The sequence below is a fragment of the Salmo trutta genome, chromosome 6, assembly GCF_901001165.1.
Source record: "Salmo trutta chromosome 6, fSalTru1.1, whole genome shotgun sequence".
Classification (NCBI taxonomy): domain Eukaryota; kingdom Metazoa; phylum Chordata; class Actinopteri; order Salmoniformes; family Salmonidae; genus Salmo; species Salmo trutta.
The window spans coordinates 49,219,296-49,462,857 of record NC_042962.1 but is presented as its reverse complement, the minus strand read 5'-3'; the positions used below and the strand labels follow the sequence as shown (position 1 = coordinate 49,462,857).

The window sequence follows — 243,562 nt, the reverse complement described above, 5'->3', positions numbered from 1 at the left end:
TTGACACGGTGTGCTTCAGTGTGGTACCTGGTCTATTTAGCGTCAGCGGTGGTCTGAATCACCCTCTTTATGAATCCCATCAGGTATTTATGGTCGTCACCTCCATGAGTACGACCGCCTCGCCTCGCACAATCAAATAAAGCAGGGCTGCCTCGTCTGAGGCGGTGGGAGGCGCCAACCATAAATACGAGTCAGCTACTTTCCAATGCATTGAAAAGAACGGAGTCGGAGTCGGAGGAAGGTGGAATAGGCCTAGCTCACAGCCCATCTCCATCACATCTAACAGAGTGGGTTCATTCTGCACTTTAAAGAGTTAATTTATCACAGGAGCATTCCTCCGTTTCCTTGGGTGTCACAATTATCTGTCAGAGTCTCACTGCGCTCCTCCTAGTCTCTGGCTGATGTATGCGGCCCATTTAAATCCCATCCATCTGTTATGTATGACAGAGCATAATTCACATTGGGCTGAATCCTGTCTATCCACCATGGCAAGGGCTGTCTCTTAAGGAAGAATTCAATATTAATGTCATGTTTTTTATTTTGCTGGTTGGTGGTTTGCAAATGGCGTCTCGGTCTTGGACGAAATGAAATGGGGTGAACACTATTACGCAAATAGTTGAAGTCGTTGAAGTGGCAATAAAGGATGTGATGCATACAGAGCCATCTTTAAGATTGTAATCTAATCACTTGTAGGAAAGTGAATGTGAGGTTGTTCAACTAAATGGATAGAGGGACAGAGAGCGATAGAGACAAAGATAGCGAAAGAGACAGAGATAGCGAAAGCAGTTTTTTTTAGATGCAGACAGGCTTGTGGCGTAGAGAACAGAAAGAGAGGGAATGAATGTCAACTGTGCAGTATGAGCAGTATGAGTCGGAGTTGATTCAGTGTGAGTCAGAGTTGATCCGGTATGAGTCAGAGTTGACTCAGTATGAGTCAGAGTTGACTCAGTATGAGTCAGAGTTGATTGTGTGCTTAGACGACGCGTCTTTAGTGAGCCAGGAATATTACGTTTTTATCCTCTAACTATTGGACTATTGGACTACTGAATGTTCAAAGCAGTCAGGGTCTCCATGAACGGCGTATTGGATTAGCTTTAGGGATTACATGTCAACAGGATGTCTTACAAATATAAGACATGTCTGAGGCAATGTCTGCATGTGATTTAATGTGATATATTCAAACGCCTGCCTTCACAAGCCAGTACTGCCTTCACAAATCGTCTTGGGGCAAATATAAAGTGTTGTTTGAAAAACGAGGCAGACAAAATCCCTTCCCTAAAAATTGCAGTGACAGGCATGATATTATCGTTGTGGTTCAATGGAGTAAAAGATAGCTGACACAAGAACACAAACCCAGCTTGTCTCTCTGCTTGCCCTCTGTTGGAAGTATTCCGATTGATCGGATTAGCAGGGGGGCAATGCAAACACTATCCCAAAACCTTCCGATCCAAACAAATCGCCTTTTGTTTCATGCATATTTATCACTTTCAAAATCCAGCAACTGTGACAATGATTAATAACATGTGAGAGGATCATTGCGGCACTGCATCAAATCCTGACCGTTAAGTCAGTTCTAAGTAATAAGAAAATGTCACCAACTGCCAAATACAGTGTACCCTCTCCAGAGTACAAGACCGTGTCAATAGATGTTTGGAACTACTCGGCACTGAGGATTGAGTTGGGGTATTTACCCATAGGCCTTCAGGCACGCACCGACAGGCCTGCTCACATACAGCACGCACCGACAGGCCTGCTCACATACAGCACGCACCGACAGGCCTGCTCACATACAGCACGCACCGACAGGCCTGCTCACATACAGCACGCACCGACAGGCCTGCTCACATACAGCACGCACCGACAGGCCTGCTCACATACAGCACGCACCGACAGGCCTGCTCACATACAGCACGCACCGACAGGCCTGCTCACATACAGCACGCACCGACAGGCCTGCTCACATACACTACGCATCGACAGGCCTGCTCACATACAGCACGCACCGACAGGCCTGCTCACATACAGCACGCACCGACAGGCCTGCTCACATACACTACGCACCGACAGGCCTGCTCACATACAGCACGCACCGACAGGCCTGCTCACATACAGCACGCACCGACAGGCCTGCTCACATACAGCACGCACCGACAGGCCTGCTCACATACAGCACGCACCGACAGGCCTGCTCACATACAGCACGCATCGACAGGCCTGCTCACATACAGCACGCACCGACAGGCCTGGTCACATACAGCACGCACCGACAGGCCTGCTCACATACAGCACGCACCGACAGGCCTGCTCACATACAGCACGGCACGCAGCTTTGCAAGACAGTTCCAGAGGAGATAGCTGTTGATTGGCAGATGTGGAAAAAACTTTGGATTTTAAATTCCGCATAATCAGCTAATTTTTTCTGCTTCATCACAGTGTGCGTGGGGGAGCTTGTCTCCTAGGAGATTGGTACTAGAATAAAAATGGCTCGTTCTTCGATCATTTGTATTTCAAGGCTTTTCCTCAACACTCACAACAAGTGATCTGCACTCACCCGCTCAGAAAAGCAGGGCAACAGCATCTCCCCCCCTCCCCCCCCCCTCGAGTGTATGCTCCCATACACACAGACCACAGGCTCAACACAAAACAGTTCACAATGAGTAACCTAGATAACTTCTCCCTATTAGATCCACCAAAGCCCTCTGTGAAACAGATGCAGAAAATCCCTATGCATATTCCTCCCACTGAACAACACCAACCAACAGCACCCACTCCATAATCCCATTGTATATTCAGAGAGAATCCTGTGATACAATAGCGTCACCGAAAATAAAAACGATTGTGTGCCCAGCTGCTTTCAATGAGTCCTCATCTGTACCACGGCAGATGGTTCATGCTGCCCTCAGATTGGAACCGTATTTTTAACTTGGGTTGCTCATTTTTATCTGGTTCAGTTTTTTACTTACATGCACTTTGAACGTGATAAAAGTTTACTAAGAAACTTGCATCTCTTTATTTTCTGATATATTTTTTATACCGATGGCCTAGAGTCCCATTGCGATAAACACACAAATGAATTCACTTCAAAGACCAGAACTACCGTTATCTGTCAGCACAGCAGTTTGCCTTCTCCGTCTGTCTGGCTGATGCCTCCATGTCTCCCACATGTCTTCCATTAGCACAGTATGTTATTCCCAATTGTTCAGTTTATTGCACAACACTGCAAATATAACCGCAATCTAAGGAACACAGAATGAGTCATATAGTGAATGTATCACCTGTGAGTCATTTAATAGAAAACCGTCAGCTAAATGGTCATACTACTGAACAAGCTCTGGGAATGAAGGGAACACGTTGTAAAGTAGATGCGTTTAGAATGGAGCAAAGCCATCAAAACACCATTTATCTACAGTATCAAAAGTCCAATTACATTTCAAGGGGTTTCAAGTTGATCACAAGTTAACCAAATAGATTTTCAACCAGAACAGCATCTGGGAATACTCTTATTGTGAGGGAAACGGTTAGGACATAGAGATGTGTCTGTCCCCAAAGATTTCATGTCCATATTGTTTGTGAGAACACTGTAAATGTTTTACCACAGTGCGTCTTCGTGTGTTCAACATATATCCTGTTGAGAATCCCCTTTAGTTCTATATAGAATCTATCTAACTCCCCAGAGGCTCCTAGCAGCTCCCAGGAGCCATGTTGGTAAACTTGTGTTTCAAAGGGTTCTCACCTCCGCCACACACACACACCTGTCTGCTTCTGACAAACCTGCTCTCACAGATGGGAAGAACCAATTACTGGAACTCTATTCTTACATCGCACACACACACACACACACACACACACACACACACACACACACACACACACACTCGCACACACACACACACACACACACACACACACACACACACACACACACACACACACACACACACACACACACACACACACACACACACACACACACACACACACAGCTCCCCCATGTGACCTACTTTTTGTGTGTACTGTATGTACTGACATGTATATGTTACTGATAAATACACACACATGTTCATATTTTTAAATGTCTGTACTGTATGTGTTGGACCCAAGTACGACTAGCTGTCGCCATTGGCGTTGGCTAATGGGGACCCTAATTGAAAAATCAAAACACACACACACCTCTACAGATGAGCAAATGTAAATCTTGAGCATTCAGTCGAGTAGTTCAGAGTCACAGCATGACGGCGTTTCTCTGAGTAGTTGTTCATGACGTGTTGACAGCTTTACACAGAGAGTTGTGTTGATAGGCAATCTTAATGAGCGCCGAACATGTTTACAATTCATTACCGGATGCACTGCAACTACAGAGAGGGACTTGGGTAAAGCTGAAGTCATTCATTCAGGTATAAATAGGTATTTGGCAGTCTACTGCATGTATTGAAATAAAAACCCATTGAATAATTAAACACTATTGTAAACTGTCCTCTTATTATGATCACACATAATACATTACAGCATTTTTAAAATCCCAAATACGTGGAAAAAAGGAATACACTCTAAAATGAAATACGTTTTTAATGTAATGCAGCCATTGGTTGTGTCGTCCCTCTGGTTCAAGTAATAGAAAATATAACACTTTGCAGTCTATCTCGTCACAGCACGGCTTAAAGAGCGGAAAAATAATTGCACATCACATACAGATAGAATAACATTCACCCGGGAATGCATGTGGTTAATATCGTTACATCGCCATTTGTACTGTCCCATAAGAAATACTGGTGTTCAAGAAATGAAGTCTTTCTCTACATAGTACAATACAAAGGACTCCAGATCCATAGTAAGAAAATATGTTTGATCTTTAAAACAATATATTACAACCCAATTGCAGAGGCAAGTATGTCCGTCATGTCCCACAGTAGGTCCATTGAACTGTTAGTCTCCTGTTCTAACAATCTTAGATCATTCCAATGAACACTCAATCTATGTCTACAGCACGTTGTTACATTGTGAACTTATCATGGTCTTTTCACTATGACAACATCTGTTGCAGTACCAAAACAGTACATCCCACAAATACATCTTTATTAAATATACAAAGACTGGAAATGAAGAGTGGACATTCATTATCAACCTAACTGACAGCAGAACATTTACATAGGTTGTATATCTTGGTGTTTCTTATCATCCCTGCTACTTCAGTAATAGGGCCAGTTTTTCTGGAAATTAGCAGCGTTGCCTACATAGATTAGCCTAATAGCATCTGAGCCATTCTGTCCCGCTGCTAAGCTTCTACCTCTGCGTTTTAGTGATTTCATCTAATAAACAACATATGGTGCAAATGGCATACTGTTGCATTGTGGGACATTATTTGATTTTCATAGAGCGGATTTTTTTAATCAAATATATTTAAGAAAATATACAGAATTATTTTATTTTCTAAACTGTGGCCTTTAAACTCATCAATAGCTAAGGGTTGAGTAACCTTGGTCTGATAAAGGGGCTTTTGGCGAAGCGTCTCTTGGACTATGCAAACGGCCAGATGGTTATTGTTACAGTACTGTTCCCTTAGGGTCATGTGCTGTACAGTGACAAAGAAAAGCAGAGATAGGAAGAGGTGGAAGGGGCAGAGGAGGAGGAAGAGAATAAGGAATAAAGAAGAAGAAGAAGAAGGAGGAGAAGAAGAAGATGAAGAATTCAGGACCTCCTCATATTGGCACTAACTGTAGGTAGCTGATTAACACTTGAGGTGTTTCTTGCTGGTCATGTCATTCCAGATGCGGTGCATCTCCTCCGGGGAGATCTGGTGGACCGTTACGACCCGTCTGTAGCGGCACAGACTGTAGGCCATCTTCCAGTGGTTGAAGCCGCTGTTCTGGAAGGGGTGGATGCCCAGCTTGCGAAGGCACAGCCCCACGTATACATCCTCCAGGTGGAGCAGTCTGGTGTGCAGGGACGTCTTGTAGATGAGCTCGGCCACATCCGCCGAGAACACGTACCCAGTGCCCGAACAGAAAGGCGGGTACTTAGTCTCAGGGTAAAGGTCTCTGGGCATGTACCACTTACTGCGCATGTCTCTGATCGGACCTCCGTTGATGACGTAGCCCGTGAAGTAACGTCTCCGCGGCTTGGTGGCGGGCTTGAGGAGGTTGTAGACCAGGTTCTCCATGTTAACGTAGATATCCGAGTCCGTCTTGAGGACGTACTGTGCCTTGGGGCAGAAAGTGGCCACCCAGCGCATGCCCATCAGGGTCTTGAGGGTGAGGTTGTGGTAGGAGTCTATGAAGTCCTCCACTACGACATCGTGGAAGATCTGGCTCTCCTGTTCCACCATCTGGTTGAGCACCGGATCCGTGTTCCTCCCAAGCAGGAAGAGTGTGAGGACGCGAACGCCATCGCCGAACGTGCTCTCGTCGCCCCACGTCTCTCGAATCGCTTGACGTGCGTCAAACTCCTTGTGAGTGGTGCTGATCAGGATGACTAAGAAAGGTGCCTCCGTCTCACATTTCTTGGGCTCGTTGATGACAAAGTCGAAGGCGTGCGGGTTGAGCGGCCGAGTCCGTATATTGCTGAAGGTCACGTTCTTGGTGAGCTTGGTCTTCTGGCGGATGGGGATGGACAGCTGGCCCACGTAGGAGGTGGAGGGACGGGACAGACTCAGGTACCAGAGAGCGCTAGCCCAGCAAATGACCGTCAACAAGTATAAGCAGCTGACCTTTGAAGGCATTTCTGTTTACTTGGCGCGTGTTAGGAGCATTGAGAACGTCGAGAAGGTGGAATCTCCATGGGTGGTCCTCCAGCTACTTCCAGCGGTGCAGCATGATGCTGCCTCCACGAGATGCTTGACATTAATTCAATACCCTCGACTGCTTTAATACAGCCTAGTGGTGGGATTCTGGTTGAAAAGGGGGGTTGTCGTTTTTCCTCAATGCAGCCATTGTACTATTCCATTCCATTAGAGGTCCCAGGGGTGTTCCCTTGCATTCTTCTCGCCAGCACTTGATTCTGGACAGAAACAGATAAAAAAAACAAATTAGTCAAGCCTTAACAAGAATGCTTCAGAACTCATTGGCAAAATTAGAGTATTCACTTGGGTGGAATTATGAGGAGGGTTAGTATGATCTTAGAAAAACATACAGAAAGATCCTCTTTGTTTGTTTCCTATAATCACAGATAACAGATAACTCAACATGTGAGACGATCTCCATAGCTTTAGGTGCGTGTATACTTCTCCAAGCCGTCCTCTGGCGGTATGTTTATGGCCTGCTTTTTCTTCTTCTTTAGTTCTGGCTACTTTGTGTTTGCAAACACTGTTTATCTCCGCTTGTCCTTCCCTCGCTGCATACGCCGTGTCAAATCAGCAATATCCCTATTACTCTCTGAAAAGTCTCCTCAAGAAGAAACACTCCCGAGGGAAATTCTCTGCATCCTCTCTTTCGCTCTCTCTGTCTCTCTCGCTCTTCGTCCCTCTTTCCTTCTCTCTTTATATCTCTCTCTTCCCCTGCCTCTCTCTCTCCTCTTTCTCTCTCAATGACACAGTGATCTTGGCATGACGGGAAATATTGTTCAGTAATGAGCTCTTCCTCGCTCGGTGGAATAGGTACTGGAGCATCCAGAGAAATAACGCACCAATGCTCTAGTGCCATTATTAGGAATTGTATGGCACTTTCATGGGCATATAAGTATGCACACACACTGCTTTTTTAGAATGGTTTATCATAATAGTGGCTTTGTGAAGGCGGAAAAATGAATCACAAAATAACCATTGTTTCGCTTCGATGATGAAAGACATGATTAAAGAAAGTCGGCTCTGATAAAAGCCCACCATGCCCAGTGAGTGTTTCCATCACAGACAGCAACAGCATTGGTCTGGATCAAAGTGAAGAGTACATTTTTCCATCATTACAGTAACAAGAAGTGAGAGGCACTCTACTGGGTTTTACTCAGGGAACAGGCACCTGTTGCTACCAGCAGTGAGACTACTGATTGTGGTGTGGAGTAAAAAAAAGTGTGTCTTTATGTGTGTGTTGATGAAAAACTGGTATTAGGAATGAAAGAGAGTGTAAAAAATAACAGACGAAAATAACAGTTTTCCACCATACGGAGATATACAGGTAACTGCCAACATAAAGTGTCTTTAAGGGCGTTGGGACACCACGAGCCAGAACAGCTTCAATGCATCTTGACATAGATTCTACAAATGTCTGGAACTCTATCGGAGGGATGCGACATTCTTCCATGAGAAATTCCATCATTTGGGGTTTTGTTGAAAACGCTGTCTCCAGAAACTTCCATAAGTGTTCAATTGTGTTGAGATTTGGAGACTGAGACGGCCATGGCACACAGTTTACATAGTTTTCATGCTTATCAAACCATTAAGTTACCACTTGTGCCCTGTGGATGGGGGCATAGCCATGGTAACCAAATATTGGCCAAAATAATGGCCTGCCCAGCATTTTTATACATGACCCTAAGCGTGATGGGATATTAATTCCTTAATAACTCAGGAACCACACCTCTGTGGAAGCACCTGCTTTCATTACACTTTGTATTCCTCATTTACACAAGTGTTTCCATTATTTTGGCAGTTACCTGTATGTCAAGACCAAAGATTAATCCCACAGTATGCGCCCCTTTTATTTGTCACAAAGATAATCCTTTGGATAACGCAATATCACATCTGTGCATCAACATAGGTAAACAGTTATATTCCTGTATCCAAAGGATTATCTTTCTGACAAATAAAATGTTCAGAGGTTCAGAGGGCTGAAGTCCATGTCTTTTGGGAATGAACATAGTTTTGACATAGTTGAATGCTGTGTTGCGTGATGAAAGGAAAGTCCTGTGGATATCCCACAAATGTCATTTTGAGTGAGATGCTCAAAATGGTGAGATGCTCTCATGATTTCTTTAGATTAGCTTGACTTCACAGTTCTGGAGTTGTGGTCCTGCCTTATCTGTCACACTTTGAGAGTGGCGACGATTACATCTATTCATATTCTTTATCCCATCTCGTTCAGTGGCAGAATGATCTATTCTATGTCCTCATATTTCCTGTCCTCCCATCACTTTTCACTGGGAGTTCAATCCATCTCATCATGTTTCCGTACCTCTCTCCCCTCTTCTCAATCAATCCTCCACCATCTCTGTTTTTAACCCTCTCTGTTTATCACCCTCTCGCTCTCTCTTTCCCCATTGTTCGCCATCATTTCTCCTCCGTCCCTTCCTCTCCCCCCTCGTTCTCCGTCATTCTTCTCTTTCTATCACTCGCCCTCGCCCTCCTTTTCCCCAGTGATACTGTTGATCCCTCTCACCATGCTCCTCTGGGTCTTAGACACCCACTGCAAACACACTCACTTACTGGCAGCTTTGTTTTCGCCACCCACTGTAAACCCTTCAATCTCTATGGACACCTCAGGCTGCTTCCTCTCATCCATCTCTCTATTCCCCTCTCTCTTTTAGTCTAACTCCGCTACTAAATCATCTGCTCTCCCTGACCTCCTTCGTCCCGTTCGCTCTATTATTTCTGTCTCTGAGCGAGAGAGCAATAGAGAGAGAGAGAGAGAGAGAGAGAGACGTTTTGCTTGATTTCCTTCAGTCATTTCCTTGGGATTGTACTGTACAATTCCTTTAATTATTCTCTCTTAGATTGATTCTTTGTGCTTGAGATCACAGTGTCAGCCGATTCTGAGAAATGGTACAGGGAAAGTAGTACTAGAAACCTGCTCTTTTCACGACAGACGGACTTGTTACATGTATTCATTCCACCCCTCGTGTTGAAGTAGGTTATTTTTAGAGAGAACACCTTGACCTGCAGATGCTATTTGAATGAACAGGATATGAACAGGATACCACTGCAGTATCATATTCATGTTTTCTCCCTGATTCTTGGATTGCCATAACGGAAACGGAAAAGACAGGCTTTCAATTGAGCTTTGTTTAACTTTTCCCCAACATTCAATTAAAGAAGAAGAATTTTAACAGAAAATGTCAACAACAACAAAAAAATTCCTTACACTCAATAAAACTTTGTTAAACTTTTTCTCTTCACTCAGTGAAGCGTTGTTATTTCCCAAATTAAGTCTTTGGTGTAAATGACAATAGAAGCCTATTAACATCAAGCAACAGCAGTCTTTGACAGATGTGAGCTATTGTATTGGTTGTCATGACAGCAGGAAGCAGACAGTAAAGCCTTGTGTAGAGAGAAAGTGAGAGAGAGAGAGAGAGAGAGAGAGAGAAGGGAATGAAGAAAGAAAGAAGAAAGAGAGACACTGTCGTCCCACCACGCCGCAGCCCTGTCACCGCCCCTGACTGACAACTGGCAGACAACAATGCATTTTGGGTAATTGAAAGGAAGTCCCGTCTTCACACTGGACTGGGTGGGGGCTGGAGAGACGGGGGAGAAAATTCAATGCATCTGGCTGGATAAAACCGTTCAGCTCTAAATCACCACACACATCCCTCTTCCTTGAGGAACTCAATTTAGCAGCCTCAGAAATCATGGCTCACCCTCTCGTTGATCTACTGCTTTGGCCTGACGCCTAACACTCCTCTCCTCAGTGTGTACGTTTTTGTGCTGTTCATTTTGTGTGTGTGTGTGTGTGTGTGTGTGTGTGTGTGTGTGTGTGTGTGTGTGTGTGTGTGTGTGTGTGAGTGTGATAATACACAACCCCCCTGTGATGTTAAAGGCTGGAGTCAGTTAAAGGTCTTTTCCCCCCAGAGAGAGTGTAATATACTGACTCTGATGCGCCACAACATTAGACCAGCCTGGTGGTTACAAACTGCTGAGGGCCTCTCTTTTTGTCCTCACACCTAATTAACTGAAGTTGTTATTTAAGCGGATAGTGACCTTCGTTAGAAGGGTGTGATTAGGGACGGACAATTCAAAACAAGAGGTAGAGGCTATTTTGTTGAGTAGACTGAGAAAACGGAGATGGACAGAGATGGACTTCAGCTCATAAGATGAGAGGAGCATGCCGCTTTATAATAAATCATACATCACATCTATGGGTACATCCATCAAATGCCAAACCAAAGGTAGACGTCTCACACTGCCCTGTCCAATTTACTGATCTATCTCGAGATAAAAGGCGGAAAGGGAGAAAAATACATAACTACCCCCTACAGATCTGATGCCTACTCTTATGAGTAGAGCTGTCAACATATCTCTTCATGAAAGAAGCTCCCGTCTCCCTGGGATTATCAGGTATAACTATATCGGAAAGCAGGGAAATAACTGTAACATAGAACTGTAACATAGAACTGTAATATAGAACTGTAATATAGAACTGTAATATCAGTCAAATATCAATCAAATCAAGGAGTACGAAAGGCAAATTTAAGACTTAAATGGAAATCCCCTTACTTCCAAATAGAATATAGCCGTTTCAGATATATTGTTAGCCAGACATGAAGTCTTGCTGTCAATGAGGTATGGCTCGGAAAGCTACTGCTCCAACTATGGCAAATCTCAAGAGACCCACTTTTCATTCTCTTTGAAATGCAAACTGTGGAGTCAGTCAGACGGAGGCTTCTTGGGAATGCAGCACTGTAGGCCCCAATAGGCAGCAATACAGTGACATGGATTAATGCAAGGCAGCCTATCAACAGCCACCTTATATCTAAGACTGGACCCAACCCTATAGTAATTACATGGGCAGCAGTGGAGGCTGCTGAGGGGAGGACGGATCATAATAATGGCTGGAACGGAGCGAATGGAATGGCATCAGACACATAGAAACCATGTGTTATATAACATTCCACTGATTCCGCTTCACCCATTACCACGAGCCTGTCCTCCCCAATTAAGGTGCCACCAACCTCCTGTGATGGACATCTACACATAGTGAGCAGCTGGAGTAAGGGAGAGGTAATTGGGGTGCTCAGTGTCTTGAAATTAAATGAGAGTGCTGCAGGTTTCAGTTATAGATCTGTCATTCTCATTGAAAGCAAATCTAAGAAGCAGTTCTATGTGCGCTATTTCTATGCTTCCCCTTCTTAAGATTAGTTTTTGCGTCTTTTACTTTCAGTTTTGTACACCAGCTTCAAACAACTTAAAATACAATATTTTTGGTTATGGAAAATATATTTCACACAGGTTTAGATGGTACAATGATTCTCTACACTATACTTGCTTGTTTTGTCATATAAACTGAAATTATGAGAATTTTAGCAACCAGGAAATGGAAGAGCGATTTCTGCATAGTGCATCTTTAACCTCTAGGGGCTAGGGGGCAGTATTTTCATGGCCGGATGAAAAACGTACCCAATTTAAACAGGTTACTACTCCGGCCCAGAAAATAGAATATGCATATTACTAGTAGATTTGGATAGAAAACACTCTGAAGTTTCTAAAACTGTTTGAATGGTGTCTCTAAGTATAACAGAACTCATATGGCAGGCAAAAACCTGAGAAAAAATACAAGCAGGAAATGAAAATGTTGTGGCTGTACTATTTTCAAGTCATTTGCAATAAAACACACAGTGACAAAGGATTCATTTTGCACTTCCTATGGCTTCCACTAGATGTCAACGATCTTTATAAAGTTGTTTGAAGCGTCTATGATGAACAGAGACCGAATGAGAAGGAAGGGAATTTGACGTCCCTGGGATGTCGTCACTTCATTATTGTGCGCACATGCGCGTTCATGTGAGGCGAGACCTTTTTCAAAACTTGTTTCAAGACACAGGAGAGGTCGGGTTGAAATATTACTGATGTTTCACGTTAAAAATGGACCAAAAGATTGATGCTAAACAACGTTTGACATGTTTGAACGAACGTAAATAGATTTTTTTTTTTTACTTTTCGTCGTGACTTTTTCCCTCCCGCGCCCTACATTTTGAGTAGCCTACCGAACGCGCTAACAACACGGAACAGCATGGAGTTATTTGGACATAAATTATGAACTTCATCGAAAAAAACAACATTTGTTGTGGACCTGAGATTCCTGGAAGTGCCTTCTGATGAAGATTATTAAAGGTAAGGGAATATTGCTAATGTTATTTATGGTTTTAGATGATTCCAACATGGCGGCTATCTGTATAGCCTAGTGTATTTTTCTGACCAGAGTACTCAGATTATTGCAAAGTATGCTTTCCCAGTAAAGTTATTTTGAAATCTGTCAATGCGGTTGCATTCAGGGAGAATTCAGGAGAATTCAGGAGCATTCAGGAGAATGCAACCGTTATTCTTTGAATAACAGTTTAATACTTTAACCACGTTTTATAATGAGTATTTTTTGTAAATTCACTGGCAGTTTTGGGGGAGACACATTTTCTCAACGACACGCGCAGATGTAAAATGCTGTTTTTGGATATAAATATGAACTTGATAGAACAAAAATGCATGTATTGTCTAACATAATGTCCTAGGAGTGTCATCTGATGAAGATTGTCAAAGGTTAGTGCATAATTGTAGCTGGTTTTCTGCTTTTGGTGACGCCTGTCCTTGAATTGAAAATGGATTTGTGTACTTTTTTGGCTATGTACTGTCCTAACATAATCTAACTTTATGCTTTCGCCGTAAAGCCTCTTTGAAAATCGAACAATGTGGTTTGATTAAGGAGATGTTTATCTTTTAAATGGTGTAAAATAGTTTATTGTTTGAGAAATTGAAATTATTAGATTTTTGATGTTTTGAATTTCCCGCCATGCTAGCAATCTCGTCACAGGGATTAGGTTACCCTCGATTCCCAAGAGGTTTTAACACCACAGAAGCATAGTCCCACATGGTTCTGTGTGTAGGTGTAGTTCACTATGCAACCATTTGACCTACTCCTTAACCACAGAGCACATACTTTGGGGCCCTGATTCGTTAGTATGTCCCAATACTGTCACGCCTGCACCCACTCCCCCTCTTTGGCACTCGAGGGCGCCAGGTGGCCCATCATTACGCACACCTGTCTCCATCGTTACGCGAATCAGCGCTTCACTGGACTCAATCACTTATTGATTGCCTCCCCTATATCTGTATATTCCTCAGTTTCATCCCCGTGTCAGCATTAATGCTGTTTTGTTCCCCCTGTCCAGGCGCTGTCCTTGTTTTGTTTCATGTCAGTTATTTATTAAATATTCACTCCCTGTACTTGCTTCTCGTCTCCCAGCGTCTGTCCTTACAAATACTTGGTTCATAATTGGACAAATAAGCATCAGGACGAGGAGAGTAAATCAGAAATCAACCCATTATTTTTACATTCTTCCAAGCTTCTCTCCTCCACCAATTGGATGTTGCTGTGAATATTGTGAAGATGTCATTCTGCTTTCCTGCTGTTAAATGGTGCGTGAAGGTCCTGATGGAGGCTGAATTAATAAGCGCTCTCTCGCTTTGATTAGTGTTAAATTAAAATGGCATTGATAAAGATTCCCAGTATGGTTCTAGCCTTTGTGTATTCTCCTGATAACAGATATAATTGAATGATTGTTGGTTAGAAATAATTCACTTAAGGCCGCACACTCCACTTTCTGGAATAGAGAATAATGCTGATCTGCTTGGAAGAGGCTCTTAGGGAATGAATCTTGCGGTCTGTATGTTCTACGCAGGCACTGGTTCTGTAGGGGCCACCTTAAATATCTCTGGTCTCCTTATCAAATCTGTTAAAGACAAACAGATGCTGGCATTATTGGCACAGACTCATCATTCAGTACCACCTCGTGAGTACACTATATGTTTTAACTGTGAGTCGCTTTGGATAAGCATGAGCTAAATTACAAATACATTTGAAATTCTGAAGAGGGTTTTGTACGTTGGAATCAGAGAGACACTGTTACTGTTTGGAGAGAGAGACAGAGACAGAGAGAGAGAGAGAGAGAGAGAGAGAGAGAGAGAGAGAGAGAGAGAGAGAGAGAGAGAGAGAGAGCGGACAGCATCAGTAGTCTGTCCACAGCACCAGGACCTGTGCTCTGGCATAAATTGGAAATGACAACTTGATTCATGCCGGTGATATATTTTACCATCCGACCGGGTGACATTCTTGTCATTTAATATCCGAGACTTGCTGTAGCGTTCCACAGACGCGATGGGACGAAAATGCTGGGTCCAAAAAGGACATGGAGGATTTTGGCCTGTTTTTGGTAGACTAATGAAATAGAGCGAAAAGCAGGCCTAGAATTCATAGTTCAGCATAAACATGAGTGGGTAGACCAGCTGTGCATGTGAAATCAAAGAAAATGGAAGGGGATCATTAAAACCTGTCGATTCACTGTGAAGGAAGTACAGGATGTTTTACTACATCAATAGAGTTAAAGCCTCCAGCTAAACATGTAGGTGACAGAGACCTTCAAAAACCTTCTCTCTCAGCTTAGCTATACTGTATATTCTGTAAGTTTGAACTCTCATTATCTGGTATGCTATGTTGGATGTAAGCTAGTTGAGGTGAAATAAGCCATGGGCAAATGAGAATGGTGAACACTGAAACCACAAGAGGCTGGTGAGAGGACGACGGCTCATAATAATGGCTGGAATGGAGTGAATGGAATGGTATCAAACACATGGAAACAACGTGTTTGATGTGTTTGATACCGTTCCATTCATTTGGTTCCAACCATTACTATGAGCCCGTCCTCCCCAATTAAGTTGCGACCGGCTGCCTGTGACTGAAAAGTTCAGACTTCAAAAAGACAATCACTTTTCTGGCATTGACCTATAAAAGTTGATGGAGTTAGTTAGGGATGCCAGTTGTTATGCTATTCATTTCTATAAACAGTAGAACAGGACAAACAAGACCTGCTGCATTGCACCAGCGGGGCCAATTTGGATACATTATTTTACCCTTTAAAAGAAAGTGAAAATTTGTGCTTATAATTCAAAACAGATCATTTGTTCTCAAGAGCCACTCCTGACAAAATGAAAAATACTTACTAGTGCAGGCCAAACATTTCAGGAAATAATTGCACTAAAGCTAAATATATTCTACAGTATAAATATAATGCCTTTTTACAAACACACACACACACACACACACACACACACACACACACACACACACACACACACACACACACACACACACACACACACACACACACACGCACGCACACACTCACTCCTCTCTCATCTCCCTTACGAGCTCTCTTATCCCCACATGTCTCATCGGCCTCTCCTCCACCCGGCTCTCAGGAGAGAGAGATGCATGTGGACTAGTTTAGGCAGTGTGTGTGTTAACTAGCCCATATGTTCACCTGAGGGACTACTGAACCCCTGCAGTCATCAATTAGTGCAGGCACACACGCACACTGACACACACACACACACACACACACACACACACGCACACAGACACACATGCACGCACACGCGCACACACACACACACACACACGCACGCGCACACACACACGCACGCACAGGCGCGCGCACACACACACACACACACACACGCACGCGCACACACACACGCACGCACGCACACACACACACACACACACACACACTACCCTCATCCCCACCAAGCCCAACTCTGACAAACACATATTCTGATTGTTAACTAGCCCATATGTTCACCTGAGGGACTACTGAACCCCTGCAGTCATCAATTAGTGCAGGCACACACGCACACTGACACACTGACACACACACACACACACACACACACACACACACACACACACACACACACACACACACACACACACACACACACACACACTACCCTCATCCCCACCAAGCCCAACTCTGACAAACACATATTCTGACTGTTCCAAGACCTTTTTGCTTAGATAAACATCTGGAGGCCTGGGTGAAGGAGAAGAAGCAGCAACCAAAACATAAGCTCAGCAAAAAAAGAAACGTCCCTTTTTCAGGACCCTGTCTTTCAAAGATAATTTGTAAAAATCGAAAATGATTTCACAGATCATCATTGAAAAGGGTTTAAACACTGCTCCCCATACTTGTTCAATGAACCATAAACAATTAATGAACATGCACCTGTGGAACGGTCGTTAAGACACTAACAGCTTACAGACGGTAGGCAACTAAGGTCACAGTTATGAAAACTTAGGACACTAAAGAGGCCTTTCTACTGACTCTGAAAAACACCAAAAGAAAGATGCCCAGGGTCCCTGTTCATCTGTGTGAACGTGCCTTAGACATGCTGCAAGGAGACATGAGGACTGCAGATGTGGCCAGGGCAATAAATTGCAATGTCAGTACTGTGAGATGCCTAAGACGTCGCTACAGGGAGACAGGATGGACAGCTGATCGTCCTCGCAGTGGCAGACCACGTGTAACAACACCTGCACAGGATAGGTACATCCAAGCATCACACCTGCGGGACAGGTACAGGATGGCAACAACAACTGCCCGAGTTACACCAGGAATCCCTTCATCAGTGCTCAGACTGCACGCGATAGACAGAGAGAGGCTGGACTGAGGGCTTGTAGGCCTGTTGTAAGGCAGGTCCTCACCATACATCACCGGCAACAACATCGCCTATGGGCACAAACCCACCGTCGCTCGACCAGACAGGACTGGCAAAAAGTGCTCTTCACTGACGAGTCGCAGATTTGTCTCACCAAGGGTGATGGTCGGATTTGTGTTTATCATCGAAGGGGTGAGCGTTACACCGAGGCCTGTACTCTGGAGCGGGATCGATTTGGAGGTGGAGGGTCTGTCATGGTCTGGCGCGCTGTGTCACAGCATCATCGGACTGAGCTTGTTGTCATTGCAGGCAATCTCAACGCTGTGCGTTACAGGGAAGACATCCTCCTCTCTCATGTGGTACCCTTCCTGCAGGCTCATCTTGACATGACCCATGACAACAAGACAATGCCACCAGCCATACTGCCACCAGCCATACCAAAGAGCCCGGATCGGAGGGTGTTAGATCGGAGGGTGAGGGGTAGGGCCATTCCCCCAGAAATGTCGGGGAACTTGCAGGTGCCTTGGTGGAAGAGTGGGGTAACATCTCACAGCAAGAACTGGCAAATCTGGTGCAGTCCATGAGGAGGAGATGCACTGCAGTACTTAATGCAGCTGGTGGCCACACCAGATATTGACTGTTACTTTTGATTTTGACCCCCCCTTTGTTCAGGGACACATTATTCCATTTCTGTTAGTCACATGTCTGTGGAACTTGTTCAGTTTATATCTCAGTTGTTGAATCTTGTTATGTTCATACAAATATTTACACGTGTTACGTTTGCTGAAAATAAACGCAGTTGACAGTGAGAGGACATTTCTTTTTTTGCTGAGTTTATGTGCCCAGATAATACCCCCTCCGGTGCCATTACCAACCCCCTGTGCTGTGCAGCCCAGACACAGCAACACATAGAGCTTCACCAATAAATTAATGAATGACATTTTATTTTCATGTCAAATCGTCCTTTCACAGTGAGAGTGTACTAGGAATTATCACAGGCACCATCTCAGTGCTCGTGGGTAGAGGCAGGCACGCTGCGAGCACCCTGAACACATCCCATTATACAGCACAGCTGAAACACCACACCTGTCCTGATAACATCCCAGCTCCGTACAATAGGCTTGCTCTGTCTCACACCGCCTTACACACACGGACACGCACCCACACCCAAACCCAAACCCAAACCCACCCACACACACACACCCACACACACACCCACACTCACTCTCTCGCTCTCTTTTTCTCACCACTGCTCCATCTCTCAGTCTTTTTCGCTTTACACACAAGCACGCACAAGCACGCACACACACTCTCGATGAACCTGGGAAAGGAGCTGTAGCGGTGTCTGGTCGGTACTGAGGCGCTGAGCAACGGCTGAGGAGGCTTATGGCAATTACCCTGTCGTGTCCTCCTCTCCGTGCCAGACCCTGCTGCTGCTGACACAGCCAGGCACAGGGACAGCCAGGAACAGGGACAGGAAAGCTGCGCCAGCATCTCTTTTGTCACTGCACTACTCTAAGAGAGGGTGCTGAAAAGCTGCATAACACGAGGTGAGGTGTGTGAAGATAGATGCTCTGTTACGACAGCAACACACGCACACATGCAGTATAAAGTCATGGGTATAATCAATGATATACTGTCTTTGTGCATATATAACACACACACACACACACGCACACACACGCACAATGGTACACACACTCGTCCCAGTGATATGTCAACCAGAGTACAATATTCTCAGAGCCATGAGCAGGGTAAAGTATTTCCAGTGACTCTCTCTGGACCAAACCCGACAGTAACCTGTAGCAGCTCCAGGCTGCAGCTGTGGAGGAGACGTTACATCGCTACATCTGACTACCCAGCCTGGTGCTCCGCTGGTAAGGAGCTGGCGCTGCTACATCTGACTACCCAGCCTGGTGCTCCGCTGGTAAGGAGCTGGCGCTGCTACATCTGACTACCCAGAATGAGGCTCCACTGGTAAGGAGCTGTCGCTGCTACATCTGACTACCCAGCATGATGCTCCGCTGGTAAGGAGCTGTCGCTGCTACATCTGACTACCCAGCATGATGCTCCGCTGGTAAGGAGCTGTCGCTGCTACATCTGACTACCCAGCATGATGCTCCGCTGGTAAGGAGCTGTCGCTGCTACATCTGTCTACCCAGCCTGGTGCTCCACTGGTAAGGAGCTGTCGCTGCTACATCTGACTACCCAGAATGATGCTCCACTGGTAAGGAGCTGTCGCTGCTACATCTGACTACCCAGCATTTTGCTCCACTGGTAAGGAGCTGGCGCTGCTACATCTGACTACCCAGCATGATGCTCCGCTGGTAAGGAGCTGTCGCTGCTACATCTGACTACCCAGCATGATGCTCCGCTGGTAAGGAGCTGTCGCTGCTACATCTGACTACCCAGCATGATGCTCCACTGGTAAGGAGCTGGCGCTGCTTCATCTGACTACCCAGCATGATGCTCCACTGGTAAGGAGCTGTCGCTGCTACATCTGACTACCCAGCATGATGCTCCGCTGGTAAGGAGCTGGCGCTGCTACATCTGACTACCCAGCATGATGCTCCGCTGGTAAGGAGCTGGCGCTGCTACATCTGACTACCCAGCATGATGCTCCACTGGTAAGGAGCTGGCGCTGCTACATCTGACTACCCAGCATGATGCTCCACTGGTAAGGAGCTGTCGCTGCTACATCTAACTACCCAGAATGATGCTCCACTGGTAAGGAGCTGTCGCTGCTACATCTAACTACCCAGAATGATACTCCACTGGTAAGGAGCTGGCGCTGCTACATCTGACTACCCAGAATGATGCTCCACTGGTAAGGAGCTGTCGCTGCTACATCTGACTACCCAGAATGATGCTCCACTGGTAAGGAGCTGGCGCTGCTACATCTGACTACCCAGAATGATGCTCCACTGGTAAGGAGCTATCGCTGCTTATTTCCAACCTCTGCAGAACAGGAGACCATAAATAAATGATTAAACTCGTCAGATCCACTCAAGCCTGATCCTTCAGGGAGTGGCTTGAGAGGTGGTGGCGGGGGACACCGGAGGAGGTCCACAGGTTAGAGGTGGGAGAATTAGATGGAGGGCATGGGTTGGAGGTGGGGGAATTAGATGGAGGGCATGGGTTGGAGGTGGGGAAGGGTGTTACAAATGTTATCTGTCTTTGTGAGCGACACGGTGAACGAAGCATACTTTATTTGACCTATTTTATTTAACCCTTATTTTACCAGGTAAGCTGACTGGGAACATCTTCTCTTTTAAAACAACGACCTAGAGAGTAGCTGCAGGGGAGAGGAGGCACACACACACACACACACACACACAGATACACACCCCAGAGAAAACATTAGACATTAAGATCGCTGCCCCTCTGCCCACAGGCAAACAGATCAATATGTGTCCTTCAACACTGTTCAAAGAACAGGCCTTAACCTTTAACATGGTCTCTGTTTGACTACAACACGCTTCAAGGCAAGACAGAGTTGTGGGGAGTGTGTGAGCGTGTGTGATTGTGAGACAATGCGGATGAGAAAGATATAGTGTGCGAGTGAGTAATGTGTGTGTGTGTTTGTGCGGCATGTGTGTTTGGTAATGGAAGGGTGTGCATCGAAACACCCTTTTTGACTCCGAATGGCCACGTTACTATGGCAACAGGCTGGGTGGGGGGAGGGAACGTTCTCAATAGGAGAGTTCTGACACTGTGACGTGATCTGAATGCTCCCGCAAGATCAGTCGGACTCAGAACGATGTCTGTTCAAAAGAAAAGCCAACTTCCTCTTGGGTTTTGGGCAGACTGTCCTCTGATTTAGCCCAATAGACAGAGAGACTCAGGAATATTAGGCAATACTGGAGCCACAGTGTGGTATCTAAATGGTATCATGAAAGTGATGTCCATCGGTGATTAGGAGAGTGTCAGGAGTGCTTATGTCAACGACTGACAGGAACAAATCATGATGTACACATTTCAGATTTAGTTGATATGAAACGATGTATAATCTACTGCATTAGCAGGGTGAATAAAGTAAAAAAAAATGTTTTTTAAAATCAGCTCAACAATATCATTATTGTTCATCCTCTATGGGTATCACATGATAAAGTCATATGCACCAGCTTAAGCAGCCTTGAATATAAAGAGGACTTAAATATATGCTGATACAAGCACGTCAACAAGCAAAGATTGGCACAGCACATTGGGTAGAATAATTGGCACAGCTCTGAATGAATATTTTACTATCTTCTGGACTGGTTCCCTCTGCTGAACGAGGGGGATCCGCAACATACTTCTACTGAGAGCTCCGTCTCAAATCCCTGACCATTGTTTTTAATGAGTGCACTCCATATGTCTTCTTGTGAATGTGTGTGTGTGTGTGTGTGTGTGTGTGTGTGTGTGTGTGTGTGTGTGTGTGTTCGTGGGCTCCCTTAACACTGTTGACAGCCATTGATACAGCACCAGCTTCACTGAGTGTGACTGGCTGTCACGGTGGAATGGACATTAATTCATTGGAGACTGAAGGAGGGGGACTGGCTTTCCGTCATGACAGATCGATAGAAGGAGGCGTTAGGGAGAGACACCCTTTGAAAGACACCAATACAGCAGCCAGCAGCCAGATACTGTGGGAACTCTTCAAATAGCACTCAGTGGAATCTTAAAGAGACTGACTGGCGGGAGTTGTCTGACTTAGAGGAGGAGGGAGGAAGAGTGAGGAGGAAGGAGGACTGAGAAGAGCCATCATACTGTATCTTGCTGGCTGGCGTGATTAATGTTGAGATTGGAGAGGGAGGCTGTTCTACTTTATGAGGCCCCCATTAGCTTTTACTACCTGGAGTGAAGGGCCACGCAATCTGTCCTAAGATGGAGCCATAGGTTTGCGTTCGCGGCTTGGGTTCACCTCTTGTCTTGTTGCTGCTTCCGAGTTTATCGTCCATATACAGTACCAGTCAAAAGTTTGGACACACCTACTCATTCCAGGGTTTTTATTTATTGTAGAATAATAGTGAAGACATCTGTCACATGCGTCGAAAGGGACAGACCAAGGCGCAGCGTGTTGAGTGCTCATCTTTTATTTTGTTAGAGAACACTTAAACAAAATAAACAAACGACAGTTCCGTAAGGTACTAACTATACGAAAAAACAACCACCCACAAACCCAAAGGAAAAAACAGGCTGCCTAAGTATGGCTTCCAATCAGAGACAACGAAAGACACCTGCCTCTGATTGGAAACCATACTCGGCCACACATAGAAAATGAACATAGAAAATGAAAACTAGAACAAATCCCCATGAAACAAACTAACCCCAAAACACACAAAAACAACACCCCCTGCCACGCCCTGACCATACTACAATGACAAATGACCCCTTTTACTGGTCAGGACGTGACAACATCAAAACTATGAAATAACACATATGGAATCATGTAGTAACCAAACAAGTGTTAAACAGATCAGAAATATTTTTACATATTTGAGATTCTTCAAAGTATTCACCCTTTGCCTTGATGACAGCTTGCACACTCTTGGCATTCTCTCAACAAGCTTCAAGAGGAAGTCACCTGGAATTAATTTCAATTAACAGGTGTGCCTTAAAAGTTCATTTGTAGAATGTCTTTCCTTCTTAATGTGTTTGAGCCAATCAGTTGTGTTGTGACAAGGTAGGGGTCGCATACAGAAGATAGCCCTATTATGGCAAAAACAGCTCAAATATACAAAGAGAAACAACAGTCCATCATTACTTTAAGACATGAAGGTCAGTCAATACAGAAAATGTCAAGAAATTTGAAAGTCTCTTCAACTGCAGTCGCAAAAACCATCAAGCGCTATGATGAAACTGGCTCTCATGAGGACCGCCACAGGAAAGGAAGACTCAGAGTTAACTCTGCTGCAGAGGATAAGTTCATTAGAGTTACCAGCCTCATAAATTGCAGCCCAAATAAATGCTTCACAGAGTTCAAGTAACAGACACATCTCAACATCAACTGTTCAGAGGAGACTGCGTGAATCAGCCCTTCATGGTGGAATTGCTGCAAATAAACCACTACTAAAGGACACCAATGAGAAGAGACCTGCATGGGCCAAGAAACACGAGTAATGGACATTAGACCGGTGGCAATCTGTCCTTTGGTCTGATGAGTCCAAATTTGAGATTTTTGGTTCCAACCGCCGTGTCTACGTGAGACGCAGTGTAGGTGAACGGATGATCTCTGCACGTGTGGTTCCCACTGTGAAGCATGGAGGAGGTGGTGTGATGGTGTGGGGTGCTTTGCTGGTGACCCTGTCTGTGATTTATTTAGAATTCAAGGCACACTTAACCAGCATGGCTACCACAGCATTCTGCAGAGATACACCATCACATCTGTTTTGCGTTTAGTGGGACTATCATTTGTTTTTCAACAGGACAATGACCCAACACACCTCCAGGCTGTGTAAGGACTATTTGATCAAGAGGTAGAGTGATAGAGTTCTGCATCAGATGACCTGGCCTCCACAATCACCCGACCTCAACCAAATTGAGATGGTTTGAGATGAGTTGGACTATAGAGTGAAGGAAAAGCATTCTGGGTAGTTAGATGTAGCAGCGACAGCTCCTTACCAGCGGAGCATCATGCGGGGTAGTCAGATGTAGCAGCGACAGCTCCTTACCAGTGGAGCATCATTCTGGGTAGTCAGATGTAGCAGCGACAGCTCCTTACCAGCGGAGCACCAGGCTGGGTAGTCAGATTTCTAAGATTTTACTAAATTGCAGTTCATATAAAGAACTCAGTCAATTGAATAAAGTTCATTAGGCCCTAATCCATAGATTTCACATGCCTGGGAATACAGATATGGATCTGTTGGTCACAGATAACACAGATAATAAAAGGTAGTGGTGTGGATCAGAAAACCAGTCAGTATCTGGTGTGACCACCATTTTCCTCAGGCAGCGCGACACATCTCCTTCGCATAGAGTTGATCAGGCTGTTGATTGTGGCCTGTGTAATGTTGTTACACTCATCTTCAATGGCTGTGCAAAGTTGATGGATATTGGCGGGAACTGGAACACCCTGTCGTACACGTCGGTCCAGAGCATCCCAAACACGCTCAATGGGTGACATGTCTGGTGAGTATGCAGGCCATGAAGGAACTGGGACATTTTCCGCTTCCACGAATTGTGTACAGATCCTTGCGACATGGGGCTGTGCATTATCATGCTGAAACATGAGGTGATAGGGGCAGATGAATGGCATGACAATTTGCCCCAGTATCTCGTCACGGTATCTCTGTGAATTCAAATTGATAAAATGATAAATTATATTCGTTGTCCGTAGCCCAATGGGACACTCTGTTCACAACGTTGACATCAGCAAACCACTCGCCCACACGACGCCATACACGTGGTCTGTGTTTGTGAGGCCGGTTGGACGTACTGCCAAATTCTCTAAAATGATGTTGGAGGCGGCTTATGGTAGAGAAATTCTCTGGCAACAGCTCTGGTGGACATCCCTGCAGTCAGCATGCCAGCATAAGCTCCCTCAAAACTTGAGACATCTGTCACATTCATTGTGTTGTGTGACAAAACTGCACATTTTAGAGTTGCCTTTCATTGTCCCCAGCACCTGTGTAATGATCATGTTATGGATTATCTTGGCAAAGGAGACATTCTCACTAACAGGGATGTAAACAAATTTGTGCACAACATTTGAAAGAGGTAAGCTTTTTGTGTGTATTGAACATTTCTGGGATCTTTTATTTCAGCTCATTAAACATAGGACCAACACTTTACATGTTGAGTTTATATTTTTGTTCAGTGTATATAGTTGGGTCTTTGAAAGTGACAGGCAGTGGAGCTGTCAGACGAGTGGGGCACGGGGGGAACTGAAGGTCTGTATTGTTTGTTCTCAGACAGGTAGCTATAGCAACGTGAGAGAGGAGCCAGTGTGAGTTCGCTCTGTGATAGAGGAGAGTGAGTCAAGTGTTGACCGTGTCAAGGAAGTGAGGGTAGAGGTAGCACTTCTCTGAGGTCTCAGAGGGAGAGCAGGGTGTGGTGTTTGTTTAAATTGGACCAGTCTGAGAAACCGATGTGCGTAGACTAGAGACAGGAAGCTGTAAAAAAAAATGCCTTAGCAGGAAGTAGGAAGTAGCAAGTAGGAAGTCATTAAAGCGACAGGTGGTGTGGCGTCCCTCTCATCACTTTCTTGTGTCTCTCGCTCCCCATCTTTCTATCTTTTCTTTCAGTCTCATCTCTCTCTCTCTCTCTCTCTCTCTCTCTCACCCCTTACCTGAATCCCTCCCGTCTCTCTCCTTTCTCTTCCTGTTTCTCCTCATCTCTCTCTCTCTCTTGACCCTTACCTGAATCCCTCCCATCTCTCTCCTTTCTTTACCTGTTTCTCCTCATCTCTCTCTCTTTCCTACTCGTTCACTCTCAGGATTATTTTTCACCTTCCAATCCAAGAGGTTCTTCTAATCTCTCCCTCTCCTGCTCTTGCTTTTGTTGCTCTACTTCGAATCAATTACAAAACAGTCTGCAGTTGTGATTAGTACAGCAGTGTCTGCTATATTGGAACAGTGAGTTCTTTTGAGGTTTACTTTATGTTAATTCTATTCCTCTGACTCCCTTCTCAGAGTGCTACTTAGTCTACTCTGCTCTGCTTCTAAATGCAGATGGGAAGGTTTTCCATTATACAATGCAAATACAATTAATAACATTCTTTGTCAGATAATTTACACATATCAAACCAAGGAGAGAAAAGGCACCAGGTTAGTTAGAACTCCTATGAATATTTGCATACCCCCCCCCCCCCGTCACACGGGTCGTAAAATGGAGACCAAGGCGCAGCGTGGATAGTGCTCATTTTCAAACTCTTTAATGAACACACTTGACAAAATAACAAACGACCAACACAGTCCCGTCAGGTACACTAGACTAGAACGGAAAACAACTACCCACAACCCCAAAGGAAAAACAAGCTGCCTAAGTATGGCTTCCAATCAGAGACAACGAAAGACACCGGCCTCTGATTGGAAACCATACCCGGCCGAACATGAAAACCAACACATAGAAAATGATAACTAGAACAAACCCACATAGAAACAGAAAACCCAAAATACTTACAAAACAAACCCCCCCTGCCACGCCCTGACCACTCTACTATGGCAAATGGCCTCTTCCACTGGTCAGGACGTGACACCCCCGTTCCTATTCAGCAATAAATAGAGTTGTGATATCGTGATCGATCAAAACAAAAAGGAACAATCGTGACTAGTAGAGTACTTGTCTTGTTTCTCGGGCTATTAGCGTTTTTGCTATTTTGAAAGGATCTGTGTATAATCAGGCCACACAACATATTATCCAGAGATGGGAGGGGTAATTATGGACTCTAATAGGGGCCAATTAGGATGACTCTTCAAGCTTTACTCTGTAATGCTTTGTTTCATTCCTCACTCCACAGTGGCATGTGGTTTTTCCTGTGCTGTGAGGGCTGCTTTTACTGTGGTAGAGCTGGAATAATGTGAAGTCGGTTAAATCCTAGTGTAACCGTGCCTATTTCTATTGTTCTATGATGAATACTATTTTAATTTTTTTTTATTTAACCTTTATATAACTAGGCAAGTCAGTTAAGAACAAATTCTTATTTACAATGACGGCCTACCCAGCCAAACCCGGACGACGCTGGGCCTATTGTGTGCCTACCTATGGGACTCCCAATCACAGCCGGATGTGATACGGCCTGGAATCAAACCAGGGACTGTAGTGACGCCTCTTGCACTGAGATGCAGTGCCTTAGACCGCCGCTGCGCCAGTCGGGAGCCCCTAAACGTAGCACTATGATCAAATATCACGACAAATATGATGTTTGATACTGTTGTGTCTATCCTGTTTGACTCAAATCAGGAAGAGAACACACTTTTAGGTACATTTGTGATATAGCTTGAATACCTCAAAGACTGGTATAGGAAGGTCCCCAACAAGCTCCCCCTGAAAATCAAGCTAGATAGCATATACTAATGCCTTGGGGAAAAAACAGACGGCAGGCCAACACACTACAAACAGAACACTACAATATACCCACTTGTTACCAGACACCATGATCTTTTTCAAAAACTCTTGTTTTTGTTACTTTGTTAGTACTTTTATTTTATTACTTGATGATGTGATTCTTTTACTCTGTTACTTGTATTTTAAAGCACTACACAAATAAAGTTGTCTCCCCTTCCTCCCCCCAGTATGTCCTCTCCTCCTAGGCTGTAATGTGAAAGACACCTCCCAGTGTGTGTCTCATCCAGAGGCTGCAATGTGAAGGACATCTCCCAGTGTGTCTCATCCAGAGGCTGCATGGTGATGGAGAGATTGTGTCCCTGGAGCTCAAGGCCCTGGCAGGGAAGGATTCACTACTGTTCTCTAAGAACTCTGAAAATGTACAGCTCAAAACACTCTGAGTCGCTTTTCAAAACTAGATTATATTATTGTGTGTGTGTGAGATAAGAGAGGGAGAGAGAGAGAGAGAGAGAGAGAGAGATAGAGAGAGAGAGAGAGAGAGGGGGGGGACAAATTACAAACATTTTCATTGCCATTGAATAAATCAGTGGAGACAGTTGATGAGGAAAATAACCAAATCAATAATGCAAGCAAAGATTATATCCTAGTTTAATCAAAGTACTCCTCAAACTCTTATTTTAATTAACAAAACACTTCATTTTTTTCCAGAGATGCCAATGTGTAGAACTGGTTTTAACCCTAGTGACTCAAAGTCATGTTTTCCATCCACAATGACAGTAGAGGACAGTAGCCACTCTTTCAAGATGTTCAAAACCATGACAACGGCATACTGTAAGAAGAGTAAATACCATAATGTTAAAGAGCATCATTCCTTGCTAATATAACTGTAATGACTCCAGTTCAACATCGCAGGGTGGGTAATTCTGATTGGTTCTCTGTTGGTTCTATTGGCCTTTCCGAACAGCCCTCTTTCGAAGCCCTCATTTCACCACTCAATGGCACACGAGCAATATTGATTGCGATAGTTGGGTAGTTTGAGCATTAAAGAGCCTAAAAGTGGTTATTTGAAGACTGACACCCCCTGCCCAGCACGCATAGAGACACAGATACACACAACGCACACACACTGACAGTGGCCTCCAGTCAAAGCTAGAACAGTCTCAATCCGTGAGTCATAAAAGCATAAGATTACCTTCAGACAGGACTTCGTTAACTATATGGCCCGTCAGTGAGGGGTGTTACCAGGGCTCTATAGGTCTCTACTGCATACACCCCAACTTAACCCTTAACACTCTCAGCCATTGAAGAGTAATCAGTGTACTATTGTGCTTACATACTTTATAGGCCTCAACTGTATATAAACCCCCTAGTTAACCCTTGGTTGACACCCTCAGCCTCTTGGCAGTAATCACCACACTGTTGTCACTCACACACTGACACCTACATGCGTTACTAAGACCCCTGCTACACTGTGGAAAGAGTGTGAGATCGATGTGGATCCAAACTCAATTGAACCATTATAATGAGGGCAATTTCCTGGGAAACTGCAGGAGAAACAAATCTCCTTAAATCACTACCCACACAGCAGCCTATAATGGCCATATAATGGAGGCCTCCAGTGCTCCGACTCGATTTGGGCTGAGTATAAAGAAATCATATTGCACGCCTTAAATTAAACACCACAAATAAATCAAACGTTTTAAAATGACTAAGCAACCATTTATTCGAAATATTGTAAAATACGGAAACAAGTGTTATTGCAAAATCAACCATTGTTACAGGCTCTAGGCTGAACAGTGTTAAAACATGTAATGTGCTATTTAAAACTTGTTTTTTTCCCAAGATGGCGTAGCAGTTGGATATGTGTTTTTGTCTTGTCCCTTCCTGTCCCTTGTAAACATAGTTTTTTCCTTGTTTTTTTCCGTATATATTTTAATATCACTTTCCATCTACGTACTGAATATACTCTCCTGCAACCCGCCTCACCAAATGTGGTACGGATCTGCTATTTTAACACTTAAGAATCAGAACTCGCATCAAAACCTAGCCAGCTAACTGGCTACCAGCTAACCGGCTACTAGCTGTCTAGAGCACGTCGGACTGTTAGCTTAAGAGGCCCATCGGACAAATTCTTTGGCCACTATACCTAGTTTGCCAATTGGCCTGGTTTACCACATGGAGCCCTGTGGATCCGTCTTCTGAACTGGAACCCCAACAGAAGCGAGCCAGCTAACTAGCTACTAGCTAGTAGTCAGCTAGCCACTGCTAGCGGTCATCAGCTACCTCTAGCATGGACAACTTTCGCCAGTCTGCACAGCGCAACTCAAACCAGAGCAAATCGGACTTATTTTTCTCCATATCTCCGGATTCCTACCGCAAGCTCTGAACCTTTTTTTCTTCACATGGATCATCGCATCTAGCAAGCTGCTATCCGAGTGGCCACTCCTGGCTAACCTCCCTGTCCCGAAGCAAGAACCAATTAGCCTGGAGCTAGCCCTGCCAGGCCCATCTCCCGCCTAACCAAAGAGGCCCATCAGCCACTCCCTGGGCTACAATAGCTATTTTGCCAACCCATCACGACTGGACCACCGACTGGCTCCGCCGTCACGTCGTCCCCTGAATGCCCATCCGTTAGCCTGCTAGCCGCGGCCTGCTAGCTGTCCAGAGCACATCGGACTGTTAGCTTAAGAGGCCCATCGGACAAATTCTTTGGCCACCATACCTATTTTGCCAATTGGCCTGGTTTACCACACGGAGCATCGCTGATCCGTCTGCCGACGTAATAGCACGAGGGGGCCACAACAGGCTTTTGTCCCACCATGGCCTTTCATCGCGATGTCCCTCCAAGGCCTTTCTGCTAACTTGCTAGCTGCCTGAAGCCACTCATTGGACTCCTTTGATTCACTCGGCTACGCACGTCTCTCGCTAATGTCAATATGCCTTGTCCACTGCTGTTTTGGTTAGTATTTATTGCCTTATTTCACTGTAGAGCCTCTAGCCCTGCTCAATATGCCTTATTTAACACTTTAGTTCCACCTACCACACATGCGATGACATCACCTGGTTTAAATGATATTTCTAGAGACAATATCTCTTTCATCGTCACTCTATGCACAGGTTTACCCCCACTGTATTCACATCCTACCATACCTTCGTCTGTACATTATGCCTTGAATCTACTCTACCGTGCCCAGAAACCTGCTCCTTTTACTCTCTGTTCCGAACGTACTAGACAACCAGTTCTTATAGCCTTTAGCCGTACCCTTATCCTACTCCTCCTCTGTTCCTCTGGTGATGTGGAGGTTAATCCAGGCCCTGCAGTGCCTAGCTCCACTCCCATTCCCCAGGCGCTATCATTTGTTGACTTCTGTAACCGTAAAAGCCTTGGTTTCATGCATGTTAACATTAGAAGCCTCCTCCCTAAGTTTGTTTTATTCACTGCCCTAGCACAGTCTGCCAACCTGGATGTCCTAGCCGTGTCTGAATCCTGGCTCAGGAAGACTACCAAAAACCCTGAAATTTCCATCCCTAACTATAACATTTTCTGACAAGATAGAACTGCCAAAGGGGGCGGTGTTGCTATCTACTGCAGAGATAGCCTGCAGAGTTCTGTCTTACTATCCAGGTCTGTACCCAAACAATTCGAGCTTCTACTTTTAAAAATCCACCTTTCCAGAAACAAGTCTCTCACTGTTGCCACTTGCTATAGACCACCCTCTGCCCCCAGCTGTGCCCTGGACACCATATGTGAACTGATTGCCCCCATCTATCTTCAGAGCTCGTGCTGCTTGGTGACCTAAACTGGGACATGCTTAACACCCCGGCCATCCTACAATCTAAGCTTGATGCCCTCAATCTCACACAAATTATCAATGAACCAACCCTCATAGATATCATCCTAACCAACTTGCCCTCCAAATACACCTCTGCTGTTTTCAACCAAGATCTCAGCAATCACTGCCTCATTGCCTGCATCCGTAATGGGTCCGTGGTCAAACGACCACCCCTCATCACTGTCAAACGCTCCCTAAAACACTTCAGCGAGCAGGCCTTTCTAATCGACCTGGCCCGGGTATCCTGGAAGGATATTGACCTCATCCCGTCAGTAGAGGATGCATGGTCATTCTTTAAAAGTGCCTTCCTCACCATCTTAAATAAGCATTCCCCTTTCAAAAAATGTAGAACCAGGAACAGATATAGCCCTTGGTTCTCTCCAGACCTGACTGCCCTTGACCAGCACAAAAACATCCTGTGGCGTTCTGCATCAGCATCGAATAGCCCCAGTGATATGCAACTTTTCAGGGAAGTTAAGAACCAATATGCACAGGCAGTTAGGAAAGCTAAGGCTAGCTTTTTCAAGCAGAAATTTGCATCCTGTAGCACAAACTCCAAAAAGTTCTGGGACACTGTAAAGTCCATGGAGAATAAGAGCACCTCCTCCCAGCTGCCCACTGCACTGAGGCTAGGAAACACTGTCACCACCGATAAATCCACTATAATTGAGAATTTCAATAAGCATTTTTCTATGGCTGGCAATGCTTTCCACCTGGCTACCCCTACCCCGGTCAACAGCACTGCACTCCCCACAGAAACTCGCCCAAGCCTCCCCCATTTCTCCTTCACCCAAATCCAGATAGCTGATGTTCTGAAAGAGCTGCAAAATCTGGACCACTACAAATCAGCCGGGCTAGACCCTCTCTTTCTAAAATTATCTGCCGAAATTGTTGCAACCCCTATCACTAGCTTGATCCTCTCTTTCGTATCGTCTGAGATTCCCAACGATTGGAAAGCTGCCGCGGTCATCCCCCTCTTCAAAGGGGGAGACACTCTAGTCCCAAATTGCTACAGACCTATATCTATCCTACCCTGCCTTTCTAAGGTCTTCGAAAGCCAAGTTAACAAACAGATTACCGACCATTTCAAATCCCACCGTACGTTCTCCACTATGCAATCTGGTTTCAGAGCTGGTCATGGGTGCACCTCAGCCACGCTCAAGGTCCTAAATGATATCATTGTAGAAGAAAAATAAACGCACACCTATTAAGGTGAGGTGCTGCCTAGCGGAGTAGAAAACTTGAAAATAAGGGAGAGCCGCACACTCTAGGAGCTCAGATGCAAAATTTAATATCCAACGTTTCGACAGCCAAGCTGTCTTCATCAGGGTATGATCACAAACACTGCGAGATGACTCGTTTATATAGTGTCAAAAGACACACAGGTGTCTGTAATCTAAATGCTGGAGCCGCGCGTCAAGAGGGGGGTACTGTCACGACTTCCGCCGAAGTTGGTCCATCTCCTTGTTCAGGCGGCGTTCGGCGGTCGAAGTCCCCAACCTTCTAGCCATCGCCGATCCACTTTTCATTTTCCATTGGTTTGTCTTGTCTTCCATCACACCTGGTTCCAATTACATCAATTACCTGTTGTGTATTTAACCCTCTGTTCCCCCCCAAATGTCCTTGTCCGTAATTGTTTCTATTAGTGCTTGTGCACGGTATGCTGGTTCTTACCGGGTTTTGTTTGACCCTTTTCATGTATTGTACTGTTGACGGTGGTTTATGTTTTATTAAATGACACCGTTGTAAATCAGCTTTCGCTCTCCTGCGCCTGACTTCTCTGCCGCCAGTACGCACCACACTACAATGGCCTATTTATTGCCTTAACTCCCCTAACTTACCTCATTTGCACCTTCCTCTCTGGCAACTCATTTGCATTTTTTTCCCTTTTTTTTCTCTACTGTATTATTGACTGTATGTTTTGTTTATTCCATGTGTAACTCAGTGTTGTTGTATGTGTCGAACTGCTATGCTTTATCTTGGCCAGGTCACAGTTGCAAATGATGTCACGAATCCCACCGAAGGTGGCTCCCCTGCCTGCTCGGGCGGCGCTCGGCGGTCGTCGTCACCGACCTACTAGCCGCCGCTGATCCTTTTTTCCTTTTCGTTTGGTATGTCTTATTGTTTGCACCTGTCCCTCATTTGGTCTTTTGATTTTGGTTATTTAAGCCTGGTTAGCCTGCCCAGTGTTGTGCAGGATTATTTTAGCGTCAGGTTGTATTTTATCGTGGGATGTGCTGGCAATTTATGACTTATTATTAATTGCATGCTGTGCACCTGTTTTGGGCACTTGGCAATTTTCCCACGCCGTTTGTGTTGGCGTTTATCGTGTTGGTTTTTTGTTCAAAATAAACACGAAGTTCTGTACCTCTGCTCTCTGCGCCTGACTCCTACCACCACTCCTAGCAACACTGTGACAGAATCCCGCACCAGCTATGGAGTCAGCAGGAGCAGCCTCCCCTCCTCTCCCATCGATGGAGGAACGGGTCCTTCACCATACCACCATCCTCCACCGAATCGGCTCAGCGATGGAGCAGATGATGGAAAGGATGGACCGATGGGAGAGGAGTGGCCTCCCTACCGCATCCCCAGCACCAAATCCCCCTCCACCATCTACCCCTCCACCGACATCCGGACCCGGAGCCCTACGTCTGGCTCTCCCCAGGGAGTACGATGGAGCGGCGGCTGGGTGCCAGGGGTTCCTGCTACAGTTGGATTTGTACCTGGCTACCGTTCATCCAGCTCCCTCGGGAGAGGAGAGCGTAAGCGTCCTCGTCTCCTGCTTAACGGGACGTGCCCTGGAGTGGGCCAACGCAGTGTGGTATGGCCCAGACTCGGCAAGGGATCATTACCCCGAGTTCACCCGCCGTTTCCGGGCCGTGTTCGACCACCCAGCAGAAGGCCGGGCGGCGGGTGAACGGCTGTTCCACCTGCGTCAGGAGACGAGGAGCGCACAGGACTTTGCTCTGGAGTTCCGGACCTTGGCTGCTGGAGCGGGGTGGAACGACAGGGCCCTGATGGACCACTATAGGTGTAGCCTCCGGGAGGACGTCCGCCGTGAGCTAGCCTGTCGGGACACTACCCTGTCACTAGATGAACTGATCGACATGTCCATTCGTCTCGACAATCTGCTGGCTGCGCGCGGGCGTCCAGACGGGGCCCTGTTGGTTCCACCTCCAGATCCTCCAGCTCCCATACCTATGGAGCTAGGGGGGGCCGCGTCCAGGGGAACCGGAGGAGGAGGCTCCCCTTGTCCCCAGTGTGGTTGGAGAGGACACACTACCGACCGGTGCTGGGGGAGCTCCTCTGGGAATCGGGATGGCAGGCGGAGCACTCCTCGTCCATCTCAGGTGAGTGAGCACCAACCTCACCCAGAGCCCCCTGTTGGTCACATGTTCGTTTTAGTAACTTTCCCCTTGTTTTCTCCCTCTTTCCAGCATAAGGCGCTAGTCGATTCAGGCGCAGCTGGAAACTTTATGGATCGTGGGCTTGCATTAAGGCTAGGGATTCCCCTGGTATCGTTGGACCAACCTTTCCCCGTGCACTCCTTAGATAGCCGACCATTAGGGTCAGGACTGGTCAGGGAGGCCACGGTGCCACTGGACATGGTAACGCAGGGGGATCATGGGGAACGGATTAGTCTCTTCCTCATTGATTCTCCTGCGTTTCCAGTGGTGCTGGGGATTCCCTGGCTGGCCAATCACAATCCCAATATTCCGTGGAGACAGGGGGTTCTCAGAGGGTGGTCAGAGGAGTGCTCAGGCAGGTGTAAGGGAGTTTCCATCGGTGCGACGACGGTGGAGAGTCCAGACCAGGTTTCCACAGTGCGCATTCCCTCAGAATATGCCGATTTGGCAATCGCCTTCTGTAAAAAGAGGGTGACCCGATTACCACCTCATCGACGAGGGGATTGCGTGATAAATCTCCAGGTAAACGCTGCACTTCCCAGGAGTCATGTGTACCCATTGTCACAGGAGGAGACGTTGGCTATGGAGACATTTGTCACGGAATCTCTGAGACAGGGGTATATACGGCCCTCCATGTCACCCGTCTCCTCGAGTTTCTTTTTCGTGAAGAAAAAGGATGGAGGTTTGCGCCCGTGCATTGATTATAGAGGTCTAAATTCCATCACAGTAGGGTTCAGTTACCCACTACCTCTCATCGCTACGGCGGTGGAATCATTTCACGGCGCGCGTTTTTTCACGAAACTGGACCTCAGGAGCGCTTACAATCTAGTGCGTATCCGGGGAGGAGACGAGTGGAAAACCGCATTCAGTACCACATCGGGCCACTATGAGTACCTCGTCATGCCGTACGGGTTAAAGAATGCTCCAGCCGTCTTTCAATCCTTTGTTGACGAGATTCTCAGGGACCTGCACGGGCAGGGGGTGGTGGTGTATATTGACGACATCCTGATTTATTCCGCCACCCGCGCCGCGCATGTCTCCCTGGTGCGCAAGGTGCTTGGGCGACTGCTGGAGAATGACCTGTACGTCAAGGCTGAGAAATGTGAGTTTTTCAAACGAGCCGTTTCCTTCCTGGGGTATCGCATTTCCACCTCGGGGGTGGTGATGGAGGATGACCGCGTTAAAGCCGTGCGTAATTGGCCGACTCCGACCACGGTAAAGGAGGTGCAGCGGTTTTTAGGGTTTGCCAATTACTATCGGAGGTTTATCCGGGGCTTTGGTCAAGTTGCGGCTCCCATTACCTCACTGCTGAAGGGGGGTCCGGCGCGCTTGCGCTGGTCAACAGAGGCGAACAGAGCGTTCAGTCGCCTGAAGGAGCTGTTTACCGTTGCTCCAGTGCTGGCTCATCCGGATCCCTCTTTGGCATTCATAGTGGAGGTGGACGCGTCCGAGACTGGGGTGGGGGCCGTGCTATCACAGCGCTCGGGCACGCCACCCAAACTCCGCCCGTGCGCTTTCTTTTCTAGGAAGCTGGGGCCGGCGGAGCAGAACTATGACGTGGGGGACAGGGAGTTGTTAGCTGTGGTCAAGGCTCTGAAGGTGTGGAGACATTGGCTTGAGGGGGCTAAGCACCCTTTCCTCATCTGGACTGACCACCGTAATCTCGAGTACATCCGGGCAGCTAGGAGACTGAATCCGCGTCAGGCCAGGTGGGCCATGTTCTTTACCCGTTTCCGGTTCACGATCTCTTATCGGCCAGGTTCACAGAACACGAAGGCCGACGCACTGTCCCGCCTATATGACACCGAAGAGAGGGCCATCGATCCGGCTCCCATTCTTCCGGCGTCGTGTTTGGTAGCTCCGGTGGTATGGGAGCTGGACGCGGAGATCGAGCGGGCGTTACGGTCGGAACCTGCACCATCGCAGTGTCCGGCAGGTGTTCAGTACGTACCGCTTGGTCTCCATGATCGATTGATTCGATGGGCCCATAATCTCCCCTCTTCGGGTCACCCTGGGATTGAGAGGACAGTGCGGAACCTGAGGGGAAAGTACTGGTGGCCCACCTTGGGTAAGGACGTGCGGTTCTATGTTTCCTCCTGCTCGGTGTGCGCTCAGAGCAAGGCTCCTCGACACCTGCCTAGAGGGAAATTACACCCCCTCCCCGTTCCACAGCGGCCGTGGTCACACTTGTCAGTGGACTTCCTCACTGACCTTCCCGTATCTCAGGGGAACACCACTATCCTGGTCGTTGTGGATCGGTTCTCGAAGTCCTGTCGTCTCATCCCGTTGCCCGGTCTCCCTACGGCTCTGCAGACTGCGGAGGCACTGTTTACCCATGTCTTCCGGCACTACGGGGTGCCCGAGGACATCGTTTCTGATCGGGGTCCCCAGTTCACGTCCAGAGTTTGGAGGGCGTTCATGGAACGTTTGGGGGTCTCGGTCAGCCTGACCTCGGGTTTCCACCCCGAGAGTAATGGGCAGGTGGAGAGGGTGAACCAAGAGGTGGGTAGGTTTCTAAGGACGTATTGCCAGGACCGGCCCAGAGAATGGGCGAGATACGTGCCATGGGCAGAAATAGCCCAAAATTCTCTACGGCACTCATCTACCAACATGTCACCGTTCCAGTGCGTGTTGGGCTACCAGCCGGTCCTGGCTCCATGGCACCAGAGCCAGACCGAGGCTCCTGCGGTGGAGGATTGGGTGCAGCGCTCTAAGGACACCTGGAGAGCCGTCAAGGACGCACTCACAAAGGCGAGTGGATGGCAAAAGAAGAGCGCTGACCAGCACCGCAGTGAGACCCCTGTGTTTGCACCAGGGGATCGAGTCTGGCTCTCGGCTAGAAACCTGCCCCTCCGCTTGCCCTGCCGGAAGCTGGGCCCGCAGTGTGTAGGGCCGTTTAAAGTCCTGAGGAGGATAAACGAGGTGTGTTACCGATTACAACTTCCATCTTACTACCGTATTAACCCCTCGTTTCATGTGTCTCTCCTCAGGCCGGTGGTGGCTGGTCCCATGCAGGAAGGTGAGGTGCCGGAGGTTCCTCCCCCCCCGCTGGACATTGGGGGGTCCCCGGCGTATAGGATACGCGCCATTCTGGACTCCAGACTTCGGGGGGGGGGGGGGCCTACAGTACCTTGTCGACTGGGAGGGGTACGGCGCGGAGGAGAGGTGCTGGGTACCCAGGAGGGACATTTTGGACCCCCCACTACTGAGGGAGTTCCACCGCCTTCATGGGGATCGCCCTGCGCCTCGTCCTCCGGTTCACCCTCGAGGTCGGTGGCGGCGCGCTGCGGGAGCCGCGCGTCAGGAGGGGGGTACTGTCACGAATCCCACCGAAGGTGGCTCCCCTGCCTGCTCGGGCGGCGCTCGGCGGTCGTCGTCACCGACCTACTAGCCGCCGCTGATCCTTTTTTCCTTTTCGTTTGGTATGTCTTATTGTTTGCACCTGTCCCTCATTTGGTCTTTTGATTTTGGTTATTTAAGCCTGGTTAGCCCGCCCAGTGTTGTGCGGGATTATTTTAGCGTCAGGTTGTATTTTATCGTTGGATGTGCTGGCGATTTATTACTTATTATTAATTGCATGCTGTGCACCTGTTTTGGGCACTTGGCAATTTTCCCACGCCGTTTGTGTTGGCGTTTATCGTGTTGGTTTTTTGTTCAAAATAAACACGAAGTTCTGTACCTCTGCTCTCTGCGCCTGACTCCTACCACCACTCCTAGCAACACTGTGACACATGAGAACTTGTTCTCAACTAGCCTACCTGGTTAAATAAAGGTGAAATAAAAATAAATAAATAGGTAAATCCCCTACATGGCTTCCTAAACAATAGAACAAGGAATATCCAAGAGAATCGTATATTAATACATTTCTTATTCAACGTAAACACTAGGTTCTACTTAAGTAAAGGGAAGTTGAGCATCAAGTTAGTATGAGGTAGCGGTAAGTCTTTTTCGTGAACATAGATGACAATAAAAGAGAAAGCAGACAGTGAGAGAGTGAGAGAAACAGCGGGTATAGAGAGAGGTAGTTGGAGCGGAGCGCTCATTAGCCGAGGCTGAGGTGGCGATATAGGATGCCCGACACGTCTTTAAACACGAGATTGAGCCGGTGTCTGACTCGCTTCTACACATTAGCATAATCAAAGAGAATATTTAAGAGACAGAATTCAGAGAATAAAGCATATGCATGACAGAACCCACGACACGTAAATCTTATCAAAGGGCGTTAGTGTGGGAGAGAGAAAAAGAGAGATTGAGAGAGAGATAAAGAGAGAGAGAGAAAGGATGTGTGCCGTGCATGCAAGCAAACCTTCCTCTGCCTGAGAGAGAGAGAGAGGGGCGAGATTTAAGCACTCATCAAATCTATTGAACTTTAACCAATCAAAACAATTAATTACACTCTAAATACCGAAGTAATAGAAAATGACAACGCTGATGTGTGGCAGTCAGTGCAATTCAAAGCTGCATCAAGGATACTTCTTTAGAAAAGGCTGAATGTTTTTTTATAATTGTAGTCTTCAGGCTATGAAAAGAAAATGAACAAAAGGAGAGCTTTTCATTTTCTACAGTGCAGAATCCTTGAAGATAAAAAGTGGGAGGTACTTTATTTTCAACTGTTTTTTTCCTCAGAAAAGTTATCTGGTATGACGCCTTTTCAGAAAGACTGAGGTATAGAGCTCGTCATCAAAATGTAATCTCTCACTGGTCCTGCAGGCAAAACAATGGACAGCCTTGACCTCAATCTTTCAGACTTCTGGCTTGGTTCCTTCAGCCCCTAGCCCCTGTTCTACCCCTTTGGCGTTCACAGATCTGAAAGGAATGGATAGGAGTAAGCAAGAAAGATGATGACTCCACCTCTCCCATAGGCTAAGTGGAGTTCCTCCACCATTATCTCTTACCAATCAAATGCTTTCAAATCTGTGAACCTCTGTCTCTGATTGGCAATTACTATTACCCTGCAATTACTATTCAATTCAATGAATAGCTTACGATCACAATAGATAATTACAACACTCCTATTCTGACAGAGGCACAGTAGGCTGCTCTGAGGAAAATATGAAAAACACAAGCGATGAATGAATACACCGTCCAAGAATTTTAATCAGTGCAATTAGTAAATGGTGCACAATAGAAAGAGTAGAAAGGACAGTTTTTCTTCTTGTAGAGTCTCCATTGATGTGTCACCTGGTGGTTGTGGGTTAATTGGTGAGATGGCAGGACCTATAGACACTAGACTGTACATGAAGCACTTTATACCATAAATGACCTGAAGTCTACAAAATAAACTCTTTGTCGTACCTCCCGAGCTCCCATTTGACATCAACTACAGTACATTCCAATTACGATGTGAATTCAAACGTCACCATGGCATGTTGTACAGTACAGACAATGTAGGGATACAGAGAAGGTTAGAACTCTGAGTGAACTGTTGAACTTTGGTGTGTTTCGTCAGCGATGAGAATTTATGGTAGTTGGCACATCAGAAGACCATTTTTCCAGGCATCTCTTTGTACTGTATGTGTGTGGGCAGATGTAGGATACTGTGTGTGTGTGTGTGTGTGTGTGTGTGTGTGTGTGTTTGTGTGTGTGTGCGTGTGTAAGAGAGAGAGAAAGAGACTGCCTTAGGTACTTGTGTGTACAATAACTCTTAGTGTGTGTGTGTGTCCTTGCGTTGTTGTATGCGTGTGTGTGTAAGTGTGCTTGCGTGCACGACTTAGTGTGTTTAAGTGAGACTTCGCAGTGTTCACAGGTCCGCGAGTGGGAAGAGAAAAAGCAAGTGGGCTGGGAAAAGGAGAGTGTGTGGTTGCATGGTGCCAGTTCTTTGGTTTTAGAATCTAAATTAGGATTCTGTTCAAAGAAAATAGTTCACCATTACTGTCACAGTGCTCTTTGTTAGAGGTCAGATCGACTCCCTGAGGTAAAGCATTTTCAATTATTTATCCTTCTACTTTTTAAATGACCTTAAGTCATAGAGATTGATGAGTATCTAGCAAGGGAACAAGTATAAACTACAAACAGAACATCAAGATGGTAATGGGTATGTCTAGCTCACACTCAAACATGCATCCTTCAACCAGACACACAGTAGGAGGAACTCTGTCTTTCTCTCTCGCTCTCTTTCTCTCTCTCTCTATCAGCCTGTCCATAACCCTGTCACCGTGGTGATAATGAAGACAAATTGATAATACTTACAGTAAACACACCTTGACAACAAATTAAAATGACTAGATAGATACTATAGGTTTCCCAGACGGATTTCTTTTCAGAAGCCAATTTTCTCAACCAGGTGTTTGATTGGCTATTTCTCGCAAGAACCATGACATACTGCAACAATACCTTCCATACCATCCATGGAATACACCATACATACATGTCTACCACACTATACATATTTCTCTTTCTCTTATGAAATGTCCCAGATAATACTGACAAATCTGCTTCTTGTTTCAGTTTCTGCATTCAACATTCCTATACATAATTGGGTTAGTGTACAATAACTGTATGCAGCTTCATGACGGTTTAAAGACTACCCGATTCCCCCTCCTCCCACCCCATAGGTGGGTTGGTTGTTTAGCAACAAAACCGACGCGTGCAGAACTATGGGACAAAACAATGAGGGTTTAAAGACTACCCGATTCCCCCTCCTCCCACCCCATAGGTGGGTTGGTTGTTTAGCAACAAAACCGACGCGTGCAGAACTATGGGACAAAACAGACTTAGATTGTTAGATTGTTGAAAACATGTAAACTATCCAATGTGTCCAATGTTTAATGAAAACAATGAGCACCTGCTGGCTCTCAAATACATTGTCACAGTTGTTGGTTAGCTAGCTAGATAGCGCATTTCTGCCTTATTAGCGTAGACATGACATCAGCCAAAACGTCTAATAATAAGATGGTATCAAGAACAACATAAAACTAGATGAAATGAGCAACCTGCAATTCTCCACATGGAAGCTTCTTGTCATTGCTAGCAATCTGGCCATCCAGGTTTAATTACAACAACACACGGACTTCTGCCCCATTGACACGTGCGCATCGCTTCGGTGATGTTGTCAGCTAACCCGTCTATAAAGTCGAGCAGTGATGCGTTGACAGAGGGGGAAGGAGAGGAGGGCGATGTCACCCTGGGACAGGGACTACTTATACTTCCATTATCCTACAGTTCCATTGTCCGCATAGCATTAAAAGCTTACACACTCATAGAGTACTGTGCTCTGCTAGTGTGGTGTCTGTCAGTGTAAATCCTCAGAGCACAGCTGCATGGATATACTGCCGTTTAGGTAGGCACCCTGTCGCCATGGGGATAAGAGTGATGTAGCCTGGTCATTTTATTGGATATTTTTCATTCTTGCCTTACCTTTGCTCAGTATACACTCAGGTGTTAGTAGTTCTAAGGCAAGCACAACATAGTAAACTTGACAAAACTGAATAACTGAATATTGAATAGGCTGATGCAATAAGGTAAACATTCCATATAATGTAATTAATGGGGCTTGTGAAGCAAGAGTCCCCACTTTAAATCTTTGTCATACTTTATATTATTATTATTTGGAACGCTACTCCTCTTATACTGTTTAAGCTAGTAACATAATTCCAACTTTAAAATGTGCAGAGTGGTCAGAACCAGTGTGTTTTCATAAAAAGTTTTTAAATATATTTTATACTTTTAAACTTTTTTTGGCCCTCTTCATTCACTTTCATGGGATTTCAACATTCTAAACATTCAACTCCCAGATTTCTAACATTCCATTCACTGGGAACAATGCAACTTTTGACAAAAATCAAACAGTTAGTCAAAATGTGAGAGCATGTGAAATCTTCCTCTACTTCTCTGCTATTCAAATCGGAACAAAATTAGCTGTTAACAATCTACCGATACAGCTGTTTTAGTAACCGCATGAACAATTTTTCCCAAAATGTTTTGCAAACAACTGAAAAATGACACCTTGGTCTACTTCTCTGGTATTCAAATCATCTGGAATTAGAACAGAATGATCTACTACCAATCAAAAGTTACAGCTGTTTGTCTGAGTTTAGAATGACGAAAAGTAGCTAGCTAAAGCCAGCTAACAGTTCTCTCAGTCTCGTCATTGAGCAGCCCAAACGGAGCCGTTGCTATGGACTCACAAAAACTTAGAGGGTATGACATCTTGGTTTACTTCTGTTCTATTTAAAGCTGTAATCAGAACGGAATTATCTTCTACCAATCAACAGTTACAGCTCTTTGTCAGAGTGACGAAAAGCTAACATCAGCTAACAGCTCTCTCATGTCTCGTCATTAACTATATAAATGTGCATAAAATAACTTACCAACAGTCATTCTTGAACCGTTCAAGATAGAGACACCAAACCAACTTTCACATGTTCAGGCTATCTTAACTTCAAGTTCTTAAAAATGTTATTAACTGTAACTATAAACATTTACATAAATGAACATAAAATAACCCACCAAGAGAAACTCTTGAACCATTCAAGCTAGAGACACCAAACCAACTTTCACATGTTCAGGCTATCCTAACTTCAAATTCTTTAAAACTTGTATTAACTAGAACTACTATATAAACATTTACATAAATGAACAGAAAATAATCTACCAAGAGAAACTCTTGAACCATTCAAGCTAGAGACACCAAACCAACTTTCACATGTTCAGGCTATCCTAACTTGAAATTCTTTAAAAAGTATATCAATTATAACTATAAACATTTACATAAATTAGCATACCAATAAAAAGTTAGTGCTGTTTGTCGGAGTTTAGAGTGACAAAAAGTAGCTAGCATATGTCAGTTAACAGCTCTCTCATGTTTCATCATTGAGCAGCCCAAACAGAGATGTTGTTGTGGATACTAGCACATGCAGAAGAGTGCATGGGGCAGCACAGAAAGCTAGGGACAGACAGAGAGGGACAGAAGTTGATCCATCCTTAGTTTTCCACTTTCACAGCCATTAACTGTTTCCTTCCTCTCTGGCAACTGAGTTAGGGAGGATGCCTGTATCTTTGAAGTGACTGGGATTATTGATACACCATTCAAAGTGTAATTAATAACTTCACCATGCTAAAAAGGTAATTCAATGTCTGCTTTTTATTTTTTACCCATCTACCAATCAAATCGTATTTGTCACATGCGCCCGAATACAAACCTTACAGTGAAATGCTTACTTACAAGCCCTTAACCAACAATTCAGTTTTAAGAAAAATACCTACAAAAATAAGAAATAAAAGTAACAAATAATTAAGAGCAGCAGTTAAATAACAATAGCGAGGCTATATACAGGGGATACCGGTGCAGAGTCAATGTGCGGGCAGCGGTTAGTTGAGGTAATTGAGGTAATATATACATGTAGATAGAGTTATTAAAGTGACTTATGCATAGGTAATAACAGAGAGTAGCAGCAGCGTAAAAGGAGGGGCTGTCACAAGCGTCGTAGTGAACAGACCAAGGCGCAGCATGTTGAGTGCTCATCTTTTATTTTTTGAATAAAAAAGCACTTCAAAGAAAAAACAAACGACAGCCAAACAGTTCTGTCAGGTATCCTAACATACTAAACAGAAAGCAACCACCCACAAAACCCAAAGGAAAACAGGCTGCCTAAGTATGGCTTCCAATCAGAGACAACGAAAGACACCTGCCTCTGATTGGAAACCATACTCGGCCACACATAGAAAATGAAACATAGAAACAGAAAACTAGAACAAATTCCCCTAGAAACAAACCAACCCCAAAACACACAAAACAACCCCCCTGCCACGCCCTGACCATTCTACTATGGCAAAATGACCCTTTTCACTGGTCAGGACGTGACAAGGGCATTGGAAAACCTCCCTGGTCTTTGTGGTTTAAATTCAGTGCTCGACTGAGGGACCTTACAGATAATTGTATGTGTGTACAGAAATTAGGTAGTCATTAAAACATGGAATTCAAACACTATTATTGTACACAGAGTGAGTCCATGCAACTTAATATGTGACTTGTTAAGCAAAGCTTAACTTCTAAACTTATTTAGGCTTGCCATAACAAAGGGGTTGAATACTTATTGACTCAAGACATTTCAGTATTTCCTTTTTAATTCATTTGTAAATATTTCTAAACACATAATTCCACTTTGACATTATTGGGTATTGTGGTGTAGGCCAGTGTCACAAAATCAAAATGTAATACATTTTAAATTCAGGCTGTAACACAACAAAATTTGGAAAAAAAGTCAAGGGGTGTGAATACTTTCTGAAGGCACTGTAACGGCTTTGCTTTAAATAGTAAGGTACAATTTCTTTTACTTCTTCCACTACCACAAATATATATTTGAAATAGCTAAAGCAAGCCCCACAACCATCTAGTTATTTTTCTTTCACTCTTCATAAAAGTAGAGTTTGTACATTTTGGAATTGGAAAGCATGTTTGTGTTCAGCCAAAAACGACTAACACAATCCTGCTTTTAAGCTGTACATTATATTGCAACATGGACAAAGATTAAATGGACATTAGAGCCTTCATGAAGTGGCCACTAAAAGCACTCTACGCAGTTTTGCCTTCAGAATATGCGCTTGCTCTTACTACGAGTCAAATAAACGCTCACAAAAAAAAGAACATAATATCCATAATTTGATCCAGACACCAAAAAGTGCCTTGGGGGTATTTTATCTAACGTTATCAGAGAAGAGGATTCCAAAGTATTTATTTCTTTATCAGGCTAGTTTCAGAGGCATATGTTTGATATATAATTACTGAAGATACATATTTTTTTTAGCTGTTCTACTTTCCTCTCAGTCTATTGTACAGCCTGAAGAGGTACAGATGCCTGATGTATCAATTACACACTATCCTCAAGTTCTGTTCAGCAATACATCCATTCGTTCTACTGACAGACAGTCGTAATACAGGAAGACAGGTTACTTTACATATGCTAATATTGTAGCTTTATCTTTATGTTCACTATAGACCTACAGTACAGCACACGTCCAATCTGTTTAAATCTTCCATAGACCGTACCATAGACTACCTTGTTGTCGTTGTACCTAATGATCATAGGGCGTGATAATATGTGCACCATTTGGCAACGTGGGGAAATGTATCTTTGTTCACTGCTGCGTCTGTAACAGACCACATAAGACTTATCAAATATGACAGAGCATAAAGTCAGCCTGGGGCAAACGAATGGTGTTCAGAGCACGACTTTGGCCCATGACAAATTGGATTTTGACAATCGGTTTATCAAATTAAGTGTGTGTGTGGAGGCCAGAGCATGCTGAGCTGACATGCCCCTGTGCTGTGAGACTTATGGTACGGGCCGGGGACTGACTCACAATTGACTCATGGCCCTGATGGCAACACAAACACAAACACACACACTGTACATACATCAGGCGTGGGCCAAGGTTTCACTAGGCAAACATGGTGAGAGCAGAGAGAATCCTATGCAAACAGGTGATAGCTGAGTAAAGCCAGCCAAGCTGGTGTGGTTCCCATTCAGTGAGCCTTTGATACCTAGGTCCATCCGTGTCAGTGTAGGTCCCGTGGTGGTACTGTAGTGCAGTACAGTAGAAGGATAAGGCTCTCGGTGCAGGTCCCAGTGTAGGTCCCGTGGTGGTACTGTAGTGCAGTACAGTAGAAGGATAAGGCTCTCAGTGCAGGTCCCATGGTAGTAGAGTCCTGCACGGGTCAGAGGCGCACCCGCCACGCGCCGGTCATATCAATTCCAAGACAAGCTTTTTTCCGGATGCCCCAAACAATCGGAAAGGGGCTTCATCAGAGAAAATGACTTTACCCCAGTCCTCAGCAGTCCAATCCCTGTACCTTTTGCAGAATATCAGTCTGTCCCTGATGTTTTTCCTGGAGAGAAGTGGCTTCTTTGCTGCCCTTCTTGACACCAGGCTATCCTCCAAAAGTCTTCGCCTCACTGTGCATGCAGATGCACTCACACCTGCCTGCTGCCATTCCTGAGCAAGCTCTGTACTGGTGGTGCCCCGATCCCGCAGCTGAATCAACTTTGGGAGACGGTCCTGGCACTTGCTGGACTTTCTTGGGCGCCCTGAAGCCATCTTCACAACAATTGAACCGTTCTCCTTGAAGTTCTTGATGATCCGATAAATGGTTGATTTAGGTGCAATCTTACTGGCAGCAATATCCTTGCCTGTGAAGCCCTTTTTGTGCAAAGCAATGATGACGGCACGTGTTTCCTTGCAGGTAACCATGGTTGACAGTGGAAGAACAATGATTCCAAGCACCACCCTCCTTTTGAAGCTTCCAGTCTGTTATTCAAACTCAATCAGCATGACAGAGTGATCTCCCGCCTTGTCCTCGTCAACACTCACACCTGTTTTACGAGTGAATCACTGACATGATGTCAGCTGGTCCTTTTGTGACAGGGCTGAAATGCAGTGGAAATGTTTTTTGGGGATTCAGTTCATTTGCATGGCAAAGATGGGCTTTGCAATTAATTGCAATTCATCTGATCACTGTTCATAACATTTTGGAGTATATGCAAAGTGCCATCATACAAACTGAGGCAGCAGACTGTGAAAATTAATATTTGTGGCATTCCCAAAACTTTTGGCCATGACTGTAGAATCCAAAAAAGTGTTAAAGAAATCAAAATATGTTTTATATTTTAGATTCGAACTAACCACTCTATGCCTTAATGACAGCTTTGCACACTCTTGGGATTCTCTCTTCCAGCTTCATGAGGTAGTCACCTGGAATGCATTTCAATGAACAGGTGTGCCTTGTTAAAAGTTAATTTGTGTAATTTCTTTCCTTCTTAATGGGTTTGAGCCAATCAGTTGTGTTGTGATGACGTAGGGCTGGTATACATAAGACAGTCCTATTGGTAAAAGACCAAGTCCATAGGTCAAGCACGATCTAGCGAGATCCTATTGGCATGTTCTTGCCTGTGCCGTGTACCTGTGCAATAACTCAATTCGCCTTTGCAATTCTTCTAAACAACGCAATTTAAAAAACAAATTGGCAAAGGGTAAAGTCTACAAAACTCATAACAGATTCTACTTTTGGGAACAGAAAACTGTATTGAGATTAAATCTTTTATTGATGACAAAATTTGCAGAATGTCAGCCAAAATCCATCTTGTTCTATCTTCTCCCACTGCCAGCCAGTGGGCTTCCATTCACTAACATATATGGTAGTGAGTGGAAACGTCAAGCGGAAGCTTCACATTTATACATCTGGTGAAATATCTGTCTCATTGTTCTATCTGTGGTGGTACTGTGCAGTACAGTAGCAGGATAAGGCTGGGCTGCTTACTGAGGCATTGGGCCGGCTCTGAGACAGTTACAGTAGGGAGAATAAAACTGCATAATGACTTGGAGTATTAATATTGTAAAGACCTGCCCGGGCTGACAGCCTCTAGCTCTGAAATATCTGAGCTGATAAGGTGAAAAATCTGTCTGAAATACCTGAGCCGACATGATGAAAATCCTTGAGCAAAGCACTTAACTCTAATTTGTTTCAGGGGCTCTGTACTAATATGACTGACCCTGTAAAATAACATATTTCACTGCACCTATCCAGTGTACTACATGACCAAAAGTATGTGGACACCTGCACGTCAAACATCTCATTCCAAAATCATGGGCATTAATATGGAGGTGGTCCCCCCCTTTGCTGCTATAACAACCTCCACTCTTCTGGGAAAGCTTTCCACTCAATGTTGGAAGATCACTGCGGGGACTTGCTTCCATTCAGCCACAAGAGCATTAGGGAGATCAGGCACTGATGTTGAGAGATTAGGCCTGACTCGCAGGTGGCGTTCAAATTCATCCCAAAGGTGTTCGATGCAGGCCAGTCAAGTTCTTCCACACCGATCTCAACCAACCATTTCTGTGTGGACCTCGCTTTGTGCACAGAGGCACTATCATGCTGAAACAGGAAAGGGCCTTCCCAAACTGCTGCCACAAAGTTGGAAGCGCAGAATCGTCTGTGCATGGTGATCTTAGGCTTGTGTGTGGGTGCTTGGCCATGGAAACCCATTTCATGAAGCTCCCGACAAACAGTTATTGTGCTGATGTTGCTTCCAGAGGCAGTTTGGAACTTGGTAGTGAGGACAGACGATTTTTATGTGCAACACACTTCAGCACTTGTCTGTCCCATTCTGTGAGCTGTGTGGCCTACCACTTTGCGGCTGAGCCGTTGTTGCTCCAGGACGTTTACACTTCACAATAACAGCATTTACAGTTGACCGGGGCAGCTCTAGCAGAGCAGAAATTTGACAAACTGACTTGTTGGAAAGGTGGCATCCTATGACGGGGCCATGTTGAGTCACGGAGCTCTTCAGTAAGGCCATTCTACTGCCACTGTTCCCTATGGAGATTGGCTGTGTGCTCGATTTTATACACCTGTAAGCTCCGGGTGTGGCTGAAATAGCCAAATCCACTATTTGAATGGTGTGACAACTTACTTTTGTATATATAGTGTATGGAGGTTCGGTAATGTAGTCATGCAATGTATTACAAACACACATTACTTGTAAACCCAGATTAAAAAGGCTAGAAGCATTAAGTCTCTCTCTCAGCCCTGCGTTCTGTGGGTAATCCATGTTTCAATAACTCAAGGTGAGTTGGTGAGCAAACTAAATTATCCCCCAGAGAAATCACTTCTTTAGCACCTACAGTTGAAGTCAGAAGTTTACATACACCTTAGCCAAATACATTTAATCTCAGTTTTTCACAATTACTGACATTAAATCCAAGTAAAAGTTCCCTGTTTTAGGTCAGTTAGGATCACTACTTTATTTTAAGAATGTGAAATGTCAGCATAATAGTAGAGAGAATGATTTATTTCAGATTTGATTTCTTTCATCACATTCCCAGTGGGTCAGAAATTTACATACGCTCAATTAGTATTTGGTAGCATTGCCTTTAAATTGTTTAAATTGGGTCAAACGTTTTGGGTAGCCTTCCACAAGCTTCCCTTGCTCGCACACACATTTTCTATAGGAATGAGGTGAGGGCTTTGTGATGGCCATTCCAATACCTTGACTTTGTTGTCCTTAAGTCATTTTGCCACAACTTTGGAAGTATGCTTGGGGTCACTGACCATTTGGAAGACCCATTTGCGACCAAGCTTTAACTTCCTGACTGATGTCTTGAGATGTTGCTTCAACATATCCACATCATTTTCCTCCCTCATTATGCCATCTATTTTGTGAAGTGCACCAGTCCCTCCTGCAGCAAAGCACCCTAACAACATGATGCTGCCACCCCCGTGCTTCATGGTTGGGATGGTGTTCTTTGGCTTGCAAGCATCCCCCTTTTTCCTCCAAATATAACGATGGGCATTATGGCCAAACAGTTCTATATTTGTTTCATCAGACCAGAGGACATTTCTCCAAAAAGTACGATCTTTGTCCCCATGTGCAGTTGCAAACCGTAGTCTGGCTTTTTTATGGCGGTTTTGGAGCAGTGGCTTTTCCTTGCTGAGCGGCCTTTCAGCTTATGTCAATATAGGACACATTTTACTGTGGATATTGATACTTTTGTACCTATTTCCTCCAGCATCTTCACAGGATCCTTTGCTGTTGTTCTGGGATTGAGTTGCACTTTTCACACCAAAGTACATTCATCTCTAGGAGACAGAACACGTCTCCTTCCTGAGCGGTATGATGGCTGTGTGGTCCCATGGTGTTTATACTTGCGTACTATTGTTTGTACAGATGAACGTGGTACCTTCAGGCATTTGGAAATTGCTCCCAAGGATGAACCAGACTTGTGGAAGTCTACTATTTTTTTCTCTGATGTCTTGGCTGATTTCTTTTGATTTTCCCATGATGTCAAGCAAAGAGGCACTTAGTTTGAAGGGATTCCTTGAAATACATCCACAGGTACACCTCCAACTGACTCAAATGATGTCAATTAGCCTATCAGAAGCTTCTAAAGCGATGACATCATTTTCTGGAATTTTCCAAGCTGTTTAAAGACACACTCAACTTAGTGTATGTAAACTTCTGACCCACTAGAATTGTGATACAGTGAATTATAAGTGAAATAATCTGTATATAAACAATTGTTAGAAAAATGACTTGTGTCATGCACAAAGTAGATGTCCTAACCGACTTGCCAAAACTATAGTTTGTTAACAAGAAATTTGTGGAGTGGTTGAAAAACGAGTTTTCATGTCTCCAACCTAAGTGTATGTAGACTTCCGACTTCAACTGTGTGGGGCACCTCTGATTTTCCCCTACAGATTCGGACTCCCTTGGACCCGTCTCATCTTCTTTCCTCTCCACTCCTCTCATGTCCCCATCCCTCCTCCCATGTCCTCATCCCTCCTCTCATCTCCTCTTCTCCTCTCTTGGCAGAGTTGACTCTGGAGTCAATTACCGCTGCCTTCAAGGCAGGAGTCCCTCCGCACTGCGCATTTTCAGGTGTCTCTGAAAGACGATCCTCGCTCTCTAGCAGCACACACACTGATAATCGCATACACACACACACCTAAGCCCACCCCACCACACACTGTACTTTATTTTTAATGTGAAACAGAAAAGGAGCAGTGCCAGGGTGTTGGGTGTAATCCCTCTCATAATGCCCTTCACCACTGGCCAGGACATGATGTCATAAATTAACATGCTGCGAGGTCAGCAGGACTAATGACCAGCACAGCAGCCTTGAAAACATAATGTAGCATATCCTGAAAGACGTTCAGAAGGTCGAATGGTGAAGTGGTCAAACGGTATTAAGGCAGTCGTGCCAGAGTGTCACGCGTGAATTCATCATGTAAAAGTCTGTGAAATACAGCCATATTACCAGATGGTCAAGCGATCAAGTGTCCAGACGGTCATGCCAGAGCGTCACGCAAGTGATGACAGAAGGGGGTGAAAGGTCAGCTGTGGGCGTGTAAAGCGGTTGCACCGTCCTCCATTGTCCCTGTCACAGACACACATGATGCCTGGGGGGTTGGAGTGGGGCCAGGCGGTGTTGTGAGCCTAGGTTAGCCAAGTCAGTGCAGAGCCAGGAAGTGAAAACAATAGCCCTCTTGTCTTGTGAATGTCTGGAGGTCATGTTGAATCTGACCCCTGTGATGATAGGTGAGAGCAAAGGATGTCTCATGGGAAACCAGAGCCTTGAGTTTGGCATTCTGCTATAGGTATTCTGCTATGTTGGGTAGACTAGGACTCATGGTTCACCTCTGTCTCCAGGGGCCCCTGGGGAACTTAGACCTTGCTGAGACTTTGAACTCCTCTCTCTGCTCGACACACACAAAAACTCACACTCGCAAACAAGCATATACAAATGCACACAATGGCACAGCCCACACTTGTATCACATTATTGTATAAAATCAAGGTTATTTGTAGTTATAAATAATGTTACTAGGGTTGCACATTTTGGGGAATATTCAGAGGTGGAAACTTTCCATGGGAATTAACGGGAATATATGGGAAAAAACGTGAATATATGGGAATTAACGGAAATATATGCAAGTTAATATTAATACCATTGAAATGTAGATGTTTTTGGCATTGGATATATTTACCATATCGTATGGAGACAGAAACATAAACATTTTACCTTATCATAAGCAGACATAATTGCAAATGTTTAAATCCTTCCAATAGAAAAAAAATAAAATAATTTTAGTTACGAATTGAACTTTAATTAAATGAGTTGACTCTTCACATGGGAGGATTTCACTGAACAACAAAAGAAAGGGAATATTGATTGATCCACAATGATCCATCGCATCTCCCAAAAACGTTTTCAACATACATCTGTAAAATTATAGTCTAGAAACTAAAGCTTTGGTTGTCTTCCTCTCAGGCTTCCATGTCTTCTCCCTGGACCTCCACAATGTCCACCTCTTGAACATCAGACTCTGAGGCCTCATTTTCACTGTCACTTTCCAACCTTGTTGAGGATGGCTCGTTGTCAGGCTCAAAAAGCCTAAAATTTGCCCGGATGGCCACCAATTGTTCAACCCTTGTATTGGTCAGCCCGTTGCGTGCTTTTGTGTGTGTTCCCAAACAAGGACCAGTTGCGCTCTGAGGCGGCTGATGTTGGCGGGATTTGGAGGATGATGGAGGCAACAGGGGAAAGAGCTCCAGATCCACAAAGTCCCTTCCACCAGGTGGCTGATGAGATATGTTGGCACGACTGCCATATTACATCTCCATCCCAAAGCCCTTGCTTGGAAGTGTACTTCGCCAGACTGCCAAGAACCTTGCCCTCATCCAGGCCAAGGTGGCGAGACACGGTAGTGATGACACCATAGGCCTTGTTGATCTCTGCACCAAACAGGATGCTCTTGCCAGCGTACTTTGGGCCGAACATGTATGCTGCGGCGTGTATGCGCTTCAGGCAGACGTCTTCACGCTTTTTGATGTATTTCAGAACTGCAGTTTCCTCTGCTTGGAGCAACAGTGAAGTGGGCAGGGCAGTACAGATTTATTCTCTTACATCTGCAAGCAGAGTCTGAACATCAGACAGGATGGCATTGTCTCCCTCAATCCGTGCAATGGCTACTGTTATAGGTTTCAAGAGTTTCTGGCTGCTTACCACTCTCTCCCAAAATACATCATCCAGGAGGATCCTCTTGATGGGACTGTCCATATCGGCAGACCGTGATAAGGCAATTTCTTGGAGAGACTCCTTCCCCTCCAGGAGACTGTCAAACATGATGACAACACCAACCCAATGGGTGTGGCTGGGCAGCTTCAATGTGGTGCTCTTATTCTTCTCACTTTGCTTGGTGAGGTAGATTTCTGCTATAACTTGTTGACCCTTCACATACCTAACCATTTCCTTGACTCTCTTGTAGAGTGTATCCATTGTTTTCAGTGCCATGGTGTCCATGAGGAGCTGATTCAATGCATGAGCAGCACAGCCAATGGGTGTGATGTGAGGGTAGGACTCCTCCACTTTAGACCAAGCAGCCTTCATGTTCACAGCATTGTCTGTCACCAGTGCAAATACCTTCTGTGGTCCAAGGTCATTGATGACTGCCTTCAGCTCATCTGCAATGTAGATACCGGTGTGTCTGTTGTCCCTTGTGTCTGTGCTCTTGTAGAATACTGGTTGGGGGGTGGAAATTATGTAGTTAATTATTCCTTGCCCACGAACATTCGACCACCCATCAGAGATGATTGCAATACAGTCTGCTTTCTCTATGATTTGCTTGACCTTCACTTGAACTCTGTTGAACTCTGCATCCAGCAAATGAGTAGATAAAGCATGTCTGGTTGGAGGGGTGTATGCTGGGCGAAGAACATTCAGATATCTCTTCCAATCAACATTGCCTGTGAGCATCAGAGGTGAACCGGTTGCATACATAGCTCGAGCAAGACATTCATCGCCATTTCTTCTTCTTCTGATTCCAGGAGGACCATGAGCTTTTGCTATCAATAAGGTGTCTGATTCATCATTTTCACCTCGAATAGAAGCAGAGGGACTTTTGTCAGAGGTTGCTTGTTGTGAGCGCTGAGGGAACTTTATGCACTTGGCCAGATGATTTTGCATCTTTGTTGCATTTTCACATATGATTTGGCACAGTATTTGCAAATGTACACAGCTTTTCCTTCTACCTTAGCTGCAGTGAAATGTCTCCACACATCAGATAGTGCCCGTGGCATTTTCCTGTAAAGATTAGGAAAAAAAGTATAAAAAACGAACAAATATAATTCCATGTACAGATAAACAGTTAAGCAGTTAGATTAAACAACTCCTTGTAAGATAAATGTTTTAAAATGAAGCATGCATGGAAACCGGTGAATTAACACTCCTCAGTTAGCAGGCTCAAGCAAGCTAAAACTCACATGGTAGCTAAAACCCACATGGTAGCAAAAACTAACTAGCAGAAATTGTTAACAAGTTAGAAATGATTTAAACACACTTTGCTGTAGGCTACTATTTACTAGTTAACAAAAAATAATGTCATATAAAATATATTCACCCCACCCAGTATTGTAATCAAAACTTACCAGAAAGCATGTAGTCCTTGGCTCTGACAGTGTAGTAGTGTGGGCTCAATAGCATCTCATTAGCATGCAAGATCTTGAGAATCAGCTGTACATGTGATGGAAGAGTGCACTGCACATGTGATGGAAGAGTGCACTGTGAATGCAGAGGGTTGCAATTCCATTGAATTGGGGATAGTTTAACCAAAATATTCCACAAGACCTAGAATTGCCTTATGTGTATCCAACAATAATCCAACAACAATAAGCTAACTTTTTTTATGAATTTAAGCAAAATTCCCAAAATTCCGGGATTAGCTTCCCATGGAAAATTTCCGGAAAAATCCTGGAAGTTTACCGGAAAGTTTACGACACTTTGCAATCTTAACTGTTACAACAGATACTATTCTGTACACACCAACATACAGTCCTCAATATAAACCCACACCAAACACAGTGATCTGCCACCTTACAGCACTCCAACTATACTCCCACTCAAAATCTGTTCTGATAAAACTAACTGCGGCTCACATCAACTCTTGAAGACCATTGAAAAGCACTTTAAAAGTTAACAGCCCCTCTAAACAGCAGGCTCCCACTGGTCAAACTATTAAGAATATATACTATTCTCTGATTATTGGGCGTAATACTGTCAAGTAAAATAATCAAATGCTAAAATGAATGTTGTCTTTGACCCAAGACGAAGCAGCAGTTCTTGATATACAGACAAAAATTGGTTCTGCGTGGAAGTCGGGAATAAAGGTATGCCCCACATTTACCCTCTCATATTGGGAGGACCAACCAAACAGGAAGGAAGGACATGATAAATGAGTTTTCGAAAATCCATCTTGAAACCTGTGTTCATTTCACTGGGCATCACAATAACGGTCTATTGTGTTCTTGCTCCTGACCTGGACATGAAACAAATGTATTGAACTACAGAATAGTATTTTATGTGCTGTACTATAACTGAGGCGGCGTTTGTCTGTTCATCTACTGAAGTTTACCTCATCAAAGGTCGGTCTAGTGAAAGGGGTGCTCACTTGTTTAGTACGCAAAGGATACTAGGAGTTTGTGGTTATAATGACTATGTGAACATAAAACAGGGAAGTGGACAGAAAAGTGAAAAGAGGAAAAAAACGAAATAATAATAACAATAAGCATGGACCAAAGTTAACCTATAAATGGGATCTTAAAACGAGCCTGTTTTTATTTGCTTATTGATTTCCCTTTAATAGGTCCAGCATACTGTATTGCCAAATATGTAGCACTTTGGCAATACAGTATGAAGCGACCTGATGGACGTGCTTGAACTATCGAGTACAGGCACTTTACACTACAAAACAATCTCTACACAACGTTCTCAGATTAGCGAAGCCTGGTGAAGATAATTTACAGTTGTGAATGCTATACACTATTTTTGTGAAATGTCATTATGTGTCTGAAAACATGTATTTTCCTCGATCTGTGTAATCAGACTAGGCTGAAGATTTCAAACCTTTCTTTGCGGCTGACCCGTTTTAGCCCTTGGGACTCTGAAGCTCAACTCAACTTTACAATTGCTTTTGTGGGTTACAATAAAAAGGGTTCAAGCTACAGCGGAGACAGGTTTTAACCCTATGAGCTATGATTCCATAATCTAGCCTTCACATCTGAAGTGGTAGTTTGAATTTCTCCCATTGCATACAGCGTAATCTACAGTACACAGCACTTTGAGTCCCCTAGAAAAGGGTTATAGGAATCTAATCCAATATCAAATCAAATCAATTATCAGTTATTTTTTGGTTTTGTTTCCCCTATAAACCCGAGAACGAATTTGACTGAATATCACATCCCCACATTCCTGCCCCTCTATCTCAGGAGCAGTAAGTTTGTGTGTTTATACCCCCTGGAATTGAAGAGAGGAGCTTGATGCACGGCTAATGAAACCTGTGCACTGTGTCATTTAATCTGACACCAGCGTAATCTTCTCAAATGCCTGTTTCCACCCTGGTATGTTGTGTTATCCCAATTACAGCCATGCTCCATTGATCTGAGGAGATTAAAAGTGTTCTTAGCTGTTGGTACTCTCCACAGTAACTACAAATAGACTGGAAAATAGAATCATGTAACCCAGTACCACTCAATAGTTTAATTGGTCATTTTTAGTTGGTGTGTGTGTGTGTGTGTGTGTGTGTGTGTGTGTGTGTGTGTGTGTGTGTGTGTGTGTGTGTGTGTGTGTGTGTGTGTGTGTGTGTGTGTGTGTGTGTGTGTGTATGTGTTCATTTTGGCACTTCATTAGAGTGGCAGGCAGCAGATGGTTGCTTGTGTGCTGACACTACTATAAGGGCACCTTTATCAGGAATGTGGTACTAGAGAAATCCACTCAGTGGCACTTTTCCATCCCAGAAATGTGTGGATGGCAGGTTGGATGGCATCACCCACATTCACCACAACCACCCTTATTAAGATAATTCCATGACTTCATTTTTCAGAGAAGATAAACATACAAATATGTTTATTGTCACATACAAACACTATATGTTGAGTCAGACTTTCTTCGGTCATTTAGCATTTCCTATTGATTCTCAATGCCATTCCTCTGATGCATCCTTAACGTTAGGGAAACAGCTTTCCTATACATCTGTAGTCGAAACAGCATCCCCCCCTATCCATGCCAGAATGGATTTTCCTCAGAGGTCGGCATTTAGGGTGTATCCTTCTAATTTCCCTCTATAATTCAGGTCTGATTGATTAGAGACTATCGACTAATTAATTAAAAACGCATAGGTCCCTGTGGGAGAGTGGCTGTTCATTTCAGAGTAGGGTCCAACAACTCCATTAGCTCAGCATCCACTCACCAATAATCCCAGGAGATTGGCTGCAGTTGGCTACTTTACCACCCAGGAAGCCTTGTACTGCTTTACTGTATGGAGTTTACACACCATAGACCATCACTGCGTCTATGTCCCTAAAGAGTGCACTACTTTACCCGATTCCCAATAAGTAGTGCACTATAGGGAATATGATGCAATTTTTACAAAGCTCTACTACACTAGCTTCCAATTTACCTAACTTCACTGTTAAAATAGATAAACATGAGATACCAAACCGATTCACAAGGTTGCTTAACTCTTGAGGTTACTCAGGTGTCGAGCGAACTTGATAAGTCTGCTTTTAGCACCTCATTGCTGGAACCAACTACAAAAACATTACATTTAGATGTTCTGGTGTTTCTGTGTGGACCTCGCTTTGTGCATGGGGGCATGGTCATGCTGAAACAGGAAAGGGCCTTCCTCAAACTGTTTCCACAAATTTGGAAGCACAGAATTGTCTAGAATGTCATTGTATGCTGTAGCATTAATATTTCCCTTCACTGGAACTAAGGGGCCTAGCCCGAACCATGAAAAACAGCCCCAGACCATTATTCCTCCTCCACTAAACACTTGGCACTATACATTCGGGCAGAAAGCGTTCTCCTGGCATCCGCCTAACTCAGATTCGTCCGTCGGACTGCTAGATGGTGAAGCGTGATTCATCACTCCAGAGAACGCGCTTCCACTGATCCAGAGTCCAATGGTATGGCTGAAATAGCCGAATCCACTCATTTGAAGGGGTGTCCACATACTTTTGTATATATAGTGCATATGAAGGGCTCCCTTGTGAAAGAAACCCTGGTCTCAATGGTGACTCCCTGCTTAAATAAAGGAACAAATTATAATAATTAAACAAAAATACAATCGGAAACCCTGATTGCCAAAAACACAGATTGCATATCTATTCCAGATATAATGCACCTTGTGGAGTAGCATGGGGTGCATCTAAAATGGAACCCTATTCCCTATATAGTGCACTACCTTTGACCAAGTCAAAATGTGTGCACTATATAGAGAAAAGGGTGCCATTTTGGACACACACCCAAGGCTCATCACAGGGATACAAATATGTCCTTTGTGAAATGGTGTGAAGCCAATTAATGTACTGAAGGCGAAGGAGCTAGTAGTAGATTTGAGGAAAAATATGTTTTTAATCCTATTTTTATTAATGGTGAGAGATTGGTATTGTTGACTTTTACAAGCACTTGGGTGTAATAGTGGACAACAAACTGAAATGGAAGGAGAACTTCCACAGCATCTACAAAAATGCCCAATCCAGACTGTACTTTATAAGGAAGCTTAGCTCTTTTAATGTCCGTGACAAAAGGCTTTGCATGTTCTACAGCAGTGTCGTGATGGATGTAGTAAGCTATGCCATTGTGTGCTGGAAAGATCATTTATCCAAGGAGGACATAAACAAGCTTGACAAAATAATCAGGAATTCCAGTGCAACAATTGCCTGCATCCCCAATCAATGCAGGACATGTTCATAAAAAAGCTGCAAGCAAAAACACACTTGATCATGGATCATGCAACACAGGAGCAGCTTCAGTAGCAGGTTCAGCCTGTCCAGAAGTCCCACAGAGAGGTTTAGACGGTCATTTTTACCCAAAGACATGAGGCTTTTTAACGAGTTGATTAACTGTTTTATGATGTCTTCGTATTGTGAACAGTATTCTTGCAGGTTTTTCCTCCAGAGTGGGATGGAAAACAGCACTTGAATCCGACTGTTCATCTGCGGATGCTAAGGTGCAGGTGCCTTCATGTGTCTTGATATGTTTTCTGTTTGGTTGTGTCCTGTCCTTATACGTTACGGATGATGAATGCTGTGATAAAACAATTTCCCAAGTTGGGATTAATAAAGCAATACTCTGCTCAGTTCACGCACAAGGACGGGCCAGGAAGATGTACGGGCTGGAAGCATAATGTATTCATAGGGAGGACGATGGAAAAATTGGTCTGCAGTCATGATGAAGCACCTGCTGGTGTCATTGATAAATTATTATGGAGTCTATAGGAATTGAGTCAGATCCCCACCAAAGACCACTATATTAGCAGAGCACTATACGGTGCTTTACTGCTTCAGTTGAATTGACATATATACAGTAGTGTAAACTCAACATATTTGGGATGATTTGCATGGGAAATGACAAGGAAATATCCTATTTGGATATTTCAGAGGATGCTTACGTCAATATTAGTTTATGTTTGATTTAATTATGCTAAGTGCATTGCTACACACTGAGTCCGGTTGCAAGTCAACAAAAAATCTGCAACTTCAAGGCACTGATTTAGTGCATTCTAGTTCTACCTAGAATGCTTGTTTTTGCATTCTAGTTCTACCCAATGAGAATCTAATTTATACCGCACAAACAAATCACAACAGATTGGGTTTATCTGGCACATTTTCTTAGCTCGCACACGCCCATTATTCACAATATAGACTGTGTTAGAATCTGTGTCAGACCAGGTACTTTACTAAAACCTGCTCTAATGATGTGTGCATTATTCATAGGTAGCCTAACACGGTCTTTGTACAGTTTCCCGTCCTTGCGTAAAAACCCGCACCGATCCTCTGGCTTTTCAGACAATTAGCCTAGCGCAGGGGTGTGAATATTTACAAGGGTCTTGCTCTGAGCAACATCATAAATGAAAGCCTTAGATAAATTGAGCCAAATGGATTTATTTTAAATGTCTGACATCTTCATGTTGAACTCGATATGACTTCCGCTAGGACTAGCCGTGGTGGTTTCTCTCTCCCAGACGTAGGCTATGCATCACTGACTGGATTTCAGACCTTTTTTATGTCCCATTCTGGGATCACTGCACCCCTGGCTTTCACTCATGACCGGCCTTCGCCACACTGTATCTAGGAACTCTTCTGCTGTCGCTTCCCAATCATATCTGCATTTACGTAAAGCGGCAGGCAGCTCTTGAAAGTTCTCTGTGCTGTTTGCCTTTGGTAATTAGACTGTGCTAAGACAACATGGGCATCTACGAAAGCAGAGACAGGTTTGACTAACCCAGCCTCCCACTTTTCACAGAACACAGGGTGAAGCGACGAGTTGAACACAGTCTCACAAAAAGACGTAGGACTTTACACATCTTCCTCTGTTAGAAATGGATCTCTAGTAACGGTTGCTGAAGCTGTGTACATTTCTGATTTACTCGGTGTCTTCAGTAAAACATTATAGTTCAGTGTAAGTAGAATGATTACCACTAATTCTGATCATTTCTACCCATATTATTATCATAATAAGTAGTGTTAGTCGTATTAGTACTGAAGTAGTATAGCAGTTAGCTGTACAGCAGTAGCGTGTAGCAGTGGTAGCAGTGGAGGTGGTGGAATTATCCCTGACCTCATTGACATACAATAGTCTACTTAGAGGTAGAAATGTCAATCGCATGCAGATTGACAGAATGATTCACTCCTTGTATCACCAAGGTGTTCAGCTGTAATTATGTGAGTGGGCTGGAGCAGTAGGTAGGTAGGCAGGCGCCTCTTGCCCTGTTGTTAGCCAGCGCTAATGATGGAGCCTGCAACATACCTCTCAGCTTTACTCTACAGCATGGAACATGAATGACCTTTCTACCTGCAACACACTATCGTTGTTCCAAATGGCACCCTATTTCCTATATAGTGCACTACTTTTGACCACAGCACTATGGGGCATCGTCAAAAGTAGTGCACTATATAGGGAATAGGGTGGCATTTGGGATGCAAGCACTGATTCACTAAAACAAAAGCTGATGGTCTCGTAGCTTAGCATAGGATTGTATATAGTTTTTCCTCCCAATCACATTACATATCAACCATACTGTAACACTATAGGGCAATGTGTTAGCTAGCTAGGATGCTACAGGTAGATTGACAAGGTGTTAGCTAGCTACTGTAGGCTGCTACAGGTAGATTGACAAGGTGTTAGCTAGCTACTGTAGGCTGCTACAGGTAGATTGACAAGGTGTTAGCTAGCTAGACTGCTACAGGTAGATTGACAAGGTGTTAGCTAGCTAGACTGTTACAATTAGATTGACAAGGTGTTAGCTATCTAGGATGCTACAGGTAGATTGACAAGGTGTTAGCTAGCTAGGATGCTACAGGTAGAATGACAAGGTGTTAGCTAGCTAGGATGCTACAATTCGATTGACAAGGTGTTAGCTAGCTAGACTGCTACAATTAGATTGACAAGGTGTTAGCTAGCTAGGATGCTACAGGTAGATTGACATGGTGTTAGCTAGCTAGGATGCTACAGGTAGATTGACAAAGTGTTAGCTGGCTAGGCTGCTACAGTTAGATTGACAAGGTGTTAGGTACAGTAGCTAGGCTGCTCCAAGTAGATTGAAAAGCAGCTTTGAAACATTGTAACAGTCAAGGTGTTAGCCAGCTAGGTTATTACTGGTAGATTGACAACAGTGCTGTACTGTGTGTTTTCATATATATTCTGGGGCCTTCTGTTGCAATATTATACTGTATGCTGCTAAATACTGAGATGTTTTAGTACAGTACAGGCAGCATAGGGAGTCAAATACAATGTTGGTTCTTTATATCAGTTATGAATGATGTGATTAGACAGAGAGACAGAGGGGCCAAACCACCAGAAAGAGTTTGATAATAGAAAACACTGAGTCATTCCTTACCTCACACAGCTGGCTCCTGCCCTTAACAATAGGCTCTTTCCTCTTCACTCCATCTCTGCAAACAGAAGACAAGACAGCAAGGTGAGTGGTGATGAGAAAGGAGGAGAAAGTAAGGGAGTTGTTAGAATGAGAGAGAGAGCGAGAGAGAAGGGAAGAATGAGGGATATTTGATAAGGGAGTGAGCGAAATAAAGAGAGGTGAATCATGAGAGAGAGAAAGAGAGTATAACGAGTCATAGGAGAGAGAGTGAAAGAAACACAGGGAAGATACGAGACATTTGTATACTCTACAGAATAAATGCACTTAGAAGTTGCACATTGCCTTATCTATTATAACAATAGTATTTATATTTTACGACTACAGTGATACTGTGCAAAGGTAAGGGATCACAGCTGCTACCTCGCTCTCCAACCAAGGTGTATGAATTGAGGACCAAACTGACGTAGAGAGGCGATTCAGCAACTCCTGGAGGACAACAGAAGTAAATTAAAAAGCATATTTTTTTCTTACAAGTAAAACCTGATATTGTGAACAGCCTTTCTACCTCCATTGTGCAGTCATAACAATGAACAAGGTGGCCAAAGAAAGAACAGAAACAGAAAGAACATTCATCCAAACTGCATAGAATTTAAGCCAAATTCATGTTGATATGGTAGAAGCGGAGAGCCAACATCTGATCAGTATTCTGCAGAACTGTTGCTGTACTAACCATAAGTCGTATTCATCGACCTGGCCAAGGCTTTCGACTCTGTCAATCACCACATTCTTATTGGCAGACTCGACAGCCTTGGTTTCTCAAATGATTGCCTCGCCTGGTTTACCAACTACTTCTCTGATAGAGTTCAGTGTGTCAAATCGGAGGGCCTGTTGTCCGGACCTCTGGCAGTCTCTATGGGTGTGCCACAGGGTTCAATTCTCGGGCCGATTCTCTTCTCTGTATACATCAGTGATGTTGCTCTTGCTGCTGGTGATTCTCTGATCCACCTCTACGCAGACGACACCATTCTGTATACTTCTGGCCCCTCTTTGGACACTGTGTTAACTAACCTCCAGACGAGCTTCAATGCCATACAACTCTCCTTCTGTGGCCTCCAACTGCTCTTAAACGCAGGTAAAACTAAATGCATGCTATTCAATCGATCACTGCCCGCACCTGCTCGCCCGTCCAGCATCACTACTCTGGACGGCTCTGACTTAGAATACGTGGACAACTATAAATACCTGGGTGTCTGGTTAAACTGTAAACTCTCCTTCCAGACTCACATTAAGCATCTCCAATCCAAAATTCAATCTAGAATCAGCTTCCTATATCGCTACAAAGCATCCTTCACTCATGCTGCCAAACACACCCTCATAAAACTGACCATCCTACCAATCCTCGACTTCGGTGATGTCATCTATAAAATAGCCTCCAACACTCTACTCAACAAACTGGACGCAGTCTCTCACAGTGCCATCCGTTTTGTCACCAAAGCCCCATACACTACCCACCATTGTGACTGTACGCTCTCGTTGGTTGGCCCTCGCTTCATACTCATCGCCAAACCCACTGGCTACAGGTTATCTACAAGTCTCTGCTAGGTAAAGCCTCGCCTTATCTCAGCTCACTGGTCAACATAGCAGCACCCACTCGTAGCATGCGCTCCAGCAGGGATATCTCACTGGTCACCCCCAAAGCCAATTCCTCCTTTGGCCGCCTTTCCGAGACTCATATCTCCCTCACTAGCTTTAAGCACCAGCTGTCAGAGCAGCTCACAGATCACTGCACCTGTACATAGCCCATCTGTAAACAGCCCATCTATCTACCTACCTCATCCCCACACTGTATTTATTTATTTATCTTGCTCCTTTGCACCCCAGTATCTCTACTTGCACATTCATCTTCTGCACATCTACCATTCCAGTGTTTGATTGCTATATTGTAATTACTTCGCCACCATGGCCTATTTATTGCCTTAACTTAACCTCATTTGCACTCACTGTATATAGACTTTTTGGTTTTCTTTTGTTCTACTGTATTATTGACTGTATGTTTTGTTTATTCCATGTGTAACTCTGGGTTGTTGTATGTGTCGAATTGCTATGCTTTATCTTAGCCAGGTCGCAGTTGCAAATGAGAACTTGTTCTCAACTAGCCTACCTGGTTAAATAAAGGTGAAAAAAAATTATAATAATAAAAATAAAATAAAAACACTTCTGGAAGGTTGAGAATCTATTGATGTATGAGCAGTTCTCATTCAGACCCACTTACTGCATACAAGGTCAAATGAAATTCTCCCGTATCAAATTGAGTTCCCCCTTTCTCTGTTGATGAATGTGTTGCTATGGCTGACAGTGCTGATGCAAAATGAAGGACTAAAAAACATATATAACTATCAGGTTCTCATTTCTGTTTTGAATGATATTAAATTGAAAGAAAATGAATGTATTTAAAGAACCATAAAATAGTCTAATTAATTGATTAGCATAATGCACCGGATTTCTTTTTTTTTAAATGAGGAAAAAAACAGTGAGTAAATGGAATCAAACACTTGCCTGTATGACAGCATCTGGATGTGCACACAATAGTTTGATAAAGGTTTTCAGATCAACCTATATATAAAAGCAGAGAAAAATTACTGCAATTACTGCTAGACTCTATTTTGCTCATAAAGGTTAAAACCTTGTGTAGTGTTTCTAAATGGGAAAGTAATTGAGAGTATAGTAATTTTAGAATACAAAGTGCACTTAGGTGTTCTGGAAACATAAAAAATAAATGTTGTTTTTCCACAACGTCTTGTAATCCATTCTTAACCACTTCCTAGCTGAAGCCATTTCTAGTGCAAGCCAAGAACCTGCCATCTACCTATCAGCATCTCTGTCAATCATAGAACCATACTGACTAGGTATGTAAAGAGTAGAGCCAATTAAAAATAGAAAGGGAGAGAGGGAGAGGGAGTGAGTGAGAGAGGGGAGAGATTGAATAAAGAGAGAAAGAGAGACAGACATAGACAAGGAGAGAGAGACTCTGTGGCCCCACCTTACTGCAGCCCTGTCACCAACCCTGACTGACAACTGGCAGACAACAATGCATTCTGGGTAATAGAGAGGAACTCCTCTCTTCACTGGACTATAAGTGGCAGGAGGGAGTCTGTCTGTCTGTCTCAACCCCAGCATGTGCACCGTCACCTCAGGCTCTGACCCCTGAGAATCACAGCTGATAATGTCTTATACACCCATGTCTGTCACCCAGGGGCCATAGCAGTCAGAGTACACACAAGACAGAAATCCACAGGGCTGACTCACTGTAAGAGGGACACAAGCATGCACAAAGATGCATGTACGCGCAAACACACATATGCACACACGCATGCAGACAAACAGGAACTCCTTAAACAGGTGGCCTGCCGTTGAGCTTTCATCACTTTATGAAAAACCCTTTATAATAGTGATAAATTAAACTGTTTGAAATCTATTTCACATCCCATCCACCAGGCATAGGCAATTTAGTCGGGATTCTGTGGGTGATTCCGCATTCGGGGAGGTCTTTCTCACATTTACTCTAATGCATTTATCGCAGTTAGAAAACATACCGTTGTTCACAGTTCACTCCATTCATCTGAAGCTGTAATCATTTCGCCATTTGAAATGCATTATGCAACTCTTTCTGTGGGCTCATCAGCATAACATGAATTATTGCCATCATTACGGAGGGCAAAGCAGAAACACAGTATCACTTAATTATTCACCAAATGAAAGAATGAAGGTAAATTATGACACTTTTATTTTAGTTGACACAAAAGATTAGTCGCTGACTAGATTTCTCTCCTTCAGGAAAATAAGACAGCACTAACAGTATAACCCTTACTGGATCTCTCTCCTTCAGGAAAATAAGACCGCACTAACAGTATAACCCTTACTGGATCTCTCTCCTTCAGGAAAATAAGACCGCACTAACAGTATAACCCTTACTGGATCTCTCTCCTTCAGGAAAATAAGACCGCACTAACAGTATAACCCTTACGGTACTGGATTTCTCTCCTTCAGGAAAATAAGACCGCACTAACAGTATAACCCTTACTGGATCTCTCTCCTTCAGGAAAATAAGACAGCATGAACAGTATAACCCTTATTTGTGATCAGTTGTAAAATAAGTTGTGATGCCAGACTCTTTTGACTGGTAAGTTTATTATTATGTGGCAAGATGTTGAGCGTTGACATTACATTAAAGGCACACTAAGCTTTAATAATCCTCTAAACAGCTACCAACAACACAGGGCCATCGAAAAAAATGTGTGGCGAGCAGACATTTTCCCTTTTCAATCGGGTGGAGCACCACTTCTTATTTGGTTTACTACGAAATATTGAAGCAAAGGCATTAAAAGAGGGACAAAGTACTGTTTTTCTAGACTGATTTCCCTCATGATTTGTCAACTCGCAATTTATCTGTCCTTCACATCGGAGTGCTGCAGGTTCGGTGCGCGCTTGACCAATCATATTCACGGAAATCACGGGCCGCGTGGGCCGGGCACAATGCACACTCAAGTGCCCTTTCCACTTTCCTCCGGTATTTATTTAGCGAACATGATAACACATCGCCCTGACAGACACATGCAAAAACTCTTTCCATAAATGTTACAGGACTGGGCTACTAATAACAGCAGCTGCATACAGCCTATGCACATTTCCATCTGGCCAGGGTAAATAAAGTGGTAATGTTTTGTATTTATAATCCATTTATTTGTGTTAGGAGAAAATGTGTGCAGTATGTGATCAAATGTGGTTTATATTCAAACTTGGGCTGGCTAGGCTGCCTATACCTTTTCCATCCAAAATGTTTAACTGGAATTAATCAACACAATAGTGATGACATTCTGTAGAATGTCAGTCATTTTTTTATTAGACATACAGTTTTTTAAATGTATTTTTATTGTTTAAATTTAACTAGGCAAGTCAGTTAATTAAGAACAAATTCTTATTTACAATGAGGGCCTACCCCGATCAAACCGTGCGCCGCCCTATGGGACTCCAAATCATAGCCAGATGTGATACAGCCTGGAATCGAACCAGGCACTGTAATGACGCCTCTTTCACTGAGATGCAGTGCCTTAGACCACTGCACCACTCGGGACCCCTGCGTAGGTGCATAGCCCTGCATAGTGCATAGGCCAACACTATTGAGTTCTATTGTCCAATCACAGTTGTTGTCTCTGTGTTTGTAGAGGAAGCCCCTTTTAGACTAGTTTTAAAATATAATTCATACGAACAAGTACAAGGTTGCTGGTCATCCTCCCCAGGACCAGTTTTTCCAGGATTCTTTTTTAAAACCATGTGACCTGATAACAACTGTTTTTGTCCCATTATACCACACAACGGATTTAATCACTGTCACAGCTATAGAGTCTGAAAAATGCCCCACCCCTCTGGGACCTGTGGTTCCACCTCTGTAACAACATCTTAGCTACCAGAGAACATTATACTTTTGACAATGTAAAATCACTGTAAAATATATCAGCACATTTACAACAGTAGCTATGGTTATTACAGTATATCTAAAATACCTGATTATCTGTGTAAGACCTGAGAGCATACAGGGCAGACCATGGATCAATTAGCCATTCCGGTGTTAATTAGCGGAAATATGCTTCCGCTCTCCCATTTAACAAAATAAAGTTACCGTCTCTGTATCAATCAATTCATTTAAACACTGTTAAAGCATCCGCGGTGTAACCATCCTCTTCCGTTGTCATGGCACATTACATCAATCGTAGCCTATTATGTGAACAAAACATTAGGTTCAATCCACACATCAATCTTACTGTATTATTATGAACCATATCAAATCAAGTACTGCCAACCACGTCTATCCATCTTAATGACTATGGTAACAGCGAGATAGTTGTGACAGTGATTAACGACTTTATATATCCTTGTCCGTCAAAAATGAACCACCAAAAGTCATGGACGGCTCTGGTATAGATGAGTTATGACTTCCTGTTGGTGGAAAAAGAACGACGTTGTGTCAGATTGTGTGGCGTCACCTGTAGATTAATGATACCCCCCTCCATCCTCCCCTTCAACCACCCCTTATCATTCCCCCCTCGAACGCCATTATAAGAACACACCTTGGTGACCGAACATCATTAGAAGCATCAGTCAAGCCCGCCGTCTTCACTTTAAAACCTGTTGGGGCTAGGGGGCAGTATTTTCACAGCCGGATGAAAAACGTACCTAATTTGAACAGGTTACTACTCTGGCCCAGAAACTAGAATATGCATATTATTAGATAGAAAACACTCTGAAGTTTCTAAAACTGTTTGAATGGTGTCTGTGAGTATAACAGAACTCATATGGCAGGCAAAAACCTGAGAAAAAGTCAAGCAGGAAGTGAAAAATCTGAGGTTGTAGTTTTTTCAAGTGATTGCCTTGACTGTATACAGTGACTTAGGGTTCATTTTGCACTTCCTAAAGCTTCCACTAGATGTCAACAGTCTTTAGAACGGTGTTTGAAGATTCTATGGTGAATTTGATGGGAATAACAGCACAAGGAAGTAGGTGTCCCATTATAAGGCATGGGCTCAGTCACGTGCAAGGACTTGGGAGCGAGCTGAGTTCATATTCACTCCTAAAGAGAACGGATAGGTCCGGTTGGAATTTTATTCAAGATATATGATAAAAACAACCTAAAGATTGATTCTATACATCGTTTGACAGGTTTCTACAAACTGTAGTATAACTTTTTTGACTTTTCGTCTGGACTAAGTTAGCATGCGCGTTGTGGATTTGGATAGTGAACCTAACGCGCGAACAAAATGGATTATTTGGACATAAATATGAACTTTATCGAACATTTATTGTGGAGCTGGGGTGCCTGGGAGTGCCTTCTGATGAAGATAATCAAAGGTAAGTGAATATTTATAATGTAATTTCTTAGTTTTATTGACTCCAAGATGGCGGGTTTCTGTTTGCTTGTTATTGGTGTCTTCTGGGCTGTACTCAGATTATTGCAAATTGTGCTTTCGCCGTGGACCTTTTTTGAAATCTGACAAAGCGATTACATTTAGGAGAAGTGTATCTATAATTCTGTGCATAACACTTCTATATTGATCAAATTTTATGATGAGTATTTCTGTAATATGTGTGCTCATTGTGCTCATTCACCGAAAGGTTTGGAGGGAAAACATTTCTCAACATTACGCGCCAATGTAAAATGCTGTTTTTGGATATAAATATGAACTTTATCGAGCAAAACATACATGTATTGTGTAACATAATGTCCTAGGAGTGTCATCTGATGAAGATCGTCAAATGTTAGTGCATAATTTTAGCTGAATTTCTGGTATTTGTGACGCCTGTCCTTGCTAGGAAAATGGCTGTGTGGTTTTTCTTGTGTTGGAATAGTCCTAACATAATCTAATTTTATGCTTTCGCCGTAAAGCCTTTTTGAAATCGGACAATGTGGTTGGATTAACGAGAAGTTTATCTTTAAAATGGTGTAAAATAGTTGATTGTTTGAGAAAATGGAATTATGAGATTTTAGCTGTTGTGAATTTGGCGCTCTGATTTTCCACTGGCTGTTGTCAAAATCAATCCCGTTAACGGGATAAGAACGGGAAGGGGTCCCATAGAGGTTAAACTTTTCCATTGACACTTCTGCTCTCTCCGATCCTAATTACCATGAAGAAGTGTGTGGCTGAAGGGCGCGTTCCGAATTCAAAGTGTCAGCGGCTTGGCTGCTTGGAAATGGATAGCGAGCGTCTGATCCAAAGAGGACCACAGGCGGGAAACGGGATGATTAACCTTCAGAAAAAAGTTCCTTAAGGGGGACCTGTCAGATGTCGTTAGCGACGGGGAAGTGCACGAAAGACTGATGACATTAAACAACTGTGTGAGCGTCATGGAAGTGTAGGTGCTGAAACGTTCTCTAAGCGGTTCCATGAGATTAATGTCCTCAAAGTTGTAGGGTTGAAATACATCTGGGAAGATAGGGAGATAGCAACCCTGAAGTCAATGTGTTTTCAAAGTGGATATAATTAAAGGATGACAATGATGGGCTCTGTACTGTAGGTATTGTACCACAAACTCTAGCCAACATGAACCTACCGGCTCAAAACAATGTCGGCCCAACGACCTGGTGAAATCATGTTTGTTGAGCTTTGTCGACTCAACAAAGCTCTCAATACATTGAGCAGAAAAAGTTTCCATTCGCAACTCCATCTCTAGCAGTATTGAAATTCCTAGTGAAACACTACCCGGAACCTGCCCTGATTATAGGCTCACATCTTGATGTAAATGTTGACAGAAAGGAAGTGTTCCAATCAAGGTTGATCTTTGCACTTGTCACTCTTTAAGCTCTGCTCAGCATTATACATCCGATGCCCTTCAAGCTAAGATGCAACAGAGATGTGCACAGCAGTGGAAAATACAGGACTGATTGAAGTGGAAGCACAACTCTCCCTTTCTCTCTCTCCCTCTCTGAACAGTGATGTACCATCGATTCACACTGGATATAGTGGTTTGCTCTATCGGAAAATACTACAGAGGATGTTGTGGACATACAGTGCTTTGCAAAAGTATTCATCCCCATTGGCGTTTTTTTCCTATTTTGTGGCATTACAACATGTCATTTAAATAGATTTTTATTTGGATTTCATGTAATGGACATACACAAAATAGTCCAAATTGGTGAAGTGTAATGAAAAAAATAACTTGTTTCAAAAAATATATATTTTTTAATTTAAATAAGTGGTGCGTGCATATGTATTCACTCCCTTTGCTATGAAGCCCCTAAATCAGATCTGGTGCAACCAATTATCTTCAGAAGTTCACCTGTATGCAATCTCAGTGTCACATGATCTGTCACATGATCTCAGTAATATACACCTGTTCCGAATGGCCCCAGAGTCTGCAACACCACTAAGCAAGGGGCACCAGCAAGCAAGCGGCACCATGAAGACCAAGGAGCTCTCCAAACAGGTCAGGGACAAAGTTGTGGAGAAGTACGGAACAAGATTGGGTTATACAAAAATATCCGAAACTTTAAACATCCCACGGAGCACCATTAAATCCATTATTAAAAAATGGAAAGAATATGGCACTACAACAAACCTGCCAAGAGAGGGCCGAGAGGGGGGGGGGGTGAATCGTTATTCATGCTCAAGCTTTCAGTTTTTTTGTCTTATTTCTTGTTTGTTTCCCAATAATCTTCAAAGTGGTAGGCATGTTGTTTAAATCAAATGATACAAACCGCACAAAAAAATTAATTTTAATTCCAGTTTGCAAGGCAACAAAATTTGAAAAATTCCAAGGGGGTGAATACTTTCGCAAGCTCCTGTAACTAGGGCTGTGGTGGTCACGAAATTTTGTCAGGCGGTGATTGTCAAGCAAATAACTGTTGGTCTCACGGTAATTGACCGTTAATTAACATAAACACATTTAGCATCTCCTGGCTTCCACACATAGCCTAAAAGCCATTTTAAAAAGTCTAATAAATCAAAATAATATAGCCTACAGCTTCACAATAAATCCATTACTTATTTTTGAAAGTTCTAAAGAAGGATGATACGAAGAAAATGTTGTCTATTTCAGAAGAAAATAATAGCATACTCTGAGTTGTCCTTATGTTAGGTCCTGATGTGGCTATGCCAAATGGCTGTGGGCTACACTAGTTCATTTAGCAGACATGATTTGCTTAGAATTCCATGGCATTATTTTATATTATGAAGAATACAATTGAACAAAGCTGAATAAAATGTACATATTTTCTCCAAACGATTTGAGGGAGTGTGCACATGCGGCTCTGTGTTGAGCGGTTAATAAAGAAATAGGTACTCCTACAGTATATGCTTAATTTTGAGTTATTAATGTAACTTTAGTTGTTCTACAAATGTTGGGCTATATGTTTTGATTTTTAATACATTGTAAGGCTGCATGATGAGAAAAAAGTCGCTTGAAAGGCATGAGCTCTGCTTTGTTTTTTTTGCACAGGTTGTACACACTCCAATAGTCTCTCATTCACAATTTGACAAGCACTTGATAATGCCTCGAATTTCACGGCAGCATCCCCTTGGTGGCCGTAATGCACCCTAAAAAAAATCCATGCCTTTTGCAGCCCGGAGTGCTGCGTTGTGCCCTTCTCCCTGAGTGTGCTGCGTAAACCGAAGCGTCTCTCCTCACACGGCTCTCCGTGTCACGTGATCGGGTCTTTCTCACAGGCTACAAGTTAAGACAGACACATCGGGGACGTAACTGCCCACGTCCTTATCCAATTCCGAGGTGCATATTGAAGATATTTTTTCATCAGCCAATCAGATGAGTAGGCCTAACGAACAGCAAAAGCACTAGCCTATGTTAATCTACTATCCCCCCACAGTAGAAAAGTTGACCTAATCTATTCTGTGCGAGAAATAAATATTCCCAACATAGTCTGGGACAGTTGTGAGATGCGATAGATCCCAAATGAATACAAACCCTTTTTATGCAATGTGGCTGACGCAACAGACCAGAACTTTTAGCTTAAAATGTTGATAAACTATTAGGCTATTTCTTCACATTATAAGTGCAGCAATGTGCACATGGTTGTAGGCTATAAGAGTGAATGTTTCAATAGCGGAAAACAATTATGCATGTAATGCTTTTGATATAAAGGTGCATTTTTATGGTGAAAATTATCTTCCCGAAACTTGAAACTCACTCGCTGCTTATATACTCCAGTTAGGCTCTACACCCCTTGCAAAGAGGATGAATGTGCTTAATTTTAAGAAGTTAATTGGCCACTTTAGTTGTGATACAAACCTCATTAAAACATGTAGGCCTATGGGCTAGGCTACATGAGGTGTGCGACTATGATTCAAACATGTAGCAAAAAAAGCATTGTTTCTTATGCTGGGCATCATTCACAAGTGATAAGATATAATTCACAAGTGATAGGCTAATATTGTCACCCATCAGACTATTCTTGATTTAATCTTGTCTTTACATATACTAAATAATATTTAGAATGGACCATTATCATGCACCTGTATCGAAACAGGGGCAGCGAGAAAAAATACATGTCATCTATGCACTTAAATAGTGCATTTATTTTAATGTCAGCCAGGTAGGCTATACTGCTGTTGTAAATATAAGAAATGTGCTTAATATTAGGAAAGTTGAGAAATAAATATAGTAGGCCTAGCCTATAGAAAGCTGATGGGATCCTCCTCTTTTTATTAACGGCCATCACTCTGTTTTCTCCCGCAATTGCATAGCCTTTAGAAATGTTGCGTAACATGAGCTCATGGGCTCTCATGAAGTCTTTGATTAGATTTTCGAAACCATTTGCAATACAGTGCTGAGTACCAGGCAGTTAGCAAGTTTGGTAGGCTACTAATGACCAGCAGCAGCATGGAACAGCTTGGAGAAGCCTAATTACCATGACTAAATGGTCATGTGGAATTTGATTGCCTTCATGACTCGTGACCGCTGATGTGGCGGTAATACGGCCACCGCAACAGCCCTAGACATACCTCATCATGAGACTCAAAAGGTTTACCAATTGGACCATTATTTCTGGGACTTTGTGGATGCTTCCTCTTGAGAATCTGACACTTAGTAAACCAGAGAGTCTTAAACACTTCCATCACTGCCTCAGCCACCTAAGGACTACACTGGAAGTCAACGTTCCTTTCCTTTCCTCTCCTCTTCTCCCATCCCCCCTCCTTTCCTCCCCTCCACTCTCCTCTTCTTCTTCCCAGTATGACAAAAGAGCATCTGCGCTCCACAGTAAAATAATGCTAAAGCCTAAAGAGAAAAATGAAGAGAAACAGTTTTAGCTTGCTAAATGAGAAAGCTTCGTCTAACTTGATGCCTACAGAAATTCGCCCCTCACTCTCTATTGGCATTGCAGTGCATCATAGCCGAAGAAGAGACAACCTTCCATTGATGTGATTTCCTTTGATCTTCCTGAAGCATCCCAACACCCCACCCTCTTTCTAAGTCTCTTACACCTCCTCTCTCCCCTCCTCCCCTCTTACTCTTTCTTTCTGCCTCTCCTCTTCTTACCCTCTCTCTATCTCTGTCTCTCTCTCTCTCTGCCTCTCCCCCTCTCCTATCAATTAAATTCAAAGGGCTTTATTAGCATGGGAAACATATGTTTACATTGCCAAAGCAAGTCTATCTCTCTCTGTCAGGACTCTGAAGCGTGGCATGTCTGTCTGCTCCTCTCCTCACCACTTGCACCTCATCCTGCCATGGACACCATTGCTGACTGTCTGTATACCCGGGCTCCCTTCACCCTCTCCCAGACCTAACGCCTTGCACGTCACGTGGCCAGTCCACCGAGAGTGCTCTTCTCACTAATCGGAGCTGGCTATTCCCTCCGTCAAAGTGGAGCCATTAGTTGATGGTGAGGGGACGTTCCTGCCTCAGTACTGCCAATTGTCTCAATTACGGTACGGTGCTGCAATTGCACGAGTGTGTGAGAGACTGGTATGAAGGATGGGGATGGCTTGCTCAGCTAAAGAAACATTGTGGAATTCCAGCATTTTAAGGAGACATAGCTCCAACTTAGTGTTTGTATGGGGTTCTTCATACATTGTGTACAAGACAAAATGGTGGCATGATCTGTTAGGTTCAGATTGGGAAGTACAAAGAAGGATGGAGAATTATTCCTCTTTGTCGACACTGCTATTTGTTCTGACTGATGTGTTTTGATGTGAGATCAATGCCTCCTCACAGCAGGCCATTTCAATCAACGTCTTTTCTTTACTCTGGCTAGACTGGCTCATTTACTGTTTATATGTCTGATGAGACTGACACTTCTCATTACCTCGATGTTCTCCTGCTCCTCGTGACAAACCTCTCACTGTGCTGTTAGTCAAAGCCCTTGTCATTCTCTTCACTTCTCTTTTGGACCCATATCCCAGTCTCCTGCTTCTCTATTGGACCCACATCCCAATCTCCTGCTTCTCTATTGGAGAAACAAATCAAATCAAATTGTATTTGTCACATACGCCGAATACAATAGGTGTAGACCTTACAGAGAAATGCTAACTTACAAGCCCTTAACAAAAAATGAAGTTTTAAGAAAAAGAAGTGTTAAGTAAAAAAAATAACAAATAAAAGTAAAGAATATTTAAAGAGCAGCAGTAAAATAACAATAGCGAGGCAATATACAGGGCGTACCGGTACAGAGTCAATGTGCGGGGGCACCGGTTAGTCGAGGTAATTGAGGTAATATTTACATGTAGGTAGAGTTAAAGTGACTATGCACAGGTAATAAACAGAGAATAGCAGCAGCGTAAAAGAAGGCAATGCAAATAGTCTGGGTAGCCATTAGATTAGCTGTTCAGGAGTCTTATGGCTTGGGGGTAGATGCTGTTGAGAAGCCTTTTGGACCTAGACTTGGTGCTCCGGTACCGCTTGCCGTGCAGTAGCAGAGAGAACAGTCTATGACTAGGGTGGCTGGAGTCTTTGACAATTTTTAGGGCCTTCCTCTGACACTGCCTGGTATAGAAGTCCTGGATGGCAGGAAGCACAACCCTCTGTAGTGTCTTGCGGTTGGAGGCCGAGCACTTGCCATACCAGGCAGTGATGCAACCAGTCAGGATGCTCTCGATGGTGCAGCTGTAGAACCTTTTGAGGATCTGAGGACCCATGCCAAATCTTTTCAGTCTCCTGAGGGGGAATAGGTTTTGTCGTGCCCTCTTTACGGCTGTCTTGGTGTGCTTGGACCATGATAGTTTGTTGTTGATGTGGACACCATGGAACTTGAAGCTCTGAACCTGCTCTACTACAGACCCGTCGGTGAGAATGAAGATGTGCTCTGTCCTCCTTTTCCTGTAGTCCATAATCATCACCTTTGTCTTGATCATGTTGAGGGAGAGGTTGCTGTCCTGACACCACACAGCCAGATCTCTGACCTCCTCCCTATAGGCTGTCTCATCATTGTCGGTAATCAGGCCTACTACTGTTGTGTCATCAGCAAACTTAATGATGGTGTTGGAGTCGTGCCTAGCCATGCAGTCATGAGTGAACAGGGAGTACAGGAGGGGACTGAGCACGTACCCCTGAGGGGCCCCCGTGTTGAGTATCAGCGTTGCGGATGTGTTGTTACCTTCCCTTACCACCTTGGGCCAGCCCGTCAGGAAGTCCAGGATCCAGTTGCAGAGGGAGGTGTTTAGTCCCAGGGTCCTTAGCTTAGTGATGAGCTTTGAGGGCAGTATGGTGTTGAACATTGAGCTGTAGTCAATGAATAGCATTCTCACATAGGTGTTCATTTTGTCCATGTGGGAAAGGGCAGTGTGGAGTGCAGTAGAGATTGCATCATCTGTGGATCTGTTGGGTTGGTATGCAAATTGGAGTGGGTCTAGGGTTTCTGGGACAATGGTGTTGATGTGGGCCATGACCAGCCTTTCAAAGCACTTCATGGCTACAAATGGGAATGCTACGGGTTGGTAGTCATTTAGGCAGGTTACCTTAGTGTTCTTGGGCACAGGGACTATGGTGGTCTGCTTGAAACATGTTGGTATTACAGACTCAGGGAGAGGTTGAAAATGTCAGTGAAGACACTTACCATTTGGTCAGCGCATGCTCGCACTACACGTCCTGGTAATACGTCTGGCCCTGCGGCCTTGTGAATGTTAAACTGTTTTGTTGGGGCTAGGGGGCAGTATTGAGAATTTTGAAAAAATATGTGCCCATTTTTAACTGCCTCCTACACCAACTCAGAAGCTAGGATATGCATATTATTACCAGATTTGGATAGAAAACACTCTGAATTTTCTAAAACTGTTTGAATGGTGTCTGTAAGTATAACAAAACTCATATGGCAGGCAAAAACCTGAGAAAAACAAAATAATTTTGTGGCTGTACTATTTTTCGAGTCATTGCTAATCGATCACACAGTGACAAAGGATTCATTTCGCACTTCCTACGGCTTTCACTAGATGTCAACGATCTTTATAAAGTTGTTTGAAGCGTCTATGATGAACAGAGACCGGATGACAAGGAAGAGAAGTTGACGTCCCTGGGATGTCGTCACTTCATTACTGCTCGCACCTGCGCATTCATGTGAGTTCATGTGAGGCGAGACATTTTTCAAAAACGTTTTTCAAGACACAGGAGAGGTCGGGTTGAAACATTACTGATGTTTCACGTTAAAAATGGCTCTAAAGATTGATGCTAAATAACGTTTGACATGTTTGAACAAACGTAAATAGATTATTTTTTTTACTTTTCGTCGTGACTCCCCCCCCCCCGCCCTACTTTTTAGTAGCCTACCGAAGCCTAACAACTTGGAGTTATTTGGACATCAATTATGAACTTTGTCGAAAGAAACCACATTTGTTGTGGACCTGGGATTCCTGGAAGTGCCAATGGATGAAGATAATCAAAGGTAAGGGATTATTGACAATAGTATTATTGATATTAGATGGTTACAAGATGGTGCTAACCTGTATATCCTAGCCTATTGTTCTTAGCACAGCACCCCGTTTATTGCAAAGTGTGATTTCCCAGTAAAGTTATTTTGAAATCTGGCAATGCAGTAGCATTTACGAAATGTTAAACTATAATTATTTGAATGACAATATTATAATTTACCAATGTTTTCGAATAGTAATTTTGTAAATTGTAACGTTGATTGACCGGAAGCATTTGAGGGGAAAAAAATTCTGAATTTCACCGCTACTGTAAAATGCTGTTTTTGGATATAAATATGAACTTGATGGAACAAAAAATGCATGTATTGTATAACATAATGTCCTAGGAGTGTCATCTGAGGAAGATTGTCAAAGGTTAGTGCATAATTTTAGCTGGTTATCTGCTTTTGGTGACGCCTGTCTTTGAATTGACAAAACATTACACACAGCTATTTTCAATGTACTCTCCTAACATAACTTAACTTTATGCTTTCGCCGTAAAGCCTCTTTGAAATCGGACAATGTGGTTGGATTTAGGAGATGTTTATCTTTCAAATGGTGAAAAATAGTTGATTGTTTGAGAAATTGAAATTATTAGATTCTTGCAGTTTTGAATTTCCCGCCATGGTCTCTTGACAATGAATCCCAATACCGGGATAAGATCCCCAACAGGTTTTAAAGGTCTTACTCGCTATGGAAGTGTAATCACACAGTCGTCCGGAACAGCTGATGTGCTCATGCATGTTTCAGTGTCACTTGCCTCGAAGCAAGCATAGAAGTAATTTAGCTCATCTGGTAGGCTCGTGGGCAGCTCGTGGCTGTGCTTCCCTTTGTAGACTGTTGTTGTGTCTCTGACTATGATTAGATTATAAGACATGCTATTTTATCAAATCGATTACCTAACATTTAATTGATTACGTGATTGAATTAAAAAACATGCAACAATTAAACCATTAACCTGGGGCAAGACAGAAGCATTAATTTTTATAGAGCGGTTATCTCGCGATTCCACTCTCTTATTGTTGGGGCTAGGGGGCAGTATTTTCACGGCCGGATGAAAAACGTACCCAATTTAAACAGGTTACTACTCTGGACCAGAAAATAGAATATGCATATTATTAGTCGATTTGGATAGAAAACACTCTGAAGTTTCTAAAACTGTTTGAATGGTGTCTGTGAATATAACAGGCAAAAAACCTGAGAAAAATTGAGTCAGGAAGTGGGAGAAATTCGAATCCCTTGAAAAACTACAATGACATAGGATTTACGTTGCACCTCCTAACTCTTCCATTGGCTGTCAACAATCTTTAGGAACTACTTTCATCAGTCATCTGTAACCGGGCAGAAAATTCTGGCTCGTTCAATCCCTGGCCAGTCTGAGAACAGGTGTCTTATGACGCGCATCCACGTGACTTAGCTGTTGTTTTATTTTTCTTGTATGACGAATACCTATTGCCCGGTTGTAAAATTATCGCAATTTTACGGAAAAAAATACCCTAAAGGATTGATTGTAAACATCATTTGACGTGTTTTTACAAACGGTAATGGAACTTTTGGCCATTTCGTCTACGGATTTGCGTCCACGCCACATGGCATTGTAAAGTGTTCTGGATGGGTCAACAAAACGGACGTATTTGGAAATAAATTATGGGCTTTGCAGAACAAATGAACATTTCTTGTGGAAGTGGGTGCCCATCCGAGTGCATTCCGCCGAAGATCAGCAAAGGTAAGTAAATATTTCGAACATATTTTTAGAGATTTGTCGACGTCGGGGTTGTAGGCTAACTGTATAGCTTAGCATTGAAGGCTAAGTTCTGTACTCAGAATATTGAACAATGTGCTTTTTCCGTAAAGTTATTTTGAAATCTGACAAAGTGGCTGCATAAAGGAGTAGATTATCTCTAATTCTTTAAATAATTGTTATCATTTTTTTTCAACGTTATGAGTCCTTCCGTAAATTAAATGTGCCTATTCACCGGAAGTTATCGGGGGAGAACATTTTCTGAACGTAACGCGCCAATCTAAAAATTGGGTTTTTGGATATAAATATAAACTTGATCGAACAAAAAATGCATGTATTGTCTAACATGATGTCCTAGGAGTGTCAGCTGATGAAGATTGTCAAAGGTTAGTGCTTAATTTTAGCTGTATATCTGGTTTTGTGATGGCTATCGTCCTTCTTTTTTTTGCTGAGGTGCTATGCTAAAATAATCTAATGTTTTGCTTTCACCATAAAGCCTTTTTGAAATCGGACAATGTGATTGGATTAACGAGTAGAGTCTCTTTAAAATGCTGTATAATAACTTGAATTTTAATTTTGAGATTTTTGGGGGGGGGGAATTTCGTGCCGTGTTATATCACTGGTTGTTGTCCAACCAATCCCGTTAACGGGATTGTATCCCCAACAGGATCTGAAGATCTTTTATATCAATAGCAGTCAATTATTAATTGTCAACTCGATCAGTCTCATTATGATTGTCGTAAGTACTTGGTTATCTGCACAAACCCTAGCTAATGTAGCGGTCATCGTAATGGATGGACCAAGGCGCAGCGGGTTGAGTGCTCATATTTAACGTTTATTTTAAATAACCACGAACACTTCACAAAAACAAGAAAACAAGAAACGGATGACAAACAGTCTTGCAGGCAACACACAGCTATGCAAAGAACAACCTCCCACAAATCCCATGACAAACACATTCCTATTTATAGGACCTTCAATCAGAGGCAACGATAGACAGCTGCCTCCAATTGAAGGCCCCAAACTCAATTACCTAAACATAGAAATAGAAATGACTAGACAGAACATAGAAATACACTAACATAGAACAATGACAAAAACCCCGGAATACATAAACCAAACACCCCTCTACATTCACACACACTCCGAACCATATAAAACAAATACCCCCTGCCACGTCCTGACCAAACTATAATAACAAATAACCCCTTTACTGGTCAGGACGTGACAGTTCCCCCCCCCCCAAAGGTGCAGACCCCGGATGCACCTAACAAAAAAAATCAGACTGGAGACACGCACCTCAAGGCTAGTGCGAGGAGCGGGAACAGGACGTACTGGACTGGGTTGACGCACTGGAAGCCTGGTGCGTGGGGCTGGTACTGGAGGTAAAAAAAACCCGGAATACATAAACCAAACACCCCTCTACATACACACACACCCCAAACCATATAAAACAAATACCCCCTGCCACGTCCTGACCAAACTATAATAACAAATAACCCCTTTACTGGTCAGGACTTGACAGCTAACAAGTTGAATCAGCAAAACACAAATTGGCTTAATTATTTATTTACTAAAAACCTAAATAATCCCACAGAATTACATGTATATACACAGGATAGATCACACATCGATTCCTAATCATGTCATGAAAAGCCCCTAGTGGGCTAACCCGATATGACAGCTGGTTACACAAAGGAAGGGGGTTGGGTTTGAATGAAAGAGCGGGAAGACTGAGGGACAAAGGGATTGGGTGTCACGTCCTGACCAGTAGAGTATTAGTATTATATATTTGGTCAGGACGTGGCAGAGGGGTATTTGTTTCATATGGTTCGGGTTGTGTGTATTATTAAAAGGGTGTTTGGTTTATGTAGTCTGGGGTTTGAGTATATGTTCTAGTGTTGGTTTTCTATGGTTTTCTAGTCTGTCTATTTCTGTGTGGTTTGTGTGGCTCCCGATCAGGAACAGCTGTACATCGTTGTTCCTGATTGGGAGTCATATATTAGATGCTTGTTTTCACCTGGGGATTTTGTGGGTAGTTGTCTTTAGCACTGCTGTTGTGAGTATAGCCTGTTAAACTGTCTTTTGTCGTTCTTCGTTTTGTTATTTTTTCCATGCTCTCTGTATTTAATAAATATTCAAGATGAGCATCCACATTCCTGCTGCGTTTTGGTCATCTCTACCCAACGACACCCGTGACAGAACTACCCACCAGAAAAAGACCAAGCAGCGGAGTAAGGAGAAAAGGGAATTTGAGTTTGACCAACGGGAGAAATGGACATGGGAGGAAATTATGGCCGGAGAGGGTCCATGGAGAAAGTGGAGCGAAGACTGGGAACGCTACAGGGGAACACGACTGGCGTTTAAGCCGGAGAGACACCCCCGATAATTTTTTTGGGGGGGGGCACACGGGTAGTTTGGCTGGGCGATGGATGAGCCATAAGCCAGCTACCCGTGTTTATATGGAGGACCGTATAGAGTGGAGGGCGCCGAGTTTTGAAGAAGTGCGCACGATCTCGCCCATACGCACGCACAGTCCAGTGCGAGTTTTTCCAGCCCCTCGCAGATGCCGTGCTAGAGTGGGCATCCAGCTGGTAGGAGGATGCCTGCGCAGTGCGTCTGGTCACCGGTGTGCCTCCTAGAACCAGGCTACCCTATGCCCGCTCTACGCACGGTAACCATCAGGCCCCTGCACAGCCCAGTTCGCCCTGTACTAGCACCCCGCTCGTACAGGGATGCTAGTTCCATCCAGCCAGGACGGGTTGTGCAGGAGGTGCGATCAAGACCGTCTGTGCTCCTCCATGGCCCAGTATTTCCAGTTCCCGCCTCTCGTGCTGACCCGGAAGTGCGAACCCCTAGTCTGGCACGTCCAATACCAGCACCACGCATCAAGCTTCCAGTGAGTCAGCCTAGTCCTACTCAGCCTGTTCCCGCTCCTCGCACTAGCCATGAGGTGCATGTTCCCAAACTGGCACTTCCAGTACCAGCACCACGCATCAGGCTTCCAGTGCGTAATACCAGTTCCACTCGGCCTGTTCCTGCTTCCCGCACTAGCCCTGAGGTGCGTGTCCCCAGGCTGGTACCTCCACAACCAGTCCCACGCATCAGGCTTCCAGTGCGTCAGCCCAGCCTCGAGTGTCCGGAAACAGTGCCCTGTCCAGAGTATCCGACGACAGTGCCCCTTCCAGAGTATTCGGAATCAGTGCCCCGTCCAGAGTATCCGACAACAGTACCCCGTCACGAGTATCCGGTAAGAGTGTTAAGCACGAAACCGAGTGAGACGGCCTACAGTTCGGAACCAAGGGAGACGGCCCACTGTGCAGAACCGAGTGAGTCTGCCTGCGGTCCTGAACCGAGTGAGTCTGCATGCAGTCCGGAACCGAGTGAGTCTGTCTGCGATCTGGAACCGAGTGAGTCTGCCTGCGATCCGGGACCGAGTGAGTCTGCCTGCGGTCCGGGACCGAGTGAGTCTGCCTGCGGTCCGGAACCGAGTGAGTCTGCCTGCGGTCCGGAACTGATTGAGTTTGAATATAACTTTGAATTGTTTGAGTCTGCCTACAGCTCGGAACTGAATGAGTCTGCCAACGATCCGGAACCGAGTGAGTCTGTCTATGGTCCGGAGCCAAGAAAGCCTGCCTACAGTCTGGAGGACAATAGGCCAGAACCTGAGCCACCTCCAGTATAGGTGGGTTGGGGAGGGGGGGTGTAGCACAGGTGCCGTCGTTGACGGCAGCCACCCTCCCTTCCCTCCCTTTAGTTTAGGGGATTATTTTGTTTGTTTTGGGGTATGTTGTTTTTTTTGTGTGTGAGGTGCATCCGGGGTCTGCACCTTTGGGGGGGGGGGGGGGGTACTGTCACGTCCTGACCAGTAGAGGGAGTATTTGTATTATATATTTGGTCAGGACGTGCAGAGGGGTATTTGTTTCATATGGTTCGGGTTGTGTGTATTATTAAAAAGGTGTTTGGTTTATGTAGTCTGGGGTTTGAGTATATGTTCTAGTGTTGGTTTTCTATGGTTTTCTAGTCTGTCTATTTCTGTGTGGTTTGTGTGGCTCCCGATCAGGAACAGCTGTACGTCGTTATTCCTGATTGGGAGTCATATATTAGATGCTTGTTTTCACCTGGGGATTTTGTGGGTAGTTGTCTTTAGCACTGCTGTTGTGAGTATAGCCTGTTAAACTGTTAAACTGTCTTTTGTCATTCTTCGTTTTGTTATTTTTTCCGTGCTCTCTGTGTTTAATAAATATTCAAGATGAGCATCCACATTCCTGCTGCGTTTTGGTCATTACAACCCAACGACAACCGTGACATTGGGTCTCTATCGGACCTTGAGAAGCTATGCTACCGTAAATACAGAATCTTATGCATTCTAATAACCGCCCATTCGGAAAAGGAAAATGCAAGATATATACTGCTCCAAAAAATAAAGGGAACACTTAAATAACACATCCTAGATCTGAATGAAAGAAATAATCTTATTAAATACTTTTTTCTTTACATAGTTGAATGTGCTGACAACAAAATCACACAAAAATAATCAATGGAAATCCAATTTATCAACCCATGGAGGTCTGGATTTGGAGTCACACTCAAAATTAAAGTGGAAAACCACACTACAGGCTGATCCAACTTCGATGTAATGTCCTTAAAACAAGTCAAAATGAGGCTCAGTAGTGTGTGTGGCCTCCACGTCCCTGTATGACCTTCCTAAAATGCCTGGGCATGCTCCTGAGCGGATGGTCTCCTGAGGGATCTCCTCCCAGACCTGGACTAAAGCATCCGCCAACTCCTGGACAGTCTGTGGTGCAACATGGCGTTGGTGGATGGAGCGAGACATGATGTCCCAGATGTGCTCAATTGGATTCAGGTCTGGGGAACGGGTGGGCCAGTCCATAGCATCAATGCCTTCCTCTTGCAGGAACTGCTGACACACTCCAGCCACATGAGGTCTAGCATTGTCTTGCATTAGGAGGAACCCAGGGCCAACCGCACCAGCATATGGTCTCACAAGGGGTCTGAGGATCTCATCTCGGTACCTAATGGCAGTCAGGCTACCTCTGGCGAGCACATGGAGGGCTGTGCGGCCCCCCAAAGAAATGCCACCCCACACCATGACTGACCCACTGCCAAACCGGTCATGCTGGAGGATGTTGCAGGCAGCAGAACGTTTTCCACGGCGTCTCCAGAATCTGTCACGTCTGTCACGTGCTCAGTGTGAACCTGCTTTCATCTGTGAAGAGCACAGGGCGCCAGTGGCGAATTTGCCAATCTTGGTGTTCTCTGGCAAATGCCAAACGTCCTGCACGGTGTTGGGCTGCAAGCACAACCCCCACCTGTGGACGTTGGTCCCTCATACCACCCTCATGGAGTCTGTTTCTGACCGTTTGAGCAGACACATGCACATTTGTGGCCTGCTGGAGGTCATTTTGCAGGGCTCTGGCAGTGCTCCTCCTGCTCCTCCTTGCACAAAGGCGGAGGTAGCGGTCCTGCTGCTGGGTTTTTGCCCTCCTACGGCCTCCTCCATGTCTCCTGATGTACTGGCCTGTCTCCTGGTAGCGCCTCCATGCTCTGGACACTACGCTGACAGACACAGCAAACCTTCTTGCCACAGCTCGCATTGATGTGCCATCCTGGATGAGCTGCACTACCTGAGCCGCTTGTGTGGGTTGTAAGACTCCGTCTCATGCTACCACTCGAGTGAAAGCACCGCCAGCATTCAAAAGTGACCAAAACATCAGCCAGGAAGCATAGGAACTGAGAAGTGGTCTGTGGTCCCCACCTGCAGAACCACTCCTTTATTGGGGGTGTCTTGCTAATTGCCTATAATTTCCACCTGTTGTCTATTCCATTTGCACAACAGCATGTGAAATTTATTGTCAATCAGTGTTGCTTCCTAAGTGGACAGTGTGATGTCACAGAAGTGTGATTGACTTGGAGTTACATTGTGTTGTTTAAGTGTTCCCTTAATTGTTTTGAGCAGTGTATATTCACTCTGAGCTGCGCTTCGATAGATGGGTCGAAGATGGAAGACTGGTTTGCCCAGTAGAAATTGCCATTGTCCTTTGTATAATCTTTCTGGTCGTAGTGTTGTAGAGCGGATACGTTGAAGTACGCTGTCGTTCTTAGGAGATTGTCTGTCCTTTCCTAGGCCATGTCCGTTTACAGCTGCAGCTGATCACTCGACGTCTCGGATGTATCACTTCTTCTTTAGTGAATAATAGTTCAAAGTTCATACCAAGTTGCCATGATCAGCTCGTGCTGTATTCTGGCTGGTCTAGTCAAAATTCACCATTCCAGCATGGTGATCGTCACCTCCACGTGATCTGGTCTCATGTACATTTCGTTAGATAGAGTAGTCGTTCAACCATTCACAACCACAGCTCACGCTGGGGTTTGCTTAGTCTAACGTGAGTTGGGTCACAGGGGCTTTTGTACTGGGGAAGAGAAGGGCGTGTTTCATCCCTCTCCAACCAATGTCTGTTCACTTGGGCGTGGCCACTGAGTGAGCATAAGTTTACTTATGAAAACCATTCTCTCATTTAGAAGCTAAAATCAAATTTCTTCTCACAAATAGTTTCATATTTAAACATTTAAATTGCACAACAATTCCATGTGAATCTGATAACTAGAATGTGTAGACTTTCCAAGATACAATTTATGTCATCCTATCATCAGATATAATGTCCCAGACAACAACTAATCTGACATCATATTCTTTGAGTACCAACGGACACGTTCAACTGGTTGAGAAAGGGAAATATTGTTCCATTCCCCAAACATTTGATGTTACCATACTTTCTCTGTGGTAACACAGGGCTTTCCAAGAGTCCATTCTGTAGAGTGGAGAGAAAAGGGAGAAAGGTATTTATGGGGGGTCATAAACCTCACCCAACAGGGCAACGTCATGACACTGTAATAGTTTGCAAACCCTGCCACATCCGACGAGCGCTGGAGCCGGTGTAGTACGATTCGATCTTAGTCCTGTATTGACGCTTTGCCTGTTTGATGGTTCGTCAGAGGGCATAGCGGGATTTCTTATAAGCAACCCTCTGCATCCCTGTGATTGGACATTACATAATTATGATAAACATGAATTATATGAGTCTGAGTAACAGCAGAGTGTGAGCTGAACAGTGAGAGTTGATTGGAGTGCACAGACCTCATCACTGCAGGCTGCTATAGACGTTAATGGAGGGAGAGGGTAAACAACATTGAATGTTATGTTCTCCCCTTGTCAAAGCCAGCAGAACAGTAGCGGGCTGATGAGAAAATTACATGTTGCAGTAATGGAGTCTTTCTATGAAAACATGCTTTCAGACCTTGATCAATAAATTGTATTATGCAGTGGTAGGAGTCACCTTAACCTGTTTAAATATGTAAATTAATGCACCTTTTGAGAATTAAATGCATAAATTGGTTTTAATAAGCCTAAATTGAGGGCATTTTTATCATATTTTGTATGATGAATTGTCTGTGTGGAACAATGCCTTTGTGGTTACAATATTGTGACTAGGCAAAAACACACATTTGAATAAATCATTGTTTCTTATTAAGGGAAATATTATGCAGCAACAAAGTGTAAACAAAATTATTATAAACATACTTTTTATTCATTATGTTATGAATTATTGCAGGTAAGTTTAGAAATACAGTGTATTTCTTCCACCATGGCGTAACATTTGCTGTGATTGTCTACCATTATCTTTACCTATAATTTCCTAAAGCCCAAATCCTTTTTTAAGATGCCGAAATGGTTGGATGACAAAAACTGTCCCCTCAGGCAGGAATAATGGTTACAGAGGGAACCTCAGAATGGAGAGGAGGTCAGAGTGAGCCAAAGCCATCTCGCTTCACTTCCCCAGAGCCATTAGAGCCATGCACAAGGTGTTCCTCTCAACAGAGCATTACAGCTGGCACATTAACTTACAAACTCACATAGGGTTAAATTGTTTCCCCTCTGACTGAGCATTTTAACTAAAAGCAATGACTTTACTAATCAGGAAAGACTTTGGGTTTAATTTTTAAACCAAAGCTAAGTGTATACACAGCGCACGCTAAACCCTAGGGGAATAAATTCTTTCTTTCCCTAAAACACTTTGCCAAACAATCTGAGACGAAAATGGAAAAGTTAAATCACGTGTTGAATATATCTTGGCTCTAAGGTAAAACGGGTAGGTCATCTGAGGTGAAATTTGTCAATAATGTGAACATTATCAGCACGATGAGACAACATAAGGAGAGAATGAGAGAGACAGATATAGAGAGAAAGTAAGGAGAGAGGGAGAGACAGGGACAGAGAGGGAGAAAGAGAGGCCTTGTATAATGGAATGTGCGTAGGTTGCTGGGTTACTTTCTAAAGAAAACAGTTGAATTCACACCTCCGCTTTCTCTGGCACAGCACGCTAGCACTTAAAGGTGAACGAAGCCAGAGCCAGAGGAAAAGGAAAGGCATGATCTGTCTTAAAGGTACAGTCATAACAACCTGCCTTGTGCCTCCTACCTAGACAACATCCCAGGTCTTTTACCAGCACACATACAGGAAGTGTTTCGCACGGTAGCAATAGCTACGGACACCAGGGAGTGAAGGTTGCACAGCAAGGGGTGAGCTACGCATTACTCGTAGCCTACAGAGTCACTCTCCAAATGATGACACAGAATGTGGTAGGCAGGAAGCAGCTCTCTAGGTGAATTAAGTGTCACTCTTGGTCACCTACTCATGTCCGGATGCTGCCATGAACTGTCACCGTCACAGAATCACAGCAGAGAGAGAGAGAGAGAGAGAGAGAGAGAGAGAGAGAGAGAGAGAGAGAGAGAGAGACTCTCACTCACTCATCACCGGACCTGTTGCTTCTTGAGCACCTCTCTACTGCTGTGACTCTGTCTGTAACTCATGACTACCGCTTCCCCGCCACGCCTGTTATGAAAGTATCCTGTAGATGAGATTTTAAAAAGCCCATTGAGGTAGTTTCGTTTCCCCTCTCTGTCCTCTTTGAAATGTGCCCGCTCAGATGGTAATCAGACACACATTGACGTACAGGCAGAACCCCAACAATTTCTCGTTGATTCTCTCACAATGTGATTATAAAAGGGGATAGAAGAGGTCCAATGTAATGGGTCGATAGAATTATTTGAGCTTTTAACCGTTTTGAGTGAGAGCTCAAGGATACAATAGAAGCAACGAGGCTCCTAAGGACTAGAGCGAGGCAGTTCGCCTTCCCTTCGGTCGTCACAGACCAAAACAAACGAGAAAGAGAGAGAGAGGTCTTCAGTGAAAGCTCTGTTGTTGCTTAGATGCTCTCTGAAACCACCAGACAAAAGCGAAGACGCCCCGAGCTCAATACGAACAGCAGGCATTATGTGAGAACAAAAAAATGAATGCACTTGCGCTTCGACATACAAGATGGAGTATTACTCATTCTAATTAGACACACTCTTTATTTTCTTCCCTCTCTAGATACAAACAGCACACACACTATAAAAGACGAGTCTTTGAACGAGAGTGTGAATGGAAGCTATGCCCTCCAGACTGATATGGTAATTATGCTTCTTTTCAAAACAAACCAGTCAATAACTAGTATTATCCTACCTTTCGGACCATTTAACCCACTGAGGTTGATGCTTTATAAAATGTCAATTATGACACGTGAACTGGATGAATACAAAGTATCTACCCTCCCACACAGATGTAAATAATCGTCCTCACACGGGGCACCATTACACACACATGCACCCACGTAGCCAAATGAGATGATCTGTCTTTCTCTATCTGTCTCTAGCTAAGCAAGAAAAAGAAGATATTTCTGCACATGAATAAAGCAATGACATTAGCTGTCAAACTCATAATGGTGTTTACACACACAAGGAACAACTGTTGGTTATTGTTTCACGAGTAGACAAGTCACCATAATTGCTCCGCTTTTCACGAGGAGCCCGACACCCGTTCATCTATATTATCATTACTGACTAGCGGGTATTATTCTCAGCCTCCTTGTTAGCGCGGCAGAACGGCAACGGCACTCGTTTGTTTTCACCATTATTCCTTTTCTTCACGGCACAATTGGCTGAAGCATATTTCTGCAGGAAATTCCACAGCGGCGGTTGGCAGGTGGTGGTCAGAAAAACGCTGAACGTGTGCGTGAGAATGCAGATAGAGAGAATGGGAGAGACATCGGCTCCGTGGTTCTGACTCACTGAGCCCGGCGCGCGCATCAGCTCTGACAGACGCACCATATGGACAGAAGCAAAACAGAGGTAGGGCAACAACAACAAAAAAGACGCTGAGAAAACAACAGCTGTCAAGCCACAGAGCCGGCAAAACAAAGACGTTATTATTCCAGTCCACCCTTGTAAAATATCTATGGTCCCAACCTCTAATTAAGCCCAGGTAAACCGGCTAGGTCTGATTGGTGTTGAATTATCTGTCAATCTCATCGGAATCATGGAGAGATTAGCAAATAAACATGTCAACAGCTAGCAACATGTCAAAATGTCAGCCGGCTACGGGGCAGTTTTTCTCTGGTAGCTGCCAGAGCCAGAGAGAAACAGTTACATGTGTTCATGAAGCTGATTGGCGAGGAGGGGATAGAGGATGAGTAGTGCACAGATGGAACACAAGCACACATGCACACCAATGGACCAACACACAAACAGTGCAAACATGCACACATCCATAAACATGCAAACACACAAGAGAGCACTTGGACTCGCATGTGCACACGCGCACAAACACTTCCTCCCATCCATCCACCCACCCAGCAATCCATACCCATACGTCATTCTGATTCACCTAGCATACAGTGAGTGTGGAAAGGGGGGGGTCTCTCAGTCCACCATTCTCTCCCCCTCTCCAGGCATCTCTCCTGGGTGTGGGTTATTAGGATCCAGCCCTGCTCCCAGCAGCTGCTGCTTCCCCAGGTCTGGACTGCAATGAGCAGTGTTTGATGATCGCAAGCCATCTGCAGACTCAGGCTGCATACACACAACTCCCCCTTTTATACATACTGTGTATACAGAATGATATTATATAATACATTATAAGGAGAATGTATACAATATGTCACCAGAATGGTGAAGAGAAATCAACAAGGATTACTGGGCAACAAACATGGTTGCATCCCAAATTGCAACCTATTCCCTATATAGTGCACACCAAATATTTCTAGCCCGGCCTAACGGAGGGAAGGTTGTTTCATTCATATTGCATGTACAAAGGAAAGGGAACGGATGAAAGTGTGTTTGGTTAAATTAAACTGGTATGGACTTATTTATTCTGGAGTATAGGGACACTGATTAGGAACATCAGCCACATGTCTAGATGCTTCTAAGCAGAGGAGGCTTCACAACCCAATTGGTATTCATTTATGCAGAAATGGGGCGGCTGTGGAAAAGAACCGGGCTAGAACATAGAATATTGTTTTTATAGTCTTTCTCTCAATTTCAAACTCTTTTCTCTCTCTCAATACATCTTTACTGTTTCAGTACACATTTGTGAAGAACAACATATTGTTATAAAACGTGTTGTTTGTAGCCTGGATGCTGATTGGTTGATAGCAGGGAGTTATTAACGACAGTCCCTGGGTAAATGCCTGTTAACAGGGCTCCTGAGTGGTGCAGTGGTCTAAGGCACTGCATCTCAGTGCTAGAGGTGTCACTACGGACCCGGTTCGGTTCCAGGCTGTATCACAACCGGCCACGATTGGGCGTCCCATGGGGCGGTGCACAATTGGCACAGCGTTGTCAGTGTTAGGGTCAGGTTAGGCCGTCATTGTTCTTAACTGACTTACCTGGTTAAATAAAAAAAAACAGTTTGAATTATCAATTCACGTCCTACAACCCAGCCAAGCAATTCATGAACTTAATTTCCCCTGGAAAAAAGCATCTAGACATTTCCCCATGCTTCTAGCATTTGATTCAGTTTCTTTCTTCTAAACCAGACATTTTGAAAGTCAGAGACAGTGGGCCTCCCTTCAGAGAACATCAAGAACCCCCCCCCCCCCCTCCTTGCCTAATGAGCGTGAAATTATGGTTGCTGTGAAACTGTTAGAGAACAACTTTAGAATTTTTTGGACACTGTTCTGATTTAAAGCATTAATCTTCAGCTCCCATATGTGGACTTAGCCTTAATCATGCTCTGCACAATTTAATTAACTTGCAACTGACTTATATATATGGGGCACTCTTTTCACAAGTTGACATCAGCAAACCGCTCGCCCACACAACGCCATATACGCTGCCATCTGTACAGTTGAAACCGAGGTTCAGTTCTGAACGACAGTGCTGTTCTGAATGACCAGTTGAAGAACAGTGTGATTATGGTGGCCCAGAGGGGTTGTGTATGGTGTGTGCTGCATGAGTTTTGCTACTTCAAATGGTCACACCAATATGGATCAGGTCACACCTTGTCACACCCACCAAATGGGAGCAAACATACCTGGAAGTCTGTTCAAGATCGTTAAAGAACGTTTTGGGGGAAATGTGTCGTTCAGAACAAACCGTCACGCAACATAGCAAGCATTTAATCAAACTGACCACAACCCCATGCCACAAACTCCGGTTGTATTTGCATTTTTAAAACAATGCCATGCTCGCAATTTTAGGAGTTGAAAAATAAACGTGGTAGCACTGGAAAGCTAAAATATGCGTTTTCCCCTGCGATTGTAGCTATAAATATGCCTAACATTTATTCATTTTATAGAACTGAATAGAGTTTGACTTGGCTTTCCTTTCACGCCTCTCCTGAAAACTCACCCCCCTTGGGAGGCGCACCACACACTTTGAAATCCTCTGGTCTAAACCTTGCTGCCTTGCTGCCAACCTGTGAAACAATGTTACTGGGGTGTTTTTACGATCTCCACCGTACCATTGAGAATGAACGTGTCCAGAGGAGACTCATTATAATGGATATATCCAAAGAAATTACAATAGAAATCAAGGTAAAACAAACTTTAGTTGGCTAGCTAGCAAAGGAGAAGTAGCCAGCTTGCATAGCAACTTTTTTAGCCTAGAATGGACGACCAGTCCGCTTGGCGGGAAACCATGCCAATAGAATGGACGACCGGCCTGCCTGGCAAGCAACTTCGAAATCTCCAAACTAACTACTGGCTTTTTCACAGACTATATTGTCTGGTGGAAGGATGAAATAAAACAAACGTATTCATTAAAATAACGTTTTTAATGTAAACCTGTCTTTAAATCTTTTTTTTAATATGTTGGCAACCATTTTATAAAAGCAATAAGGCACTCGAACCCCGGGGATTATCGTGAATAACACCCTCGTAAGGGCTGTTTTCCTGGCCCTCAGCTTCAGATCGGCCCCGGGTTCTAATGCCTTATTGCTTAAATACTCTTAGTTTCTCTAAATATCTCTCAAGTTCTCCGCAGTCCTTGTAGCTGTTCCTGTACAATGTTGTGAAGAACAATATCTTAATACTATTTGTCCTTCAAATGCTCTCCCTTTCTCCATCTCTCTCTGTTCTCTGTAATCCCTGTGCATGTTACTGTTTCAGTACAATGCTGTGAGAAACAATAGCCAAACTACCTCCAGCAGTCGCAGCCTGGAGCTAAGCTAAATAGCCTACATTAGTCTAAAACAAGGGCACTAAAATCCCAGAGGGAGGGAGGGATGGGGACCACTCTGGCAGAGTCCTCATTTACTCTAGACTCACAAATTGATGTGCATTATGGGAGTTCACGCCGTGCCTAGACTGTTCCTGCCTGCTCAGTTACGGGTCTCATTTTCTAAGTTGGCTTTGCAAAAGTCCCAAATCACAAACAGCATGGGGATGTCAGAGCAGTTCATCTTAGAAAACACAACTATAATGGCTGCACAGCCAGCACACACATTTTTGCAGCCCACTGTATGCGTGTTTTACTGTTGTATCAGCGGTGTATCATGTATTGGACTAAATTTGGTAAAACAGTTATATTGCATCTGCTCAGTATACAGCAATAATGATATGTGACCGACCAGCTTGATTCGGCCTTATATAGCAAAATTTGAAGTGGTGTTTTTTACGTTGGATAAAAGTACTCAGAGCTAGAAAATTGTATATCATACACTACAGTTGAAGAACAATGTGAAAGTAATTCTGCTTTAAAAGTTGATAAACTTGTAACCTCACTTTTGAGAAAATGGACCTTGAATGTTTTGGTACCTACTGGAGAGCTCTTCTTTGTCTACACACATTCAGCATCATTCACACCGTCTTAAGCTTTAGCCCAACCCATCTCTGTTTTTATGTTATCAATAGCGTTGGTGACTGCAACTGTGCTGCTGGCAACGATTTAAAGATGCTTTTTTGCCAAAGTTTACTGACACCAGCCATATTCAACAGGTGTTGAGTGTTTGTAAATTCATCAGTTATTCTGCTCTCTGGCACACTCAGATGAGAGTGCTCTGATATCGGAGTAGATAGTCAGAGTGAATTTACCAGCTACGTCTATCGACAGTGGTCGCAGTGACATCCTAAACATTCTATTGAAATAGTTACTTGCATAGTGGAGTCTTTTGTTTACACAGAGAGATCATACATGTAACATTAGCTAGCTTTCTGACAGAATTAGATACGTGTAATATCTGAAAATGTAGCTAGACTCTCTTACCCGTACATAGATGGATGTAATCCAGAGAGATGTTTTATACAACAGCCTTCTGTGTGTTGTCTTTTCGACTCCGTCTGCATATTTGCAATCAAACGCCTGAATTCTCCATCTCCTTAGCTATCATACTCTAATTCCACTGATTTCAAAACTTGGTCCTCCAGAAAGTGGAGAGCAACACTTATACAGTTCTATTATGTGATATCTTTCAAAAAAATCCGCGTTAGAAAGGATTACCTACAAATACTGACCATCTCATATTATAGACAGAAGCGTGCAACATGGCAGATCAATCTGAACTCATCTCTCGGCATGCACAGCACACTCATTATCTCAGCCAATCATGGCTAGCGGGAAGGTTGCTGACTTTTTGTTGGCTAAACCAACAAGGCTCGTAATTTAACAATTGTATTCGTACTTACAGATGACATACAAGTTTGTTATTAAGGCGCATGAAAGTTCACATGTTCCAGAAGGCATTTCTGCCCCCAAAAAATGCATTTTCATTAAAAAAATATATGTTTACATTCAACTGGCGCTCCTGTGAAGTATTGGCGCGTGACATATGCCTAGTCTTCCCTGTGGCTCAGTTGGTAGAGCATGGTGTTTGCAACGCCAGAATGGTGTGTGCAACGCCAGGGTTGTGGGTTTGATTCCCATGGGGGGCCAGTACAAAAAAAAAATGTGTGAAATGAAATGTATGCATTCACTACTGTAAGTTGCTCTGGATAAGAGCGTCATCTAAATGACTAAAATGTAAAAAATGTAGTTTCCTGAAACGAGTCACATATAGCTAATCCTTTAGGGTTACCCACTTTATAACGTCAGCCCTAGGCACACTTAAACCTAATGAGACCGCCTACAGTATTACAGTACAAACCATGCAAGTCTGTGCCAACACATCACTCTTCTCCAGTGCACCTCTGTATCGTTATCCAGAAACACCTCCACTCAGTCTGTGTCCCAAATGGCACCCTATTCCCAATATAGTGCGCTGCCTTATGGGCCATGGTCAAAAGTAGTACACTACATAAGGAATAGGGTGACATTTGGGACACAGCCAGAGACTAGGCACCGGGCCCGTTTTCTTTGTGCAGCCTGACACAACGTCGCGAGGCTGAGAAATGTATTAGTTGCTGACAAGTGTTGTTGTTCTTCAAATGTTTTACCCAAGAAGACAGAAAATGAAGACTGAGTAGAACACTGTAGGCGCAGGAACTAAATCCCTATTTTCAAGGACTGGAATACATGCAAATAGGATGCCATTGTCTTTCGGCATCTTTCACAATAGAAACATTGGTATGTTTCTGTGCATTGTATGGAAAGACAAAGCCACTAAGCCAGTGGGTGTTTATCTACCAATGAATCAAGTCAATGCCCAAGGCCTAGGCCAGTAGCAGTGCACAGCCAGGGAGGATGCAGTACAGTAATGTTCCAATGACATTCAGGAATGGAAATCTCACCACCAGCCCTATTTCCCCTTGAATATGGAACAGGGCCATAAATGATTAGACCATTTTGAGAATAAATTAGAGAGCTTACAACTGGAATTCTAATGTCCATGTTAACCGGTTAGCCAAAGTCCATTTGACATTCACGTTTTTGAGGGTCCTCGTGTAATTCCACTTAAATGCAGCTCAACCTTTGATAATTTCTTACCCTTGTGTTCTGAGTTTTGCCAATCTAATTGGGAGAGAAAACTTCCAGTGGATGAGAAGATTGAAAATCAGATTAAAGAAAAGTAATGTAATTCAAATCACAGCCCCCCCGAGTTACATCAAGGGCTACAGGAGAGTTTTTTATTTAACTAGGTAAGTCAGTTAAGAACAAATTCTTACTTATAATGATGGCCTAGAAACAGTGGGTTAACTGTCTTGTTCAGGGGCAGTTACTTTGTCAGCTCGGTGATTCGATCTAGCAGCCTTTTGGTTACTGGCTCAAAGCTCTAAACACTAAGCTACCTGCCGCCCCAAAAACTAAACCGTTGTCGGCAGGATTCAAACCTGCGCGGGAAGATCCCAATGGATTTCTAGTCCATCGCCTTAACCACTTGGCCAAAGCTGTCTGAACTTGTGAGTGTGTGTGTGTGTGCGTGTGTGAACAGCGTATGATTAATATGCGATCATCTGATAGCATCATTGAGGCATGAATTCACATTCACACCATTTCAAACATCATCGTGCCAGGGCCCACACAGTATCTGTCAACTGACACGTCACCGTTACATCACTACATCACAATCAGTCTTAACTCAGTGATTAACAGTCAACGAGCTGCATACCGACACTTCCAAACAACACAAGATTCGTACAGGCAGGATGAGACCTCCTCTTCCGAATGCCCTTTTATGAGGAAAGCCATACAGACACCACACACACACACACAAAGCAGAAACAATCTCAGGAGGGAGATGGACAGAAAAGAAGAAGACAGGAGTGGATAGAGGAGTGGATCCAGCAGCATGCAGGCTGTGTTGTCTGTGCCTCCAGGTGGGTGCTTATCTATTCCAGGGAGATAAGAGAAAAACAAGCATGCTATCTCCCCTGAGGGCTGGCCTGTGTTGGGTGGTTAACCTCAAGAGCGCCTCGCTGCAACCCACAGCAAATGAAACCTAGAGCAAGAATGATACAGCTGAATGCTCAAACACCTTCCCTTAGCACACCTATCACCTTGAAATTAGAAATCTATGCCAATAGAGCAAAATATGTTTTGTAGGAAAAGCCATATCTTTAACATTCCAAGTAGCGAGTGGACGATTAGCACCTTTCTGCACTGAATATAAGAGGTATGGAAAGATGATGAACAGAGGGATGGATCAGTTGAAAGACTGGCATTTTCATACCGCAAGAACATTCCTGGTTGGATGAAGGTTTGATCAAAATAAAAAAATAGAGGTAAAACAATGGATTATGCAAGACTAAGAATGACCGTATGGATCTCTTACCAAGGACCATTGTACTATTTCTATATTATTAGCATATCATTATCGAGATACAGTAAGTCCTGCAGCAAGTATTGGGAATAATAGAGTAATTTCTGCCCATTCCAGTGCCGTTTAGCTGACAGAAAATGTCACCCTGGAGTCTCCTGTCAGAATACCCTGGTGATTCCACCGTGTAGGACTCAGTCCCCCATCCTCATTTCCATTTTGCCTGGACTACAGACAGTAAGTAACTAAATAAAATATTTTTTTTACTGAAAAACACTGGGTTTTATGAAATTCTGCCAGCCTGCCTACACATTTCCCTTCTCTAGAGTGTATTTACATAAAAGAGCTGCCCCCCCCCTTTCCTTCTAAATAGGAGACGCTAGCTACATCAGTGTGAGTTCTGGGTTTGATGCTGCCGGCTGCTAGAAGCACATCGCTCATAATTCCTGTGTTTAGCTATCGCTGGGTCTCACCTACCACTGAGCTCAGTCAGACCAGTCTTTGCACGTGTCTTAAATTGTACCATATTCCCTACATAGTGCATTACTTTTCCATATATAGTGCATGACCTCTGGTCAAAAGTAGTGCACTAAATAGGGAATGGGGGCCATTTGGGATACATTATCATCGGCTGATATGGGAATCAGTCCAACAGCCACGTTGTGGTCTCCCACGTGCCGATACTACAGTCGTGGCCAAAATTTTGAGAATGACACAAATATCCATTTTCACAAAGTCTGCTGCCTCAGTTTGTATTATGGCAATTTGCATATACTCCAGAATGTTATGAAGAGTTATCAGATGAATTGCAAAGTCCCTCTTTGCCATGCAAATGAATTGAATCCCCCCCAAAAAACATTTCCACTGCATTTCAGCCCTGCCACAAAAGGACCAGCTGCCATCATGTCAGTGATTCTCTTGTTAACACAGGTGTGAGTGTTGACGAGGAAAAGGCTGGAGATCACTCTTGTCATGCTGATTGAGTTCGAATAACAGACTGTAAGCTTCAAAAGGAGGGTGGTGCTTAGAATCATTGTTCTTCCTCTGTCAACCATGGTTACCTGCAAGGAAACACGTGCCGTCATAATTGCTTTGCACAAAAAGGGCTTCACAGGCAAGGATATTGCTGCCAGTAAGATTGCACCTAAATCAACCATTTATCGGATCATCAAGAACTTCAAGGAGAGCGGTTCAATTGTTGTGAAGACGGCTTCAGGGCGCCCAAAAAAGTCCAGCAAGCGCCAGGACCGTCTCCTAAAGTTGATTCAGCTGCGGGATCGGGGCGCCAGCAGTACAGAGCTTGCTCAGGAATGGCAGCAGGCAGGTGTGAGTGCACCTGCCTGCTGTCTTTGCACAGTGAGGCAAAGACTTTTGGAGGATGGCCTCGTTTCAAGAAGGGCAGCAAAGAAGCCACTTCTCTCCAGGAAAAACATCAGGGACAGACTGATATTCTGCAAAAGGTACAGGGATTGGACTGCTGAGGACTGGGGTAAAGTAATTTTCTCTGATGAATCCCCTTTCCGATTGTTTGGAGCATCCGGAAAAAAGCTTGTTCGGAGAAGACAAGGTGAGTGCTACCATCAGTCCTGTGTCATGCCAACAGTAAAGCATCCTGAGACCATTCATGTGTGGGGTTGCTTCTCAGCCAAGGGAGTGGGCTCACTCACAATTTTGCCTAAGAACACAGCCATGAACAAAGAATGGTACCAACACGTCCTCCGAGAGCAACTTCTCCCAACCATCCAGGAACAGTTTGGTGACGAAAAATGCCTTTTCCAGCATCATGGAGCACCTTGCCATAAGGCAAAAGTGATAACTAAGTGGCTCGGGGAACAAAACATTGATATTTGGGTCCATGGCCAGGAAACTGTCCAGACCTTAATCCCATTGAGAACTTGTGGGCAATCCTCAAGAGGCGGGTGGACAAACAAAAACCCACAAATTCTAACAAACTCCAAGCATTGATTATGCAAGAATGGGCTGCCACCAGTCAGGATGTGGCCCAGAAGTTAATTGATAGCATGCCAGGGCAGATTGCAGAGGTCTTGAAAAAGAACGGTCAACACTGCAAATATTGACTCTTTGCATCAACTTCATGTAATTGTCAATAAAAGCCTTTGACACTTATGAAATGCTTGTAATTATACTTCAGTATTCCATAGTAACATCTGACAAAAATATCTAAAGACACTGAAGCAGCAAACTTTGTGAAAATGTATATTTGTGTCATTCTCAAAACTTTTGGCCACGACTGTATATGCAGTTGAAGTCGGAAGTTCACATACACTTAGATTGGAATCATTAAAACTCGTTTATCAACCACTCCACAAATTTCTTGTTAACAAACTATAGTTTTGGCAAGTTGGTTAGGACATCTACTTTGTGCATGACACAAGTAATTTTTCCAACAATTGTTTACGGACAGATTATTTCACTTATAATTGTCACGGTTGTCGTCTGGAATGGAGGACCAAAATGCAGCAGGAATGTGGATGCTCATCTTGATATTTATTTACAAAATAAAGTGAACACCAAAATAATAAACAACGAACTCACGAACAACAAAACAGTCTTGTAAGGCTCACACACGCAAAACAAGAAACAATCTCCCACAAACACTAAACCAAACACATACCCATATATAGGACTCTCAATCAGAGGCAACGAGAAAGCACCTGCCTCCAATTGAGAGTCCAACCCCCATCAACCTAAACATAGAAATACAACTAACTAGACTAAACATAGAAATACATTAACAAGGAACAGTGCCCAAAAACCCCGGAATACATAAATCAAATACCCTTCTACCAAAAACACCACCCCGAACCACATAAAACAAATACCCTCTGCCACGTCCTGACCAAACTACAATAACAAATAACCCTTATACTGGTCAGGACGTGACAATAATTCACTGTATCACAATTCCAGTGGGTCAGAAGTTTACATACACTAAGTTGACTGTGCCTTTAAACAGCTTGGAAAATTCCAAAATTATGTCACGGATTTAGACGCTTCTGATAGGCTAATTGACATAATTTGAGTCAATTGTTGGTGTACCTGTGGATGCATTTCAAGGCCTACCTTCAAACTCAGTGCCTCTTTGCTTTACATCATGGGAAAATCAAAAGAAGTCAGCCAAGACCTCAGAAAAAAATTGGGGACCTCCACAAGTCTGGTTCATTCTTGGGAGCAATTTCCAGATGCCTGAAGGTACCACGTTCATCTGTCCAAACAATAGTACGCAAGTATAAACACCATGGGACCACGCAGCCGTCATACCGCTCAGGAAGGATGCGTTCTTAGAGATGAACATACTCTGGTGCGAAAAGTGAAAATCCATCCCAGAACAACAGCAAAGGACCTTGTGAAAATGCTGGAGGAAACAAGTACAAAAGTATCCATATCCACAGTATAACGAGTCCTATATCGACATAACCTGAAAGGCGGCTCAGCAAGGAAGAAGCCACTGCTCCAAAACCGCCATAAAAAACCCAGACTACGGTTTGCAACTGCACATGGGGACAAAGATCATACTTTTTGGAGAAATGTCCTCTGGTCTGATGAAACAACAGAACTGTTTGGCTATAATGACCATCGTTATGTTTGGAGGAAAAAGGGGGAGCCTTGCCAGCTGAAGAACACCATCCCAACCGTGCTTTGCTGCAGGAGAGATGGTGCACTTCACAAAATAGATGGCATCATGAGGCAGGAAAATTATGTGGATATATTGAAGCAACATCTCAAGACATCAGTCAGGAAGTTAAAACTTGGTCGCAAATGGGTCTTCCAAATGGACAATGACCCCAAGCATACTTCCAAAGTTGTGGAAAAATGGCTTAAGGACAACAAAGTCAAGGTATTGGAGTGGCCATCACAAAACCCTGACCTCAATCCTATAGAAGATTTGTGGGCAGAACTGAAAAAGGGTGTGCGAGCAAGGAGGTCTACAACCCTGACTTAGTTACACCAGCTCTGTCAGGAGGAATGGGCCAAAATTCACCCAACGTATTGTGGGAAGCTTGTGGAAGGCCACCTGCAACGTTTGACCCAAGTTAAACAATTTAAAGGCAATGCTACCAAATACTAATTGAGTGTATGTACACTTCTGACCTTCTGGGAATGTGATGAAAGAAATAAAAGCTGAAATAAATAATTCTCTCTACTATTATTCTGACATTTCACATTCTTAAAATATAGTGGTGATCCTATCTGACTTAAGACAGGGCATTTTTTACTAGGACTAAATGTCAGGAATTGTGAAAAACTGAGTTTAAATGTATTTAGCTAAGGTGTATGTAAACCTCCGTCTTCAACTGTATGTCCTATTTAAAAAACAACTGGAAATGGGGAATGCAACGTAAATGAATTCATTGTTATTGGCGAGATAACAGATGGTGGTGAGTGAAGGTATAGGGTGATGTTCTAGCTATAGGGAGCGTCTTTGTGAGGTAGGAGTGATGATGTTTGCGCCTCTCTCTCTCTCTATCTCATCTTTGTTCGAGCTTGATGTGCTTCTTATCACTCCCATACCCCACATCTGACAGTCGTTGTAGGCGAAGAAGAATCACATAGCTAATCTTTTTATCAATTGTGTATGATAATTTGTGAACGCAAAGTCATTACAGCATTGGAATTTAATCTAAGGAATCTTCAAAGACAACATCATAAGGGAGTCGGGTATGACCCAGAGGCTATAAAACAAAGTCATAATGTTATTATTTTCCCAAGTGAATAATACAATCTACATTTGACACTCAGGGATGGTTATTACTGTAGCTTTTGCTTGTGAAAAAGACTAAGCATTTTGGGATAAAGGCGTATTAAGAAGATTACAACACTAATCTATCTCACAACATAATGAAGGAGCTGTCTTAATACAAGCCTTTCGGATCTTATGTATTTGAGTACTGCTGATTGGACAGCAGTGTATTTAACTCGCCGATACAGAATCACATGGAAAAATAATGCCTGCAAATTGCCACAAACTTCCATCCATGTAATTACAGTATTGAACATTTCCATGCGAAGGCAGCCTCCGCCATAATGTGAAATGAATACATTTCTGACACGCAAACGAGACACAAAAGATAATGTTCTTCCATGAAATTACACGTTTAATTGTGTTTTCTGCTGTGATTCAATTCACCATGTGAAAACAGATGCCAATGTGCCACATCTTCCTTAATTGCTTCTGTGCAATGTGTTTTTTATAGCATCCGTTCATAAAACACATTATATCACAATTATAAGCAACACTAGTGCATTTCTATTTTTGTATGAGGAACTTCTCTACCATGACAGACAGCAGCTTAGAGATGAATTCTGAAAGAGCACCAAGTACGTATTCGCTCATTCCTCACACAGTCAAGTAGTATGATACCTCCAAAACAGGATGGGTTCCATTGGAATAGAAACAGGAAGAAAGACAGGTTTTCTATTGAAGTAACCCGTACCCATGCAAGGAGAAGGTCTCAGGCTATGGCTGGGTGACCTGTGAGTGATTGTTCTGAAAAGTCCCTTCTTAAGGACAAAAACCACAACACAACATTAACATTGCTATCTGCTGCTGCACAGCAGCAGTAAATCCAGTCTTTCTCTCAGGCTATTGTTCCATCTATGACATCATAGCCTCAACAAAAGCTCCCAATATAAAAGAGGCATAGACAAAAACAGAGAAGTAAACAAAACAAAAACATGAAGGGCTTTCTTCTGTGGAATACAATGGGACTATAACACCCCATTCGTCAATCGATGCCATCCTCCATATAAATCCCCAACAGCTTTCACGGCGAGATATCAAGCCGCTTTAAATGAGATCTGTCTGTGTTTTTAGTGGTTTTCAATTTCACAGACCCAGGCCTCTGTGTTTTCTCATAAAATGGACAGACACTCCAAGACTGTCTGTTTAGAGTCCCGTGTGTGTGTGTTTACACGTTGTGGCTGTTAGGGAACACTGCTCCTCCACATCTCCGTCTGCCAGGGTCACCGTGAAAGACAGGAAAGGACTTGTACGGCAACGTCGTCATAACCAGGCCTGGGATCAATTCAAATTGCCATTATGATCACAAGAGGGGAATGAGAAAAAAAAACGTATTCCATGCTTCAGAAAATCACCAATAAAATCATATGAAATTAGGCCTATAGCTGATATTCAGCCAGGTTCAATATATATTTTTTGTAGCTGTTTCCCTTGCATCAGGATCATATAGGCCTACTATTAATGATGATGACAATAATGGATTGCACATACAGTACCAGTCAAATGTTTGGACACACCTACTCATTCAAGGGTTTTTCTTTATTTTTACTATTTTCTACATAATAGAATATTAATGAAGGAATCATAACTATGAAATGACATAAGGAATAATGTAGTAACCAAAAAAGTGTAAAAATATCAAAATATATTTTACATATGAGATTCTTTAAAGTAGTCACTCTTTGCCTTGATGACAGCTTTGCACACTCCTGGCATTCTCTCAACCAGCTTCATGAGGTAGTCACCTGGAATGCATTTCAATTAACAGGTGGGGAATTTCTTTCCTTCTTAATGTGTTTGAGCCAATCAGTTATGTTATTACAAGGCAGGGGTGGTAAACAGAAGATAGCCCTATTTGGTAAAAGACCAAGTCCATATTATGTCAAGAAAAGCTCAAATAAGCAAAGAGAAATGACCGTCAATCATTACTTTAAGACATGAAGGTCAGTCAATACGGAACATTTCAAGAACTTTGAAAGTTTCTTCAAGTGCAGTCACAAACTATCAAGCGCTATGATGAAACTGGCTCTCATGAGGACCGCCACAGGAAAGGAAGACCCAGAGTTACCTCTACTGCAGAGGATAAGTTCATTAGTTACCAGGCTCAGAAATTGCAGCCCAAATAAATGCTTCACAGAGTTCAAGTAACAGACAAATCTCAATATCAACTGTTCAGAGGAGACTGCATGAATCAGGCCTTCATGGTCAAATTGCTGCAAATAAACCAGTACTAAAGGACACCAATAAGAAGAAGAGATTTGCTTGGGCCAGGAAACACAAGCAATCTGTCCTTTGGCCTGATGAGTTCAAATTTGAGAATTTTGGTTCCAACCACTGTGTCTTTGTGAGATGCAGAGTAGGTGAACGGATGATCTCCGCATGTGTGGTTCCCACCGTGAAGCATGGAGTAGAAGGTGTGATGGTGTGGGGGTCCTTTGCTGGTGACACTGTCTGTGATTTATTTAGAAGACTCTTAACCAGCATGGCTACCACAGCATTCTGCAGCGATACGCCATCTCATCTGGTTTGCCCTTAGTGGGACTATCATTTATTTTTCAACAGGATAATGACCCCAAACACACCTCCGGGCTGTGTAAGGGCTATTTGACCAAGGAGAGTGATGGAGTGCTGCATCAGATGACCTGGCTTCCACAATCACCCGACCTCAACCCAATTGAGATGGTTTGGGTTGAGTTGGACTGCAGAGTGAAGGAAAAGCAGCCATCAAGTGCTCAGCATATGTGGGAACTCCTTCATGACTGTTGGAAAAGCATTCCTCATGAAGCTGGTTGAGAGAATGACAAGAGTGTGCAAAACTGTCATCAAGGCAAAGGGTGGCTACTTTGAAGAATGTCAAATATATTTTGATTTGTTTAACACTTTTTTGGTTACTACATGATTCCATATGAGTTGTTTCATAGTTTTGATATCTTCACTATTATTCTACAATGTAGAAAATAGTAAAAAATAAAGAAAAACCCTGGATGAGAAGGTGTGTCCAAACTTTTGACTGGTACTGTTTATAGAAAATGTTTGACTATCAAAACTCATTAAATTGTATGGGGGTTGCTCACCCCATCCATCATTTATGTGAGTTTCTGAAATATCCTGCGTTTTCCCAGAATCAACCACATTTCTGAGTCCCTGGAATGAAACCATCCTCTCACAACTGTGGATTTATGAAACTATAACCTCAACGCCAGGCTGCTGTACATTCAACAATAATATTTCCCATCTGTTTTTCACCCCCTCATCCCATTGTCCACACTGTCCTCTAATGACACACCCTCTGGCACATTGTACCAACATAAGGCAACTATATAACAAGGCAACAGTCAGCATGTCGCCCTCCATGAACGATGCAGCACCCCTCTTGGGCCAATCAGTGTGATTTTGTAAATGACAGATCTCTATGGCAAGACGCATCATTCACCCGAGTTTGGTTAAAATCAGGAAAGTGATGTCTGATATATCGTGTTGGTTAGCTAGACTCATATCCCTGAGTATGTGTGCCAAATTTCATCACGGTGAGTGTGTGTACGAAGTGTAACTATTACTTATTTACTGTGTGATAAATATACTGAATGTGTATATTCATAAATGAATTAAGCTTTATTTTACTATCAGAAAATACATACAAATATTTTTTTAAATAAGCTCCAATGGTTTCTGTTTGTGCATGCTTCATATTGTAGACTGAATATTATTGTCTTACAGAAGATACAGTAGACTTTGCTTATGCTGGCCTTTCACGAGGGTGGCAATCTACATACTCGATAACTGATAACTGTAATTTGATAACTGTGGCCAGAGTTGCCATACATGCAATATGTCATCGGTGTGGGAGATGCTATTCCTCTTCACGTTAGGGAACGGTTTCCCTATCTTCTATAGTAGGGATGGGCAAGAAAAAAACGGAACAATTCATGCTGCCAGTTTTTAATATGATACCTGATGATCAATGGGCCCCACCCCGGGCGGGATTTGGACCATGCTTACTACAAGTTTAGATAGCTGGCCGCTAGACTCATTTACCAATCCCATTTTCTCAGCTGACATGAGATAATTGAGTGACTGCTGACGCACAACCAAATTTCGAAATTGCAACTTGTGTATTCTATTATTCTAACTCTCAACAGTAAGTTGAGACCCCGACTGTGTTCCAGTTATTTAAACAATGTATTGGTCCACAGGCCTACAAAAGGGGGGCCCAGTTGACCATCCCTGTTCTATAGCATGCACCAGCTGAGACACGGGTAAACATAACCGTCAGGGCTGGCCACCTGCTCTTACCCTTCCTTTCCTACGTCTCATCCTCCGTCTCGCTCCGGGGCCTACCCGCTCTGCATGGTAGCAGCCTCATCAGCATTCACTCAGGGGAGCACCTGCTGCTGCTGAGGTGGATGCTCCACCGTTATTGGATCGCTAATCTGTTCCTGGGAGGCCTTTCAGACAGGCGAACGCTGGAGGAAACGGAAATAAGCCATCTACAGGGGCCGTAATGATAAACTTTGAGCACGGCAAGGCGTGAGAATACAACAGCGGCCCAGACACGTTTGGGTTTGTGAGGAAACAAGTAAAAAAGGCAGTCGGTTGGTTGTCGGGTTGCTTGCCAGCTAGGCCCAGCGCCTTCCGGAAGCACAGAGTTATTGCTTTTATTTGAAGACTGCTCCGGCTTTCACCCCCAATAAATCACAGCACTCGATATAGTAGCGGGGAGATGGTGGAGGAACCTGGCCTGCAAACCATCTGGTCTCCGTGTTTCACAGACTACTATGCCAATCTCCTGGAACACTGATTATTGATCAATGGTGATGAATTTACTGTAGCCTAGCTACCAGCGGAGAAAAATGTATTTCTCATATTTGTTTTCACTTTACTGTACCGAGGCTGCTCTGTAAAAACCTCCAACTGTGACTCAAAGCGATTAATTCTTGCAGTGAAAATATTTCTCATTATTTTCTTACAATGCACCTACAAATGACTGACTCTTGGAGATCCATTACTTTTCCCCCTACAATATTCATTAGAAACCACAAAGGATGATGCCCTTAGTATTTCTCAATTCGGTAACACTTTACTTGACACCCAGCGTCATAACACGTTATGACACGGTCATAATCATGTCATAATATGTCATAACAGCTGACATAACTTGTCATAACCTGTCATAATATGGTCATAACGCTGTCCTGACACATATATTTACATCTGTTGTGACATATATTGCGTTGTTTATATGGTTGGTTATGACACCTACATTTTATTCAAATGGGTTTTTTCCCTGCCAAGAAGTTTCCTTTTGTTTTAAAGTTTGTTTCTTAAATCCCGTGTTGTTGTTGTAATTAATTATTTACAGTAATGTTTTCTTCCATCATATTTTAAATAACTTGTAGGAAATACACTTTATAACACTGTCATAAAGCATCACGACCATCCTGTGTCACTTTACTTGGACTAAGAAAATACACTTTATGACAATGTCAAGAAGCATTATGACCATCATAATCATATAAGCCAGATAGGCCTATCAAGTACATGCCCTTATGTCAGTCATCAGTCAAAAAGAGGGTGTCTTGTCCTGCTCCTGAAATCTGCTTCTGCATTCATCCCAGTCATCAGAAACAGAGCATTGGGGTAGGTGCATATCTCACATAAATGTGTGCGCAATTACAATGATAGTTTAATATGGTCAATTTCAGAAAATATGATATAACATAAACATAATGTTGACAAGTAAACTATGGTTTAATGGAATGTTTTGCCTTGTGTAGTAGGTTTTGTGGGTTTTGACACTCTTATGTAAGTGTCATAATAACCAACAATAAAATAACGCAATATATGTCACGACAAATCTAAATATATGTGTCATGACAGTGTTATGGCAATATTATGACAGGTTATGACACGTTATGTCAGCTGTTATGACATATTATGACATGGTTATGACCGTGTTATGACGCTAGGTGTCAAGTAAAGTGTTACCCTCAATTCCTTTCTATATTGCTAGGCAGGCAATGAGTTACTTTGTCTCACTAAACCTCATCAACAGTAATGATACAGTATAATGAAAAGAAGATGCCCCAAAAGAGATAATAATTCTAGGAGAAAGTTCATAGAGAAAGATACAATCAAACATCTAAGCGTTGAGCACAAAGCAAAAAACGAAATGTTGGATAATAAAGCAGATAGCTGTCATAAAACAGATTCTGTTTGGCCTAATGGCTGTATGTTTGGCTTTTAAACAGCAGAACCCATTGGTTCTGTGGTTATAAGAATCACAGTGTGCATACCATTTCTTTGATTCAGAGCTGTGATCAACACTGCAGAGCAGACATGGGCTGTAAAGCGCTGGTGGTGTGTTTAATGGCTCTCAGTTGATGTTTCGCTGAAAAGAGGGATGCATGGATGGATCCTTGACAGTGTCTTTTTTACGAGACAAAATGATGGCATGTAGCCTCCATCCTTTTGATCTCTCTCCAATCCCTGCCAGTTTTTAATGCCACAAACTGAAATGGCCAATAAATGAATAACACTACTCTGTTGGCAGAGTACGGGGTCAATAATGGATCATTCATTATTGTTGAACAATGGTGAAGAGTAGCGCAGTGGTAAATAGCTTGTGGTAAAATGTCCAAGAGGAACAGATGGTGAATTAAAGTTGATATAAGTTGCATGATGGTGGATGGAACATTGTCAAAAGTTACAGGTATGGGATACGGATATACTGCTACTCTCAGAATTGGTCATTTAAGCAGGAGTCTAAGTACAGTATGGAAAGAGAGAAATAAGAATTGACAGAAACAATGAATGACCATGAGCAGGGCTGTTGCAGTGACCGTATTACCGCCACACCGTTTAGTCACGGTAATTAGGCTTCTTCAAGCTCTGATGCTGCTGATTGTCATTAGTAGCCTATCAAACTTGCTAGCTGGTACTCAATACTCCATTGTCCCTGTCACGTCCTGACCATAGTAAGATGTTATTTCTATGGTAGAGTAGGTCAGGGCGTGACAGGGGGTGTTTTGTGTTTTTCTATGTTTTCTATTTCTATGTTTAGTTCTAGTTTTCTATTTCTATGTTGTTGTTTTTGGGATGATCTCCAATTAGAGGCAGCTGATCCTCGTTGTCTCTAATTGGAGATCATATTTAAGTAGTTTTTTTTCTCCACCTGTGTTTGTGGGTAGTTTTATTCTGTTTAGTCTTCAGTACCTGACAGAACTGTGAGCTTATCGTTTTTTCTCTTTGTTATTTTGTCTCTAGTGTTTTTGAGTTTAAATAAATTTCCTCATGAGCACTCAATACGCTGCGCTTTGGTCCCCTCTCTACGACAGTCGTTACAGTCCCTCTAATCAGTCTGACATCAATGCAAATGTAATCGAAAATCTAACCAAACACATAATCAGAGCCCATGAGCTTATGTTGCGCAACATTTCTATAGGCATGAAAATGAACCACAGGAAAAGCGTCCTCCATCTGCTATTTACAGTTGAAGTCGGAAGTCTACATACACTTAGGTTGGAGTCATTAAAACTCGTTTTTCAACCACTCCACAAATTTCTTGTTAACAAACTATAGTTTTGGCAAGTCGGTTAGGACATCTACTTTGCATGACACAAGTCATTTTTCCAACAATATTTTACAGACAGATTAATTGACTATCACAATTCCAATAGCTCAGAAGTTAACATACACTAAGTTGACTGTGCCTTTAAACAGCTTGGAAAATTCCAGAAAATGACGACAAGGCTTTAGAAGCTTCTGATAGGCTAATTGACATAATTTGAGTCAATTGGAGGTGTACCTGTGGATGTATTTCAAGGCCTACATTCAAACTCAGTGCCTCTTTGCTTGACATCATAGGAAAATCAAAAGAAATCAGCCAAGACCTCAGAAAAAAAATGTAGACCACAAGTCTGGTTCATCCTTGGGAGCAATTTCCAAACGCCTGAAGGTACCACGTTCATCTGTACAAACAATAGTACGCAAGTATAAACACCATGGGACCATGCAGCAGTCATACCGCTCAGGAAGGAGACGCGTTCTGTTTCCTAGAGATGAACATACTTTGAGGCAAAAAGTGCAAATCAATCCCAGAACAACAGCAAAGGACCTTGTGAAAATGCTGGAGGAAACAGGTACAAAAGTATCTACAGTAAAATGAGTCCTATATCTACAGTAAAATGAGTCCTATATCGACATAACCTGAAAGGCCGCTCAGCAAGGAAAAAGCCACTGCTCCAAAACCGTCATAAAAAAGCCAGACTACGGTTTGCAACTGCACATGGGGACAAAGATTGTACTATTTGGAGAAATGTCCTCTGGTCTGATGAAACAAAAATAGAACTGTTTGGCCATAATGACCATCGTTATGTTTGGAGGAAAAAGGGGGAGGCTTGCTGTCACGGCTGTCGAAAGGAGTAGAGGACCAAAGTGCAGCGTGTGTGCAGTTCCACATTTTATTTAATCTGTGAAACTTTGCAATACATAAATAAACTGAATCGACAAAACAACAAACCGTGACGCAGAGGAGAAACAAACACTACTCAAAAATAATCACCCACAAAACCCAGGAAGAAAAACCCCTACTTAAGTATGATCTCCAATTAGAGACAACGAGGACCAGCTGCCTCTAATTGGAGATCATCCCAAACAAACCAACATAGAAATACAAAAACTAGAACCTAAGAACATAGAAATAGAAAAACACAAAACACCCCCTGTCACGCCCTGCCCTACTCTACCATAGAAAATAAAAAATATGGTCAGGACATGACACTTGCAAGCCATAGAACACCATCCCAACTGTGAACCACGGGGGTGGCAGCATCATGTTGTGGGGGTGCATTGCTGCAGGAGGGACTGGTGCACTTCACAAAATAGATGGCATCATGAGGTAGGAATATTATGTGGATATATTGAAGCAACATCTCTGGACATCAGTCAGGAAGTCAAAACTTGGTCGCAAATGGGTCTTCCAAATGGACAATGACCCCAAGCATACTTCCAAAGTTGTGGCGAAATGGCTTAAGGACAATAAAGTCAAGGTATTGGAGTGGACATCACAAAGCCCTGACCTCAATCCCATAGAAACTTTGTGAGCAGAACTGAAAAAGCGTGTGCGAGCAAGGAGGCCTACAAACCTGACTCAGTTACACCAGCTCTGTCAGGAGGAATGGGCCAAAATTGTATTTTATTGCGTGAAGCTGGTGGAAGGCTACCTGAAACGTTTGACCCAAGTTAAACAATTTAAAGGCAATGCTACCAAATATTAATTGAGTGTATGTAAACTTCTGACCCACTGGGAATGTGATGAAATAAATAAAAGCTGAAATAAATAATTCTCTCTACTATTAGTCTGACATTACCCATTCTTAAAATAAAGTGGTGATCCTAACTGACCTAAGACAGGGAATTTTTACTAGGATTAAATGTCAGGAATTGTGAAAAACTGAGTTTAAATGTATTTGTCTAAGGTGTATGTAAACTTCCGACTTCAACTGTAAGTGCATAGACGACATGTATTTTTCCCCGCTGCCCCAATTTTGAGACAGGTGCACGATAATGGTCCATTCTATATCAAAACAAATTTCACACATATATTATTTAGTATATGTTAAGACAAGATTAAATGAAGAATAGTCTGATGTGTGACAATATTAGCCTATCACTTGTGAATGATATATTATCACTTGTGAATGATGCCCAGCATAAGAAACTGCCTTTTTTTTGCAACTTTTTCAAATCATAGTCACACACTACATATAGCCTAGCCCATAGGCCTATATGTTTTGATAAGGTTTGTATCACAACTAAAGTGGCCAAATAAGTTCTTGAAATAAAGCACATTAATTTGCTTTACAAGGGGTTTAGAGCCTAACTGGCATACATAACCAGCGCATGATTTTCAAGTTTGAGGAAGATCATTTTCACCATAAAAATGCACCTTTATAATAAAATCATTACATGCATAATCGCAATTGTGGTCACTTTTTATCAGTGGTGGAAATTGTACCCAACAGTCATACTTGAGTAAAATGAAAGATACCTTAAAAGAAAATGACTCAAGTAAAAGTAAAAGTCACCCAGTAAAATTCTACTTTAGTAAAAGTTTTTAGTTTAAAATATACTTGTATCTAAAGTAAATGTATAAATCATGTGTCACGAGCACACTCCAACATTCAGACATCATTTACAAACGAAGCATGTGTGTTTAGTTAGTCCGAGAGATCAGAGGGATGACCAGGGATGTTCAGTTGATAAGTGCATGAATGTGACTGTTTTCCTGTCCTGCTAAGCATTAAAAATGTAACGAGTACTTTTGGGTGTCAAGAAAAATGTATGGAGTAAAAAGTACAATATTTTCTTAAGGAATGTAGTGAAGTAAAAGTAGAAGTAGTCAAAAATATAAATAGTAAAGTAAAGTACAGATACCCCAAAAACCTACTGGAGTAGTTGTCATACCCTAACTGACCCGCAACATGTCCCTGTGGTCATCCCCGAAGCCAGTGTCGTCCCGCAGCGCGTCGGGGGGGAGGGGGGGGGGTGCTGTCACGGATCCCCCTGGTAATGGTGCTCATTCCGTTCACCAGCTCCGGAGGTCTACGTCACCGGCCTTCTATGTGTTTGTTTTGGGCTTCGTCCCCGTCTTTTTCATGACGTACTTTATTTTGGGTGGAGAAATAAAATCCCCCTTACGTATTCCTGTCTCCTATCATTATATAGAGTGACATAATAATCTAAATGGAGACAGTGGGAAAGGCCGAGCTGGCGACCATCGTAGAGACAGTCCAGCATCACGAGGACTGTCTCTCCAGACTCGGCAGCGCCATGGACAGCGTGCTGGCAACCATCCTGCATTTGCAGGGGAATGGCAGTCCCTCCAGTCTCCAGCACTGGTTCCGGCACCAGGCCACACACCACCACTACCTGCTTCCATCCCATCTAAGTCGGTTTGGGGAATACCCCTGTCCCTCCTGGAGCGCTTTTACGGCGAGCCAGCGAGATGCAAGGAATTCCTTCTGCAATGCGATCTGTACCTCGCTCGCTACGCCGAGGCCGTCTCCGGGAGAGACAGAGTTGCCACCGTCATCTCAGCACTGACCGGACGGGCCCTGGACTGGGGTGCTGCGGTCTGGGAAACAGGCGGACCTGAGGTTGAGTCCTACGAGCGCTTCACCCTCCTCTTCCATTCGGTGTTTGATCATCCTGTGGAGGGCCCGAGAGGGGGGTGAGCACCTACTCCGACTACGCCAGGGATCTAGGACCACCTCGGAGTTCGCTCTGGAGTTCTGGACCATCGTGGCCTCTACCGGATGGAACGAGTTGGCTCTGGTCACCGTGTTCCCGCAGAGAACTGCGTGAGGATGCACAGATGGAGTTAGCCTGCTGTGATGACAACCTGTCACTCGACCAGCTCATCAGCATGGCGATCCAGTTGGACAAACTCCTGCGGTCCCGACGAATCCGGAGCCCATGGTTACACCTGCTCCATGGCCAGAGCCGATGGAGGTGGGCACTGCACGTTTGCCCGAGGCAGAGCATAGGAGAAGGAGGAATCTGGGCCTATGCTCCTATTTTGGAGAAAAGGGTAATTTCTCCCCAACCTGCCCTATCCACAAATAGGCGAGGAGATGACAAGCCAGGGAATTTGCCTGCTCCAACCCAGGCAGGATGCAAGATCTCCCCTCTTTTTCTGTCAACTCAACCAGTGTGTTTTCCCACTAAATTCCCTGAATACCCTAGCCCGTCACTCTCGTTAGCTCTGATTTGATTCCGGAACTGCCGGGAATCTTTTAAAAAGCGCACTGGCCACTGCATTACGCATTCCTTTGGTTCCCCTACAGTCACCCATTCCGGTTCGAGCCCTGGATAATTGTCCAATAGGGACAGGGCTTGTACATCACATCACTGTTCCCGTTTCTCTGCTGACCCATGACACTCATTTAGAACAGATGACCTTTTTGATTATAGATACCCCCACACACCCCGTTATTTTAGGTCTCCCCTGGTTGAGTTGGTATAACCCTGTTATTTCCTGGTCCGAGAGGAGACTGCTGGGCTGGTCGCAAGAGTGCCAGGGGAGGTGTCTCGCGGTGTCTGTCAACACCACTATGTTGGAAAGTCCGGGCCACGCCCCTCAAGTGGATTTACCGGAGGAATACCAGGATCTGCACCGGGTTTTCTCTAAGACCCAGCCTACACGCCTGCCTCCTCATCGCCCCTGGGACTGTGCCATTGACCTGCTGTCTGACACAGCCCTTCCGAGAAGACATGTCTAACCCCTCTCCTATGCGGAGACCGAGGCCATGGAGACCTACGTACAGGAGAGCCTCCAGCAGGGTTTTACGTCACCATCCTCCTCAAGCTTATTTTTTGTTAAGAAGAAAGATGGGGGACTGCGCCCCTGCATTGATTATTGAACACTGAATAAAGCCACCGTTAAGATCCGCTATTCTTTACCCCTCATCCCAACCATCATCGAACAAATGCACAGGGCGCAGTACTTCATGAAACTGGACTTGAGGAGCGCCTACAATCTGGTCCGCATTCGTGCAGGCGACAAATGGAAAACGGCCTTTTCCACGACCACGGGCCATTACGAGTATCTTGTTATGCCCTTTGGCCTGTCTAATGCTCCTTCAGTCTTCCAGGCCTTTATTAACGAAGTGTTTCAGCACATGCTGGGACGTGCGTAGTGGTTTATATAGACAGCATTTTGGTAAATTCTGCTGACTGCCCCCAGCATGTCTCATTAGTCAGGTCTGTGCTGGGAAGACTCTTGGAGCATGATCTATATGTTAAACAAGATAAATGTTTTTCCAGCAGTCCGTGTCCTTTTTGGACTACCTCATATCCATGGAGGGAGTGGAGATGGAGGAGCAATGCGTCAGCGCAGTCAGGCCATGGCCCATCCCCAACTTCGTGAGAGCAGTCCAGTGATTCCTGGGGTTGGCCAACTATTTCCGGAGGTTCATCCGGGCCTTCAGCACGGTGGTCGCGCCTCTTACCTCCCCGCTGAGAGGAGAGGAGGTCTCCAGTGGGTTCGATGGATGGCGGAGGGCGTTCGAGACACTGAAGGCACGCTTCACCACTGCTCCCGTGCTGGCACATCCCGACCCCTCAGTCTCCTTCATCATCAAGGTGGATGCCTCCAAAATGGGAGTCAGGGCAGTGCTGTCCCAGCGCACCGGAACTCCTCCAAAGCTGCGGCTCTGCGCCTTCTACTCCAAGCAGCTGAGCCCCACACAGATGAGCTACGATGTAGGGGACCAGGAAATCTTGGCGGTCAAGAAGGCTCTGAAGGAGTTCAGGCACTGGCTGGAGAGGTCCAAACACCCTTTCCTGGTGTGGACGGACCACCGCAACCTGGAGTACATCAGGGCAGCGAAGAGGCTAAAACCGAGACAGGCTAGGTGGGCTCTATTCTTCGCCAGGTTCCAATTCACGCTTTCCTATAGGCCAGGCTCGAAGAACGTGAAGGCGGACGCCCTGTCTCGCCTCTATGACGAGGAAAGGCAGGGAGAGGAGATCCCATCATCCCTCCAGTGCATGTTGGGGTATCATCGCGCCAGTGGTGTGGGACGTGGAGGCCCTGTGCACGGAACCCGCACCTGCAGTGCCTGGAGAACCGCGCCTACATGCCCACGGGTGTGCGGGACCGCCTCCTTACCTGGACGCACATGGCGCCTGTGTCGGGTCATCCTGGGATAAGCCGTACCATCGCCTGCCTGACTGAGAAGTACTGGTGGCTCACCTTGGCTAGGGACGCCCGGATTTACGTCACTTCCTGCTCCATCTGTGCCCAGTCAAAGACCCAGACACCTCTCTTATGGAAAGCTCCTTCTCCTGCCGGTTCCATAATGACCCTGGTCTCACCTCTCGGTGGACTTCGTCACTGACCTTCCCCCCTCCCAGGGGAACACCACCGTTCTCGTCGTTGTGGACCGGTTTTCCAAAGCTTGTTGCCTCCTTGTCGACATATTTTTAATCATCATTAGAGTCACATCATGCAGCCTTACAATGTATTAAAAATCAAAACATATTGCTCAATGTTTGTAGAACAACTAAAGTTACATTAATAACTCTAAATGTAAGGGCTGTCGTCGGAAGAAGGGGACCAAAGCGCAGCGTGGTACGTGTTCATGATTGTTATTATCAAAACACTCAAACAAAAATAACAAAACGAAAAGCCAACAGTTCCGTCAGGTACTCTATACAAAACAGAAAACAACTACCCACAAACACAGGTGGGAAAATGGCTGCGTAAGTATGATTCCCAATCAGAGACAACGGCCTCTGATTGGAAACCATACTCTGCCAAAATAAAGAAATAGAATGCATAGAATGCCCACCTCACACCCTGACCTAACCAAATAGAGAAAAAACACGGCTCTCTAAGGTCAGGGCGTGACACTAAATTAAGCATACAGTATAGGAGCGCCTATTTTTTTGTTAAACGCTCAACACAGAATAGCGACACTGAAATCGTTTGGAGAAAATATTTATATTTTATTCAGCTATGTTCAATTTTATTCTTCATACTATAAAATAATATAAAATAATGCCACGGAATTCTAAGCAAATCATGTCTGCTAAATGAACTAGTGTAGCCCACAGCCATTTGGCATAGCCACATCAAGACAACTCAGAGTATGCTATTCTTTTCTTCTGAAATAGACTACATTTTCTTCATATCATGCTTCTTTAGACCTGTCTAAAATAAATAATGGATTTATTGTGAAGGTGTAGACTATATTACATGGATTTATTCGAGTTCTAAAAATGTAGATGTTCCAAAGGTCTGCATCCGTGGCTTGTAGGCTATGTGTGGAAGCCAGGAGATGCTAAATGTGTTTATGGTAATTAACGGTCAATTACCGTGAGACCGACAGTTATTTGCTTGACAATTACCGGCTGACGAAATTTCGTGACCGTCACAGACCTATTCATGAGCTCATCTTAATTTAGCTAGAAGGGTCAGCAGACATAAGAAATTGATTGATTGATTGATGATAACTATCAACGACATTAATAAGAGATTGATTATTTGGACACACACCAGTAGATGATTGGGAATATGTCAGGAAAAAATTATTCAGATGGTACAATTTATTTAGATTTTTTTTTTACTTATTCTTTGCTAAGCACAGTGAACAGAAGTATATTTTCCTGTTAGCCAATATAAAGAGATCGATGTGCATCTGAAGTCTAACTTGGTTTATTGTCCATCGTGTGGAGTTATCAGATCACTCATCATAATCACTCCATCCCTTCCCAATTTTCTGGGTCGCTGGCAGATGCTCCTTAGCACAATGAGATTAAATCAGTATTGTATGAAGATAAAGGAGTTTGCTATCAAAGATTTAATCAAAAGGAGGCTCATCACATATTTCAGTTTCCGAAAGACTCAATGGCTTTACTTACTGATGTACAGTGCTGGAAAAAGTACCCAATTGTCATACTTGAGTAAAAGTAGATGTAATTGCAAAATTATACTTAAGTATCAAAAGTTAAAGTAAAAGTATAAATAATTTCAAATTACTTCTATTAGGCATTCCAAACGGTGCAATTGTTTTACTTATTTACATTTACGGATAGTCAAGGGCACACTAAAACACAATTTACAAATGAAGCAAGTGTATTTAGTGAATCTGCCAGATCAGAGCCAGTAGGGATGACCAGGCATGTTGTCTTGATAAATGTGCGAATTGGACCATTTCCTGTCCTGATAAGCGTTCATAATTTAACGAGTACTTTTGGGTGTCACGGAGTAACACATACATTATTTTCTTTAGGAATGTTGTGGAGTAAAAGTAAAAGTTGTCAAAAATATAAATAGTAAAGTAAAGTACAGAAACCAACAACAAAAAATACTTCAGTAGTACTTTAAAGTATTTTTACTTAAGTACTTTACACCACTGCTGATGTATAAACTGGTCCTGGGTCAGTTGACAGCAAGGTGAAAGGTGCACAGGACAAAGTGAGAAAGGAAAGGGAAAGGGAGATACCTAGTCAGTTGTACTGACTCTCTGAATCAGAGAGGGCTGCCTTAATCAACATCCATGTCTTCAGCGCCCGGAAGGGGCCAAGGGAGCATAATATTTGTGTCACAGAAGCAATCCTTGTTGCATTGAATAGATTCAATTGAATTCCTGCTTTCGTAAGGTAATTGATAGCATCTGATATACATCTGAGCAAAATAGCTGGAGCATTACTGACTCGTGGTAATCATGATTTATAATACGTATACTCAAGACATAATCCAGTATCTTCCCTTGTGTGAGTTCATCCCATCCAAGGCCCTGTGCTTATTAAATACGAGCATCATCCAGAAACTGTAATCAACTAAATCTTGAAAAAAGCATGGGCGCAACAAATGAGAGATGATATTTTGTGCAACACATCACAGCGCCCATATCATGTAGCAAAGCCAATTTGTGTAGCTTGCGAACAGAAAATAAGGACTGAAGGAGACAGATGTTTTGCTTAGAAATGGCTAAATCCAAATATCTGGATTACAGTTGAAGTACAAGCCAGGTCATATTTACTATTTTTGACCGCAACAGAGACGATGTTCTTTAAAACCTTGTTAAACTACAAAATGCAATACATTCAACATCCCTGTTCAAATGCCTAGAGTACTGGGGGTCTTGTCAAGAATAAACTGTGAAAATGGTGACCTCTATATGTACAGTAGCACCACATGATTAAACAAAACAAACAACTACAAATTAAAGCAATAATATAAATAGTGTACACAATTGATTTCGAATTCCCTTCTGGAGGGATGACAGAGCATTCTTTCATCCTTAAGTCATAGCTTTTCTTTCCCACAATTCCCAGGGTACAGTAAATACACTCCCCTCCGTATTTATTTGGACTGTGAAGCAATTTTTCTTATTTTTTTTTTTACATTTGATATTTGGCTCTATACTCCAGCATTTTGAATTTGAAATCAAATATTTCATATGAGGTGACAGTACGTAATGTCCCCTTTTATGTAAGAGTATTTTCACTTGATGAAAAAAAATTGACAAATTCACTTACATGTAAGTGTATTCAAGTATTCAAAATGTTAATATTTGGTCCCATATTCCTAGCACGCAATGACTACATCAAGCTTGTAATTCTACAAACTTGTAGGATGCATTTGCAGTTTTTTTTGTGAGGTTTCAGATTATGCTTTAGGAACTGAATGGTGCATAATGTCATGTTGAAGTCATTTTTATTGTAAATAAGAATTTAAGATGTTTCTGAACACTTTTACATGAATGTGGATGCTACCATGAATATGGATAATAATGATGAGTGAGAAAGTTACAAAAGAACAAAGATCATACCCCCCAAAAAAATGCTAACTTCCCCTGGGAGGTTGGATCAGGAACGGGCTACTGCATTTGGGGCTACGGGGCACCGGCCTCCAGCAAATGTCCTGCAATTCTACACATTTTCCTAACATATAGAATCTGACCTCCAGTGGTCACTCAAATGCCCGAAACTAAAAAACTAAAACATTACTTGGTTAGGGGCCCCCTGGAGGTCGGGGTCACAGGTCACGTGCCATGCATGCCCGTTCGGTAATCCAGCCCTGGGTATGATCTCAAATCCAAAATGCTTGGGTATAGAGCTAAATGTACAGTGGTTCCTCCTTTAAAAGTTGCGAGCTTACACCGCGGGACTTAGAGGTACCCAGCGTCATGGCTTCATTGCTCCAGACCACCGCAAGGGGGAGTTAGAGCACTCATTATGCATTTGGGTCCCAAGGTTTTTACATGACCAATCAAATCGAGTGGTTCCAATAACGAATTTGAGGCGAGCCATCCGTCGCTGGTGACTTTCTTCAGCAAAGATGGCTGACAAAACATTACGGTGGAAGCAAATGTAATTAATTATAACGTCATAACGAGTCAAGCAAAAAAATTACAATTGAGAGGAATATGTTAGTTAATATACAGACAAACGATTGTGCATATTTTTTTGTCATAAAGTTCATTTATGAAAATCCCTATTTAGCAAGATAGCTGACTAGCTAACATTAGCCAGCTAGCTAGCTAGTGTTATGACATGAGTATGAAATTGTAATTCGTGGTGTTTAATGTTTTAGGGACTCCTGAGAAAACTAGCAAACCAGGCTGTCGTCTTGTGAAACTGGATGTAAAGAATCTAGCTAGCTAAAGCATTTACTGGAAATTGAATGTACAATTGTGTAAGCTTGCCTTGCTTATATTTGCCATGCAATGCAGCTAAATAGCTATTTAACTATTTATTTGCTTATTGTGTAGTGGAGGATAAATATAACTGTATGCCTATGGATGTGTAGCTAGCTACAGTATGTAGCCGATCTGTGTATGGACCCTAAAACGTATGGTATGAATATTAGTTCATAACCTATGAACCTTAGCTATCATAGTTGTTGTATCGACTTCAAGTCTGAATGGCATTAATGAAGCCTATGGATTGAGTAGAATATAATAACTGTATTGTGCCAAGGATGCAAGTCCTATATACATGTGTACTGTAGTTATTACCACACATGAGATCCCCACATTGTAGCCTGTACATTGAATATATTCACTGATAATGTACTCTTCCATGGCAAATAAAGGTGCGGTTCAGGTATGAATCTCTGTGAGACATTCTTTTTCAGTCATATCCAATACCAGGTGTATCAAACTCCATTCTTTGAATGATGCTGTGTCTGCATGTATGTATTACAATTATACACTTCAACAGTGTTTACCACTCCTGCTCCTGGGACATCAATGTAACTATGCAATAGACTAGAAACATGATTTAAGTAAAGGCTGATTTGTAATTCATAAATATACTAAAAAAACAGTACACTACACCTCCTATGCATATCTAAGTCCCTTCATTTGCATTAATCTGAGGACACAGGATAGGTGTAGTATTTCAATGGGATACTTAATTTCAACCAGCGGAGAATGTGAAACGCTTTATTGAAAGTTCATTATCCAGGTGTTATGAATACATAATACATGCATTATAAATATTATAATTGTAATATTATATTATAAATACAAGTTCAATCTGTTCTTTAATGCACATGCAATACATTATAAAAAAAGAAGAAGAAAGAGGATGTGGGGAGAGAGGAGTAGAAGACAGAAAAGGAAAGAGGTAAAACAGAGGAGCAGGGAAGACAGAATATGATTAATGATTTACAGTGCTACCCTGATATTCTCTTAGTTCATCACAATTACATAGTGTCTCTAGCGGTGTCTCCTAACCAGCCTTGGGCTCGCAGTCGGGCTGAAGGTTACCTTAAGAGCGGGAGAGGTGGCGATGACGGGACTGGCTTCCTCTCTCACATCAAAACATACCTGCAGACGAGAGACAGATGGATAGAGAGAGAGAGCATGATTTACTTCTTTGGGATAGGTGGGACGGTAGCGTCCCACCTGGCCAACATCCGGTGAAATGGCAGAGTGCCAAAATCAAATTACTATAAATATGAAACTTTCATGAAATCACAAGTGCAATACATCAAAATACAACTTAACTTGTTGTTAATCCAGCCAAGGTGTCAGATTTCAAAAACGCTTTACGGCGAAAGCAAACCATGCAATTATCTGAGGACAGCGTCCAGCACACAAATGCATAACAAATCATTTACAACCAGGGAGTTGCGACACGAAAGTCAGAAATAGCGATATAATATATGCCTTACCTTGGAAGATCTTCTTCTGTTGGCACTCCAAAAGGTCTCAGTTACATTACAAATGGTCCTTTTGTTTGATTAATTTCTTCTTTATATCCATAAAAACTCAGTTTAGCTGGCGCGCTTCAGTCAATAATCCACTCGGTTTCCATCGGTCAAAATGCATACAAAATGAATGCCAAACGTTACCAATAAACTTATCCAAACAAGTCAATCAACGTTATAATCAACCCTTAGGTACCCTAATACGCAAATAAAAAATAAAATTTAAGACGGAGGATTGTTATTGTCTTTACCGGAGATAAACAAAAACAATGCGCTATCTCGGCCATGCGCATAGAAACACTACAGCCAAAATGGGAGCCCTTAGAAAAACTACCTCTTCTCCCTAATTTTTCCAAAAACCAGCCTGAAACTTTCTAAAGACTGTTGACATCTAGTGGAAGCCCTAGGAACTGCAACCAGGGACGATTTCACCCTATTGTAAAAGTGCCAGGCATTGAAATCAGTGGTATGCTGAATTTTCTTTTTTTTATGGTTTGTACTCAGGGTTTCGCTGCCATTTAAGTTCTGTTATACTCAAAGACATTATCTTAACAGTTTTATAAACTTTAGAGCGTTTTCTATCCAAATCTACCAATTATATGCATATCCTCGCTTCTGGGCCTGAGAAGAAGGCAGTTTACTTTGGGCACACTTTTCATCCGGACGTCAAAATACCGCCCCCTATCCCAAAGAAGTTAGGCTTTGTTTTTTTTTATTCTAACACGGTCAGTCATTATAATCATCAGGAGGTGAACTGCAAATCTGACCTTGGATCATTAACTCTGGGACTACTACATCTCTATCTGAATTTCAATGTAAAGCATCTCTTTAATAATACTTCCTATTGACCCGACCAAGTGACCTCTCACCTATGATCATGCTGTGCCCTCTGTGTCAGCCAGTTCAGATGCGGGAGAGGTTCACCAACACAACTGATATAACCTAGAGGATTTAGGGAGAAGGATGAAGTGAAGGAGAGAGACTTTTATTGACAAAATAAGGTAGTTAAAGAGACTGTGTTCAACAGGAATCTGTGTGTGTGTGTAGTCTCACTTAGTGTCCACACTAAGTGGCTACAGAGTACTTTATGCTGAAAAACAGACAGATGAGTACAAACAATAGAAGATAATGTCATCATTAGACTTTTACATTACCAGATCACAAATGAATACATAAATACCACTTGAAGCTTGATGATGACTTGATCATTTGAATCAGTTCTGTAGTGCTAAGGCAACAGCTGGTGAGGTGTCAGGTTCGCCTCTGTACTTAAAGGGTGATTATTCGAACTCTCTGTGAAATGCTGCAGATCTGCCCGCTGACAAGATAGGAACACATATCCCACACAGAAGAGGTGGATAGAATTTGACAGGTCAAGGTATCCTTCTTCCTCTAAACTGTGCAGCAAGTTGTAGTACTGACATGTCACAGCACTCCAAACATCTCTCCATAAGCGTTCCACTATAACAGAAAGAAAGAAAAGGTTTTGTGGGGGGGAGGAACGTAATCTCTGTGGTCCTGTGGTCTTCCTCCATGAATAGTGAACACTGAGGTGGGGCCGAGGTTATAGAAATGCAAGTTGTGTGAGTGGTTACTGACTGCATGTGATGCAGACACCTATCTGAGTGTACCTGAAACATTAAAACAGAGCGCTATGTGCCTCACCACTTGGTTATTGCAAGGCTAACCCTCAGGGAAATCATGACTTGGCAGCAACAGGGACTTGATAGTCCAGTGAAAATGGGTGTTTATGTAAATCTGAAAATTAGCAGCTGACATCTTAAGGGTTTTTTAATTAAAGCATGTGAGACAGGTTCCATGTACAAGACAGGCAGGGAGGAAGAGAGACAAAGAACACAGAACAGTTTAATTACCTCTGGTCATGGACACTTTTGCCTGTTCCTCAGACAGTGAACATACATTTGGCAATATCTACATTTTCGACCCCTTGATCAGCTCGCACTTTGAAAGTAAAGAAAATAGCTTATTTTTTTTGTAGATATGAAAACAATAACTGAGATATGACTGTTCAATCTAAAGCAGCAGATGTCATTTTCAGGATACGTCAACACAGCACAGAAAGCTTAACACCAGACTGGTATTGTGGTTGTTCATTGGGTGATGGGAAAAATGCAATATGCGTACAAAATAATATACTTAACTTCTTTGAAAATCCATCTACGCCGCCAAAGATGACAATGTTGTACCTTGAAAAAAAGCATTGGAATTAAAAGTGAAATGTTTAACCTCTTAACCTGCTTCATTATTTATGTATTACCAGTTGATGAAGAACAACTTCAATTTCATACATCATTGAAAATGTGTCTACGAATAAGTAAGAATAAAAATGTTAAAATAACTTATTAGATTTGATGGAGACATTATACATCTTAGTACCATATCAATTTATGATTTGTATCAATGTGGACGAGAGACAGGGGAGCAGGATCAGAGTATTTTTGCCGAACAATGCAACAAAGCTGGATCATTCTGGCAATGATACCTGCACCATCTACACGCTGTAAAGACTCCCTAACTCTTCGCCATTGTACACGATGGCCCATTGCTTGGAGACTTCCTTTGACCATTCTAAAGCCCGCATGGGGCATCCTTGCCTTAATGGTCCTGAATTTCTGGTCAAACTCTTCATCTGGCATATCATTATAGCATTCCTTGACAGACATATTGTGTTCTTTCATCCTTCTGTGAAAAAAAGCTAAACGTTACACTGTCATGAAATATGAATATTTATCGACTATGAAACAAATAAGACATGGCCTGCTTATGAGTTGCCATGAAAGAAAGTTCGATGAATTCAACTGAAAATGGCGAGAACAGGCATTCGTAGCTAAATGTTTTGGTTAGCTTAAAAATAATAATTGCATGATTTATCATTCTACGGTATATATGTATGTAATATAGAAGAATGTTATGAACCCGACACTGAATTGTAGGCGCTAACTACTAGCTATGTAGAAGTTAGATGGAAGAAAGCCCAGTGCTGCTTACCTGAGATGCCATCATCACACAGTCCTTCGTAGGTGTCCGCTATGACTTCCTTTGTGTCGGAAAGAAAGGCTGAACAGTATTGGTTGTAGCCAAACTGACATAAAAAAATGGCCAAAATGGAGCGTGTTGATAGCGAAATTAGTTTTGTTTTCAAATACATTTTTTTTCTCAAAATATTTTATGTGAATAAAATGCATAAAGTTTTGCGCTCTATTCCAAAATATTTGATTGCAAAAAATTATTTTACTTTGAAGCCTCGTTTTTGCTTTCAGAACAATTGTTTTTGCTTGAAAATAAAAAAGTTTTGCTCTCGACAAAAAGACACAAATGTACCTCCATAGCATACAACAATTTGCCTGTGAATAACCAGGCCTTCATACAAACTTGCTATGCATAATTTTTGATGCACAACCGAAGGTGCTGCCACTCAGGTGGAGAATGACGCGTGGAAGAGGGCGAGGAACGAGATGGGAGTAACAACAATTTGTTGCAAGTTGGGGAGGGGGGGCTAATAGCGGAACAATAGACTATTCAACTTTTACTAAAGAATAGTCTAATAGCCGAGCTAGGTGTGAAAAACCCCCCTCCTATCACAGACCAGATTTGCCCTAACGACCAAGGGGGAGTTAGAGCACTGATTATGCTTTTGGGTCCCAATGCACTACTGTGTCTCTAACTGACAATGAATGGGCAATATAAACCAAATAATAAACTGATAATTGTGCACGACTTCAAATGAAACAAGCACGGAATAGGTTTCGAACCCTCAACTTTCTTGCCCGAAGTCCAGCGCGCTATCGACTGTGCACCAAAAGCATGCTCAAGCCGCTGAGTCGATAGAGCGCGTCCTTGCGGTAGCTTGCTACTCAATGTAATAAAGTAATGACTTTTCAAATAAGTTACCTTACACGTTATGTTGGCTGACAATTTGTTAGCTACGCTGTCCTTACAAACCACATAGCATATCATTACAGCAGCATATACTGGTATGTCAGCTATCTACCTAATGTCAAACCTGCCAGTATATGAACTGTAGGCTATCTAACTACCCAACGTTTATTGACTTGATTATTCCTGTCATTCTTAACTTAGCTAAATGGTATAGTCGTTGTGCGTTCTCAATGGACATTCGGGTGCTTTCGTAAATTCCCTCTGGGCTATCTACTCCGATTTCAGAACACTCTCGTCTGAGTGTACCAGAGCGCAGAATAATGAATTTATGAGCGCTCAACCGGTGTCAGTAAACGTCGGCAAAAAAGCATATTTAAATTGTTTCCAGCAGCACATTTACAGTCACCAACGCTCTGGTTAACACAAAAACTGCCTAACCAGCTCTGCTAGGGTGAGTAAAATGGTCAGAGTCTGGAAGTAGCTAGCAAGCTAGCCAATGTTAGCTTGTGTGCTTGACTGCCGTTGTAAGGCCAGAACGCTCAAATCAACTCTACTTCTCGGCCCGAATGTCCAGTGTGCGCTCCGAGAGTGAAACGGTCTGAATTTACAAACTGACAATGCTCTGAATTTATGAGCGCAGGCACTCCAGATTGAATTTAAGAACACACCCAAAGTCAAAAAATGTCTAACTAGTAATTTGTTATGCTGACTAGCTAGCAAGAGGTTGCAAAGCAACAGCATCAATTTCTGGTAGAGAAGGCAAAGAGCAAGTACGCTCAACTGAAAGTTTGGTTACACTACAATTAGGGTGTGGAAATGTTATGCCCCTTAGATATTAATTTAGAATCCTCCAATCCTTTTATGGTGTAGCCTACTCCCGACCGTCACGTTGTACAGCACCATATTGTCCATTCCATCCTAACGGAAACCCTGAAGGTTTCATTTTTCGTTTTTCTCGGAATAGAAACACCATAATATGAATCAAATTAATTAAGCCAAATTTCTTAAAATCAATCCCATATACTATGTTATTACAAAAAAGGTTTTAAATTCTCTGGTAATGCCAATATGGAAGACTATCAAATGCTTCTCAAAGATTCCCTCTTGTGGTCAAACTAGCACTAACTCGCATTAACAGAAAAAATGGCTGACAAATAAATAACGAGCCACAGAATGCTGCAGCAGCCCACAAGGTGTGCCGCAGTATGACAAAACGTTAAAGGAGGAACCACTGTACACATTTTAGTTTCACTGTCCAAAAAAAATACGTTGGGGAATTTATATCCTTGGTAAAATGAACTACTTGGAAAACATGCAAAATGAGGCAAGCCAGTACCATGCTGTAATTATATCTACAGGACAGAGTGGTACCAAAAGAAGACATTTTAGGGTCAAAATTGTAGCTGGGGAGTCTGACTCCCTCCCTTAATATGCTCTGGGAAAAGCAGTGCATTACTTTGCTCATTAACTTTCTTCCAGTCATTTCATCTCACCTAGCTAACTACGGTAAACAGAGAAAAAAAAGGGGGGGGGGGGGTGATACCCCTTCCCATTACCCATTACACAACAGTAGCTAAGATGGGGAGAAGTCTGTCCATAATAAAGCGCTGCTCTGCCTTCTTAACAACACTATCAACAAGGCAGGTCCTACAGGTCCTAGTTTTGTCTCACCTGAACTTCTGTTCAGTCGTGTGGTCAGGTGCCACAAAGAGGGAAAATTACAATTGTCTCAGAACAGGGCAGCACGGCTGGCCCTTAAATGTACACAAGGAGCTAACATTAATGATATGCATGTCAATCTCTCATTGCTCAAAGTGGAGGAGAGATTGACTTCATCACTAGCTGAAGCTGTTTAAACTACTAGTACACAGTTCGGACATCCATGCGCACTCCACAAGACATGCCACCAGAGGACTCTTCACAATCCCCAAGTCCAGAACAGACTACATGGAACTCTATTCCACATCAGGTAACTGATGTAAGCAGTAGAATCAGATTTTAAAAACACACCTTATGGAACAGCGGGACTGTGAAGAGACACACACACACACAGGTACAGACACATGCATACACACACAAACGCTAGCACTCTACACGCACGTACTTTGAAATAACGTTGTATGGTGGTATTATACATTTTCTAGATATGTAATGATGTAATAATGTTATATGATGTACTGTTTTATCTTTTGTTTTATGTGCGATGTAACTGCCTTAATGTTTTTGGACCCCAGGAAGGTTAGCTGCAGGAACTAATGAGGATCCATAATAAACTCCAGGAAGAGAAGCTGCTGCCTTGGCAGGAACTAATGGGGATCCCTAATAAATACAAATACCTCTCATTTTCTTTTTCATAGAAAACACCTGTCTAGTGGAGCGATGTGTGTTCAATGTGTGTTTTTTCAAAAGTGATCTTCAATTGTTTGGTTCATTTCAAAGTCAGTCAAAGCCTTTAAAGAGCACCTCTGATACATAGAGTGTTTAAATCCCCTAGTACTAGTAGGTCATGTGACCATGGGGGATAAGACAGGGATCAGACAGTTCCATATTAAACCTGCCTCCCTTCAAAATCAATTTGAGAGGCATAATTCTGAGCGGAAGGCAAATGTCAAATTGACATACAGATCTCAGAGGATAACGGAAACTGAAACATGCGTGGGCTGTATCTAACTACTGTTTGAAATAAAAATACTGTTAGGTCTACTCCATCCTATATACTGTATAAACAATCAGAATAGTGCATCAGTGGAGGCGGCTGAGGGGAGGACGGCTCACAATAATGGCTGGAACGGAGCGAATGGAATGGCATCAAACACATAGAAACCATCTGTTTGATTTTGTTGATACCGTTCCACCTATTCCGCTCCAGACATTAGCACTTGCCCATCCTCCCCAATTAAGGTGCCACCAACCTCCTGTGTAGTACATAGCCTATTAGAGTGAACAAATGAGTATTCAAATGGAACATTGTAGTCCACTGAGCTGTAATATTGTTTTGTTCACAGACTCACAGCGAGGAAACAGACTAGAATTGACAACGTGAACAAGGCTACCCAATCACATCTAAATGTAGCACGTCCTTCCAACAAGCCATAATCCTTCAATGTGGCATCTGGGGGCTATAGCGGTCTGTACATGGCTTCAGATACGTAAAGTAACATGTATGGAAGATATATCTTTCAAATGGAGGAAAATAGTTGATTATTTGATTATTTGAAATGATTACTCTTGCAGTTTTGAATTCCCCGCCATGGTCACATGACAATGAATCCCAATACCGGGATAAGATCCAGTATGAACCCAGACGGGTTCGAAAGGTCCAGAGAGGGGGACTGTAGTGGCGACGCTGGGGGTCGTTCCAACGCCATGGACATGGACCTCAACAGAATTTGATGGGTAGTTGTTTTTTGCATTGCTTTTGTGTAGCCTGCGAAACTGTCTCACTATCGTTCTTTGTTTATTGTTTTTTTCGTGTTCACTTTACAAATAAAGTTATAAGTATGAGTCTGGTACTTTTTATGATTTTTTTTTTTTTTTCTCTGGCCTCCTCTTCCTCATCCTCCCTTTCAGTCTCTCGACCTCTAACCCAGGCCCATCATGAGTTTGGAGCCGTGCTGTGCTCTAGGAGGATTAAAAAAAACTATTAAGAGCTTAAATGGTTCTAATGGTGCGCTGAGCGTGACCCCCCTTCTAAATGGCACAGGACCAGAGAGATAATGTATGTGGTGTGGGTGGGACATATCAGCTTCCACATAATGGAAATATAGGAGCAGATTCAACAGCTACTATTGTTGGAAAAAGGGAACTTGCCAAAGTTTAACACAAGGAGGCAGCGAGGGGACCGCTCGTTCCCCTGAAGCCCCTCTCTTGTTTGACTACTGCAGCGCAAATCCAATCATCCACTTGACCAGGGGAGCTTGGAGCCGTCCGTCTCCAGGCCCTTCAGCAGAACCCAATTATACCCGAGACCCATGAGACACTCTCAGAGCTTGGAGCTCTTCCCTTCCCACAGCTAACAATGGTGCGGTGGCCTATGCTCAGTAGGCTGCTCATGTACTGTAGATCCACACACCAACACCGCACCGCACCGCACGGACCAGAGTCGGCGTTCAGTCCCAGCTAGGTGGAGGCAGGGCTGCAGAAAACAAAGTGGGCTACAGCTGTTGATGCTGCTGATGTGGTGGAATCGTGGCGCGCTTGCCGCCTCTTTATCTCTTGTCCTAGATTGGCTGCCGAACACCGTGATACCAGCTCTACGAGCTCCAAGGACGTGTTAAAGGGGAACCTTTGTCCTAAAGGTCCTCGCATACTGTCTAAAGCGCTTAAAGGAAGACTGCAACTGCAAGTTTACAGTTTAGATCCCCACATAATCAGCCGTTGGATTATACTGGGAAAGCTAATGGACTGAGTTTATGTAGCTGCGTTCATTAGACATCGCATTGCTACCAATTCTTCAGATGGCGGTAGCTCACCTCATCAACCTGGGATGTGTTTGTGGTTTTGGCGTGACAGCCGCCTGGCTCCGCTCCGACACGTTCACATCACATCACACGCTATTCAATTGTTTCACAGAAAATGAATGTGGACGTCTGCCATTACAATGCTTACGGAGGATAACAGCGCTGTGTTTGCCATTCAGGGCCATTTGCCATTCTTGTAAACAAATATGGTAAACAATGCTTGTATCTATAGCTTGGCTTAGCTTAATCACTGATTCAACGACCATTCACATACAGTACAACACAATCAATTTGACTCTGTACCTTCCTAATCACTGGCATTGAATGCACTCTGGTATACAACATGGCGTTGCGGTCCCGTGTGGCTCAGTTGGTAGAGCATGGCGCTTGCAACGCCAGAGTTGTGGGTTTGATTCCCACGGGGGACCAGTACGAAAATGTATGCCCTCACTACTGTAAGTCGCTCTGGATAAGAGCGTCTGCTAAATGTCAAAAATGTAAAATGTGTCTAGCCAGCCCATTTTATGAAAGTGTCAAATCAAATAAAACACAAAAATAGTAACACTGTCACTGTGGTTGACTGACTGTGTGCTGCTGTCACATTTGGGCCTTGGAAAGCACAAGCAGGACGGGAGCCATGTGTGACTGTCATAGCTAAAGGGATTATCTAGTGATCCAATAAACTCTGGACGGCAATGACAAAGATGATCACGGCCGAGCATTGAGTGAGACAGATGAAATGTACAGTTGCATTTGTTAGTGACTCTGTATAGAGGACAGCACAGGTCAAATCACATCAGCATGAAAACATCGGAGACGCATGGAGAATGAAAATCACTAACGGAAATGTGAGGAATTGTATTATAGCTTTACTGTGCTTCATATTAAGACTACACTACACAAGACTTTTTATGCATGGTATAACAAACACAATTGACATTACCAGCAGCAACACATAGAGTCCCTTGGTAAAACAAGTGAACCATTGCTTTAGGCAGAATATAGTCCCACATAAATGTGATCACAAAAATAATATATAGCCAACAGACTACAGGTACAGTCTTAGAAAAAAGGTGCTATCTAGAACCTAAAAAGGCTTTCCAGCTGTACCCATAGGAGAACACTTTGAATAACCCTTTGGTTACGTTGATAACATGCAGCGACACAGATTTTCCTTAATTGTTTTGATAAGAAAAACAACAAACGCTGAAGTGCACATGACCTGGGAACAGCATAATATGATATTTTGCTATCCACATTTCTATTGCTCTCTTATCGATGCCATCCACCACCCTTTTTGGTTCCAGGTAGATCTCTTTTGTGTTCCATGTAGAACCCTATTGGGAAAGGATTCTACATGGAACCCAATTGGGTTCAATCTGGAACCAAAAAGGGTTCTACTTGGAACAAAAAAAGGGTCCTCCTATGGCGACAGCCGAAGAACCCTTGTGGAGCCCTTTTTTCTAAGAATAGTAAAATAAATGACACTCTAAGTCATATTAACTAAAATGTAAGGGGTAAACTGTATTTATTGTAAACAGCCGAGGACACTTTACAGGGAGAGTTTATGCTCCTGCTAGACCCCTTACTAAACCAACCTGCCATATAACAGGCTTTTAAAAGGCCTTCAACTAAAACAACCCCAAATACTAAAACCCAGTATGCACACATCGACAAGGTGTTCATATAATGGCAACTGTTTAAAGCTGACTTTGTTTGGGCAGAACAACATTGCCATTTGACAAGTTCAGGCCGGCTAGACTTGAAAGAGATAAATATTCCCCTGAGAATAAAAAAAAAGAAAAAGTTTACCGTAATAACATGCAACAACACAGATTTTCCTTTTAAATTGCTTTGATAAGAAAAACAACAAACGCTGAAGTGCACATGACCTGGGAACAGCGTAATATGAGATTTTGCGATCCACATTTCTATCGCTGTCTTATCGATGCCATCCAACAATTGCCACATAGTGTTTATCTCCTGAATGAACTATTAACCTTGTAGATTCTTATAAATAACATTCCACCACAGCACACACATGTAATTAAGAATATGTAGCTCTTGGCTATTATATTATCCCTGTGGGTAAAAGAGCATTCAATATTCCATTCCATTAGAACTGTGGCAGTACACTGTTGCATTGTTTTGAAGTGTGTATTTCAAAGGATCAATTTCTCAAGTCAAATACATCCTAGATGTAGACCTACATGTTCCCTACACGAATGGAACAATGCAGAAAATGAATCTTAAGCAAGTAGGAAGTGGAGAGAAGGGCCATAAACACGCAATCAAATGCCCCTCAGAGAGTTAATACATAGGGCACACTGGTGCTTCTCCTCACCAGTGTCAATGGGACATGGCTTACGGTAAAAGATAAGTAGCTATTTATAGATAAGAGGGTTTGTGATATGACCTGGATCGTTACACGTTCAATATTGCAATACATTTGACGGGAGTCAAGTGCTTCTAAAAAATGCACAGGACGTTTCCTAAGGCAAATCGTTGCTTCCCGTCGACCACCGCTGTTAACGTAAGGGAATCTGCATCCAAGGCTATTACGGGGTTACTATTACACTTGACCGATGCACGGCCTGCTGACCACACACGGCTACTTACTGTAATGACTTACTATTGATCTATAGCTAACGTAATGCAAAGGTGAACATAGACACTGTAGGGTACAGCCAGGTGAAATATGGCGCTTTCGCTTTGATTATAGCCCATGATTGCTATTGAAGGAACCCTAATCTTTCAATGCAGTAGAAAATAATAGGCAATTGTGATAAGTATGATATTATTGAGATCAGTCAAAATGACAGTGTTTAGATGGATCAAACCAATTCAGCATCTCAATCCCTTGTACATATAAAGACCCCTCCTCTCTCTTCTCTTCCACAACCTTCATTGTTTTCCTCATTTAAAGCTTCCATCTGTCTAAGATACCTATTTTGATATGTCATTGTTTAATTGAGATTCAACTGCTGCCTTTCTTGTCAAATGAGATAAATGGGGCACTGAGGATGTTTGAAATTAAATGGGACATTTTTTTTTCATCCGTAAAATATCAGTTACTGGTAGGATGCCAGAACGCAGGCTTAAATGAGGGAATTTTGGCAGGACCGGGGGAATTAGCGACCAGGCACTGTAAGGTCGAGAGACAGAGAGAGGCTGCGCTTACACAAGATGGACTATGCTTCTTGCTACAGCATTACTCTCTGACAAGCAAGTGTGAAAAGTATTGATGTAGCAACTTCAAACAGCAGCGTAATTCCAAAAGAGGATCAGTCGCACAGTGAAAAAGCCTTTGAGATCTATGGCGTTTCGCCCCACAAAGGCTCTGTCAGAATAAGTCTCTGTCAATAGATTTCCCGAGGTTTAGACACACTGTTCATAGAATGACAAGACGCTGCAGCTTAAATGGTCACTATGCCCCACTATGCACAATCAACAGTTCTATAAACGGAGGAGGTTCAGTATTGCTTTGATTTACTTTGTCATGCTTGTGTACACCACACCTAAATGGTAAACAGTGGTGATACTCTAGTCCTGCACAGTAAACAGATCAACGACCTACTTTTGGCTATGTAACATTTGTTGTTCACATGCAGTTATTGGCTTTGTATGTGCAAGGTCATTGTAGTAGAGCAAGTGTGTTGAACCTAGCTACTGCAAACAGATGCCTCTTTGTCAAAACATAGATGCTATCACCAAAACGTAAAATGAAATTCAATAAGTAAAAAGTGAATATACTGTAGCCTATGCAAAGTTGATATTAAGAAAACATTCATAATTCATGTGTTTATGCTTTGGATATGATGAATCCTTGCCTCCAAGGGCTTATAGGTTCTCACTTGATGAGGGAGAATCTGAGTAAAATAGACTGTTAGCGTAGCCTATGTGTGGTATTTAAATCAGTAGTTGTATTGTAATGTATGTCCCTATGCTGAACGCCCTGTAGTATGTGGATGACATACAGTAAGTGCTAGGGGACTTGTCCTTGAGGCATGTGCTCAGTATGATAGCCGCTATCAACAAACAACAATATGACATGAAGTTGAAAATGAGATAAACATGTAAGCTAGCCTTGCGCAATTCACTTCAAGCAGAGCAATAAAAGGGTTTCAACTCATAGCTATTTGGTTCGATTTGCATCAAAGCCGTAGGCTACATCAAATCAACAGACAATCCTGGACCACAAAACATCCAAGCATCACTGCTAATGTGAGACGCACTCTTCAATACAGAACATTCCTTTGGAGTCCCGGACGGTCCATCAGACGGCAAAGCCAATAGGACAAAAGCAAACAACAGACGATGCATTTCTAAACACAAAGAAGCAGCGACCGAATGGTTTGCACTGTCACTATAAAACGATTATAATGTAACCACAAAGTAGTCGCATGCACGAAATACAACGGCTGAATGACGATGAAAGCTTGTACCAAGTGTTCAGCAAGCTGTTGCGGTCTTTCGCCACTGGACAAACACAAATAGAAGCAATAGGATTCAGTTAACAAAACATTGGTACCTACCAGTCTCGTTGTCTACATCCCACCAAGACAAGTGGTGCTGAAACTGTGTCAGTCCTGCGCTGGGCTCCGCATCTGATCTCACCGCGAGAAAGCAGTGGGGGAGACTTGATAGCGACTGTATGCGGTACTGCAGCTGACAAGAGAGCTGTCCAATCAGGATCATTTGCGAAATGAATAGTAGCCAATCAATCCGTCTGGAAGTGAGGATTCCACTTTCTTTAGCAAGGTTGACTGACATGGCTGCTAAACACATTTGCAATGCATGACCGATGGCTTCAAGGAATTGCACTGCAAAAGCTGAGAAGTTTGATGTAGGCTAATGTATATTTTTGTAGAGTTTGCATGAATATGATGCTCCTCATAACAGACAATTGGAATTAGACAGTTTTAGGCTAAATTAACAAATGACTCGACCTCACAGTGTGACCATTTTGCTTTGCTAATTATAAAAGTCTTACTAAATTGGGATAGACAAAAAACTGCTAGTAAGGGTGACAGAGCGCTGCAGTGCCTTCTGAAAAGTATTCACACCCCTTAACTTTTTCCACATTTTGTTGTGTTACAGCCTGTATTTAAAATTGATACCCCATAATGTCAAAGTGGAATTTTGTTTGTAGAAATGTTTTGAAATTAATAACAAAATGTAAAGCTGAAATGTTAGTCAAGTATTCAACCGCTTTGTTATGAAAAGCCTTTCAGATGTTAAAATGTGCTTAACAAATTGCATAAAACGTTGGATGGACTCATTCCGTGTTCAATAATAGTGGGTAACATGATTTTTGAATGACTAACTCATCTCTGTACCCCCACACATACAATTATATTGAAGGTCACTCAATCAAGTAGTGAATTTCAAGCACAGATTCAACCACAAAGAGCAGGGAGGTTTTTAAATGCTTCGCAAAAAAGGGCACAGATTTGGTAGATGTGTAAACAGACGCTGAATATCCCTTTCTGTATGGTGAAGTTATTAACCAGGCTTTGGGTGGTGTATCAAGTAGAGGTCGGCCGATTATGATTTTTCAACACCGATACCGATTATTGGGGCAGTAAAAAAGCCGATACCGATAATTCGGATGATTTTTATATATATTTGTAATAATGACAATTACAACAATACTGAATTAACACTTTTATTTTAACTTAATATAATACATCAATAAAATCAATTTAGCCTCAAATAAATAATGAAACATGTTCAATTTGGTTTAAATAATGCAAAAACAAAGTGTTGGAGAAGAAAGTAAAAGTGCAATATGTGCCATGTAAGAAAGCTAACATTTAAGTTCCTTGCTCAGAACATGAGAACATTTGAAAGCTATTGGTTCCTTTTAACATGAGTCTTCAATTTTCCCAGGTAAGAAGTTTTAGGTTGTAGTTATTATAGGAATTATAGGACTATTTCTCTCTATACGATTTGTATTTCATATACCTTTGACTATTGGATGTTCTTATAGGCACTTTAGTATTGCCAGTGTAACAGTATAGCTTCCGTCCCTCTCCTCGCTCCTACCTGGGCTCGAACCAGGAACACATCGACAACAGCCACCCTCAAAGCAGCGTTACCCTTGCAGAGCAAGGGGAACAACTACTCCAAGTCTCAGAGCAAGTGAGGTTTGAAACGCTATTAGCGCGCACCCGCTAACTAGCTAGCCATTTCACATCGGTTACACCAGCCTAATCTTGGGAGTTGATAGGCTTGAAGTCATAAACAGCGCAATGCTTGAAGCACAGCGAAGAGCTGCTGGCAAAACGCACGAAAGTGCTGTTTGAATGAATGCTTACGAGCCTGCTGGTGCCTACCACTGCTCAGTCAGACTGCTCTATCAAATTATAGACTTAATTATAATATAATAAACACACAGAAATACGAGCCTTAGGTCATTAATATGGTCGAATCCGGAAACTATCATCTCGAAAACAAAACGTTTTTTCTTTCAGTGAAATACGGAACCGTCCCGTATTTTATCTAAAGGGTGCATCCCTAAGTCTAAATATTCCTGTTACATTGCACAACCTTCAATGTTATGTCCTAATTACGTAAAATTCTGGCAAATTAGTTCGCAACGAGCCAGGCGGCCCAAACTGCTGCATATACCCTGACTCTGTTGCAAGAGAAGTGACACATTTTCCATAGTTAAAATAAATTCATGTTAGCAGGCAATATTAACTAAATATGCAGGTTTAAAAATATATACTTGTGAATTGATTTTAAGAAAGGCATTGATGTTTATGGTTAGGTACACGTTGGAGCTACGTGTACCAAAGCGATTATATGCAATGCAGGACAGGCTAGATAAACTAGTAATACCATCAACCATGTGTAGTTAACTAGTGATTATGATTGATTGATTGTTTTTTATAAGATAAGTTTAATGCTAGCTAGCAACTTACCTTGGCTTCTTACTGCATTCGCGTAACAGGCAGGCTCCTCGTGGAGTGCAATGTAAAGCAGGTGGTTAGAGCGTTGGACTAGTTAACCGTAAGGTTGCAAGATTGAATCCCCGAGCTGACTCTGGCCCTGAACAAGGCAGTTAACCCACCGTTCCTAGGCCGTCATTGAAAATAAGAATGTGTTCTTAACTGACTTGCCTAGTTAAATAAAGGTGTAAAAAAATATTGTTTTTTAAATTAAAATAAAAAAATTGGCCAAATCGGCATCCAAAAATACCGATTTCCGATTGTTATGAAAACTTGAAATCGTCCCTAATTAATCGGCCTTTCCGATTAATCGGTCAACCTCTAATCCAGGTGTACAAAGCTCTTAGAGACTTACCCAAAAATACTCACAGTTGTAATCGCTGTCAAAGGTGATTCTAACATGTATTGACTCAGGGGTATGAATACTTATGTAAATGAGATATTTCTGTATTTAATTTTCAATAAATTAGCAAAAATGTCTAAAAACATGTTTTCACTTTGTCATTATGGGGTATGTGTGTAGATGAGTGAGAAATTCAGGCTGTAATACAACAAAATGTGGAATAAATCAAGGGGTATGAATTCTTTCTGAAAGCACTATACATGTTAAAATCTGTATTCCTCCTACAACCCTCTGGCTCCCTCAATGGAAATAAATATGGCTCTAACTTAAGAGATCTCAGCTGGCCAACCATACATACTGTAGACCAAACTACACCTCTACACACAATGTTTACCTTAGTATCTCTTCCCCCACTGATTAAAAAGTCATGTACCAGAAACATGTATAGTTTTTATTAATAATGACATTACTAATGTAGAAACAATAGAATAGGAAAAGTAAATAATCTTTAATCAGAGTCAGAAGATTAAACCTCACAGGCATTCTTTCCAACAAACCAAGCAAATCAAAAAACCCTTATACTGTAGCAAGAAAGTATAATAAATGTCTTGCAAAATATGAATATGTTCTGTTTTGATGGTTTTAAAATATCAGAGGCAATGTATACAGAAAAACATGGAACAAAAAAATCCCTTTATAATTTTTTTGAAACTGCACACCAGGTGCTTTTAAACAGCAAGATCAAATCTAGATATTGTAATAAAGAGCATCGATATCATTGTTAAAACACAGTACAAAAATTGTTATAGGGAAGTTGTGATATTAGCTTGATTCATCTCTCCACAGACAGAAATGAAATTAGGGATTGTATGAGGACAGAATTGACTACTTAAGTGATAGAAAAGATGGATTAAATGTTATCAGATTTAGGAGTTGTCACTGTCGTCATCGTCATAATATCTGTTCCTCTTGATTTGTTCGTCCACTGACAGCGAGTCATAATCATCTTTCCACAGCATGTTGCTTATCCCCTGTGCACAGACATCCTTCATGGCAAAGCTGTCAAGCTGTTCATCCCCTTTCCACCCGTCTTTGGGTTTATCTGTGTTACCTCTTGACTCCATTCCAAAATCCAAAAGGTCGTCCAGCGATGACACCAAGGGCCTCTCACTGACAGACTCACTAAAGATGTCAGACTTAAAATCAGACAGGAGGATGGAACTGTTATCCAGCCCAGCAAAAATGTCCTCCAGGAAGCTAGAGGTGCTAATCTTTGGTTCCGCTTCAAAAGAAAATGTACTTTGAGTCGCCTCTGTGAAGACATGTTTATCTAGACTGTCGTCTGTGGCCTCCATACATTTGGCACCCATTGGCACAAAAGCGTTCTCCCTCTGCGCCATATCTAGAACGTTGGTTGGCATCCATTTTAGCTCTTCATCCCCGAATATGCCCTCCTTAAAATCACTTTCGGCAGTAGCTGGTTCTGTGGACTGAAGTATTAAATCTCTTTCTTCCATTTTGTAGTCATCAAGCACTTTGAACATTGGTTCATGGTCAAATAATAATTGTCCGTTATTGTTGTTGTTGGAGTTTGCATTTACTGCTGGCTCACCTGATGCCTCACCATCTATCATTGTGACCTTGACCTTATCCTCCTCACTCCCATTTACTTTCTCCATTTTCTCCTTCTCCTCTTTATAAGAGTTCTCTGCCTCAGCCTCCCCGGTATGCCCATTTACTCTCACATCCTCTACCTTCTCTCCACTTTCCTTTTCATCTTTTTCTGTCACATTCACACTTTCCACAGCTCCTTCCTCGTTCACCTCGCTTGTCACTTCCACATCGGGTTCCACTTTCCCAGCTACCGCTATGCCACTGTCTCTTGGGGGTTCATGGGTGGGAGTACTCTCTGTTACCTCTACTAGGTCTACAGGAGTGGTCAAAGCCTTCTTCTCTGCTGGAGTTTCTACAGTTACAACGGCACTTTCCCATGCAGTTTCTTGAGGACAATTTTGTGTTTTTATAGCAGGGCTATCTTTTAATGAAGGTTCATTGATCTGGCTTTTATGGGCATCGGTGTCAGTCTGTGGAGAGCTATCCTGGGGGGGCCATGAGGGTTTAACCAGCTTCACCTCGTCCTCCACCATGAACACTTTCTTGGGAGAATCATTTTGAGGGGGCCATACAACCGCAATCTTACTTGTGGGCTTTTTGTTTTCATCCTGTGATTTGCTCACTTCCTTTTCCTGTGGAGGTGGTACCTCTATCTTTGTCGAACTGAAACTGCTCCTGGCTGTGGAATTTCTGGAATCTAGTTTTTCAGGGGACGGGGATTTTAGCTTAGTCTTTTCATTTTCAATGGAATACTCTTGATTTTTAGCACTCCAAAGGTCTTTGTGAGGCTTCTGTCCAAATCCTTCATCATAATTTCCTTTGGACTTGAACAGTTGTTTGAAGTGTGGCTTGCAGTACATTCGTCCATGGAGAGAGGCGTAGTTGCCAAGGCTGAGAAAGACAAAATGTTGTTGCTACAGTATTCAGACACAACATTTGAAATAAGATAGTTGTTATTATTTGTACTGGTTATAAGCCCAAGTTTGTGGTTTACCTTAGTTTGCCACTGCAGTGCTCACAGCGGAAGCAGCTTTTATGGAAATTGTGTTTGTCTGCGATCAGACTCTCCATCGGATACACCCTCTTCCGACACACCGTGCACAGTTCGGACTCTGGAACTCGAATTTTCTGCAAGAGAAAGATAGTGTTAGGTCATTCTTTTATTTACCTTTTCAGTAAAAACAAACAAAGTGACAACAAAGCAAAATGAGTTAACACTAACATATCAACACTATTAGTTAATAGTTAGTTATTATCAGGAAACCTACTGGACTGTAAATAATGTATGAATTACATGAAAAAATGGTTCTCACTTTAAACGAACTACAAATTATGAAGGCTTTATGTAGCATACAAACAGTAACATCTTGCTAAGCACTACACAGATGCTTCACAAATCTGTGTAGTTCATTCCATAATCTATAAAGGGTTTAGAAAAGGTGACGTACAGTAGTCTACCGTTTAAAAAATGTTTAACTAGGCAAATCAGTTAATAAAAAAGTATTATTTTACAATGACGGCCTACCCTGGCAAAACCCTCCCCTAACCCGGACGACGCTGTGCCAATTGTGCGCCACCCTATGGGACTCCTGATCACGGCCGGTTGTGATACAGACCGGGATCGAACCAGGGTCTGTAGTGACGCCTCGAGCACTGAGATGCAGTGCCTTAGACCACTCCGCCACTCAGGAGCATCTCCCTATGTACAGTATAGTAGGCTGCATTGCCAAATGTGACTTAACCAAGACAGACATAACACACACCGACATACAGATGTTACCAAGCTAAGCTAAGCAGGCCTCATAAATATGGCGTTCGTGCTGATGTTAATCAAAATCAAATCAAATCAAATTGTATTAGTCATAGGTGTAGCCCTTACATTGAAATGCTTACCAACGAGCCCCTAACCAACAATGCAGTTAAAAAAAATACGGATAAGAATTAGAGATAAAAGTAACAAGTAATTAAAGAGCAGCAGTAAAATAACAATAGCAAGACTATATACAGGGGGGTACCGATACAGAGTCAATCTGCTGGGGCACCTGTTAGTTGAGGTAGTATGTACATGTAGGTAGAGTTATTCAAGTGATTATGCATAGATGACAACAGAGAGTAGCAGTGGTGTGAAGAGGGGGAGGGGGGCAATGCAAATAGTCTGGGTAGCCATTTGACTAGATGTTCAGGAGCTTATGGCTTTGGGGTAGAAGCTGTTTAGAAGCTGTTTAGGACCTAGACTTATCGCTCCGGTACCGCTTGCCGTGCGGTAGCAGAGAGAACAGTCTATGACTAGGGTGGCTGGAGTCTTTGACAATTTTTAGGGCCTTCCTCTGACACCGCCTGGTATCGAGGTCCTGGATGGCAGGAAACTTGGACCCAGTGATGTACTGGGCCGTTCGCACTACCCTCTGTAGTCCCTTGTGGTCGGAGGCCGAGCAGTTACCATACCAGGCAGTGATGCAACCAGTCAGGATGCTCTCGATGGTGCAGCTGTAGAAGCTTTTGAGGATCTGAGGACCCAAGCCAAGTCTCCTGAGGGGGAATAGGTTTTGTCGTACCCTCTTCACGACTGTCTTGGTGTGCTTGGACCATGTTAGTTTGTTGGTGATGTGGACACCAAGGAACTTGAAGCTCTCAACCTGCTCCACTGCAGCCCCATCTATGAGAATTGGGGTGTGCTCTGTCCTCTTTTTCCTGTAGTCCACAATCATCTCCTTTGTCTTGATCACGTTGAGGGAGAGTTTGTGGTCCTGGCACCACACGGCCAGGTCTCTGACCTCTTCCCTATAGGCTGTCTTGTCGTTGATCAGGCCTACCACTGTTGTGTCATCAGCAAATTTAATGATGGTTTTAGAGTCGTGCCTGGCTGTGCAGTTATGAGTGAACAGGATGTACAGGAGGGGACTGAGCAAGCACCCCTGAGAGGCCCCTGTGTTTAGGATCAGCGTGGCGGATGTGTTGTTACCTACCCTTACCACCTGGGGGCGGACCGTCAGGAAGTCCAGGATTAAGTTGCAGAAGGAGGTGTTTAGTCCCAGGGTCCTTAGCTTATTAATGAGCTTTGAGGGCACGATGGGGTGGAACGCTGAGCTGTAATCAATGTATAGCATTCTCACATAGGTGTTCCTTTTGTCCAGGTGGGAAAGGGTAGTGTGGAGTGCAATAGAGATTGCATCATCTGTGGATCTGTTGGGGCGGTATGCAAATTGGAGTGGGTTTCTGGGATGATAGTGTTGATGTGAGCCATGACCAGCCTTTCAAAGCACTTCATGGCTACAGACATGAATGCTACGGGTCGGTAGTCATTTTGGCAGGTTACCTCAGTGTTCTTGGGCACAGGCACTATTGTGGTCTGCTTAAAACATGTTGGTATTACAGACTCGGACAGGGAGAGGTTGAACATATCAGTGGAGACACTTGCCAGTTGGTCAGCGCATGCTCGCAGTGCACGTCCTGGTAATCCGTCTGGCTTTGCGGCCTTTTGAATCTTGACCTTTTTAAAGGTCTTACTCAAATCGGCTGCGGAGAGCGTGATTACACAGTCTTCAGGAACAGCTGGTGCTCTCATGCATGTTTCAGTGTTATTTACCTCGAAGCGAGCATAGAAGTAGTTTAGCTCGTCTGGTAGGCTTGTGTCACTGGGCAGCTCTCGGCTGTGCTTCCCTTTGTAGTCTGTAATGGTTTGCAAGCCCTGCCACATCCAACGAGCGTCAGAGCCGGTGTAGTACGAATCAATCTTAGTCCTGTATTGACGCTTTCCCTGTTTGATGGTTTGTCAGAGGGCATAGCTGGATTTCTTATAAGCTTCCGGGTTAGAGTCCCGCTTCTTGAAAGCAGCAGGTCTAGCCTTTAGCTCAGTACAGATGCTGCCTGTAATCCATGGCTTCTGGTTGGGGTATGTACGTACGGTCACTGTGGGGGGGACGTCATCGATGCTCTTATTGATGAAGCCAATGACTGATGTGGTGTACTCCTCAATGCCATCGGTGGAATCCCGGAACATATTCCAGTCTGTACTATCAAAACAGTCCTGTAGCTTAGCAACAGTCCTGTAGCTTAGCAAAACACCACTGGTGTTTTGCAGGTAGTATTTAATTAAGCTGCCAGTTCAGGACTTGTGAGGCATCTGTTTCTCAAACTAGACACTCTAATGTACTTGTCCTCTTGCTCAATTGTGCACCGGGGCCTCCCACTCTTCTTTCTATTCTGGTTAGAGACAGTTTGCGCTGTTCTCTGAAGGGAGTAGTACACAGCGTTGTACGAGATCTTCAGCTTCTTGGCAATTTCTCGCATGGAATAGCCTTCATTTCTCAGAATAAGAATAGACTGATGAGTTTCGGAAGAAAGTTATTTGTTTTGAGCCTGTAATCTAACCCACAAACACTGATGCTCCAAATACTCAACTAGTCTAAAGAAGGCCAGTTGTATTGCTTCTTTAATCAGACCAACAGTTTTCAGCTGTGCTAACATGATTGTAAAAGGGGTTTCTAATGATCAATTAGCCTTTCAAAATTGTAAACTTGGATTAGCTAACACAACGCGCCTATGTAGATATTCCATAAAAGAATCTGCCATTTCCAGCTACAATAGTCATTTACAACATAAAAAATATCTGCACTTTATTTCTGATTATTTCGGGGCGACAAGTAGCCTAGTGGTTAGAGCGTTGGACTCGAATCCCGAGCTGACAAGGTAAAAATCTGTCGTTCTGCCCAGTTAACCCACTGTTCTTAGGTCGTCTTTGAAAATAAGAATTTGTTCTTAACTGACTTACCTAGTTAAATTTAAAAAAATGGATGTTATTTGAATGGACAAAAAATGTGCTTTTCATTCAAAAACTAGGACATTTATAAGTGACCCCAAACTTTTGAACGGTAGTGTATACTTAAGCAATAAGGCCCGAGGAGGTGTGGTATATGGTCAATATACCACGGCTAAGGGCTGTTCTTAAGCACGACTCAACACGGAGTGCCTGGACACTGCCCTTACCCTTGGTATATTGGCCATATATCACAAACCCTGAGGTGCCTTATTGCTATTATAAACTGGTTACCAATGTAATTAGAGCAGTTAAAATAAGTGTTTTGTCATACCCGTGGTATACTGTCTGATATACCACCGGTATTAGCCAATCAGCATTCAGGGCTCAAACCACCCAGTTTATAATTAGAAATATGCAACCACAAGCATGAAAACATTAATCCATAACTTCCAATCAATCCTTTTTGCAAAAGCAGCTCTATACAGTGTCTTAGGCATCAACAAAACCACCCCCCTGTAGACGAGGATATCATGAGGCACGCTCTTGCTGTGTTTTAATGCATTCTAAACAGACTGCCAGTACCCATTAGATTCATTATGCTTTAGAAGTGTTAGTGTCTGTCAGATAAGAATAAAGAAGAAGAACAACAAAGGGGAAATGCATAATGAAAATAGTGCAGATGCAAAACATTAATGCTGAATTTGAAGGCACTGTTAATATTTTTTACTTTCACACAAAAATATGTTAAACACACCATCACTCTCTATTAGTCTCCCCTCATGCTCCATGTGTTGGTTTACCCGTCACGACAGTCTCCTGCTGGTGTGTTACAATCTGTGATGTCCTCTGTTCTGAGACACTGAATCCCAGATTCTGGAACACACTATCTCTTTCGGCCCAGGACTCGTTGAAGCTCTTCAGTAGGTCCTCTGTGGCGGCCTTCACAGGAAGTGCCATCTCTTCAACCGTCCCTTTCACCACGTCGGCGTAGGAGGGAGGGAGGGGGCGGGTCATGTGGCTCTCAGAGTGCATGCTGGTCTCGCTCCTCACCCCGCTTGTTACGTTGCCAAATTCATCCATGCCAGAGAACTCCTCAGTGACGGACTTTGTTTCGGAATGCCCCGTCGGTTCGGCAGACTCTGATTCTCTCCTCTCTCTCTCCTCTTGTTTCTCTCTCACTTCTTTGAGAGCATTATGATCACCCAAGTCAAAGGCATTCTTGATGGCCTTGATGTTGAAGGCAGGTGTTTCATCGGTTTTTGGCGTTTTGGGGTCTGCCTCTGGATCTTCAGTGTCACTTCCCAGTCTATCTGTGATGACGATGGGATCTTTTCTGATGAACAGCTTTGGTTGTGGCGATTCAAATTGATTGACCAGCTTTGACAGGTCAAGCCTAGGGAGATCCTCTTTCATTATGTCTATATTCACACCCTCAGGAACTTCCTCTAGATCCTCTGGACCCAGGCGCTCCGGGATTTCAATGGGGTCCTTCCGCATGTATGTCCTGCTCACCTCTGCCTTCTGAGCTTCCTCAAAGAAGAACTTCTTGTCTCTGACAGTCATCATGGAGTCAACCATATCAGCCACATCCGGAGTCGTCGTCCCAGTCTCCATCTCCTGTGTCTGCATGTGGATCTCAGGTTCAATCAGCGCTGGGGAATCCTCTCTGTCAGAGGCTTGCTCTGTGGTCAGAAACTCAGGCATGGGTGGGGGAGGGGTCATGTCCCGAGAGAGCTTTGCAGTGGTGTCCTTCAACTTGGCTAGCTTCTCTGAGCTGCTCAAGGTGGGAGAGGGTGTGGCCCTACAGAACCGAGAGGTAGGGGTGCGGGGAGGGGGTGGGGTTGGTGTGGCACCAGACCTGTATGACGGAGGAGGTGAGGGGGTTACCATGAGGGGTGAGTCTGTTCTCCTCACTGATTCAATGCTGATGAAGGTAGGTGAAGGTGTTCGAGTTGCAAGCATGGGAGAGGGAACTCTGGGATCAGGACCTTTTACTTCAGTCAGCTCCGGCTTTTTGCTCTCATGAGAGATCTTCTTCTCCTCAACCACTTTCTTATGGGTTTTGACTCTTGATGAGCCAATGATTGTTTTAGATATCTTGGTTGTTGCTCCTCCAAATCCTTTATTTTCAGATGCTGGTGCAGGTGGTGGTGCAGGTGCCAGTGCAGGGTGTGGTGCAGGTGGTGGTGCAGGTGAGGATGCAGGTGATGGTTCTCTCTCCTGTTTTGCCATGGCTGCCATTTGTCCTTCTAAGAATACAAGTTTTGCTTGTGCTAGGTTTCTCACATGGAAAATGATCTCTGTGAGCTTCTTCTTATTCTGCTGAACAGCAACCTGTGTTAAATCACGCTTTTCCTCCGCCCTCATCAACCAGTCAGGGACCTCACTAAGTATTGTTCTCACTGAGTTTGAATCCATTTTCCCTGGATGAAGCTGCTTAATGTTAAATAGCAGTTTCTGTACCATTACACATTTCTCTGAATCTGTGCTCTCCACTGATTGAGCTGAGCTTTCCACCATTGATTGAGCTGTTTCTGTCTGTGCTGCTTCCTTCCCTGCAATGTTCACGGAGACAGCCTTAGACTCTGTCTTCGACCTCTTTTGATGCTGCTGCATTTTGCTTACTTCGCTTTGTTGTTGGAAAGACTTGACCTGCTGCTTCTGTGTGCGAACCTGCTGTTCCTGCTTCTGGAAGCTCTGTTGAACTACTCTCTCATTAACGATCACTTGCTCGTGCTTCTGAATGTGCTGTTCCTGCATGCTCTGTTGACTATGGGAGACAGATATGTGGCAGTGCCCTGGAGCTTGAGCTACTGGCATGGGAACTAGTTTTGGCTCATTGGGAAAAGGGACTTTAATGCCTTTCTGCTTTTCCTTTGTCGTCATTTGGATCTCCAACTTTGTTTCCTTGGCAGCTGCAGTTTTCTCAACCTCCTCAGCTTTCTCCTGTATCACATTCATCTCCACCTTTACTTCATTTTTTGCTGAGCTACTGGTGGCCATCTGCGTGCTCTCCTGAACTACTCTGGTCTCACTCTTAGAAATATTCTCCATACCCATTTGATGTACATGTAATTCATTTTTCACTGCTCGTTGATCTTTTTCCACCACCTCGCTTTTCTCCTCTTTCTTCTCTGTCGGCAACTTCACTGTTCGCACCTTGAAATTTGGTGTCACTTTTGGAATTTTGATTTTGGTGGGCTGAGATGGAATCTTTTTTACTTCCTGTGTGAGAGAGGCGTTAGTATTCTTTTCCTCCTCTGCTTCGTATGTGACGGCGGATTGGGTTTGAAGATGTACATTTTCCTGGACAATGCTCTGAGTGGAGATGATAGACTGTGAGCTAGCATTCATACCACTCTGCTGCTCAGCTACTGAGGACGAAATCACATTAAAGCCAGATTGGACTTTAATGTTGGACTCATGGTGAGGGTGAGCAGCAGAAACTGAAACAGCCTGATGCTTGCCAGAGGAAACAGACTGATGCTTTCCAGAGGAAACAGCCTGATGTTTTCTGGAGGCAACAGATGATGCGAGTTCTTTCCCAGAAGAGACCATAGAGGACTGATCAGTGGTAATGTGTTTCTTATCTGAGGAAATATTTCCAGATTCAGAGGTTGATTTCTTATTTACCATGGAGATCAAAGGTTTGCTCAGGGGGATATGTGATAGAGCTTTCTTCGTGTGCGGATCTTGTGATGCTGTGCATACTTTGCTTTTAAACAGAGTTTCCTCAGCCTGTGTTACCTCTGAGGTCACTTTTGACTGCTCTGTTTTGTGTGCAGCTGAGTGTTGTTCACTTCCAACATTGGTTGAGCCCATCATTTGCATCATATTAGTTGGAGGAGAGGTGGGAGATGTGACTCGTGAAGTGGCGGGAGTTGTGTCTTGTGACTTGTGTCTCTCAGCCTCCTCTCTTTGCACACGATACCTTTCCTCTGCCAGCATCAGTGGAGTTTTGAATTTACTGGCATACGGTTTAGGTTTTGCAACTGGGGCAGGTTCTGCAGGTAGGGGTATTTTGATTGGAGGGATGAATACCTTTTTAGGTGGTCGTGGCAACTCTTCCTGTGGTGGTTTTGGCACTGGGATTGGTGAAGGGATTTTAGTCATGGACACTGTAGAATCAGATTGAACCTGTGTGTTGGTAGTATTTGTAGTTTCCACATGTTTCCAACTGATTTCACTCTTGAATTCCTGGACTACTGCTTCCTCTTTATGTTCTGTCTGAACTGTCATTGGCTGAGGAGGTGGAGGAGGCGGTGGTGGTGCTGCTTGCTTTTTCTGCCATTTTGGTTTGACCAGTATTGGTTGCTTGGGTGGTTCAGGTTTTGGGATTTTGAATAAAGGCTTAGCTTTAAATGGCTTTCCAGGTGGTGGTGTAGGCACTTGGTGTGGCATTGAGTTTAGCTCTTGCTGTGAGGGCGGTGGAGGAAGAAAGTCTTGCCCTGCCTCGGAGGGTGGGGGTGGGGGAGAAGGGAAAAAGTCAGGCTCCCCGCATTCTGCTGGGGGTGGAGGAGGTGGAGGCGGAAGGTCACTGTCCTGTCTCGTAATCAGGGGACGGGATATGGGAAACATTGGACTATGGCATGACAGGGACATTGGGCTGCCTGCCACTGGTGAGGGCGGGGGAGGAAGTGACATCTCAGACTCAGAGGGTGGAGGCGGGGACGTGGGAGGAGGAGGGAAATGAATCTCAGGCGTCCTTTTCTTTATCATACCTTTCCTCTTCATGTCCAGGTTCCGGAAATTTGTATTCAGATTTTTGACGTTGTGTTTTTGTCTAACAGTCTTATGTTCTGTCACAGTTGTTTGCAACTGTTTCATTGTTTTTGTTTCCTGTGTTTGCTTTGAAACAATATTAGTTTGAGATGCGCTTTGTGTTTCTTTCATCACATTTATGTCCGAGGCTGCTTCATTCTCAGTTATCTGATTCGTTGATGTATTATCAGTCATCTGATTGGTCATGTTTTTCTTCTTTATGAAGATGGGTTTAGGGGGTGGTGGTATTCTCTGTTTCACAGCCTGTTTTTTAACATGTGTCTGCTGTGAGGACTCAGACATATTGACTGATTTGACCTGTGTTGTCACATTCATGTCTGAGACTTGTGTTTCTCTCTGTGTTTCTTTCGTCACCTTTATGTCTGAGACTGCTTTATTCTCAGTCATATGATTGGCTGATTTATTCACAATAATCTGATTGCCTGCTTTATTCTCAGTTACATGATTGGCTGATTTATTCACACCCATCTGATTGGATGCTTTATTCTCAGTCATGTGATTGGACGATTTATTTACAATCATCTGATTGGCTGCTTTATTCTCAGTTATGTGATTGGCTGATTTATTCACAATCATCTGATTGGCTGCTTTATTCTCAGTCATCTGATTGGCTGATTGATTCACAGTCATCTGATTGGCTGCTTTAATCTCTGTCATCTGATTCATTGATGTATTATCGGTCATCTGATTGGTCAGGTCTTTCTTCTTTATGATCATGTGCTTAGGAGGGGGTTGCATTTTCTGTTTCACACTCTGTTGTTTAACATGTGTCTGTCCTTTAACTTCAGTCTGTTCTTTTACATGTTCCTGCTGTGAGTCCTCCAAAATATTTACTGTTTGGACCTGTGTTGTCATAGAGTGTTCCTCTTGGGTGAGGGTCTTGCTGCTCTTCACTGATTTGTTCTCGGTGTACTTCTTAGTGTGCTTTTGTGTGGTGTCCTGTGATTTACTGCTTTGACTCTGAGACAGGTTTTTCACAGCAGGGGCTAGATTGACTGTGACGTTCTCATTCTTAGCCACATCTAAGTATTCATGGTCCATCACTTGCTGTGTGGGTAATGGATTTTTCATATGAGCTCTGGGAGCTTTCCTGGGAGGATACTTTCGTACTTTCCGATTTGAATATTCTTTTCTCTGCATCAGATTCTTTATGGCTCCTTTAACATCTCCCTTCATCACCTCCTCCTTCTCTATCTGTGATTGCTCCTCATCCTGGTCCTGCCCCTGCCCTTCGTAGAGGCATTTTATGGAGGTCTTCACATCTCCCTCAGTGCTTCCCCTGCGTTGCATTCGTGGGGATGTGGATGGTTCTAGTAACAGCTGTATTGTGCCTCTCACGTCCCCCTGTTCACTCACTTGGTGCTGGTAAAGCTTTTTCTCACTCGAGGCCTCATGCAAACCCTTCAGCGCAGTATGAATGTCTCCCTTCACAATCTCCTCCTTTTCCATCTCTTTCACTGCCTGCTTAGCCTCTTCTAGTGATTTCAAGGTGCCTTTGATATCGCCGGGCACTAAATCCTCAACAGTTACCTCAGTCTTGGTGGTCGCCGATTTCTCTAATGATTGGAGGGCTCCTCGGATATCACCTCGGACAATTTCTGGCTTTTCCATTTCCTTGGCTTGGTTTTGAGCCTCCTCCAAAGACCTCAGAGTGGTGTGTAGGTCCCCTTTCACCACTTCCTCTTTCTCTATCACGACTCTCTTGCTAATAGTTTTGGTCAGTGAGTCCAGGGCCGCCCTCAGATCTCCCTTGACAATTTCCTCTTTCTGCAGGTTTTCCAGCAAGAGAGCAGGTTCCATCATGAACACCTTCACTGTGTTGTTGACATCACCAGGGACAATATCGTCCTCAGCTACTGTGCGTTCAATCTGCTGTTGATTCTTCCTTAGTGTCATTTTGGTTTCCATAACGTCGCCGCCAACGATGCGTTCCTTCTGCGCCTGTTCTTGTTCCTCATTAGGTTCAAACTGGAGTTGTTTGAGGTAATCCAGAGCCCCAGATTCAATACAGGTGGAGTAAAAGCTAACGTTACCCCTCTCCGTGTCTTCCACCCTTATCCTTTTAGATTCCTCTGACCCTGGGTTGGACAAGAGTCTGTGAAGGGTCCTACTGACATTGCCTTTGATGATATCCTCCTTCTCAACGCCATCACCGTCTTCCTTATTGAGGAGGGAGTATATAGTCATTCGTACGTCTCCCTTTTCGTCTTCTTGAATCAGAATTCCACGTTTTGAGGAGCCCTCCTCCTTTAGTAGGTTGTTGATGGCCTCTTGAATGTCGCCTCTGAGGATTTCCTCCTTCTCAACATTGAATCCCTTTTCTTGGTTGAATAGCTGTTTTACTGTTGTGTTGATGTTGCCTCGCTCTTCCTGGTCTATGACTATCCCTTTCTCTGTCATTTCTCGTCTGTTTAGGAGGTTCATCATGATATTGTTCAGATCCCCTCTGATCACCTCCTCCTTCTGGATTTCTGGAGCATCTTGGTTCATGAGTCTGTATTTTGCCATTCTGACATCTCCTATCTCATCCGTCTCAATGAGAATCCCTTGTGAGTCAACCATTTTCTGACAATACAGCTCTTCAAGGGTCTCTTTGATGCTCTTCCCCATTATTTCAGTTCTTTCTACACTGTTCTCATTAAATTTGGTTAAAGGAGTGGTTTCAAAAAGCCATGTTGTTGTCTTTACATCTGCTTGTGGGATCTCCTCCCGGGTGACAACAGTCTCTGTTCCGTCTGACTCTTTAATGCTGTCAAGCGGCTGTTTTTCAAAGAGCCACACAGACTGTTTGACATCTCCTTTCATCACTTCTTCTTTTGTCACTGTCTCCATTTCGTCATATTCTGAGCCCTCGCCATGGATCTTATCGATGCTGTGTGTTTCAAACATCCATGAGGCAGTCCTGACGTCCCCTTTTTGGATCTCACTCACGCTAACAGTTCTAACATACTTCTGAGACATTTCATCTGTCTCAAAAAGGTGTTTGTTTGTCTTCACATCACCACCCTGGATATCTTCAACTGTTTTAGTCAACACTTTCATGTCCTCAGCGATTTCATCAAGAGGTTGTGTTTCGAACCTCCACCTGGCTGTGCTGACATCACCTTTCTGGACGTCCTCCTCAGTGACAGATTTGATGACATAGACGTCGTCTGTGTCCCTTATTGAATCCAGAGGTTTTGTCTCAAATAACCACCGGGCCCCCACCACATCTCCTCTCATGATTTCTTCCTTTGTCATAGTGGTAACTTCATGGTAGTGGCCCTCTTTGTCACAGATTGCATACAGTGGCTGATTTTCAAACATCATGGTGTAGCTTTTCACATCCCCTTTCTCTATGTCGTCCCTGATGATGCTCTGGAGTTTTGACATCTCAGTCTCGGGGGACTCCTCCTGGATTTTATCGAGAGAGTAAGTCTCGAATACGAAGCGTCCTTGACCAACGTTTCCTCCCAGCACATCAGTTACGGTGCGAGTGTCCTTGGCTCCCTCTGTATCCTCACAGATAGTGTCAATAGGTTGGTTTTCAAAAAGCCACATGTTGTTCACTACATTTCCTTTCTGAATTTCCTCTGCCGTAAGGGTCTTCAGCTTATGCATCGTTTCAGCTGAGGTTGAGGTCATGATGTCGGAAGACCGATTCTGGAAGAGAAACTTCATCCTAGACACATCTCCAGACTGGACATCAATCTTAGTCACCCTCCTGAAGGCACCACTCTCCTCCCCTGTGAGGTTCTCCAGGTTCTCTGTCTCAAAGAGGAAGCGAGCGTGATGCACATCTTTGCCTTGGACGTCCTCTAGTTTGACAGTGCAGGTTTTGAGAACGGTCTCCGATTCGGACTCTGAATGGTCACAGATGTTATCGAGGTTCTGAGTCTCAAAGAGCCATGTGCATGTTTTGACATCCCCTTTGTTGACTTCCTCAACCTCATTCTCATTCCTCACCTTATCTGCTTTCTCATACAGATTATCCATTGGTTGAGTCTCGAACAGCCACCTGCAGGTTTTCACATCACCCTTCTCAATTTCAACACTCTCCTTTGTCTTAGTTTCATCTTCTTCAGTGTTGCTGAAATGTTTAATACCATCGAGGGGTTGAGTTTCGAATAACCACTTGGCAGTCTTGACATCGCCCGATTCAATCTCCTCCTTTGATATACCTTTTATAATCTGGAATTTATTGATACTTTCCTCAAACTCATCGATTGGATGTGTTTCAAACATCCACCTGCAGCTTCGAACATCTCCTTTTACTATCTCCTCACGTCGCACGGTTTTCACCTCATGGTAGTGTCCCTCGCTGTCTTGCATGGCATACATCGGGGTGGATTCAAAAATAACTTTGTTTGATTTCACAGACCCACTGGTAACACCTTCAACTTGAATTCTCTGTGCCCCCTCACATCTGCTTAAATCCAAGGTTTCAAATCTTTCCTTGTGATTTGTGACGTCGCCCTTATCAAGTTCTTCAAGGTTTATAGTGCGTGTCATTTCCTTCTTTTCCTCCCTTATGTTTTCAAGTGGTTGACTTTCAAAAACCCACTTCTGATGTCTAACATCACCCTTCTCCTCCTCGGACGCAACCATCTTCTGAAGTTTCCCTACTTCAGCCAGATCCTTCAGGTTCTCCATTGGCACTGTCTCAAACAGATGTTTTGCTGATCGCACATCACCTCCTACAATCTCCTCTGAGGGTAAAGGTCTGGCATTGGCATTGTCTTTCAGAGTATCCATCTGCTGTGTCTCGAAAACCAGGCAGTGCTTCCGCACATCTGCTCCAATAATCTCCTCCTTTTGCCTGATGCTTTGCCATTCCTCGTCTTTAATGGAGTCCAGTGTTTTTGTCTCGAACAGCCACCTCCCTCGGTTCACGCCTCCCTGGGAGTTGTCCTCCATGGACACTCCACAGATCAGCTTCACCTTGGCAGGGTCTTTGTTGATCATGTCCAGAGGCTGGGTCTCAAAGAGCCAGCGGGAGGTCTTCACGTCTCCTTTCTCCATCTCCTCCCTGCGGATAGCGGTGATCTCCAGTATATTTCCAGAGTCGCCCCTGATGACACACATGGGCTGGGTCTCAAACATCCGTGTGGTTGTCTTCACTTCCCCTTTGATCTCCTCAAGCTCTGACTTCAGGTTCAAGAAGTGGCTCTCCTCAATGGTCTCTGTGTGGCTGAGGGAATCCAAGTGTTGAGTTTCAAACAGATACCTGGCTGTTTTCACGTCCCCTCCTGTAATATCTTTAGTGAAGACAACCTCCAAGGCTTGCTCATCCTCATGGTAGATTTTATTCAGACAATCCAGTGGCTGGGTCTCGAAAAGATAGGTGGCTGTTCGTACGTCTCCTCTCGCTAGCTCAGTCAATTTACCTGTCTGTACAGTGGATTCTGGGGTGTCTACACGCAGCGCATCCATGGGCTGGGTCTCAAACATCCATGCTGTGTATTTGACATCACTTCCTGCAATGATTTCCTGCTGAGCAATGTTCTTCACTTCATCATCCTCATCTGGGGTGTCATCTTTAATGGTATCCAGCGGCTTATTCTCAAACATCCAGCGCATGGACTGCACCTCCCCTTTAAGGATCTCGTCCCACTCCAGGTAATCTCCCTCAGGGCTCATACATTCATCCCCACCACTGTTCTCAAACACATAGCAAGCCTGCTGGACTTCCCCGGTCATCTCATCTTCACTATCCAGCTGTGACTGCTCGATCTCCGTGACGTCGGTGAAGTAGTCCTTCTCCATGGTCCTCCGAACCTCTGGGTGCATGTGCTTGTACAGGCGCTTCAGCTCATTGAGGTTCCTCTGCTTGGAGTACTGCTCCTTGTTGAAGATGTATCTCTGTTGGCCACCCTGCTCCTGAGGCGGGAGAGAGTCACAGCACTCAGGGACCTCCTGGGGCATTAGCTCAGTGGGTGGAGGAGGGAAGTGCTCCATGGTCTCATAATCCATGGATGAGGCTGAGGCAGCGGTAGAGGAAGAGACAGCCCCTGTCCTCATATTGGATGAGGCTGAGGCAGCGGTAGATGAAGAGACAACCCCTGTCCTCATAGTGGATGAGGTTTCATAGCTCGTTGCTGCTGAAGCCCTGGATGACTGTTTCATAGTGGACAAACTTTCATAGCTAGCTGCTGCTGAGGAGGACTGGTTTACCGGTGCCCATTGAAACTGGTTATAATCCAGATCAATCTATGGTTTTATGATTGATGGAAAGAAGGACAGTGGTAGTTGCAGTCAGAATATGAAGTGATAGAGAAATAGAAAAGAGGACAGTATAGCAGAAAAAACCATACAGTAGATTTAAGCAGATAATGACATCTCTGAATATGTTTGTTTTTACACAAAATAATAACTATCATAAATTTGTGCTTTTTAAGCTCACCACATTCTCACGTCATCCAATGTACTCAGTACTCACTACCCTCAAAGTGAATTCCCCTGCTTTGATGTTGATATCATGGCATCGTCTAAACACAGACACACTATAATGGCCACGTAGATAAACAGACTGCATCATTACCTTAATTTGCTTGCCCGGCGTGACCTGTTCTATCGTCTTCTCGTACTGCTGCTTCAAAGCCTGAGTGGAGACCTTTGGTAAGTCCTCTCCTCCAATGACCTTAACTGAAATAGAAACAGGAAGCAGTTGTCTCATTAAATGAGTCTCAGTTTGAAGCCCAGTTGGTTTGGAGGAAACTAAAATCATGTCTTTAAAACCTACCGTTTCCAATTCCGAAAGTGGCATTGATTACCCTATTCCCAGTTGCAATATTTTTTACCTTCCTATGCCTTGATTTAATTTGCAGCCATGCACTGCATTTCTAATAGAAAATCATCTGCAATACAATTCAATTCCACACCTCATCTGTAATTTAGGTTTGGAGAATAATCTCCAGCTTTTCAACAGTCATTACTATACACTGTAGGCTACGCCTACACTCTAGGCTGTGATCAAAAAAGGCCAAAATGAAAATATGAGTAGTATTGTACTCTACCTGTTTCATCATGGTTTTCATAACTGGAGGCCACGTTGCTTTGTTGAACTCTTTGATCATGAGTCACCTGTAATGAGATGGAGGCAAGCGGTGAGCACAATAGTCAATTCTTCAAATTGATTTCCTTCACACACAGACAACAGAATGGGTGTGTAAGTGGAATGTTATTAAATTCACAATGAAAACAGCATTTTTCTTACCATGTAAGGTTAATTTACCCCTGCATTTTTTGTTCATTTTTTAAATATTTTTTTTACTTTAATCTGTGTAGGAAAACTTTGGAAAACAAATAAAGTGATATGAGAAACAAAAAGTGTTACAGTTATTCACGTACACTTCATTATAGATGTTGGGGCAGGTGCGGGGGCAGCTAACATATTGAGTTTATTGAGGAGATGTGCGCTAAAATTATGGGAAACGACCGAGCAGGCTTCATGACGGGCTCAATATGCGTTTGTGAGAAATAGGTTTAGTTTGAGACTGCACCGTTGCAGGGTTAAGGGTCCAACTGAATATATATATTTTTTTAAATGTATATATGAGAGAAAAGTTGAGTAATGATTTGAATTCATTGGTAAATACCAGGTAAGTAATGTATTGTAATAAAGTACAAGTGTATAATACCTCCTGGTCATGGAAGTAGGCCACTTGCTGATTGGTGGGAATGACCTCTCTGACACTGCTCCTCACTGTCACCTCCTGTGAGCTGGACACCTCCTGTCAGAAAGACCACACACAGACCGTTCACACACTAGGCCTACATATTTATGATTCACAAACACGAATGTCTCCAGATGCCGGTGGGTGTGGTTTACGCCGGTTCTGCTTTACGGGGGGTACTTTTACTTGAGGGTGGCATACAGTATTTTGTCACGGACCCGCTCGACTAGCGTCTGTTCCCGTCGCTGACAGGTTGCAAGCAACACACTCGCACTCGCACACAAACACTTTAACACACACACATTGTAGCTAGAAGTCGCAAACACACAGCAGTATTGCGTTCCCCCTGACAGCAGACCATATTTAGCAGCAGGAGGGGAAAATATGAATGTTCAGAGAGCAAAGCTTACTGGAAAATCCATCTGTTATAAATAATACATTATTTCCTGTCAATTGCAGAGCTCTCCCCGTGAGAATAGTAATGCCAAAATTCTATTAGACAGTAACTTAAGGAGAGAGTGAGTGACAAATAGAGAGGTAGAAAATCTCTGAAGTAAAATGAAAATACACCAAATGCACCTCAAATAGGTTTTAGAAATTGAATACTTGAAATTGGACTTTCTTTCCCTGGCATTGTTTCTAGGCCGTCATTGTAAATAAGAATTTGTTCTTAACGGACTTGCCTAGTTAAATAAAGGTTATATAAAATAGAGCGTAGAGGCATACATGTCAGAATAGTACTGGCTCCCTGAGACCACCTAGGTCTGGTATAACATATGTTGTTGCCGTACAACCTGCCATACAGCAAAACAAAACAGCATGTGGACCCATTATCTGAGCTGCATTACCTGAGCTGCAGAGACACGTAAAAAGGCTCTTGATGCACAGTAACAATAACACAACAAAACCCCCTGCTCCACATCTGACCACAGCCCCAGTGCAATATAAATAAATAAGAATAAAGGATTTCTATGTATGGCTTATGCCTTGTCTGTTTAGATGCCAGTACCTGCATGGATCTCTTTTCGAAGTGGACCTGCGTAACGCTGGTCTGGGACTGGGAGGAGGAGGCGTACTCCTGGCTCTCAAACTGTTTCTTCACGCTGGCCAGACCCCCTGGCAGAGAACAGACTTCAGACTCCTCCATAACCTATCACGAGAAGACATAGGCATCATTAGTTCGAGTCATCTCCATGCAAAGGGTTCTCATAAGAGTATCTTCAGGGTTACAGTGGTAGTTAATGCAGAAGTGATAGTGCCTGGGACGTCCTGAAGGGGGCATAAGTGAGCAGCATATTCCACAGGACTGGACTACTTCCCTAAATACAGTTGGGAGTTATGACTTGGACCTCATGACGTTTGCAAGAGAAGGATGTCCCCAGTCTCCCCACACGATTGGAGATCCCAAACATCTGTGACACCAAGTCAAATCAAACTAACTAGTACAACACAGCATAACTGTATCAAGCTATGTTTTAGTGGCGTATGCAGATAGTAGCTGTAAAGGTATTGATGGATAATTCTGGTCCAGATTCTGTCTGTTACCCCTCAAAGTGTTCAGTAACCCTACAGCCCAGCCTCCCCATGGGCCATGACACTGGGATCAACGGAGGACACCGCAGTGGCACCGACAAATGACACTGATGGCCTCAATGCAAATCTACATTGGTGTCATTCAGTACTGAATGTAAAAGTAAATGATGCATGATGAATGTTGATATCCCACTACTTGTCTTCAGAATTTTACATATAACTGTGTGGACAGAGGTTCCTGGAATATGTGGTCGCTGGAAGATCTTTGTAGTGTCCAGGAATATTCAACACTGGGTTTCTTTATGACAAAAGAGGAATTATTTCTATCCATGAGGCTTCTCATTATAAAAAGGCTTAGAAATATAAAAACGTCTTCCTGACTTCCTTTCAGTTCCAATCAGATAACAGTGGCCTGGGTATAGAGAAGCTGAATGGAATGCAACAGACCAGAGAAGAGAAGCCATATAATAGTGAATAATAGTGAACCACTAAGTCACGTAGAGTAAAAGGCTAAAAGGTTGAGGCTCCGATGGCTTCAGTCCAAAGACTGAGTTGAATTAATGGCCTTGGCTTAATACATGCCCTCGTTTTCAATTACAGGCTGGACAAAGTGTAAGCTGCTTTCAGAGAGGTGTTTCTTTACTCTGATGAACCAGGCATCTAAGCTCTTTTTTGTTGTGTTTTTTACACCGCAGGTTTGCTTGGTCATGAAGGTCTGTGTAGAATCGTTTTGAGAATGCGTCATATTTGGAGATACGTGAAAATGTTATTGCATAACACCCATTAAAATGGGATGCACTGCCAATTATACCACACACATTTCAATGTGTGTTTGAAGGTATAGTGTCTGTCTGCCTGCCTGTCCTGCCTGCTTATCAGCCTGTCTAGTTATTATCCTTGGAGTGTCTTTCCCTCCATCTCTCTTTACATCCTTGTGGAAGTATCCTCTTACCGTGGCGGATGAGCTGCTGGCCTCCTTCTTGGACACGGCAGCCTGATACATGGCCATGCGTTCCTTTAGTGACACGGACTCCGGCTCCTCGCTGGTGGGCGCTCCTCCGTCTCCTTTCCTCTGACTCACCACCCTTTCCCTTTCCTCAGGACGTCCTGACCTGGTTCCACCCGCGCTGCCCGCAGCTGCAAAACGCAACAGACATGGGGTTTACTCTCCAGGACATGAGAATGCGGTTTACGCACGGAAAGAGCCGAATCCTGACTTGAAAGCGCCGTTTGTCACACGAAGTTCTGCATTCGTTCTTACCATTGATTTACAGTGAATCCATGGTTTACGTAAAAGTCAGATCAGTTATGAGTCAACCTTTCAGCGTTTCAGCCCATTGATGTCCACCATTTTGTGGTGCCAATAGACTAATGGTCAAATAAAATCAAACATGTACAAACAGAATAGATACTTTCAAGAGATACTTCTTGAAATAACCATGGATGACATTTTAACAGGACGTATTGGAAAACAGTTGTGCTAGCTTCATCCTATTATTTGTAAGGACAGGGCCATGATGTAACTGCGAAACAGAGACAACAGTGAAAACCTCTATCAGTGGAGGCTGCTGAGGGGAGGACGGCTCATAGTAATGGCTGGGACGGAGCGAATGGAATGGTATCGAACACAAACGTGGTTTTCATGTAGTTTATACCATTCCATTGACTCCATCCAGCCATTATTATGAGCCGTCCTCCCCTCAGCAGCGTCCACTCATCTCTTCTGCCATCCAAGTTAGCCTCACTCCTCCGTCTGGCTTGTTCCAGAACCACGTCCCCCTCACATGTTTCGTACATGACCCCTCTATACATAGCCATAGACAGGACAATGGGGATTCACAAAGGATGTTGTCATGAAACTGAAGAGAGTTACACTCATCAATCAAACAGGACTGCTCTAACGTCACACGCACGCACACACTGGTTAGCGGTTAGTACAGTACATCCCTATAGACGTCCAATTAGTGTCAAGTATTGATTTATGGTTGACTCCGCTACGCTATAAGGCATCATTAAGCCAGTGAGATGACTCCACTGAGGATCTCCCTAACACCCACACTGGACCTCAAGGCTTTTAGCATGTTGATTCTGCCTGGCTTATAATGCATTGACATCAAAGAGGACACGGATGGAAATGGTAATTGTGTTATGTAGTACACTTTGACATTCCTATGTTGTGGATTTTCTCTGCTGTTTCACATACTGGGGGGGAGATCTTAGCCAAAACAGAAGCACATGGATAGAACACTGGTATATTTTAAGGAACTATTCCAATGGTATCTCAACTACTACTATTAGCGATATAAAGCTATTCTTTGCCTGGTACATACCGTACGCATATACCCCTATGGAGACGAGCTAATCATCCTAATGCCTGTCAGAAAGTCCTATGAATACATTAATTACTATCTGCCGGTTTGATTTCCTATTCCTGGAATTGACTGGTTATCCGACCGGATGACACAAGTCAAACATGCTTCCTACTTCAAGTCTATTAAAACAGGGCCAAAGTATATATTTGTCTCATAAACACACATGATTTCTCACAGGAGCCAAGCACTTGGATTGGCTACCATGTGATGAAAGCATATTCCCTTAAACCACCATTTTTAGATCCTCCTGCTATGGCGGGCGTGTTAGTGGTAACCAATCACCCTGCACTGCGGAGAGAGATAGCTAGAGGATGACTGACCAGCACAGCAACGTCCAAAAATAAATCTGGGTTTTACCCGCTCTTGACTATAAATACTGGTCAGATACCCTACACCTGAGATCACCTGAAACCTGACACTCGTTTAACACAGCGAACGTGGGATAATGTCCTCATTTATCACTGGGGATAAGTGCGTACCACACGTAAGGCTAAATTAATTGTTAGAACCTTCGTAGGAGCATCGTTAAATCTCAGAGCTGTTTCCCAAAACCGTTATTAATGTTGGACTTGAAAACCCTCGTAATCTAACGCCTGCCTCGCACCACTCGTAGAACAGCAAAGTGCATTGTTAGAGGCTTTTTTTGCGTTCCCGCATCACTTCATACACAGGATCTCCGGTAATTAGAATAAGCCACCTTAATATTTGTAGCCGTAGGTGGTGATATCTCTCTAGGAACTGATCCGTGGTCAGTATTGTGGAATAATTATAATGTTAAGGAACGATTTTAATGTAGAAAGCTGATCCGAGAGCAGCGCTCCCTTTCTTTTGATCCAATCAGTATTGACACATGTCATAACGATGCACTTAGTGACCGTTCTCTCTACGTGGTGTTTTGGGAAACGCGTGTTACATCTTCAGCCGTTGTAGGGAAACGTGTGTTACATCTTCAGCCGTTGTAGGGAAACGCGTGTTACGTCTTCAGCCGTTGTAGGGAAACGCGTGTTGCGTCTTCAGCCGTTGTAGGGAAACGGGTGTTACATCTTCGGACGTTGTAGGAAAGATGCATATTTTAAACAATCCTAATCCTAAATTCCAATGCTATCGGGAAACTGGGCCCTGGGCTGTCAGTAAGACAGAAAGACATACAAGCGTTCTGATGCCATAAAAACGCCGACTAAACCAGACTCCATGAGAGTCGCAAAATAAATCCTCCTTTTTTTGTTTCCCAGTAAGAGAAAGAGGGATGAAGGGAAGGAGAGAGAGAGAGGTCAAACACAAGGACATCTCAAAAGAGCAACATTTCTCCAGAAGCCTAAAAGCTTTTTCCTCTACATCGCTGGCGCATTCCTCTGTTTAATTAGCGATATCAACCGATTTCAACGATTATAACGTTTACAAATTACTTACAGGGTAAAATGCCATAATCTTCCAGCAGATTACCATCTGTTTGCGTTTCAACATTGCTATCTTAAAAGCAGAGTTGATTTCACTCATTTTATTTTCCTATATCAATTCCCCTTCCATAGAAGGCCACCTACTGTATGATTAGTCAGCAGTATGTTTTCACCAACTCCACATGGCAGGAATGGGTGGCTCTTGTTCTCTTCCTTGAGCAGTATTAACTCTGTAATCTCTGATATGCGGGGCAGCGGTGCCTTCATCTGGCTCTAGGGATAGGAGGGGGAGGTTGAGGTGGCGGGTGGGTGTCAGGAAAAGTCTATGGGGGGGACAGTATGTGTGGGTATGCATGGCTCAGTGGCTATATTGAGCTGAGCCAGGGCCGCAAATGGATCAAAGAGACCACTGGATCGGCCTCAAGCACTTGGTCACAATGTTTCTACGCTCACAGTCGGAGAGCATTCCAGGCGAAATAACTAAGTCATATCAGATCGGAAAAACCAAGCTGACTTCATGCATACTTAACAATCCCACTTCCTCGAGGAATCATGCTTCCTTTCGCAATTGTACATTTCATTAATTTAGCAGACGCTCTTGTCCAGAGCGTCTTACAGGAGCATCTAGGGTCAAGTGCCTTGCTAAAGGGCACATCGACGGATCCCTCACCTAGATACCTCGAGATTTGAACCATCGACCCCTCGGTCACCGACCCAATCAGCTTCATCTGACAACTCTATACTTCTGGAACACGTTTAGAAGACTCTTGCTGTAATTCCAGTCCTGTTTTACATGGTAAAACAACCTAGTCGTACAGTACACGCAAGCAAAAGCTGTATAAAGCTGAAAAGGCAATCTGCTGTCAACACAGTCAATTTACCATTCAGCCTCTCATTCATCCAGTACATATAGTATCTCTCTCTCTCCACGTATCTCTAAGTGTCTTTGTGTTCTCACTCAAACCAATCATGTGACAATGAATGTCAGTCCACCTTTACATATTGTAACACACTGAAAGGCTATGAAGGTTGTAAAGACTGGCTTACTTACTGTAATGCTCTCTATGCCTTTAGCACGACCGTGTACCTCGGACAATACAATCCCACAGATAATGTTGAAGAGCCTTGAAATCCCCTGGGAGCCAGCAGGGTCCTTTCGCCCGGCCGTTACCAGAGGAAACGGGGAAAAAAACCTGGGAAGTGATTCAGTGAGGGTTGGAGACCGGCTCCAACAGTGTTGCGATCAGCTCAGCTCTGTGGGGCCTAGTGGACAGTGACAGCTGATTTTATTTTAGATGCCCCCCCCTTCCTAAAAGACAGAGCTCAGGAGGGGTAGGGGGGCTTTTTTTAGATGAGGTACCCTACATGCCTTTTACCTTAAGTCACACGGACCTAACGGAACAGACGTCCTGCACTGAGACCTCGAAACCAGACCCGCATCCCTCGTTTCTCCGAGAGGAGGGGAAAAGACGAAGGGGTGGGGGGGTAATCAACCCAATGAGAGGACCAACCCAAATAACTTCATACAGGTCCCCAAATCCAGAAATATTGACAACGATGATTCACCATTATTTTAATATCTTTGATGATGAAATGTGTGAAACCACCCTAGGCTCCCTTTTAAGAGCCACAGGCAGCAGGACTTTTTACATGCCAGAAATGAAAAGTAGAAAGTGAAGGGGACTGAGTAGAGGGCAGACACCTGAGGTTCAGGGATCTCCCTTGGCTGCCCGGGCCCAGATGGGGAACAGGGATACCAGATGGGCAGGAGTCCCCTCTGAGACCACACCAGAGCCGCCTGTCATAGCTCGCCCTGATGCATCAGCCATGATCATGGCATTTACAACAATCCCTCTCATATCTTAGTGCGTGTGCGTGCGCGTGTGTGTGTGTGTGTGTGTGTGTGTGTGTGTGTGTGTGGTACCGGGCCTGTCTAAGTGACTGAGCAACGCTGCTCCCTCTTTGTGCCATCGAAGCTCCTTATTAAAGCCACTTGTGTTCTGGGAATCATTGAAAACATTTCCAGGAACCGTTACATAAGTGCATGCCTTAAAGCTAGAATCCCTAGTTGCTAGATCCATTTTTGGACTTAATGATTCCCATTGATTCCTGAAGAATATCTTATAAATGCCTCATGAGCTTAGTTCAACTGTCACACTCCATCAGAACTCGAAATAGCTTGCTTAACTCCAATGTTTATAAAACAACATAAATGTAAACAAACACTGTAGAGATTCAAAACATGGTTAAAACTATACATTTGCTATCATGAATTTGAGAGCGGTTAAATTTCTCCAGCCCCATTACTTAGCTTTTTAGCTAAACAGGGACGGGGAGTGTGTATTGTTATTGTTTCAATTAAGGATTCTATCTTAGGAACACACGTAAAGGAAATAACAAGATTTGGTGACTGGAAACTTGGCCCTGTACGTGACATACAAGAAGTATCATTCAATCATTTATCGTTGAACTGACATCATGTCGCAGTTAAAAAGGCAATTCTGCCACTTTTCAACCTCATATTCATCATCTCCAGCACCAAACCAGTGTTTACATACAGTGGGGTCCAAAATGATTGACGCCCTTGACAAAGATGAGCAATAACGACTGTATAAAATAAATAATTCAAATACTGAGCTATATTGTACACTCCTAAAAAAATGAAGGTAGAGGTCAAAATGATTGACACCATTGAAGATTCTTATCAATAAGGAAGTCAAAAGTGTAGTATTTGGGCCCATGTTCCTAGCACGCAATGACTCTACAAACTTGTTGGATGCATTTGCATTTCGTTTTGGTTGTGTTTCAGATTATTTTGTGTCCAATAGAAATGCATGGTAAATAATGTATTGTTTCATTTTGAAGTCCCTTTTATTGTAAATACGAATATAATATGTTTCTAAACACAAATACATTCATGTGGATGCTACAATGACTACGGATAATTCTGAATGAATTGTGAATAATGATGAGTGAGAAAGTTACAGAGTGTCAAAGGTCATACCCCCAAGACATGCTAACCTTCCCTGTTATTGGTAATTGGAAGAGGATAGCATGTCTTGGGGATATGGTCTTTGACCCTCTGTAACGTTCTCACTAACCTGCAGAAAGAGAAAGGGAGACAGCATGAAAGAGGAGAGTAAACTCTGCCCAACAAGAGCGAGCCCCCCTTAAGCCATTGACCTTGTGAGAGTAGCTTCACCACGCTAACTTCTCATTCAGGCCATCTATCAAAGACTGATTAGGATTAGCTCGCTCAAGGCATCAATGTGCAGACCCTGACATATCTTGACATTCTACCCAGGGTACTCCTGGTTCTGTTCAGAAAACCTCCAGGTATTGTATAGTTCCCTAAATTCAAATAGATAGCAGTGATTGTTGTTTTCTGCCCTGCAGTGTGTACCATAGGAGGCTATTGGGAGGAGCTATAGGAGGACGGGCTCATTGTAATGGCTGGAATGGAATTAATGGAACCGTATCAAACACATCAAACACATGGAAAACACTTTTGACTCCATTCCATAAATTCCATTCCAGCCATTACAATGATCCCTTCCTCCTACAGCTCCTCCCACCAGCCTCCTCTGGTGCATAATGTACCCCCAGAGTCAGACATAGCAGTGCATCAACTAAAGAAAAGCCTGGTTATCTCTGCTGTAGGAACCTGTTCCGTGCTGATAATCCCTCTGAAATTGCACATGGATTTCCTGTTCCTGGAGTGTAAACAAATTTGCCCAGAATATCTGATGTCATAGACAACATTCCCTGGCGCTTTATCAGCTATCTAATGCCTGCGGGCCTTCAAAGGGTTAATAATGAACGCATTTCACAAATTCTGGAAAATTCTTTTGATAAATCATAGTAGAAGTGTATGCAAATTCTCTGGCAAGGCTTATTTTCAGGTCACTGTTTAGACGATAGATAATCACAGTTTATTTTGTGTGCTGCCTGTCTAGGTAGAGACTGTTGTCCCTCAAAGCACCCTAGCCCTCTGGTTCTGTTTGAGTATTGTGCTTAATGGAAGTTAATGGGAGGAAGATAACTTTTGCCATTTAGAGAAGCCCTAAGAGAAACACTGTGGATCGAAACGTGTCAATCTGAGTGACAGGAGCTTCGATTTTCCTGGGGCTAAAACCTCCTCCAATAACCTTCATGGGTAAAATCCACAAACAAATTTGCCTCGTTTAACAAAAATTAAGTGGTGCTTTTCTCAACGGAGCGTATCCCCTGATATTATAAAATAATATCACTACAACTGTGAATATGACATCCAATTTAAAAAATATTGTGTTGTTTGGACCCACAGGTGTGGGCGATATAAACCAGACCCAGAATCCAGTGGGATATACAAAAGGGAGATATTGTAACCAAGGTTGTCTATTTAAAAGACAAAAGCATGCTGGTTCGGAGGTGAGGTGAGTGCTTGTTTAAAGCACAAAGTGCAGTGTGTCGTTCACAGGTCTTTATTTAACACGGTGGCTTTGGGCAAACAGCTCCTTTACCGCCTCTGTCACTCACTGTGAGCTGTAAATCACACGATGCTGTCACTGACATGACACTGTCAATCGGTCAGCTCTCACAAACCCTCATCACTTACACCAACGCCGGTCCGCAAAGGTCACAGTGTCTTCCAACTTTAGCCACCACAGTGATTTAGGGCTGGTTAACCATTTCACATGACCGACGTGTGACATTTGAGAATAAATACAAAAATCTGGAAATTCAACTGCTGTGTATAGGTTGTTACTGAAACCACAACAACAACTAGGAGTAATGACGCGTGTGTGTCTATGTGTGTGTGACTGTGTGTTTGTGTGTGTGTGTGTGAGTGAGTGAGTGAAACACACAGTCCATTATTCCACTGAGCCTTTCCCCATCCACTGTCTCTCTCTCGCTTTCTGTCTCTCACACACACTCACTCACACACACACACACACACACACACACACACACACACAGAAGCACCTCAACATGACCCCAATGTCACACACTCAAGCACTATCTCACTCAGGTCATGTCCTCTGCCTTCACACGTGTAAATCATTTAAATGGAGTGAAACAGGGAAATGTGTATTTGTGGATGATTTCCAATTACAGAAACATACATCTGAGAACCTTTTTAAATACCGCACCTTTTTAGATGGAGAATACTGCACATTCCCCACGACTTCTCTGTACAGCCAGTGTTATCAGTTTCAGTGGAAAAGGGAAATCCCACAATGCAGCCACTCAGCAACTTCGCCTATCACAGTAATAGAAACACTGTTTGTGTATCTAGGGTTGTTCATTTTCTACCTCAGATGGTACTCAATTCCCAGAGTTGATTTGATCCCACACAGGACAATACAGTACATTCTCAACACACAAGCGCATCTTCAGATTTCTCTCTCAAATACACGTAACCAATATCACATTATGTAGCTACTATGTGGATTTGAAGAAATTCTTTGAAAGTTGTGAAACCTGATTTCTGATGGAACAAAAGTCCTGGAGGAGGAAGTAAGGCAGTGCGTAATACTGCAGTCATGGCCTACTTACAGAGGCTGGGGTCTTGAGTTGAGGCCATGTTCTCACCAGGTGATGGGTCGCTCTTCTGGTCCAGCTGGTAGTTACTGGCTGGGGCTCCTCTGGATGTGCTGGACTGTACGGCTCTCACTTCCTGGTTAGGGAAAGAGAGGGAGGGAGGGAGGAGAGAGAGAGGGAGAGAGAGAGGGAGAGAGAGGAGGGGGAGGTGAGCGTATTATCACAGGAAGCACCTGTGCTTTCCCAGAAGGGGGTGGAGATTGAGGTACAGGTCATAGCTCAATCGGCACACACACACAGGCTGGTATGCACACACACACACACACACATGCCCATACACACACACATGCCCATATATGCACACACACACACACACACACACACACACACACACACACACACACACACACATACACACACACACACACACACACACACACACACACACACACACACACACACACACACACACACACACACACACACACACACACACACACAGTACCAGTCTGAAAAATGATCCACCCAGTGAGTGTTAGGTGTCACTGAACCCCTGGACACCAGTGGAACATTATCGATGGTAGCGAGGATGTCTGTGTCTGTTGACTGGATGGCAAACAAACCTCTGAACTTACAGCGCAAACACTGATGACCTTGACTGGAATGTGCAAAACAGGCATCGACTGGAAAGTTACAGCAAACAAAACACTCCAGTGAATTTTAATTGGCAAATTCTTAGTGTGTGTAGCAGCTTAAGGCTCCACCCTTCAACAGAATTGTAGGTTACACAACTAGCGTGTTAGACAAAATGCGATATTATAATGCCAAACGTGTCTCGTTGTTAGTGGCATATCCTTGAGGCATATAATCTTGTGTTTCCTGAGGTGTTTTTTTTGTCAAATGTAGAAACTAGTAGACGAAGCACGCCTAGTTTTCTTGCAAATCAGCACTGTCTGGAACAAACAAACCTATGTGTTGTTTTCCAAGAACTATTTGCAAATCAAATGTGTTCCCTGTGGTATTTAATCTACAGCTTCCCAGCGGGACCTGAGGAAGAGTGACAACAAGGAAACAACAACACAAGGACACAACAGACAATGCTCCCGAACACCTGCCACAATCAGAGAAACGCACCCGAGACAAATCTAGGACACACACACACACACACACACACACACACACACACACACACACACACACACACACACACAAAGACACAATGTATTTGAAGGGCATGTCTATGAGAGGAACAGCTTATGAGGTGTGTCAAGGTTGCAGGTCCAATACAGCGTGACCAGAGTTAACCTGTGGTCTGGGTTCTTCGATTGACTGAATGTGGGATTTAGTCCCTCACACTTCAAGCTTTGTCAACAGCAGCACAGTAGTAAACAACCATGTAGCCGAACGCTCCATTCAGTAAAACTCGAACCACTCCTCTCCTCGGGAACGAGCTCCCAGCATCCCACTGGATCGTGCTACCATTTCTGTTGATGTCTCCCGTTATTTAATAATAGTAATAGTAAGTCTATGGCAGCGCTGTGTTTTGCTCCGGAGATGTTTCAGAGCGTCGTTAGCGTCAATAGAACTGATGTTTGAACAGCATTTGTGTCTGTGAAGTTGGGATTGACGACATAGAGAGGACTGTGTGCTAATCTCTAGACGAGGGCTCCATTCAGTCTAATCCACAAGGGGATTTTGGAGTTAAATCTCCTGTAAATAATAATGCTCCACTGCAAACATGTTGGCACAGTGAGTTTATTTGACTGTTTAAAAGAATCCAGTTGCACATTGTATCACAGCAAGCAAGTGGTGCATTCTAATTGATTTCATTGGATAGGGCCCGCAGTCATGTTACCGGGCAGACTGGGCTCGAGCCCCTCTGTGGCTATTCAGCGCTGAGGTCAGATGTCAACAAACAGGGCAGGATGTAGAACATCTTTATCAGTGGAGTGAGCATTTACATCACATAATATAGGCAGCAATTATATGACACGTTTCTATACAAAACACGTCATATCTCTAATGTGTATACGTGTACACGTATATGGTCATTCAGCAGTATACTCATGTATTTCCTCACCCATTCCCATTAAAATAGATCAAACGTTTTCTGCTTTTCTCCACTATCATGCCACAGCATTTCCATTTCGGAAGAGGAATGGGGTCAGAGAAGACACAGACAGGAGGCCATTTCCCAGGGATCCCAGTTAGCCAGATCTTATCCTCCATATGTTCCCGTTGGCCCTGCCACAGCTTCCCCGTCAGCCTTCCCATCCAGCCTGGGGAATTACTTCCCCTTATACGCTCCCCTTGACAGACTGACATCATTAATAAGGTACGTGCTTCAGGAAATCTACCAGCCTCAGAGACAATCCGCAGGAAAAATAAATAACCCTTTTAAGGGTGTCGCAGTAATGAAATCAGTGCCACCCGTCCATGACATTAATGCTGATGTGACAGCGTGCACAGTAAAACGCTGCGGCCGGTGTCAGAGGAAACCATGGCGATGACATCAGTTTATTATATGGAGCTGCAGATTAGGAAGTGACATCGCGACCTGTTGTTTTCTGTCACCCGGGGGTGCACTCATGCACAACCGTGCCTATTAAAATCTAGTAAAGTACATCATACAGCAACTATAGGTGATCTCTCTCTCTCTCGCTCTGTGTCTGTATAGAAGAAGGAGTTCTGGCTGAGGTGACGGACTAGAAGGGGTTGCCGAGGGAAATGGCAGCTCATATGTGACTGACTCACCACTTGGAGGGATGCTTTGTTTCAAATTATGCACACACAGACTCACATATACACACCACCAAGCCTGATTGCTCCTGGCTAGGAGGTCTAATGTTGTGAAAGCTGCCTTATTGCTTTCGTGGCACAACATGAAGTGACATGAGGATGACTCATCAGGATCAACAGTTGATAGTCAAGACAGAGACATACCATTAGGCTGTAGGAGGCATCTGCCTTGCTGCTGGTGGAGAACATCTCGTTTTTCCTCACTCGCCTTAAATCAATCCAATACTTTGTTAATCGATCCGATGTTTTGAGTTACAGCGTCACAAAACTTGCTTCACCTGAGCACGTACTGTACCTGAACAAGTTTGATTTCACTTTCTCCTCTTCGTGAAATAACAAAGCTTTAGTTTCTGGTTTGGAAGCTTTTGCTGAAACGACAGATATTTCCTGTCTTTGAAGGTCACACAGAGGCACTTAACAGACTCCAGAGTGTCTCATCCAAACCTTGGCACGAGCTTCTCTTTCCATCTGAGTTGTTTGTTTGCATCCAATGCCATAAGCTCTCCTCACAATCCAAAAAGTTTGCCGTGAGAAATATTGTACAGTACAATTCTCTGTTGACTCTCACCATTATTAGGAAACACAGGCCACTGAGATCCACCCACTTATATTTCAAGCACTCTCAGGCCAACACAGTCACAAAAGAGTTGCAGCGAGGATAGAAAGATAGAGATGAGAGCGGGGAGAGCAAGAGATAAAGGGGGATACCTAGTCAATTTTACGACTGAATGCATTCAACTGTAAGAGATAGTGAAGATAGCTGACAGTAGAAAGCCTAAATAGTGTATTTGACCTTTCAGATTCCCTATCAAATCTAAACATTTCAAGCAGACAATTAACAACAATGACAAATGGTTTGATGCAAAAACCTAAGAAAGAAATTGGGAAACCTATCCAACCAAAAACATGGAGATCCAGAAAACCAGAGCCTACGCTTTCACTATGGTGAATCACTAAAACAATACAGAAATACACTACGGAAAAAGAAGGAACAGCACGTCAGAATTCAGCTCAATGTAACTGAAGAATCCATAGAATCTAACCACTTCTGGTAAAGTTGGAAAACACTAAACAAACAAAAACACGAATAGTTATCTATGCAAACGGAGATGTATGGATAAACCACTTCTCCAATCTTTTTGACCCCATAACAAAGAACAAACAGCAAAGACATATACATGATCAATTCAAAATCTTTGTATCAGCTTTTAAAGACTACCAGAACCCACTGGATTCTCCAATTACATTGAATGAACTACAGGACAAAATACAAATCCTCCAACCCAAAAAGGCCTGAGGTGTTGATGTTATCCTAAATTAAGTGATAGAAAATACAGACCACAAATTCCAACTGACTATACTTCAACTTGTTAACATCCTCACCTCTGGCATCTTACACAATATTTGGAACCAAAGACTGATCGCCTCAATCCACAAAAGTGGAGACAAATTCAACCCCAATAACTACCGTGGGATATGCGTTAACAGCAACCTTGGGAAAATCCTATGCATCATCATTAACAGCAGACTCGTACATTTCCTCAGTGAAAACAATGTACTGAGCAAATGTCAAATGGGCTTTTTACTAAATTACCATACGACAGACCACGTATTCACCCTGCACACCCTAATTGACAAACAAACAAACCAAAACAAAGACAACATCTTCTCATGCTTTGTTTATTTCCAAAAATCTTTTGACTCAATTTGGCATGAAGGTCTGCTATATTATTACAAAAAATCTGCTATATAATAATAAAACAGTGTTGGGGGGAAAACATTATAAAACCCGTGTACACAAACAACAAATGTGTGAGACACACTTTTCTCTCAGATTACACAGATCCACAAAGAATTTGAAAAGAAATCCAATTTTGATAAACTCCCATATCTATTGGGTGAAATACGACAGTGTGCCGCCACAGCAGCAATATTTGTGACCTGTTGTCACAAGAAAAGGGCGACCAGTGAAAAACATAAATATGGGTTGTATTTACAATGGTGTTTGTTCATTTATTTTCCCTTTTGTACTTTAACTATTTGCATATCGTTATAACACTGTGCGTAGCCATAATATGATATTTGAGATGTCTCTATTCCTTTGAAACTTTTGTGAGTGTAATGTTTACTATTCATTTCTGATTGTTTATTCAACTTTTGTTCATTGTCTATTTAACATATGTTTCCCATGCCAATAAAGCCATTTGAATTGAACTGAGAGAGAGGTAGAGAGAGGGATACAGAGAGAGACAGAAAGGGAGCAAGAGAGAGAAAACAGAGAGTGAGAGAGGAGACATACAGACAGGAACATAGTGGAGGGAAAGAGAGAGGCTGAGTAGAGAGAGAGAGTGTTCTGACGGAGTGGGCCCAGCTTGGCTGTGGCGTCTCCAAGCAGGTTTGAGATGATTAGGAGCCTCTGTCTCGCTGGGCCAGCTGACACACACAGAGGAGCTAAACAGTACTGTGTGCCAGATGGCCAGACGGCCAGACAGGCTGCAGAAGTGTCATATGTTGTATGGGTGGAGAGGACTATTCTAGGCACCAGGCTTTATTGTTGGAAACACCTCTCAGTCTAACACACTCATCACAACACAGTACACCAAACCCAGAAAAGCCCCAGCTACAGTGGGGGGTTAGTGATGATGTAACAGTCCTCTGAGTGTAGGCTACTTTGCACTGGATCTATGGAGGGTGTAGGAAGTTCTCTGAAAAAAATTGTCAATGTTGATATAACATGCATAATCATTTTTTCCACTGAACATTTTTTCCACTGAACATTTCTGAGAGAGACAGAGAGTCGGAAACTACAGAGAGTCAACATGAAAAAAAAGAGTGTGGTTCTGAAATGTGCTCATCATGCTTCACCATAGATGGGACTTGGAAGTACAGTGGCCTGCTTGTTAAAAGTCCCCAGAACCAACATCACTCTCTCTCTGTCTCTCTGTCTCTCTCTCTCACACACACACACACTCTTTCTCGCTCTCTCTCACTCTTTCTCTCTCTCTCTCTCTCTGTCTCTCTCTCTCTCTCACACACTCTCTCTTGCTCTCGCTCTCTCGCTCTCTCTCGCTCTCTCTCGCTTTCTCTCGCTCTCTTTCTCTCTCGCGCTAATTCTCTCTCTCTCACTCTTGCTCACTCTCTCTCTCAATTTCAATTGGGAAACATGGGAAACATATGTTAACATTGCCAAAGCATGGGAACTAGATAATAAACAAAAGTGAAATAAACAATACAAATTTACAGTAAACATTACACTCACGAAAGTTCCAAAAGAATAAAGACATTACAAATGTCATATTATGTGCAAATAGTACAAAAGGGAAAATAAATAAACATAAATACGAGTTGTATTTACAATGGTGTTTGTTCAGGTCACACATATTGCTGCTGTGATGGCAGCAATATTTCACCCAATAGATATGGGAGTTTAACAAAACCAGGTTTGTTTTCTAATTCTTTGTGTATCTGTGTAATCTGAAGGAAATATGTGTCTCTAATATCATATATTGGGCAGAAGTTTTGGAAGTGCAGCTCAGTTTCCACCTAATTTTGTGGGCAGTGTGCACATAGCCTGTCTTCCCTTGACAGTTTGCTCTGTTCTTTTGTTAATTCTTTCCAATATGTCTCTCTCGCTCTCTCTCATTCTCTCTCGTTCACTCTCTCTCTCTCTCTCTGACTAGGCCATTCTCTCTGTCTCATCCCACTGGGCCTATACGTAATGAATGCCAATCATGTTTCACTCCCTTTTATCAGGCTCCTCTGCCTCCTAATGTTTGCTGAGCGCTGCCAAACACCAACTCCATCCGACGCTATTTATACGTACTAGTGACGGATCTAAACCGGTATATCCAGAACCTTCTCCATTTCCAGACAGTGACTTTGGACATAATCAGGGGGCCCCGTGTTCATCAATGCTGATACAATGTTCTGGGGATATAGGCCTAGTCTATCTTTGTTTAGATGGATATAGACAGGTGGAAGCAAAATAAACTAGCTGCGAGTGTGGGCTCAGTTTGACCAACAGTGCTGCTGTTAATGATTAAGCCGTCACTCCGAATACCGTTCGTCATCCAGTTATAAATAAAGCTTTAACAGGTTTGGAAAAAAAACAACATTTAATCTATTTCACCATGGCAACCATCACAGTAGCAGCCAGGTCTGTGTGAGGGGACGTTATGAATTACAGTGCTGTCTTTGTCTCAGAGCAATATCTACATAAATGATTAAACTGTAAGCCCTGTGGGTCGGGTGGTAATCCGCTGGCATGCACGCTCCGGTGCCGGTCTGGGTGTCATCATAATACCGTTGGAAAAAAAGAAAAGGACCCTGAAACACAGAATCATGCTGGTGGTGAAGATGAGTTATGACGATAATGAAGATGATTGGTGAACAATAGGAAAGGAATGCTCATTATATGCACATAACAGATAAGTACAAGATGAATGCTTTAAAAAGGGAAACCCCCAATCAAATTCCCTACCCGTAGTGTATCTAGAATAGAACCTGTTTTAGGTCAAGTCAATGGAAATGAAAAGCCAGGTGACGACGTGGCCTGGCCATTGGTTTAACGGTACAACAGATAAGTGCTGGTAATAATTGTAATGTCTAGCGTTCAGAGACCAATTCCTTTGTCATTGGGCCGTGTGGTTGGACTCCATTAAATGATTTGAATCAGTGAAACTGAGACGAGGTGGAAGTGTCTCATAGAGCTAATGGAATTTTACAAGTGAGCCATTGAGCCACTTTGGGCCGGGCCGGGCTGGAGAAGAGAGGGCTGGAAGAATGGGTCAGAATGAAGGGGTTTTGGTATGGGTGTTAGTAAACTGTGGCCTCAATGTCAACATAACATTAACCATTTGGAGCTTTAAAAGAGGCTCTCAAAGCTGTTCGCCAAATACCACTTCCTGTCAACCAGGGCAGCCAATGAAATGACAGTAAACACAATTGACTAACCCCTAAATATAACAAGCATACACATGATGTTGTGTCAGGTGACAAGTTACCTAGCTGAAAATTCTGCAGATGGGACACATTACATCATGTTCAAAGCCTCCATAAAAATGAAAGGACAATCATGCTCCCGAGTGGCGCAGCGGTCTAAGGCACTGCATCTCAGTGCTAGAGGCGTTACTACAGACCCGAGTTCGATTCCAGGCTGTATCGCCATGATTGGGAGTCACTTGGGCGGCGCACAATTGGCCCGGTGTCGTCCGGGTTTGGCCGGGGTAGGCCGTCATTGTATATAAGAATTTGTTCTTAACTGACTTGCCTAGTTAAATAAAGGTTAAATGAAATAAATGCTTTTGTACATCCAACAGTACAGAGGTATGGTAGGTAGCTACTCAAGCTGTGAAAATCAACCCAAGCTCCCATGTACATTCCCAACTGCACGTGCCACCGTCTGAATGTGTGCAGACGCCTCACATTTAAGTGTCCAGCTGGCCTTCAGGATATGTCATATTTAAAGCCACCCATGACATCAAGCTTCATAAGTCACAGTGGGCTGTATATTTAGAGACTGGGTGTCCCTTGAAGTGGTGAAGTGAGGATGGGGAGTGGGCTATCTATCTCAGAAGCCCCCTAGGACCTCCAAAAACAAACTACCCGAGATGAACTCCCTGGTGAAATAACAGGACAATGACACAGGACGTGCCATGGTGTAGTGACATAGAATCTATCTCTGTGCCATGATTTGGTGACATAGATTCTATCTCTGTGGCATGGTGTGGTGACATAGATTCTGTCTCTGTGCCATGCTGTGGTGACATAGATTCTGTCTCTGTGCCATGCTGTGGTGACATAGATTCTATCTCTGTGCCATGGTGTGGTGACATAGATCCTATCTCTGTGCCATGGTGTGGTGACATAGATCCTATCTCTGTGCCATGTTGTGGTGACATAGATCCTATCTCTGTGGAGTGATACATGCTATATGACTTTGGTTCTATTTCTTCATTAGAGACCTACCTGTTTAGGTGTGCAACTTCTAAGGATTGCTTTAGATTGCGTTTGGATTACAGTGTTATCTGGGTTGTTAACTGGATTCATTCTGACATTGGTGATTTCTGGTTTTTGATTATTATTTGACATTTCTGCTGCACTGTTAGGAGCTAGTAACACAAGCCTTTCGCTGAACCCGCTATAACATTTGCTAAACTATGTACAGTACGTGACCAATAAACTTTGATTTGATTAAACAGCAGTGACATTTATGAACACTTTAGTGTTTAGCGCTATTGTTTCTCATCTATGACAAATGTCATGCTTAATTCAAATCTAAATATCAGATGATAATGAAAACGTTGATATTGCTCCTCTATGATGTGCATTAAAACAACACATTAAAACAGCACTAATTATTAAGAAGAGGCAATATGGAGATGTCTCTATATTCACATTAAATGTGTATATGACTTGTGAATACATATATACAGCACCAGTCAAAAGTTTGGACACCTACTCATTCAAGGGTTTTTATTTATTTGTACTATTTTCTACATTCTAGAATAATAGTGAAGACATCAAAACTATGAAATAACACATCTGGAATCATGTAGTAACCAAAATAGTAGCGACCCTTTGCAGTGATGGCAGCTTTACACACTCTTGGCATTCTCTCAACCAGCTTCACCTGGAATGCTTTTCCAACAGTCTTGAAGGAGTTCCCACACATGCTGAGCACTTGTTGGCTGCTTTTCCTTCACTCTGTGGTCCAACTCATCCCAAACCATCTCAATTTGGTTGAGGTCGGCTGATTGTGGAGGCCAGGTCATCTGATGCAGCACTCCATCACTCTCTTTCTTGGTCAAATAGCCCTTTTTATTTTATTGAAATGTTTATTTCACCGTTATTTAACCAGGTAGACTAGTTGAGAACAGGTTCTCCTTTACAACTGCGACCTGTCCAAGATAAAGCAAAGCAGTGCAACACAAACAACAACACAGAGTTACACATGGAATAAACAAGCATACAGTCAATAACACAAATAGCCCTTACACAGCCTGGAGGTGTGTTGGGTCATTGTCCTGTTGAAAAACAAATGATAGTCCCACTAAGCGCAAACCAGATGGGATGGCATTCTGCTGCAGAATGTTGTGGTAGCCATGCTGGTCAAGTGTGCCTTGAATTCTAAATAAATCACTGACAGTGTCACCAGCAAAGCACCCCATCACACCTCCTCCTCCAGGCTTCACAGTGGGAACCACATGCAGAGATTTGTATTTTATTTAACTAGACCAGTCAGTTAAGAACAAATTCTTATTTACAATGACTGCCTACTGGGGAACAGTGGGCTAACTGCCTTGTTCAGGGGCAGAATGACAGATTTTTACCTTGTCAGCTCGGGGATTCAATCCAGCAACCTTTCGGTTACTGGCCCAATGCGCTAACCACTAGGCTACTTGCCGCCCCTGCTGGAGATCATCCCTTCACTTACTCTGCATCTCACAAAGACACGGCGGTTGGAACCAAAAATCTCAAATTTGCACTCATCAGACCAAAGGACCAATTTCCACTGGTCTAATGTCCATTGCTCATGTTTCTTGACCCAAGCAAGTCTCCTCTTCTTATTGGTGTCCTATAGTAGTGGTTTCTTTGCAGCAATTTGACCTTGAAGGCCTGACTCACGCAGTCTCCTCTGAACAGTTGATGTTGAGATGTGTCAGTTACTTGAACTCTGTGAAGCATTTATTTGGGCTGCAATTTCTGAGGCTGGTAACCCTAATGAACTTGTCCTCTGCAGCAGAGGTAAATCTGGGTCGTCCTTTCATGTGGCGGCTCTCATGAGAGCCAGTTTCATCATAGCGCTTGATGTTTTTTTGCGACTGCACTTGAAGAAACTAAAAGTTCCTGAAATGTTCCGGATTGACTGACCTTCATGTTTTAAAATAATGATGGACTGTCGTTTCTCTTTACTAATTTGAGCTTTTCTTGCCATAATATGGACTAGGTCTTTTACCAAATAGGGATATATTTTGTATACCATCCCTGCCTTGTCACAACACAACTGATTGGATCATACGCATTAAGAAGGAAAGAAATTCCACAAATTCACTTATAACAAGGCAGACCTGTTAGTTGAAGTGCATTCCAGGTGACTACCTCATGACGCTGGTTCAGAGAATGCCAAGAGTGTGCAAAGCTGTCATCAAGGCAAAGGGTTGCTACTTTGAAGAATCTCAAATATTAATATATATATTTTGATTTGTTTAACACTTTTTTGGTTACTACATGATTCCATATGTATTATTTAATAGTTTTGATGTCTTCACTATTGTTCTACAATGTAGAAAATAGTAAAAACAAAGAAAAACCCTTGAATGAGTAGGTGTGTCAAAACTTTTGACTGGTACTATATATATATATCTATATATATATAGTACCATATATATATATATTATCACACGTCAATCCCTGAGGTAATCTCATTAGGATAGCATGATGATTAAGCTGAAGCAGGACTAATTGGTGTGTCTCCCAGACATTTGATTGCCCCCCTCTGGTTGGGACTGGTAATGACATCTGATTCCACTGTCAACCAGTACAGGGCCCCCATGTGTTTGTAAGTGTGTGCGTGTGTGTTTGCGGGCGGGCGTGCGCATGAGTGTTACACAACCAGGGTCAGACAGACCATGTAAACATAAGCAGAAGGGGGTCGGCTAGTCAGCTAGTCCACTCGAGCGAAAAAAGGGCTCTTCACTCTGAACATAAACTACTGCATCACTCCACATCTGTGGATAATGGAAACATAACCTGTCCTCCTCTACAGCGGAATCAGTGAAGTTATGGCACTACTTATAAGACCACCCGGCGATGATCCATCCTCCATTGTTATGTCTAACCTCACAATGACATCCCAGGTATTCCACTGTATAAATTATAAAATATCCCACCAAAGCTGACATTTTATTAAATATGCATTACAACCCTACAGATAAGGCTAGAGACAGAATCATGTTTTAGAGTAAGCTGCAAATCTTTTCTTCTGTGATCTATGAACACCGGCTCTGTGTTGAACTGACACAGGCTTTTGTTAGACGACTAAATCAGAGAGAAGAAGGTGACCTTCCCGTTGCCCGCGAATACTGTGTGCTGATAATGTTATTAGAAGCCAGAGTGAAACAGAGACAACAGTCAGATTATTGTGTTTCATTCAAGGTCTCCTTTAATTAAGTGTTCTAAAGGAAAATGAATCAAATATTAACATTCTGCTTTATTGTTTCTCAGGTCACCTTGCCCCAAAAGGGGACAGAATTAATCTGATTTGGGGGAACAAAAAGCACTTTAACACGACGGCACACAGAACGAAAATTAAAAATGAGAATGAAATCTTCTTCGGAAATTGAAAGGAAACAGCAAATCGGATTAACATTCATTAAGAATCAAACGTCAAATAGAAAGGTCAGGCTATATACGATTCAAAGGAAGAATTAGACAGTGAGAAGTATCCGTGTTCTCAAAATTAAGATTCAAGATAATGACAGAAAGATCGGTTTCTCTACAAATTTTGGTCACACAAAATAAAGGACGAATTCCAAATGGGTGTCGTAGAGTAAAAGTAAGGCTTTATCCTTCTTTCCTTGACTTGAATGATGACATAGAGGAAGGATTGAGAGTCGTCATATTGGATCCCTATAGAAATACAAGCAGTTCAGCGTTAGTATATCACAACGGTACAGTAGATAAACCACCATTGTATGGGGATTGGGGGCGGAAGGGTAGCCTATGCGGTTAAGAGCATTGGGCCAGTAACCAAAAAGTTGCTGGTTCAAATCCTCGAGCTGATTGAGTTAAAAATCTGTCAATGTGCCCTTGAGCAAGTCACTTAACCCTAATTGCTCCTGTAAGTCACTCTGGATAAGAGCATCTGCTAAATGACGCAAATGGGAAATGAAAGTTAGCCTCTTAGCCTAACCTACATCGTCTCAGTCTCATCATGAATGTCAGTCAGCTCATGTCAAGGGAAGAAAATAATTCATCTTTGAAGCAAACTGTGTTAGAAGCAAATGTATCCTAAGTGTATTATAGGACAAGGTCCATTGGGGAATAGCCAAACTCTGTTCTTATCAGGATGTGTTTGGTTTATTATGGCTCTGTTCCACTCTGTCTCGCCATACTAGTCTAAATATACTTAACAAGGCTTAACTTTCCCTAAAATACAACATTTCACTCAGTACCAGATGAAGTTTTTACTGTGTATTGGAGACATGGCCAGTTATTCTGAGCCAAGGAATGTCTGTGAAAGATTGCATCTTTTGGACCTTTGGCATCAGTGGTTCAGTGTTGTGGTTGCAGCAAACTAGGGTACAGTCATCTGAGAAACATCTCACATTTCCTTTCACATCTTTAGTCACTCTCCTCTCCCCAAACACAACCTCCTCTTCCTTCCTTCCCACCTCATCTCCTCTCATTTTCTCTCTCTCTCTCTCTCTCTCTCTCTCTCTCTCTCTCTCTCTCTCGCTCTTTCTCTTTCTCTCTCTCTCTCTCTCTCTCTCTTTCATAATATAATCTTGTCAGTGAGGTCGCTTATACTTATTAATTAAAGAACAGTGAAGATAAAAACCCTCACAAAAAAACAACCCCCTCAGAAAAAACAACAACCCCCTCAAAAAATAACAACCCCCCTCACTATTTCGTTTTTTACACTTCTGCTCTTGTGGTTAAACTACTAAGAATGAGGCTTCTCAGCTGGCCTTTAATCAGTTCAGCTGACTTCACCTTCCTCTTTGTGATCTGAAGCAACACCAGAACCCACAGATCCACATAAGAAGACAGACAGACAGCAGGAACCAGTCCAGAACTCTGACTACGACAGGCATGATCCAGTTCCCTATAGATCCACGTCTCCACTCTGCCTGCGCTCCCATCCGATCTGAGGCAGGCTGGCAGTATCTAAAGGCCCTCCACTCCCGCGCTGTCAGCCACAGCCAGCATACCAATTACAGGGTTATTTTTAAAATACAGCTTAACCATAAAACCCCAGGAATAGGCCTTAAATAACACAGTGCGGAATAAGCCCCGTCGTCTGTGCATGGCACTGCACTGCACAGACAGCATGTGCCACCTACAGGTTTCAGCCCACAGTCGGCAGACTAGAGAGACACCATACTGCAGCTGTGCTGCCGCCTCAAGACCTCTAAAACCTACAGAGCTGGGACTACTGTATGTTTATTATGAGTAGGGCTCAGAGTTTTCCCTGACCGTGAGCTAATTATGAACAACTTTGGGACCCAGTTAAGGTCATATGGTCAGGAACAAATCTAGAACCTAGTTATGGACTAGTCAGAGCTACTATGAGTCCCACAACTAGGCAATCAAAGCCAGCGAGCTCACTGAATTGATAAATAAGAAGTTAGTATCAGAATGGGTGATTAATAACCCACTGGTCTTAAATACATATAAAACTAAAAGCATTGTATTGGTAAACAAAAACAATTCTAAGACCTAAACCTCAACTGGAGTTGTACATAAAGGATGTGACCATTGAGCAAGTTGAGGAAGCTCAACTCCTAGGTAGTACATTGGATGGTCAATTATCATGGTCAAGTCATATTGAAAAATCTGTTGTGAAGATGGGGAGGAGTATGTCTGTTCTGAAAATATGTAATGTGTTTTTGACACAAAAATCAACTGTACAAGTTGTTCAGGCTCTGGTCTTGTCCCATCTTGATTACTGTTTGGTAATATGGTCAAGTGCAGCAAAGAAAGAGCAAGCAAAGCTGCAGCTGGCTCAAAACAGATCAACACGCCTTGCCCTTAACTGCACATACAGAACTGGTTGAGGGTTGATGAGAGATGAACTGCTTCTCTTCTTGTTTTTATGAGAAGTATTACTGTAATGAAAATTCCAGATTGTCTCGCATAATCAAATAACATTCAGCGCAGAAACCCATACATACCTCCCAAGACACGCCACCAGGGGTCTCTTCACATTCCCCAAGTCCAAAACGAATTCACGACAACACACAGTATTATACAGAGACATGATCGCATGGAACTCCCTTCCATCTCCAATTACTCAAGCAAACAGCAAAATTACCTTACAAAGTGGATAAAACAACGTCAGGTGGCAAAATAACTGTGAAATGACACACAACCTACACACACACATTATTCTTTAGTTGCACTGCTTGTATATCGTCGCATTCGACATTTGTGTGACTCTTCTTGTCTATCAGTGTATCAGTGCTTTGTTACTTGTCATGTTTTGTGTGGACTCCGGGAGGAAGTACCTGCTGCTTCGGCAAAAGCTAATGGGGATCCTAATAAACCAATAAACTCCGTCGGTGTATTGATCTGGTTTATAAATAACTAAAGCTGCCTTCAGGGAGCTTGACACTGAGACATGGCCATTTCCTTTGTTTACAGCGTGATTACGTTCCCTTTACAACTCTCGAGAGGACGGTAATAACATGGCCGGGGCTGAGAAACATCAGTTGTGTATTTAGGCTACACTCCATAGACAGGAGGATGGACTAGAGATCAATACAGATCTCTCAGTGCAGCTAATGGGGAGACTTCCCTCATTTCTTTCACTTTTGCTGTGCTCTTCATGCTATCTGCCGGTACCTTATAGATGCACTAAGGATATCGTGATACTATTTGCATTATAGTTTTGATTAAACCAATAGAGAATCTGCGGTGGATCTTTGGCATTACGAACACATCATGGCCAGATTTGAGCAGAATATGGTTGGCATCATGACGGTGTTAAAACCAACTAAGAGAATAACTAGGTCAGATGGACCATTCGTTACTCAACGGTAGACATTTGGCTGTGGGACGCTTTCCCCAAAATGACCCACTTTGCTTCCAAGTGTCTTAGATTTTCCTCTGAGAGCAGCCAGCTGCAATGTGATGGAAAACCAGGCGGTGAGCCGGTGAAACAATCGCACTCGACTTCAGCGAGAATTTTTTTTAGACGTAAGCACTTTTACCAGAGTCAAAAAACTTTGGGTAAACCCTTTGCCAAAGGCTGAATCATATTTCTCTGGCTTTTCAGTATATTTTTTAAAGATGCCTTTTAAAACACTATTTGTCTAGAGAGAAGACGCTCCAAGTATCAGAGCATCATCATTCCTGTTCATGTCTTTGTAACAATACTCCTGACCCCTAGACGTTGGTGTCCACTGCTCTTTGTAACAATACTCCTGACCCCTAGACGTTGGTATCTACTGCTCTTTGTAACAATACTCCTGACCCCTAGACGTTGGTATCTACTGCTCTTTGTAACATTACTCCTGACCCCTAGACGTTGGTATCTACTGCTCTTTGTAACAATACTCCTGACCCCTAGACATTGGTATCTACTGCTCTTTGTAACAATACTCCTGACCCCTAGACGTTGGTATCTACTGCTCTTTGTAACAATACTCCTGACCCCTAGACGTTGGTATCTACTGCTCTTTGTAACATTACTCCTAACCCCTAGACAGTGGTATCTACTGCTCTTTGAAACATACTTTCTATCCCTGGTCATCTTGTTCTATCTTGACATTGACACCATCAATCTTCCTAAACAGAGCATTTTCTAACTGTGTAAAAACCAGATGCAATAAAAAGAGGGGGCAAAATACTGAAACCAGGTGCTACGCCAGGGGTTTTCTATTTGTCAGTGATCACACGGAAGTCTTTCACAGGATCCCACATAGCCACCCTGAAACCGGAATAGACGTATTTATGGAATCAAGTGAGAGAAACAATAAGAACACAAAAACGAGCAGCAGAGCTGATGTTTTTAAAAAGTGTGATGCCATTGGTCACCAGACCTCCCTCTATCTACACTGATACTCTGCTCACCGTCGTTCAGACACTAGAGACAGATACATTACAACTGTGACAAAATCTGCAATGAACCTACTTTACTCAACTTACTTTTTGAACTTTACACAAAAGTTTTATTCAGTTTCTCACAGTAAATGTAGCACATAATTGCCCATCAGTTAGTTCCCTCCCAAACAGTCCATGGACCGAGCGCTTTGGGCCACAATAAGTTAGGGCACTGTTTGGCTAAAACATTCAATTCACATAAAGCTGTACTGCATAATAAACAAAGAAGTGTACTTACGGTGTTTGTTGCTCCTAGGGGCTTCTCAAACATCCTCTTCAAGCTACTCAGGGGGATGTCAAATCTCTCAATGGTCTTGGCAGCCTGGAGGTCCTCCCGGAGTACTTGGTCGTCCGTACCGTCTGCCTGAGGGCCAGAGAGATACGGCGAGGAGGAGACGGACCCCGAGGTCACTAATGACTCGCCACTCACCACCTCCAACTCCTCTCCATTTCCTGATTGAATTTCCATTGTTGTGGAAACCGTACCCCCCGTTCTTTCCTCTGGGCAGGAGAGTACAGGGGAAGTCTATTGTATGACTGGGAGGTAAAAGGGGGAGAAAGGAAGAGAGAAAAAGAGGGAGTATTGTGAGTGAGAGAAAGAGAGAACGAGGAGTAGATGGGGCTCCGGTGCCTTTCCCTGCTCTGTTCGGACCCCGTGGCTGCTCTAGACACACCCGGGCTGATAGACGGCACAGAGAGGCTGGCCTTCAGAGGAGGAGAGAGAGGGAGAGAGGAAAAGGTTTTCCCAGTGACACGCCGTTTTGGGTCTTGGACGCAGCTCACAGTAACGTCAGCTACATAGCTATGAGAAATAAATATTCACTTTAGAGAGAGAGACAGAGGGAGACAAAGAGAGACACGCACACAGAGAGAGAGAGAGACACGCACACAGAGAGAGAGAGAGAGACACGCACACAGAGAGAGAGAGACACGCACAGAGAGAGAGAGAGAGAGAGAGAGAGAGAGAGAGAGAGAGAGAGAGAGAGAGAGAGAGAGAGAGAGAGAGAGAGAGAGAGAGAGAGAGACAGACAGACAGACAGACAGACAGACAGACAGACAGACAGACAGACAGACAGACAGACAGACAGACAGACAGACAGACAGACAGACAGACAGACAGACAGACAGACAGACAGACAGACAGACAGACAGACAGACAGACAGACAGACAGAAGGCCTACTTTATAAATGAAATATTACACTAATAGAAGTATTATAGCCTACCTTTCAGCTTAATCCTGAAGCAAGGAACTCCAGAACCCAGTTTAGACTGAACAGACCCCTTTCTCCCTCCCTCTGTCAGTACCACCCAGGCCAGGCTGACAGGAAACAGTTGAGACCCAGGGTTGACAATGTCTCCACCCTCACACCGCCCAACCCCAGCCCTATCCTTGTCTGGCTCCAATCCTATTATTCCTGAACAAATCATGGAAGCTCTGTCACAATTAACCTCCCACCCCAGCCACCAGTGTGATGGTTGTTTTATTCTTTAACACTTATTGCCCTTCCTTTCCTTGGGAGGGTTTTACTCCACTGGGCACGGCTAAAGGTTTGTTTGACGATTTAAACACATTTTTTCCTCTACTTACAACATTGGATCACAACTGTTCTACTATTTTTCTTTGTCCCCCTGTAACATTAATGTTATCTCTCATAGCTTTGCGTTGAATGTTTTTTTTTGTGTCAAGACAAGGGCCCTTCAGCGTGGGGATTTCGGGCTGTGTGAGCATATGCTAACTGTACTGTAAGGTTTCGCTGGGTTTTCTGAAGGAGTTTAAGCACCATGAGAAATGAATTGAATTACTTATGCATAGGTTGTGAAATCCGCCAAGGCAACGCGGTGGTCTCTCAGGTATGTCGAAAGCACTTTTTTAAGCAATAGGATTTCAAAGAGTACTTTGGCAACAGTCTCAGGTAGTAGTTGAATAGTTGAATATTGGAATGTATTTTAAAATACACTTAGAAAGTATTAGAAAATACTCAAATCCACTGACTCAAACACACTCCCATGCATTTGAAAATAGTATTTGAAATAAGTATTTGAAAATACTTTCAAACATTAGGCTATTTATAGCATAGCAAATTATAATAGCAAATGACTTCCAATAGAAGTAGTTGATTCGGGCCACATTATTAGAAAATAGTCAAATCCCAAAAAGTAGTTCAGCTCAGGGAATAAAGAGAGGGATACAACGGGATAGAGAGAGGGATAAAGATTGAGCGAGAGATCAGATCAGCTTAATGAGCGCGAGGCCATGACAGATGCATCTGACAGTACTGTGGGGATATAGTATGCAGCTTCATCTGAACCTGCGGCACATACATTATTTAGTGGAGGCCAAAGGTATGTGTGTCACTTTCAGATGGATCCTGTGTCCGCCTGGCACACTCGTCTTACAGGAGTTACAACGCTCACACAAACGCATGCACACACGTACGCACACACACCGCCCTCTCCCACTCAAAGCGGATCAGAAGTTTAAAAAAAATGGGCCTCATACTCTCCAGTCCTAAAGTCCCCTTCATTCCCATGGAAAACCCTTCAAATACAAAGACATAACTCAACATCTACATACCAGCCATGTCATGACAAGTAGGACTATCATTTGTTATCATGGAATGCAAAAAGTAGGGTGGGGGTGTATTTCTCTACAGAGAAGTTCTCCATAAAAAAAAACACTGGATTGTTTATTTTGTATCCAAATAAAAGTTCTTATTTCTAAGCTTTCATTAGATTAAGATGGGCTTTTCCCAGCAGACTGAGAATTGCTGCACGCAGTACTAGACATGTGGGTAGGCATGAGCCATTCATGGCTTTCTGGTCACACACAGTCATTCAGTATCAGATCTCTGTCTCACATACTCCAGTTACTGAGGTTTACTTCAGGCCTTGGTTTTCACACGTCGCCGAGACGGCAGGTGAGAAGGGACACTCTATCTAGTGAACAGTAGCCTATGTTTACACAATGTTTAACTGGGTGTTCTATTAGTTCAACAGCTACAACAGAGATGCACACGGCACTCAATGCTTTGGATATTATGTGACATTATCAAAACATTTCCTTTTATATTATTTAGTTGTGTATGTTTATAGTTGTTATTTATAATTGTTAAACAGTGTATTGACATTTTTTTTATTGACTATACATCTTTAAACAAACGTCCATTTGATTTAGCTTCTAACAATGCTTGACCAAAAGAACAATGCATAAACGGTTATTGGAGATTTTTTCCCCTACGGTTACACTGCTTCCCCCGTTCAATCTTTCGTCATGTTCTCTTGACAGCCGGATGGAATAGCTTAACGAATGACTTCCCAGAAACCACCCTGAAGAGACAGATTGCAACATAGACCGTTGAGAGTTCAACATTTAAGTGAGGGAAAGCTTCATCTTGAAGTTTTGGAGGGGAATGACTAGGTTACAAGCAAAGAGCTATTAAACTTATCCTAAGCTTTGGGCCATAGTTAGCTTGTTTGGCTTGGTACTCCGCCCAGACCAGACCGTTCTTTAAACACAAACCCAGATGGTATCTGGACATTTCTCAGCCACCTCTCTCTCTCTCTCTCTCTCTCTACTGCTGCTGCTGCTGCTGGAAAAAGTGACTCCATCTCATTTAGCTCTCATTACTATGCAGCTAGAGTCAACAGGGGATAAGGGTCTCATAGCGCCTATGTTCCCATGTGCTAAGCAAGACTTTCTGTCAAAAAGACATATTGAAGACGATGAATGTGCAAGACAATCAACATTAGTTACCTTTGTGTATGTGGACTGCATTAATACAGATGTAGGATCTTAATTTGAGCCAGTTTGCTACAGCAGGACAGGACATTTTAATTATTATTATGTGAATTACAATGAATGAATATTTTTGTAGGGGTTGATACATTTTTCATTAGGGTAAATCAAGTTTGAAATTTCAAAGTGGAAATGACAAACTTTAGAAGCTTTTTTAAAAACTCAATCACACTACACGTTTGCATTTCCTGCTGTGCAGGAAAATTCTCAGCAACAGAAGAGTGATCAAATACATCTGTAAAACCACAGAGAATAGAAATGGAACAGAACGGATCCAGTGCTGTATGTGTGCTGTGAGCGCCCTCTACTGTTTCCTGGCTCTAATATCACGCTGTACCCATTGATAATACCATTTTTAAGCCAAATGCTGCAAATGTCCCCAAGTAGTTGAAGTAATCTATTCAAATACACGGTGTGCTATACCCAAATCCAACACTTGAATAAAACAGATTAAATGAAATATCAAATGATAATCATACAGAATATACTATATATGTTAGTTATTATACAACTATAACAACTTGTGGACACATCCTGGCAGGGTGTTTCTGTACCTCAGCTACGACATTCAAATATAATACTTATTCTTGACAGCTCAATACATAAAACAATACATTAAGTACTTAAATACCCCGGTGAGAGTCTAGACAAGCTTTCCACTGGATGGCAGCAAAACACTTGAAATCGCAACAAATCCATAGTTTAGCCACACACACACACACACACACACACACACACACACACACACACACACACACACACACACACACACACACACACACACACACACACACACACACACACAAAACACAACTTCTTATCTGAAGACCAAAGACCACAATTATTTTTGTTGGAGTTGGCAAAAATATTGTTTTATGTTTTCAAAGATAGGTTACAATGTTGCAAAAACACGTATAATTATTTTCTAGAGAAGCGGACACTTTGGTAGTCCACGTCTAATTTCATTCACCTGGGCATGATTGGCTAACCCTAGTCACGTTGCCTGTAGGGTTCGCGTCAACTCCTTTCTCTCCACCATTGTCAGCGCGCGCAGCCGAAAAATCCTCCACGCATCTGTCGTGCTGCAAAACCTACTAATTCATTTACGACATAATCAATTATAGGACCATGTCACTCTGTTCTGCGTTTGTGTGTATGGTGCGCAAATATCATTTCAGCTGCATTGATAATTAGCCTTTGACTTAACAGTTGTATTTAGACTACTCGTTCGTTTATTTTAGCCAATACGGGACATCATCTTATACAGTTGACAGTTTTTCGTGATGGTTTGACAACATGATTGGTAAGTCACTGTTTTTGATACCTCTGTATTGGTCTTTCCCGCTATCCTTTTCAATTCCTATATAGCACTGTATAGCGCGATACCCTGATTACTGTGCTTTTTCACTATCTGAATCTTAAACAAGCTGAGTGAGTGCATGATTTGAGAGATGTTACACTAACAATGGACATATTATGTATATATAAAGTGTTATGGAATAGAATAGTACATTTTATTGTAGGATACGTGGTTTGTCATAGAGGCGTCATAGCCTTCAGGGTTTCTTGCGTTGTCACAGGCATAACTACATTATGTTTTCATTCAATAGGTTTCACCACTATGTTTTATTATTAAAACAATTTGACATTGGTTTTATATAAGCTGTAGTTTATCTGCTAGTACCCCCCAAAAATTTGTCATTAATGACATCATAGTTTAACCTTTTCTGTTTAACTTATTCCGAAGTTACGCATAGTTATAACAGATTGATTAAACTGTATTTGCATGTCTTATCATAAAAAAATCTATGCTTTTGTAAACTCGAACACACACCACACACACACACACACACACACACACACACACACACACACACACACACTTACACTTCAGTGCTGCAGAGAGGAGGCAACAGCCCCAGTCAGTCTGTTGAGAAAGGGCATCTGTGTGTGTGTAGAGCCCCACTCCTGAGTCCCCTGGGAACCAATTACTCATCACCAGAGGAGAAGGGGGAGAAAGAGAGGGAGGAGGGGGGAAGAGGGGGGTGGGGCAGCAACACCTGCTTTCCACTCCCCCAAGCCAAACTCTCACTATAAGCTGTGTCTCACTGCATGAGTAGTTTCTATGGGAACCCAATCCACGCTATCAGTGAATTGTGTGTCTCTATATTTCAGCCAATGTCAAATAAGAATACATTAGCTCATCAGTCCTCACCTGTGCGAATTTCCTTACAGGCCAGCAACTTCTCATGCCAACAACCTAACTTGATCTCTCAGCATCTAAGGTAGGTTGGCTTTAACTTGTCCAAGCATTGTTATTTCAATTTGTATACTGATTTTAAACATAAACTCCATATAAGGTCTGTCCAACTAGCAGCCCTGTTAGCCGTCTGTGGCGTTTCCTAAAAGGTTCCTGATGGGACAAGCCATCATGTAGTGAGTGGGGCAGCTAAGTGCCAGTGCAGGCTGAATGATACTTGATATATCTGGGTAGAGCCTCTCTTTGTCCACCACCCCATGGTTATTATCTCTACAGGAGATAGCAGGGGAGAGAAAATAGAGCTGGAGAAGTATGGGGTGTTATTACACAATACAATGCAATGACATAGACACATACACACAAAGACAAAAACAGGAATTTGTTTATGCATCTCCAGACTGTATGTCTTGGCCAGCTTTGAGAGAGTGCTTGTCCGGTACACACACACACACACACACACACACACACACACACACACACTCTGTAAAGGTCACCCTGATTCTCCGGCTGTCAACATCTGTCTATCAAATCCATCATCAAGCAATTCCCAATGCATAAACTATATTACTAGAAGTCATGCCATGTTTTCATCAGGCTTTGACTGTATATTATTAAGGTGAAGGATACATTGTTACAATTTCATAGCAAGAGAGAGAAAGTGGTTGCATCATTGTCGGTTAAAAATAGTATTCTAGTTACACTTCCAATGAATGCTTCAAAATGCATAGTAATAATATGATAGTCTATACTGTATTTTACATGTAGAATTGTATTACTATTCTATATTTCAATGGATCATTCTGTATTGTCATTGATACAGCTCCAGAACTATTGTGTGTAGGGATGCACGATATATCAGTGAGAATATCGGAATCGGCTGATATTAGCCAAAAATGCCAAAATCTCTAGTTTAACGGCGATGTCGAAAACCGATGTCAAAGCTGAAGTGCATACCTATATAACGTAGGTAGGTGATGTAATGACGTCACAAAAAATACAGCGCTACATGTGCAACACAGCATTCCTAACCTGGCCCACAATGTCTGCTGTGTGGATCTATTTTAAAGTTTCAAAGGAAGATAACAAAAATGCGATATGCAACGTTTGTGCTGCTGTTATTTCCCGAGAAGGGGAGAAAGTGAAATCATTCAATACCACAAACCTAATTATTCATTTGAAGAAGATCAGCGACTACTACTAGAAGGCCAGCTTCCCGTAGTTGCCTCTTCACTGTTGACGTTGAGACTGGTGTTTTGCGGGTACTATTTAATGAAGTTGCCAGTTGAGGACTTGTGAGGCATCTGTTTCTCAAACTAGACACTCTAATGTACTTGTCCTCTTGATCATTTTTTTATTTCCTAAATTAAAGATGAGATAATGTGTTGTAAAGTTGCTCTCATTTTACTAGTCTGGTCAGTTGAGCACATTTGAAAAGTTTAAGTTGTGCCATTTATAGCAGTTTATGACAGCCTTGAGACAGTCCTTTTTTCAAGCAGTTAAAGCTAAAATTATTAACTGCATTTTAGTTTGAACCAATATTTCTTTCAAAGCATTGAAGTTTCTCCATACGGTCAAGATTGGATAGTAAGAAGAGCCACCAACAACTTCACCATCTTTGTAATGCGGGGCAGCTAAACTATTTGTGTCATGAACATCTGTTGTGCCGATAAAATACATTCATGGATGTGTCATTTCTCTCATTTACAAGTTATTAAACAATCTGTTCCTAACTGAACAAATGAACATATGACACTGTTTCAACTATTTAACTGTACTGGAATGCTTAAAAGTCTGCTAAAATGTTAAATATAGGTTATCGGTATTGGTATCGAGTTCTTTGGCAAGGAAAATATTGGATATCGGTATCGGCCAAAATTGTCATATCGGTGTATCCCTAATTGTGTTCAGCCACACTGTATATTGTATCTATAGTCCTCTCCTCTTCAGCATACATAACAGTTCTTCTTTGTGAGATGTGGTATACTTCCCAGTCCAACTCATGCTTCAGCATAGTGCTCTCCTTTCGCCTCCACCCCCCCCTCTCCTCACTCCCCCTCCTCCTCATGGCTGGTTGCCATGGCAGCTGATTGGAACGTTCACTCAGTCTCCAGCAGCATATTGCTGTTCACCCCCTAGGAGAGGACAAGCCGCTTACAAAAGGAAACATCTAGGAATTAACCCGGGTGCTGAGGTCAGCTGAAAGTGTGATTATTTCATTTCACATGTTCATTAATTGTAAGAGATGGTCATTATTTGGGATTATTTAGTATTATAAAAATATATATATTATAACCTAGCAAACCATTGTAAATGTATTGTATTCTTTGTATTTGCCTGGGTTTAGTAAACTTATTCTCCAATCATAGCCAACCATGCTCACACCTCTTTAAGGCTTCTGTCTAGAGACTTACCATTAAATAAACTAGCAGACAGAATGCAGACAGGAGATACACAGCAACCTTCCACTTTCATCTAGATAATTACTTTGAATCTCCTTGCTCCACGTTTGATTGGAGAGAGAATATGAGAGAGAAAGAGCAAGGGAGAGAGAAATAAATAAATATGGATAGCGAGAGAGGGAGAGGAGAGAAAGAGAGAGAGAGGGATGTTGAGAGAGAAAGAGAGAGAGAAACATATAGAGAGAGGAACAGACAGAGAGAGAAACATATATATATATATATATATAGAGAGAGAGAAACAGACAGAGAGAGAAACATGTATATTTATACTGCTCAAAAAAATAAAGGGAACACTTAAACAACACATCCTAGATCTGAATGAAAGAAATAATCTTATTAAATACTTTTTTCTTTACATAGTTGAATGTGCTGACAACAAAATAAACACAAAAATAATCAATGGAAATCCAATTTATCAACCCATGGAGGTCTGGATTTGGAGTCACACTCAAAATTAAAGTGGAAAACCACACTACAGGCTGATCCAACTTTGATGTAATGTCCTTAAAACAAGTCAAAATGAGGCTCAGTAGTGTGTGTGGCCCCCACGTGCCTGTATGACCTCCCTACAACGCCTGGGCATGCTCCTGATGAGGTGGTGGATGGTCTCCTGAGGGATCTCCTCCCAGACCTGGACTAAAGCATCCGCCAACTCCTGGACAATCTGTGGTGCAACGTGGCGTTGGTGGATGGAGCGAGACATGATGTCCCAGATGTGCTCAATTGGATTCAGGTCTGGGGAACGGGCGGGCCAGTCCATAGCATCAATGCCTTCCTCTTGCAGGAACTGCTGACACACTCCAGCCACATGAGGTCTAGCATTGTCTTGCATTAGGAGGAACCCAGGGCCAACCGCACCAGCATATGGTCTCACAAGGGGTCTGAGGATCTCATCTCGGTACCTAATGGCAGTCAGGCTACCTCTGGCGAGCACATGGAGGGCTGTGCGGCCCCCCAAAGAAATGCCACCCCACACCATGACTGACCCACCGCCAAACCGGTCATGCTGGAGGATGTTGCAGGCAGCAGAACGTTCTCCACGGCGTCTCCAGACTCTGTCACATCTGTCACATGTGCTCAGTGTGAACCTGCTTTCATCTGTGAAGAGCACAGGGCGCCAGTGGCGAATTTGCCAATCTTGGTGTTCTCTGGCAAATGCCAAACGTCCTGCACGGTGTTGGGCTGTAAGCCCAACCCCCACCTGTGGACGTCGGGCCCTCATACCACCCTCATGGAGTCTGTTTCTGACCGTTTGAGCAGACACATGCACATTTGTGGCCTGCTGGAGGTCATTTTGCAGGGCTCTGGCAGTGCTTCTCCTGCTCTTCCTTGCACAAAGGCGGAGGTAGCAGTCCTGCTGCTGGGTTGTTGCCCTCCTTCGGCCTCCTCCACGTCTCCTGATGTACTGGCCTGTCTCCTGGTAGCGCCTCCATGCTCTGGATACTAAGCTGACAGACACAGCAAACCTTCTTGCCACAGCTCGCATTGATGTGCCATCCTGGATGAGCTGCACTACCTGAGCCACTTGTGTGGGTTGTAGACTCCGTCTCATGCTACCACTAGAGTGAAAGCACCGCCAGCATTCAAAAGTGACCAAAACATCAGCCAGGAAGCATAGGAACTGAGAAGTGGTCTGTGGTCCCCACCTGCAGAACCACTCCTTTTTTGGGGGTGTCTTGCTAATTGCCTATAATTTCCACCTGTTGTCTATTCCATTTGCACAACAGCATGAAATGTATTGTCAATCAGTGTTGCTTCCTAAGTGGACAGTTTGATTTCACAGAAGTGTGATTGACTTGGAGTTACATTGTGTTGTTTAAGTGTTCCCTTTATTTTTTTGAGCAGTGTATATATATAGAAAGAGAAACAGACAGAGAGAGAAACAGACAGAGAGAGACACATAGAGAGAGAGAAACAGAGAGAGAGAAACAGACAGAGAGAGAAACAGAAAGAGAGGTGGATGTTGATTGAGAGAGAAATAGAGAGAGAGAGAACATATATTTATATATATATATATATATATATAGAGAGAGAGAGAGAGAAACAGATCGAGATATATAGAGAGAGAAATAGATAGAGGGAGAGAGAAACAGATGGAGAAAGACAGAGAAACAGACATAGAGAAAGAAACAGATCGAGAGATAAACAGATATAGAGAGAGAATCAGATAGAGGGAGAGAGAAACAGATGGAGAAAGACAGAGAAACAGACATAGAGAAAGAAACAGATCGAGAGATAAACAGATATAGAGAGAGAATCAGATAGAGGGTGAGAGAAACAGATGTAGAAAGAGAAAGAAACAGATATATAGAGAGAAACAGATAGAGACAGAGAAACAGATAGAGAGAAACATATATATAGAGAGAGAAACAGATAAAGAGAGCTAGAGAGAGAAACAGAAAGAGAGAGAAATAGACAGAAAGCGGGACTGTGGGTGAGAGAGAGAGAGAGCAGTGGCTGAGAGAGAAATCAGTGGCAGATTTTAAATGCAGCACAATTAGTTTCACCAGTCACTAGGAGAAGAGAGGGCGAAGAGAGCAGCGAAAAGGGCTCACTAACTCGCTGTAGGAAACATACAGTTGGACGTCTCCACTATCTCCTCTTATGCTTCCGACAGCTAGGCCATATTGTGTGCAGTGGTAAAGGCTACTGTTTATTTAGTCAGTGGGAAATGAATATATGTTATACCTCTCATTAGAGTGCATTTGTTTAACATTTTCTAGAGACTGAATTTAATTTCCAGTGACGTGTTAGCTCATGAGACAAGTGTCCGTAGATCAACTTTGCGAATAGCTCATGATCTTTGGTCTTTGTTCTCCAAAAGCTTTAGACTGTGAGTGCATACTGACAGAATGTCAGCCCTCCCCAATACTATATCAGCCTAACAAGCCATTCTATTCTGTTATGTCTAAGTAGAATTTAGAAGTAGAACGTAAGTAGAAAATGGCCCTTATAGGATTTGAGTGGTGCGCTGGTTTAAGATGGAAGGGTATTCCTTCTCTCATTAGGCTGTGGGATTTGGGATGTTTGTCTGGGTGCTATATGTCTGGTATTGCTATAGCAACCAGTTTTCATTCATGTATGGGTAAACTGTAACTGCTGCACACACACACACACACACACACACACACACACACACACACACACACACACACACACACACACACACACACACACACACACACACACACACACACACACACACACACACACGTACACGTACACAGGACAGTCAGAATAGTCGTAGAGGGACTGATGTTGTAACACCTTTCTGTCACCTTCCATCTTAAAGCAGACGTTTCTCTTGTTATTTTCACCCATGGCACCATTATACGACCATAGTGACTCTGAAGAGCTCTCTGAATAAGGGAGATACAGCTCTCTGAATAAGGGAGATACAGCTCTCTGAATAAGGGAGATACAGCTCTCTGAATAAGGGAGATACAGCTCTCTGAATAAGGGAGATGCAGCTCTCTGAATAAGGGAGATACAGCTCTCTGAACACAGCTCTCTGAATAAGGGAGATACAGCTCTCTGAATAAGGGAGATAAAGCTCTCTGAATAAGGGAGATACAGCTCTCTGAATAAGGGAGATACAGCTCTCTGAATAAGGGAGATACAGCTCTCTGAATAAGGGAGATACAGCTCTCTGAATAAGGGAGATGCAGCTCTCTGAATAAGGGAGATACAGCTCTCTGAACACAGCTCTCTGAATAAGGGAGATACAGCTCTCTGAATAAGGGAGATAAAGCTCTCTGAATAAGGGAGATACAGCTCTCTGAATAAGGGAGATACAGCTCTCTGAATAAGGGAGATACAGCTCTCTGAATAAGGGAGATACAGCTCTCTGAACACAGCTCTCTGAATAAGGGAGATACAGCTCTCTGAATAAGGGAGATACAGCTCTCTGAATAAGGGAGATACAGCTCTCTGAACACAGCTCTCTGAATAAGGGAGATACAGCTCTCTGAATAAGGGAGATACAGCTCTCTGAATAAGGGAGATACAGCACTCTGTCTGGTATTTGCTCATGACTCATGTCTATTTGGAATATAATGGCAGAACATATGAATGGCATGGAGTCATCGTTTCGTGATTTGTTCGATGGCGCCTAGTCTAATTTTAGATTTTTCTCTTAGGCTTTGTCTGTCCACTTCTCTCTCTTTCTCACTCTCTCTCTAAATTCTGTCAATCCAGCAACATTTTCAACTCAAACTGAAAGAAAGAGCACATTTGTGTGGGTGGGTGGATAGGAAGAGGAGACATTGTTGCCTGCCTGTGTGTGTGTGTGTGTGTGTGTGTGTGTGTGTGTGTGTGTGTGTGTGGTGTGTGTGGTGTGTGTGTGTGTGTGTGTGTGTGTGCCTGTGCGTGTCTGCGGCAATAGGCTTCTTCAGCACCAGATGACATTAGGGACCGTTCCTTTAGGAATCCCATTTAACTGACCCTCTCTGTGACGTCATTCTAGAATCTAGAGAGGGCTTCCTTTCTCAACCTCCCTGCCTGGAGGCTGGCTAGCTAGCCTAGCGCTAATTCAACCAGTCTCACTGCAGTGAGTGAGTCAGGGCTCTTCTCTGCTGTGTGACACACACACACCATCAACCCAATAAATCCAAACATGAATGGAGGATTTGGTTTTGTTTTATTTGGATCTCTTTTAGTCCCCATTTGGACTAATCTTCCAAGAGTCCTTAAACAGGAGGAGGAGGTGTAGAGAGGAAAGGGGAAGTAGAGAGAGAGGAAGAGAGGAGATGCAGGAGGGTATTTTAGGCCAGTGAGTTAAGTTGATTTGACAGTTGGCCCGTATTCATCATCGAGACTGACTGTCTGTGGACAGGGTCAGGACAGGGGCTGGCATCAGTGCTTCCCACTAAGCTTTGTCACTCATGTCCATGCTATTTGTGGCAACCTGAGCCTGTAAAGTGACACAGTGGTGTTGTGTCTGCCTGTAATACAGGGTTTGGGATTATAAAAGGGAGATTTAGTATTGCAGATCTGTCTCCTTGCACTTTTTGCTATTTTGTCGAAATTGTCTGAGTACACCAGCCCCCCCTTCTCTCTTTCCCTTCTCTCTCTCCCATCTCTCTCTCTCTCTCCCATCTCTCTCTCTCCTCTTCTTTCATTCCATCCTCTCTCTTTACTTGATCTCCAAGGACTTCCTCCTCTACCTCAGTCAGGCTTCAGCACTTCAGCCAGCACAAACTAACGAGTCTTTTGTGTGGAAAGGAAGAGAGTGCGAGCGAGAGCAAGAGAAATGGAGTTTGAGAGAAAGAGAGAGAGAGAGAGATAAAGAGAGAGAGAGAGAGAGAGAGAGCTAGAGGGGAGAGAGAAGCTGGCTGAGAAAGCTGACAGCAAGCAACACCAGAGGGAGAGGCAGAGAGGGGGTAGAGAGAGAAAGATAGTGAACGCTAGACAGACTCCTGGGTGCTAAACAATAGAGTAAGAGGGTAGCAGCAAGGTCTGTTCTTCTGGGAGCCCTGTCGATGTGGACGTTTATGTAGTGAATACTGTGGGAATGCACTAGAGAATTCCTGGAGTGTGCAAGGCGATACGACACAGGTCAGTCAGTGGAAATATACATTATTGAAGTGTAGTGGTAATAGTTTCTCACCTTTGGTACTTTTACATTTTATGGGGGAAACTCAAGAGTGGGATCCATTCAGCACAGGACACTATCTGTAGCATCTGGTGTGGAGGGAGCTTATGCAGCGTGGTGTTCCCAGTGTATATCCTGCTGCAGGGCTTACTGTTCTTCCTGGAGAGAGAGGGAGAGAGAGAGGGAGAGAGAGAGAGAGAGAGAGAGAGAGAGAGAGAGAGAGAGAGAGAGAGAGGTGGTTAGCAAAATGGAGGGAGGGAGGGAGGGAGGGAGGGAGGGAGGGAGGGAGGGAGGGAGGGAGGGAGGGAGGGAGGGAGGGAGGGAAGGAAGGAAGGGGAGGCTCCCTACACCTATTCTCTCACTGCCATTGCAGGGTAGCTTGCTCCTGTGTTCTGTTCTGTTCTGCTCTGGTGCATGATGTCATCCGGTACCAGGTCACAGAGGGAGAAGCTCCCAGCCTCAGGTCCTGTTTTGTGGCCATCAGTAAGGAGGCATTTGTTATGAGATTGTGATTTGTGTGGACAGTAATCCACAGTTTTAAGTGGTATTGTTTTGCACAGAGTATCCACAATGTCTATATGTCAGGCGACGACTGTCTGAATGAAACATTTCTCTTACTAAGATACGTGTATACGATGACACCGTTGTCATGGCAACCACCGCAGGGTTTTCAAGGAATAGGTAGCATGGTGTATGGAGCGCTGGATTCTGAGGATGAGAATGAGAATACATGACTGAAATGAAGTGTAGGAAGTCGGTACGTGATGCTTAGACACAGCCATGGAAACCCTTACCCAGTTCCCACCATCTCCCCATACTGTCACTGTGGGGGGTTGTGTTTGAATTTTAGTTTTGTTTATTCATTCGACCTTTTTTACCAACAAGCACACATAAAACTTGAAAAGCCGTACATGCGCATGAGTAAAATCATGGAGGGTAACACACGATAACATCTGGGACTTTCCATTGTGGTCCTCTTGAAACAAGATGGCTAAGCAAGATGCAACACGGTTGAACACAGTATGACAGCAAGATGTCCTGTACTGTATGTGGAGTGGGATGGGAAGGGGGGGCTGCCGCTGCAACATCCATATATTATGTCTTAAACATCCCTCTGTGAGTCCTGTGTGTGTGCACGCGGAGTGCAGGTGATTACATGTGTGTCCATTCCTTGATGCGTGTTCCCTTTCAGTCAGTCAACTTCGGTACAACATACTATGGGGAGTCGCACCCTGGCGAAAACACAATTGGAACACGAGACCGTCTGACGTTGTACCATCTCAACTGTCCCGTAGTGGTAGAGTTGCTCACCCCCTGGATGTTATGTGCTGAAGTTTGTATGGTTCTCATACGTTTCCTTAATCACGAACAATTAGTTATTCTTCAAATTGTTTGGCCTGGCTATAGCAATAAGTAAGCGGGCTTACGCGACAGAAACAACGAAGGCTAACAAGCCGGGTTTGGATTCGCGACCATGCCCCGATTAATTAAAAGATACTCATGTTAGTTGTCTTGTATGTCTTGGCTCGGCGCTTGCTCAGGCTGCCCTCACTTGAATCTGTTCCTGTGCGAGACTAGGGGATGGCTGACACTGTTCCCCTACTAATCCGTGGCACAGGTTCTCTCGACAATCGTGTAGCATTCTTTAGGGGGCTTGTTGTTTCCAATAGTGACTTCCTCTCCCGGGTGCCCGTACCTCAGCTGATGGTTTGGGTTGTTGGTCGGGTAGAATGTCTCCCGGCTCCTGTGCGCACTGTCGCCGGTTACGGGAGGCTACTCGAAGAGAGAGGGCGACCAGGTTCTGTGGGTATCCCCGCCGCCTGTGTCTGCAGGGGTTAAGCACTGCTTGCTTCTCTTCCCAGAAGGGTCCGGGTCCCACCTCAGTGATCCGGTCCTACGTACACTTTCGAGACCAGGTTAGCGAACAAGCGCTGCATAGCGTGCTATCCAGATTAGCTAACTCGCCGAGGCGAGCTAGCTACTACTAGCTATTCCTGCCTCCCCACGGTGGAGTTGCTGGGGTAGATCTCTTGTTCAGTATACGTAGCGTTAAGTCGCTTGGTTATTGTAAACAAACCATGCCGCGGTCAAAGAGGCTAGCTAGCTATGGCAACTCTACTCTTATTTTCAATTCCTGGAGTTGGAGGGAGTAGAGAGCATTTCTTGCATGCTCCTCCGATGGGGAAGTAGTCTCCGAGCAGCTGCACCGCTCCACTAAAAACATTGCCGGAACCCTCTGTGCCCATAAGACATCCGCATTGCTTGCTGTTTGGGGTTTTAGGCTGGGTTTCTGTATACACACTTTTGACATCTGCACATGTAAAAAGGGCTTTATAAATACATTTGATTTGATTTCAAGGCCGTTAGTTTATTATGATCAATCGTGATCCATTCTGACTGCTACATTTGTCGTCACACAGGGCCACGTGCAGACACAGACCTATCACGGGCAGGCAGGATACGTGGAGGCTCCCGGTTGACTCTCTCAGGCAGGATGAAAACGACTACATCAACCATGATCTTTTGCTAGTTACGGCCACTTTCACCATGATCCTTAGCAATTTCTTTGTGCCATTCAGGCCCATTTAGCAATATGGCATGCTTCAAATTCAAATACTTCCGGCTTCATGCGCCATTTGGGAGTTTTCATAGGGATACGTGCATGACGTCAACACTATCACTATCTACTGGCTTTAATGGCTATGTGTCACGTCTACTCCCACTCCTCCCCTTCGGCGTTTGACGTCACCAGTATACTAACCACCGGTCCTGGGATCCATCATTACGCACACCTGGCATCGATCATTGCGCGCACCTGCACGTCATCATGAGGCACACCTGGACTCCATTACCTCACTTATTACCTTCCCAATATCTGGCACTCCCTTAGATTCTTTCCCCAGCCAGTATTATTCCTGTGTTTATGCATAGACGCTACTGTTATGTTGTCTCGGTTCATGTTGTTTTATTAAACGTTTCACCTGCTTCTCGACTCTCAGTGTCTCCGGTACAGAATACTGACTCCAACAATGGAAGCAGCAGGTAAAACAGAATATATTCCATACAGTCGACTAGCAGGGATAACTTCTAAGTCAACACCATGACCAGCTGGCACAACTGGGAACAGCTATGGAAGAGGTTCTTCACAGTGTGCAACGTCTCGAACATACCCGGAGGCGTTGCCGTCAACTAGCGGAGGATACTCTACAACCAGTCGACCCAGCGAGCCAGCACAACAGCCCATTCAGCAACTCGCTCAGGTCAGCGACGCCTGTTTGTCCCTACCGGATAAATATGAGGGCACCCCATCTAAATGTTGTGGCTTCCTACTTCAGTGCTCCCTCTACTTTACGCACCAGATGGGAGCCCCCACCACCGAGAGGTTGCCACAGTTATTTCTCTGCAGACTGGGCGGCATTGGAATGGGCCACAGCCATCTGGGAGAGAGGAGAGGAGGAGGAGATTCATATGTTGGGTTCATGGCTCTGTTCAAATGCATCTTCGATCATCCCCCGTAGGGCAGAGAGGGAGAGAAGAGAGGGAGGCTGCCGTGTATGTGCTCACCTTCCGGACAGTAGCAGCATCCAGCGGATGGAACGAGCCGGCGCTTGGTACGCTATTCAGAAGAAGTCTGCGCGAGGAGGTCCAGACGGAACAGGCCTGTCGAGACGACAACTTCTGCTTGGACGCACTCATTGCGATGGCCATCTGGATATCCTACTTCGGGAGCGTCGATACTTTCATCGCTTCTCCCTCCCTCAGTGAACACTCTGGATCAGAGCCTAAACCCATGGAGGTAGGGGGTCACACGCCTCCCCGTGGCAGAGCGATACAGACAGAGACAGATGGGGCTCTGTCTGTACTGTGGTCAAAGAGGGCACCAGCTCCAGCGGTGTCCGGCACTTCTTAATCCGGGATCCACAAGAGCAGAGGGATGGTCACGTGATCTTCCACCTCCTGGGGCAGAAGTGAGTATTCCATCTTCATCACTTTCTGCTAAACTATTTTTGGTGTCCATCATACTAAACTCAGCAGAAAAAAGAAACGTCCCTTTTTCAGGACCCTGTCTTTCAAAGATAATTTGTAAAAATCCAAATAACTTCACAGATCTTCATTGTAAAGGGTTTAAAAACTGTTTCCCATGCTTGTTCAATGAACCATAAACAATTAATGAACATGCACCTGTGCAACGGTCATTAAGACACTAACAGCTTACAGACGGTAGGCAATTAAGGTCACAGTTATGAAAACTTAGGACACTAAAGAGACCTTTCTACTGACTCTGAAAAACACCAAAAGAAAGATGCCCAGGGTCCCTGCTCATCTGCGTGAAAGTGCCGTAGGCTTGCTGCTAGGAGGCATGAGGACTGCAGATGTGGCCAGGGCAATAAATTGCGATGTCCATACTGTGAGACGCATAAGACAGCGCTACAGGGAGACAGGACGTCCTCGCAGTGGCAGACCACATGTAACAACACCTGCACAGGATTGGTACATCCGAACATCACACCTGCGGGACAGGTACAGGATGGCAACAACAACTGCCCGAGTTACACCAGGAACGCACAAACCCTTCATCAGTGCTTAGACTGTCCGCAATAGGCTGAGAGAGGCTGGACTGAGGGCTTGTAGATCTGTTGTAAGGCAGGTCCTCACCAGACATCACCGGCAATAACGTCGCCTATGGGCACAAACCCACCGTTGCTGGACCAGACAGGATTGCCAAAAAGTGCTCTTCACTGACGAGTCGCGGTTTTGTCTCACCAGGGGTGATGGTCGGACTCGCGTTTATCGATGAAGGAATGAGCATTACACCGAAGCCTGTACTCTGGAGCGGGATGGATTTGGAGGTGGAGGGTCCGTCATGGTCTGGGGCGGTGTGTCACAGTATCATCGGACTGCGCTTGTTGTCATTGCAGGCAATCTCAATGCTGTGCGTTACAGGGAAGACATCCTCCTCCCTCATGTGGTACCCTTCCTGCAGGGTCATCCTGACATGACCCTCCAGCATGACAATGCCACCAGCCAAACTGCTCGTTCTGTGCGTGATTTCCTGCAAGACAGGAATGTCAGTGTTCTGCCATGGCCAGCGAAGAGCCCGGATCTCAATCCCATTGAGCATGTCTGGGACCTGTTGGATCGGAGGGTGAGGGCTAGGGCCATTCCCCCAGAAATGTCTTGCAGGTGCTTTGGTGGAAGAGTGGGGTAACATCTCACAGCAAGAACTGGCACATTTTGTGCAGTACATGAGGAGGAGATGCACTGCAGTACTTAATGCAGCTGGTGGCCGCACCAGATACTGACTTACTTTTGATTTTTGACCCCCCCCCTTTATTCAGTGACACATTATTCCATTTCTGTTAGTCACATGTCTGTGGAACTTGTTCAGTTTGTCTCAGTTGTTGAATCTTATGTTCATACAAATATTTACACATGTTAAGTTTGCTGAAAATAAACGCAGTTGACAGTGAGAGGACGTTTCTTTTTTTGCCGAGTTTATTTGACTGTCCCTCATGTACTGTGTCTACAGCGTTAGTGGATTCTGGTGCCACAGGGAACTTTATTGACCAGACCCTTGCCTCCTCTCTTAACATCTCATACTCGCTCTCCTCTCTTTTCCGGGTTCAAGCCCTTGATAGTCGGCCACTAGGATCCGGAACCATTACACACATCACCCAACCCCTCACCGTAGAGTCCATTCATCAGGAGAACATCCCCTTCATCACCAGGGCACCAGTTCACAAGATGTTCCTCGGCCTCCCTTGGCTTCAACGCCATAATCCCACCATCTCATGGTGGAGGATGAAAATCACAGACTGGCCAACTGAATGCCAGAGGACCTGCTTCCTCATCCCCTGTTGTTCTACGTCGGTTGAGAGTCCTGTGGTTGCCCTTCAGCCCAAGAACCCGGAGATATACCAGGACCTGCGGGAGGAATTATCCAAGACCCACGCCACCTGACCCAGGCCATGGAGGATTACATCCAAGAGGCGCTCCAACAAGGTTTCATCCGCACGTCCTCTTCTCCTGCGTCGACTGGTTTCATCTTCGTGGCCAAGACGGATGGAGGGCTACGTCCATGTATTGATTACAGAGGACTCAATGAAATCACCAGGAAGTACCGTTACCCTCTCCCTTTGTTGCCGGCAGTCATCGAACAGCTCCACAGGGCCCAGCTCTTTACCAAACTGGACCTGTGGAGTGCACACAATCACATCCGCATCCAGGAGGGGGATGAATGGAAGAACCTATCGCCCAGGTTAAAAAAACACCAAGGACAATGCCCTGTCCCATCTCTACGATTCGGGAGAGGGTCCTGTCAAGAATGCACCTATTGCCTGTAGCTTACTAGTCCCTATGAGTTGTCTAATGATACAGGTTATTGGTGGTTGGTAGCGGAGTCGAGGGACAAGTGTTGGACACGACCATGCTATTATCCAACACAATCTCTGTGGTTCAAATGAACCCTGAAATTAGCTTCCTGGCTCCAGCTCAGAGCTTTTCATTCCTTGGAATTAGATTTGATTATAAATCGCCCCTGTCTGTTACCACAGAAGGGGTCAGTTTTTCAGAGCTGTCTGTCCCATTCCCAGCTAGGCTACAAGGCACTTTGTCACCAGTACCTATGGCTGGTCGGTAGGGTAACCTCCATGGTAACTTCCAGTGTTCACAGGTGTCAAAAGTGTTGTCTCCCGCATGTGAGTTCAATGAAAAGTGTCCCTCCTCCACGTTCATACACACAGTTGTCAAGAGTGGTGGAAATGGAGGAAGAACCAATCTCTCCCAGTCCCCTTCAGATGGCACTTCACGGGAGGCTCACTGTCTGCGTCGACCAGTGGCGTGCATGCGCTGTGCCGCCCTAGATCATGCGAACTGTGACATCAGGGTACAAACTACAATTTGTTGTGTCTCCCACGCTCCTGCAGCATTATCACATCGACTGTCCCAAGGCCTCAGCGCCTGTTTTGAGGGAGGGAATATCCTCCCGTCGCCAGAAGCAGGCAATCCGAGTGGTTTCTATGTTGAAAATCCTGAATGGCTGGTACAGCCGGTATTTCCTGGTTCCGAAAAGGGACAGGACTTTGCATCCCATTCTAGACCTACATGCCCTCAGCTAGCACCTCAGACTACAAACTCAGAATGCTCACGAGCCGCTGGCTGTTTCAGCCTATTGGCTGGTGGCAGCAGAGTCGAGGGGGCACGCAGTGTTACACACATCCATACTACCTTCCCGTATTCAGTTTCTAGGCTTCATAAGAAACCATAAAAAGAGCTGTCTGACTCCATCTCAGCACATACCGTTTCTATCCCTGCGGAGGGTGTTCAGGTTCCGGCTCTGCTTAGCCAAATTTTGGCTGGGCTATGCCCACTGGGGATGATGGCTTCTGTGATGGAAGTCGTTCCCGTGGGGTTATTGTTGATGCGGCCCTTCCAACGCAGAGTGCTAGCCACTCACCTGGACGCATCTCGCAGCCTAACACAGTCGCTTTGGGTGTCCCTGTCAGGCCTTCGGGCCCTGGCCCAGTGGTGGGACCCTCTGCTATTGTTAGGGGGCTCCCATGGACTGAGTTATATCTGGCAAGGTGATCATGACAGACGCACCCCCTCCCCCAGTGTGCACATGCTCTCGCTTTGGGCTACTGTTCCCTGAAGGAGGGAAACCAGGTACAACACCTGTTTGGCCCCACGCCGCCCATTCCTGGGCTTGGTGAAGAGCGGTACTAAATTGAAGGAATGAATCCGAGCCTCACGCTTTTCACCTGTGGAAGGCGGGGCTTCCAACGAGGCGTGGCCTTATCAGGCTTGATTGTAGATCCTTCAACCTGAAGTCGCAAGAGTGCAACTCCCAATAGTATGTTGTACCTCGTTTCCCTCCTTCAGAGAACAGTAGTTATAGTCATAATGTTAAGTTTACTTATATGCACTCGATGTGCATACACTCATCACATATACCGATTGAGAGAGGTCAATGCCCACTATGCCATGAACTGAGCAACCATGTACAGTAAAATGGGTTTGCTCATCGACCATGTATACACTTGTACAATAACAGTAATGACATTTCTTACAACATTCTTTCTCTCTCTCAGGGCCAGACGTTGGGTGGTAGACCTACGGCAGGATGAGTGGGATCCTGAAGAGGAAGTTTGAGGAGGTGGAGGTGGACAGCCCCTGCCTCTCTCTCCGGGGGTCTGATGATGAGGTCTCTGCCGGCAGCGACAGCGGGAACAGCAGCGACAGCGTCAACCCCGGCCCCTCCACCCCCGTCGCCCGTGAGTTGCTCGACTGCTTAACTAACACAGCCAGCTTTGCCAACTTCGGACAACACTGTCAACTATTTGACGCAAAGTGAATGAAATAGCGCCTTACATTGTGCTAGTGAGTAGCCATCCATCTTTTCAGTAGAAAAAACTCCCAGTTAATAGAACCACTTCCTCACCTACTGCTTTTCAAATCAGATCAGATTCCCTCAAGCACCACCAGTATAGAGAGCCTCAACGGGATTAGAATGATAGAGAGAAACAGGAAGTAACTCTTGGGAGTAGTGTGATTTCATCTCTCTCTCGGAGTCATAGCTGGTGATCTCCCCTAGCTCCTGCTCCCTGTGGGTTTTGACAGGGAGGATGTTAGGGATGCTAGAACTCAAGGGGTCCATAGGGATATCAATAGCAGCAATACTCACTTAAGGGCTCCCGAGTTGCACAGCGGTCTAAGGCACTGCATCTCAGTGCAAGAGGCGTCACTACAGTCTCTGGTTCGAACACAGGCTGTATCACATCTGGCCGTGATTGGGAGTCCCATAAGGCGGCGCATAATTGGCCCAGTGTCGTCCAGGTTTGGCCGGGGGTAGGCCGTCATTGTAAATAAGATTTTGACTTGCCTAGTTAAATAAAGGTAAAATAAAAAATAGTCTCTAAATGCCCCCTTTCTCTCTATCCCTCCTTCTATCCCTCCTTCTATCCCTCCTTCTTACAGCCTCTTCTATCTTGAGGTGTGAGAAGCGCCTGCTGGTACGCAATGTGCACTTTGAGAGCGTGACGGTGTACTACTTCAGCCGGCGCCAGGGCTTCACCAGCGTGCCCACGCAGGGTGGCAGCACCCTGGGCATGTCCACACGCCACAGCTGGGTGCAGCGCTACACCCTGGGGGAGTTCGCCGTGGAACAGGAGAGAAGCCACAGAGACATGCTGCGAGACCACCTCAAAGAGGAGAAACTCAACTCCATCAAACTCAAGGTAGTCAAGTCGATCTATCTAAAGGTCGTCAACTCCATCTAACTAAAGGTAGTGTCATAACTCTCCTGTGACGATCTGAAGGATCAGGTTACGGGGGGGGGGGGTCCGCTCTACAGCATGCTCTCTCTCGTAGAGGGGGAGAGCGGGAAGTCGACTGTTTTATGGTCGGTTATAAAATACGCTGCCCCTATGCTCTGTAGTGTTCGAGATTGGAATGTAAACTGTGGAACAGAGAGAGACCCTCAAACATCAAAAGTTTGAATAATTAAACAATGTTTCTATTTTTGAGAATGTGGGAATGGTCCGTGGACGCTGAAGGGCCGGTCACGTCGAGTGTTTCATTTGGTGATCTAATGGACAGGAAACACATAACTATCTCTTAAAGTGTACATTAAACTATTTGTGAAAAGTAATGTTAACCTTCTAAATGAGAAAATATGGGTTTTCATATAAATTTAACCAAATCAGTGGTCACGCCCACGTGAGCGTAGACATTATGTCGGCGTCATGGACTCGCGCCTTTTTCCACAGAGTATAAAACCCACTTCCTACAAAATTTACATCAAGTCAGAGAACGCTGCGAGTCCCCACGTTGAAATGGCTAGCATTCTATAGATCATTAGACCATACAACTGTAGTTTTGGCTACATGGCTTGAAATGGTTAAACTCCCAGACTATCGATCACTACAGAATAAGAGCAAATCTTAGCCGTATAATTACTAGTCTGCAGCTAGAAATTCCGTAAGTCTAGTACGAGAATACCGACAATCGCCGAAACATCTATTCTAAGAACATTGTACGCCTGACGTATCGATTACAACAGACACTATCCAGGGCCGCGGAGGAAGCTACAACCACGAAGGACATTGTGACTTCTGAGGAAGTTTACCAGAAACTCTCTGATGAACTGACTCTCCAGCAGACGGACAGGCGATTCCAACAGAGAAGACAACAACGACATACGGGGCGTAAATATATACATTGAAATTATTCTCGAATGAGCGGCCGTTCATGTGCAAAGGATTAGCATTTCAATGGGTATAATTATCAACTGTGTGTAGTGAATCCATTTCGTCTTTCCCGCTCTTTCTCAGTCCCCGCCCCTTTCATTTGTCTACCAAGCCGTCATATCAGCTTCGTCCGCTGGGGACTTTTTCTTTGTGTCATGTAGTAACCCACATATCTACAGTTTGTTTTATGTAATTCGGTGTGGTTAGTTAGTAAATAAATAATTAAGCCAATTTGTGTATCGACACTCTAAAATTGACACTTTAAACACCATTTTTTCGTGGTGCCCCGACTTCCTAGTTTAAAGTTACATGATTAGTTTAATTGCGTAATTAAATTACAGAGAAATGCTTTGATAATATACAGTCTTCACATTTAATGATAGTCCAGACACGACAGTAGTCAACTCCATCTAACAACTTTTTTGGCCCACAACCCCATTTTGATATCTGAAAATTCTTGCGACCATCACATACTTTTAATGTGGGCTATGACAGTCCATTGCAAATTAGTCTGACATAATGCATCTTATCTCACCACCACTAATGTGATGGGTGTGCTTGGGGCATGTCGCGTCAGACCTTCTCAATGTCAGGGGGCGTGGTCGACAGTGCGCACCTCATCTCTGCTGTCACATCCAACCTGGATCGATATTAATTTTTAATGTAGACGAGAGCACTGAATCCAGCTTTACACAGATATGAGCTGGTGAACGGTATACCATGAGTTTCATGGTGCTTTCAAGACAACTAGGAACTCTGAAAAATATGAGGTCAAATCAAAACGTCAGTGATCTTCAGGTCGGAAAGTCTGAGCTCTAGAAAGAGGCTTGAGATTCCAGTTGAATGACCGTTCAAAACACATTTTCCCAGTCTGAGATTTCCAAGTTCCGAGTTCCCAATTGCTTTGAACGCGGCAATAATTCTCAGAGGTAGACGGCAGGGTGTTCGCTTCGAGTCAGGAACCAAAACTCCTCCATAGTGACACGTAAATGCATTCCATCACATGACAGCTTCATCAGCTGTTCGATTTCACTTACCGGCATGTCAACTGAGCCAGGATCACAGTCAAATGGATTGGGAAGCAGGTGCCAAAGTGCTCTTCCAAGCATTGGAGGTGAGCAGTCATCACTCGTGTGGAACACATACTGATGCTGTTTTCTGTTAGAAACATGCACCGCCGAGGGAAGGGGGCGTGGTTCGCTTTTGAAAGACTCTCCAATAATAATTCTTTCCTCTGAATCCACTGATTGGGTCACTCATCTGTAGAATGTATTTGGATTTCCCCTGCATGCTTGCGTTCAGTTAGTTTAGTTACCCAAATATTTCTGTTACATAGGCTGTTGTAGCTGCTTCGCATGATGTATTGTTGTCTCTACCTTCTTGCCCTTTGTGCTGTTGTCTGTGCCCAATAATGTTTGTACCATGTTTTGTGCTGCTGCCATGTTGTGTTGCTACCATGTTATCATGTTGTGTTGCTACCATGCTGTGTTGTCTTAGATCGCTCGTTATGTAGTGTTTTCTCTCGTCATGTGTGTTTTGTCATATATATATATTACATACTAATCAGGGGGAATGGGAACCAGGTGTGCGTAACAAAAGTCAATGCATGGGCATCTCGGCATACACAGCTAACGTTTATTTGGAGAGCATAAGCTGGGGAGTTTGAGTTGTTCAGTCAGTTTCCTCTTGATTGCTAGCAATAGCATAAATTATTTGTTTAGCAGTGTTATCTGACAAGGGATTTATGTGAGTTTCTGTGCCTCTGCCTCCCCATACATTGTTTTCACCATAGAAATTGCTTCCAGTAATATCAAAGTCTCTGCAATAGTGTGTGGTTTCATAGCGTAGCAGGCCTAGCCATTCACCATGGGAATTATTCAAGTGCAACGGTCAAGTGTGCCCTTTTTCCATGATGTAAGGGCGCTCTCTGGTTGAATTTTATCTTTTAGATTTGAATAATTTTCATTTTGATTTTTAAGGTTAACCACATTACAAGGATTTCAAGACACAAAGACGATGTTATAATATATTTTTTTCTTCAGGATTTTGGAAATTCTCCTGCGACCCCCATTTTCAATTCAGGCGACCCGTCCCCCCCCCATGGAGTCGCATCCCCTAGTTTGGGAACCACTAGTCTAACGGAAAGCAGCCGAGGCTGTCTAACGGAAGGCAGCCGAGGCTGTCTAACGGAAGGCAGCCGAGGCTGTCTAACGGAAGGCAGCCGAGGCTGTCTAACTGAAGGCAGCCGAGGCTGTCTAACGGAAGGCAGCCGAGGCTGTCTAACGGAAAGCAGCCGAGGCTGTCTAACGGAAGGCAGCCGAGGCTGTCTAACGGAAGGCAGCCGAGGCTGTCTAACGGAAGGCAGCCGAGGCTGTCTAACGGAAGGCAGCCGAGGCTGTCTAACTGAAGGCAGCCGAGGCTGTCTAACGGAAGGCAGCCGAGGCTGTCTAACGGAAGGCAGCCGAGGCTGTCTAACGGAAGGCAGCCGAGGCTGTCTAACGGAAAGCAGCCGAGGCTGTCTAACGGAAGGCAGCCGAGGCTGTCTAACGGAAGGCAGCCGAGGCTGTCTAACGGAAGGCAGCCGAGGCTGTCTAACGGAAGGCAGCCTAACGGAAGGCAGTCGAGTCTGTCTAACTGAAGGTTTGGACTATGCCTTTGTGTTAAAGTATCCAGCAGTGCAGTGGCAAATTCAGTGTATTAATAATAGATTGCATAAAGCACACAGTGGCACTTCTCCAAGTTCCTAAAGTGCATTCCATTGTACACCAATGTGTAGCATGGCAACTATTTTTGTGCTAGAAATCAGCTAACATAGCAGAGAGATGAGGAAGGAATGTTTACCCGTTAGTAAGCCGGGGATAACCAGGAAAGCACGATAGCGTTAGGACTAGGTTATGAGTTCAAGGTTAATGACAAATGACATTAACCTGAGTGGCACAGTCCTTTCTAGTCAAAATGACCTTTACCTTCCTTATAATGTATTTATTCGGTGTATTCACTAGCACTTTGAGCTGCTTTATCGCAGAGATTCTAATCCAACACAAGGGGATGCGCTAACACAAGCAGTCAGCCATGTAATTGTTATCAATAATAATCCCCCTCATTGGTTTATGCTGATTCCTCTCACATCGCTGTGACCTCGGACAGTGTGTTGGAGTAACAACTTTCTTTGAACAACCTGTGTAAACCATTTGTGTTGAATTGATTTACATCACCACCTAAGGTATTATAAACAGGAGATGAGCGTTTATTTCATAGATACAAGGATACACATATAAGCACCTACAGCAGTCTATATGGCATAACTTTACAAGAGCCTAGATACATTATCCACTGAGTATACAAAACAGTATGAACACCTGCTCTTTCCATGACACAGACTGACCATGTAAATCCAGGTGAAAGCTGTGATCCCTTACTGATGTCACTTGTTATATCCACTTCAATCAGTGTAGATGAAGGGGATGAAAAAGGTTACAAATATTTTTAAGCGTTGAGAATTTAGACATGGATTGTGTGTGTGTGCCATTCAGAGCTTGAATGGGCAAGACAACAGATTTAAGTGCCTTTGAAAGGGGTATTGTAGTAGGTGCCAGGCGCACCGGTTTGTGTCAAGAACTGCAACGCTGCTGGGTTTTCCATGCTCAACAGTTTCCCGTCTGTATCAACAATGGTCCACCACCTAAAGGACATGCAGCCAACTTGACATAACTGTGGGAAGCATTGGAGGCATCATGGGCCATCATCCCTGTGGAACGCTTTCGACACCTTGTAGAGTTCATGTCCTGACGAATTGAGGCTGTTCTGAGGGCAACTCAATATTAGGAAGGTGTTCGGTTGATTCAATGTACATCACTAGAGAGCATCACCATCTACTCGTGTTTTTTTTCTTCCAGCTGACCAATAATGGCACTGTGGAGTCGGACGAGGCCGAGTCTCTGACCCTGGACGACATCTCAGAGGACGACATAGACCTGGACAACACAGAGGTGGACGAGTACTTCTTCCTGCAGCCGATGACCACCAGGCGGCGCCGCGCTCTCCTCCGGGCGTCCGGGGTGCGACGCATCGACGTGGAGGAGAAGCACGAGCTGCGAGCCATCCGGGTGTCCCGGGAGGAGTGCGGCTGTGACTGCAGGGGGCTGTGCAACCCCGCGACCTGCGCTTGCAGCCTGGCCGGCATCAAGTGCCAGGTAAATGGAGCTGTGGTGAGGGTCTCCTGAATTACCTCTGTCAGTATGTTTGCCTGTTAAATGATGGCTGGCCCGCTATTGGCTAGCTGGCTGTTTGCCTGGCTGTTTGCCTGTCTCTTTGTCTGTTTGACCGTCTGCTATGCTTATGCATCTGTCTATGTGTTCGTTATTCATTGGAAACGGAACTGTCCAGTATTGGAGGCTAACTGAGGCGTTGGTTGTCTGTCTGTACAGGTAGATCGCATGTCATTTCCGTGCGGCTGCAGCAAGGAGGGCTGCAGTAACAGCACAGGCCGCGTCGAGTTCAACCCCATCCGTGTTCGTACCCACTTCCTGCACACCATCATGAAGCTGGAGCTGGAAAAGAGCCACGAGCAACAACAACCGCAGGTCACCAATGGTTACCACGGAGAACTAACAGTCAACGTCCCTGTCCAGCGTGCTCTGCAGTACCCCCTGATGTCTGACAACATCCCAGTCCCGCAGGCTCCCATCATGCACCTGCCGAGTGCCAGCGACGCTGAGCAGCATCTAGAAGAGGAAGCGGACGAAGATGAGGAAGATGATGAGGATGAGGACGATGGTAGTAGTTTATGTAGTGGCCTCTCGGACTGCAGCACCGACAGCCTGCACACTAGTGACTCTGAGGAGGAAGAGGAGGAGGAGGAGGAAGATGACTGTGGGTCTATGGAGGAGGGGGTGAGTGGACCCCCAGTCTCTCACACAGAGGTGGTTCCTCTCTCCTCTGTGTTGGGTTACACTGATGGCACACACACCAACACCAACCGCGCTAACCCCAACTCATACTACCACAACCCTTCATCAGGGTACTACCAGATGGACAACTCAGCCAACCTGAACCCCACACCAAAAGCCCCTAGTGAAGCTCCCTCACTCCGCCTCTCACTCCCAAACAGGGAGGAGGCCACCGATGGCCCCACGGTCGTGTCACAGGAACAGCCTAAAACCACCTCCGAGCCGCACACAGACCACCTCAGCCAGATAGAGGGACTGTATATGCATTTTCCCCACACTGACAAAGCACCAGCAGCCAACGCCTGTTCCTCAGCCCCGCAGCAGAGCAACACTCCCCACAGTGGGGAGACTAGTACACTACACCATGAGCAGTCCTTTCAGACGCAGGTCAGCGTTTTTCATCATGAATCGTGTTCTAGAGGCAGCTCTGCGGAGTGGTCACTAGCTGGCACAGCCACAAAGTCATAAAATCTGATTTTAAACCTAACCTTAACCCTAAACTTAACCACACTGCTAACCCTAATGCTTAACCCTAACCTTAAGACCAAAAGCAAATTTTAGAATTTTTACAATATAGCCAATTTTGACTCAGTAGCTGGCCTATCTAAGGGGAAATCGCTCAGTTCTGCCTCCAGGACAAGACTCATGACAATAATTGTCAATCAGCCTTTCAGACAGACATGGACGGTAATGATGTTACACTGTCACTGAAGAATAGCACACGGTCTGAGGTATCTGTGGTGAGGAGCAGCAGAGCCAAGGGTCTTTCAACGGGCTGGCTGAGGCGTCCTCTCTCCTACCTGAGAATAAAAGGGATCCACCAATTCTAGAGACAAACACTAGTCACTAGCAGTGTCAGGTAGACTTGTGGCAAGTTCAATGAAACTGGTTAGTGTGATAAGTCAAATAAGCATTCCTTTGCAGCAAGTATGCACATTTGGATTAATGTGCTGACCAACTTAAAGGGTTAAAGGGATACTTCAGGATGTTGGCAGTGAAGCCCTTTATCGCCTTCTCCAGATCCAGATGAACTTGTGGATACCATTTTTATGTCTGCATGAAGTTGGTAACTAGAGTTAGCGCAATGACTGGAAGTCTATGGAAACCAGATGCTAGCTGTGACCATAGACTACCAGTCATTGCACTAACACTAGTTAGCGTTGGCTTGCAAAACTACCTCTAACTTCCTTCGTACTGGATGAAGGATGCAGGGACATAAAAATGGTATCCATGAGTTCATCGGACTGGGACTGGGGAAGTAGATAATGGGCTTCATTGCCAAAATCCTGAAGTATCCCTTTACTAGAGAAACTACATGATGTCAGTATCAATTCATTTTCTGTACAGGAATAATGCTGTTTTTGACCTATCCTAGAAACTGGGTCGCCAGTTTGATTTGAATAGAACCTGAAGGACAGTGTTTGTTGTTTTTAACTCCTGATGAATGTACCTTTTTTAAAGTGAACGATTAGGTTTCAAAGGCAAGCTGTGGGGTTTTGCCTCAGAAGGATCTTTGCACATTATTGCACACACAGTTTCCATGTCCTGGATCTGAACGTCTAACAGCTATTGGACAATGACTGTGAAAAAGTTAGAATTAAACAAAATGATTCCTTATTTCAACAATATAACCATGTTGAATGGGGAAATGAAAAGATAATCTAATTTGAGTTAAATGAATGAACTAAGATAGACAGTAGGGCTCGGACGATATCAGTAACGCGATACTTGTTGGTAGCGTGGCAATGAAACAAAACACAAAGCGGATTTAACTTCTTTAGGAAAACAGCCCTGATGTTGGAAATAACCATTGCTGTCATCCAGAGTCGCATGTCTTTATTTTCCATGTTATAGCTCACAATATTTATATATAGCAGGTTTTTAAAAGACCGAAGAGTTTTGTCTGCTTCGTGTTTACATTTTTGCCATGGGAAAAATATTGCAGTACTGGTATAGTCACAGCCTTAGTGGATTGAGCTTTTATATGGAGTCAACTGGAAAATGTATATAGCTGCAGTTTATTTATGGCTATACAAAGTTTATGTAATATTATGTGCGTTTTGATAATGAGAGCATGCAGTGGATTTTGAGGTACTTCAATTATTAAGCGTCGGTCTCGTGCTGATCTGTGTTGTCTCATAGATGTTGAATACTTCGCATGTATTTTGTTGAAAGGAAAAAACCCTGTTTAAAAATGAAAGTCGTTTTTTTTAAAAATATGCAGTGAGAATGTCAAAAGGAAACAAAGAACATTTATACTTTACATTAGATTGGACAATCCTCCAAGATACTGTAGTTAGAGCCACAGACTTAAAATTGTCTCTAGTCTTACCACTACATTTAGGTCCATCTTCAATTGGACCATGAAACTTGGAAAATGTACGTCATTTGAAATCGTTTTAAACGTCTTGCTCAATTTCATGAGACAAGCTATATTTTCAGTGCTGCTATTATGATTTGATATCAAGTTTTATTGTCACATGCACAGGATACAGCAGGTGTAAAACAGTACAGAGAGAACCTTAACTTGCGAGCTCTTTCCCAAAAATGCGCAATAATGGTAGTAATACAGATAAGGAATAAAACACGGGAAATGCGACAGAAGAAAAACAGAAGAATAGTTATATAACATTCTTATATACAGGTCAGTACAGTGCCAGTACTGTTATTACAATGTGCAGGGGTACTGGAGTGATTGAGGAAGGAATGGACCTACTCAATCAAAACATGTTATTTGTCTACACTCTCTTTTCTCTATGTATCCAGTCTCTTCATCTAGCCCCTTTGTGGTTCTCCTCTTTCTCTTGCTCTCATGACCTCTCTCTCCTCTCACCCATCCTCTGACATCATATCACGTCAGCCAATGAGGTGGTATGTAGCGTAAGGGTGCCAAAGCGTTCATGTTCAGGTGATTTATAGTGAAGTAAGCTACGTCTGTACCAGTCTCTGCTATTCTGCTGTAGATATGATTTGGTAGTCTATATTGTGGTCAATGTGAAACTGGGTATTTATTGTGGTTTATTCTCACAGCAGTCTGTTGTGTCATGAAGGCCTTGAAGTGCACAGAGCTCATGTTGTTTTTGGCTTTGTCCCAAATGGCACCTTATTCCCTTTATAGTGTACTTCTTTTGAACAAGGAAGTAGTACCATTATAGGGTATTTGGGACATAGACTTCCTGTTCTGTTTAGTTTTGTCCCAGAATGTCTCTTTGTTTATCAAGACTGCCTAGAACTGGGGGCCAAAAATAGATTTTCTCTGTTTGTCTCTTCTTTTTTTTCACCACCATTTGTTCCTTTTTCCACAAACATCAGACTTTGAGAATAAATAACCAATGGAACAATTGTGTCCCTTGTCAATCATTTTGGTTACGGATTATTATGACCTTGACATTTTGTCAAGATGAATCATACATATATCAGTAATGTATTGTTGTAATTATTAAAGAAAGACAAAATGTACATCCTAAACATAAATATGGCTGTTTCTCTTTCTTTTTAAAAAGTGTTTGTCAACACCCATTTTCCAGTTTCAAATGTAGCCTCTGAAATCCCCAGAGAAAACCAGTGCCATGTTGACTGTCTCGCCCACAGAGTCAGAGTGAGATGGATTCTCCGGAATGTGTCTGTTTCCCAGGGTAACACATAGCTAAGACTGCTGTCTTGCGCTCAAGACCTCTACATTATGTAATGAATTTGAAGAGTTCTTTCAGTAATGTCTCAGCAACTGATTATTCCAGGATATACAGCGCCTTCGGGAAAGTATTCAGACGCATTGACTCCACATTTTGTTAGGTTACAGCCTTATTCTAAAATGTATTAAACTGTTGTCCCCATCAACCTACACACAATACCCCATAATGACAAAGAAAAAACTGTTTTTTAGGCTCCGTCTGGGCCACTCAAGGACATTCAGAGAGTTGTCCCGAAGCCACTCCTGCGTTGTCTTGGCTGTGTGCTTAGGGTTGTTGTCCTGTTGGAAGCTGAACCTTTGCCCCCAGTCTGAGGTCCTGAGTGCTCTGGAGCAGGATTTCATCGAGGATCTCTCTGAGCTCTGTTCATCTTTGCCTCAATCTGACTAGTCTCCCGGTCCCTGATGCTGAAAAACACACCCACAGCATGATGCTGCCACCACCATGCTTCACCGTAGGGATGGTGCCAGGTTTCCTCCAGATGTGATGCTTGGCATTCAGGCCAAAGAGTTGAATCTTGCTTTTATCAGACCAGAGAATCTTGTTTCTCATTGTTTGAGTCTTTAGGTGCATTTTGGCAAATTCCAAGTGGGCTGTTATATGCCTTTTACTTTCGAGTGGCTTCTGTCTGGCCACTCTACCATAAAGGCGTGATTGGTGGAGTGCTACAGAGATGGTTCTGGAAGGTTCTCCCATCTCCACAGAGGAACTCTAGACTTCTGTCAGTAACCATCAGGTTCTTAGTCACCTCCCTGACCAAGGCCCTTCTCCACGATTGCTCAGTTTGGCCGGGCGGCCTGCTCTAGGAAGAGTCTTGGTGGTTCCACACTTCTTCCATTTAAGAATGATGAAGGCCACTGTGTTGCTGGTGACCTTCAATGCTGCAGAAATTGTTTGGTACCCTTCCTCAGATCTGTGCCAACATAATCCTGTCTCGGAGCTCTACTGACAATTCCTTCGACCTCATGGCTTGGTTTTACTCTGACATGCACTGTCAACTGTGGGACCTTATATAGACAGGTGTGTACCTTTCAAATCATGCCCAGTCAATTGAATTTACCACAGGTGGACTCCAATCAAGTGTAGAAACATCTCAAGGATGATCAATGGAAACAGGAGTCTCATAGCAAAGGGTCTGAATACTTATGTAAATAAGGTATTTCAGTTTGTTTAATATATTTTAATATATAAACATTTCTATGAACCTGTTTTTGCTTTGCCATTATGGGGTATTGTGTATAGATAGCTGAGGATTTTTTGTTTGATTAATCCATTTTAGAATAAGGCTGTATGTGGAAAAAGTCAAGGGGTCTGAATACTTTCTGAAGGCACTGTATGTATTGTTATTTAGTATAAAGTCAGTTATAGCTAATACGATTCTGTTCTTGTCGATACCTTCGAAAGTAGTGATTGTAATGAATTGAGAAATAGTCAGAAAATACATTAGGGACAAGGTCTTAGTTTTAAACTGACTGTCAGATCAGTCAGTCTACTCTGGTGTTCTTGAGATGTCAGTCTTGTGCTATACCTCTATACCTGGATAGTTGACAACATATTTAATCATGTCTAAATTATGGCTTAATGAGGAGTTCAGTAACAACATTGAAATAATCATTATTACATTCATGAAAATATTATTAAAATTACATAATACAAATACAATAAATTATAATAGGTTATACGGTTTGACTCAATGGAACTTGATGACAAAACCAAAATTCCCTTGCTATGGGGGGTTGTTTATTGCCCATTTGTGCTGTTGCTGAGCAACTATTTCTAGGTAATCATGGAAATTATTCTCAAGAGTTCAACAGACATAATATCCTACTATAATGACATCATTTGAGTACTTAATTGAGCACATAAGTTCAGTCTACTGCGTGATTTGAGCCAGTCAACAAGCACTCATAAAGCATGTTTATTGAAAATCTCCTTGAAATCAGCCAGAAGTGCTACCCAGACTGGTCATGTGTCTCCCCACCTCTAGGTGGAGCCACTGACCTTATTTTGCAGGGAGTCCTCTCTTTGGTGGCAGGCAGGTTAGGGTATAAGGTGGTCCTGTCTACCCACCTCACACAGGCTAATCTGTTCCTGTATGGGGACCTTGTCATGGCTCACTGCCCATGGGTGTGTATTAAACTAACATTGACTCAAACAGACCCCCACTACAGCAGGTGCTGAGCACACAAAGGACTTGTATGGATTAAAGCACAGGGATATGAAGGCAGTTCATTGATACTATGCATATACTGTAATATTGTACAGTTTAACAAGTGTATTCCATGGCTTCTGATCATGGTGTTTTTTTTTCTGATGCAGGGAAGGAGGGAAGGACAGGGGTTGGGAAGGGTATGCCTGCTCGCAGCAAGGTATTGTGGGTAGGCAGTTGGGAGACACTACTATCAGCAAAGTGTTTTGAGGCGGTAAGGGTGGGGGTAATCTCAATCGCTCTCCCTCTGTATACAGTTGATATATGTCTCCCTGCTGCCTATTGACCATTCAACATGCTAACAATAGATTGCATAACGCAACAGTTTAATCTGATTGAAAATATTCTGTGTACAAAGTATGCTTTCCAAAATCGGGTTTTATTTTGGAAATCTTGATTTTGTGTTTTGTGGTCACATCTTTGGTTCTAACAAAAATGTCACTCGTCACACATTTGCAAATGTATACATTTCAGTGTAACATGAAATTCAACCACATGGATGATACCGTCAACCAAATATCCAGCAATATCCAGCAACCTTCATACTTTCTGATAGAGCATAGCTTAAAAGAGAAAGGTAACAGGTGTGTTCTCCATTCTTTTGAATGTTTTATTTCATGTTTGCAGATGAGCTGATACTAGTCCTGACCTGCATGCCCTTCACTAACACACTAGCTGAAGGAAAAATGGCTGCCGATTGCTTTATGTTTCATATCTACAGAAATGTGGACCATACAAGTGTTGTGGACCATACATGTGTCAATGTCTGCAGAATGTAAAACAAGTTGTAGAAAAACGGCAACTTAAAAGTTACTTTAAAAAGCAACAGTAGAAGTGCTATTTATAATACTTGTAATACAAGTAAACTGTAGACCCCAGTCACACACACTTGTGCGCACACACACGCGCGTGCCCGCACGGACGCACACACACACAGATGTGTGCACGCAAACACGGGCGCACACACACGCGCACGCTCACATAATACCCTTTGGGGGTGGCCATGAAAAGATAAAAAGTGCTCTTACATCAAATGGAAGTGTTATGCATACTGTGGGTCCATTTAGTACACCATACTATTTATACATCGAACCAAACCACTATGTTGAAAGAATCAGGCTTTGAATTCAAATCATTCATGAACTATGAGTACAGTATGCAGTACAGACAAGTGGTAAACTCAACGCCAGGTGTCATATGCACATATTATAATGGAGTTAGACATCTTTGGAAAAAGACCATCAATGTGTTCCCTTTATTATATTTTTGTTAGTCATCTTTCTTTACAAGAGTGTTTCAACAGAAACAAGTAGTGGAGAGAGAGAGAGAGAGAGAGAGAGAGAGATATCGAAATACATCTGTCGGACACATTGCTTTGTGACAATGAATGTCTACGAAAATGAAGAAGATCTCATTGGATCCCTCTCAATGAATCTGTTGACATACATTCAGGATCTCTGTGTCCGTGGGCATGTTCATAGAAACAGCGAGGGGGGGAACAACGGCAATTCATATAGATGTACAAGATATATCTTTACCAAGTGTCACCGATGATAGGTTGCGGAATTAAGCTTGTGCATAATGTAACGTTCACGTGATGAGTAACCTTGCCTGAGACCTGAAGACCTGGGTTAGCTCCCCGAGCTAAGTCTCAGACCTTACCTCAGCGGGCTAGCACAGTCTTGTGGTGTGCAGGAGACCCGGTTAGTTACATATACAGCATCTATGCTTATTCCCAGAGTGATACACGAAAACTGCGGCCTGAGAACAAATAGTTCTAGGAGCAACAAAACGTATGTGGCGTTAGTATTGGAACATGGATTTGTTTAGTCGCTGAGTTTTGCTGTACATGGTGTTTTTACAACCGTGAAAAGCAGTGGACACATTCTCACAATTACACGATAAAACATTCCTTACCATTAAAAAAAGGAAATTATACAAAAATGCAAGAACCTTAAGTAACACGGCGATCGTTATTCAAGACACTGGATGTAGGATGGTAGCAGCAGCACTAGCTACAGAAAACTTCACAGTATACTCATGTGTGTCAGATAGTAACACTCAACAGAAAATCACAAGCGGTTTCGCAACGGCTTTTTGAGTTGCCGTCTTTCACTTACTCCTGGCAGTGATACATAACAATAATCTTCCCCTGCCTTGTTACCCCCTGGAACAGTCCCCTTAAATGGCTCCAAACCTGCTCTCAGGCCTTAGCTAGCTACACATCAGTTTGGCCTAGCACCCAACACCACCACACCACCTCCACCAACACATTAGCATACCAAAACTGTAAACACGTTTTTCTTCAAAGCAAAGTCTTAGTACTCATCATTTGTCCTTTTGTTCGCTTATTTATTTTGCTCTCTCAGATCTTTGTCTCTGTTCTCTTTCTCCCTCTTTTCTTTCTCATATTGGTCTTTCTCCAAATTTGTGGCACTGTTGTACGAAGGCAACGAGGCGGTGGAGGGCGTCATGTCCGTTTTCTCTGTGGAGGTGGAGTTGTCCGCTAACTGTCCTATCACCAGCACCTCCTTGTCCTCCAGCTCGTACATCACACTGCCTTTAGGCTGCTCCTTGCAGAGCTCTGCTGCTTTCTTCAGAGCGAGTCGGGCCAGGTAGCGCCTGAATGACCTCTGGATCACCACGGCAGACATGTCTTCCTGCTTGCGCCGCAGGGTACTGGTGATGGGTTCGTAGGAGACTTTGGAGGGGTTGGAGGCCATGAAGCGCTCCTCCATCTGGCCCCGGAGGAGGTCCAAGCCTTCACCCTCTCCCAGGACACGCTTGGTGAAGGCAAACAGGATGTCAAGGCAGTGGATGCGCTCCCCACTGACCATGGGCAGATCCATTTTGATCAGCTGGATGTGGTTGGGCTTGGCCATTCGCAGCGGTGGGTCCAACGCGTCTGCAAAGTCCGACAGCTTGTCGTACTCCACGAACTGCGTGGCGTCCGGGTCGAAGCGCTCCCACACCTCGTAGAACATCTCAAAGTCGTCCTCGCTCAGCGGCTCGGCCGACTCCTCGGTGGCCACGCTGAAGTTCTCCAGGATGACGGCGATGTACATGTTGACCACGATGAGGAAACAGATGATGATGTAGCTGACGAAGAAGAACATGGCCACTGGCGGGTTGCCGCAGTTTCCCCGGTACAAGGTGCCCGGATGCTCCATCTGGCTGTCACAGTCAGGCTCCTTCTTGTTGAGGATGGGCGCCAGGAGGCCATCCCAGCCCGCCGACGTGGTGATCTGGAACAGGCAGAGCATGCTGTTGCCGAACGTCTCGAAGTTGAACATGTCGTCAATTCCCGCCTCGTGCTTGACGTAGGCGAAGTTGGACATGCCGAAGATGGCGTAGATGAACATGACGAGGAAGAGCAGGAGGCCAATGTTAAACAGGGCAGGAAGTGACATCATCAAGGCGAACAAAAGCGTCCGGATGCCCTTAGCGCCCTTGATGAGACGGAGGATCCGGCCGATTCTGGCAAGTCGGATGACTCGGAATAACGTTGGGGAAACAAAGTACTTCTCAATCAATTCTGATAAAAACATACCTGTAAGGACAGAGACAAAATACCACACCAATTAAACACATACAATTTCTCGGTTACAACTCCAAACATTTCATTCTGAACGCTACATTTCCATTCAAACGACTATGAAGAGTCAAGGTTCTTACCTACGATTGAAAGGATGACAACGACAAAGTCAAACACGTTCCAGCCAATGGTGAAGTAGTAATGGCGGAGGGATATCATTTTGAGCGTACACTCCCCAGTGAAGAGCACTATAAAGACAAAGTTAATCCAGTGGAGGATATTTTCCCTCTCTGGTGTCTGGTCATCCTCTTCCACCATCATAGTGACCATGTTGAGGCAGATGAGGATCATGATGACAATGTCAAAAGCCTGCTTCGTTACGAAGTCAAACACACAGCCTTGGAATGCATTCTAGAATGGAAAGACAGATGAAGGGAGAGAGAAAAACAGAGAGAGGAAGAGAGCGATAGAGATATATATATATTTAATCATCATTACTGTGAGAATTCAAAATAAATATTGATTTACATTTTTTGTTATTTGCTTAGAGAAATCAGTCTTAAATATTCATTCTTAATATTTGAGCTACTGCTTGGTTAAATGGTTATTGTAATATCAATAGGTGTCAATATCAAACCGTTGGCCTGGGAATAGGCTTCTGGGGTTTCTTGGAGCCGAGCTTCTTCATGGCATTGTAGTATTTCTTCTGTTCCTCTGTCATGAAGATGTCCTGACCTCCAAAGTAAAGGGGAACAGTACAAAACCTGGTAAAAACCTAACACACGGACAGCCAGAGTGTGCATCTCTCTCTCTCTCTCAAGTTTCTTTCAGTCATTGTTAGCTCGGCGCGCTTTTCAGATCTCTCTCTCTTTCTCATCCCTCTCCTCTCGATATCTCTCAGGCTATTTTACGCTCTCTCTCCTCTTCCTCCTTGAACTTTCTTTCTTTTTCTCTTGTCTCCTCTGTCTCGGTATCACGGAGACTGCATTCACAGTGTTAGCTCTCTTATTAACGACTGGAAGGTGAATGTGTGTGTGTGTGTAACTCATATGCCTGCTGTATTTAGAATAATCTCTCAGCTAGCAGCAGGTTTGACAAAACACTGAGCTCTCGATATCGCAGTGTATACTGAATACGTATCTTTTTCTTCTGTTGGTTGAAGTTGTCAATGATGACACCAATGAAGAGGTTGAGAGTGAAGAAGGAGCCAAAGATGATGAAGATGACAAAGTACAGATACATGTAGAGGTTCTGTTCATATTGGGGCTGAAGTTCCACCTGAAACACAAACAAGAAAGATATACAGCAAAATGTTTAATCATTGCACATATTCCACCATATTCAAGTCAAACCCTCATTTACAGGACATTCCTAAAGGAAGATTTTTTTTTTACAAAAGACATAAAAACACCAACATTCCAATAAAAAATGTCAACTCAAAACCTTAAATACAAGAGTCAACCTGACTTTAAACTGTCAGCCATTTTCCATGACCAGAGCCCCAAAGAAACACTTACATTACGAGAGTCCACAGCTGCGTACATGATGTCCATCCAACCTTTAAATGTTGCCTAGGAGCAGAGAACAGAGAACAGAATGAATGACTCTGAGGGGTCACTCTCAAGTGGTTACTTACATCTGACTTCCCTGTTCCTTTGCTGCAGCCTTGCAGTCAGGCTCCGCTCCACTACTTTTGGTTAAGGAGAGCTATTTTGGTAGCAGGAAGAAAATATTAAATGAACAGTCACAATACTCTGTGAAAGGTACTAAGCTATGTCTCGAACAAAAAATACTCTACACTGATTTAAAAGCACAAAAGTGGCAAAAAAGTCAAAAACAAGACCGCCATACAGGCATACGGTATATACTCTGAGTGTACAAAACATTAGGAACACCTTCCTAATATTGAGTTGCATCCCTTTTTGCCCCTAGAACAGCCTCAAGTCGTCGGGGCATGAACTCTACAAGGTGTCGAAAGCATTCCACAGGGATGCTGGCCCATTTTGACTCCAATGCTTCCCACAGTTGTGTCAAATCGGCTGGATGTCCTTCGGGTGTTGGACCATTCTTGATACACACAAGAAACTGTTGAGGGTGAAAAATCCAGCAGCGTTGCAGTTCTTGACACACTCAAATTCCTCTGATCAGTCTATGTCATGGAAAGTGCAGGTTTTCCTAATGTTTTGTTCACTCCGTGTAAATTAACATTATATGCACGTTTCATAATAGCTACACTTTTAAACCAGATTTATTAAAGCATAATCTTCCCGAACGCCAACAGACAACTGACCATGTCCTCATGCCTGTCCCACTCACCACTTGCAACAAGGCCAAATACCCGGCCCCGACATTATCAAAGTTGATCTTGACATTCTTCCATCGGGCGCTGTTATTGGCCAGGGCCAGACAGTCGCTCTTGTTGTTGACCACCTCGATGGGAAAGGTCTCGTCGTTGGTGGTGTTGACGCAGTAATAGTACTTCCCTGCGAACAGATTGACGCCCATGATGCTGAAGATGAGCCAGAAGATGAGGCACACCAGCAGCACGTTCATGATGGACGGAATGGCACCCAGGAGGGCGTTCACCACCACCTGTCAATCAAAGATGACATGGTTAGAGCGCTCGATCAAACCGGTTCTCTGAGGTTTCTCTGGATAGGACTAGAAAGTAATGTGGCAATGTGTTGAGTGAGATAAAGTTGAAGCTGAAATGCACACTCTTGTTACTAAAGAACCATTTCTAGGCTTATCAAAGAATCCTGGTTACCATAGATAATAACATATGCAATAATAATATAATCATGTATAGGGAGGGTGAATAGCGCTGGTAATATTGAGATATTTTGTTAGGTTTAGGAACACATGAGATTATGTGTACAGTATTTTCACTGTGTTATTTTCAGTACAAAGCGTGTTACAAGCGCTACCACAAGAGTTTGACAGTTAACTATTTAAGGAAAGGAAAAGGACGGAAACGCTCTTTCAAAGGAGTGGCGACAGAGCACATTTAACCACTGTAAGTTCAAAAGCAAAACAGGAAAAACCTTAGAAGAGTCAGGGTGAAGTCACAACAGTGCTTACTGTAAATGAAAAGACACACAAAGAAAATAATTACACATCAAAAGGCCCCACACAAGCAACATCGAGGCAGAGCAATGTTAGAATCTATCGACACAATGCGGAGAAAGTCATGCAGATACACACGAGAGACATATCTCGAAATCTAGCTCTATACACAGGCATGCGTCCATTTAAAATACATCACTGGTTTCTATTTTCCTCCTTCTAGAAAGCCTCAGCCATTTAAAAAGGACTGTGGCTAAGAATACTACAAGATGTCAAATGTAACAAGGCATTCATCTCCTAAAATAAGTTACATTTAGTTATGACATTTAGTTATTTTCAAAAGACTCAATTGCAGTGGACTTTATCATAACAAATATCCTAAAAGCTGCTTGAGGGGCTCTTTCTGATTGCAGTTCAGCATGAAACATGTTCTCCAGTAACCCTTACCCTCATGCCCTCGAACCGTGACAAGGCCCTCAGGGGTCTTAAGGCCCGCAGGGTTCGTAGGGATTTAATGGCACTCAGCTCAGAGTAGCCTAACGCATTGGCTACCAAGCTCACCAGAGACACCTGAGAGAGAGAGAGAGGGGGAGAGAGAAAGAAAAACAGAGAGAGAGAAACAGAGAGAGAGAAACAGAGACAGAGAGAGAAAAAAACAGAGAGCAAGAGAGAGAGTGAGAGAGAACGAGAGCGAGAGCAAGAGCAAGAGCAAGAGCGAGAGCGAGAGCGAGAGAGAGAGAGAGAGAGAGAGAGAGAGAGAGAGAGAGAGAAATAAGCAATGTCAGGAGAGACGTTTGCAGAAGGAGAACTATGTGGTACATGGGTAACGAATGTTATGGAATTTCCATTCATTCCAATTGGTAAATGAATTAATCAAATCCCTTTAAATTGCTATCCAAAGCTTAGATTTTAATTCATCTGCTGACAAAGCGTGTTCAAGGTCATCGCGTGTGTATGGAGTTCGCATACAACTCCAGCAAATACATACATCAACAATGAGGAAGTCCAGCCAACACCAGGCGTTGGTGAAGTACTTCTTGAATCCATAGGCCACCCACTTCAGCAGCATCTCCAGGATGAAGATATAGGTGAAGACTTTGTCTGCATACTCCAGCACTATCTTAATGGTCTTCCGCTGCTCTATGTAAATGTCTTCAAACGCCTACACAGAGACACAAACAAGGAATCTAGCATTAGATAATGTTTGTCAAGTGTTTTGAGTCACATAGGTTGGTGTTTTTTTGATAAAATGTAGGGCTCTGAGTTTTTCTGAACACAAGACATGACCAGGAAATACTCTGGGCCCTAGTTATGCATATGGATCAGAGTTTTCCCTGTCCAGACTCAACTCTACTGATGAGTACACTCTGACCAATCAACGTTTCAGTTTTCACTTCAAAACAGAAGTGTCAGGCTAACCAAGAAGCCATAAAGCTCATCTTCACTCTACTTCAAAGTAAGCAGACTGTAATTATTTGACACTCACATTGTGATGTAAAGGCAACTAGAGCACATGTTTACTTGACTTTTCTTAAAAGAGCGGTACAACATTACACAGGCCAGGTGAGCAGCAGCCACTCACCAGAGCGCCACTGCTGAGCAGGATCATGAAAATGATTAAGGTCTCGAACCAGTTGTGTTCCACGATGATGAAGCACGTCTTCCTCAAGGTCCACCACATCTTCCACTTGCCCTCCTCAACGTTCACCTGGCAACACTGGAACCTGAGCACACAGCCTGGGAGAGACAGAGAGAGGGAGAGAGAGAGAGAGAAGATAAAGTAATGCCTTGTCCTTCCATCAGAGCTCGGAATTCGCTCTAGACTACTTCTGATGTGTGAAAGGACAAAGTATGTCAAAGATAAAACGTTTGTCTCTGTCAGTCTCTCTCAAACCTTCCTCTCGCCAGTCCCGCTCTCCCTTCCCCCTTTCCCTCCTTCTTCCCCCACTCTTCCTCGTCCTCTCCCAAAGCCCCTCCCTCCCTCACCATCAGTGAAGCAGTTCTCTGGGTCCTCTGACTCCTCGTCCTCCAACTCCACTGACTCAGCTCCATCCCCCGGGGGACCGATATCCACCGAGCTGCCCTCCGACGAGGTAAGGTGCTGGGGCTCTATAGGTAGCTTCTGTGGGGGCGGGGGGAGAGACAACCTTCTGAGCTACTAGAGATCTTGAGATTCTTGTAATGGTTCATTCTCCATTGTCATGGACTGTAACAGTACAGTAGTCTCACCAAAAACTTTGATCTGGACTGGAGACATGACTTTGGCTTAAATGTAAACTCAGAGTTATACTCGTTTCATCATTATAATCATCATTACATGCAGCGTCAATCAAAAGTACCTACAGGCTTTGAGATCAGTTTGATCAGGGGAGATCCAATCACACTGTAGTATACAGCACCTGGTAGCAACAATACATGCTACAGGGAGAGGTTGGTGTTACAATGCACTGTGGGTATGTTTGATATTGGCTCAGACAGTCGAAGGGGGCATGCAGTATTCCAGTGCATTTCCAATCCTGAAATCGGAAAACAAGCAAGAGAATAGCACAAGCTTCGGTCTGTTTCGGGAAATAAATGGGTATTGCCACATTAGCTAACCAGCAAAAACCAGTACTGTGCACTGTTTACAAGACAGCATGTGGTCTGGAGCTATCAGATAATAATAATATAATGAATACTAATATAACATTAGATGCAGTGTGACCATGCTACCCAGAAAACATACAGGGGAGATACAGCTAAATGGGGTACTCTAACAGGATTATCCACTGGAGACTAAGAGGAAATGTCCCTCCAAGAGGAAATAATGTTGGAGGGATCTCTGGGGCTGACTATAGTACAACTGTCCTTATTCTTTGCTATTGGCAGGATAATCATTGGATCATAAATGCACACTTTGACATTAGAGCCCTGCAATCCATGCAAGTTATCAGTATTACAGTAGTAGAGATATTTTTTTAATATAAATATATAATCTACATGCTGATTGGGCTCCCGAGTGGCGCAGCGGTCCAAGGCACTGCATCTCAGTGCTACAGACCCTGGTTCGATTCCAGGCTGTATCACAACTGGCTGTGATTGGTAGTTCCATAGGGCGGCGCACAATTGGCCCAGCGTCGCCCAAGTTAGGGTTTGGCTGGGGTAAGCTGTCATTGTAAATAAGAATTTGTTCTTAACTGACTTGCCTAGTTAAATAAAAATAAAAATATGCAATACAGTGTTCTGTGTACTGTATGGTGAGAAGGCTTAGCTCCGTAGGTGGAATCCCTGTCCTGTTTTCATTGGTAAAACATGGTGCAATGTTTAGGGAGTTTGGGGCGTCTGGCTGGCTGGCAGACAGAGGAGTAACATGCCATCAGTACTAGACAGTGCAGCAGGTCTGATTGCCGTGGGACCCAGCTAATACGTAGTGTGAACGATGGAAGCATGCTACCCTGCCCGCTCCACGCCCCTCCCGCCCGAGATACACAATGTTCCAGAAGGAGCGGTGGTGCTCTCTCTCTCGCTCTTTCTTTCTCTCTCTATACCTCTCTCTCTCTCTCACACACATTATATCCCCCTTTCTCACATGTTCTCTATTTCATCCTTCTTCTTCTCTCTCTCTCTATACCTCTCTCACACACGTTCTATCTCTCCCTCTGTCTCACACATTTTCTCATCCTGCTTGTTCCGTCTTTTCCATCTCCCTCCCTCTCTCTATTCTTTCACACGTCTTCTCCTTCTCTCTCTTTTCCAGTCTCTCGCTCTCTGCCATTTCACTCTCTGCCATCCCTCTCTCTCTCTCTTTGTTCAGGGCGAATGCTATATATAAATTGAGGGTGCCCTCCTGCCATGCTTTTGGAAGGCAATATATAATTTGTGTCTCGATTTCACTTGGGTGTTTGCTATAATTGCTGCATCAGTTCAGTATGGTATGGCTGACTGTATGCAACCGCTAATCTCCCAGGGGTTCAAAGAGACTAATATTCAGACACCAAAACATTCACTAGATCTATACAGGGAGAACATGTCACCCTCGTGATTTTAACCTAAAGTACTTCGGTCTCTTCCTCTCCTCCTTTTCTCTCTTCATCAATTCTCTGTTATTTTTTCTCAATCTTGGGGTGATCAATGCCAATCACCTCCAAAATCAATCAATACAAACCAAGCAAGGAAATCAAAAGGAAAAACAAGTCACATGACTTCACCTATCAATGGGAAAAGTGGATGCAGCTCATTCATAATGGTGTTGAAACTACAAAAAAAGCCTGATGATCAAATTACAAATAAAGAAATGAGATGAAGGGGGACAGAAGAAAATAAAGGCCAGGGACTACAACAGAGGAAAGCAGTTGGGGAGGGGGGTAGTCAGGCAGAGAACAAAAAAATAGGGAATCCGTTGAAAGAAATGCAAGATAAGTATTGGTTGGTTCTGTAAAATGGCATAGGCAGTCTTCATGGTTAGTGCTATGTAGAATAAAATGGTCTTACAAGTCTCCTCTCTCTCACTGACAACCTTGTGAGCGTCTGTAACACAGCTGCAATAACAAACGGTGGGTTAAGCAAGGTAAAGTGACAAACCATGAGCCAGCTCATAATGTACAGTACAACCTCGATGTCTGTTTTCATCAATCAGCTGCAAGGCACATAAGAACACAGGTTATCCACAGAGAAACACTTTAGAAGACAAGGCTCCAGGATGATATAGAATAGGATTAAACAAATTGTGAGGACAACAATTGACCTTGTACTGTTCGTAGCACAAAATCACACTCACACACTCACACACGGTTTATGATCCCGTTCCCAAATAAATAGACTAATTTCAAGCTATTATTTATAAGGGAGAAGGGGGATCAGCAATGGCATCTAATCCATATTTGTTGCATGGAGAGCCATGACCAGAAACAGACCAGGCTAGCTTTCTCTAATAACTGAAGGAGTTGGCTGGGGGCAGGTCGGCTCAGCTCCACTCCCTGTCCTTGGCTCCGGTCTGGAGATGTGGGGGCGGGGCTACAGAGCCCAGAAGGCCCGCTTACCCTCCTAGCTTAACGTGACATTATGTCTTCGAAGCAGACACACATCTTATTTACAACATCTGCTCCAGAATGTCGTGTGTGTGTGTGTGTGTGTGTGCATGTGTGTGTGCGTTCGTGTGTTCGTGTGTGTTCATGTGTGTGTGTGTGTTCGTGTGTGTGTGTGTGTTCGTGTGTGTGTGTGTGTGTGTTCGTGTGTGTGTGTGTGTGTGTTTGTGTGTTCGTGTGTGTTCGTGTGTGTGTGTTCGTGTGTGTGTGTTCGTGTGTGTGTGTTCGTGTGTGTGTGCGTGTGTGTTCGTGTGTGTGTGTTCGTGTGTGTGTGTGTGTTCGTGTGTTCGTGTGTGTTCGTGTGTGTGTGTTCGTGTGTGTGTGTTCGTGTGTGTGTGTTCGTGTGTGTGTGCGTGTGTGTGTTCGTGTGTGTGTTCGTGTGTGTTCGTGTGTGTGTGTTCGTGTGTGTGTGTTCGTGTGTGTGTTCGTGTGTGTGTTCGTGTGTGTGTTCGTGTGTGTGTGTTCGTGTGTGTGTGTTCGTGTGTGTGTTCGTGTGTGTGTGTTCGTGTGTGTGTGCGTGTGTGTGTTCGTGTGTGTGTTCGTGTGTGTTCGTGTGTGTGTGTTCGTGTGTGTGTGTTCGTGTGTGTGTTCGTGTGTGTGTTCGTGTGTGTGTGTTCGTGTGTGTGTGTTCGTGTGTGTGTTCGTGTGTGTGTTCGTGTGTTTGTGTGTGTGTGTGTGTGTGTGTGTGTGTGTGTGTGTGTGTGTGTAGGCCAGTGAGTGGGATATTTTAAGTCCTTTATCTGTCTTCCGGCCTTAATTTACAGTCTATTAAACATGTCATAAATATTATGTTTATTTTAAAATCTCAGTGGTGTGATTTCTAAGGAAAGGGATTAAATGTGTGAGAAATGAGCCTCCACACACATCCGTGAGCCTCCACACACATCCGTGAACACCCACACACATCCGTGAACACCCACACACATCCGTGAACACCCACACACATCCGTGAACACCCACACACATCCGTGAATACCCACACACATCCGTGAGCCTCCACACACATCCGTGAGCCTCCACACACATCCGTGAACACCCACACACATCCGTGAACACCCACACACATCCGTGAACACCCACACACATCCGTGAGCACCCACACACATCCGTGAACACCCACACACATCCGTGAACAGCCACACACATCCGTGAACACCCACACACATCCGTGAACACCCACACACATCCGTGAGCACCCACACACATCCGTGAACACCAACACACATCCGTGAACAGCCACACACATCCGTGAACACCCACACACATCCGTGAACAGCCACACACATCCGTGAACACCCACACACATCCGTGAACACCCACACACATCCGTGAACAGCCACACACATCCGTGAACACCCACACACATCCGTGAACACCCACACACATCCGTGAACAGCCACACACATCCGTGAACACCCACACACATCCGTGAACAGCCACACACATCCGTGAACACCCACACACATCCGTGAACACCCACACACATCCGTGAACACCCACACACATCCGTGAACACCCACACACACACTTCACTTCGCTTCACCCTTTGCAAGGACGCTGCTCTAAACAATTTCTTTCAACAAGCGCATATAATAGCGAAGACCCATTTGCCCGCCTGTATACTCAGTGAACCAGATAACACACACATCAGCCCATTATAGATATCTAATGAGAACATCCAGAAACGACCTGCTGCTTGGGCCATAGGCCATTCTGACTCATTATCTGTAGTCAATCATCATCAAATTTCAAATGTATTTATAAAGCCCTTCTTACATCAGCTGATGTCACAAAGTGCTGTACAGAAACCCAGCCTAAAACCCCGTACAGCAAGCAATGCAGTTCTAGAAGCACCTGCAGTGACTGTACTGTCCTCTCATGCTACTTCATTGTTTTGATGCCTAGGGATTTATAACAGTACACTACAACAACCCTGGATAGTGGACTAGGCTAGAAAGAGTCAGCAAAATATCTAGCTGAAAACTGCCTCTGGAATTCTGGAGTTCTCAGATTCTATCCACTGATGTGTAGTGGTAAAAAATAATCGGTGAACAAAGTAACGCTGCCTATATTTCCAATGCATTTTTCCACTTTAGGTGGGTAAACGCCTGGCAAGATGAAAAGGTGTGTGAACGCCGATTATGTGCGTTTCCCTTCCACTTCACCACTGATTCTGTAAACAGATCTACGTCAAACACAGCAGACCTTGGTCAAATACATATAACAAAAACGATGAAATACGATAGAGTTGCGCTGTATTTAGCTTACCTGACAAAATGGAACCAATGGCACAGTCCCAAAAGTGTAAACCAATGGAATAGTCCAAAAGGTGTAAACAAATAAGCCTTGTTTAACCATCCTGATCTCATGAGCTCACATTCTGTTTCACTACACATGACACGTAATGGGAGCACACACGGTTAGTTCTGGTTCACAAGGCTAGTAAACCAGTAGAACAATCCCAATAGTGTTAACTAAAGGAATCGTCCCAAAAGTGTAAACCAATGGAATTGTCCCAAAAGTGCAAACCAATGGAATAGTCCCAAAAGCGCTCACTCTGCTTAAGGTCAAGCTAAATCATGGCACCTCCAGTAACACAGACACCACTCAGAACTAACACAGACACCACTCAGAACTAACACAGACACCACTCAGAACTAACACAGACACCACTCAGAACTAACACAGACACCACTCAAAACTACCACAGACACCACTCAAAACTAACACAGACACCACTCAAAGATACCACAATTAAAAGATGTGATGTGACTGTGCTCGTTGCTACTTAACAGAGCAGCACAGGGGTCTCTAGTCAAACCTCCTCTCTTACCTCTTTGCTGCCCATCGACATTTCCTCAGAGGCCGAGTCGCTGCTGAAGTCCTCCGTGATAGCGGTCTCAAAGTCCGACTCGCACACCGCGATGGGCACGCTCACCGTCAGGCTGGGGTTGTGGATGAACGACATGTAGTTGCACTCCTCCTTTGGGTAATTCGCCGTACTGTCTCCTAACCCCACCCCCAACCCCCCTCTGGGCCGCCCGTTCCCCTCCTTCAGACAGACCCCACTCGGATCTTTAGTGATCTCGACCAACATGTGTTTTGAGATGCAGTTGCCCCCCTTGCCGTTGATGGAGCTGTGGAGCTCGTCCAGGGTCTTATCCCCCTCCAGTGACCCCCCCTTGACCCGTTTGGTGGCTCCGCCCCCGAGGAACAGGCTCTGGATAACCTGACGGATGGTCACCTTGACCCACGCCACGCCCCTCTGGATGCGGCCCACAGCGATCTGCAGGTTGTTCATCTCGCTGTCGTCGTCCGTGGCCGCCAGGTTGTCGGCGCTGAAGGAGCTGAGCAGCAGGGCCAGGAACAGATTCAGGACCTGTAGAGGCAGAGGGAGGAAAGGAGTCCATTCTGATCTGGCTTCAGTTGTTAATATGGAGATTCAGTTCAAATTGAAAATTGCATATCACGTAAATATGGCAATGCTTAAAACATATTTGCTGCACCAGTGTCAAACACAAATTGACCAAGAAAGATTCATCACAAGTACAGTGATATCATCCATAGGTATGGGGATTTTGGGATATACAATGACTAACAGCAAAAACACCTACCACCAGGTTCCCTATAACCATGACCATCATAAAGACGATGAGGCACATGCTCTGGCCAGCCACCTCCATACAGTCCCACATGGTCTCGATCCACTCCCCACACAGCACCCGGAACACGATGAGGAACGAGTGGAAGAAGTCATGCATGTGCCAGCGCGGCAGCTGGCAGTTGTCTGCGATCTTACACACACACTCCTTGTAGCTCTTGCCAAACAGCTGCATGCCCACCACGGCGAAGATGAACACGATGATGGCTAGGACCAGTGTCAAATTACCCAGAGCTCCCACCGAGTTACCGATGATCTTGATCAGCATGTTCAGGGTGGGCCAAGACTTGGCCAGTTTGAACACCCTCAACTGTCGACAAGAAGAATCACATGAGGTTTTTTTGTTGTTCCTGGTTGTGACTACGGTATTAATATCTAGCTAGCATCAATCAACAAAGGATGAAGATGAATATTACCGCTGTATCAAGGAGTACGTAAAAGAAAGGTAATCTGTTATTCGGCTAAGGGGGGGGGGGTAGTATAGTTATGTTTCCTGTAGAAATGTGGCAACTAGAAGGTACACGATCTGCTCTGACGGGGTCAACTCGGGAGGAACTGGTGTCAGAAGTGGGATCTTACCAATCGGAAAGACCGGAGCACAGACAGGCCCTCTACATTGGCCAGGCCGAGCTCCATCAGACTCAGACTGACGATGATGCCGTCAAATATGTTCCATCCCTGTTGAAAGTAGTAGTAGGGGTCCAGAGCGATTAGCTTGAAACACATCTCGGCCGTGAAGATGCCTGTGAACACCTACACAGAGCCAGAGACAGAGACAGTAGTTAGATTTGAGCACGGTTAGAAATATTTCCATAGAATGAGTGTTAGTGGTTGTGTGGGTAGTGTGTGGGTTAAGCTTGGCTAGCCATACATATTTGGACGTATGGATAGATGTACATCTTTGTATACAGTTTCCATAGTATGTGGCCAACTTGGTGGCTGAATCTTCTAAAATAGACTTAGACAATGAAACTGTGAAAAATAACAGATTGGGGATTTGGAAGATGCCACGTGTGACTTTGAGGAGAAGCTATACCAGGTGCAAGAGATTTTCCTTACAAATTCCTTAGAAATGAAAAAAGCAGCAGCGGACATTTCTGAACTCTTATCCAACAGACCTATACATCCATTAATGGATCTCTATCATTTGTAACTGTTTCTGATGTATGTATTGTGAAGTATTGTTCAATAGATGTACTATGTAAGGCATTTATTTATCTGTGTTTCTATTTCACAATTCATTTTACATATACTATCAGATTGCTGAGTGAAGGGTTTGGGTGTATAAAATATCTAAATATATATGATGTATTGTATGAATAAAAAAATATACAATTAGAAATGGCTGTTAGGGGACATCCTAGTAACAGTCTCTCTTTAACTGCTTGATATTTCGAAAAAGCCTTGCAAGTTTACGTCAGTAATATTGAACACGTACCAGGTTCCCGACAGAGAGGACATGATTGAACTCCTTGGTCATGGGATAATGTTCCATGGCCATGAAGAGGGTGTTGAGAACGATACAGACGGTGATGGCCAGGTCCACGAAGGGGTCCATCACCACTGTGTTGACGATCCCCTTGAAACTCAACCACATAGGACAGCAGTCCCAGATCAGACAGGTGTTGGCAAACTTATACCAGCATGGTGGACACTTCTGCCTGGACTCTTCAAGCTCTGGAAAGGGTTAAAACAGTCACATTTTGGTGTCATTTATTTATTTTTTTACTAATTAGTAATTTAGCAGATGCTCTTCTCCAGAGCGACTTACAGGAGCAATTAAGGTTAAATGCCTTGCTCAGGGGCACAGACAGATTTTTCACCCAGTCGGCTCAGGGATTTGAACCAGCGACCTTTTGGTTACTGGCTCAACGGTTTTAAACGCTAGGCTACCTGCCGCCTGTTGTCATGTAGACATGTCCACATTCTGGCTATAAGCATTATGACTTGTTATAAGCATGTATAACAAGGACACTTCATTGATGGCATACACATTATAATGGTTGTTGTAGGCTATGAGTCTTCAAGATGTTTGGTTCATCGGTCTAGTATAATAACATATTATTTAAGAACTTGGTGTGACACCAACCCTCCATGGTGTTGGTGAGAATACTGGCCACACTCATAGCTCTGGCTCTGGCTCTGTCTGGCTCATCTAGGTAGGCCATGGACGCCTGGCGAGACCTCCTCTTCTTCAGCCTCATCTCAGAGTCAGTGGTTGTCCCCTGGAGATCAAGAAACATCTGGAAGAGTTATTCAGTGTACGGACTAGGTGGCCTGTAAGGGACTCTATACCAACAATGTTGGGTTCACTTCAAATAGTATTTATTTTTTGTCAAATACTTTAGCTGGGCAATGGAACCAATGGAATAATACCAAAAGTGCAAACCCGGTCATCTGACTCAATCAAAAGAAAATGAATAACATTTGGAGCGTGGACTGATAAAAACTATAGCTCACCTCAGGCAGGAGCAGTCCTACAGGCGAGGTGGGCACCGAGGTCCCTCCCACTAGCGAGACGACGCCGTTACAGTCCACGGTGCTGTGCATCTTGCCGTTGGCGGGCAGCAGGACGCGCTGAGGGGCCAGGCTAGTCTGACTGACCGTGCTGGAGCGGCGCTCGATACGGCAAGGCACGAACAGGGAGCCGCGGCGGCTGTCGGTGTCCTCGAACGTACTTTGCTCGTCGTCTGCGAAGTCGTTATCGGAGACCACATCGCGGGCGCGGCCTTGGAAGCTAAACAGGCTAGCTCGGCTGTTCCTCCTCGGGGAGAAGAGGGAGCCACGGATACTGAGGAGAGACTGGTGGAAGGGGAGAGGGAGAGGGAGGAAAGAGAGAAAGGGGAGAGGAGAGAAAGGTATCAGTACTGAAAAAGAGGAGGAGGATGGAGGTTATGGAGACGATGAAACGTAAGAAGGAAGATCAACATGATTGGAGTGACTCAGTGGACACTCCGCCCAGTGGAGTGATGAGGAAGATGATGGTAATGAGGACAATGGTGACTAAGACAATGACCCTTTCCCCTCACTGTGTACTCGCCTGGTTGGGTGAGGAGCATCTCTTCTCGTAGGACAGCCGGTTGGCATCTATCGAAAACCGGAAGCTTAACCTCTTGATACTGTCCTCCGACTCGGACTTGTGGAACTTCTTGTGCTCGCCCCTCTCTTTTCTCTTCTTCTGACGGTTCATTCTCTCCTTGGCGCTCTTGGAGATGAGTTTGGAGGTCCCTGAGGAGGCTTCTGAGGAGGGCCCCCCTCTCCCGCTGTACTCTCCGTGGCTCTCTGTGGCTGCTGCCGCGGCAACCTGCCAGCCAATCACACACAAGCACAGTTGTCACGGCAACCGGCACCCGTCTTTGGTGGACAGAGCACAGAGCAGAGCGGCAGGCAACACAAATACCCAAATCAGCTTCAAAGAACTTCTTAAAATGGAGGCCTGTGTTTTGTCCCACAAACTGATTGTTTTCCTAACGAAACTGGCAAAGATTAAAAGGTTATCTGTTCCGGAAGCAAGTGAACAACCAAATTGCTCTTTGAAATAATAACAAGCCCTGCATAACCTGAATCACTGTGGATTCATTTACAACAACAAAAAGCATGGGAGAAAAAGTCATTCATTTTTCAAAAGCAACCATGCTTAGACTAAGTATATAAAATCTTTGTGATATCCATGTTTTTGTTATTATTGTATTGCTGGACACTTGGTCAAGCTGTTATTGTAAATAAGAAATTATGTGTAGCAGATGGAACTTCCCTCCCTCCACGGAAGCTAATACTGTACTACCAATACTACACAGAGTAATTATTCCTTCTCTATCTACCTCTTGCTTCCATAGTAATGGAACACCCTTGTGTGTAAAAGCTTGACACCAACCAAGCACCAAGACATACTTACATAAGAGAGGATTATGGACTTAAGAGAGAAGGGCAATAGAGGGCAGGGTAGGGAAAGACAGAGAAAGACAGGGAGGACTTTGGCTGTATGCACTCACTACTGTGTCGTCGCTCTGGATAAGACGGTCTGCGTAATGACTCAAATGCAAATGATTTAAAAAAGTCAAACTCTGCAATGCAAATGCACAAGCAGAAATCAGCCAATACCAATGCCTCCTCCTGCTGTCTCTTGAGCTGCTCCAGCATGGCCTGGAACTCCTCCTCCTTCTGGGCTGCCTCCTCTATGGTGGCCTGGTTCTGCTCATCGTAGGCCATGGCCACCACAGCCAGGATCAGGTTGACCAGGTAGAAGGAACCCAGGAAGATCACCAACACAAAGAAGATCATGTAGGGCTTCCCCGCCGCTCGCAGGGTCTAAGAGGGAGGGAGAGAGAGAGGGACGGTGGAGGGAGAGAGGGGGAGGAAGAGAGGAGACAGAGAGAGAGAGAGAGAGAGAGAGAGAGAGAGAGATGGTAGAGGGAGAGAGAGGGGGAGGGAGGGAGAGACAGAGAAGAAAAGAGGGAGAGAGAGATTGGGAGGTAGGTAGTTAGGGTGGGGAAAGAGGGAGGGATAGAGGGAGGGGGAAAGAAGGATAGAGGGAGGGGAGGGAGAGAGAGAGAGGGATAGAGGGAGGGGAGGGAGAGAGGGATAGAGGAAGGGAGATAGATAATTGTTTTCATTATATGCATTTTCTTTTCTTTACCAGTATTCCTGAGTTGTTTCACTGTTATTTTCAGTGATAAAGCACTGAAAGGGGATCAAGTGTATCAGATCAGCAAACAGTGAGCGGACATTTTGTTTCTAACCAATAGCTTTGGCCCACCTGTTGGTAGAGATTTTCCCAGAAGTCCTGGGTCATGAGTCTGAACAGGGACAGGAAGGCCCAGCCAAACGAGTCGAAGCTTGTGTAGTCGTAGTCTGGGTTCCTGCCCGCCTTGATGCACGTGAATCCCTCTGGGCACAACCTGTGGTGAAGAACCCCATACACAACACACAGGTCAGCAACCATATTGTGGTCACTAAACCACTGCCACAAGCCACTTGTACAGTACAGAGCGATACAGTGGATATTTACAGCGTCCACTGAGCAGCATTGGTTTTCATTAGATCGACTTAACTGTACTTACACTGAATATGATTTCATTTTCTAAGATCAGCCTGACTACATTAACACTATCAACTGGTTAAGGAAACAAGTGAGTATGCTTACATGCATACTAATAACTCGATATTAAACTGATTATGACAAAAGTCAGAGTATGGCATTAGTCATGTAAACACCTTAATCTGATTATCTTAATCGGCGTAAGGTCAAAGTCGATTAAAACACCTGATTTTCTGAAGCAATCTTTCTAATTATTAGGACATGTAAACAGCTTAATCGGCGTTCCAGCTGTGTATTTGATCTGTGCATGTGCCAGGACCGGAAGCATATGCCTCCCTCTTATGCGTGAGGGAAGTGAGTTCGGAAAAACTGAAAGGATGCATCATTGAAATATTTTTCACAAACAAACTTCATTTGTCCAAACTCAGAATCAAACAGTCTTTGCAAAAATAACACGTTCCGTGTTGTAAAACGTTTATTTTGTCTGCTGATTATTAGGTAAATCGTTCTTCTTGCAAAGCATGTAAAGGTTTTAATCAAATTATTACATTAATTTGACAGTGCACAATAATCATATTTATTGTGTGCATGCAATCGTGCTCAGTAATTCCGTATGTGTGTTGAGGCTGTGTTGGTGAATGTAATTGGCTATGTAAATAAAGGATGTTGTCGAGTCTCACCCGGCTCCACTGCCATTCCCACAGAGGAGGGCGTCCCTACGGTTGGGGAGGTAATAGTAATTACCTAGAAGGAAGAACAGAGAGAGGAACCATCAGTCAATATGTTGAGGAGCGCTCGGGGAAAGGATGGAGGCAGGCAGGGAGGGAGGAAAGAGAGGAGGGAGGTTTGAAACTGGATTAAAAGATTTGAAATTTAGCAAATCATCTTAATGGGTTTTCAAACTTGTACAAAATTCTGATTTATGAATTAAGCAAACAATATGCTGTGGCCCAGTGGTTGAGTGCTTAAGTGAAATAAACAAAAGCACTTTATTAAAATAATTGTTATTGTCATTATATATATATATATATATATATATATATATATATATATATATATATATATATATATATATATATATATATATATATGGTATAAAGGGGGGTGCAACTCAATATTAGGAAGGTGTCCTTAATATACTGTATACTGAACCAAAATATAAACGACTGACTTGACTGCATCAAATGAACCAACTCAATTCTGCTGAAATAATATAGTCCTCTCCACTCTCTTGTATTAGCGCCAAGTGCTCTATTCTAGTTAGCATCTCTTCAATGCCTAAGTGTTAAGGAAACAAGTGAGTATGCTTACATGCACACTAATTGTTTATTTCAATTCACTGTTTTCCTTATATGAACTGTAACTCAGTAAAATCATTGAAACTGTCACGTTTCATTTATGTTTTTGTTCAGTATATACAGTATATGTATATATATACACAATTGAAGTCGGAAGTTTACATACACTTAGGTTGGAGTCACTAAAAGTCGTTTTTCAACCACTACACAAATTTCTTGTTAACAAACTATAGTTTTGGCATGTTGGTTAGGACATCTACTTTGTGCATGACACAATAATTTTTTACAACAATTGTTTACAGATTATTTCACTGTATCACAATTCCAGTGGGTCAGAAGTTTACATACACTAAGTTGACTGTGCCTTTAAACAGCTTGGAAAATTCCAGAAAATGATGTCATGGCTTTAGAAGCTTCTGATAAACTAATTGGCATAATTTGAGTCAATTGGAGGTGTACCCGTGGCTGTATTTCAAGGCCTACCTTCAAACTCAGTGCCTCTTTGCTTGACATCATGGGAAAATCAAAAGAAATCAGCCAAGACCTCAAAAAAGACCTCCACAAGTCTGGTTCATCCTTGGGAGCAATTTCATCTGTACAAACCATAGTACGCAAGTATAAATACCATGGGACCACACAGCCGTCATTCCGCTCAGGAAGGAGACGCGTTCTGTGTCCTAGAGATGAATGTACTTTGGTGCAAAAAGTGCAAATCAATCCCAGAACAACAGCAAAGAACCGTGTGAAGATGCTGGAACAAACAGGTACAAAAACATCTATATCCACAGTAAAATGAGTCCTATATCGACATAACTTGAAAGGCCGCTCCAAAACTGCCATAGAAAAGCCAGACTATGGTTTGCAACTGCACATGGGGACAAAGATCGTACTTTTTGGAGAAATGTCCTCTGGTCTGATGAAACAAAAATAGAACTGTTTGGCCATAATGACCATCGTTATGTTTGGAGGAAAAAGGGGGAGGCTTGCAAGCCGAAGAACACCATCCCAACCGTGAAGCACAGGGGTGGCAGCATCATGTTGTGGGGGTGCTTTGCTGCAGCTGGGACTTGTGCACTTCACAAAATAGATGGCATCATGAGGCAGGAAAAGTATGTGGATATATTGAAGCAACATCTCAAGACATCAGTCAGGAAGTTAAAGCTTGGTCGCAAATGGGTCTTCCAAATGGACAATGACCCCAAGCATACTTCCAAAGTTGTGGCAAAATGGATTAAGGACAACAAAGTCAAAGTATTGGAGTGGCCATCACAAAGCTCTGACCTCAATCCTGTAGAAAATATATGGGCAGACCTGAAAAAGCGTGTGCGAGCAAGGAGGCCTACAAACCTGACTCAGTTACACCAGCTCTGTCAGGAGGAATGGGCCAAAATTCACCCAACTTATTGTGGGAAGCTTTTGGAAGGCTACCCGAAACATTTGACCCAAGTTAAACAATTTAAAGGCAATGCTACCAAATACTAATTGAGTGTATGTAAACTTCTGACCCACTGGGAATGTGATGAAAGAAATAAAAGCTGAATAAATCATTCTCTCTACTATTATTCTGACATTTCACATTCTTAAAATAAAGTGGTGATCCTAACTGACCTAAGACAGGGAATTTTTACTAGGATTAAATGTCAGGAATTGTGAAAAACTGAGTTTAAATGTATTTGGCTAAGGTGTATGTAAACGTCCAACTTCAACTGTACGTCTCGTGTCTGAGGTGTTGAATTGCGACTCTACTTTGTCTCTATACTGAAGCTTAGCTTGTTTGATTGCCTTGCGGAGAGAATAGCTACACTGTCTGTATTCGGTCATGTTTCCGGTCGACTTGCCATGATTAAAAGCAGTGGTTCACGCTTTCATTTTTAGGTGAATGCTGCCATCAATCCACGGTTTCTGGTTGGGGAAGGTTTTAATAGTCACCGTGGGTACAACATCACCGATGCACTGCTAATAAACCCGCTCTCCGAATCAGCATATACATCAATGTTGTTGTCTGAAGCTATCCGGAACATATCCCAGTCCACGTGACCGAAGCAATCTTGAAGCGTGGAATTCGATTGGTCGGACCAGCGATGAACAGACCCGAGCACAGGCGTTTCCTGTTTTAGTTTCTGTCTATAGGCTGGGAGCAGCAAAATGGAGTCTTGGTCAGATTTTCCGAAAGGAGGGTGAGGGAGGGCTTTGTATGCGTTGCGGAAGTTAGAGTAGCAATGATCCAGAATGCTTCCAGCCCGGGTTACGCATTCGATATGCTGATAAAATTTAGGGAGTCTTGTTTTCAGATTAGCTTTGTTAAAATCCACAGCTACAATAAATACAGCCTCAGGATATGTGGCTTCCAGTTTATATAAAGTCCAATGAAGTTCTTTCAGGGCCGTCGAGGTGTCTGCTTGGGGGGGATATACACAGCTGTGATTATAATCAAAGAGAATTCTCTTGGTAGATAATGCGGTCTGCATTTGTTTGTTAGGAATTCTAGGTCAGGTGAACAAAAGGACTTGAGTTCCTGTATGTTGTTATGATCACACCACGACTCGTTAATCATAAGGCATACACCCCCGCCCTTCTTCTTACCAGAGAGATGTTTGTTTCTGTCAGCACGATGCGTGAAGAAACCAGGTGGCTGTACCAGCTCTGATAACGTATCCCGAGGGAGACATGTTTCCGTGAAACAGAGAATGTTACAGTCTCTGATTTCTCTCTGGAATGCAACCCATTCGTCTACCTTGTTGTCAAGAGACTGGACATTGGCGAGTAGTATACTCGGGAGCGGTGAGCGATGTGCCCATCTACGGAGCCAGACCAGAAGACTGTTCCATCTGCCCCTTCTGCGGCGCCGTTGTTTTGGGTCGCCTACTGGGATCCGATCCATTATCCTGGGTGGTGGTCCAAACAGAGGATCCGCTTTGGGAAAGTCGTATTCCTGATCGTAATGTCGGTAAGTTGACGTTGCTTTTATATCCAATAGTTCTTCCCGGCTGTATGTAATAAGACTTAAGATTTCCAGTGTAAGAAATAATACATAAAAAAACAAAATACTGCATAGTTTCCAGTAAACCTCAGACTTCAACTGTATATACACACACACTGACTGTACAAAACATGTACAAAACATTAAGGACACCTTTCTAATATTGAGTTGCACCCCCCATTTTGCCCTCAGAAAAGCCTCAATTCGTCGGGGTATGGACTCTACAAGTTCAACGACACTTAAATATTTTGTCTTGCCCATTCACCTTCAGAATGACACACATACACAATCTATGTCTCAATTGTCTCAAGGCTTAAATCTGTCTCCTCCCCTTCATCTACACTGATTGAAATGGATTTAACAAGTGACATTAATAAGGGATCATAGCTTTCACCTGGATTCACCTGGTCAGTCTATGTCATGGAAAGAACAGGTATCCTTAATGCTTTGTACAGTCAGTGTGTGTGTGTATATAGTTGAAGTCAGATGTTTACATACACCTTAGCCAAATACATTTAAACTCAGTTTTTCACAATTCCTGACATTTAATCCTAGTAAAAAGTCCCTGTCTTAGGTCAGTTAGGATCACCAATTTATTTTAAGAAGCCTCCCCCTTTTTCCTCCAAACATAACAATGGTCATTATGGCCAAACAGTTCTATTTTTGTTTCATCAGACCAGAGGACATTTCTCCAAAAAGTA

At 43.7% G+C, this 243,562-nt stretch overlaps 4 protein-coding genes across 17 annotated transcripts in view; 1 reads left to right on the top strand and 3 right to left on the bottom strand.

Moving 5' to 3' along the window:
* Nucleotides 1-4,546: 4,546 nt before the first annotated feature.
* Nucleotides 4,547-134,268, bottom strand: LOC115196108 (beta-1,3-galactosyltransferase 1). 5 transcript variants are annotated; one of them, XM_029756683.1, is made up of 5 exons: nucleotides 80,379-80,419; nucleotides 74,746-74,886; nucleotides 62,358-62,423; nucleotides 61,959-62,013; nucleotides 4,547-6,993 (listed from the first exon to the last, which is right to left on the bottom strand). In XM_029756683.1, the coding sequence occupies exon 5, from the start codon at nucleotides 6,713-6,715 to the stop codon at nucleotides 5,726-5,728; it is 990 nt and encodes a 329-aa protein (XP_029612543.1). In that variant the 5' UTR covers nucleotides 6,716-6,993; nucleotides 61,959-62,013; nucleotides 62,358-62,423; nucleotides 74,746-74,886; nucleotides 80,379-80,419; the 3' UTR covers nucleotides 4,547-5,725. The 5 variants fall into 5 exon arrangements, with proteins under 5 accessions (XP_029612543.1, XP_029612541.1, XP_029612542.1 ...); XM_029756681.1 differs by lacking the exons at nucleotides 74,746-74,886; nucleotides 80,379-80,419 and adding an exon at nucleotides 133,993-134,268; XM_029756682.1 differs by lacking the exons at nucleotides 62,358-62,423; nucleotides 74,746-74,886; nucleotides 80,379-80,419 and adding an exon at nucleotides 133,993-134,268.
* A 4,702-nt stretch (nucleotides 134,269-138,970) lies between these two features.
* xirp2a (xin actin binding repeat containing 2a) lies at nucleotides 138,971-184,333 on the bottom strand. 5 transcript variants are annotated; one of them, XM_029756676.1, is made up of 11 exons: nucleotides 184,242-184,333; nucleotides 183,256-183,554; nucleotides 166,407-166,527; nucleotides 158,052-158,236; nucleotides 156,576-156,716; nucleotides 155,531-155,623; nucleotides 154,907-154,973; nucleotides 154,432-154,535; nucleotides 143,930-154,100; nucleotides 139,365-139,498; nucleotides 138,971-139,261 (listed from the first exon to the last, which is right to left on the bottom strand). In XM_029756676.1, exons 2-10 carry the CDS (start codon nucleotides 183,484-183,486, stop codon nucleotides 139,404-139,406), a joined length of 11,208 nt encoding a protein of 3,735 aa, XP_029612536.1. In that variant the 5' UTR covers nucleotides 183,487-183,554; nucleotides 184,242-184,333; the 3' UTR covers nucleotides 138,971-139,261; nucleotides 139,365-139,403. The 5 variants fall into 5 exon arrangements, with proteins under 5 accessions (XP_029612536.1, XP_029612535.1, XP_029612538.1 ...); XM_029756675.1 differs by lacking the exon at nucleotides 184,242-184,333 and having other exon boundaries at nucleotides 183,256-183,777; XM_029756678.1 differs by lacking the exons at nucleotides 183,256-183,554; nucleotides 184,242-184,333 and adding an exon at nucleotides 166,001-166,110 and having other exon boundaries at nucleotides 166,407-166,680.
* A 3,516-nt stretch (nucleotides 184,334-187,849) lies between these two features.
* On the top strand, nucleotides 187,850-212,808 carry LOC115196106 (cysteine/serine-rich nuclear protein 3-like). 2 transcript variants are annotated; one of them, XM_029756674.1, is made up of 6 exons: nucleotides 187,850-188,117; nucleotides 189,050-189,099; nucleotides 205,217-205,399; nucleotides 206,103-206,362; nucleotides 211,270-211,566; nucleotides 211,801-212,808. In XM_029756674.1, the coding sequence occupies exons 3-6, from the start codon at nucleotides 205,249-205,251 to the stop codon at nucleotides 212,788-212,790; spliced, it is 1,698 nt and encodes a 565-aa protein (XP_029612534.1). In that variant the 5' UTR covers nucleotides 187,850-188,117; nucleotides 189,050-189,099; nucleotides 205,217-205,248; the 3' UTR covers nucleotides 212,791-212,808. The 2 variants fall into 2 exon arrangements, with proteins under 2 accessions (XP_029612534.1, XP_029612533.1); XM_029756673.1 differs by having other exon boundaries at nucleotides 211,270-211,581.
* Nucleotides 212,809-218,809: 6,001 nt separating this feature from the next.
* Nucleotides 218,810-243,562, bottom strand: part of LOC115196104 (sodium channel protein type 2 subunit alpha) — a 45,750-nt gene continuing 20,997 nt past the window's right edge. For 3 of the 5 annotated variants that reach the window (XM_029756669.1, XM_029756668.1, XM_029756672.1), the window contains 21 exons: nucleotides 239,264-239,327; nucleotides 238,302-238,443; nucleotides 237,647-237,853; nucleotides 236,586-236,849; nucleotides 236,006-236,347; nucleotides 235,635-235,770; nucleotides 234,984-235,222; nucleotides 234,125-234,298; nucleotides 233,499-233,855; nucleotides 232,718-233,263; nucleotides 227,051-227,068; nucleotides 226,808-226,943; nucleotides 226,404-226,558; nucleotides 225,810-225,983; nucleotides 225,269-225,391; nucleotides 224,072-224,347; nucleotides 223,273-223,326; nucleotides 222,896-223,033; nucleotides 222,393-222,497; nucleotides 221,896-222,166; nucleotides 218,810-221,770 (listed from right to left, as the gene is read on the bottom strand). In XM_029756669.1, coding sequence (XP_029612529.1) covers nucleotides 220,569-221,770; nucleotides 221,896-222,166; nucleotides 222,393-222,497; nucleotides 222,896-223,033; nucleotides 223,273-223,326; nucleotides 224,072-224,347; nucleotides 225,269-225,391; nucleotides 225,810-225,983; nucleotides 226,404-226,558; nucleotides 226,808-226,943; nucleotides 227,051-227,068; nucleotides 232,718-233,263; nucleotides 233,499-233,855; nucleotides 234,125-234,298; nucleotides 234,984-235,222; nucleotides 235,635-235,770; nucleotides 236,006-236,347; nucleotides 236,586-236,849; nucleotides 237,647-237,853; nucleotides 238,302-238,443; nucleotides 239,264-239,327 — 5,123 coding nt within the window. In that variant the 3' untranslated portion in view covers nucleotides 218,810-220,568. The remainder of the gene's footprint in view (nucleotides 221,771-221,895; nucleotides 222,167-222,392; nucleotides 222,498-222,895; nucleotides 223,034-223,272; nucleotides 223,327-224,071; nucleotides 224,348-225,268; nucleotides 225,392-225,809; nucleotides 225,984-226,403; nucleotides 226,559-226,807; nucleotides 226,944-227,050; nucleotides 227,069-232,717; nucleotides 233,264-233,498; nucleotides 233,856-234,124; nucleotides 234,299-234,983; nucleotides 235,223-235,634; nucleotides 235,771-236,005; nucleotides 236,348-236,585; nucleotides 236,850-237,646; nucleotides 237,854-238,301; nucleotides 238,444-239,263; nucleotides 239,328-243,562) is intronic. The other 2 variants (XM_029756671.1, XM_029756670.1) reach the window with 1 other exon arrangement.

Bases quoted from the DNA above. Each gene is read 5' to 3' on its own strand.
- LOC115196108 (XM_029756681.1), bottom strand. From the start codon at position 6,715: ATGCCTTCAAAGGTCAGCTGCTTATACTTGTTGACGGTCATTTGCTGG.
- xirp2a (XM_029756676.1), bottom strand. From the start codon at position 183,486: ATGGAAATTCAATCAGGAAATGGAGAGGAGTTGGAGGTGGTGAGTGGC. The intron at 158,237-166,406 runs GTAAGTAGGCCA...TGCGTTTTGCAG, and splicing joins AACTCAAGACCCCAGCCTCT to CTGCGGGCAGCGCGGGTGGA. The intron at 154,974-155,530 runs GTATTATACACT...ATCTCATTACAG, and splicing joins CCTACTTCCATGACCAGGAG to GTGACTCATGATCAAAGAGT.
- LOC115196106 (XM_029756673.1), top strand. From the start codon at position 205,249: ATGAGTGGGATCCTGAAGAGGAAGTTTGAGGAGGTGGAGGTGGACAGC. The intron at 205,400-206,102 runs GTGAGTTGCTCG...TCCTTCTTACAG, and splicing joins CCCCTCCACCCCCGTCGCCC to CCTCTTCTATCTTGAGGTGT. The intron at 211,582-211,800 runs GTGAGGGTCTCC...CTGTCTGTACAG, and splicing joins GCCAGGTAAATGGAGCTGTG to GTAGATCGCATGTCATTTCC.